General features: G+C 39.4%; 9 protein-coding genes across 18 annotated transcripts in view; 5 read left to right on the top strand and 4 right to left on the bottom strand.

The window, feature by feature from the left end:
- Positions 1-277: 277 nt before the first annotated feature.
- On the bottom strand, positions 278-1249 carry LOC102948735 (olfactory receptor 4F3/4F16/4F29-like). Its single transcript, XM_007087496.2, has one exon. The coding sequence runs from the start codon at positions 1247-1249 to the stop codon at positions 278-280; it is 972 nt and encodes a 323-aa protein (XP_007087558.2).
- A 26895-nt stretch (positions 1250-28144) lies between these two features.
- LOC102949024 (olfactory receptor 4F6-like) lies at positions 28145-29128 on the bottom strand. The gene has a single exon (XM_007087497.1). It carries the CDS (start codon positions 29126-29128, stop codon positions 28145-28147), a length of 984 nt encoding a protein of 327 aa, XP_007087559.1.
- A 38549-nt stretch (positions 29129-67677) lies between these two features.
- On the top strand, positions 67678-75322 carry LPCAT4 (lysophosphatidylcholine acyltransferase 4). 2 transcript variants are annotated; one of them, XM_042989274.1, is made up of 14 exons: positions 67678-67878; positions 69163-69305; positions 69641-69861; positions 70354-70466; positions 70583-70643; positions 70944-70987; positions 71178-71212; positions 71770-71824; positions 71961-72043; positions 72300-72425; positions 72981-73113; positions 74243-74341; positions 74669-74825; positions 75081-75322. In XM_042989274.1, the coding sequence occupies exons 1-14, from the start codon at positions 67765-67767 to the stop codon at positions 75233-75235; spliced, it is 1539 nt and encodes a 512-aa protein (XP_042845208.1). In that variant the 5' UTR covers positions 67678-67764; the 3' UTR covers positions 75236-75322. The 2 variants fall into 2 exon arrangements, with proteins under 2 accessions (XP_042845208.1, XP_007087560.2); XM_007087498.2 differs by having other exon boundaries at positions 70929-70987.
- A 971-nt stretch (positions 75323-76293) lies between these two features.
- Positions 76294-87355, bottom strand: NUTM1 (NUT midline carcinoma family member 1). 2 transcript variants are annotated; one of them, XM_007087471.3, is made up of 8 exons: positions 87253-87355; positions 85984-86078; positions 83649-84348; positions 81584-81712; positions 80097-80236; positions 79295-79584; positions 78909-79025; positions 76294-78558 (listed from the first exon to the last, which is right to left on the bottom strand). In XM_007087471.3, the coding sequence occupies exons 2-8, from the start codon at positions 85997-85999 to the stop codon at positions 76546-76548; spliced, it is 3405 nt and encodes a 1134-aa protein (XP_007087533.2). In that variant the 5' UTR covers positions 86000-86078; positions 87253-87355; the 3' UTR covers positions 76294-76545. The 2 variants fall into 2 exon arrangements, with proteins under 2 accessions (XP_007087533.2, XP_015395441.2); XM_015539955.2 differs by lacking the exon at positions 87253-87355 and having other exon boundaries at positions 85984-86100.
- Positions 87356-87822: 467 nt separating this feature from the next.
- On the top strand, positions 87823-88668 carry NOP10 (NOP10 ribonucleoprotein). The gene is made up of 2 exons (XM_007087472.3): positions 87823-87983; positions 88293-88668. Exons 1-2 carry the CDS (start codon positions 87930-87932, stop codon positions 88431-88433), a joined length of 195 nt encoding a protein of 64 aa, XP_007087534.1. The 5' UTR covers positions 87823-87929; the 3' UTR covers positions 88434-88668.
- A 3355-nt stretch (positions 88669-92023) lies between these two features.
- Positions 92024-177513, top strand: SLC12A6 (solute carrier family 12 member 6). Of its 4 annotated transcripts, XM_042989272.1 has the most exons (26): positions 92024-93222; positions 93332-93618; positions 139153-139197; positions 151592-151689; positions 152932-153063; positions 154169-154315; positions 155902-155956; positions 157226-157356; positions 158045-158286; positions 160224-160438; positions 161242-161400; positions 161560-161658; positions 161929-161986; positions 164801-164975; positions 165469-165587; positions 166992-167090; positions 168774-168893; positions 169679-169783; positions 170199-170367; positions 171875-172070; positions 173079-173248; positions 174430-174561; positions 175155-175262; positions 175476-175660; positions 176050-176183; positions 177119-177512. In XM_042989272.1, the coding sequence occupies exons 2-26, from the start codon at positions 93348-93350 to the stop codon at positions 177208-177210; spliced, it is 3456 nt and encodes a 1151-aa protein (XP_042845206.1). In that variant the 5' UTR covers positions 92024-93222; positions 93332-93347; the 3' UTR covers positions 177211-177512. The 4 variants fall into 4 exon arrangements, with proteins under 4 accessions (XP_042845206.1, XP_007087537.2, XP_015395438.2 ...); XM_007087475.3 differs by having other exon boundaries at positions 92024-93618; XM_007087476.3 differs by lacking the exons at positions 92024-93222; positions 93332-93618 and adding an exon at positions 111681-112939 and having other exon boundaries at positions 177119-177513.
- A 2527-nt stretch (positions 177514-180040) lies between these two features.
- On the bottom strand, positions 180041-185574 carry EMC4 (ER membrane protein complex subunit 4). 4 transcript variants are annotated; one of them, XM_007087473.3, is made up of 5 exons: positions 185383-185574; positions 184875-184989; positions 181302-181455; positions 180850-181010; positions 180041-180620 (listed from the first exon to the last, which is right to left on the bottom strand). In XM_007087473.3, exons 1-5 carry the CDS (start codon positions 185466-185468, stop codon positions 180585-180587), a joined length of 552 nt encoding a protein of 183 aa, XP_007087535.1. In that variant the 5' UTR covers positions 185469-185574; the 3' UTR covers positions 180041-180584. The 4 variants fall into 4 exon arrangements, with proteins under 4 accessions (XP_007087535.1, XP_042845205.1, XP_042845204.1 ...); XM_042989271.1 differs by having other exon boundaries at positions 184867-184989; positions 185360-185450; XM_042989270.1 differs by having other exon boundaries at positions 185360-185450.
- A 12046-nt stretch (positions 185575-197620) lies between these two features.
- On the top strand, positions 197621-243221 carry KATNBL1 (katanin regulatory subunit B1 like 1). 2 transcript variants are annotated; one of them, XM_042989267.1, is made up of 10 exons: positions 197621-197716; positions 230543-230673; positions 231598-231638; positions 233085-233364; positions 237432-237550; positions 238672-238722; positions 238812-238901; positions 239273-239362; positions 240170-240263; positions 242241-243221. In XM_042989267.1, exons 2-10 carry the CDS (start codon positions 230557-230559, stop codon positions 242271-242273), a joined length of 915 nt encoding a protein of 304 aa, XP_042845201.1. In that variant the 5' UTR covers positions 197621-197716; positions 230543-230556; the 3' UTR covers positions 242274-243221. The 2 variants fall into 2 exon arrangements, with proteins under 2 accessions (XP_042845201.1, XP_042845202.1); XM_042989268.1 differs by lacking the exon at positions 197621-197716 and adding an exon at positions 224009-224038.
- A 33973-nt stretch (positions 243222-277194) lies between these two features.
- Positions 277195-288358, top strand: part of EMC7 (ER membrane protein complex subunit 7) — a 16020-nt gene continuing 4856 nt past the window's right edge. The window contains exons 1-3 of the mRNA XM_007087477.3: positions 277195-277515; positions 283092-283211; positions 287422-287560. Of these exons, the coding sequence (XP_007087539.1) occupies positions 277283-277515; positions 283092-283211; positions 287422-287560 (492 nt within the window). The 5' untranslated portion in view covers positions 277195-277282. The remainder of the gene's footprint in view (positions 277516-283091; positions 283212-287421; positions 287561-288358) is intronic.

Here is a 288358-nt window from a genome sequence, read left to right as displayed (position 1 = left end):
GAATCATTACCAAAGAGGAGTATCCAACATTTTGTCTTAATGGAAAATGTGCCCAATATGTGAGATTTCATATTCTTCTATAACAAGAAAGACACTATGTTCCAAGGCTGAATTAATTCTTCCTCAATAGTTTCAGGATCCACAGGGTAAGGGTCCCTATAAAAAACTGACCAGATCAGAACAGAGTCCTGAGGACAATTTTCAAGTAGATATTGAAATTACTAACTAAACTGAAAAGATTTATGAAAAGTTTAAAGAGATTAATTTCCAAAAATAGTCAAGATGAATCCAAATGGCTTTGATCGTTCATGAAAGAACTCTTCCTAACACTTAAAACCTTACCAAACAGTCTCTTTATTGCCACTTTCATCTCCTTATTTCTGAATGTATAGATAATAGGATTCATAAAAGGAGTGATAAGGGCATCAAAGATGGCTAAAAATTTATCGATTGGTAAGGTAGGGAATGGCCACACATAGACAATAATGCAAGGACCAAAGAAAAAGACCACCACGGTGATGTGAGCAGAGAGAGTGGAGAGAGCCTTGGATGAACCACCTGAAGAGTGTTTGCGAACTGTGACCAGGATGAAGATGTAAGACACAATCAAGATGAAGAAGGTGCCCATGGAGATGAAACCACTGTTGGCAGTGACCAGAAACTCCAGTCTGTATGTGTCTGTACATGCAAGTTTGATGAACCGAGGAAAATCACAATAAAAACTATCCATTTTGTTGGGACCACAAAAGGGCAAGTTGATAACAAAAGCCAGTTGGGCCACGGAGTGGATGAGTCCAATGGTCCAGGCAACAGCCAAAAGGGAAATGCACATTCTTTTGCTCATGATGGTCAGGTAGTGGAGAGGCTTACAGATAGCAATGTATCGGTCATAGGCCATAACTATGAGCAGCACCATCTCCGTACCCCCAACAGTGTGAATAAAGAACATCTGAGTAATGCACCCTGCCAACGAGATGACTTTATGTTTTCTGAAAAGGTCGTAAATCATCTTTGGGCTTGCAATGCTGGAAACACCAGTGTCAATGATGGAAAGATTTGCCAGCAAAAAGTACATGGGGGAATGTAAGTGACGGTCTGAAATGATCGTGAGCACAATGAGAAGGTTTCCTAACATACTTGCTATATAAAATATAGTAAAAAACAAAAAAAGAAGAATCTGAATCTCCCAAGAACTGGTGAGTCCCAGCAACAAAAATTCAGACACCACTGAGTGATTTCCTCCATCCATCAACTTCATGTGCTAGGCTGATCCTGAAGTTACCTGAAGAGCATAAGAGGGAGAAAAACATGATTTTTAAGCTGAAAGGGAAACTAAAGATCACTTAGCCATTGTACACAGTTACATAGAGTTTACATGGTACAAGACTCACAGAGAGCCAACACCAGAATTTTTTCCATGCCTAGTTCTTTGGTATCATTTAATCATGTGCCTCAAATTTAGTTTCGTCTTTAGTGTATAATGAAGAAGGGAAATGTAGACAAGGTCACCTAAGAATTTTAGGAGAAATACATCAGGAAATAGGCTTATATTTTCTCATTTCTACACTGAAATATGCCACAGAATAGAAATATGCAAAAAGGCACAGAGAACTATCTGGAGAGGTGTTCTAATTTGTTCTTTTTTTTATTAAGTTTATTTATTTATTTTGAAAGAGAGAGAGAGAGAAAGCACATGAGCAGGGAAGGGGCTAAGAGAGGGGACGAGAGAGAGAATCTCAAACAGGCTCTGTGCTGTCAATGGAGAGACCAACACAGGGCTTGATCTCACAACTGTGAGATCATGACCTAAACCAAAATCATGAGTCAGACACTCAACTGGCTGAGCCACCCAGGCACTCCTCTAATTTATTCTTTTTAATGGCTGTCCAATAGTCACAATGTGGATGGACCATAATCTATTTACTAATTTCCCAATTAATAAACATTTACCTTGTTTCTAGTTTTTGACCCCTACAGACAATGCTACAAATTATTATATTTATATATACATCCTTACATATTAATGCTGTGTCATAGGTTCCCAGAAGTGAGATCACTAGATCAAAGTGCACATATTTTTTAATGTCAGTGGTGTTGCCCAATAGCTTTCCAAAAAAGCTGGAACAACACATATCTACAAAAATAAATGTTACCACTTTTGTAAACTGTTGCCAGAATAGTGATAGCTCACTGTTACTCTAATTTTTTTGAAATATTTATTTTGAGAGAGAGAGAGAGAGAGAGTGAGCATGAGCAGGGGAAGGTCAGAAAGAGAGGGAGAGAGAGGGAATCCCAAGCAGGCTCCACGCTCTCAGCACAGAGCCCAAGGTGGGGCTTGAACTCACGAACCATGAGATCACGACCAAGCCAAAATCAAGAGTTGGACACTTAACCAACTGAGCCATCCAGGTAGCCCTTTTACTCTAATTTTCATTTCCCTGACAACCAATAAATTTGAACATTCTTGTAGTTTGGATCTGCCCTTTTGTGCATTGCCTATTCATGCCTTTTCCTATTTACTACTGTGCTTTTTTTTCCCCAATTTGTAAGAGATCTTTTTATATTACAGATATTAAGCATTTGTTATTTGTTTTAAGTTTTCTAAATCAGTTACCTATTAATTTTATTTATGGTTTCTTTTGTTACACCCAAGTTTTTAATTCTTAAATGATTAAATACATCTATTACTTTTTTATAGCTACTATTTTTAAGATCTCCCTTGCATCTGAAGCATACATGTACATTCTTAGATTTTCTTTCAAGACTTTGTTTTGTTTTGTTTTGTTTTCTATTTGGGACTGTGCTGTATTATTTTCTATATGTTTCAAAATATAAGTCCACCTTTAATTTCTTCCAGGTGAATAGAATTGTAATGGCACTGTTTGTTAAATGACCCATTCTTTCCTCTTTGAATTTAACTACCATTTTTGCATTATGCTAAATTCTCAGAGATTTTGGGATATGTTTCTGAATTCTTTATTCTGATATATTTGTCTATTTCTGTAGAAATATCAGGGTATTTCAAAGCAGTAGCTTTATACTATGTCACTATTTCTGATAAAGCAAGTCCCTCCTTCACTGTCCTTATTTTTCATATTTTTTTGGCTATTGATGAGCATATATGATAGAATATAAATTCGTTTTATCCAATCTCCCCAAGAATTCCATTGAACTTCTGATTTGAATTTCAGTAAATTTATATATTAACTTTGAATGAAGTAGCATGGTTATGACAGTGTCTTCCACTCAAGAACATTGTACATCCATCTATTTGTTCAAACCTTGTTTCATGTCCTTCAACAAGATTTTGCCATTTTTTATATATGTTCTATGATTCCTTTGTTAAAGTTATTCCTACGTATTTTATAACTTTTTTCTTGGCATTATGAATGAAATATTTTTCTCATTTCCATTTTTAGATTCGTTTTGCTAGAATGGACAAAAGTTACTTCTTTTTATCTGTTACATGTAGGCACCTTAATTATTACTGGGTGAATAGTTTTTTACTGAAATATCTTGGGTTTTCTAGGTTGCCAATAATGTCATCAGCAAAAAAAGACAACTTTTTCATATTTGATTTTTGCTGGTTTGGTTAAGATAGTATTCATCAGCCCCTTATTAACATGAAAGTCCTACTGTACTTTCCTATTTTTTTCATACTTATTGTCCCTTATCCAGTGATACATTTCTCTATTCTTTTTTTTTAAGTTTATTTATTCAAAGAGAGAGAGAGAGAGAGCACAACCAGGGGAACGGCAGAGAAAGAGAGAGAGAGAGAGAGAGAGAGAATGAATCCTAAGCAGACTCCACACTGTCAGCCCGGAACCCAGTGCTCCAACTCACCAACCACGAGATCATGACCTGAGCTGAAACCAAGAGTTGGACACTTGACCAACTGAGCCATCCAGGCACCCCACATTTCTCTATTCTTATTAAAAATTTTTTTTTCTAATGTTTATTTATTTTTGACAGGGGGACAGAGACAGAGTGGGGGAGGAGCAGAAAGGGGGAGACACAATCTGAAGCAGGCTCCAGGCTCTGAGCTGTCAGCACAGAGTCCAACACGGGACTCAAACCCACACACTGTGAGATCATGACCTGAGCTGAAGTCAGACGCTTAACCAACTGAACCACTCAGGCGCCCCTCTATTCTTATTTTAAAATAAGATGCCAATTATTTTCCCTACCAATGTGTTCTTTTTCCTCCCTGCCTTCCCTTATCACCAATTAAGATAAAACCTCAAAAGTACTTTTCTCCCCATCATCTCACCCCTCACCTCCCACCCCCATTTAAATTAAATCAGCTCCTTTTTCTTTCTGGAACTTCTAATTGTTTTATATAGTATGTTTCCTGAGTCTATCCTCGCTATTGTGTTTCCTTTTGTGATTTCCATCTCATTATCTTTATCCTATGTGCTTCAAGATATCCATTAAACCTAACCTTCTAGCCTCAAATTCAGATTTCAAGAATAATCATCCTTTGTTTAAATTCATCTGAATTGTTCGGTTCTAAAGGGTTTTGTTTATATTGCTCATGAATCCCTTTGCATGCTAATATAACTTTTCATTGAAATTAGCATCTGCTTCTTCCAGAAGTCTTGTGTCCCAACTTCAGCCTAATAGCACTTATACTTAATATGTATACTTAATACTTAATAAATTCTAATACCTGAGATGAAATTTCAGAAATCATCTATATCAGTCTATCTAATTTTAAGATTTATTCAATATATCCAGTCTAGTCTGATACTGGCTTTACTTCTCTAATCTCTCAGGGATGTAAATGCCACCTAATACTAGTGTTAGAGTCCTTGTTAAGTGTTGTTGGAATAACAACTTGACAATAGAAAAGTGCCTAAAAAAATCTGTGAAATAAGTAAATACCATTGCATTGGGGTTTGAAGTAAACTATAGCTCTTAACTACAATATTATTATGTATTACTTTATGATAAAGTGATAAAGAACAGCCAACCTGAGAGTCTGATTTTTTCTAAGGCTCCAAACTAAGAATTAATCTCATCCCAAATATTTTCTGTCACAGCGATGGGTGATCTTGAAGACAAGTGAAATTTTCTCTACAAGATAACACAACTAGCATTTAAAATAGAAATCCAATCCTATTAATCTTTCCAAATTTGGATATTATGTAGTTTATTTAAATGGATTCATTCATTTTCTTTCTATGTTTATTGTTTTGGAGGGATAGATGTAAAACGTTGGTTAAAAGTAAAGAATCACAAACCATACTCCTGGGTTTAAACTTGCCTTAACCACTTGCCCTACCACTAACCCTTCAAATAGGACTTCAACTAGCTCTATTTTGACCTCAAACTTTCTAATTAAGTCCTTCCATCTTAACTCTTAACTCAGGCAAAAGACCCTGAAAGCAACCAAAACTACCCCCTCAAGCAACAGAGACAGCCCTCAGCCAGCATGACCCCTTGTGACTGACCCCACGACAATGATCGACCTGACCTTTACTGCCTCCTGCATGTACCCACCCACCTTTGTCCCACACTTCCCTTATAAAACCTGGGAGTATTTTCAGCACTATGGAGACAGTCTTTGAGACACTAGTCTTCTGTCTTCCTGGTGTTGGTCTTGCTGAAATAAATCCCTTTCTGGTTTCACCATCATCTCTCTGCCTTTAAATTTTGTCACCAGTGAGTGGCTGAATCTGGTCTGAATGAGACCTCTGGAGCCAGATGCTCTTGCATCCCAGTGCCCCAGTTAATACCCTGACCTCAGACAAGTTACTTAATCTTATTGTATCTAAATTTACTCATCTGTTAAATTGGAATAATAATAGTCTGGACTCAAAAATTGCTATAAATAAAGAGCCTAGAACAGTATTGGACACATAGCAAGAATTCAATAACTATTAGCTATAATGATGTTATTGTAAACAATCCTTAGTTCACTAAGCTCTCCTGGTGATCCTAATCTTCAGACTCCTGTTTTTGTCATTCCCTCATTTTTTGTCCTTTGTTCACTATATACGTTATTTAAGATCTTGCCTTGTTCTCCTCCTAAGGGGCTTGTTTTGTATTATAATTATACCTTCCCCAAAAGCTTGACCACTGTGGGAAAGGCAATATGTATGAAAGGGTCTAATAATTTCATTAGCATACAAATGCCAGTTGAATCTGAATAGGTCTATCACTCATTCCCTAATTCTATCCTAAATAATATAGTCATATTTCCCATAGTCTACTAAACACTATCACCTAGATGCTTGTATATCAGTCTTCTGCATGTGGAATTTCACATGACTGCAATAAAGCTAATAATCATCTCTCTTCTCCCCATACAGCTTTTCTTTCAGATCTAGTATAGCCTTACAGGCATCTTATCTACCTGTTCTTCTCAAATCCTCCACTTGTTTTCACTAATCATTACTGAAAATCTACCATACAGGACAAGTGACCTCTCCCTATCTAACCTGAATATGGACATCAGATTACTCTTGCTAAGTAGCACTCTGATGATATGACTAGCACCACCACAAAACTTTCAGTGGTTCTCATTGCCTCTGAAAGTACAAATTCCTAACTTAGAATGTGTTGCTATACTTTGGCTCCATACCATCTTTCCAAGATGATCTCCCTCTATGCTTCTATTTTCAAGAAATATTTATTCCGCCTTAATATTATCTGCTCTATGGCCTATAGATGACTTCCTCTTTAACTCCCTGCATTCTGGCAGCTGTCCCCTTGACCTTTATACTGGTCTCACTGATGTGGAGCCAGAAAGCAAATGGTCAAGGAAGAATTCTTGAGACATCTTTGGTGCAAAAAGGTGCTTTTATTACAGCACAAGGATAGGACCCACGGGCAGAAAGAGCTTCACTGGGATTGTGAGAAGTAACTGATTATATACTTTTCAGTTAGTGTGGGTTAGAGATAACGTAAGTCTCTCAGGAATTTATGTATGCTGAAACAGAGTCTCCAAAACCTTGGAGGACTAGCTATTATCCAGATAAGCTTATTCTTTATTGCTTTAGTAAAGCATTAATCATAAGATCTTTTAGATGTGTCTGAGTGGATCACATGTGGAAAGATGATTGTTATAGTATCCTGGAGGTTTGTGGTTATCAGAGTGAAGTTACATTAACCAGAGCAAGGCTACCTTGGTCAAACGTTAAAGAAAATCCTTGGGAGAGTTGCAGGAGTGTTACACCCTATATGTCTCAGGGATCAGTGGGCTGCAAGTTGTAAGGAGACTTCATTTTAGCTACAATTCTCTTGCCTTTGTCCCCCGCTTCCCATCATGAAGATCACTAAATACCTCACAATAGCTAAATCTTCATCCTTATGATCTCGCTGCATCATTTCATACTGTTCACCATTGCCTACTTTCTGAGAAATAAATAGTGAGACGTACAGAGACTTTGCCTTTTTTTCCCTGTTGGTAATGTCTTTTCTATAGGCTGGACCTAACAATAAGATAATTCCTCAAGCAAAAATTTTAACTAGAATCATTAACACAGGGAACGACTTAAATTCTTATGGATTTACATCCCATTAGGTTGTACACCTGAAACTAATATAGTGTTATATGTCAATTATACTTTAATTTTTAAAAAAGACAAAAAAGATTAGCCAAAAGAGGAATATTTAGACAAAGGAGAGAAAAGAACTGGAGGTAGTAGATGAGGAACAAGGCAAACATTACTGGAGCATTCAATTGTCACTTCAAAGGGGAAAAATGAGTTAATTTTTTTTTCCACCTGGTTTATAGTTGAAGTGAAAGATCAAAAGTTATTCCCAGTATATGGGCCAGAGACACTTCTGTTCATTGAACATACAGAAAGATTCAGAAGGGAAAAGTAAGTGATCCAAGAATGTAAACAGTAGAATCTCTGATACTAATGCAATATTGTTTCAAAGGATTCACTTCTAGAAAGTTAGGAAGATCATCTTATTTAATTTTCCCCTTCTGTGAGCATTCTTATGGAGACACAATTGAAAAAAGAGAATTCTAACTAGAGTCATTAACATATTAAAGGACTTGAATGTCATAGCTTAGAGGCCAAAGGACAGAACCTGCCTACATACACAGTACACAACTTAACTTTAAATATATGCAAATATCTAAATTCTAAAATCCACTTTGGGCATCCTTTTGAGTGTTTCCTAAATGGTTTTCTTCACTCCTCTTCAAACCCTCAGATATAAATTTCTTCTTAGGATAATTAACTTAAGAGCAATTACTTTTGGTGAATCCTTAGTATAGATGGAAACTATTAGTGCCCACCAGATGTTGATCTTTTTTATACGTGTAAAAATGCCAAAGGGGCCATCAATTATATCTACTGATCAATGAGTCAGCCATATAATTTTTTAACTCTTACACCTCTTCTTAATCTTATGATATCCAGAATGAATACTTTAAATTTTTTTTGAGTGTAGTTGACACACAGTGTTACATAAATACTTTTTATTATTAATGGTGTCTTTTTTTCTCAACTCTCTTTAACATATTAGTTCTCTGAGGCTCTTCATGCTCTATATATCATTTCCATTTCCTTAATGCGCTAATGAATCTTGGTTATAAAACATTGGTAAGAGTCTATCTATAAATATAGTACATTTTTCCCTAAATCTTACAAGTGAGACTTCCGTTAATTCTGATTTAATATTGGCTTTGGAAAACATTAATAGTATATATTATATTAATGTTATATATAATAACTGTATTACATCCTCTGGAAATAAAGATGCTGTGTGTTAGAATATCGTTAGTCCTCATGATTAACCGTATGAGTTATAAACTCATATGAATTGAGAATGTTCCTATTCTCTCACAAAATTACAACTAAGACAATTTCTGTCCTACCATGAACGCTGCTGTTTTTAATCTTGTTTCATTAATCATTTCCTACAGGATATGAATACCAAAATTTGTAACATCAATTTGGTTATTTCTAAAAGTTTACAGCCTCTAAAAACCTTTCACGGGGCACCTGGGTGGCTCAGTCGGTTGAGCATCCAACTTCAGCTCAGGTCATGATCTCACAGTTTGTGAGCTGGAGCCCCACATTATGCTCTCTGCTGTCAGCATGGAGCCCACTTCAGATTCTTGGTCTCCCTCTCTCTGTCCCTCCCCTGCTCTCTCTCTCAAAAATGAGTAAACATTTTTTTAAAAGCTAAAAGATAAAAACCTTTCATATCTTTTGTTGTAAAATAGGAAAGAGTGTAAGAAAGAGAATATTATCCTTATTTCATAGATGAGAAAATAAGAACTCAAAGATATTAAATGGGTTGCCTAATTTTGCACAGCTAAGTGTCAAATTCAAGCCCAATCTTGGAATTGTTGTAAAGATGCAAATGAATACAAGAAGTACTTGAAGAAAATGCCAACATTTTAACAGTTGCTATCTTCCTATGAAGAGGCTGTGACTTTTTTCTTTATACTTTCATAAATTTTCTATTTTGCACATCTATTTTTCTTTTTTTAATATTAATTTAAAAAAACAAGTTGACTCCAGAGTCCAGGATTTCTTCAGTACACTACCCTGTAAGCCACAGACAAACTATAGATACGAATAACTTCAAGGGCATGAGGAAGTAGCTTCTACTACCAAAGTACCTGATAGACGTTCATAGAAGGCAGTGTGGGTCTTTAGTGCCTATCTCCTCATCTCCAGATCTTCTGCTATCTATTGTCATACTGCCTTCTACACCTGCTCAGTTCTGTAGTACCCTCATGCTGTCTTCTGGCTGTCCAAGATCTTCACTATGTCATTCTCACCCATATCTAGTCTCTTCTGAGTTCCTAGCCTCCAGTGTTATCCTTTCCAGACCCTTTTCAATTGTACCATTTACATGCTGAGCCACATCTACATAAGGTGTTAGAAGGAAATCAAGTTTCCTGGATGTATATAAATTTAACTCTCATAATATTTTCATTTTAGTTATACATGTCCCTAACTGTGCTGAGCTTCCTGACTATTCCAGGCTACTCCAACTCTTCCACTCTCAACCTGCCCTCCTTGCACACCAGAAACAGTCATCAACAACTTGACATTGAACTCCTAAAACGTTGCCTATACCTGATTTTAGCTCCCTATGGTGAAGTTTTCACATGGGAATTGTAGTTTACTGCATTCCACTGTCTGCTTCATCTATGTTGAGTAACACACACACACACACACACACACACACACACACACACACAGATTAATCTTCTCTCAGCCCTAGAAGTGGCTCACACTCGATGCTGAAAATGTCATTAATCTTATTTGCAAAGAAAGTCAGTGAGAACCAGACTCTCTCTTACCTGAGTTAGACAGAAACAATCTATTTTTCTCAAATAGTAGATCAATTCCCTCCAAATTTTGTGATAAGATAGAAAGCTTCCATTATGTAAGAACTATAATTTCTAAAAGAGAAAAATAAGAATTAGTTTAATGGATGCTGAGAACCAAACGACAAAAGTTGGGAGTTTATAAAACATAGAATCTGAAAACATCACTTAGGAAATTATCTAGGATAAAAAAAGCTAAAAGAAAATGCAGAATGGAATAGAAAAGAATAAGAAAAAAGATGAAAATATACTGTTTCCTCCTCTCAGAACATCTTCTTCTAGTCAAAATCCCACCCTTGATTCATGATCCAGCTTATTACCCTCCAAATACCCTCAGCAATATCTTTCCCAATACCCTTAGCAAGAGCCATAGCTCATTCATCTTGATACTCCTCCCCATGCCTTGCCCAGAATACATGTATGACAAATAGGTGGAATAACAATTAAACTATATATTAAGTTAAGAGAGGAAATAATTACTGAGCAATCAGTGGACAGAGACCCAAGGATAGGTTGGATTAATGTTCAGTCTGCTAAACTATACATTTGTTTTACATACATTTTACAGGATAGTACTTGAAGTAGGAGCATTTTTCTAGGTTCAGGGGAGGATAATTTCACATTCTGACTGAGACTGTAAACTTTTCAAAAACAAAGAGCTTAATATTGTTTTTCTCAAGTAAAAAAGATTCTAATTAGCAACCTTGAATACTGCTGACCAAATGATGGTGTGAGTCTTGGGAATAGCCAACCTTTCCTTGATTAGATTTTCCTGGAAATTATACCTTGGATTCCACAATGATTTTCCCCCTGGGGAATTAAAAAAGGACAAAAAGAACTGAAGAAGAAAAGTAGCTTCTGGGTGCCAAATTTAGTAGTACTTTAGGTAGATGCACAGAAATATTTTTGCTTTAAAATGAATCAATAGAGGGACACCTGTCTGGCTCAGTCAGAAGAGTGTGCAACTCTTGGTCTCGGGTTCATGAGTTCCAGGCCCACTTTGGGTGTACTGATTACATAAATAAACAAACATTTTTTAAATAGTAAAATCAAATAGGGGCGCCTGTGTGGCTCAGTCAGTTGGGCAGCCGACTTCAGCTCAGGTCATGATCTCACAGCTCATGGGTTCGAGCCCTGTGTCAGGCTCTGTGCTGTCAGCTCAGAGCCTGGAGCCTGCTTCAGATTCTGTGTCTCCCTCTCTCTCTACCCCTCCCTGCTCGCACTCTGTCTCTCTCTGTCTCAAAGGTAAATAAACATAAAAATAAAAATAAAATAAAACAGGGGTTCACAACCTATGGGTAGAGGCATATGGGCATAGCCATATATTTAACCCATTGAAACTACACTGTGTATAATGTGCCCTTCAGCTAACATCTTTTTTCATTAAAATATAAATGTTTGTAAATGTATGTGTAGAAGCATAATGGACTAGCTGTATGTTTCACTGTGTGTAAACTGTTGTTCAAGTAATGTCTTCTTTCATTAAGATATATGTGGTTTCTGTACCTTTATGTCTTTAAAAATATGTCTTGTAAATAACATATAGATGGATTTTTAAAGTCTATTTTCTCTACAAATTCTCTACATATTCTTTACAAATATGTAAAACCCAGACAATAGTTTTCATTCATTGATTTTTTTTTTAACAGCTGATCGTTGATAGAGGTTATGTCTATGAGGGATGAGCCATTTGAATACATTGATTAATTGTAAATTTATTAAATATATTTTTAAATGTTATTTTACTAGAGAAAGAAAGAAAGAAAGAAAGAAAGAAAGAAAGAAAGGAAGAAAGAAAGAAAAAGAAAATAGAGCATGAGCAGGGGAGAGACAGAGAGAGAGGGAAACAGAATCACAAGGAGGCTCCACGCTGTCAGTGCAGTGCCCAAAGCTGGGCTTGAACCCACAAACCGTGAGATATTGAGCTAAGCTGAAGTCAAGAGGAGGATGCTAAACCAACTGAGCCACCCAGGTGTCCTATTTATTAAATATTGACTATATAGGAGCGCCTCAGTGGCTCAGTTGGTTGGGCGTCCCACTTCGTCTCAGGTCATAATCCCGAAATTCACCAGTTCGAGCCCCGCGTTGGGCTCTGTGTTGACAGCTGGGAGCCTGGATACTGCTTAAGATTCTGTGTCTCCCTCTCTCTGCTCCTTGCCAGCTCATGCTCTGTCTCTCTCTCTTTCAAAAATAAATGAACATTAAAAAAAAAACCTGGTAAATATTGACTATATATTCTGCACCATGTACCTCTTCTTGCTTGTCTTACTTATCAGATTATGTCAGTGTGGTGGTGTTGTTGGAGCCAATCAATTGTAATTCTTGTAAGAGTTAATATTAGGCAATAATACCGGAACAAGAATACCGAAAGATGCTAATAATAGAAGCAGACGAAAAGATTATAGGACAATGAAAGAAAAGTATAAGAACCTCTTAAATGTGTTCAAGGAATGGGGCGCCTGGGTGGCTCAGTTGGTTGAGCATCCGACTTCAGCTCAGGTCATGATCTCTCGGTCCATGAGTTGGCCCCACATGGGACTCTGTGCTGACAGCTCAGAGCCTGGAGCCTGCTTCGAATTCTGTGTCTCCCTCTCTCTCTGCCCCTCCCCCACTCGCGTTCTGTCTCTCTCTCTGCCTCTCAAAAATAAAGAAAAGTAATTAAAAAAATTTTTTTAATGTGTTCAAGGAAGGCTTTCCTGCAAAAGCTGTATGTATTTTAAAACTTTCTGACATAATTCCCTTTATGCTTCAGTAATTAACACTTTATAACTTGACAGCACTCTGCTGAAAAATTGATGTAGTCTAAGATCCTGGCATTATTAGGAGCAGAGGGTGCTACTGCATAATAAAAGTTTCAATTCACCAGAAACATTCTAAACTTGTACACAATTAATATAATAGTCTCAAAATATATGAATCAAAATTCCATTAGATACATTTTCCAACATAATAGAAAACTTCAATACCTTTCTTACACCATCTATAAGTCAAGTAGACAAAAAAAATAGCAATGCTATGGATCTAGTTGAAATATATGGAAATCTGTATCCGACAATTAAGACACATGTTTTTTTAAACACACATGGAGCAATTACAAAGAGGACATAAGTAAGTTTTAACGTGTTTCAAAGAATCGCTATCAGGTAGACCTGAATCTCTGACCATAATACTATCAAGTTAAAGGTTATAGAGAGCAGGGCACTGCACAAGAAAAACACTTCCCCAAAACCGTTGACTGGGAAAATGAGAAACACTAATTATCACAAGTTTTTATGAGCAACAGAGCTCAAAGACTAAAGTTTTAGCAGTCTGTGCCATCACCAGGTGGAGCCTGGCAGGCATAGAGATAAAGAAGGAGAGCAGAGGCCTGGGAGTGGACAGTGTGGTCTGAGGATCCCCTGGGTGGCACTGGGAAAGATAGTTCCCCTTCTTAGAGTATTTTGGGAGAGGTAGCACTGCCTCACCAGGGAAGAAAGAGCCACCGAGCACCATTGAGCTGCCCTGTTTGTTAGCATAGTATCAGAGGCAGCTGCTAAGCACAGCTGACCTAGATGCTGACCTTGTGCTGTGCTTTACCTTAAACTCTAAGCCCCTCTGCATTCGTGGGACTGCCCTTCTGGGACAAACTGGCACCAGCCACAGTGATGTGAGATCCTCCTGCATTAGATCAGTGTGGGTCTGTGCCATGCTGGGTCACTAAAATTTGGAATTTTAAACCCAGATGACATGCCTCAGATAGAACACAGGAGCACTGCACTGCCAGGTGGGCAGACGGCTCGGCCACAGACAAGGTGAAGGCAAGGATCTGAGGGTAGCCAGGGACAAACAAGGGGAGATTGTTCACTCTTCTCTGAGGGCTTCCTGAACAGCAGCAGGTGTGAACTCCCCTCACCAGGGATGAGAGAGCCAGCTGACAGCATTTTTACCCCAGCCCTCCAGTATGGACAGCCGTCGGTGAGAGCAGATCAGCACCCACAGTGAAGGCTTGAGCCACCTACACCAAGTCTTACCTCTCTGCTCCCTCGCAGGTGCTTCTGAACTAGGGCAAGCGTGCCTAAGAGTCAGAGCAGCAGATCCCTCCTCCAGAAGATGAGCACAAACTCACAGCACACACCAAGTCTACTGACCATAGAGTGCTACAAAGCTTCTGCTCTAGAGGAAATGGGATCTAGCCTCTTTTCTTTATTTTTTTAAAAGTCTGTTTATTTCTTCATTTATTTACTTATTTATTTGAGAGAGAGGGTGTGCATGTGTGCAAGCAAGAGAGGGGCAGAGAGAGAGAGAGAGAGAGGGAAGGAGAGAGAATCCCAAGCAGGCTCCACACTGTCAGCACAGAGCCTGATGCAGGGCTTGAATTCATGAACCATGAGATCATGACCTGAAGCTGAAATCATGAGGTGAACGCTTAACCAGCTGAGCCACCCAGATGCCCAGGATCCAGCCTCTTTGAACAAGCAGACAAGAACACACCTAGTTAAAACTTGCAACACAGTGGACGAGGTCCAGCTCCCCACTAAAGACAAGGAGAAAGTCTGCAGATGACTGACCTGAGGGAAAGATCAGCCAAAACACAACAGAAGAGAGCACACAGCATATACCGGGAACACTTCTTGAAATGCGAGAACCTGGACAGTGTAGGACCTCATCTTAATAAAGCCATTACTCTCAGGAGTAGGAAACATAACAGGCTTTCCCAACACACAGAAGACAGAGACCTAACAAAATGCCGAGATGAAGAAATTTGAATTCTTCCCTAAAGAAAGAACAGGAAGTAGAAGTAATAACCAGGGATCTAATCAAAACAGATATAAGTAATATGCCTGAGCCATAATTTAAAACAATAATCATGGGGCACCTGAGTGGCTCAGTTGCTTAAGCGTCCAACTTAGACTCAGGTCATGATCTCACAGTTTGTGAGTTCGACCTCGCGCCAGAATCTGCTTCAGATTCTGTCTTCCTCTCTCTCTCTGCCCTTCCTCTGCTCACTCTCTTTCTCTCAAAAAATAAATAAACGTTAAAAATTAAAATGAAATGAAATAAAACAACAATCATAAGGATACTAGCTGGGCTTGAGAAAAGCACAGAAGACACTAGAAAATCCCTTACTGCAGAGATAAAAGGCCTAAAAACTAGTCAGACTGAAATAAAAAATGCTATAACCAAGTTGCAAAACTGACTAGTGTAATGACCACAAGCATGGAAGAGGCAGAGGAATAAGTAAGTGATACAGAAAATAAAACTATGGAAAATAATGAAGCTGAAAACAAAAGTGAAAGAAAAGTACTGGATCACAAATGTAGACAGAGAACTCAGTGACTCCATAAAGCATAAACATTTGTATCATAGAAGTCCCAGAAAAAGAAGAGAGGGGGAAAGGGACAGAAGGTTTATTTGAGAAAATTATAGCTGAAAACTTCCCTAATCTGGGGATAAAACAGACATCCAAATCCACGAGGTACAGAAAACTCCCATCAAAATCAACAAAAGCAGGCCAACACCAACACCATTTTGTAGTAAAATTTGCAAAATACAGAGATAAGGAAAGAATCCTGAAAGCAGCAAGTGAAAAGAAACCCCTAAACTACAAGGGAAAAGAAATAAAGTTGGCAGCAGATCTCTACAAAGAAACTTGGCAGACCAGAAGGGAGGGGCATGATATATTCAATGTGCTGAAGGAGGAAAATATATAGCCAAGAATACTTCATCCAGGTAGGCTGTCATTCAGAATAGAAGGAGAGATCAAGAGTTTGCCAGACGGGTGTCTGGGTGGTTCAGTCAGTTAAGCGTCCAACTTCAGCTCAGGTCACAATCTCACAGTTGGTGAGTTCGAGCCCCACATTGGGCTCTGTGCTAAAAATTCACAGCCTGGAGCCTGCTTTGGATTCTGTCTCTTCCTCTCTCTCTGCCCCTCTGCCACTTGTGCTCTGTCTCTCTCTTTCTCTCTCTCTCAAAAGTAAATAAACATTATAAATAAAAGAAAGAAAGAAAGAAAGAAAGAAAGAAAGAAAGAAAGAAAGAAAGAAAGAAAGAAAGAAAAGAAAAGAAAAGAAAAGAAAAGAAAAGAAAAGAAAAGAAAGTAGAGTTTGCCAGACAAATAAAAACTAAAGGAGTTTGTCACCACTAAATCAGCCCTGCAAGAAAAGTTAAAAGAGACTCTTTGAGTAGGAAAGAAGGACCAAAAGCAACAAAGATTAGAGAGGAACAAAGAAAATCTCCAGAAACAGCAACTTTACAAGTAATACAGTGGTACTAAGTTCTTATCTATAAATAATCATTCTGAAGGTAAAGGAGTAAATGCTCCAACCAAAAGACATAGGGTATCAGAATGGATAAAAAAACAAGACATCTATATGCTGCCTACAAGAGACTCATTTTAGACCTAAAGACACCTGCAGATTAAAAGTGAGGGGATGGAGAGCCATTTATCATGCTAATGCATGTCAAAATAAAGCTGAAGTAGCCATACTTGTATCAGACAAACTATATTTTATTTATTTATGTATTTTTTAATTTATTTTTGAAGGAGAGAGAGAGACAGAGCATGAGCATGGAAGGAGCAGAGAGAGAGGGAGACACAGAATCTGAAGCATGCTCCAGGCTCTGAGCTGTCAGCACAGAGCCCAACGCAGGGCTCAAACTCACAAACTGTGAGATCATGACCTGAGCCCAAGTCGGTCACCCAACCGAGCCACCCAGCTGCCCCAAAACTTACCTCAACATCTTAAAGACTGAATATGAAAGAACCACAGCTAATATCTTCGATGGGGAAAAACCAAGAGTTTTTCCTCTACAATCAGGAATAAGACAGGGATGTCCACTCTCGTCATTATTATTTAACATAGTACTGGAAGTTCTAGCCTCAGCAATCAGACAACAAATCAGCAAGAAAGAAGTCAAACTTTGCTTATTTGCAGACAACATGGTACTCTATGTAGAAAACCAAAAGGACTCCACCAAAAAATTGCTAGAACTGATACACAAATTCAGCAAAATCACAGAATATAAAATCAATGTATAGAAATAAGTTGCATTTCTATAAACCAACAATGAAGCAGCAGAAAGAGAAATAAAGGAATTGATCCCATTTACAATTGCATCAAAAACCATAAGATACCTAGGAAACAACCAAACCAAAGAGGTAAAAGACCTGTACTCTGAAAACCATAGAACATTTAAGAAAGAAATTGAAGAGGACACAATGAAATGGAAAAACATTCCATGCTCATAGATTAGAAGAACAAATATTATTAAAATGTCTATACTACCCAAAGCAATCTACACATTTAATGCAATCCTTACCAAAATACCACCAGCATTTTTCACAGAGCTAGAACAATAATCCTAAAACTTGTATGGAACTACAAAAGACCCTGAATAGCCAAAGAAATCTTGGGAAACAAATGCAAAGCTGGAGGCATCACAATTCCGAACTTCAAGCCTTATTAAAAACTGTAGTCATCAAGACAGTATGGTACTGGCACAAAAACAGACACATAGATCAATGGAACAGAATAAAAAACCCAGAAATGGACTCAACAACTATATGGTCAACTAATCTTCAACAAAGCAGGAAAAAAGACAGTCTCTTCAACAAATGGTGTTGGGAAAACTAGATGGTACATGTGAAAGAATGAAATTGGATCACTTTCTTAGACCATACACAAAAGTAAATTCAAAACGGATGAAAGACCTAAATGTGAGACAAGAAACCATCAAAATCCTGGAGGAGAACACAAGCGGCATCCTCTTTGACCTTGGCCATAGAAACTTCTTACTCAACACGTCTCCAGAGGCAAGAGAAACAAAAGCAAAAATGAACTATTGGGACTTTATCAAAATAAAAACCTTTTGCACAGTGAAGAAAACAATCAACAAAGTGAAAAGACAACCTATGGAATGGGAGAAGATATTTGCAAATGACATATCTGACAAATGGTCAGTATCCAAAATCTATAAAGAACTTATCAAGCTCAGCACCCAAAACCCAAATAATCCAATGAAGAAATGGGCAGAAAACCCAAATAGACACTTTTCCAAAGAAGACATCCAGATGGCTAACAGACACATGAAAAGATGCTCAACATCACTCATCATCAGGGAGATACAAATCAAAACCACAATGAGATACCACCTCATATCTGTCAGAATGGCTAAAATTAACAACTCAAGAAACAACAGATGTTGGCAAGGATGCAGATAAAGGGGAACTCTCTTACACTGCTGGTGGGAATGCAAACTGGTGCAGCCACTCTGGAAAACAGTATGGAAGTTCCTCAGAAAGTTAAAAACAGGGGTGTCTGGGAAGCTCAGTCAGTTAAGCATCTAATTTCAGCTCAAGTCATGATCTCATGGCTGGTTCGAGCCCCATGTTGAGGTCTAGGCTTACAGATCAGAGCCTAGATCCTGTTTCAATTCTATCTCCCTCTCTCTCTCTGCCCCTCCCTCACTTGCATGCACACACGCACACATGCACTGTCTCTCTCTCAAAAATAAATAAACTTTTTTTAAGTTAAAAATAGAACTACCCTATGATCCAGCAATTGCACTACTAGATATTTACCAAAAGGATACAAAAATACTGATTCAAAAGGGGTACATGCACCCCAAAATGTTCATAGCAGCACTATCAACAATAGCCAAATAATGGAGAGAGCCCAAATGTCCAGTGAGTGATGAATGGATAAAGAAGAGGTGGTGTATATATACAATGAAATGTTACTCAACCATCAAAAAGAATGAAATCCTGCCATTTGCAATGACATGGATAGAGCTAGAGTGTATTATGCTAAGTGAAATAAGTCAGTCAGAGAAAGACAAAACCATATGATTTCAGTTATATCTGTAATTTATGAAACAAAACAGATAAACACGGGAAGGGAGAAAAACAAGACAGGAAGAGAAAATAAGAGACTCTAACTGTAAAGAACAAACTGAGGTTTGAGGAACAGGAGGTGGGTGGGGAATGGGCTAAATGGGTGATGGGTATTAAGAGGAGCACTTGTGATGAGCACCGGGTGTTATATGTAAGTGCTGAATTACTAAATTCTATTCCTGAAACCAATATTACACTATTTGTTAACTAACTAGAATTTAAATAAAAACTTGAAACAAAAATAAATAATTAAAAAAATTTTTACATTAAAGTTTATAGAGAGCTTTTTCGAATTCTCGTACATTTTCAAATTTTAAAACTTCTAAATAATTTGTGTTTCCATGAAAATTTTGTGGAAATTTTCAAATACAGAGAACTAAATTTGTGGGTGTGAAAGCCTACATGTGCCTCAATGGAAATGCATATATGAGAAAAGAAAGCCAAAAAATTAAATATCCCATTTTCCAACATGAGAAGTTAGAAAATGAATATAATAAATTCAGAGAAAGTAGAATAGATACAAAATAGACAAGAAAAAGCCACAAGTTGGTTCCTTCAAAAGACTTATAACTATACACAACTCTTGTTAACTTGATCAAGCAAAACAAAATTATATATTTATGTACCTTCTTTGGAGAAATGTCTGCTCAAGTTATTTGCCCATTGTTTAATTGGGTTATTTGGTTTTTGCTGTTGAGTTGTTTGAGTTCCTAATATATCTATAAATAACCTCTCATGAGGGGCACCTGGGTGGCTCAGTTGGTCGGGCGTCCGACTGTGGCTCAGACACAGCTCTGAGCTTTGGCTTTGGCTTTGGCAAAGCTCATGAGTTCAAGCCCCACGTCAGGCTCTGTGCTGACAGCTTCAGAGCCTGGAGTCTGCTTTGGATTCTGTGTCTCCCTCTCTCTCTCTGCTCCTCCCCAAATTGCACTCTGTCTCTCTATCAAAAATAAATAAACATTAAAAAATGTTTTGGGGGAGCCTGTGTGGCTCAGTCAGTTGAGCATCTGACTTTGGCTCCGGTCATGATCTCATGGCTTGTGAGTTCAAGCCCTGCGTTGGGCTCTGTGCTGACAGCTCAGAGCCTGGAGCCTCTTCAGATTCTGTGTCTTTCTCTCTCTCTCTGCTCCTTCCCCTGCTCACACTCTGTCTCTCAAAAATAAATAAACATTAGAAAAATGTTTTTTAAATAAATAAATAACCTCTTATGAGATACATGGTTTGCAAGTATTTTCTCCCATTCCAGAGGCTGCCTTCTGACTCTGTTGATTGTTGCCTTTGCTGGACATAAGATCTTTAGTTTGAGATAGTCCCACCTGTTTATTTCTGTTTTTGTTATCTGTGTGCTGTTGATTTTATATCCAAGAAATCATTGCCAAAAACAATGTCAAGAATTTTTTTCCCCTGTCTTCTCCTAGAAGTTTATAGTTTCAGATTTACATTTAAGCTTTTAACCATTGTGAGTTGATAGTTGTGTATGGTGTAAGTTAGGAATCCATTTTTGTTATTGTTAACCTTAATACTAAAACTGCCTGTTATTTTACCAGCAAAAAGATGGGTTTATTTAGGAATAGCAGAGACTTACAATCAGAGACAAGCAAGCTATAGCAAAACCATAGACAAGTCAACAGTACAAGGAGAGAAATACTTTTTTTCATAGGAAAGGAGGGAGTTGGGAATGGCTGTTATAAACAAAAGCGTAAACTGGGAGTTCAAAGCATAGTGGCTTCTCGTTGGCTGACTTGTGACAGTAACTTATTTGCTGGGCTATTGGCAGGGGAAGAAGAAACGTTCCCTCCTTCTACTGGGATAGTAAAGTACTATCTAATGCAAGATCCTTCTCTTCCTGTTATATTTGCAATTGGCAAAAAGTGGTAGGATATGAGAGCTCCACCTAGTGACCTTCCCACTCCATTTTAGTGAGGTTTCCCTCCATTAATTTTCACATTTTGCATATGGATATTCAGTTTTCCCAACACCATTTGTTAAAGAGACTATCCATTCCCCCATTGTGTAATCTTGCCATTCTTTTTTTTTCTTTTTTTTTAATATATTTTTTTAATTTTTTAACGTTTATTTATTTTTGAGACAGAGAGAGACAGAGCATGAACAGGGGAGGGTCACAGAGAGGGAGACACAGAATCTGAAACAGGCTCCAGGCTCTGAGCTGTCAGCACAGAGCCTGACGCGAGGCTCGAACCCACGGACCGTGAAATCATGACCTGAGCCGAAGTCGGCCACTTAACCGACTAAGCCACCCAGGCGCCCCTAATCTTGCCATTCTTATTCAAAGATCAGTTGACCATATACACACATGGTTTTATATCTTGGCTCTATAGTCTGTTCCCTTGGTCTGTATGCCTGTCTTTATGCCAGTTGCCAGTACCATACTGTTTTAATAATTGTAGCTTTGTAGTATCATTTGAAATAGGAAGTGTGATGCCTCCAACTCCTTCTTCTTTCCCAAGATCACATGAATTGCCAACAGGCACATGAAAATATGTTCAATATCATTAACTACTAGGGAAACGCAAATCAAAACTACAATGAGATATCACTTCACACCTATTAAGATGGCTATTATCAAAAGAAGAAAAAAGATAACAAGTGTTGGTGAGGTGTGGAGAAATTGTAATCCTTAAGCACGATTGGTAGGAATGTAAATTGGTGCATTCATTATGCAGAGCAGTATAGTGTTTCCTCAAAAAATTAAGAATAGAATTACCATATCAGTATCTCAGAGAGTATCTGTAGTCCCACATTTATTGCAGCATTATTCACAATAGCCAAGATATGGAAACAAGTATCCACCAAATATCCACCAACAGATAAGTGGGTAAAGAAAATCTGATATTCATATTCAATGGAATATTATTCAGCCTTGAAAAGGAAGGAAATCTTGCCATTTTGACAACATGAATGATACTGGAGGACATTATGCTAGTGAAATAGCCATTCACAGGACAAATACTATAGGATTCCACTTATATGAAGTGTCTGACATAGTCAAACTTGGGGTGCCTGGGTGGCTCAGTCAGATAAGCGTCTGACTTTGGCTCAGATCGTGATCTCAAGGTTCATGAGTTTGAGCCCCACATCAGGCTCTCTGCTGTCAGATCAGAGCCTGCTTCAAATCATCTGTCCCCCTCTCTCTTTGTCCTTCCCCACTCTCTCTCTTTCTCTCAAACATAAATAAATTTTAAAAGTGAATTAATTTAATTAAATTAATTAATTAAAATAAAACAAAATGAAATAGTTAAACTCATAGAAGCGGAGAATACAATGGTGATTGCCAGGAGCTAGGAAATAGAGATGTTTTCCATTGGTTATAAAATTTCAGTTATATTAGATGAATAATTTCTAGACATCTATTGTGCTGCATAGTGCTTAAAGTTAACAATATGGTATTGTACGCTTCAAAATGTGTTAAAAGGATAGAAATCTTAAGTGTTTTACCATCAAAAAAAGGAAAACTAAGGGACACAAGGAAACTTTGGAAGATATTAAATGTCTGTTACTTTAAAAAAAATTTTTTTTAACGTTTATTTATTTTTGAGACAGAGAGAGACAGAGCATGAATGGGGGAGGGTCAGAGAGAGAGGGAGACACAGAATCTGAAACAGGCTCCAGGCTCTGAGCAGTCAGCACAGAGCCCGATGTGGGGCTCGAACTCAAGACCGCCAGATCATGACCTGAGCTGAAGTCGGCCGCTTAACCGACTGAGCCACCCAGGCGCCCCTAAATCCGTTGCTTTAAAAAAAAATTTTTTTTTAATGTTTATTTATTTTTGAGAGAGAGCGAGAGAGAGAGAGAGAGAGACAGAGCATGAGTGGGGGAGGAGCAGAAAGAGAGGGAAACACAGATTCCAAAGCAGGCTTCAGGCTCTGAGCTGTCAGCACAGAGCCCAACGTGGAGCTCAAACTCACAAACCACAGATGGTGACCTGAGATGAAGTCAGATGCTCAATGAACTGAGCCACCCAGGTGCCCCTATCATTTTTTTTTTTAATAATGAAAATGCTTAGGGGCGCCTGGGTGGCTCAGTTGGTTGAGCATCTGACTTCAGCTTAGGTCATGATCTCATAATTTGTGAGTTCGAGCCCCACATAAGGCTCTCTGTTGTCTGCACAGAGCCTGATTCAGATCCTCCGTCCCTCTCTCTCTCTCTGCCCCTCCCCCACTTGTGCTCGCTCTGTGTCTTTCAAAAATAAATAAACAAAAAATAAACATAAAAAAAATAATGAAACTACTATAAAAAAACTTTATGCCAATGAATTTTAAAACTGTAAAGATGAAATAGACAAATTCTTTAAAAAATATACTCATACTTTGGGATATCTGGGTGGCTTAGTCAGTTAAGTGTCTGACTTCCGCTCAGGTCATGACCACGTGGTTCATGGGTTCAAGCCCCGCATCAGGCTCTGTGGTGACAGCTCAGAGCCTGGAGCCTGCTTCAGATTCTGTGTCTCCTTCTCTCTCTACCCCTCCCCTGCTCACACTCTTTCTCTCTCTCACAAAAATAAATAAACATTTTAAATATATATATATATACATTTATATTCATATTTTTTTCTTGAGTGAGTTCTAATAAGTTATATATATTTTTAAAGAAGAATGTATAGAAACTTTTAAATTGAGCAAAATTAAACAACATTGTGGATTTATGCTTCTTTAATAAAATTATTTTTCAAAAAAAGCAAAAAAAATATAAACAAAAAAGAAATAGTGATTGTTTCTGGATGAAAAACAAGATAAAGGAATAGGGGTTGGGAGAATAGGTGCAATGATAGATAGGCTCACAGGTATTTATTTTATTGTGCTTTTTAACTCAAATATATGTTACATATTTTATAAATATGTAGTATTTTATAACAAAAAATAGAAAAAAATTAGATTAGTAGATAATATTTTTTTTCTTTCAGATTTGCAATTATTCAAATTAGTTATATATTCACTGTTTGCAAAGATAGGAGCAACTCGTGCTCTAATTCACTGTTGCTGACGGAACATTATTTATTTATTTTTTAAGGTTTATTTATTTGAGAGAGAGAGAGAGTGCAAGCAGAAGAGGGGCAGAGAGAAAGGGAGACACAGACTCCCAAGCAGGCTCCAGGCTCTGAGCTGTCAGCACAGAGCCCAACGTGGGGTTCAAACACAAACCTTAAGATCACGACCTGAGCCCAAGTCAGACGCTTAAGCAACTGAGCCACCCAGGCACCCCTCTGCTGCTGATGGAATTTTAAATCAACCTAATCATTTTATAGGGCGCTTTTGCCATATTTAATCAAGCCTTACAAATACATTTTGGCCCAGCAATTTCATTTCTATTAAGTTATTATGGAGACGTAATCCAAGCTGTGTGTATATAAAAAGGTACATCATCTTTCATAGCAGAGTTGTTGAAAGCTAAAACTTGGAAATGACTTAAACGTCAGCAATGAAGTAGTGACTAAAACAATATGGCTATTGATCTATTGTTAGATCTATTGATCTATTGATACAATAGATTATCATATAGTAACCAAGAACTACATGCTAGAAGTAGATTTATCAGCGTGAAAAAAATTATACATCATATTGGTATTGTTAAATGGATTATAGAACAATGTGATCCTATTTTGTATAATTTTTTCACATGCATAAAGGAAAATCCTAAAAAATATATAACAGAATTTTGACAGTTATATTTGAGTGAAATGATTTTTGGTGATTTTTTTTCTTTTCTTCCTTACGCTTACTTAATGTAAGCTACAAATGTACTTTAGATTCCACAAGTTTATTATCCTGAATAAGTTTAACATTTGTGCTAAATCTACTAGATTTCTCTCATTTCTTTCCATTCCTTGCAATTTAGAAAGAAACAGTTGTTTCTCTTTCTCTCAGCTTTTATTTACCATTTGCTCTTTGGACAGAAACAAATAATTATTTACTTCCCACTGTAGGCCAGGAATCTGTCCAGGTACAAAGATCAAAACACCATGTTTTCTGTTTTATGGACCTTCCTTCCCTGTGGACAGAAACAAAAAATAATTGGGGCACCTGAGTGGCTCAATCAATTAAGCGTCCAACTCTTGATTTTGACTCAGGTTATGATTTCACAGTCGTGAGATGCAGCCCCTCATCAAGCTCTACATAGGGCTCAGCGCTGGGCCCTGAGCTCAAGATTCTTTCTCCCTCTACCCCTCCCCCACTTGTGTGCATGCACTGTCTCTCAAAAAAATTTTTTTAAGAAACAAAAAATAATTAATAAAACAATAGAAAGCAATCATTCAAATGGAGATGTTCAACAGCACATTTAATAGAGAATGACTGGAGTAGAAAGGCAAGAGGGAACTTTAGATAGGAAGTCTTCTCTTGGGGTTGACACTCAGGCTGAAACTTGAATGATGAGAAGGAGCCAGCCCTGCCTATACCCAGGCAAAGCTCTCTGCAAGTGGTAGAAAAGGCCAGTGTACACATCTCAGACCATGAGCTTGGTGTATTCAAACAACAGAAAGTCCAAAATGGCTAAGAAGAGCAAAAACGGGTCAATGAAGTTGGCAAAACCAAATCTTGTCCGGTTTTACCAATCCTGGTTAGGCAGTGAGGTGGAGTAGGTATCCATCCCCATCATGCTGTGGTGTCAACCTGCCCAAAGCGTCCAGAGCTTTCCATGAGCTTCTCTTCTTCCCAGGGCATGCACTTACCTCAGAAGACTGGTCAGCATGGGATCTAGCCCCATCCATAACATTCACAAATTCACGAATTCCCTCTACTCAAACCCTTTTGTTGAGTCTGCCCAACCTACCACACCGCTTTCTCACCATAATTTTTTGCCTCAGAGATGGATCATCCCTCTCTACAATTAAGTTGCATACTCCTAACACAATTTTCTACAGTTCCTAGCATGGGATTTAGAACATAGTAAGTATTCAATACCTTTTTTGATTAATTACATTTCTATTCATGTAATTTTTTCATAACCTAGTCAGCTTGGTAACTTCTTCTGGCACATTAAAAAGCACCACAGATAACCAAAACAAACTTCATAGAACTATTGCATAGCTCTTAAGAAGGCAATTTGAATCTAAAAGGAAGTGTAGAAAGTAAATTGAATTGTGGCATGTTGAAGTATCAAGGAATTTTATCATTTAAAAGAGTCTTGGTAGAAAAAGAGTACATTCTTTTTTTTTTTTTTTTAAGTAATCTCTACACCTAGAATGGGGCTCAAGCTTACAACCCCAAGACCAACAGTTGCATGCTCCACGACTGAGCCAGCCAGACAGCCCAGGAAAAGAGTACCTTCTTGACCAAAGTCTGATGAATGGAGGAAAGGAAATAATTTCTGGACAGCATGAAAGAAGGTCATCAAAACTGAGAAGTGGTTTTAATGTTTTAATTCCTTTTATTGAATAGGCACATATATAACACTATAGACCAAGAATTGTTTAAAGCACTTTACAAATATTAATTTGTTCAATCTTTATAACTTATGAGGAAGATACCTTTAGCCATAAGGAACTGCCATTTTGGTAGGTCAAAAAAATATCAGAAATCTCAGAGGGTTCAACTTAACCTCTATTTTACAGATGACAGAATTTAGACATAAAGAGCTAAAGCAATTTGTATATTAGTAAAAAGCAAAGCTAAGTTTTGAAGTCAGGCAGTCTGGCTCAAGAGTGTGTGCTTGTAACCATGTCACTGAAAAAGAAAAGAGTTTACCTAACTCTGAGGAATCACTGATGATTTCAGTATAATTAGAGCAAGAATTAGCACTACTCAGGACAGAATTATTAAATAGGTCATTGTCTTTGTCCCTTATCTGGCCCCCATCATTTAAATCTCCTAACATACAGGAACACAGTTTTTGAAAGAACTGAAGTAATTATAAGGCTTAGTTCATAGTTGCCACGTGCAATATTTGAAAAGCCTAAGAAGCCGTAATCCAGTGATCCAATTTCAGGCTGATAAGATTTCTAAAAAACACAAAAATAATTCAAAATAACTTTAGCTCTTTGTTTTCATTTAATGAAGGGCAGTATAGTTTGAAAGGTAAGAGATAGGGGCACTTGGGTGTCTCAGTGGGTTAAGCATCAGACTCTCGATTTTCAGCTCAGGTCATGATCTCGAGTTCAAGTCCCACATTGGCTCCACACTGACAGTGCTCTCTCCCTTTCTCTGCCCCTCCCCCATTCGTACGTGCTCTCTCTCCCTTTCTCAAAATAAATACATAAACATTAAAAAAAAAAAGATAAGAGGGGCACCTGGGTGGCTCAGTTGCTTAGGTGTTTGACTTCGGCTTGGGTCATGATCTCATAGTTCATGGGTTCAAGCACCACTGAGAGCTCAGAGCCTGGAGCCTGCTTTGGATTCTGTGTGTGTATCTCTCTCCCTCCCCTGCTCATGTTCTCTCTCTCTCTCTCTCAAAAATAAATAAGCAAACATTTTTAAAAACTGAAATGGTCTTCTTTCTCTGAAAAAGGAGGTATTTTAAAAAGTAAAAAAAATTTTAAAAAGGTAAGAGATAGACAACAGTATCTCTTTAAAATCCTCTTTTTGTCTTTTATCTATTTGTTTCACACACTACAGCTACTCCCACACATCTCACTATAGGACCTCAAAAGAAAAAAAAGAAAAACGCTATCCCTAATAATTTCAATTTTGTCAAATTTCCAAAGCACTTTTCTTCAGATTCTGCATTACAAACCCCAAAACTCAATATGATAAGGGAAGATTCTGCTTAGCACACAAAGCTGGAAAAGAGATGTAAGAGGCCAGTACAGAATCTCTTTTATAAAGGAGGGACAAGAAAATGTGGAAATAGTCATATATTAATACTTTTATTCCATCACATTGCATAAGAAAGCACATCATATCCTCCTTGGTTGTGAGCAGAAAATACATTAAGAAATTCTGGAGTTAATTAAACTAGTAAGTAGAATATCCATGGTGCTGTGTTTCATCAGATTCATGTCTGTAGTACAGTCAGGGAATGTTAGAGATGCTTGTCTTTCTTGATATCAAAATTACTTCAAACATCTTCCTGAAACTCGACACCTGACTGAATATTCTCCTCATTGCCACTTTCACCTCTTTATTCCTAAAAGTATAAATGGCAGGGTTCAGAAATGGGGTAATAATTACGTCAAAAATGGCAAGGAACTTATCCACTGGCACTGTGGGAAATGGCCATGAGTACACAAAAATACATGGACCAAAAAACAAGACTACCACTGTGATGTGAGCTGACAGAGTAGAGAGAGCCTTGGACAAGCCACCTGAAGAACGTTGCCAAACAATGACCAAGGTGAAGATATAGGAAATAACCAAAATGAAAAAAGTCCCCAGAGAGATGAAACCACTATTGGCAGTGACCATGAGCTCCAATCGGTAAGTGTCTGTGCAAGCAAGCCTAATAAATCGAGGAAGATCACAGTAAAAGCTGTCCAGTTCGTTGGGGCCACAGAGTGGCAGGTTTGCAACAAACACAAGTTGGATCAGTGAGTGGATGATCCCAATGGTCCAGGCCACCACCAAGAGTAAAATACAAGTTCTGAAGTTCATGATGGTCAGGTAGTGAAGAGGCCTGCATATAGCAACATAACGGTCAAGGGCCATGGCAATGAGCAGAACCATCTCAGTTCCTCCAATAACATGAATGAAGAACATCTGAGCAATGCAGCCTTGGAAAGAGATTACTTTTCTCTCCTTGAAAAGATCAGAAATCATCTTGGGAGCTGCAATGGAGGAAACCCACATGTCAATAAAAGAGAGGTTGGCCAGCAGGAAGTACATAGGGGAGTGTAAATGGGAGTCAGAAATCACTGTGAGCACAATGAGGAGGTTTCCTAAAATACCTGTGACATAGAACACAGAGAAAACTAGAAATAAGACAAGCTGCATCTTCAAAGAATTGGTGAGTCCCACCAACACAATCTCAGACACCATCGAATTATTTCCTCCCCCCATGGTTTCAGTCACTTTGGGCTCCAAATTTGCCTGAAAGAACAGGAAAAAATAAGAAATTGGGATTATTGGCCATATCAGTCAAGGTTCCATTAGAGAAGCAGAACCACTAGGAGATAAAATACTAAGGGATTTGTTAGTGATTTGACCTTACATAATCATGAAAGGTGAATCGGCAATCTCTGGAAGTCTGTTGTCTTTCCATCTGATGCTGTAGCTTGAAGTCCATGGGACACGCAGCCAGGAAGAAAAGATGGGTGTAAAATGGAGTAAAACAAAAATAAACTGGAACCCACAAGCAAGAGCTAAAGTTCCCAAGGTCAGATGAAAATGAGTGTCAATGTTCTTTGCCGCTAACCTCAATGGTGTGGATGTATTGAGAAACCAAGGCCTTCACCACAGAGCTGAACACACAGCTGGCCCACAAGTCAGAGAAGGCCAAGAAGGATCCCAAGTGGCAGTTGCAGTCTGGCCCCTGCCTCATACCAATGAGATAAGCCAGCAAAGAAATGACAATGTGTGCGAGTGGCAAATATGGCTGCTGTTTCACTTTGACCTCAAAATATTGCAAAAGAATTTCTCTTATAACCTATTGTAGTTGCAAACATTACAGAAAAAGGAATTCTAGAGGACGTAGCTCAATCTAGCCAAGCTGACACAATACAAAGCCACCACGTTGCCTACTTAAAAGAATGTACAAAATTTGAAAATTATCTGTCACCTCTAATCATTTGGTCAAATCATGATCACAGTGGCACCTAAGCAGATATGAAAAAGGCTCTAAATCCATTGGTCCTAATCTCACTCCATCTCCCACCAATTTTCCTCATTATTACTGACTCCATTTAAAATTTCACCATGGGCTCTCTTCTGATGTCAGTAAGCCACTTCAAGAGAGAACTGTAAAAGACTTTAAATAGAGTTTTGGTGAAAGGAAAACGAAGGTGCTAAGTATTATATGCCAATAAACTGTTGCTTCTTCTAGCCCATAGGACTTTCAAAATGCCCAAAAACATATGAAGAAAAACAAAACTTTCAGAACTACAGAAGGAAATAGAAAAATTCTGTTCCAATTTTAGTATATGTGCTGCCAAAGCGAGCACGAAAATAGAGAAATTCTGTATATTTGTGACAATAGTGGGAGAATGAAATACACTTCTTTCAGTGAATAATAGGGCAAACTGACAAAATGTTGGACAGCATATGAAGGTTTAAAAACATGATTAATCTAATTGAATTATATAGATCCCTGTCCCTGATATATGCAGAATACTCAAGCATTTATAGAATATTACAAAATTTTACCAAATGCTATATTATAAAGCAAATCTTAACAAATTCAAGATTGCTACCATGAAAATAATATTCTAGCCCAAAGCAATGAAGGTGGAACCACTAACCAAAATACAGCTAGAAAATCTTCATATGTTTGGAAATTAGGTAATGCATTTTTAAATAACTCTTGGGTCAAAGATGAAATCACAATGGAAATTAGAAAATGTTTTAAACTGAGTTATAAAATATTTTATACCAAATCCTGTAAGATACAGCTAAAGCAGTATTTAGAGGGAAACACATAGTCTAACTGCTAATGTTAGATAAAGAAAAAAGGTTTGAAATTAATTTAAAATTTAATGAGCTAAGTATCCATCTTTAAAAACTAGATAATTAATCCACCATACAAAAAGAATAAGAAAGGAAATCATATAGTATAAATTAATGAAATAGAAAACAAAAAATCTACAAAACCTACCAAAAAAAGGCTATTCTTTAATAAGACAAGTAAAATTGATAAGCCTCTGCTGAAAGTAATCAAGGAAAAAAGAGAGATGGCACATAGGACTAATATCAAGAACAAAAGAGGACTATAAGTAGAGATGTTACAGACGTTAAAAGCCCAATAAGAGCCTATAATAAACAACTTTAGGCCAACATATTCCAAAATTTTAATCATATCAGCAAATATCTAGTAAAACATAACTTACCAAAATTCACTATGCTGGACATTCTAGATTCATTGTCCCTCTTCTCCATCCACCCTGCTCTGTACCTCTGGGAAGGATTTTTAAGGACTGCATAAACTGGGCTCCCTTGCTCTCACTGATGGCTAGTTTTGGTCAATTAGAGGCACTAACAAGAAACAAGAGGCCAGGAAGAGTGAGTGAAAGATAAGGATATCAATCTCCTGACCATCCCCTCCAAACCTTGTGCTTGCAATGTCTGCCTTTCTTTTTAATGGGGCCAGCTCTCTCCCACAAGCATAATTTCCTTTACAGATCCCAGCAACTGGGATGCTTCACCAGCTCCTTACTGGTCTCCTTTAATCCTATCCTCATCTTTCTTTCTTTTTTTTTTCTTTAATAGAATTTTTTTAATTTTTTTAATATGAAATTTATTGTCAAATTGGTTTCCATACAACACCCAGTGCTCATCCCAACAGGTGCCCTTAATACCCCTCACCCACCCTCCCCTCCCTCCCACCCCCCATCAACCCTTAGTTTGTTCTCAGTGTTTAAGAGTCTCTTATCCTCACCTTTCTAAATAGTCTGTTCATTGTTCATCTTCCCTCTATTATTCTACTTGAGTGTGCTGTTTTCTGTGGGAACAAATGATAAAATCGGAAACATAAATAATCCTACAACTGCATTAAAGAGATTAAGGAATTTAAATCCAATTTTAAAAATCTTCCCAGAAATATAACACTGGTTTTAATGGCAAAATCTACCAAAACTTCAAGGAACCAATAATTGTAATTCTACTGACATTGCATAGAAAGTGAGAAAACTTTCTTCCCTACCTTATTTTATGACACTAATATAATGTCGATACTAAAATTTGACCAGGGCAGTATGAGAAAAAAAATTCTTTAGGACAACGTCACCCATGGATTTAGATACAAAATAGATAAAAATAGTTTGCTATAAAGAGGAAAAGTGGGAGGAGGGCAGTAAAGCAGTCTGGGTTCCCAAAAGCAAGCGCTGAGGTGGAGTTTAGGGTACAAGTTGCTCATGGGTGGTTAACACCTTTAAAGGGAAGTCAGAGAAGGCAGGATTGGGCAAAGAATGAAATCTAACTATGATGCAGACCCAACAAATCCCCACCACAGAGAGCTCTGGAGTGAGCTCAGATTGCCCCATGTGGGGTGAAAATAGCTGAGCACTTGTACCTCCCTTCACTCAGTCATCCACCACATGTGGGCTGCTCTGGTGCGACCTCAGGGCCACCTGCTGATGGCACTCCCCACAGCTGGGCAGCAAGTCCCTCCCTAAAGGGAAGCCCAGGTGGCAGGGAGGGCAGGAGATGATGGATTCTAGTCTAGACATGCCAAGTGTGAAATGAAAGGTGGACATCCAGGTTTAAGTATCCAGTAGTATTCATGTTTAAACAATGTGGATCTTTTTTTGCTTTTGCCTAATTTGCATACATAAATGGTAAAAAAAAAAAAGAGAAGAAAAAGCAAGGGATTCTTAACACAAAAATCAGCTGGAGGTTAACTGTAGGGGAACAAAAATAGAGAAACACAGGAGCTTTATAAGGTACTTAAAAAACTATCTTTTAACCTGAGTGATAAGTGCACGGGAGTTCACCTTATTATTTTTAGTATACATATGTTTATATACTCTTTTGTATGTAGGATATTTCACACTTTTTAAAAAATAACCAAAAGAGATGGATAGGGATATTCCAGAGAGGAAACAGCATATGGAAAGGTACAGAAGTGAGAGTAAGCAAGCAGTTTTGGGGGGAAAGCAATGACTTTTTTGGCTTCAATGCAAGCTGTGTAGGAGAAACATAAGAGATAAAAGGTAAAGATACATGGGAAACAGATTGCAGAGGTCCTGGAAAGCCAGGCTATGGAGGATGAAATACTCCATGATGGAGAAGGAATCATTTGGGGGATTTAAGTTGAGAAATGTTATATATGTAAAGTAGTGTTTTTTTAAAGAAGCCAAGGCTAGGGAGGTGACTTAGAAATCATTTGCATGAATATGATCATTGAAGCCACAAGATATATATGTATCTAGAGGAAGGGTCAAATACGATATGAGAAAAGCCCAAGATTTAAAGTCTGGAAAAAAGAACCAAAAACAGAGAAAGAAAATTTCCAGAAAACCAGAGGGCTCAAGGCTCTAGAAGTCAAGAAATGAGATTATTCCAGAAGGTGAATAGTGTTGCAGTGGAATCAAGAAGAATAGGAATTAATTCAGTGTTTCTGGGATCAAAAATAAGAAAATTGGTATTTGAGGCAAGACCCTTCTAGGAATTCTTCACTAATGTATTTCCAGTGCCTAGAATGTAACACATTAGTTATGCTCAATAAATAATTATGGAATGAATGAATATTAGAAGGAGGAACTCAAATTGCCCAGGATTAAGGTAAAATCAGGTTGTTAATAAAGTTAGTCTATTGAGAGTATACAATTTAAAAATTAACAAAGGAGAAGAATACATGGAGAGAGCCCAAAATGAAAGGACTTTTTAATGATTAAATAAACAGCAGAAATGAGAGTTTCATAGGAACAAATGGGGAAGAATATCAAAGTGCCTAACCACCAGAGGTAATTGGCCATAGGCTCTGGAGTAGCAGAAACGGATGAAATAAAAAATAAAAATAAGGAGGCTTAGCCTTGCAAAATAAAAAGGCCATGTATTGTTCTGAGTCAGGAAGGGAAAAGGAAAAGAATTTGTAAAGATACAAAGAAAAATTATAATAAGTCTTTTTGTTATAGTGAAAAGAACACTGCAGTAGAAACAGGTGAATTTGGACTGTACTAGAATCAGAAGGTCTGCCTTTTAGTGGCTATACTGTCAATAAGTTACATGAACTTTAGATTTTCACACAGATGTATAAAATAATGTCTGCCTATTACTGTCCCTTTTTTCATTTGATCATATCACCATCAAATAAAAAAAAGAAAAGCCGCAAACCAAGGAAAAAATCGTCCAACATCCTGCAGTTTTATTACTTGAAGAAGAAAAAAATCCAAATTTTCCATGATTTACCTAGAATCTGGTTGGAATGGAGTGGGATCCAGGGAAGCAGGGCAGAAAAACCAAATAAGAAATAGGGAATGAACCAGTAGACCAGAGCTTCAAGATGATACAGTAGTGAGGATTAACCAGCCAAAGATCAAAAAATACAAGGGTCTTACAAAATTCTAAGTGTTCCTGGTCCCCAATCTCTGCCCACCCCTGCCCATTCTACAGCAAATTAATACTCTGGAAACACTAGCTATGCCTCTCTACTACTCCAAATTGGAGACTTCCCATTGACTAAAGAACAATCCTGGTATTCTAGGGCCTCTGTGTTTTGGCTCCAGCACTAACTCACCCTGTGTTCTGCTAAATCAGACCCTTCACCATGTCTGAAACTATCTTTTCCTCCTTTTCTTCAAACTATCCCCTCAATAAAACACCCTGCCTCATCTGTCTTGAAATGTTGCTCGTTTTTCACAGCCCAGTTTAAATGCCACCCATTTCATGAAACCTGCCCACTTATCCTAGCAGGAAAAGAAACCTCATTCCCTCTCTTTCCCATAGCACTTCATACTTCTCATAGTACCTTTTGCCCTGCAGTATAGTTACTGTACATGACTCGTTTCCTGTGTTCCCAAGCCCTAGAGAGCAGGACCTCTGCATTATTCATCTCTGTCATCATCCTAGCAGTTTCAGAGGGCAGAATTGTCACTTCTAGGAAGTCAGTGTTTGCTAAATTAATTTGAGTTAATTCCTTTGCAATGTCAACTTAATTGTTTAAAATAAGATAACTTAGAAGATGAAGATTTAGAAAGCATACAAAGAGAAGAACTTGAACAATGGTGAGGGATAGAGAGAAAAAAAAGGATTTAATGATAAAACAAAAATGAAGCAAAGGAGTAAGAAATAGAGAAAGAGCGATGAAAAGAATCACGTAGGAGAGAGAGAAAAGGACAAAGAATGACGCTTCCCTCAAGTTCTGAGACTAGATGGAAAAATACAAGAAAAAATGAAAAACTAGTTTACATATTTAAAATTCCAGGAGCCCTAGCCACACACCCAGTAAAAAGCTTTAGAAAGACAAGCTAATCTCACAAACACAAGGACCTGAGTTTTTCCTCTCAAAAAATATTTGAGGGGCGCCTGGGTGGTTCAGTCGGTTGAGCATCCGACTTCAGCTCAGGTCATGATCTCACTGTTTGTGGGTTCGAGCCCCACATGGGGCTCTGTGCTCACAGCTCGGAGCCTGGAGTCTGCTCCGGATTCTCTGTCTCCCTCTCTCTCTGCCCCTCCCCCGCTCTGTCTCTCTCTGTCTCAAAAAATAAAATAAACATTAAGAAAAGAAAAAGAAAATATTTGACAGAAGGCCTCATCTGCCATAGAAAATGGCCGACCTTTAATTTGAAACCAAATTTTCCCCCTTATTCCCACTTCTTTTCTAATGAGACATTTCCCTAAATAATATTCTTCCCTTACTTACCTCTCCACCTCTCAGCTCTTCCTGCTCCAGGCACAGTAATGCAATGTAACTTTCTATCTTCTATTCCCATGGAGTCCAGCTCATGGGGGTAAGAAATTGTGTATTTTTCTCTGTAAGCCCAGCACTCTGGTTAATGTTGAAAACATAACAGAAGCTGAAGAAGTATATTTTTGTTGAATGAAAAAAAATGGATATACAAAACACCCAGATATCAAGGTTTTATGAATCTTTCAGGAAGACCGTGGTCCTTTTAAATTAAATAGAATGTTTGACCTCAGCAATTACTTCAGATTTTTTCTTGTCAGTCATTTCTTGTAGTAACTAATTAAATGGTCAGTGTAGGAGGAGAGAACATGCTTCTTTGGCAAATGCTTGACTAAATTGAATAATTCTGTTTGCACGATCCACTCAGAAGTTGTGTTCTACAACCAAAACCAGACATTAGTACCAACTCTGGAGTGGATGTCTGCTACCAAACTAATCTGATTCGGGAGCTAAATCTAAATATTCCATGCACATCCTAATGTTATTTACACTCCTGTGTGCCTCCTGGATCGCACCTGACTCTTTCACATCATGTTTCTTACCCTTGGATACGTGACACTGAATACCTCTCTATCCCTGTTTAAAGACCAATATAGATTCCCTGCAGAATATTTTTCAAACACTGCCTGTTGACTCAGTTACTCTTCTCAACTCTTTCTCTTCTGGGTGTCCTCTTCTCCTGGACCACAACTGGGTATTTCAAACTCTGATTTAGTTACCACTGGAGATTTCAAACTCTGATTTAGTTACCAGAAAATATCTCAGCCAACAACAATCTGATTGAATCTGTTCTGCTCATCTTTCTCACCCACCTGTTTTCTAGAAGACCTGAAATAGCAGCATCAGAAAAATCACATCTAGCATATGGAGCTATTTGAAATTCCCCCAGAGTGGAAAAGAGATAGCTAATTAGCAATACAGAAGGTAGTCAAAAATGGTACCAAACAGCACAGGGAAGACCAATATGCTTTCAATCTGTGCTGGGAATGGTCTCAGAATAAGACTGATTTTCCCAGAGCAATGTAAAAGGAGACAGTTAATGAGTCACCTAGGGAAGAGCTCCCTCATGAATAAGTTTGATCAGGTTGTTTTTAGTTGGTTTTTGTTTTTGTTTTTGTTTTACCTCAGGTCTTAGGTGAAGTCCTAAAATTCATGAAAAAATATTTAATTACCTTTTAATGAAAATCATCTTTACTGTTCTCCTATATGCATACATATTAGACAGACACAAACACACAACCGGATATTTATATTCTAGATGCATGCATTTGGACGGGTTGAAAAAAGAAAAGCATATACCCTGGGGTTTAGAAAATACGACAACCCAAGAAAGAGACCCACCAAAAACTTAAAGACTCCTTGTTCTTGACACCATCCTGAATCTACCTATTCATCTACCTAAGGAATTCATAAATATTCTTGCCTCTAAATGCCCATTGCTCTGCCAAATAAATATTTATAGGATTTTTATGAGATACAGTTATATTTTCTGTCTCACTTGTGGCTTTTGCAGTGTCTAATTATTGCTCATGACAAAATATTTTTCTTTACATGTTCAAAGACCATTGATCAGACTGGTAGAGAAAAGGGTGAAAATATCATGGAGTTCAAAACAGCTAAAAACACTAATTCAGTGTCTCATATACCAAGTTCTGTTATAGATGATAATTATGCAGAAGAAAGAGAAGGAGGAGGAGGACACATGGAATCTCCCTCGAAGAATTCATAGTCTGGAAGTGAGAGAAATGTGAAGAGATATTTTAAATAGAGGATAAGTATAGTATTAAAAACTCCACATAGAAGATAAGTAATAAGATATGAGCAGGAAGTATGAAAAGGCTTTATCAAAAAGGTAATAGTTGTGTGATAGGTGCACTTCAAGCAATGACAGAGGAAGGAGCACAGGTAAAGATATGGAAACCGGAAACAGCAATTTATGCATGGTAGGCTGTGGTTTGTGAAGAGAGCTGAGGATTCTTAGAAATAACTGTGGGCACCATGGGTTAATGAGAGACGACGTGACCAAAAATCACAGATCAGTTTCTTGTCTAAGAGCTCAGAAGGTGAATACAGGGGGGAGATATGGCCACAAGCCCATAGCCAAATGGGATTGTGATTCCCGTTGTGGCTTTTTTTTTAAAGAAAAACAAAAATAAACATTTTTAATTGACATATAATTCATTGTCAATTTCATTGACATAACATGCAATGTTTTATTAGTTTCAGGTGTATGACATATTGATTCAACAGTTCTACACATTACTCAGTGCTCACCAAGATAAGTGTAGTCACCATCTGTCACCAAACAACATTGTGACAGTGTTATTGACTTTATGCCCTATGCTGTAATTTTTTTCTCCATGACTTATTTATTTCATAAATGGAAGTTTTTACCTCTCAATGCCCTTTATTTATTTCATCCACCCCCCTCACGTGCCACTCCTCTGGCAACAACCAGTTTGTTCTCTATATTTAAGAGTCTGGGCTTTTGTTTGTTTCTTTGTTTCTTGCTTGTTCATTTGTTTTGTTTTTTAGATTCCATATATAAGTGAAATTATATGGTGTTTGTCTTTCTCTGTCTCACTTATTTCACTTAGCATAATACCCTTTAGATCTATCCATATATAACACATCTTCTTTATCCATTCATCTGTTGATGGACATTTGGGTTTCTTCCATATCTTGGCTATTGTAAATAGTGGTGCAGTAAACATAGGGTGCATATATCTTTTTGAATTAGTGTTTCCATTTTCTTTGGGTAAATACCCAGTAGTGAAATTACTGGATGGGATGGTATTTCTATTTTTAATTTTTTGATGAACCTCCATAATGTTTTCTATGGCTGGACCAATCAATATACATTCCCACCAACAAGGCACAAGACTTTCCTTTTCTCCACATCCTCACCAACACTTGTTATTTCTTGCCTTTTTGATACTAGTCATTCTGACAGGTGTAAGGTGATATATTTCATTGTGGTTTTGATTTTTATTTCCCTTAATATTAGTGATGTTGAGCATCTTTTCATGTGTCCGTTGGCCATCTATATGTCTTCTCTGGAAAAATGTCTGTTCAGATCTGTTGCCCATTTTTTTCCCTAACTTATTCATTTATTTAAGTAATCTCTACTCTCAATGTGGGACTTGAACTTACAACTCTGAGATCAAGAGTCACACACTCTTCCAACTGAGCCAGCCAGCTGCCCCTTCTACCCATTTTTAATCAGATTATTTGTGATTTTTGAGTTAAGTTGTATAAGTTCTTTATATAGCTTGGATATTAACCCTTTATCAGCTATATTATTTGCAAATATATTCTCCCACTCATTAGGCTGCCTTTTTGTTTTGTTAATGTTTCCTTTGCTGGGCAAAACTTTTTCTTTTGGTTTAGTCCTAATAGTTTAATTTTGCATTTGTTTCTCTTGCCTGGGGAGCCATCTAGGAAAATGTTACTAAAACCAATATGCAAGAGATTACTGCCTATGCTTTTTCCAAGAGTTTTATGGTTTCAGCTCTTACATTTAGGTCTTTAATCCATTTTAGATATATTTTTGTGAATGGTGTTAAGAAAGTGATCTGGTTTCATGCTTTGGCATGTCCGGTTTTCTCAACACAGTTTGTTAATGAGATATTCTTTTTCCATTGCATATTCTTACATCCTTGGTTACATATTGATTAGTGATTACCCTAACTTTAGCCCTAACCCTAACAAGGACCCAGACCCAATGCTAACCCTAAACCCAACCCTAACCAATCCTAAAACTAACGATAACCTTAACGCCTAACCAAATACCCCAACCTTCTGGAGAGGTCTCTGAACTGCAAAATACTAGACACATACCCTAACCATAAAAGGAACCGTTACCTAACTCTAACCTAAACCTTACATTAATCCTGGCAGAGGTTGGAGATTGTATTCTCTGCTGATTCCTCTGATCTGCAAATACCAAGCAAATACCACAATCATAACCACAACCCTTAATGCCTAACCACTAGCCTCTAATCCTAGTTGCTAAAATTGACCATAAACATAACACTAACCCTCTGGAGAGGTCTCTGAATTATAAAATTCCAGTCACGCACCCTAACCCTAACCATAACCATAACCCTAATCCCTAAATTTAACCCTAATCCTAACCCAAACCCTAATCCTAACCCTAACCCCAAATCTTTAACCACTAACCCCTAATACTTACTTTATTGTTTATTTTTACTTTTTTCTTTTATTTATTTAGTTAGTTTTTATTTAAATTTCAGTTAGTTTCAAGTGTACAATATAGCGATCCAACACTTCCATTCAACATCCAGTGCTCACCACACCAAATACAATCCTTAATCACCATCACCTATTTAACCCATCCCCCCACCCACCTCCCCTCTATTAACCATCAGTTTATTCTCTATAGTTAAGAGTCTGTTTCTTGGTTTGTCTTTTTTTTTTCTCCCCTACAATCATTTGTTTTGTTTCTTAAATTCCACATGAGCGAAATCATATGGTGTATTGTCTTTCTCTGACTGACTTATTTCACTTAGCATAATACTCTCTAGTTCCATCCACATCGTTGCCTATGCCTGAGAATTTTTTGCTTGGATGCTAGTTGTTTTGATTTTTATATTGTTTATTATTGCATTTTATTGTATTCCTTTATGTTTTTAAGTTTACTTATTTATTTCGAGAGAGAGACAGAGCAGGGGAGGGGCAGAGAGAAAGGGAGAGAGAGAATCCCAAGCAGGCTCCAGGCTGACGGCACAGAGCCTGACACAGGGCTCAATCTCACAAACTAAGATCATGACCTGAGCCAAAATCAAGAGTTGGACTCTTAACCAACTAAGCCACCCAGGCGCCCCTATATTCCTTTAAATAGTGTTGGAATTTGTCTTAGAATTTAGGTCATTAGAATCTTCCACTCTGCTTTTTAAACATCTAAGATTTGGTGAGACATTCTCTAAACAATGATTACAAAGCATAAGCAAGACAGAAGGAAAGCAAATCTACCTTGACTGATTCAGTCCAACCTAGAACTACGATTTTGTAAGAAATATGGAAAGCTGTCCATAGCCACACCACCCTGAACGTGCCAGATGTCATCAGATCTCAGAAGTTAAGCAGGGTCAGGCCTGGTTAGTATTTGGATGGGAGAAATATAGAAAGCTAAAATGACTTTTGGGGTGTTCTTAGGTTACTTGGAGGAGAAGAGCCTCTTTGTTCACTATTTTCTTTAAGTAAATGATTGATTCTATTTCCTGAAACACACAGGAGCTCTTAAAAGCTAAAATAATAAACAGATTTTTTTTCTTGTTTTAGAATTGCGTTCTACAGAGTCCCCTCAAAATATATTCCAGCCATGGTTATTAACAAAACAAGAGATTAAATCTTTCACATTTCAAGGGCTGCCTATGGTCATGTAACCAGTCTTTTCCTTCCAGAAAAGTTAGTCCCTGAAACATTAAATTCAAGTAGCTAGTTAGTGCTTTTAAAATCATATCAAGACCAAATCTTTTTATACCACGTAATTCGTTTTCCATTTATGTAACAAACTGACTGTCTCACTTGTGTTATGTATACATTGAGAACAAGGGATCAGTTCTGTTTAAATGTCTCTTGTTCACTCTTTAGCTTCAACTCTTCCATTTGAATAAACAAAACATTTTAAAACCTGTTTTCATCTTTTCTGTTATTGCATTGCACATCTCTACTTATTCTCCATATATTTTCTAAACCACATTCTTTTTTTTAACCACATTCTTTTTTAAAAAGAAGAATACAAAGCAGCAGTCTATTAATGTAAAAGCTAGGACTGAATAAAAAATGATTCCTCCCTGGTTCTTGCGAGAGATATCCTATTAAGACTTCACAATCCCATACAAGCACTCTCCACTAACTACTCATTTGCATCTGAGAATGAGAACTTTTTTAATAGCAACACCCTTGGCTATAAGGCTAATACCTCTCTGAAATACCTATGGTCCTACTACCCCTCATAATTCTTCCTGCTCAAGATGGCTTTTTCAAATCCCTTCTTCCTTCTCTGGGTGAAGGGTTTTTCTCTAAGCAAGTTGTATTGTCTTAGGAAGGTTCATGTATTGTTAAGGGAAGAGAAGACCATTTGCCTGCTAACCAGATCCACCTCAGAGATCTATGGGATTATGAATGCCATATTGGATTATTCTAGCATCCCAGGTACTATCCTTGTCCTCCCTTTTCCTCCTTTCCATCATAACAGTGTGAGTCCAAGGAAAAGTGCACCTTCAAGGTTGATGTCTTTATGTATACCTGGCCCACTAATGTTAAATGATAAAAAAAAAAAAAAAAAACTTTATCACTTAACTGTTTCCTATACTTCAAAAATACTTTCATTTTTTAAATGTTTATTTATTTATTTTTGAGAGAGAGAGAGAGAGAGAAAGCAGGGGAGGGGCAGAGAGAGAGGGAAACAGAGAATCCAAAGCAAACTCAAGTGCTGTCAACGCAGGGCCGCAAATGCAGGACCTCAAACTCACAAACCATGAGATCATGACCTGAGCCAAAGTCGGACACTTAACCGACTGAGCCACCCAGGCCCCCCAAAAAATATCTTTAAATCATCCCCAAATGATGCTTTGAAAACTTAAGATATTTGGACTGAACTAAATAGAAGAGAAACATTTCCTTTATCTTGGACAGATTTTCTCTTTACTTATTAGATACTTGGATTAACAAAAAGGAGAATGCGGGAGGGGAATCAATGTAATATAGGGAAGGAGATTTGGACTGAGGGTCCTAATTTTGTCGCCTGTATCTGATGTAACCATGTGGAAGTCATTTCATGTACCTGAGGCTTAGGTCTCTCATGTTTCAATTAAGGGGAAAGGGTAGAAAATTAGATGACATATTCATATATCCATTGACAGTCTCTTTCAGGTTTAACATTCTGTATTGTACATAAATATATTTGAGGTATCTGATGAATAGAAAAAAAAAAGCAGGAGATTTTTTTTTTAATCTTCAGAAAGGTAACAATTAACTATTGACACCTACTACTGAGTGCCAGCCCTGGGGATTTAGCAATGAAAGAAGCAAATATGTCCCTGCCCTCATCAACTTTAATGGCAGAGAGGAGGACAAACATTAAACAATAAACATGATTCCATTCACACCATTAGTTAATGAGTAAACTGTATGAGCTATGAATACTTTGAATAGGGCTACCTAATCTAATCTGGGCATTAGAAGGTTTCCCTGGGAAACTCATTTAAGCTGAGACCTGACTCAAGGAGAATTTCAAAACATGAAGTATTTTTAAATAAGAAAAATGGGGAAAAGAGGAGACAGGGAAAGAGCGAAATTATAAGGAAAAGAACCCTAAGAAAGTTGAAAAGGAGATAAAAATAAAAATGATATAAGGGATAGCCAAGATATGCATAATATATACGTTGATCTTAGAAATCCCAAATTTAACCAAATGTCACAATTGTCCTGGACATTAATCACTGCAAAAGTTTCTATTCTGATAGGTAAAGTTGTTAATTAACAGTTCTGGATATAAATAATAATATATTCTACAGAGACTACATTATGTCATGTCATCATCCGAGGTTTTTATTTACTTGGGAATGAAGTACACAGAGAACAAACACCTTCTGTGTCTGAGATGAGATAGGTACTTCCCTGGCTATCAAGAAAGGGACAATGTGCAGCACATTTGCTTACAATGGTAGAGACTGGATGGAGACCTCCTTGCAATCACTAACAGTTCATGTCAACCTCATATATACTCACAGAAAAATAAACTGTCTAGTAGAGAATAGCCCCAAGACCCTCTGTGTGCCTAGTTTACCCCTTTCCGGCTGCCCCCGGCCTCTGACTAGAGCTGTCCTCTCCTGTTTTCCTGATTTGAGCGTCCCAGGAGACTATGGGTCTCCATGATACATCAAGCCTCTCCTTTGTTTCAAGATGTCTTCAAAAAGAGCAAGTACTTAATTAGGAACTTGAGACTTAAGCAAAACTATGTCTTTAGGAACGTCCATTGTACTCTACATTTACCTACAGATAGACAACCAACCAGAAATAAGTATCAAACCATAGAAAAATTAGGAGGTTCTAGAGTTTATAGCAAGTTGAATACTTGTGTCAATGGAAGCAATTTCAGTTCGTAGCAAAATAGCACATGGTTGATGTGATTTTCCTAGCCTTGATTAGGTAACAGAACATTTCAGGTGTTTAGTATGCGATCTTTGAGGAGATTCTCTTGTGAGTGAAGATACAGATTCTCTTGTGAGTAAAGATGGTCTCTATCTTGCTCACTGCACAGTAAATCCATAGACAGAAATACCACTCTTGTTCTTTATGTGACGAAGGAAAATCATTCAGTAATACCAATGAAGCCGTAAATTGACTGCAGAGTTAATGAACAGAGCCATCATCTAAGTACTAAATTGGGACAATTGGTTAGAAAGTAAGAAAATTGAATTGATTTCATGAACTATATGGAATAGCAACTGAGCTTGAGAAAATAACCAATTAAGCCTAGGAACCAAATGAATAAATGAATGAGCTGTTTCTTCCTATTGCCACAGATCACCCATGCCTTTTTATTTTTCTACTAAAAAGAAGCTCTCAGCTGCTCATTAGATCCTGTTAGAGAGGGGTAGTGTAGCACAGTGGTTTAGAACACAGACTCTAGAGTTAGCCTGCCTGCACTGAAACCATGACTCCATCACAAGTTGCATAACCTTAAACAAGTTACCTAATCTCTCATTGCCTCAATTTCCTCATCTTTAAAATAGAGAAGAGGGGTGCCTAGGTGGCTTAGTCAGTTAAGCGTCCAACTCTTGATTTCAGCTCAGGTCATGATCTCACAATTAGTGAGTTCAAGTCCTGCGTCAGGCTCCATGCTAACAGTGCAGAGGCTGCTTGGGATTCTGTCTCCCTGTCTCTCTCTCTGCCCACCCCCCCCCCCCACTCATGCTCTATCTCTCTCAAATATATATATTTTTTAAAAAAAAAACTTTTAAAAAATTAAAAATAAAATAGAGAAGATACTAATGTCTACCTAAAAAGACTCTTATATGTCTTACACTGAGTTAATATGTCTTAAGTTGAGTTAATATTGGAAAATGCTTCAAAAAGTACACAGCACCTATATTAAGTTCTATAAAAGTGTTCATTGCATAGTTAAATGACAATAACAAATCCAAAAATACTATATTTCTTTGACTTTCTTAAGTAGCCTTTTAATTTGTCTCTATCATTTCAATTAGTTTATCATTATAATAAGCATCATCAACACTATCATTGCTAATATTATTATACCAATATGATCTTGGCCAAGCTAACTGCCTCATAACCTATCAGTCTCATCCATATCTATAAGAAATAAATATGATTACATGGAGATACTACAGGATCTCAAACCTAATTTCTAGCTTTCCCCAAGAATCTGTCATAACAGACAAAGGAATTCAAAGTAAGAAAACAAAATAATTAAAAGTAATGAAATAGTTTTATCTATTAATAATGTATACAGGCCTTATGTCAGTTATATTTCAATTTTTTTAATCTATAGAGGCAAAAGAAAACTGACCTTCAAATGGCCATGTAGAATATTTTATACTTTTTCCTTGTTCAGAAAATGTGGGTACTCACAGACCTATAAAACATTAGAGATGAAAAGTAAATTTGGTTATTTTACAGGTTATATCCACATTTACCAAAAATATCTGTAGCAGTTATGACTCTAGGTTCACAAATTCAGGGATACAAGAAATAATGTGTTGCCTTATTTTCTTCTAATCATCTTAAATCTGACTTTGAACCCCATTCTGCCATGCTACTGGAGATATGCACTTCCACCCATTATTTGGGTTCCCAATTCCAAGTTGTGCCAAGATTGTGGGATCTTTTGGCACTGAAGCACGAGAGGGTCAGTCATCTATCCAGACTGCCAAGAAGTCAGTTGCCCCAGTGAATTGTGATCCCTTCCTGTCCAGCATTTCACCTCTTCTGTGCATACTCAGAGCATTGAAGTCTTAGGCTGGGGGTCCTGTGCCTCAGGCCCAGGTTTCTAACAAGCACAAGTCCCATTGACTTTTATCTCCTTCCCGGTCTATAGTATCTTTTATCTCTCTTCATTTGTCTATTCTTTTCTTTTTCTTACCCACTCAGGACATAAATTATATTCAGTGAAGGTAATATCTTATCAAAATCAAAAAAGATTTATAGACATCAAATTTTGTATTTATATCCTACAAAAATATCTGAAACAAGGAATTTCTCAAGGGCCTAGCTAAGCACTTGAATTGGAGAAGCAGAAATAAATATATGGTGGAGTGCCTAGGTGGCTCAGTCAGCTGAGCATCCAACTCTTGATTTGGGCTCAGGTCATGATCCCAGGGTCATGGGATCCAGCCCCACATCTGGGTCCACACTGAGCAGGGAGCCTGCTTAAGATTCTCTCTCTCTCTCTCTCTCTCTCTCTCTCTCTCTCTCTCTCTTTCTCTCTCTCTCTCTCTCTCTCTCTCCCCCTCTCTCTCTGCCCCTCCCCCCCAAACAAACAAACAAACAAAAATCAAAGGCATCCCTGGAAGGCTCAGTCTGACCCTTGGTTTTGGCTCAGGTCATGATCTCATGGTTCATGAGTTCAAGCCCCATGTCAGGCTCTGTGCTGACAGCTGAGGAGCCTGCTTGGGATTCTCTCTCTCCCTCTCTGCCCCTCCCCTGCTCGCTTTCTATCTTTCTCTCAAAATAAATAAATAAAAATGTTTTAAAAATTAAAAATAAAACAAAAAAATAAACATAAAAAGAATTTTTAAAGAAATAAATGTATGGCAAAAAACAAATTAATACTTCCAAAAAATTATCCTGCTACACATCAAACAATTCAATGTAATAGCTTTTCTTATTTGAAAGACTTGGCTCTGAACACCTTTTGACTATTTTAAATTAATCCTTTCAACATCTTTTACAAACAAAAGACTGCCAACTCCAAGATAAGAACCAACAGGACTTGTTCTTAAATAGCCTAACCTAGATGCTTTACCAAGTGGATCTGTGTTATAGACTGATCATTTGTGTTCCCCCCCAAAATTCGTGTGTTGAAACCCTAATGCCAACAGGATGCTATTTGGAGGTGGGATTTTTAGGAGGTGGTTAAGTCACCATTGCAGAGCTCTCATGAATGGGATTAGTGTCCTTAAAATAAGCCAGAGAATGTTTTTCATTCTCTTTCCACCATGTGAGGATACAGTGAGCAGTCAGCAGTCTGCAAACCAGAAGAGGGTCCTCACCAGAATTTAACCATGCTAGCCCCCTGATCTTGCACTTCCAGCCTCCAAACCTGGCAGAAATAAATTTCTGTTATTTAAAAACCACCCAGTCTGTGGTACTCTGTTACAGAAGTTTAAACAAAGACACTGTGGTTTCTAACGGGACATTGCAAAAAATTGGCCAGTTCCTTAATAGAACTATTGTGATGGAGGTTGATTTTGATAGAGTGTGTCTGCCACCTACTGTAATTTTTGTGAATGACCAGCCAACAAGGTGCTTGTACCTAAGAAAAACTTGGAATAAAACTCCATTAACACTGTTCTAAGAACTATAAGAAAGTGCTGCAAAAAATATTGCTAGTGTTTGAGATGGCCTCAGAATTAAGCCCTTTTCTACCTCATCACCAATAAGAATAGAGACAATAAACAAGGTGGTTGGAGGACAGATATCACTTGTGTTAGTGATAAAGCTGGTATCAGAAGATGTTGTATGAGAGATATGAGAGCTACATAAGCTTCCAGTGCTGAACCCCAGATTAGACTCAGCCAGATACAAGCAGTGCTGAACCACCACAACCCTTCCCAAGTGGAAGCCTGTCCTTCTGTAATTTAGCACCTAGAGGAACTTAGAGGAACAAAAGCTGCCTGAGGACAGACAGAGAGGCATGTCCACTTTCCCCCTCCAAATTCACCCAGCAGATAGGGTACAATATCTCCCACCCCCACAATGTTGGGTGAGTATATGTCCATCCACAAGGAAGGAGATGTCAGGAGGGAAGAAGGAATGACCCTCCCACCTCCCATCCTACCACACTCCCTACCTTAAAAAGGCAAGAAAATTATAAATGTTTGAGAATGAATAAGTTACATAAACAGTAATAGTAGGAAGGACAAAGAACTGAATAAAATTAATTTGTAAATATTTCACTGAGTCAGACAACCCATGGGTAATAGAATGTTAAAAGCTCTTTGTTGTGAGGGGCGCCTGGGTGGCTTAGTCAGTTGAGCATCTGACTGTTGATTTTGGCCAAAATAATGATCTCATGGTTTTTGAGTTCAAGCCCCAAGTTAGGATCTGTGCTAATGATGTGGAGCCTGCTTAGAATTCTCTCTCTCCTCTCTCTGCCTCTCTCTCTCTTTCTCTCTCTGTCTCTCAAATTAAATAAACATTTTTTAAGTTTTTTAAAAAAATTTTTAATAAAAGAAAATCATATTTGGGGATCCTAAGTGGCTCAGTCGGTTAAGTGTCCAACTAAGGCTCAGATCATGATCTTGAGGTTCCAAAATTCAAGCCCCACGTTGCTTGGGATTTTTCTCTCTCCCTCTCTCTCTGTCTCTTCCCCACTTGTGCTCTCTCTAAAAATAAATAAATAAACTTTAAAATAAAAACTTTTTTAAAAGCTCTTTGTCATGAGAGTTCAACTAGCTAAAATATAAAGTACTTAGCACCTGCCTATTTCCACCCTCACCCCCGTTGTGGACTGAATTTTTTTTAAGAGTAGAACAAACAATGTCTCTTCTCTACCTAAAACCGTCCATTGGCTTCTGATTCTGCTCAGAGTAAAACTTAAGACTATAAAATGACCTGCAAGGCCCTATGTGACCTGACCTTTCAGGATCTCCCCCACCACATTTCCTATTACTCCCCCCATCGCTGCACTCCTTGCCCCCCTCCAGCATGCAGGTAGCCTCCCTTGTCAGAGCCTTTTACACCTGCACTTCCCTCTATTTGGAATGCCCTTCTCCCAGATAGCAACATCATTAACTCCCTCTCCTCAAATGTCACCATCTCAGTGGGTCTTGCCTGATTATAACCCCAGTCACCACCACCCCAACCTGTTGAGCACTCTATGCCCCATCCTCACTTGTTTTCTCTTTAGTGCATGTATATATATATATATATATATATATATATATATATATACACACACACACACACACACACACACATACACACATATATAACATATAACATACCACACACACACACACACACACACACACACACACACATATATATTAAATTGTTTTCAGAGACAGAGAGAGCATGAGTGGGGAAGAGTGGCAGAGTTGGGGTGGGGAGAGAGAGAGAATCCTAAGGAGATACCACACTCAGCATGGAGCCTGATTCAATTCCACACCCTGGGATCATGACCTGAGTGTCGGTCTGACACTCAACCGACTGAGCCACCCAGATGCCCCAGATACATTTTTTTATGGTTTTTGTCTGTGTCTCCTCTCATTCATGGCCTCTCTCTCTTTCTCTCTCTCTTCTCCAGGAGAGCAGAGATTAGTCTTCTTTTTTCATGGTTGTATCTCCAGAATCTACAACACACAGCAGAGTACATAGTAGATGCCCAATAAAAGTTTGTGGAATGTGGGGCACCCGGGTGACTCAGCCGGCTAAGTGACTGACTCTTCATTTTGGCTTAGGTCATGATTTCACAGTTTGTGAGCTCAAACCCCATATCAGGCTCTGCTGTGACAGCACACTGTGGCTGCTTTGGATCCCCTGTCTCCCTTTCTCTTTGCTCCTCCCTGACCTGTGCAGGCACATGCTCGCTCTCTCTCTCTCTCTCTCTCTCTCTCTCTCAAAAATAAACATTTTTTAAAAAGCTTGTGGAATGATTGACATAATAAAGGAGCATTTCCCCCAGTTTTCTGTAAGTATGGTATACAGACTATATTCTTTTTTTTTTTTTTATGTTTATTTCTGAGAGAGAGAGAGCGCGTGAGCAGGGGAGGGGCAGAAAGAGAGAGGGAGACACAGAATCTGAAGCAGGCTCTAGGCTCTGAGGAGAGCCCATAATTACAACAGCACAGAGCTGTTGTCAGCACAGAGCCCAACGCAGGGCTCAAACTATGAACTGTGAGAACATGACCTGAGCCGAAGTCAGACGCTTAACCAACTGAGCCACCCAGGCATCCCCAGACTATATCTATTCTTAAGTTACCTGTTGTAATTATGGGAAAATGCAGATTCTGAGGCCCACCCCAGACCTCCTGAATTAAAATCTCTCAGGATGAGCCAGGAAATTTTCATCTACCTGAAAGCACACAAGAGTTTGATAATTACTGATCCAGCCCAGCCTTCATTTTATAGGCAGCGCCTGATGGTCAAGCCTACAGAGCTAGATCGCAAGAAACGAGAACTACAACTACCATTTCATATTCATTCCATTGCAAATTTTTTTCATTTGTATCATCTAACGTGGAGTTAAGGTCTCAGGGAGAACTTGGAAAATGACACTAGTCTTTGAGGTTCCTACAGGGGGGCCATGCAACGCTAATTAAAATATTCATTTCTGACAAATAGTTGCAAAATGAAAAAAAAAGTAACCAAAAAAAAAAAAAGATATGAGTAGTTCTAAACATTATATACAACTTTCAAGAAAATGTAAGTTTTAATAGTGGAATTTTATTTCATTCCTTTGACCCCAAGTTTCCACTACTACATTTCCCTGCTGTAATAAAAAGAGTAATAATTCATCCCAGTGATTTTTAAGTCCCACTAGGTATTCTGTTCTAGAGCAGCAATAGCAAAAGAAAACAAAGTCCCTGCACTCATGGAGGCAGACGCCAAGGAAACAGGGAAATGGCAAACAAAAAGATAAATATATACTTTAGAGAATACTACTGTGAAAGAAAAACAAAACAAGTTACTGAGATGGAAGGCAAGAGGGGCAGGATGGGAAGGAAGGAGTGGTGCTATTTTATATCTGGGGTTCAGGCAGGCCTCTTTGAGGGGATAGCATTTAAATAGAGATCTAGTGATGGGTACCTGGGTGGCTGAACTGGTTAAGCATCTGACTCTTGCTTTCAGCTCAGGTTATGATCTCACATTTCATGAGTTTGAGCCCTGCATTGGGCTCTGCACTGACAGTGCTGAACCTGCTTGGGACCGCTCTCGACCCCTCTCTCTCGACCCCCTCCCCCCACCCACTCACCCCGTCTCTCTCTCTCTCTCTCTCTCTCTCTCTCGAAATAAATAAACTTTCTGAATTCCTGGGTGGCTCTGTCAGTTAAGCATCTGAATTCGGCTCAGGTCATGATCTCACAGTTCACGAGTTCCAGCCCCGCATCCGACTCTGTACTGACAGCTCAGTGCCTGGAGGCTGCTTTGGATTCTGTGTCTCCCTCTCTCTCTGCCCCTCCCCCACTCACTCTCAGTCTCTCTCTCTCTCTCTCTCTCTCTCTCTCTCTCTCTCACACACACACACACACACACAAATAAAGGTTAAAAAAATAAAATAAACTTTCAAAAATAAAAAAACATTTTTAATAAAATAAAATAAGTAGAGACCTAGTAAAGGAAGGAAGGTAGTCAAAGCAAAGTTAAGTGCCCTGAGTCAGAAGCAAGTTTGTTGTGAGTCTTAGGTCAGGATTTATAGCAGCAGACTGAGATAAAGATTCATATTCAGGTGATTTATCGAGAAAATGCTCCCCAAGTGTTCACGAGGATGTAAAGGGAATTCTTATGCACTCATGGTGGGAGTGTAAATTAGCGCAATCATTATGGAAAATAGTATAAAGTTTCCTCAAGAGATTAAAAACAGAATTATCATAGGATCCAGCAATTCCCCTTCTAGATACTTATCTGAAGGAAAAGAAATCACTATCTCAAAAAGATATCCACACTTGGTGTCCACTGCAGCATTGTTTACAATATCCAAGACATGAAAACAACCTGTGTCCACTGATGGATGAATGAATAAAGAAAATGTGACATATATAGACACACACACACACACACACTCACACACACACAGGAATATTATTCAGCTATTAAAAAAGAAGAAAATTTGGGGGCACCTGAATGGCTCCATCAGTTGAGCATCCAACTCTTGATCTCAGCTCAGTTCTTGATCTTAGAGTTGTGAGTTCAAGCCCCATGTTGGGGTCCACGCTGGGCATGGAGCCTATTTTTAAAAAAAGAAGAAGGAGGAGGAGAAAGAGGAAATCTTACCACTAGTTGACAACATGGATGGACTTCAAGGGCATTTTGCTAAGTGAAATGAGTCTGACAGAAAAACAAATACTGTATGATCTTATTTATATGTGGAATATCAAAAAAAAATAGGACTCATTGATATAGACAACATATTATTGGTTGCTAGAGGAAAGGAGGGGTGGGAAAACGGGCGAGGGTGGTCAAAAAGTTCAAACTTCTGGTTATAAGATTAAAAAGTCTTCAGGCACCTTGGTGGCTCAGTCAGACAAGTGTTTGACTCTTGATCTCAGTTCATGGGTTCGAGGCTCGTGAGAGGGTCTGCGCTGACTGTGACACTGCTTGGAATACTCCCTCTCTCCCTTTCTCTCTGCCCCTAGCTTCTTGCTCTCTCTCTCTCTCTCTCTCTTTCAAAAATAAATAAATAAACATTAAAAAAATAAAAATAAGTCCTGGGAATATAATGTACAGCATGGTGACTATAGTTTACTATACCATGGTGTATATTTGAATATTGCTAAGAGGGTAAATCTTAAAAGAGATCTTTAAAAAAAGTAGATCTCATCACAAGAAAAAAACCTTGTAACTATGTGTGTTGATGGATGTCAACTAAGCTTATCATGATGATCATTTCATAATATATACAAATATCAAATCATGATGTTGTACCCCTGAAACTAATGTTATATGCCAATTATACCTCAACTGCTTAAAAATACAATTAAATTATGTTGTACATTTAAAACTAATACAATGTTATATGTCAGTTTCTCAGAAAGTTAAATTCCAAAAAAAAAATGACTCACTGGAGCAGTATTTCCTGAGTTCCTGCAAAAAAAAAAAAAAAAAAAAAAAAAAAGAAAGAAAGAAAAAGAAAGAAAGAAAGAAAAAGAAAAGAAAGAAAATTCTCCCAAAACTAGTCAGGGGAAGCTGGACAAGGCGGGGAGAAAGCCAAGAAAGAGTGCAATCTCATGCAAAGTCCAGCCAGATCCTGCAGGGGACTTCTGGAATGTAGATGATTGCTCACAGTTTAGACTCTTTCCCAACTGGAGTCAAAGGAGTTGAGTTCTCATACTTCTGCAGTGACTAAGAACTGGGGGCGTTGGTGAGGAGGAATGTAAACCCCCAGTCACTTCCTTTGGCCTTTGCCTGAGCAAAGCAGCTCTAATACTGATCTCATTTCCTTTGGCTGTATACCCAGAAGTTACACTAAGTGAAATAAGCCAGATACAGAAAGGCAAATGCTGTGAAATCTCACTTATATGTGAAACTTAAAAAAGCTGAATTCATAGAACCAGAGAATAGAATGGTGGTTGCTAAGGTTTGGAGACCAGAGAGATGGGAAGAGGTTGGTCAAAGGTACAAAATTTCATTTATAAGATGAATAAGTTGGGGCGCCTGGGTGGCTTAGTCGGTTAATCGTCCTACTTCGGCTCAGGTCATGATCTTGCGGTCCAGGGGTTCCAGGCCTGCATTGGGCTCTGTGCTCACAGCTCAGAGCCTGGAGCCTGCTTCAGATTCTGTGTGTGTGTGTGTGTGTCTCAGTCTCTGCCCTTCCCCCATTCATGCTTTGTCTCTCTACATATCTCAAAAAAGAATAAACATTAAAAAAATTTTAAGATGAATAAGTTCTGGGGATATAATGTACAGCACGGTGGCTATAGTTAATAGTACTATATTATATACTTGAAATTTGCTACAAAAAGAAAAGCTGGGGGTGCCTGGTTGGCTCAGTAGAGCATGTGATTCTTGATCTCAGGATTGTGAGTTGGAGTCCCATGTTGGATGTAGAGATTATTTAAAATAAAATCCTTTAGGGGTGCCTGGGTGCCTCAGTCGGTTAAGCATCTGACTTCGGCTCAGGTCATGATCTTGTAGTCCGTGAGTTCGAGCCCCGCATAGGGCTCTGTGCTGACAGCTCAGAGCCCAGAACCTGTTTCAGATTCTGTCTCCCTCTCTCTTTGACCCTCCCCTGCTCAAGCTCTGTCTCTCTCTGTCTCAAAAATAAATAAACGTTAAAAAAAAGTTTAAAAAAAAATCCTTTAAAAAATAAGCTAACTTTGTGAGATAATGGATATGTTAATTGATTTAATTGCGGTAATCAGGTAGCCATTTCACAATGTGTGTGTGTATATATATATATATACATATCAAATCATTCCTTTGTATACACTATATAGAGAGGGTTTTTATTGTGAAAATAAAAGGCTGGGGGTGGGGGGAAGCAGTTGTAATAGCCCAAGACAGTCCTCCTAAGAGAGTTGCCGGTGCTGGCTATTAAAAAACATTTAAAAATGTTTCACTAAGGAGTCCAAGAGGATCTAGGCAGAGCACTGACAGGGTCCACTGCAGTGTGTTTAGGAACTAAATAGCTAGGAAGGGGCAGAGGGAATGGCTAGAAATAGGATTGTGATAGGTTTCTAGTATTCTAAAACCCATTTTTTTTTTCATTAAGTAACCATTTATTGAGTACCCATAATGTGCCAAATGCTATGCCAGCCCTGAGGATCCAATGATGGACAATGGGGACACAGTTATTGTGTCCTCTTGGCACTTATAGTCTGACAATGAAAAGAAGCATTAAATTACTCTCAAGCACTATAGGACACAATACAGAGAACATAAGCCAGTTTGGGAGTCAGAGGCTTCTCTGAGAAAGTACTATCTGAGCTGATGCTGAAGCGTGAACAAGTTGTTGTCGGACATAGACTGGGCTGGGGGGTTGGTGAGGAGGGAAGTGCTTCAGGAGAAGCAACCAGATGTTCAGAGACCAGGAGCCAAGAAGGGTGTAGTGAATTCAAGGAACTGAAAGAAATTGGCATAACTGAGGCAGAAAGAATGGGTTGGGGATGATAGCAGTGAGCAAATTGAGTAGTAACTAGAGGCCAAATTCAGGATGATATACTGTAATCCAAGGACAGTGACAAGATTTAAATGGGATTTGGCTATCTGGATATGGAAGTGGTGATTGGTCATGCTGGATTTATAATACATATTTCTAAGGAAAACTAAGATTATAAGAGGAAGAAAAGTTTTGGGAAAGTGTTTTGCCACTTCATTCTGTTTTCAAATATTAGTATTTTTACTAGTGTAAGGTATTTATTATGCTATTTCAAAAACATCTGAAATCTAAGTGTTATGCAAATATATATTATGTACATAATGTATATATTATATATTATATGTATTATATGTATTTTTGTATATATGAGGCAATATGTACAAAATTGTAATAATGGGTCCCCCTAGAAAGTAGGACTGCAGATTTTTTGTTCCTATTTTGCACATTTCTGCACTGAGTTTTTATGAGCATATATTTTTATACAATTATGAAAATGTTGCCTATAATAAAAAAGAAAATAAGAATAAAGGAAGATTGTGTGTGTGTGTGCATGTTGTAGTTACTCTTTTTTTAAAATCTTTTTATTTGAGTATAGTTGACACAATGTTACATTAATTTTAGGTGTACAATAGTAATTTAGCAATTTTATACATTATGCTATGGTCACGAGTGTAACTATCACCTGTCACACACAACACTACTACAATATCATTGACTATATTTCGTATGTTGTGCCTTTTATTCCAATGACTTATTCATTCCATGACTGGAAACCTGTATCTTCCAATCTCCTTCACCTATTTTGCCCATCTCCCCCATCCCTCCCCTCTAGCAACCATCATTTTGTTCACTGTATTTAAGAATCTGGGGTTTTTTTGTTTTTTGTTTATTTTTTGTTTGTTTCTTTGTTCATCATTTCTTTCTTTTTTTGTTTTTTGTTTTTTGTTTTTTTTAGATTCTACATAGAAGTGAAATCACAAGGTATTTGTCTTTATCAGCCTAACTTATTTTACTTAGTATAATGCTCTCTATCCATCTATGTTGTCACAAATAAGATAATCTCATCCTTTTTATAGCTGCATAATATTCCAGTGGGGTGTATATATGCGTGTGTGTGTGTGTGTGTGTGTGTGTGTGTGTGTGAGAGAGAGAGAGAGAGAGAGAGAGAGACAGAGAGAGAGAGAGACATCTTTATCCATTCACCTATCAGTGGATACTTAGGTTGTTTCCATATCTTGGCTATTGTAAATAATGCTGCAATAAACATAGGGACACATAAACCTTTCCCAATTAGTGTTTTAACTTTCTTTGGGTAAATACCCAGTAGTGAAAGTACTGGATTATATGGTATTCCTATTTTTAGTTTTTTAAGGAACCTCCATACAGTTTTCCACAGCGACTGCACCAATGTACATTCCCACCAGCAGTGCACAAGTGTTCCTTTTTTTCCCACATCCTTACCAACACCTGTTATTTCTTTTTTGCTAATGTTTATTTATTTATTTTGAGAGAGAGAGCAAGGGAGGGGTAGACAGAGAGAATCTCAAGCAGACTCCTGGCTGTCAGTGCAGAGCCCAAGACAGATCTCGAACCCACAAACCATGAGATCCTGACCTGAGCCAAAATCAAGAGTTAGTCGTTTAACCAGCTGAGCCACCCAGGCCCCCCTCTTACCTTTTTGATACGAGGCATTCTAACAGGTATGAGGTGATATCTCATTATGGTTTTGATTTGCATTTCCCTGATGTTGAGCATCTCTCCATGTGTCTGTTGGCCATCTGTATGTCTTCTTTGGAAATAATGTTTATTCAGGTCCTCTGCCCATTGTTGTTTTTGTTTTTGTTTTTTGGTGTTGAGGAAGTTTCTTTTTACAGATGAATGCTACCTGGAAATATAGACAAATGACTGAATTAAGAAATCACCCTTTTTGTAGCATTGTGTTCCAACTATACTTCAATAAAAAGAGAGAGATGGGACACCTGGCTGGCTCAGTCGGTTAAGCATCTGATTTTGCCTCTGGTCATGATCTCACAGTTCATGGGTTCGAGCCCCTCATCAGGCTGTGCTGACAGCTCAGAGCCTAGAGCCTGCTTTTGAGTCCATCTCTCCCTCTCTCTCTGCCCCTTCCCTGCTTGCAGTCTGCCTCTCTCTCTCAAAAATAAATAAACATTAAAAAAATTAATAAATAAAATAAAAAGAGAGAGAGAAAAAAAAGAAAAAGAAATCACCCTTTTGTCACCACAATGGGATAATTGACGCAGGTGGGAATCATCAATGGATGCCAAAATCATCAGGAAAGATTGGTAGGAAACATGATACCTGTGATAGTCTGATTGTAAATAATGGTCTCAATTCTCCTCCCCTCTCTAGCCATGTCTCTTACAACGTGATTTTATAGCTCCCCTCTCAAGAGATGGAGCCTATTTTTCTCTACCCTATGAATCTCAACTGGCCTTGTGATTTGTTTTGACCTATGGAATACGGAAGAAGGGACAGTGTCAGTTCCTAACCTAGATGTCACTCACTTCTACTTGCTCTCTTAGAACCCTACCATCATCATGAGAATAAGCCCAGACTAGCCTGCTGAGGAGATTCAATGTGCCACAGGCAACAGTGAATCAACACTCAGGAGCAAAGCTACCTAGCCAATCCACAGTTGACCGCAGATGCATGAGGAAGTCCAGCTGAAGGCAGAACCACCCTGTAAACTCAGCTTAAATTGCCAACCCTCAGAATGCAAACTGGTGCAGCCACTCTGGAAAACAGTATGGAGGTTCCTCAAAAAACTAAAAATAGAACTACCCTACTACCCAGCAATTGCACTACTAGGCATTTATCCACAGGATACAGATGTGATGTTTCGAAGGGACATATGCACCCCCATGTTTATAGCAGCACTATCAACAATAGCCAAAGTATGGAAAGAGCCCAATGTCCATTGATGGATGAATGGATAAAGAAGATGTGGTAAATATATACAATGGAATATTACTCAGCAATCAAAAAGAATGAAATCTTGCCATTTGCAACTATGTGACTGGAACTGGAGGGTATTATGCTAAGTGAAATTAGTCAGTCAGAGAAAGACAAATATCATATGACTTCCCTCATATGTGGAATTTAAGATACAAAAGAGATGAAAATAAAGGAAGGGAAGCAAAAACAATATAAAAACAGGGACGGAGACAAAACATAAGAGACTCTTAAATACTGAGAACAATACTGAGGGTTGCTGGAGTGGTTGTGGGTGGGGAGATGGGCTAAATGGGCAAGGAACATTAAGGAGGACACTTGCTGGGATGAGCACTAGGGGTTATATGTAGGGGATGAATCACTGGATTATACTCCGGAAATCATTATTGCACCATATGCTAACTAAGTTGGATGTAAATATTTTTAAATAATAAATAAATAAATATTTGCCAACCCTCAGAATCTTGAGCTAAACAAATCATTATTTTAAGCCACTCAGTTTTGAGTTGTTTTGTCATGCAACAATAATATAAAACCACATAGATTTGTTACTAATTGCAAAGGTGAAAATATGTGCCATTCAGTGGAGTGATCTGGTGTTGACCACCTTAACTCTCACTGGTGGTAGATAGAACAAGCTAGCATTATTGTTTCCATAGGCAATGCAATATCAAATACATCAAGTATAATTTATTCTTGCCAAAATTGTTTAAGCTGAATCTAACCAGGTCTCTAAACCACCAGTCATGCATATAGGGAAAACAGGGGAAAGAAAAACAGTGATATGGCAGCATGAAGAAATAAGTATTTTATAAGATGATTGGCCTGAGGGCACCTGGGCACTGTGCCCAGAGCCTGCTTAGGATTCTCTCTCCTTCTGCCACGCCCCAGCTCACATGTGTGCATGTGTATGTGCGCATGGGCTCTCTCTCACTCTCACTCACGCTCTCTCTCAGATCAATCAATCAATCAATAAATAAATAAGAGATAATTGGCCTGGACTTTTTAGGAAAGAAAAAATATGTCATAAAAAAAGGAAAGCTAAAGTGATGGAACAGTTCTGGAGGCTGGGAAGTCCAAGATCAAATCACTGGCGGTTTCAGTGTCTGGAGGAAACCTGCTCCCTGGGTCCCAGACAGCCATCTTCTCACTGTGTCCTCACATAGTGGGGTGGGGGGGGTGGGCAAGAGAGCTCTTCGGGTCCTCGTTTACGAGGGCATTGATCCCACTCCTGAAGGTTCCACCCTCATGACCCAATCACCTTTCAAAGGCCCCATCTCCTAACACCATTACATTGGGCTTCAGAGCTTCAACATATGAATTTTGGGAAGAACACAAACATTCAGTCTATAGCACCAGTCAACCCACAGACTCATGAGAAGTATTAAATAATTCTCATTTGAAACCACTAAGCTTTGGGATAACATATAACACAACAACGGATAACTGAAACCATACGGTCTTCATAAAAACCCTGTAAGGTAATTGCCATTATTATCCTCATATTGTATAAGAGAAAACTAATGCTTAAGTAGTTTAAATAACTTGTCCAAGATTACAAAGTTCAGAGGTAGCAAAACCAGGAATTAAAATCTACACTGGTTTGGAGCATCTGGGTGGCTCTGTCAGTTAAGCATCCTGATCTTTGTTTTGGCTCAGATCATGATCTCACAGTTTGTGAGATCAAGCCCTGCATTGGGCTTTGCACTGACAGCATGGTGCCTGCTTGGGATTCTCTCTCCCTCTCTCTCTCTGCCCCTCCCAGTCTTGCTTGCTCTCTAAATAAATAAATAAATAAATAAATAAAAATTTAAAATTAAAAAAATTTTAATTAAATAAAATAAATAAAATCTATATTGGTTTGATTCTAGAGCCTGACTCCTAAGTATTATATGACAAAGTTTCTGACCAAGGCCAACTTATGCCCCAAGATATTCAGTTATAGAGTAAAAACATTCCTAGAGATAATGTATTCAGAACATGAACAAATGACTTTACTGTAGCATTTTTGTCACCTACAGACAACATCTCCAAACCCAAGGCTTTAAAAAAAAAAAAAAACACTTTGTCCTGGGGCACCTGGGTGGCTCAGTCGGTTGCGCGTCATGACTTCGGCTCAAGTCATGATCTTGCAGTTTGTGGGTTCGAGCCCCACGTCGGGCTCTGTGCTGACAGCTCAGAGCCTGGAGCCTGCTTTGGATTCTGTGTCTCCCTCTCTCTCTGCCCCTCCCATGCTCATGCTCTGTGTCTCTCTGTCTCTCAATAATAAATAAATGTTAAAAAAAAATGTTTTAAACAAAACACTTTGCCCTGTACAGCCTTATTAGTGTTCACCCTGGGTAATGCTAGAGCACAGGGGAACACAGAGACTTTTACAAAAAAACAAGCACCCTCCCACAGAGAGTAAAAGGAGGAAGGATATTAATTAGGACCAAACATGAACACTAACATGTGGTCTCAGTTGGTACCATGGTTAAGAAGAAGAAGTCTTTGAAGAAAGATTAAAAACCAATGACAAAAATGATGTTCAGCATCACTAGCCACTATAGGAATGCAAATTAAAACCAAAATGAGATGTAATCACACACCTATTAAAAGAGCTAAAAATTTTAAAGTAGTGACAACACCAAATGCTGTTCAGAATGTGGGATATCTGAATCTCCCATACGTTGTTTGTATAACTGTAAAATGGGTGGCCATAGTTTGCCAGTTTCTTAAAAAACTAAACATGCAATTACCATACAACCCAGCAATCACACTCCTAGGCATTTATGCCAGAGAAGTGAAATTTGACTTCTACACAAAAATCTGTACATGAATGGTCATTGCAGCTTTATTTGTAATACCCAAAGGCTGGAAACACCCAAAATGTCCCTCAACAGGTGAATGGTACAATAAACTGTGCTACATCCACTGCAAGGATACTAATTAGCAATAAATAGGAATGAAATAGTGAAACACATAACTTGGATGGATCACAAGAGCACTATGCTAAGTAAAAAATGCGAATCTGAAAAGTTTTTTTAAAAAAGTCACATGCTGTAGGATTCCACTTATATAACATTCTCAGTGTGACAAAATTGCAGTGATGGAAAACAGATTAGTGGTTGCCAAGAATGAGAGATGGTGGGGAGGAGAGGGGCAGGTGTAACTCTAGAGAAGTAACAGAAGGGAGGGGCAGCTGGGTGGCCCAGTGGGTTGAGTGTCTGACTCTTGATTTCAGCTCGGGTCATGATCCCAGGGCCGTGGGAGGCCCACATCAGGCTCCACACTGAGCATAGAAACTGCTTAAGATTCTCTGTCTCTCTCTCATTCTAAAATTAAAAAAAAAAAAAAAAAAGGAACAAAAGTAAACAACAGAGATCTTTGTGATGACAGAGTAGTTCTGCATCTTGATTGTCGTGACTGCTACCCCAATGTACACATGAGATATAATGGCATAGAACTACACACACACATTCTATCAATGCCAATTCCCTAATTTTGATATTGTACTCTAGTCACATAAGTTGTAACCCTTGGGGGAAACTGGGAGAAGGGTATGTGGACTTCTCTGTACTGTTTTTGAAACTTCAAGTGACTTGATAATTGTTTCAAAATAAAAAGATAAGAAAAAAATTACAGTGTAAAATAGACCTCAATAAAGTCTGTTTTAAAACTGACAAGAGGAAATGAATATAGTATCTTGTTAATCTCACTTATCTTTTCCCTGGTTCTGATTCTTTTATCTTGTTTAGACCCTATTCTGTGTGTTCTGATTGTGAGCCCAAAAGCGAATTTGTGAAATATGGCATGAAAACGCAGTAAGTGTGACTTTGCATTTAGCCAACAATGACAAAGCCCCAGGCACTGTGTGAGGCCCTGTGGACATGACTAATACCTGAACACATGCTCTGCTTTGCCTCTTTGCACCCCCACGCCTCCCTGCCTCCACACACAGTCCCTAAGCTAGTTCTCTCCCACACTTCATTGCTTGTTCTTGGATCTTTCATCAGAACTTAAATGGAATTTCTGAGAGGAACAGAAAAAGGCAGGAAGCAGAACTCTTTGGTTGCCCCCAGAAAGGAGGAAGGCTCAGGACAAAGAGGGAGGAGGGAATGACTGCAGAGAAACTAAAATTTAGACAGGGGATATGGGAACAGTGGGTGGGCGTGTGTCCCAAGCAAAGGACTTACTGAACAACAGTCCCATAAACTATATTGTGGTGCCAAATTCAAGGCTGTTTATTCTGTGCTGATCTCACTCTGGCAACTCAGATCCCTACCATTATTCCTAAGAAGGATCAGCACAAATCTAATACCCAAGCTGTAAAAGATAGCTCAGACAGTAGTGTTGTCTTTGTAAATACCAAAGACATTCTTTTATTTAGCAGCCTACCATTCTGTGAAGTGCACTGTGAATGCAGATCTCAGAGCAGTCGCTCAGATACAGTGATCAATAGCCATTATTCCAGGCCCCTAGATGTGAGGGACTCACAGAGGAAAAGAGGACATCTGAGATCTGTATCAGCTATTGTGTGAGCTTTTTTTTTTAAATCTGAGACTCTCCAACACCAGAAAATACTTATTAAACTTAGGTGTATTCAGCACTATGGTATGCTCAGGGCCACAGAGATGAAATTGCCTTTTCCCTTTGCTCACACGTGCCCTTATGCAGTAAACTCCCCCCCCCCTTTTTTTTTCTCAGGGAGTCTGGGTGACCCAGTTGGTTTTACCTTCCTACTCTTGGTTTTGGCTCAGGTCATGATCTCGTGGTTCATGAGTCAAATGCCTCACGTCAGGCTCTGCACTGACAGTGTGGAACCTGCTTGGGATTCTTTCTCTCCCTCTCTCTGTCCCTCCCTGGCTCTCAGTCTCTCTCAAGATAAACTTTTAAAAAAAGCAAACAAAACTTTTTTTCTCATCTCAATCTTATCTTGAGTATTTTTGAATATGCTGAAGTTTAACTGTGATTTCCCCCCCCCCCCAATCTCTAATTCCCCCAAGGACATCCTGGGTGAACCTAGAATGAAGGCGTAAAAACTGTGCTATCCCTACCAAGGAGAAGTCTGGTCTCTCGGCTCCCAAAAAAAGAATCTGGCTTGGTATTAAATGAGCTCCTTGCCTATTGAGATTTTATAAAATGGACCAATGGTCCTGACTCAAGAATAAGATGGAATGAAGAAGGTGGAATTCAAGTTCCACAACCATAATAGAGACTGTGCCCAACTCACCTTGTGTGTGTATGCATGCACACATGTGCGCGTCAGTGCATGTGTGTGTGTGTGTGTGTGTGTGTGTGTGTTTCCAGCACCTTGTATGGTGTCTGGTATAAAGGGATTATCAATAAACATTTTTTCATTAAATTGAAAGCAGACATGATGGTTTGTCAGGAAATTCCCTCCTGATTTAAGGCACCTCTGAAACAAATAGAAAAACATCCCAAAAGTATATAGGAAACACACTCCTGATTTTGATTTCTCTACCACATGCACAGACTTCTCCAAAATCTTTATCTCCATCCCTGAGCTCCAAATCCACATTTTTAAAAGCCCACTAGACAATGCCTGGATCTGGATGGTGCCTCCCAATAAATATGTCAACCCCAAATCTTCCTGGTCTCCCAAGCTAGACCAGTGGTTTCCAACCTATGAAACAAGCACCTAACAGATCATGGAGTCAGCAGGGTACCAAGTGCAAGTTAATGATGGGGTCAGCCCCAGCCAGGTGCAGGGCACTAAAAGTGCCTCGAAATCAGTCAGCGTTTCACTATCACAATGCGTCAGCAATTCTGAACAATGCCAGTGATGAAATACTCCTCCAAAAAAAATATCCAATGAATCCAAGTTTTAAACAATTGCTGTGGTTACTTTCGAGTTTTGGTAATATTTATTTAAGCTTCAAGTTGGACATTTTTATTACTTGCCTTTAATAAACATTGTAATCTGCATGGAATTTAACTCAAAGGACTCTCAGTTGTACAATTGCCCCCAGACACAAGCGGATTCAGTAGCTTTTACCCGCCATTTAGAAAGTTTGCCAGACTACTTCAGGCACCCTTCATATCTCCGGCCTCTGTGGTACTCTGTATTTCTACATTTAAACAGATTTGACCTAAACAATGATAGCATAGTGATAGTGTCTCAGTCAGCTGACAAAATACCATGGGTGGCTTGAAAAACAGAAATTTATTTTCTCACAGCTTTGAAGGCTGGAAGTCTGAGATCATGGTCCGTTTACAGTGAGGGCTTTCTTCCTGGCTTGCAGATGTCAGCCTTCTCACTGTGCCCTCACATGTCAGAGAGAAAGACCACAAGTTCTTTGGCATGAAGTCCCCACCCAAGGGTCAAATATGCTAAGTATACTATGCATGAAGTAATTCCAAGGGATTGAGAAATCAACACAAATGCCAAATGTTATCTGCAAGCATATGTATTTGCAAATACCTGCAAATATCTGCAAATGTTATCTGTATTAATAAATAATACAACTCACATTATATATATGTAGCCACATGCCTGGTCCCTAATTAGTTGACTTCGAGTTAATCAAAAGTAGTATCATCCTGGATGGGCCTGACCCAATCAACTGAGCCCTGTAAAAGAGAGTCTGGAAGTTAGGCTCTCTCTGGTGCTGGCAGTAAAAATCAAATTACCATAAATTCTCCAGCCTCAAGGAAATGAATTCTGCCAACAACTGAGGGGGCTTGGAAGCAGATCTTTGCCTAGTCAAGCCACCAGAAGAGAACATGGCCCTTGCAACTCGTTGACTTCACCCTTGTGAGACCCAAAGCAGAGGACCTAGCTAAGGGGACTCAGTAGCTATTCCCATTCATTTGGAAATTCTGACTTCTGACCTGGATAAACTGTGACAACAGAGGCTGTTATAAGCTGCTAATTTTAAGGCAATGTGTTATACAGCAACAGAAAACCAGTAACAGCAGTTTTTTGTACACAGCAGAATCTCTGACTTCAACTGGCTTAATGAGCAAAGAAATTTATTTTCTCATATAACAGGAAGTCCAGAAGTACTTCAGACTTCAATTTGGTTTGTTCAGAGGCTGCATTCTGTCATCAAAGATCCAGATTCTTTGCATCCCACCACTGTGTTACCCTAAGTGATGTTTGATCTTCAGATAGTTGCAAGATGGCTCCAGTAGTCATATAGGTGTCACATTCAGAAACATCCAGAGGATAAAAAAAGAGTGTTAATTTGTAAGGCATTTTCAGAAAGAGTAAGGAAACTTCCCAGAAGCTCCTCAGATTTTCATTCCTGTCTCATTGTCCACAGCCACATGCCCATTCCAAATCAGTCACTGACTGGGTGAAAAGGACTAGGAGAAATGGGGAGAAAAGACTAACATGTCCACTACAACCCTTTAATCAAAGAGTTTACAAAAAAAGGACAGAAGTATGAAATGTCCACAAACACTGAGATTGCTCTGCAATCAGTGATAAGAAATCAGAGACAATGAAGTAATAACATGTCGGAGAGCAGCAAGCAGCAAGAACATTGCAAGAGACATACAAGGTGAACAAAACAAATGATGAGAGAAGAGATATCCACACCAGACCCATTGCCTAAGGGTTTTCCATCAATTCCATAGAATTAGAAATTAGTATCAGGGTGCCTGGGTGGCTCAGTTAGTTGAGTATGTGACTTTGGCTCAGGTCATGATCTCACAGTTCATGGGTTCAAGCCCTGCATCAGGCTCTGTGTTGACAACTCAGAGCCTGGAACCTGCTTCGGATTCTGTGTCTCCCTCTCTCTCTGCCCCTCCCCTGCTCATGCTCTGTCTCTCTCTCTCTCTCTCTCTCAGAAATAAACATTAAAAAAAAAAAAAGAAATTCGTATCAAAACTTTGCACATCACTGATTATATGTACAATTTAATGACATAGTAATTTGCATACAATTATTATTGCTATATAGGTCTGTGTCCCAAGCTTCATAACTCCTCCTGGTATGGTTACAGATAATTTATGATAAAATATTAAAGGCATAAAAAGTAAATTATGTGTAACTATACATTTAATGAATTGCCTGAATTGAAGAACAAGAAATTGCAAAAATATTTTAACTATTCTGGAAAACACAAGATATATAGAAACCTGCTCTCCCTTAAATAGGAGGTAGAAGATATACCTGTATCTTATCATCGCGATGTGGAAATGTTGAGGTGCAGAGCCAACAGCCAAGAATAATTCTTATGGGCACCTGGGTGGCTTAGCCTGTTAAGCATCCAACTCTTGATTTTGGCTCAGGTCATGGTCTCACCATAAAGGGATGAAGCCCCATGTCAGGCTCTGACTCTGCACTGCTTGAGATTTTCTCTCTCCTTCTCCCTCTGCCCCTCCCCCTCCTTCTCTCTCTCTCTCTCTCTCTCTCTCTCTAAAAAAAAAAAAAAAAAAGTAAATTTTTAGACATCTTCATGCACGAAGGTGGCTTTATTAAAGCAGGGGACAGGACTGTGGACTGAAGAGCTGCACTGGGATTGTGAGGGGTTACTGATTATATACTTGGGAGTTGGGGGAGGTAAAGGTAAGGGGAACTTTCCAAAGGGATTTTCACCATGCTGAAGAAGGCTCAGAGCATCCTGGAAGCCTAGCTATTGTCAAGTTAAGGTTGTTTTCCGCTCTAACAAAGCATTAATTTTAAGACAGTAGGGAGTTCCTGGAAGAATGTCTTACTCTCCTTGTCTCAAGTATTTGTCAATGGGGTGCAGGTTAGAAGGAAATTTATCTCCATTTCTTTGCCTTTGTTTCCCCACATCAATCACATTGTACACCTTAAACACTGATGTCAGTGTCATCTCGATAAATCTGAAAACGGTTTTTAAATTTTTTTAATAGGTAAAAGTGAGCTATTCAATCTTAAGAACGTTTAAGAAATAAATCTTGACTAGAATATCCCTTTGTTTCCCTGAGAATGGTGACGCTCTGAAGAATACAGGTAGAAATTAAGTGAGTAAATTATGGGGCAAGGAGAGAAGGGGATCTAGACAGTAGTCTTCTGGCTTTTGCCTGGTCCCCCTTCCAATGAAAGATTAATGGTGTTCAATGACCTGCCACTTGTCCCCATTGCCCTCAGGAAATGGTGACTGACAGGAATGCAGAAGGGAGAAAACAAGCTGAACCCAAGGCTGCTTCTTTCCACAAGCAGGGAGGTCCCCTTTCCCTTTTTATCGTATTACCACTCTTTTTTTGTTACTCGCTGTGGATCTCAAAGTCCACCCCATTTTCTGATCTCACCATTGAGTTTTCTAGGATGATCTGGGGCTTGGGCGTTAAGGGCAGAGAGGCAGAAGGGGGGCAAACGGAGAAAAAGAGACAAGGATGGAAAAAGAAAGCTGCTGCAGGGGTCGTCCAGCCTTCCCGGTTCCTACTGCCCCTCCCCAGCCGGGCCTTGCGGACTCACGGGAAGCACACGGGCCAGCCTTTTAAGAGCTCGCGGGCGTCTGGTGGACACAAGGGGTCCACCCCGCAGAACAGGAGGCCCCGCTTAGCGCAGGCAGGACGCGGGTGCGGAGAGGTGTGAGGCACAACGCAGCCGCCAGAGGGCACGGGCGCCTCAAGTCCTCCAGCGATGGCGTCGCCACCACCAGGCAGGGAAGGTGGTCCGCCAGCGAGCCCGCGGGGAGAGCGGGGCCCCACCCGCCCCCGAGCTGCGGGCCTCGGCGCACCGCACACAGTTCCTCCATTCCTAGCCGCCCGAGGGCCCCGATCCGCGCTCGGAGGGTGACCTCGACTCCCGGGCGGGGTCGGAGGACGCTGTCAGCTCCGCGCCCATCTCGCGATCCCAAGCCCTCTCCGAGCCGGAGGCCTGCGAGGAGGTGGCGGTGGCCCCGTGTTCCGAGAGGAACGCCCGGAGGCCAGGCCGGGGGTCAGCATACCCCAGCATCCGGCCGCCGCGGAACAATGGCCGGAGGGGCTGCGGCGGGCACCGAGGAGCCCGGGCGCCGGGGAGCTGGAAGCCCCGCCCCTCCGCCGGCTCCCTGACAACGCGGGCCGGGCCGCGCCGCCTGCTCCCCGCCCCTCGGCGCCCGGCACCAGGCGGGGCCCCGGTGGGAGCGCTGCAGCCGCAGCTGCTGCTCTGCAGAGCGGGGCCCGGGGTCGGGGCCGGGGAGCCCTCGTTCCCACTTTTCTCCCGCCGCTATGAGCCAGGGAAGTCCGGGGGACTGGGCCCCCCTCGACCCTACCCCGGGACCCCCGACGCCCCCCAACCCCTTCGTGCATGAGTTACATCTCTCCCGCCTCCAGAGGGTTAAGGTAAAGTGTGAGCGGTGGGCGTCGGGAGGACTCGTGGAGGTAGGAAAAGGAGGTTGTTTAAAGCCCAGGAAAAGATGGGGATGGGGATCCAGAAAAGAGGTGGGTGAGAAGCGTGGGGGGCGGGAGTTCGGGGGAGCACACGTGGGGGCGGCAGTGGATGGGCGAGGAGTCCTTGGAGAGGGCGCGGGATGGGGCGATGGATAGCTCGAAGGTGTGGAAGAATGGACAGGGCGAGGACGGAGAACTGCAGAGGACCCGGGGGAAGGGGAGACGGAAGATACTGGGAATGCGGTTTACATCCTGCGGAGGCCGATGAACTAGGATGGAGGTGGCGGCTACGGAAAGCCGGCGGTGGGGGTGGGGGCGTACTGAGTGCTTCTCGGAGGCTCGGAATTAGAGGGAAGAGGTTTCTAGACCCAGAGCCTGCGCCCCTTTGGCCATCCAACACCCCCCCCCCTTTTCCCACTCCCCCCACCCCTGCACTGCAGCACCTCCTGGTGGGGGGTAGGGCGGCTTCGAAAGGGGCAGGCTACAGGAAGTGGAGGGCCGCACCAGCCTAGGGGGAACTGGGGAAGGGTGTGGGAAGGGAGTGTCCAAGGTTTCTGCTGCCCTCACCGCCCCAAGGCTGGCTCCTGGGGCTCGGTTTGTTTACCTGCGCTCTCCCTAGGGCAGCCCAAGGAGTCACCCTGGCTCCTGGCAACCCCTACCCTGCGGAATAGGGCCAAGCTCTTGTTTCCCCCATCCTCCAGCCCTGGGGGAGTGCTGGTGAGTTGCACTAGTCTGGCCTGGGCCTAAAAAGTGGACCTCTGTGTGTTCCAACTCTACACCTCCCAGGGCCAAAGTAGAAAGAACTGTGCACCTGGCTTCTGTTGGACAGAGTAGCTATTTATGGAATGCGACGTGGGGGGGAGGGACTGTCTCCAGCCTACGCTACATCAAGCACTGTGCTGGGCCCTTCCATAGGGGTTATCATTAAATGCTCTTAACAGCCTTACCAAGTGCCAGGTGCATTTTATGACTTTTAGGTAGGGTGGGGACCAACCGAAAGATATAAAACATTTAGGTCCGATCCTATTAATGAGGCCCTTAATCCTATCTGTTACCCTTTTGCCCTTACTGGTGTCTTCATCTCATCTTGGATTCCAGTCCATCTTCTGTTCCCACACCACCTGTCTCCTGATCTGCAGGCGGTGACAGCTCTCTATTCCATCCTTGTGGGAGAAGGGAAGCAGTGGGGAGCGAGTCTCCCCGTCCTGAAGTGGCATTCTCTCCCACCCTTTGCAGTTCTGCCTCCTGGGGGCACTGCTGGCCCCCATCCGAGTGCTTCTAGCCTTTATCGTCCTCTTTCTCCTCTGGCCCTTTGCCTGGCTGCAAGTAGTTGGTCTCACCGAGGAGCAGCTTCAGGAACCAATTACAGGATGGCGGAAGTAAGTGGAGCATCAGCCCCCGGAGACCCTACTTCTCACTTCTCTTCCCTGTTACCCATTCTGCTCCCTCTTTGAGAAGAAAAGGAGGGAGGGTTCTGAAGCTCTGCTACCCATCTTAGGTAGGCAAGATGAGTCAGCCAGGCTCACACCTGGTCCCCAGGACCGCAGCTCTAAGTGAGGCACCCTGATGTGTCCCAGAGGAGGCAGACTTCAGCCCTTGGCAGAGGATAGAGGACAAAAGAAGGGCAGCTGCTTTTCTGGGTGCCCAAGCCTGGGAGAGAGTGAGGGAAGGGACGGAATCACTGCCGCTGCTCATGGCCAGCCTTGCCCCACAGGACCGTGTGCCACAATGGGGTGCTGGGTCTCAGCCGCCTGCTCTTTTTCCTGCTGGGCTTCCTTCGAATTCGAGTTCGGGGCCAGCGGGCCTCTCGCCTTCAAGCCCCCGTCCTTGTTGCCGCTCCCCACTCTACTTTCTTCGACCCCATTGTCCTGCTGCCCTGTGACCTGCCCAAGGTTGTGTCCCGTGCTGAGAACCTTTCTGTGCCTGTCATTGGAGGTGAGAGAGTTTAATAAGAGGGGTAAAGGGGAGAGATGACCACTCTGAGCAAAAAAGGCAAGAATCAGAGATGCTGTGGAAAGAACTGGCCTCCAGGGGGAAGGGAGAAGTTAGAAGGGATACGGACTGATGCTGGCCAATGAGATTCAAATGGACACCTTTTGTGAACCAACCTCTTAGATGCTGAGGGCTGGTGCTTAGAGGGTTGGAGGGATCTCTGATCAGTTCCCTAAGGACAATATACAATAAAAGCCAATGAGATTCAAATGGACACCTTTTGTGAACCAACCTCTTAGATACTGAGGGCTGGTGCTTAGAGGGTTGGAGGGATCTCTGATCAGTTCCCTAAGGACAATATGCAATAAAAGGAGTGTCCCTGTGGCAAAGAGACAACTGAGAAGCATCTCCATACTGTTGAGGGAGTGGAGGGTACAGGTGTAAATGCCCCTGGGAAGGAACCAAATGATTCCTTGTATCCTGTCTGGATCCCAGCCCTTCTTCGCTTCAACCAAGCCATCCTAGTATCCCGGCACGACCCGGCTTCTCGGCGCAGAGTAGTGGAGGAGGTCCGAAGGCGGGCTACCTCAGGAGGCAAGTGGCCCCAGGTGGGTAAGGGTCTGAAGAGCTTCTGGCCTTTTATATACTCCCAAAGAGACTTCTCTCTCCTCTCGCCCCTTCAAGCTACCCCTCCTCATTCTGATCCCTTGTTTTTTTCCCCCAGGTACTATTCTTTCCTGAGGGCACCTGTTCCAACAAGAAGGCTTTGCTTAAATTCAAACCAGGTGAATAAATGATAGTGGGTGATAGGGTGGTAGGAAAAAAGGAGCCCCAGATTTAGAGAGTCTGGACCAACCCAAGAAGTGGAGTGGGATGGCAGGGAAGAGAGGTGGGAGACTTCCTAGCTAACCCTGAAAAGTCTCCAGGAGTCAGAAAGAAACTTATCAATGAAATGGAGCAAGGCCAGGTGTTATTTCAGACCTGTCCCAGACCCCAGCACTTCATGCCTTCTAGCTATCTGAATGAACTAACCTCTGCCTGGGGGGGTGGGGGGTGGAAATGGGATTCAGGAGCCTTCATCGCAGGGGTTCCTGTGCAACCTGTCCTCATCCGATACCCCAACAGTCTGGTGAGTCTGAGTCTAAGAATGGAGGGTGGGGTGCACAAATCCACCCTAAATGGGAATCAGTGAAAACTTCCGAGTGTCATGGTGGGATGTGCATGTGGGGCTGGGGCGGGGCCTCTGCCCAAAGAGAATGGGCCAGCTCCCAGGGAAGAAAAGGAATGCCTTTCTCCCCTCACCTCTGCTTCTCCTGTAGGACACCACCAGCTGGGCATGGAGGGGCCCTGGAGTGTAAGTCTTGGTGTTGGTTCCTGGGGTGAGGGTGGGGAGCAGGGCCCATCAGAGAATTCCTGGCCCGCCTTCCAATCTCCAGACAAGGCCAATGGACCTTCTTCATTCTCAGATTGAGAGAACTCTAGAGAAGGGCGTGCCCATTTCCCTGTTTTGTGCTGATCTCCAGGTATAACCTGGAAGTGCTTTCAGCCATCCCACCTAATCATTCCTGCTGTGATTACAGCTCCTTTTAACTTCCTGTCCTATGTTTCTAAGTGATCTTCTCCATCAGCCATCCCTTCCTGAAAACCAGCAGGTGTGCCTCACCTTTTGTGCAGTCACTCACACCTCTTCCAGCAGCTCTTCCTCAGGCATATGCCTGCTGGCGCTCGCTCTCTCTTTCCCTACCACCTTCTGGCCCTTTCCTCTGTCTCCCTACTGCATATTCATCCATCTGACTATGTGGTTAGGAGTCTGTTTTTATATGAATAGGCAGAACTTTCCCACTCCCCTCCTCAGGGTGGGAAGACCCCTAGTTAGAGATTGGTGAGCATCTGAGGTCTCTCTTCTCTTAGACTTAAAGTCCTCTGGCTCACAGCCTCTCAGCCCTGCAGCATCGTGGACGTGGAGGTATGACATCCCCTACCCCCCCTACTACCACCATGGGTGGGATAGGGGAATGGGCATCGGCCGAAGGGGATGAGAGTGGGAGTGGTCACCCATAGCTTTGAAGTCCTGATGTGTGTGTGTATGTGGTGTGTTTCAGTTCCTCCCTGTGTACCACCCCAGCCCAGAGGAGAGCAGGAACCCCACCCTCTATGCCAACAATGTCCAGAGGGTTATGGCACAGTGAGTTACCACAAAATATTTCCTGGAGCAGATACACAGGGCATAGGAACCACAAGAGGGGTGGAGGGCTGAGGTTCCAAGGCAAAGATAGGGGAGTGGGCAGTGGGATGGACTCTGAACGGTTGATACTTGGGGTGGGGGGCGGTTAAAGGGGCCTGGTCTCCTCTCCCTGTTCAGCAGCCCAGACTCGGTAGTGACCCCTCAGAAGAGTCTTCTTCCTTGCTCCCCCTCCATTCCATCACTCTTCATCCTCTAGGGCCCTGGGCATTCCAGCCACTGAGTGTGAGTTTGTAGGGAGCTTGCCTGTGATCGTGGTGGGCCGGCTGAAGGTAGCACTGGAGCCACAGCTCTGGGAACTGGGAAAGGTGCTTCGGAAGGCTGGGTAAGTGACCTTGAACATAAGAGTATGGTCAGTGTCACTTATAGATAGAAAAAAAAAGAAGAGGGAGAAATGGGAAGAAGGAAGGAAAGTTTTGTTTTGTTTTGTTTTGTTTTTTTTAGTTTATTTATTTATTTTGAGAGTGAGAGAGAGAGAGAAAGAGAGAGAGAATCCCAAGCAGGCTCCACACTCAGCCTGACTCGGGGCTCATTCCCACAACCATGAGATCATGACCTGAGCCAAAATCAAGAATCAGATGCTCAACCAAAAGGGCCACCCAGGCGCCCAAGGAAGGAAAATCTTTTAAAAAATAATAATAAATAAGAGGGAAGGTAGAAGAATTTTTTTTAAGATAATGGAGTAAAAGAATTGGTAAAAAGTAAGGGAAAGATATTTAATAACCCCAGTGAGGAAAGGAGGAATGGCTCTCAAGGGACTGTGAGTGAGAGTACATCTTAGAAAAACACCAAATATGTCTGTGGTGGGAGAGCTGCGGCCAAGGTCGTGTGTCCAGGAAGAAGCTGAGTAAGCTGTTTGCCTTCAACAATTCTGTTGTAGGCTGTCCCCTGGCCATGTGGACGCTGGGGCAGAGCCAGGCCGGAGTCGAATGATCAGCCAGGAGGAGTTTGCCAGGCAGCTACAGCTCTCTGACCCCCAGACGGTGGCTGGAGCCTTTAGCTACTTTCAGCAGGTAAAGGAGCTGGGACACAGAGGCCAGAGCCTGGGCACTGCCCTCCAGGCTGATGTGCTCAGGACTTCAGGACACTATCCAGTTGGCCCCATGGGTGGCCAGTTTGGAATCTGCACTGTTGGATGGCCATCTCCTGAGGTCTGCTGGGGGATTCGTTTTTTATAGAGTATCCAGTGCATTGAGGAACAATGTTTTAATCATTGTGGAAAGGAGCAGTGGAGAACTAATCGGTCAGTGAGGTCCATAAGTTTTTTAAGCCACTTTAGGGATTGGCCAAGATGGAGGACCAGATGACCTTGTGGGGTACCTGTGTGAGTTTCAGGGAAGAGTCATGAAGGTTGGATGGGAAGGTGACCTATGGAGGAGACAACATGGGACAGGTTAGACAGAGACGAGTGGGAGCCTCAGATCTCAGCGATACTTTTTAAAGATAGCCCGTGGCTGCTTAGGGGATTCCTGAACTATCTCAAGAATTTTGGTACTCTGTATATTTCCTGGGACATAACTAGGTTTTCCTGTTGAATTATAATAATCCCAAAAGATTCTTAAGGTTTGCAAACAGCCACCACTGGCCCCAAAGAGCTCTTTTTGGTGCAAACTGTGGCTCTCAACACCCTCTAGAGAGGGACAGAGTGACCCAGGTGTGTTGATTGCTTAGACTGGGGCAGACTTTCCCTGAAAGGAGCTTCTCTGCTTAGTCTCTAGCATAGCTGAATAGCATGGCTCCGCTGGGGCAGCATCCTCCTTGGGGTTTTTTATGCCGGTGGCCCCCTGTCAGTCTGTCAGACCAGTTCTCCAGCATTGGCTGAGTCAGAAGAGAACCAGTTATTCCAGCTTAGCATATGTCAGAAACTTGGTGGTAACTTCAGCATTCCTGAGGGATTCCCTCACGTTCGTAGGAGATTCCCTAGAGGAGAGTTTTGTCACCAGGTGACTTGGGGGTGGCTTGAGCATGACCAAGAGAAATGCTGGGAATCCTGGTGAGTTTAGGGCTTCGGGTTTTGAGGGAAGCAGACAGAAGATCATCATCCCTGTTCCTGCTGAGAAGAGGGAGGAGCCAAAACCCAGGGCAAGAGGGAGGACACAGGGTTGGTCCTCATACTGCCCTGGTTTCTCTTTCACCATCTAGGATGCCAAGGGTTTGGTGGACTTTAGAGATGTGGCCTTGGCACTGGCAGCTCTGGATGGGGGCAGGAGCCTGGAGGAGCTGACTCGCCTGGCCTTTGAGGTATCAGGAAGGTGGAGGGACGTGTGGTGGCCATGCCTACCCCACCCAAAGGCCTGTATGCACTGCTGCTCCCAGTACCTTCTAGATAGTAGGTGCTGGCTATGCACCGCAGTGCCTCCCTGTCTCACCTACAGAGCCCCAGTGCCTCTGTGTCGCAGCCTTGCTGGGAACAGGGCAAGGGCAACAGCTGTGAAGTTTACAGTTCTGCAGAACGGGCCAGGGTGGGGGTGGCAGGGGAGACGGGGGAGCCTGTCAGGCAGACCTGCAGGGCGGTGTGGGGCTATGGCCTGAGGACAGTGCTTGACTTGCTGTCCCTTTCTGTCCCAGCTCTTTGCCGAGGAGCAAGTAGAAGCACCCGACCGCCTGCTGTACCAAGACGGCTTCAGCACCATCCTGCACCTGCTGCTAGGGTCACCCCGCCCTGCTGCTGCGACTTTGCATGCTGAGCTGTGCCAGGGGGGACCCCACCAGGGCCTCTCCCTCTGTGAGTCACTGCCTCCTCTGCCAGGACGGCTCGGGCCATCATCAGCACAGGCTGGGAGAGGGTGCTGGGGATCCTCGTACAAGAGGTGAGGCTGGGAAGGCAGAGAAGACATAAGCTGGGACTTGAGAAGTGAAGCAGAAAGGAGAGGGACAAGACATACCAATTCCCAAAACGAGCTGGCCTCCCTCTTCCTCTCCTTCCTGGATGGTTTTACCTTTCCACCTTTGCCCTTCTCACTCTTTCTTACCCGTTCAGGTCAGTTCCAGGACTTCTCCCTCCACGATCCGCTCCACGGGAAGCTCTTCAGCACCTACCTGCGCCCCTCCCAGAAACCACATGCCTCATCCCCAGGCACCCCCACTGCTCTGGCCAACGGGACTGTGCAAGCTCCCAAGCAGAAGGGCGACTGAGCGCCTCGACCTCCCCAGCTTGCCTCCGGCCTACCCTGTGCCTCAAGCCCATTTGCTCCTGCTTGATTTTTTTGTTATTGTTGTTTTTTTTAATTTGATTTTCATTTTTTTTGTTTGTTTGGTTTTTTTTTTGTAAGAAACTATTTTATATATAAATATAAATATATATCTATATCTATTTAAAAAAAAAAAGTAAGGCCGTTACATTGGTGATAACAGCTGGGAACGAAAGGGATTAATGGTTGTAGGCTGCCCGTTGGAAGATCCCAAAGGTTCCCAGGGTCAGTCCTCTTGGCCACTGCTGAATGAATCCTCACTTCCAGTTGGACTGGACGGAGCTTTTTCCTGCACAGAAATCCTGCAAATCTCACATCCTCCTCTCCTGCTGTCAAACCTTACATATGCACATTTTAACAGGCTTCCTCATGAACCTCTTTTCAGCCTATTCCCTCTTGTTCTGTCCTCATTAGAAATTAAAAAATAGCTGACTACCATTTTACATTTAATAATCCTACTGAGAATGATGCCCCCTCCTGTGGTGGGAGCAGAGAGCTGTGTCAGTAGCAGCCAAGCCTCCACCCTGCAGCTGAGACTAGCCTTAGGAGGGTGTTTTATGCCAGAGGATAAACAGTTAAGTCTCTTCCTTCCAGCCCCTTTTTGAGGCGAGGGAACAATAAGCAACCCCCACGCCCCTTAAAAAGATAGTGTGGAAAATTAATTAGATTCAGAAAATTAGATATCTAACCCAGAGACCTGACAGGTTTAAAAAAAAAAAAAAAAAATCTTTCCATCTTACAGATTTTTAAAGGGAGATGGATAATGATGGCCTGTCCTGGGAAGAACTGCCAGCTTCAAGTCTAGGCTTTTCATGAGTAGGGGGATAAAGTGATCACTGGGACTTCTCACTCCTGGAGCTTGTCAGGGAGCCTAGATAAGGCTGGAGGCGGGAGTGGTATCTAGATCCGGTGAATCTGGAGCCACCTCCACCTCCTTTCTTCTTTTCAGCACCACACCCCATCTAGCAGGGAACACGCAAATACACAAGGACACACTGCAAGCATTTTCCAACAACCGGAAAATCTTTATTCTTTTTCCCCATACAACTCCTTTCAAAGGTACTTCACCTCCCACCAAGGGGACCACCTTCAACCTAGCCAGTGTGGCCTCCCTTCCCACACTCACTACTTTTGCAGAACAACGAAATAACATGGGGTTGAGAACCAGTCTATTGGTACGCAGCCAGGGTGAAATCTACTCGGGCCCCCACCTTCAAGGGATCAGCAGGTGGGATCGTTTGGTCCTGCTGTCCCCTAGTGGCTGCGCCGTCTTTTCTTCCTTCTGCCAGTAACAAAAGTATCACGCCGCCTTTTACGGGGCTGTGAGGCCCGAACCACCTCCAGAGCCAGGGGTTTCTCTCCAGAGACACCAAGATCAGTAGTTGTCTTATAGGGCCTCTTGTCAGCAGGAGCTGAACTTCCACTGAGTGTTCTCTTCCCAGACTTGGTCACAGGATATGGAGGCTGGCCAAGGCCCCTCACCTCAGCGGAGAGGGAGCTGGATGCTCTCTGGACCCCCTGTCCTCCCGTGGAGGGCAGTGGGCCTGAGACAGAGTGAGGACTGAAGGGAGGCCCCCTGGGAGACAGGCTAAGTTTAGAAGCCAAGAGGTAGGCAAATCTGGCAAGTTCCTCATCTTCCCTCTCCTCCTTCTGCTCTTCCTCCTCCTTTCCTTTGGCCCCATCTGTTGAGCTGCATGTTTCACTGACAGGAGAAGCATCTCTCAGAACTAAGGCATCCCTGGCTACCCATCTAGAGAACATGCTTTCAAGGCCCTGGTGAGGAGACATTGATTTGGGAGTCCCATGTGCATAAGAGTCTTGATTCCCTGGTAAGGGAGCAAGGTCTTGGGGCTTGGATACGTCAGTATCCTCCCTGTGCTCTCCTTGGGGGTCATAAGAATTAACATTTGGCAGGCAGGTATCCTGAATGACCCCTAGATGGAGGCCACAGGCATCTCCAATATCTAGTATGTCGACCTGTTCTATGGTTTCCAACAGAGGAGAGAGGGAATTGCCACTGCTCCCCGCCTCTAGGCTGACCTCAGGGAAGGAGGAGATCCCCTGGGTCCCCAGCATAAAGATATTGCCTTGACATGCAGGCTGAAGGGTTTCTTTGGGAGCCCCCAGTGTGGGGGTGCTGATACTACTCTCCAGCATTGAGGGGCAGCCTTTAGCCCACAACTCACTGGGATCCCCTGTAGCCTCAGGGCTCTGTTCTCTATTTCCTTTAGACCCCAAGGATGGGCTCTTGGCCCTCAGAGGTCTGGGCGGGCTGCTATAGTTTCTCTTGTGCACAGCTGCTGTACCGTCTGTGCCTCCATGGGGAACTGCAGTGCTCCCCCCTTCCCCAGGTGCTGTGGTTTCTCCAGGACCCAGAGAAATGTTGCCTCTGGAGCCCAGTGCCTGGCAGTCACCCTGATGCTCAGTGACACATTCCCTGGAAGTGGAGTTCACATGGAAGTTCTCTATAACCTCCTCAATCTCTAAGGGCAGCTCCAAGCCCACAGCATCCAGCTCACTGCTCAGCCAAAGTCCTGGACTGAGAGAGGCTCTGTCCCCATCCCCGTCCCCAGTTTCTTTAGGGGAAGGGCTCTGATCATAACTCTGAACTACAGGAGGACCTTTGTCGTCTCCCCACTCTGTCATTTCCTGGGACTCTGCTAACAGCTCCTCCCCTTGAGGAAGCGCTCCGAGCCCCTCTAGCTGCTGTCCCGTCTGCAACCCCACAACCCGCTTTTCTAACCCCTGTCCTTGCAGAAGGGCCAGCCCTGCAAATCCGACATCCAAACTGGGAACCATCTCCAGCAGGGGGCCTTCCTGCCAACAAAGGGGCGGAGTCTCTGAAGTGCTGTCCGATACCAGGGAGTGCCCAGGAGACCTAGCACCTCCCAGGTGGCCATCCTGATGTGGGCATATTTGATCTGTCACCTTCCCAGACCCTCTCCTCTCCATATTTAGGGACCCTCGAAATCCCTGCGCAGCTGTAAGTTCTGGCTGCAGGTCCCAGCTGCTGGGAGATGGCAGAGCATTCCCATCTCTGCGCATCCCCCTCCGGCCATCCGGAGCCCGTTTTCCTGGGAAAACAGCCTTTCCAAGGCAAACGGTGCTGTCCCCCGCCACCCGAGGCCCAGCTGAGGGCCGAAGCCGCCCACCTCCATCTTCGTCCTCATCAGAAACGGAAGGACTGGAGTCCGATTGAGCTCCGCTACAACCCGGAGATGCCTCTGCAGCCTCCTCTTCCAAGGCCAGGAGTCGCTTCTGGACCAGCTGGAAGCAGAATGGACAAGCATTGTTCTGTAAATGGTTGTGAGAAGGAGTAGCTGAGGGGGTGGTGAAGAGATGGTACTTAGGGCAGGGAATGGAAACAGGTGGCATAAGTCACAGTATCAAAAACAGATACCGTCGCTCTTTTCTCCCTTCTCGGGCCTTCCTTCCATGCTTTGACCCCTTATGCTCGCTCCCCTTCTCCTATGTTTCCACAATCCCTTGCCTACTTGTTCTGCACCCAAACCTCAATCCTGAAGCTGTCTCCAGAAGCCATACCATCCAAGACCGTGTAGAGTTCGATAAAATTATACAAGCTTTTTATTCTGTTATTCCCTACCTCCCAGGTTTACCTGGGCAAGACTGAGCCCCTCTTCTTGCTCTAGTTCCTCAATTAAGGCCAATGGATCCCTCTGCTGCTCTGGGGACAGCAGATCTGCCAGAAATTGAGGATGAATGACGGCCTCCACCTGGAGAACAGAAGGAAAAGTGATCTGAGTCCTTGACAGAAAGTAACCTGTGAACCAAGAAGCTCTGGAGAAGAAGCCATGTCTCCACCCCTCCTCCCCTGGGGTTGTTATTAACCGCGACCACCACCAGCTATGCACATTCACAACCTAGGAAGACAGTAGGAAGACAGCCTAGCTCCTAACTGCCTCGGGCAAAACCCTAGGTCTTTGGTGCCCTGGTGTTTCCACCCCAGGATCTGTTAGAAACCAGACACCCAGGTCCGACCCACCTTGGAGACAAAGACCTCCTGAGAACAAAGCTCCTCGATGTAGCCTAGGAGGCCTGGATCTAGATACATCCCTTCCTCCTCCTGCTGCTGCTCTTCTTCCTCTTCTTGTTTTCCATCTGACCCCCCGCTGGCCAAGTGACTCCCCACCAGCCCTTCCATGATGTCAGCATACTCTTTCACAGCTTCTGGTGGGATTTCCTTGGGTACCTCAGGAAGCGGAGGCCTCTGGGTTTTGCGCTGCCGCCGACGGGGGGCCCGGGCCTTGGAAGCCACCTTTTTGGGAATGTACGCTAAGGGAAGAGACGGAAAGGAGGAACACAAGGTGGCACAGAGACTGTGGCTTCTGCCTCCCGACCTTGTGTTTGTAAAGGGCAGCAACCTGGGTACACTGAAATGGTTACAGGCTAGATGAGGCCTGAAACGGTACCAGCCCAAGGGAGAAGACTGTGGAGCTAGAAGGTCTAAGAGGATCACTGTATGAGGCATCTGGAAACCTCTGAAATTCCAAGAAGTCCTCTCATCCAGCCCCCATTTCTTAGGCAGATGAAGTATTATGTGCCTCATTTATGGACAGTCTCAATTAGAGACTAGTTGGTCTCCTTGGCCAAGATCAAAGTTTGGGACAAAGGGAAACGGAGAACCCAGCCTCCTATGTATGTCCTGTTTGGAACATCAATGGCACTCCCTGGAGAGAAAGTGACAGAAGCAAGGGCAATGCCTTCCCTAGTCCATGACTGGCTCTGTGTACACCTCCCTTTGAGCCTTTGGCCCAAGGCTCCTATTTGGAATTGGGTAGCCTTACCTGGCTGCTGGCTAGCCTCAGGGGCCAAGAGCCCTGGAGGATCAAGTTTCAGAGAGGCTGCCGGAGGCAGGCCCTGGGACCCGTTCATCAGCTGCATGTTCTGAATCTGCATCTCCTCCTCGGCCTCAAACTCCATGAACCTGCAGAGGGTGAGGAAGGCCTGGAAAGTTCTCAGAAGGTCAGACACTGGGAGGGGGTTGCTCACAGATGGCCAGATAACAATTCTGGAGAAACATCACAAGGTCTCCACAAAGTCCCTTATGTGCAATCATCACTTAGGAAGCTTGTTAAGAAAATGAATGGTCTAGGGGCGCCTAGGTGGCTCGGTCGGTTAAGCGTCCAACTTCAGCTCAGGTCATGATCTCACAGTCCGTGAGTTCGAGCCCCAAGTCGGGCTCTGTGCTGACAGGGCTCTGTGCGGACCCTGGAGCCTGTTTCGGATTCTGTGTCTCCCTCTCTCTCTGCCCCTCCCCTGTTCATGCTCTCTCTCTGTCTCAAAAATAAATAAATGTTAAAAAAAATTAAGTAAAAAATAAATACATACATAAATAAATAAATAAAAAGAAAATGAATGGTCTAGAACTTGTAAAGCTTCTCCAGAACAGAACCATGGCTTTCACTTCTATTTCATACCCTATCTCACCCAGCATCGTGGAGGGTATACAGCAGCAATTAATTCAGGCTTGTTGAAGCCAGTCAGGCCTCTGCCAAAGCCTAGCAGGACCCCACCAGCCAGCCCATAGGGCCTGGGGTTGCAATTTAAGGCAGTTCCTACCAGGAGGCAGTACTGAGATCCGAGTCCTCAGCCTTGCAGTGGGACCCTACAAGAGTAATTCTGGGAGATACAGGTCCAGAAAATTTGGGGGTTGGAAATGGAAGCTAAGCTTTGGAGGAAAGAGTTCATCTTCCTTAAGAGTTACTTCTTTAACCAAGGAGATTATCATGGAAAAATGGGGAATATGAGCCAGGAGACAACTCTGGGCACCCAGGACCCTCCTCTGACCAACCTATGCAAGCACCAGGCCCTCCCTGGGATAACAGGGTAAATGATTTCTGTGATAAGTCCTTCACAGATATATACTCTTTCCAGAGGAGGCATGGTCTCAAAGTCTGCATCAATAGCCACTTGCCTGGTCAGTGAGATAGGAAAGAACCTGCCTAGTAGGGCTTACCTCCCCATTGCTAGGTCCCTTTAGCAAGGAATTTTTACACCCATTGGGTTCCAACCCCATTCTAAGAACTTCAGTATCAAGGACCTATATAATTCAGAATCTGGAGGAGGGAGAGCTTCCAAGGGACAGGAAAACTCAAGAGTCAAGGTGGTGGAAGCAGTGAGAATCCAGGAGACCCCATTCTAGTCCACACTCCTCCTAGCACCCCTTTGAATAATAATTCCCCCCACACCCAGACTCACGATGTTCAGACCTGACCCCATCCCTCAGCTGAAAACAGTGCCCCTCAGGAGAATGAGGGGTGGTCAGACTCACTTTTCTGCCATCTCATAGAAGATCATCCGGTCAAAGTTGCTGGTATGCTCCCACTCCTGCACAGCCCTTGGCAGTCCCTCCTCCAGGGTCATCGTGGGCTTCAGCCGAGCCAGAGAGCGAAGCACAGGGCTAAAACCCCCACTGGGTCAGTCATGGTCTACAGTGCATGCCCCACTCATCCACCTGTTCTGACAGACACCTCAACACATACCCCCTTGTCCCCTCAGCAGATGTAACTTGCCCCCCATTCCTTGTCACATCCCAACTTCCAGTTAGACTTCCAGACCCCCAACTTTCCATCCATCCTCTACCACACTGGACTTCCCACTGAAATGTTCAAATCGCATGCAAAATCAGATGATTGGCTCTGCTCCCCACCTTTTGAAATCAGCCACCTTTAATTCCCACAGTGCTGTCCTCAACTAAACATTAGGAAGAAAGCACTCATGTTATTAAATTAATGGATTTGTTATAAAGTAGGCAGGCTTACCCCTGCCTGAAGGCTCTTGCTTTTGGAGAAAGGCACTACCTAACCCAAATGAATCTCTAATTAAAGGTTGTGTGGTGTTTTTATTTGTTGGTTTTTAAGTGCTTTTTGCCTCCAGGACACCCTTCACAGTCAGTCAAATATCAATACTCTTTAAGCTCTTTATGATTCATTTTTGCCTTTCTGACTTGCCAGAGTGCTCAAGCACTGTGCCTAGAATCACCTGGTGAAGCTTGTTATAATTATGGATTCCAGCGCCCCAGGATCTAGGGACTAGATTCCTGGGTGACTGTTGCAGAGGGTCTGAACTGCATTGTGGAGGAGACCCTGCCCAGAGCCCCTGAGCATGGAGAGCAGGAAGAGGCCAGGAGTTAGAAATCCAGCCTGCCAGGCTCCAAGAGAACTCAGAGCCGTCTGGAGAAAGCAGGGAGCTGGTAAGCTGATCTACACCAAGGACTTGGGGGAAGGCTCTTGATTTATTCACTCCAGAGTCAGGGTGGAAAGGGAGATTCCTTTAGGTGTTCAATGATGGCGAGAACAATGTACCTGTATTTTAAGTCCAGTAAAATGTGGTATGTGTTACATAGTGGTTTACACAAGATGTTGAGAGTGCAGTACAGTTAGGAGCAGCTGTGGGTCTGGGTGGGAAGAAGAGAAAATTCCCCAGATGGCTGGCTAATGACTCTGCTTGATAAACACAACAGACAGCCTATGACACCTGGGGTCCTTGGCTAAGCGTCCCCTCACGTAAACATTCTGGCCTTTTGTGAATTCTTTTCCTCTACTAGACTGCCTTTTTTTTTATAACAATAGTAATGACAACAGCAGCTACCACTTAATGAAGCATTCTCTGTGCCCGGCACACTGCTAGGTACTTCACAGATATGAATTCATCTTCTCAGCAACCTTTTGAAGTAGGTATAATCATCCCCTTTCTAGGTGAGAAAACTGAGGGCAAAGATAGCAAACGTTGGGCCCAGGATCACCAATCTAGCAAGCGGTGGAGCCTAGGCCACTGGTCACTAGGCAAGCTCTACCAACTCCCTAGTTCAACTTGAACTGTGGCTAAAATAGGGACTAGTGGGGGTGGGGGTGGCACACACAAGGTCCTTTGCCAGGCCCCACATCATGCTCCACTCCTCCAGGAAGGCTCAGGGCCCAGCACTCATCCTGCTGGTTTGGACGGCCCAACTCGATGTCGGGTGGTAATAAAACAGAATGGAGGCCCCTGTACTTAGTGTCAGAGACCTCAGCTCCACCCATGGCTCCTCGCTCTATGACAGGGAACCTCTGAGCTCCAGTCTTCTCATCTATAAATGAGGACCACATAAAAATGCCTGCCTCAACCCACAGGTTGTGAGGATCACTTCAGAGAAGACACCTGAAAGCTTGTTATACTCTGGAAAGCGCATAAAGAGGTGTATCATCATCCTCCTTATGCTTTTTCATTCTCACAGCATCTCTAGCACCCTCATGACCTGCCCTCAAGCATTCCCGAATAGCCTAACCTCTCGCCCACCCCAAAGTCCTCCCTGTTGAAAAGCGCTAGGATAATCCATGTCAGATCTCCCCACTTACATAAGAAAGCAGGAAAGGGCTTCTGCATCAGGACTTTGAGATAAATGCCTCCGAGCCAAGACTTTGTAGCGCTGCCAACGTCGGAAGTTCTCATACACACCCTTGGAGGTACAGGAGAGGTCACCCAGTGAAGGCTTGGATTGGGTGGACAAAGGACCTCCTTCTCCAGTTGCCCCATGTGGCCCTGGCCAAGCCTTTTCCGGGGACACAATGGGGGCCAGTTGGGCAGCTGGTGGTGGAGCCCGAGCAGGAAGGCCCGGGAGACCCTCCTGGCTGACCCCAACGGCCTTAGTGGGCAGAAGAGTCTTCATGTTAGTGGCTGTCATGAATCGCGGGGGAGGACCCTCAGGGGCCCCGCAGGGACTGCCTGAAGCAATCCAGTTGAGGGCTGGCTGAGTAAGGATAAAGTTCTGAGTCTGAGAGGACTCAGCCGGCCCCACTTCTGTCTTGACTTTGACAATGACTCCAGCCCCAGTGGGGCCAGGGCCCCCGTCCCCTGTCACCAACAACGGGCTGGGGAGAGCAGAGAGCAGCAGAGGGTTGTCTGGAGAGAATGCTGAAGGCATGGGAGGCTGTGGAGGCAGCTCCCAGGGTGGCTGGTCTGATGGGCCAGAAGCAGGTGGGGGAAAGGGAAGTGCAGTGAAAGGAGACAGGGTGGCACCAGGTGTCAAGGTTATATCCGGTCCTGGCAATGGAGATGCTGTTGAGACAAAGAAAAAGAGGGAATGGAGTAGGAGAAAGGGAGGTCAGAAGTAGGTCATCAGAGCTTCATTTAGTCCCTGAACCATCAGAGGACTGATTCTCAACAGGTGAGAGAGGGGCTATGGTGGGGAACTCGCATAGTCTGCAAATGTCCCCCAAGTGATTTTGATTTGAGAATTCTCGCACCATAAGAGGTGCAATGACCCTTGGGTCCATAACTCATATTCCATAACATGTGCCACCCAGCATACATCTCTTATTCTCACCCACTCCAAACACATTCAAACCACCTGAGCCCTGCTCCCAGCTACTCTGTGGTCCCTGCCACCGCTCACAGAAGCACTGTTTCCAGAAAAGGGTGTGTGGATTAGATGTCTCGTTTCCAGAAATCTTGTTATGTAACAGCTAGGAATGACTAGAGATAAGGGCCAGGAAATGGGTGAGGGGAGGGCTGTGCAAGAAGAGAGGTTCCCAGAGTAGCTGCTGCACATGCTAAAATTTGGTGATGTAGACTATCCGCGGTCCTGCTTGGAACTCCTAATAGCAGACATTTAGGGTCCACTAGGGACAAGGCACAGATGATGAAGTCGGAAACACAGTACCTGCTGATGAGAAGCTATGTGGAGTCTAGTCAAAGGGACCAAGGAAAATACATACAATATGTACTTAATTAATCAGGACATGTGTTTCTTAGGATTTTTCGTTATAATAATAGAAGATCATTTTCCTGATTTCACACGACTCTCCTCCCCCTCTAATAAATAGTTTCCAGTGGCAAATTAACGGCACTCAGCTTCCGCTTCCTGACCATGAAGGAGACATGGAATATGAGCAAACCCCTCATCTCAACTACACAGCAGAAGGCCAGGAGTCTTCCATCAAGTGTGGACAGTGAAATGTGTCTGAAGGCCTGAGTTCCACAAAACATAGAAAAACTGAGAGCAACTCAGGGAAGCCCCAGCTCTCATTCTGGTTGGAGTTACCCACCTCCCCTGGCCCCGGGAAATCAAGGAAAACTGCTTCCCTGAACTGGAAGAGAGGCCACCTCTCGGGCAAAAAGGAGTCATAAGGCTCTGAGCAGAGGCACTTATATAGTACCTTCCAGTCTGGCTTTGGGGAGAACATTTCTTTACAGACGAGGCAACAGATAACCCAGCAGAACAGTTTTCCAGCTAAGGTCTCCCTCCATTCACCTCACTCAATAAGATGGGGAGTGGCTCCAGCCTGGTTCTCTCAGGGCAAAATTCTAGAGCAGGCTCCAATCGCATGAAGAAGACACAGGAATTTGGACCTTCCCCTTGAGCCCTCTCTGAGCTATTCGCACCACACATAACCTGGCCACACAAACACATGTTGAAGGCGGTCCCTGTTCCAGAGAAATGAGTTGCTAACTTTCCGCTGAGGGGCTCTGATTTATTTACCTCCCAGGAAGCTCTCTTCATCCCCTAAGCCTGGTGTTAACAGCACAATCTCCTTCCCCAGCCTCCCCAAGACGGATGACTTTGCTGGGGTCTAGTGCTCTCACATCCCTCTAGGTGAACCCCAAAAGCTGGTCCCCAGGTAAAACGTCAAATTTGAATCCCCGAGGATGTGGGCAGGTAGCCAGGACCTTCCCCACCACTTTCAGACTTACCTCCATCTGAAGCCATCCTCTCAGGTTTGGGCTCCAACTGTGGCTCTGTGGAAGCCTCCAGAATGGCCAGTCAGGTCCAGGACCCAGAGAGCAACCTGGCCCCAGCAGATACACAGGGATCCAAGGAAGGGAAGACAAAGATCAGATCAAAACAGAACTAGAATCTAGGACTCGAGGCATTCTGCAATGGGGGAGGGGAGAGGAGCTGGAGTAGAGGTACAGAGAGATTCCAACGGGCTCTAGTAAGTAGGCGGTAACCAGGAATTCCCTCCAAACCAAAGTACCACAACACAATTTTTGAGTATCTTTTTAGGGCAATTTGTAAATTCTGATTCCCAATACTACAAGTTTTACATCTCGGTTACCTGTACATTTCTTCACCAATATATATAGTTTTGTGCCCTTCAATCCCATCCAGTTCTGTAACTGACTTCCTATTAATAGCAGGTTGTGGCATACGCTTGACTTAATTCAATGTTGGCTATATTTTTAAAACCAAATTCAGAGCATTATAGTCGGTGTACTTAAGGATCAAAGAAACAGAATGTTTGAAATCAGGGTGTCTCAGAAAATCCGAGTTTGATCGGCTATATGCATATCATTTCCTTAAAAAGCTGTCCTGCAGTTCCCTAACAGTCCAGTACCATCAGGTCTGCAGCACAGAAGGTTCAGCCTTACCCTTGGCTGAAAAGCACCACCCTATCAGAAACTGCCATTCAGCCTAAAATTCCAAAAGCAAAAAGTCCTTCTTTTTGTTATTTTGTTTAAATTTTTGTTAATTTTAATTTTTGAAATGGGTAATACATCCGCATGTTTCAAAAGTCAAATTATGCCAAATGTAATATACAGCAAGTCTCCTTCTCTCCCCTTTCCTCTGGAACTGAGTTCTTTCTCTCTCTTTCTCTGTTTCTTCTCTTTCTTTCTCTTTCTTTCTTTCTTTTGTTTTTAGAAGCAAGTTCTTTATCTCAGAGGAAACCAATAGTATGCTTCTTGTGAAATTTTGCATTTTATGCAACTACAATTAAATACAAACTATATTCTTAAAAAAAAGAAGAAAGCCTTCAGGTTTTTCTCGATTATAAAATTAACCTATGTTCCAATGTCTTTGACATTATAAGTAATACTGCAATGATCATCTTTGTAATGATATCTGGGTTCCACTATCATTTTTTAAAAACCAGGTTCCTATGAATACAACTTCTGTGTTCTTTTAAAAATTCGAAATAACCCTATGAGGTGCATCTTATTATGCTATTATTAGCTACTCACCACTATTAGAAAGAGCGTTGAATTTGTGGTAGAGACCTGAGTTTAAATCTTGGTTTGACCACTAAAATCTACTTCACCAGTTTCATAAAATAACTTCACGCTCTCTTCGCTGTACATAATATCGAATACCCGTCATGCACTCTTTACCGCCAATACTTTGAAATAGGGCGGAGGAACCGGATGTAAAAGAGGGGAGAGAAGAAAACTTTCTTCTTCTACCATAAGGTAAAGGGGCTCTGAATCCTGGAGCCTTTGTTTCTCCAGGCACTAGAAACCCACTGCCTGTGAAATGGGTGTACATCTCGATATAAAGACAGGATTCTATTAATCAGTGTTCAAGCCATATCCATTCCTACCCCCCTCTAATTCCTAGCAGTGTCTTGCACACAGTGGGCACACTCCACCTATCTCAGAACTCCTGCAAAGTTGCAACTGGAAGCCAACTCCTGCAAGGTTGCAACTGGGTTGCAACTGGGCCAGATCCTGCAATAGTTCGCCCCCTTCTGGCCAGCTGGAGAAAGACCTAAATGGACTACATTTCCCGGCATGCCTTGAGAGAGAAAGAGAAAGAGAGAGACTCTTCCGGCTCCAGGGGAAGGAAATTGACAAACACGTGAGACTGGCGGCGGTTAGGAAGAGGTGCAGACGGAATTGGAACTTCTGGCTTCGGTGTGGTCATGTTTCTCCAGTATTACCTCAACGATCAGGGAGACCGGGTCTATACGCTGAAGGTGAGAAAAGAAAACAGGTTGGAAACGGTTAGGGCGAGAAACATGGGTGGGGGAGCGGTTGAGACCAGCCACCGAATTGCCTAGGTGGGTGAGGGGAAGTAGAAAGCCCAGAAACCAGGAGTGATGGAGGCAGGAGTGTATGACTTGTTGATCTAACTGTCGCGTCTCTTGTCTTCCTGTTAATCTTTTTTTTTTTTTTTTTCGCGCAGCCTCCTCCCCATCCCAGCCTCTGTCTCCCTTATGACTCCAGGGATTGAGTTTTCCCACCACTCCTGTACTGAGCTTATGTTCTCTTTCTTCCTCGAGCAGAAGCTTGACCCTATGGGACAACAGACCTGCTCGGCTCATCCTGCTCGGTTCTCCCCAGATGACAAATACTCTCGACACCGAATCACCATCAAGAAACGCTTCAAGGTGCTCATGACCCAGCAACCGCGCCCTGTCCTCTGAGGGCCCCTTAAATTTCATGTCTCCTCTGCTACCCCTCAAGAGACTTTCTGAAACCAAGCTCTTCAGTGTGTGAGCCTAGAAGCCTTCTTATCATCCTTGCTCTTTGGAATCGGTTTCATCGTTGCCATTGTTCATGCTTGTGTGAAACAGTCATGGTAGCATACCTCTTAAGGGAACAAGTTTGAATCTTTCCATGTTTTGAATCGCTGCCAGGTTATTAAATTGATTTGAAAGAGCTCTTGTTTTGTACGTTGTGGGAAGAAAGGAGGGAGATGAGAGGGAAGAGCACCTGAGGGGTACAACAAGTGGTACTTGGAAGAAAAACTTCAGTCACTGCAGGAGCGGTAGTGCTGCGCGCGATGGGGTGTCGGGGAACGGGAAGAATGGTTGGGACTCTTCCACAACCGTCAGCATTCACTGAAAAGTACCCCTCTTGTCACTTAAGTAATTCCTTGCCCCTTGAAATGACGTTTTGACTCGGAGGAGTTGCTTGAAAAATAACAGCAGCTATATTGTAGAGGGGATGCTGTGAATTGGAAGTCGGGAGACCCGGATTTTCCCCTCTGCGTGCCTTTGAGAAAGTCACTTGTTTAGTCTCACTTTTCTCATTTCTAAATTCTCTTCCAACTCTAAATTTGATAGAGTTCAGTGGTGGATCTTAATATAGCGACAGTGTGTTATAAATAGAACCGTTGTGAGTATGAATGCCTTTATTCATTAAATGAATAATATGCATCAATGAATGCATATTTACTGGCCCTCTGAAAATATTCCCAGGTTTTTCGTTTTCTCCATCAAGGAATTGCCTTCTCACATACACCTAACTTTATTTTCTCCTTGGCAGGCAGCTACTTTGTGGAATTCTACATGGATCTTAATTTAGAAAATCGGGTATGAGAGATTCAAGCAGGGTTTTGCTGGTTTTTTAAGCTACTTTTGGGGTTAATTAAAAAAAAATGCAAGATTTCTTAGGACTTAAGCTGCTCTTATGGGGCAACCGTAAATTTTTCAGCCAATTCATAGTAAAGGGATGATGAGGGAAAATGCTGTATTTAAGCTTTCAAGAAATGCTAGCTTGCTTCTTCTTGTCTTTGTCAAGTTAATCAACTCATTATTTCCCAATTTTCCCATTTGTGGCTTTTGACATTGGATTTGAATACTTAGTGCCCCTGATTTTAAAACTGATTTATGGAAATTGTGTTCTAATTATACAATCTTTTTCTACTGCATCAAGATTCTAGACTCTAGAAGCAGATGTAACTTAAATCAGCATAAATTTGATTTATCATCACTGGTCCTGGAAAGGAATAATTATGTTTCTCTTGGACTGTGATGTCTGACGATCTCAGTAAAAAAGTTAGGGATAATTGTTGACTGCCTAGAAAAAGAAAATCTTTCTACTTGGGTCATAGTTAATAGAAGACAGATGATTGTTGAATCAATTACTTATAGGAATGGTAAAATGAGATACTCGTTTCCTGTCGAGCAATTTTTAATTTCTTAGCCTGTTCACTTCCGGGGTCTTAGCATTGGATCTGAGGGACTTTAAAGTGTTACCCTATCCTGGGGTTCCTGGGTGTCAGGTCATGATCTGATTGTGATGATCGTGGAGCCCCTCATGGGGCTCTGTGCTGATAGCTCAGAGCCTGCTTGGAATTTTCTCTCTCTCTCTCTGCCCAATTGCATGTGCGCTCTCTCTCCTCTCTCAAAATAAACAAAAACATTTAAAGTGTTATCCTGTTAAGGGGATAATGATGGAAGAAATGTTAATTCTGCAAATAACTAGAAAAAGGATCTGCTATGGAACCTTCTTAAGCACCAAAGTCAGTAAATGAATTCTACCAATGTTTTATAATACTGACTGTAATTTTGTTTTTATAAGTAACCCACTACCCACCCCCCGCCTCCCAAAAGGATTACCATTGTTCCATGCTACCTGATCTGTAAACTGAAATGAAAAGACTTTGACCTGGAAATATTCCTAATTGAAGCAGAGGAGAAAAGGCAGACTGGTTTGAATACCCAGGGCTTTTTCCTTAAGAGAGCCTCTAGATATTAATATCTTCTGAGATGTGCTCAAAAACTGGAGAATTTTAAAAGTTATAGTCTATTGGTAACAGGTAGTATATATAAGTGAATGAAAATACACTGTGGTATGAAACAAAATTGGATGTTGCAGAAATCCACCATTTCTTTATAAAGAGAAAGTCTATGAGATTTGAATAACTTAGCAGGCCTGCCTGAGAAAGACATCCCTCAGGAAGTGAATTTCTTCCTCAGGAAAGCTGTGAACCTGAGTTAATCACAGGCTTTGAAGAGCAAGAATCAAGCTTGAAAGAATCAAGCTTTAAGGAGGTTTACATTTTAAATGGGAATTCTCATTTTGTTACCTGGATATTTTTTATTTTGTGGTTTTGTTTTATTTTTTTTATAACCTGGTTCATTTTAACCAGACTTTGGACTTTGTGTGTCATTTGCTAAAAAGGGATTTCCTGGCTTAGGTTTTCAGTATAGTTCTGACCTAGTGCTAAGAATGATGCTTAAACATTTACCCTGGGAGGTATAAGGACCCAGGCAAAGCCAGGGCACAGATTGTTAAATTTAAATGTCTTGTTAAAGCTATAGGAAGTAACTTTCAAACAAAAGTATTGATAAGTCAAAACTTACTGAACACTCTATTCAGGTATTAAATAAACAGGCTAAGAAAAATATTCTGGTGGCAGTATAGGGAAAACACTGGGATTGGAACAAAAAAGTATCTCTTATTTTCCCCAGGTTTAAAATTAAAGACATTTTATATAGGGGTGCCTGGGTGGCTCAGTTGGTTAAGCATCTGACTCTTGATTTCGGCTCAGGAGATGATACCAGGTCTGTGGGATGGAGAACTGTGTTGTGCTCTGCGCTGAGTATAGAGCTGCTTGGGATTCTCTCTCTCACCGTCTTGCTCTCTCTTGCTCTCTCTCAAATACATTTAAAAAAAAAATTATGAAGACATTTTATTTAATGGAGCTTTCCGTCTAACTAGAAAGCGAAAAATAGCATTTCCGCTCACCTTTATTGAGGTATAATTGACCAAATTGTATACATTGTGTACACGATGGCATTAACTATGCATGTGGTAAAAGACATTTTAAGGATGGGGGGAAATGTAGCACAAAATATATATAGATGTGAGGATGCAGTGCTGTAAAAACACATCTCAAAAATTTGAGTAAGGGTCATACGTAGGTGTATGGTATGGGAGGTTTGTGATTTTTTTAAAGAAATTATGAACGGTATTCTCAGAGACGCTTTTATTAAAAAGAGATGGGTTTTCAGGTTCTGAGGGCAAACGGCATTGTCTGCTCCCCCGAACGCCTCCAGACCTGAGTTTGTGCAACACAGCAGGACTGAAAAGGAAAAGGATTTTTCTCCAGTGCTCGTTGCTCAGGCCCCAACACGCAACTACAATTCCCATCGTCCTCCGGGCCTCCCACGTGTGGCCCCTCAGTCCCGCTGCGACTCCAGCAGCGCATGCGCGCAGCCCTTAACGTCGCTTCGCAGACTGCAGAGGCTGGGCGGGGCTCCTCGGCACTCGCGGGACGGTACCGCCCTCCGACCGCTCCCCCAGGCTTCTCTTCGGACCGTTAACCTCGAATGAGGAACGAGCGGAGAGGGAAGGGAGGGGCTGCGGCGGCGCTGGCACAGCCCGCCGGGCCCGGGGCCGGGGGCGGCGAGGTCACGTAACGGCTGCTCTGGCGTCTGCCCGGGGAGGGGGCGCCCTCCCCGGCAGCCGGAGCCCTCCTGCGCGCGGCTCCGAAACAGTTACCGGCTCGTAAACAACAGCTGCGCGCGCACCCGCATCAGCTGGCGCCGGGATTCAGCACCTGCGACCTCCTCTTCCCCTCATCCCCGCTGCCCCCTCCTGTTCAGCCCGGGCCAGCCTACGGGGCCGTCTCCTCTCTTGCTAGGACCCGAAGGAAGAACGGCGAGGGCCTGACCTGCGCCGCGGCCCTGGTCGGGGAGAAGGCGTCCTCCGGCAAAGGGGTGGCCCGTCCTGTCACACGCAGGAGAAACCCAGCGAGTAGACCGTGGGCTCGATGGACTAGCAACGACCTGCCACGACCCTGAGCTGCAGTCCGAGGGGTCTCGATCCGCTCGCTAGCCGCCCCCTCCCAGATCCGAGGGACCGTTCTGCCCGAAGAGCGGGCGGGCCACCCCCGCAGACCTCTTGGAGACGAGAATCCGCTCTGCCCCTGCATCCTCTGCTCACCCTTTTCTCCTCATTCTCCTGTATCCAGTAGTGTGGGGTATTTTTCTCGTTATGCATGCTCATCTCTCCCACCAGACCCAAGTGGATTATTGGCCTCAAAAACATCGGGTGACTCTCCACACACCTCCCAGCCAAACCTGTGGGGTATTCACCTGATACACAACAGGTGGCCGGGTGTACACCATTTCGCAATCTGATCTGTGCTGTATTCGCCTGATAAGGGTGGGCCTGCGCGCACTTTGCTCAACTAGAACCGTGGGACATTTACCAGATAAAAAAGACTTAACTACCTCGGCGGAAACCTGGGGGTCGAGGGGAGAAACGCTTCACCAGCTTCTCTTGAGACCATGGCGCTGGGGCCGCAGTGCTGGACCAGGGGAGATAGCTAGATAACTTTTTTTTCCCCCCTGAAGAAAGGAAGTTACACGAGTTTGGCATCGTTTTGTCTTTTTTCCTCCTTAAATATTTAATGGTAGTGCACTTTCTGGGATAGTCTGTTTGAATTCTGAGAAGGAACTTTTTGTGGTGTAAATCAAGGTTATTGAAGGTTTTTTTTTAAGTTATCTTTTCTATTTTGCAATCAAAAGTAGCTAGCGTAGGAGGAAGGATTTTGAGGGAGTTTCCTTTTTTCTTTGTTCTTATAAAGGAAAAGAAAAAGAATAATGCATCCTCCAGAAACCACCACCAAGATGGCTTCAGTTCGGTTCATGGTGACACCAACAAAGATCGATGACATTCCTGGTTTGTCAGATACCAGCCCGGACCTCAGCTCCCGGTCCAGTTCCCGAGTAAGATTTAGCTCACGGGAAAGTGTGCCGGAAACAAGCCGGAGTGAGCCCATGAGTGAGATGTCCGGAGCCACCACTTCACTGGCAACTGTTGCACTGGATCCGGCTAGTGACCGGACTTCTAACCCCCAGGATGTCACGGAGGGTAAGTAGAAACACAGATGACAGGATACTTTCATTACTGGCTTACTTATCTGGTTGTCTACTGGAAAGTCACTTTTCCATTATACAGTAATCATCAGGAACCAAGGTACCTCTTTTTGAGATGCCTAAGGAACCCTTTGGAATAATGGTCAGCACAGTGACTCTCGGCAGCAATAATTTGGCATGTGGGAAGGTATATGGAAAGAAGGAAAGCAAATTTATATTTCGACTTCTTCATTTTGCCTCCTTAGAATTGAAATGAGTGTTTTGGTTTAGGGCAAATATCAAAGAATTTAATACTTTTTCAGCACAGAGAATCCTAAATGGTGAAATTCAGTGGCGAGCTTTGGGGTCAGAATATTACAGTTGGCTTTTAAGGCTAGTTACCAGGAGTAGTTATTGTTCATCTCTTAATTACCGTTTTCGCACAAAGATTTCAGATATTATGTCACCGAATTCTTTGTAAAAAATTATATTTTACAGAGACAGCAGTTCAAGAAGCTTAGCTTACTCAGGATGAGGCTGGTGGATCTATTGTCCTTGCTATCGAATGGAGAAATTGTAAAGAGGCTTTTAGGGCCTAATTCCCATATAATTTTGTAGAGAGGCTTTTAGGGTCTGATTTCTACATAATTTATTTACTTTGAATATTAGATGGAATGTGTTGAGTCTTTGTAGTCAGGAGATAGTAGTACACAAGCCACTTTCTGACTTACCTTGACCACTACAGACCTTAAGCTGCCTACACTAATTTGTGTTAGCTGGTTTGTAAGTTTTTACAGGATTTAGTGGGAAGAGGTGATGAAAAGAGAGAAAGGAGATGAGAGGTCATAACATTTTTCAGACTCTGAAGTACAAAAGTTTGAGAATTGCTGTACTGCTTTATATGTTTAGTTTTGTGCTAAATTATAACGTAGGTATGTCTAGTAATGAAAATTTCTCTTAAAACTCTTAAAGATTCTTAAAATGGTATTCTACCCAAATTTGAAAACCATAGCTTCAGCTACTGACTTGACATTTTCCGGTGTCAGGAAGTATTGTTCCTCTTAACCGAAAGGGTGCAGGAAACCAGAATGATTTTAGTTCCTTATTTGTGTTTGTGTTTCTGAATGTCTGGAAACAAGGTAGATTTGGTAAAGTTTGTAGTCTTAGAATTCACTTATCCTTGACTATTTTATGGAGATATGGACTTAACTATTTTCAATTTCTTGACACACTTTATACCATGGAATGGAATAAAAAATAATTTATCATTTTCTCTTCCTCCAAATTAGTTCTAAATTGTAGTTTTAGTCTGTATCCATCATACTATATTTAGGTTGTAAAAATACCAGATAAAGACTATAACAGTGTTAATTTTTTTAATGCTGTAATTGTTGTTAGGCAGTTTACAGCTAACTGCTATTAGTCTTGTACTTATGTATTTTGGAATTGTATTTTTATTCTGTTTAAAAAGTGAGCTTATTTCTGTAATGTGTTAGCCTTGTGGAACGGGATCCTTATCCAGGCTGTTCTTCCCTTATTTACAAGCATTATTTACAGTATGGAATGGTATCGTTTTACACTACAGAGGTAAAACTGGGGACCTATCTAGGTGAAATCTATGTTGTTTAGATGGGTATACAAGTTAAAGCTTGGCTCTTTATCTAACACACTCCTTAATGTGTAAATATTATGGTACCAAATGAAAGAAATTAACAGTCCAGCCATTAGATTGCAATTTCCACTATATTCTCAGGAAACTAGTTCTCTATTTTACTAATGACCTATTTTTTTCTCTGTCTTCTAAAAAATTATGACAACCAGAATCCTATGATATATTTTCCCCACTATTAGAGGGACTGATCAAAAATACAATTATTTCATCTTTGGCTTCTTAATACGTGGATGCCCTTGTTAGACTTAGATATAGATCTTCACAGGATCCTGTTGTCAAGAAAATCAAGGACATACTAATCTACATTTGTCTCTGGGCTGGAATCAGTATTGGAAAACAACACTGCGTTTTCCGCAAGTGATTCTGTCCTTAAGCTTATACTATACTTCAGAATTGTGTTTGCTATTTTAATATTTAGAATTCTGTGATTTTTTTTTTTTGGCCTTTTATATATACATCCTTCTGTGGTTGTGACATTGGTATGATTATCTCTCTTTTCTCCACAATTCCCATGCCTCTCACATTTCTTCCATATATTAGCTTCCCACCTTAAATTTCTTTTCTCATCATACACTTTTTATTCACATTACATTGTACAACCAAGGGGGGCAGGGGTGAAACACGAAGTTTTATGTTTCTGTCTGTGTTTTAAGTTTTTCTCCTGTCGGCCTTTTGAGTAGGTAATTCTTTCTGCTATCAAAGTATTTATAATTTTCCTTTCATTTTGTTAAGGTTCCATTAGAGTTTATAGGATTGTGCAGTTGGTAAATAAAAACAAGAATCTTAGACTGTACTTGCTTTTACATGAAGAATGCCTTAAAGATACAGAAGGAACTGTTGAGAGTGGATACCTCTGGTGGGTTATGAAAATAGGGTGGAAAATGGGAACTTTCCTTTACCTAAACAATTCAGAAGGGCATGTACAATTTTTTAGATTGAGGATGTTATCACTTTAATAATAAACATTTTAAGAGGCATAGCATGTTAGGGAACCTCAGATGACCAAGAATTGAATTCTGAAGAAGAACAAGAATTGAATTCTGGTCAAACTCTATTTTAAAAAATGGGAGGGGAGTGCACCTGAGTGGCTCAGTCGGTTAAGCATCAGACTTCAGCTCAGGTCATGATCTCATGGTTCTTGGGTTCAAGCCCCGCGTCAGACTCTGCTGACAGCTCAGAGCCTGGAGCCTGCTTCGGATTCTATGTCTCCTCCTTTCTGCCCCTTCCCCATTCATGATCTGTCTTTCTCTCTCCCTCAAAAATAAAGAAGCATTAAAATAAAAATGGGGAAACTAAGGCTTACAGAGATGGTTATTTGTAGATCAGAGTGGGAAAGCCAAGACTGAAAAGTGCAGGCCTCCTGACTTATATCCAGTGCTTATATCATTTTGTCTCTGTCATGATGAACATTATTTACATTTGCCTCGTAACTATTTTGTTATCTTAAACGATTGTTAAAATAATAATACCCAAAAAGGGCAAGGGACATATTTTTATATGTCTTACACAGGTTCTGATACATTTCACCCTTTTACAATTGAACAAATGCTCCCTGAGGCTCTGCTATGTATAAGGCACTCCAGTAGGAATTATAGGAAATATACATATGAGACAGTCTCTGCCTTTGGAGAGCTTATAGTTTAGTGGTGAAAATGACCAGAACACTTCATCCATTTCTTCACCAAACATTTACTGAACACTTCGTAGGAGTCAGGCCCTGTCCTGGGTGTTAAGGATGCAGGAGGACCAAGAAAAAGAATCCCAATAACTGTTATAAGGAAAGTTATGATCTAACAGAGAAAACAAACAAATGTTCCTATAAATTGTAATGCTGTGTGATAAATACAAAAATGAAGATACAGCAAAACACCAAAAAAAGAAAAATACAGCAAATTTTAGAATAATACAATAGAAAAGTTTAGCAAAGGAAAATGATGAACTGAGATAAAAATGGAGACATTTAGAGACTGGAGGTCCTGATGGAGTAAAGTTGTAGTGAAAGATGTAGAAGGATTAAAGACTGTGTTCAGAGAGTTGAATGTTGGAGTTAATTGTTTCAGAGGTGGGGCAGGTCCAGTGTTAAGATGATCTAATATGCAGCCTTGGGAGTGGGTTTCTGAAGTGGAGTAAAACTAAAATCCATTAAGTCAAGGAGCTCTAAATATACCAATTCCAAGGGTGACTGCCAACAAGTTTTATTGGGGGGCATTAGGTGGTAGAGATGCAAAAGTAATTTAGATAAGTCCCTCCTTCAAAGAGTCACCTTCTGTCTGAAACTTTCTCTGATTTACCCCCACCCCCAGATAAAATAGATAAGTTCTTTATGTCCCTGTATCCCTTATGCAGACTGTTACTATAATACCTATTTCACTTAATTTTGTTGATTTTGTATGTTATCTTTCTCACCTAGGCAGTAAAGTTCTTGGGACAGGAACACAAAGTTGTCTTTGTATCATCAGCACCTAGTATAGTGTGTGATGCCACATATAATTTGCACTCAATAAAATACATATTGAGTTGAAGATCTTCTAAGCCAAAAAAAAAGATCTAGAAATAGGGACGCCTGGGTGGCCCAGTCAATTAAGCGTCCAACTCTTGGTTTCAGCTCAGGTCATGATCTCGTGGGTTTGAGTCCCACATTGGACTCTGCACTGGCAGAGCCTACTTGGCATTCTCTTTCTCTCCCTCTCTCTGCCCCTCCCCCACTTGTGCTGTCTGTCTCTCTCAAAATAAATAAATAAACTTAAAAAAAAAGGATAGAAATATAAACAAAAATTAAAAACATAGTATGGTAAAGGCAAATGAAATGTACCCACTAGAGCAGTGATGCTTCGTCTGGTTGCATATTGGAATGATCTAGAGATCTTTTTAGAAAATACTTCTGCCCCTTTCCCAGGGATTCTGATTTAATTGCATCAGTAGTTTTTAAAAGCTTTTCAGATGATTCTAATGTAAAGCCCACATTGAAGACCATAGCCCGGAAGAGAAGCGTGATTAATGCTGTGCATTTGAGAAGAACTTTCCCACCTGATTAGGACTTCACTGTGAGCAGATAGGCACAGCAGGCCTTTCCTTAAATATCAGGAGGTCTTATAGAGTAGAATATTTATCTGCCCATGGAGCCATTACACTACACACTTACGTTTAGTGTATTCAGCTGATCTAGGGTTACATCAGAATAATGATTGACTAAGCAACTTGGAGAACTAGCTAGTTGTTTTTTTCTTCTCCCATAAGAACATACTTCAAAGTACCAAGTACTTTTCTGTACTTTTCCAAAAAACTTCTAAGTTTTTGCCCCAAACCAAAATAAGTGAATTACATTGTATTGCCAATCAATGACTATTACCCTTATTTTATATTTTTCATATTATACTTGGCCCTTGAAAAACCCAGCGGTTAGGGGTACCAACCCTCATGCAATAGAAAATTTGAATGTAACTTTTGACTCCACCAGACTTTAACTGCTAATAGCCTACTGTTGACCAGAAGAAGCCTTACCAATAATATAAACAGTCAGTTAACCTTTTTTGTACATATTATAGACTGTATTCTTACAATCAAGTAAGCTAGAGAAAATAAAATGTTATTAAGAAACTCATAAGGGATAGAAAATGTCTTTACTATTCTGTATTATTTATAGAAAAAAATCCAAGTGTAAGTGGACACATGCAGTTCAAACCTGTGTTGTTCAAGGGTCAAGTGTATGTGGTTCTTGAATATTGTTCATTTTACTTTGGCACTCTGTGAGCTATGACATTGTAGAAGGTAGTAAGATGGATAGTTTCATAAAAATACATGGATTTGGTACCTTCTTAGCTCATCTGATATCATCCTCTGATTTTATATATATATGTATTTTTTAAGGGTTTCCAGTATTCTCTGAAACATTATGAACATTTTGGTCACAGACCACATCTGTTTTGGTCCACTTTTCCAAACTCTACAGCCAATGATTAAACTTTATAATATGCTACTTTACACCACAGGAAGCAATCAGCCAAATCCAGAATATGGGAAATTTTACTGAATAACCAGATTCTTCAAAAAATAAATGGCATGGGGTGGAGGAGGAGTGATGGGAAGAGAGGGAAAGCTGTTACAGACAAAAAGCAGACCAACCAAATGCAAGGTGTGGGCTTTATTTGGATCCTGATGTAAACAAGAGTAAAAGATACCTTTGGGGTAATCAGGGAAATGTGACAATGTACTTGGTATTAAATGATTTTAATGAATTATTGTGAATTTTCTTAGGTATATTTAAGACATTGTGGTAAAGTCCTTGTCTGTAAAGATACATATTGAAGTATCTACAAGTGAAATGAAATGTACTCCACCACCCAGCCCCCCCCCCCAAAAAAAGTTGAGAATATTGGCAAATGTTTATATTTTGAATTGGAGTAAAAAGTGCATGGGGATTCATTTTACTATTTTCTCTGCTTTTGTGTATATTTGAAAATATCTATAATAAAAACTTTCAAAAGGTTGAACTGTGTGTAAGAAAGCTGCTTTGATAGAAAGGACTTTCTTTTAGAGTCTGTCCTAGCATACTCTATGTTTTGACTCAGCAGTTGGTAAAGTGATGCTTCAACTTCGTGTCTTTTATTTTTGGTAATATCTTCTGTGTCCTCACTAATTCTTTTCTGCCAAAGGCCTTATTCTTTGCCTGTCAGTGGCATATTTCTTGCTTCCAGATTCTCATAAACCTTGCTTTGATATTACCTCTACTGGAATGGAAAAGAAGGAAAAGGACACTCCTGGGCACCTTTAAAAGTTATACTTCCCATTTCAAGACTGTTAGAATAAGAGTAATGTTTCTAACGCTGACATTTAAGATAATTTTTAATGACCTATGCGGATGATGTCTTGCTATGAACTTTTGGATTGTAGCTGCCTCTCTTTTTGTCCCCTCTGCCTGCACTCTGAAATAGCAAGACCTTTGTGCAAATTCTTTTTTTTTTTTTAATTTTATTTATTTTGAGAGAGAGCAAGAGAGAGAGAGCAAAAGTGGGGGACAGGCAGACAAGAAAGGGAAAAGAGAATCCCAATCAGGCTTCGTGCTGTCAGTGTGGAGTCCTACACAGGCCCAAACTCACAAACCATGAGATCATGACCTGAGCTGAAATCAAGAGTCAGACACTTAACTGACTGAGCCACTCAAGCGCCCCAACCTTTATGTAAATTGTAAAAAAGACAGCCCTTCCAGGCTTCACTAGAGAAGGACAAACTGGATTTCAACCCCCAACCCCTGCCCTTTTGGCGTGACACAGTCTGCACAGCAGCTGCACCTGGTGGGTTTGCTGAATCAGAATAATGCAAATTATATGTGTTTGAGTTCTTGGCGAGGTCTCTTGTTGTTGTTGTTGTTTTCTTTTTCTTTTTTGTAAAGAAAGGTGAAAGATTTATGTGATATGAAGAGAAACCAGAGTATGCTGATGGGTTTCTTAGCACATACGAAACTTTGGAGGGGTATATTGTAGGAATTATGAAAGCATTTTATTTTGTGAATGTATAAAACAGCGTGTTATTTTAATGAAGTTTTGTAAGTAAATAGGGAAATAAGAAGATTTTCCTCATTACAATCCTGTGATTAGTGCTTTGGTGTATTGTGTAGAAGCCCAGCAATTATAAATGAAGGTGTGAGCACAAAACTGCAGAACATACAGCACACACACAAGCAGACACACAAGGCACCTTGCTTTAAATGCAGAAGTTCCATGGTTGATGAATAATAAATATTATTACCATATTTGCTCAGTTCTAAGGCATACACTTGTCATCTTTTTAACATTTCTGACATTTAGGTGCATTTTACTTTTGAAGAATTTTAAGCTACTGTTAAATCATTGGTGGAACTTACAGTTAACAAAATTTCAGAATCAAGTCACTATTGTGAATAAATCAATCTGAAAGGCTGTCCACAATCTGAAATTTTGAAGTTACCTTTGGATGTCTACTGAAAAAATGTGAGGGCTGAAGCTTTTTTTTAGTCTTAAAATGGAAGTTTTTGTAGTTGAAAAGCCAGAGATAGAAAACAAAAAGTGTGTATAAGTAATTAAGAGATAAGAGGTGTGTTTGTGTTTGGGTTTTAATCCTAACTTTAGTTGTTGTATTTTTGTTTGTTTGTGTTTTTCACTTTAAAATTTCCCGTTCTTTTAGAACTGTGTTTCAGTCTCCAGTTTCTCTACTAAATTAGTCAGTGGCATCTTTGGCTTTGCATTTTTATTACTGCATTGCTCAGCCTTATGCTTTTCTAATGGTCTTGAGAAATCCATGCAAGATATTCAATTGGTAGCATTCCTCTGTTTTATGTTATTTCTTTTTTTATTTTAGAGAGAGCACATGCAAGTGGGGCAGAGGGAGAGAGGGAGAAAGAATATCAAGTAGACTCCAACCTCAGCACAGTGCCCGATGCAGGGCTCGATTCCATGACCCTGGGATCATGACCCAAGCTGAAATCAAGAGTCGGACCCTCAATTAACTGGGCCACCCAAGCACCACAGCATTCCTCTTTTTACAGTCAGAACCATTTGGTTAATAGTTTTAATTTTTGCCCAAGTGGCACCTGAATTTCCTAATTTTTTCCATTTCACCAGACAAATCTACTTTTACTTAGGGGTAAAACTATTCCGTTTTTATACAGCTAGTTTAAAAACAAGAAAACAGTAAGTTTAAAAACTCTTATATTTTGGGGCACCTGGGTGGCTTAGTCAGTTTGAGTGTCCAACTCTTAATTTCTGCTCAAGTCATGATCTCACGGTTTGGGAGTTTGAGCCCTGCATCGATCGGCCTCTGCATTGGCAGTGCAGAGCCTGCTTGGGATTCAGTCTCTCTCTCTCTCTCTCTAAATTATTTAAAAATAAATAAATAAACTTAAAAAACTTTTTAAAACTCTTGTATAAATATGTACATTATCACTTTGAGGAGCTATGAGAAATTGAACCAAACTGAAATTTATCTTATTTGAGAACATTTTCATTTAACATCCAAGCTTTTATATATATATATCCAGAAAGAATACTTACTTTCACAACTGGCTAGTTTACATCCTAAATTATTTTAAAAAATTTTTTGTTATTTTAAAAATGTTTTAGGGGCTCCCAGGTGGTTCAGTTGGTTTAGTATCAGACTCTTGATTTCATCTCAGGTCATGATCTCACAGTTGGTGAGATCAAGCCCTGCATCAGACCCTGCTTGGCATTCTCCCTCTCCCTTGTTCTCTGCCCATCCCCCACTTGGTCGTGCACACTCTCACACTCTGTCTCTCAAAATAAACATTTTTTTTAAATAAAAATTTTGTTTCTTAGTTTTGCAGTGTACTCATTTCCAATAGAATTCTAAGAATTATTAGGAAATAGAAAACATTCTTCCCTATTAAATGAAAAATCGTGTTTTGATATTTTTCATTTAAAATGAAGTCACTTTCTTCAGAGCTATGATGGGATTTCTCATCCAGGAGAAAATTGAAACTGATAAGGTTAAGTAACCTGCCCAAGGTCATACAAGTAATAAATTGAAGATTAGTAACTTAAACCCAGGTGTGTGTGATTTTAGTATCAGTATCCCTGTTATTACACTTCCTCTACTAACATTAGTTGGCTGTATTGAAGCATTTAGTAAGCAGCAGAGGTAGAGTAGAAGAAGTATAAAAGAAATAGAATTTTTATGTTCAGTGTACATTTTTGCAGTTTTTTGTCTGGATTGGGGGCATGAAAGGAAATAGGGGTTTTTGTTTTTTCAAAAGAAGGTAGTAAAATGACATGTTTCCTGAGTAATTTTAAGGTTCTGTGTTCCTAAAAGGAAATCTGGCCTAAAAGTATGTATTTTTTTTTTTTAAGATTTTATTTTTAAGTAATCTCTACACCCAACATGGGGCTCAAACCTACAGCCCTGAGATCAAGAGTCACATGTTCTACCACCTGAGCCAGCCAGGTGTCCTTATTTCAGTGTCTTTTAAATAAATGGCTTGCAAATACCCAGGGCAATTTGGTAGTGCTGAATTATACAGTTATTAGGCATGTTAGTTCATCTTCCTGAAAGTTAATATTCGTATTTCTAGTTTCAGTAGATCTACTTGTTTTTTGGTTTTGGTTTTGGTTTTTAGTAATCTCTATCCCCAACGTGGGGCTAGATCACAGCCCTGAAATTGGTAATCACATGTTCTACCAACTGAGCCACCCAGGCACCTCGTGGTATATCTATTTTAAAATGGAGTTTTGGGGGTGCTTGGGTGGCTCAGTCAGTTGAGCATCCAACTCCTGATTTTGGCTCAGGTCATGGTCCCAGGATTATGGGATGGAGCCCTGCATCAGACTCCATGCTGAACGTGGAGTCTGCTTGAGATTCTCCCTCTCTCTCTCTCTCTCTCTCTCTCTCTCTCTCCCCACCCCCCCCCCCCCCCGTCTTCTGCCCCTCTCTCCCACTTGTGCATACGCGCTTTCTCTCTCTCATGGGAGTTTTGTTGGAAGGAAGGAAGCAGTAACTTCTTTAAAAACAAAAACTTGTTCTCTGAGGTGAAATTAACAATAAAATTTTGTTTTGAATTGTATTTTCATTTTTCTTTATATTTTTAGAAATATGTCTTAAGTTTTGACAATATGTTGCAGTTTCATTTTCTATGCACTGTTCGTGGTGTTGACTAGAAACCTATCTAGCAATTATTTCATAATATAGAATGGAATGTCCTACATCAGAAATGAAATTCTGAGTGAGTTACTGAGTGGTCTATGTTCATAGTGCCAGTGCTACGTTTTTGGTTGGTGATTCGTGGGTCTTACAGTATCTAGGCTATAATCACATTAGACTAATGAAAGAGATGGGCAGCCTTATACAGGGAGTTGTAATATCGTGAAGAAGGAAATGGTGGAAGCTGAGGACTCTTGGGTACGCAAAGGCTTTTGATAATGCCTTCTTTAATATCAGCCAAAATGGGTGATGTAGCTGTCAAATTGGCCAGCCATCAACTATCCTCCTACTTCGTTCTTTTCTTTAGTGAAGATTCACACCTGTAGGTCCTTGAAGAAGTAACTGGGCAAGGTAGTAGTGCGTTGTGCCCTCAAGGTTCTATGTTTACACTATATTGTACTTACAGAACTGGTCTGATGTTGCCTTTTATTATATAGTGAGGTAGATAACATGATTGTGAGCTCCTTGAGGGCAGGAACAGTGTCTTGTTCTCCATTGTATTCCTATTTCCTGGCACATAATGGTCACTCAAATATGTATTGAATAATGCATGGTTTCTTCAGCTTCAATAAAGCATGAGATTTTCCTGACATTTTGATTTGGAGAAGTCTCTGTCTTTCTTACAATGCAATATTATGAATCCATCAGAAAATAATGTCTGAGGTATTTATTATCTTTCAGTTGTTAGCCCCAACATATGTTATATATTAATCACTGATGCCATTTAATAAAAACCCATTTTCATAGACAATTTTATGTAATTCTGAGATTTAGGGGTTTTAAGTTCTTACTATCCATTGTAGGTGGTCTTCACCAGAGTAATTGATTAACTCTATAATTCTTTCTGTACTTGTCTACATAAGGCAATATTTAGAATTTGGGATCATTTCAATATTTTAAACCACTATTTCCAGTGTCTGAAGAGGAAAGAGGGTTTGCTGATATATTAAGGAAAAATGTATATATATATTTTCTACTTAAGAATGAGAGTCTGTAGGGGCGCCTGGGTGGCGCAGTCGGCTAAGCGTCCGACTTCAGCCAGGTCACGATCTCGCGGTCCGTGAGTTCGAGCCCCGCGTCAGGCTCTGGGCTGATGGCTCAGAGCCTGGAGCCTGTTTCCGATTCTGTGTCTCCCTCTCTCTCTGCCCCTCCCCCGTTCATGCTCTGTCTCTCTCTGTGCCAAAAATAAATAAAAAACGTTGAAAAAAAAATTAAAAAAAAAAAAAAAAAGAATGAGAGTCTGTATACTTTTCCAGCTATAGCTCTAAATTTAAGTAGTGAACTGCCAGTAAAATATTTACAGTATTCTGTAACACAGCCATGGAGTGTAGTATGTAAATGGTGCTGGTCCATCAGCTGTCTACCTAACCTGTGTGAGGAGGTAAGTTCAGAAATTGAAAGTTTTAAAAAACTTGCTTAGCAGTTTGATAGAGCAATTTTATCTCAAATCTAATACTAAAAATTAGAACTTGTGTTTTGTATATTTTTCTAGTAATTCATAAGATTTTTAGCCCTCAATGAATTCTGAATATAAAGAAAAATATTCCTTTACCAGCAATCATTTGCAAAGCACTGTTCTTTTGAATGTTTGCCTAACCTTCTGAATGATACCTCATGAGGTAGTGTTTCCCTACCAGTGGCCCTTTAAAGCCTGAGTAACTGAATGGGGTCATGGAGTAGGTTAGTCCTTTATGCAAGTCTGATATTTTCCTTAAGAATGCCTGCTCTAACACATGACCTCTTTCTTTTCTTAATATTTGAAGGTAAGTTAAAATTTTTGGAAATTCTGTGCTTTTTTAGAAGTTCTGTAATTCAGACATTTTAATGAAATCCTATAATTCAGATCTTTTTCCTGTCAAACAACATCTCTTAATAAGATGAATTTATTGTTAGAAAGATTTATAGAATGAAGAGTATGAAGGGTTTACTTCTATGTAAACTTCATGAAGAATTTACGAGGATAAAACATAATTAACCTTTGTTGCTCAAAGTTCATCATAAATTTACTTTAATCAAGAAAATTAAAGCATAATGCCATTTTCTATTTATATTTAGTTGCTGGCTGGCAGTTACAACGATTTGATGAGAATGTCTATCCTAAATATTTTGAAGTAACAACTTACTACATTAGAAGCAACTGCTTGGGGGGAAAAAAGCAACTACTTGGAAGTAGATTCCACTTTCTTTACTATTTGTTGTAAAAACACCATTTGTAATAAAACAAATGCTGTAAGCACAAAACTGTCAATTGGTTACAATTTTAAAGGCTCTCTCAAGTGTGGCTGGATCTCAATAGTAGATAAAGCACTCTGAATGGTATCTTCAAACTACAAGAGTTTAGGAGAGATTCATAAGATTTGAAGCTGTTTTCCAAATCAGAATCCTCTTTTCTTTCCACACCATCCCCATCAAATTTGTGTGTGTGTGTGTGTGTGTGTGTGTGTGTGTGTGTGTGTGTGTGTGTCTATGTTCCTGTGAAAGAATTCTGTAAAAAGGTGTAGACAGATGAGTTAAGTCTACATTGTGTGTGTCATGGGAGCTATTGTTCTATTTTATATTTTTCCAGCTTTTTAATAGCATGCTGGTACCTTTGATCAAGCTCTAGTTGCATTTTTAAGTTTTTTGAAAGAATACTATTTAATATGTTACTAAATCCTTAACATCATATCTAAAAACTGCTCTCAGGAATGGACAGAATGACATTTGGTAAAACTCATGTATTCAAAATGTATGTGGCTTTTTAATTCCAGGGATTTTGCTTGCTGCTTACTTAGAGAAGTTTTCTTGCGTCATGAATTCATGTTTAGCATGCATTACTAGATTCTTAAGAATCACTTCAGCAGGATGTAGTGTGGTTCTAGGTTATTTGTGAGTGGCTTTTGTACAATACAGTTCTCAGGTTCTGAGAATGAAGAGGAAATGCATATATGATTTGCTCTAAAATTGAGTGATGTAGTATAACAGTATAGTACAACCTGGAAGAGAATCCTTATGTTGAAAATAATTTCCCACTTACTTTCCCTTAATTGTTCAAGTCTTTTCACTAAATCTAATTTGTCTTTGTTTTTTTAATAAATGGGTTGAATAAAACAAAATGCTGGTTGTCATGAGTTGTTAGCTCTGATTAAAAATAAGTAATGGGATAGTGTAGAACAGTAAATTGTACTTCCAAAATATTACCCATGGTAGATCCATTCTTCTAAAGAATGGGCATGCTTTTAAAAAAAAAAACATAATGTCACAAAAAAGTTTTACTGAAACTAGTAATATAAATAATGTATAATATTTGGCCTAATGTACAAAGCACTATGGGAGTAATGCCATTATAAATGTGCTTTTGCCCTAGCCTGGGCTTATGTCTTACTACTAAAAAATACCATAGGGGCACCTGGGTGGCTCAGTTGGTTAAGCTTCCAACTCTCTGTTTCGGCTCAGGTCATGATCTCGAAGTTTCGTGGTTCAAGCCCACGTCAGGCTCTGTGCTCACGGTGCAGAGTCTGCTTGGGATTCTCTCTCTTCTCCCTCTCTCTCTGCTCCTCCCCTGCTCATGATGTCTCTATCTCTAAAGAAATAAACTTAAAAAAAAAAAAAAGATTTGAAAAAAACTATAGTTTTTTTTAAATGTAAAACTAAATATTTCAAACCTGTATGATTCATTTCAAACAGCATTCAACACTATAAAATCAAAGTACAGGACTAGCATTTATGTAACTGCTTAAATTTTACGTGAAATGGAATTTGACCCATAAGTGCTTTGCTTTATACTCACACCTAAAGATCTTTATAAAGATTTCAGTGAACTTCAATTCATTGTATTTTTTCCAACATTTTATTAAGAAAATTTTCAAACATACAGAAAAATTGTAAGATTTTTGGTAAACAACCATCTTTATCCTCCAGATGCTACAATTAACATTATGCTCTATTTGTTTTACCACATATTTATCCCTTCCATTGGATCCATCTATTTTTAAAGCATTTCAAATTAAGTTGTGGGCATCAGTTATGCTTCAACTCTAAACACTTTTGTATGCATATGATTAATATGTAATATATAACTTAAAATGTTTTTGAGATTCATCCATGTTGTTGAATGTATCAGTAGTTTGTTCCTGGTTATTGTTGAGTAATACTCTTTTGTATGAATATACTACAGGTTGTTTATCTTATTGATGGATAACTTGTCTGTTTCCTATTTGGGCTGTTATGAATAAAGGTTTATAAACATACTTGTTTGAAATTTGTAAAAGTGGCACCTGGGTGTCTCAGTTGGTTGAGCATCTGTCCAACCCTTGATTTCAACTTAGGTCATGATCCCAAGGTTATGGAATTGAGCCCTGTGGTCGTGGAGCCTGCTTAAAATTCATTCTCTCTCTCTCTCTCTCTCTCTCTCTCTCTCTCTCTCTCTCTCTCTCTCTCTCTCCCTCTCTCTCCCCCGCCTCTCTCTCTTCCCCTCTCCCTCTGCCCCTCTTCCTTGCTCTTTCTCTCTCTCTCTCTTTCTCTCAAATGAAAAAAAAAAGACAAAATTTATAAAAAGCTGCCAAACCTTTTTCCAAAGTGGTTGTATTATTTTATATTTCCACCAACATTTGCTCTACATCCTTGCCAACAGTTTTAATGGTGATTTTAATTTGCATTTCCTGAAAGCCAATGATGTTGAACACTTTTTCCAGTGCTTATTAGCCATTTATATAACTTCCTTTGTGAATTGTCTATTTAAATCTTTTTTTTATTTTGTATTGAGTTTTTTTTCTTATTATTGAGTTGTAGAGGATTTTTATATATTTAAGATATAAGTCCTTTGTCAAGTACATGTTTTATGAATATTTTCTCCCAGTCTCTGACTTATATGTTTATTTTCATAATGGTGTCAGTTGTTTGTATTTTTTCCAGTGTTTTATTATGAAAATTTTCAAACATACAGAAAGTTGGAAGGCTTTTATATAAGTGAACACCTTTACACCCACCACTCAGAATCTATCATTAACATTTTATTGTACTTTTCCTAACACCTATTTATCCATCTATCTTATTGCATTTCATGGTAAATTACAGATATCAGCTCACCTCTCCCAGATACTTCAAAATGCATATTATTAGAATTCAGTATTTGTTTGTAGCTTTTTTAAAAATACACTTATTGATTGATTGATTGATTGAGAGAGAGAGAGAGAGAGCGAGCAGGGGAGGGGCAGAGAGAGAGGAAGAGAGAGTCCCAAGCAGGCTCAGCACTGTCATCACAGAGTCTGATGTGGGGCTTGATCTCATGATCTGGAGCTTATGACCTGAACTGAAATCAGGAGTCGGCCACTTAACCAACTGAGCCACCCAGCACCCCTGTAGCTTTTTTTTTTTTTTTTTAGGTGAAGTTTTCATACAATGAGTAACACTAATTTTAAGTGAACATCAGCTTTTGATGAATGCATACACCTATGGGATCCTAAACTCTAACAAGATGTAGAATATTACTATCACTCTGGGAAGTTTTCCTGTGTCCCCCTTCCCCCAGAGGCAGCCCTTGTCCTGGTTTGTTTTTGCACCATAGATTAGTTTTGCCTGTTGTAAAACCTCATATAGTGGGTTCATATATTGTGCACTCTTTTTTAAAAAAAAATTTTTTTTTCACGTTTATTTATTTTTGAGACAGAGAGAGACACAGCATGAACGGGGGAGGGGCAGAGAGAGAGAGGGAGACACAGAATCGGAAGCAAGCTCCAGGCTCTGAGCCATCAGCCCAGAGCCCGACGCGGGGCTCGAACTCGCGGACCGTGAGATCGTGACCTGAGCTGAAGTCGGACGCTTAACCGACTGAGCCACTCAGGCGCCCCTATTGTGCACTCTTAAGGCTACTTTCATGTAGCGTGATGTTTTGATATACATTCAGATTGTTGCTTGTATCACCGAGTCATTCCTTTTTTTATCTGAATAGTAATCTTTTGTATGAATACATCATAGTTGGTTTACCCATTCTGCTATGGATATACATCTGGGTTGTTTCCAGTTTTTGGTTATTGTTAATAAGCTGTTATGAATATTCTTGGACAAGTCTTTTTGTGGGAATATGTTTTCATTTTGGGAGGATAAATACCTAGAAGTGCAATTGCTGAGTTATAGGGGAGAGTACTAGACTTCCCTAAATTGGGTGAACCAATTTACGCCAATATATAAAAGTATCTTTTGTTTAACATTCTCACCAGATTTGGTGCTTCCAGTCTTACCAGTTTTAGCCATTAGTGTGGATATGCAGTGGTACTTCACTGTGGTAGTTTATTGATGTTTTTATTTTATTTATTTTTTAAGTAGTCACTATGCCCAATGGGGGACTCCAAATTACAGCCCCAAGATCAAGAGTTACAGGCTCTTCCAACTAAACCAGCCAGGTGCCTCCATTGTGGTAGTTTATTGTATGTTAAATAGCGTTTTCTTATATCCTACCTTCCCTATCTAATCACTGTCTACACAGCACTGCCCTCAGCTTTACCAGAACCGCACCCCCTCCCCAGCTTTTTCTGTATTACTTTAACTTTGCCTTCAATTTTTTTTGCCATTGCACTTTTATCTATAGGCCACTCTAGGAGAGAACTATTTTAAAATTGCTGAGCACTGTGGTATCAAATCATCGAGTTTGGTAAATAAATACGCCTATCATAGGTCAACAGGAATGTTTTGCCTTCCTACTTGTTTGGTTTGCAGATATTTTTAGAGGGGAGAGGTGACAGGATAATATTTTTACATAGACTTATATGCACAAGCTGTACACAGATGTATAACACAAGTCAATGTTCTTATCCATCAACTGTAGATTAGCCCTAGTTCAACTCTCTTTTTATAATAAATATGAAAGGCAAGATCCTATTGGAAATATCCAGTGGCACTGAAGAATTTGGAACCCAGAATCTACTATTGAAATTTTTGACAATTTGGTAGTTAAGTTCCTTTGAATAAATTAGTAGAGTAGCTTCCTGAGTTGTAAGTACGGGAAAATCACCCAAGGCACTACCACACTTAATTTTCTTTCAAAAATAAAATAGTTACGAAGACTTCTTAGGTGATAAACTTTTTTTTCCCCCATATAGTAGTAACTTGCAATCTTGGCTGCTTGTTTGAACCATCTGAGAGTGAGAAATAGGGGAGCTTTTAAAATCCTTATTGCCCAGGCTCTACTCCAGAGCAATTAAATTACAGTATCTGGGATAGGACCCAGGCATCAGTATTTTGTAAATTTCCCCAGGTGATTCCAGTGTGCAGCTAAGATTACAAATCAGTGCTACATGGGAACCCATGAAATAAAATTTAGGGGCGTGTGTGTGAGTTTTCTTTCTGTGAAACTTCTATGTTGCTTACTAACAAGGGTATTAACAGGTTTTTAGGTTGGGCTTTGCTGTTTACAAACTCTGTGACTTTGGGCAAGTTGCTTAGCCTAATGTTTCTGTGATGATTAAATGAAATCATAATGAAAAGTTTTTAGTGCAATGCAGAGTACAAAGTGGATCTTTTTTTTTTTTTTCCAACGTTTTTTATTTATTTTTGGGACAGAGAGAGACAGAGCATGAACGGGGGAGGGGCAGAGAGAGAGGGAGACACAGAATCGGAAACAGGCTCCAGGCTCCGAGCCATCAGCCCAGAGCCTGACGCGGGGCTCGAACTCACGGACCGCGAGATCGTGACCTGGCTGAAGTCGGACGCTTAACCGGCTGCGCCACCCAGGCGCCCCAAAAGTAGATCTTTAACAACTATTGGTTTCCTTTTCTTTTAGAAATGGTATAGGAATAAATGAGGATTATAAACTATCATTCCTTCTTTGTTAAATTTAGTGCAGCCTTATATGTCAGGTGTTACTAACAACAAAGCCCTTATATTCTATCATCAACATAGAAGTTACCACAGGGCTCAATGTACTGAAGTCCCTTATCAGTGCAGAGATCGACCTCATACTCTATAGTTAAAGCCATCAACTGAGCACTGGACACAGTTATCTGATAAAATATACCAAGATTTAAATATGTTACATGTGTTGAAGGAACCATACACCACCTAATCAGAGGGATTATCTTGAATTTTTTTTCTTTAAAACACGATGTTTAAACTCTGTACAAAAAAAAAAGTCTGAACTCTTTAAAAATATTTTGCTCTTTTAAACAAACTTGGACTTCGGGGAATATTAATGTCTTTTCTTGGAAGTTGTGGTATACACTACAGTATCTACAACTATGCCTTGTATAAAATATGTAGGCATTCATTGAATACTTGCTGAATGAGTGTTCTCATCGGAACCATAAGAAATTACTATTTTTCATATGCTTTGAAATAAAGCAACAACAGAAGCTTACAAATAGTTTGTTTCATTTCCTAAATTTATGTGGTGCCAGTTTCTCTTTAAAGAGGAAAGTTTGTACAATGAACTGTTCCCTAATCTTTCTCGTGTGAAATGTGAGGGCAGAGGTTGAGATCACGACGTGCACATAGGGATGGAAATAACTTAAGTGAAGGAAACGAGCGGGTGAGCGCACAGGGGGCGGCAGGTCATGAATTCTGCCCACTCGCAGCTTTTGGCAGCTCTGGAAAGGCGGCCTAAGAAGTTCTTGGGATTCTTGAGTTTAACAACCATAAGCAAGGGGTGGAGTGCCTAATCCTTTCGAGTGAATGATAAACACTGTGGAAGGCGTGTCTTCCAGCGTTCCACTCCCTTGGGGCTGTAGGTCACGTGAGCAGAAAGTACTTCCCTCTTCCCAGCCTTCGTCTCCCGTAGGCAGTGATTTGAGTGCGAAAGGGGCACAGTAAGGAAGAGGTAGGTAAGGAAAGTAGAGTGGAGGGCAGTGTAACTACAGAACGAGCACGGGATTTCTACGTGTAACAATGCCACACTTTACCGTGACTAAGGTGGAGGACCCAGAGGAGGGGGCAGCAGCTTCGGTCTCCCAAGAGGGGGCGACCAGCTTAGCAGAAATAAAAGCCCTGATTCAGCATTCAGATGAACTAGGTGAGTACTCAACTTGGGAGCTTCTGGAACCTGTGGGGTCTTTCCTGAAAGAAATGGTGACTAAAATACTAAAAATATCTCCTTAAGGATGGAGGGAAAGTATTGTGGTTAAGGTGTTTTTCAGTCAGCTGTTTCACTCCTTTGTGTATCTGATAACTTCTCTTTTTTTCCCATTCTGGTTTATTTTCCCCACAATGAGTTCTGTGTTCATTACCTACAGGTGAAATTGAATCGGTGGCAGTGTATGAGAAGAGTTTTCAAGCAAAAAGAAAGGCACAGTAAAAGTTAATTATGCCAAATTTAAATTTTACCTTTTGCTGAGTTTAAAATATATCTGGAAAAGCACATAAAGGGGGAAAGCATGGCTCAGTAGTTTTGTACAGTGGACTCTGCACTTGTGCCTTCTCAGATTATCCAGTATTTTGCCTCAGTTTACCAGTTAAACATTAATTCAGTAGCAAATGGTCTAAGAATTCTTTAATAAAAGAAGTACAGTAGGTCATTATGGTGACTAGCATAACATCAGGTTTAGTAAATTTGATGAATGTCATTATCCCTATTATTTTCTCTAAATGGTAACAGTTAGAATTGCTGGCGGGATTGTGGTTTTGAATTTTTAAACATGCAATTAAAATGTTAGTTAATACTATATTAAAGATAGAAGTAGTTTGAAGCCCTTTATTTTTTTAAGTCTATAAATTTCACAAATTGTCAAAAAAAAAACCCTTCTCTAATATATGAATAAAGGCTAAGGGAATAAATAATCTCTCAAAATTCCATGAATCTAATTTTTCCTATAGCAAGTAAGACATCATAATTCCTTTCTGTAAACTGTTTACTGTCTTCTGTCTTACCACGCCTGTATGAATTTTTAAGAATCTCTAACGTAAAAACAAAGGACTACGAAAAACATTCTTCTTGTTTATTTTTTCCTTTTAGTGAGAAAATTTACTTGGGGGAGATACGATTTTATGGAAACTGTTTGCCAGGTTGTTTTCATTTTGCTGAATAGTCAAGGGTGGTAAATTGAAAGTAAGTTTAGCCTACTTTGAACTTGATTCTCCGCAACTTTAGCTCAAAGAAGTTAGGTTTTCTTCCCTGGATTGTGTGTGTTTGAAGTTACACTTTCTTAGTTGTTTACGTTTGCTGCCGTCAGATTTTAATCCCTTTAGGCTTTTGGCTTTGCTTTTGTCTTAATTAATTTCACAAGATGTAAACAAGTGAAGTCTATCTGTACCTCATTTGACTTCTCATTGTTTTTTATTTCCTTTCTTCACCACCTCTATTATTTCATCCTTACTGGTCCCATCATGTTTGGTGAAATCTGCTTTCCTCGGATTACAGCAGCGTTGAAATCATTTAAACTATTAGCAACCACCTAGAAGAGCTGTAAAAATTTTGATAGCAGCCAACTTTGTAATAAAATGACATTGATAGGTTTAATTTATGTTTTTCATAGTTATTGCTTTGGGCAAAGAAGTTACAGATATAATCTAACTTGAATTTAATAAGGCTTTTTATTTTGGCGTTTTCCATGACAGCCCGAAAGTGTCCACTTGAATGAACTGTTGTTTGGTAAGTGAACAACTGATGGGAATATATTACCTAAACTGTATTTTCTTTATTGTAGGGTTAAATTAGAGGGGAAGGAGGGAAACATATGGGAAAAACTTAATTAGAAGGGTTTTTTTGTTTTGGGTTTTGTTTTGTTTTTGGATTCTAACATTCTTGATGATAGATGGTGTTTTGGGAGCAGTTGCTTGAAATGTAGTAAGTTTTAGCCCCTTGGTCTTCTGAGTTAAGTCTCCTAAATTGATTGTGGTTTTGTGGCAAGCTAACACTAGCCAGTTGTATAACCAGTCACTTTTTTAATGTTTTTCTGTCTGTATCTGTGAGGAGAGAAAAATACGTAGTTTCATATAAATGGAACATATTTAGAAAGCAAATCATTCTTTACGATGTGTTTTTTCAGAGGTGAGATTTATTTGAACTAGGCATATAATTTGAGATAAAATAGAAATACGAGTATAGATATAATCTAAACTAATTCTAAGAAATACATTAATCCTTGGCATGCTGGCTACCAATCTAGTAGAACCTGCTTAATTTTGTTTTTTGTTTTTTTTTTTAAATTTTTGTTTTTTAAGGTTTATTTATTTTTGAGAGAAAGAGAGTGGGAGCAGGACAGGGAGGCACAGAATCCGAAGCAGGCTCCAGGCTCTGAGCTGTCAGCACTGAGCCCAATGCGGGGTTCAAACTCATGAGCCGTGAGATCATGACCTGAGCTGATGTCACGTAAGCCACCCAGGCGCCGCTGCTTAATTGGTTTTGAAAGGAAAAGCAGAAACTCAGACTTTCCCAACTAACATCTTTCTTGACTGCTTTCCTCTTTCCCTATCCAGTTTAGGTGCCCCATCCTATGTTTTCTCAGCAACCTGTCCATAGGAATTGTATGAACCATCCGTATTACAATCCATATTACAATCACCTGTTACACTTGTCTCTCTTCCCCCAGTAGACTAACTGTAGTTCTTGAGGATAGAGACTTTGTCAGACATTTTTATATCTCCGGATCCAGGTGAATTGCACACAAGAGCCTATTGAGTGAATAGACCTTTTTCCTGCCTTTTTAATTCACTAAACACCTGTTCAGTGCAAATATCATGCCAGGTGTTTTACCTTCTTTTTAAGGCTACAAATGCCTTAAGATCCCCACCAAAGGCAGCAGAATGGCTTTGGAGCCAGAGACCTGGCTTTGAATCCCAGTCCTACTAATTATTACTAATTAAAAGTAGTGATAATTTGTATTAATTATTACTTGAGTGACTTTTGGGCAAGTTATTTAACTTCTCAAAGCCTTACTTTGCTCTTTGATAAAACAAAAGGATATAGTAGGAATAACAGTACCTACTTTACATGGTGGTTGTGAATTACATGGGAAAATGAATATAAAGCGCTTACTCCATGAGTGACACAGCATTCAAAAATAAGAGCCATCTTTTACTTACTGTGATTTAGTCGTTTAATAAGAGCAAAAAGAAACAGCTTTGGGTACCAGATGGGGAGAATAATAATACTGCCTACAGGGGACCCTAGATGGGTATCTCAGAGGATGAGAACACCACTGATTCTTGAAGGGAGATCTAGAGAAGATTACAAGAGTAAAACAATAGCAGGTATGAGAGGAAGGTAGAGAGCCTGTGCAAAACAAAAGTTTAAGGCAGTTAGCACATTGGACATAAGGTGAAGAGGGCTAAGAGATGAGACTACTTAATGAAGGATTATCAGTTTCATCTTCTCACTCTGTGGGAATAGTGGGTGTTAATGCCTTTTTAGAGATACACCAGGCTGTCTGGACAGTAAGTACTTGCCTCGAGCAACATGGGAGTAGTAGCAGAGGCAGTATTCAAACTTGTAAATTTTATGTGCTAGTTTTTTAAGAGTAAGTTACTTTATATCTTCATGTTCATGTGTCCACAGGATTTCATATGTCATCAGATCTGTAATGGGTTTTATAGGAACAACGCAATTGAATTTTACTATTTATTACATTTACTTAATCAGGTGTAAATGTTTCATTCATTATGTATTTAAATGTTTATTGAGTTTGTTAAAGTGTTTCTCTGAAATAATTGTTCTTCCCCTCACTCCTCAGATCTTCTTATAGTGTCTACAGATTAGGCAGACTTCAGCTACTGAATTTACTTTCACTTGATATACACAGATAGCAGATTGAAGATTTCTCCTTTCTTTGAAATAGGATTCTAAGGAAATGTTCAGAAACACACTTGTAACAGAAAAGAAAGGAACCTATATTGGCATTGAATAGCATGTCCAGATATTAACTGTCAAGTAATCCAGATGGTATGCGAGCATACTATGAGAGAGATTGTGTTATATAGAATTTAAATTTTATTAACCCACAAGAAGTTAGATTGCTATTAGTTCTGCTATTAGTGCTATTAGTACTTTCTTTACTGACTAACACTGAAATAAGTTGAAATAGACAACTGAAGAATTTCTTTGTATTGATTTAAAAAAAAAAATCTTTTCTAGGGAACCTGGCTGGCTCAGCCAGTAGAGCCTGTGACTCTTGATCTCAGGGTTGTGAGTTCAAGCCCTGTGTCTGTGTGGAGCCTGCTTATAATAAAAAATTAAAAAAACCTTTTCTGTAGTAAAGATTTAAAGCTTTTTTTGTGTGTCCTTTTAACTATTCACGTGGGGCTTTTACAAAGCCAAATAACAAAAATTCACATCTGCTGTCTTCATATCCTCAGATATTAAGTTTAAAAGTTTATTAAGTTTAAGTTCAAAAGTTTATCCTTTTTATTTAAAAAAAAACTTTTTGTTGTTTTTGAAAGAGAGTGCGGGAGCAGGGGAGGGGCACAGAGAGAGAGAGAATCTTCAGCAAGCTCCACACCCAGCACAGAGCCTAATATGGGGCTTGATCTCATCATCTTGAGATTACCTTAGCCGAAATCAAGAGTTGGATGCTTAACTGACTGAGCCACCTATGCACCCCTCAAAAGTTTATCCTTAAAGGTGACTCAGTGAGACATGTTTTTCTGCCTCCCTTCCTACCCCCTTATATTCCATCATTGTCAGAAAGAACACCTCCCTGAAATACTTTGCCAGTTCTTTTTACTATGTATTTTTATGCTGTACCTGAGACCTTAATACAAGAATACAAATTTGATTCTGAGTCTTTTCAGTTTTTTTACATCTTAAAACTTTGTTTAGATTGCTAACCTTTATATTACACTCTGGCAATATTGAACTCTTTCATTCCCTATTTCAGTATTCTTATCACCAGTTTTTTAGAGTCTTTCCCCAGTTTTTCCTTGCTTAGTGTGCAATCCTCTGTATACCATCTGCTGCTTTTGCCCAACAGGGGATATACCAGATTGGAACTGATGTGATTCTGTAAAGATAAAATTTCTCCAAAAGATATATACATTCTTACTGCTTAATATTCTTATAATCTATACTCAAAGCAGCATTTAGTTTAGGATTATAAAAATGTTAAGTGTAGTTGTAGCATATTGTAAAATACTCAAAGTTTTCAAATTTCTGACTGAATTTGGATATTTGGCATACGTTACAAAAATAGATTGTAAGCTGATAAACTTTAAAGACTTTAGCATTTCTTGGTTTTGCCAGGTTGAAAGTGGCAATGATTTTACACTACAAAATGTCATCAACATTACAGTAGTAATTGTTGAGTACCTATTGTATGCTAAGTGTGTTACAAATATTGGCTTATTGAATCCTGACAACAGCCAAGACAGGCAATCATTATCACCATTGTACAGGTGAGGGAATTTAGGCGCCAAGAAATTAGATAGGCTGTTGAAGTGATAGATGGAGAATTCAGACTAGAATCTCTGTGACTCTAAAGCCTTTTTTCTTTTCACCACACCACATTATCCCTCTAAACAGACACATTATTTGTTTTCTCAACTAGGCTGTTCTATTTTCTCAGTAGTTCCTAATTCCTGTTAGGTTCTAAATCTTTTCTGTGTGTAGTTCTCAAAATTAATGGAAAGTTACTTGCTGCTTCTACGTTTTCATGTGCTGGATTTTTTTTTTTTTTTAATTTTGTGTAGAATATTTCCAAATGTAGAATACTCTTACAAATGATGCTAAAAATTGAGAAGTCTGAACAAGCAATGAACCTGGTTTACTCTAACAATCCTTTACTAGTCCTCCGCTCCTCAGATTTCTTTTTTTTTTTTAATTTTTTTTTTTTTAATGTTTATTTTTTTGAGACAGAGAGAGACAGAGCATGAACCGGGGGAGGGTCAGAGAGAGAGGGAGACACAGAATCTGAAGCAGGCTCCAGGCTCTGAACTGTCAGCACAGAGCCCGACGCAGGGCTCGAACTCACGGACCGTGAGACCATGACCGGAGCCGAAGTTGGACGCTCAACCGACTGAGCCACCCAGGCACCCCGCTCCTCAGATTTCTAAGGAGATGTACATTTATCAGTGAGATAGGAATAAAGGCTTCATTAAAAACCAAATGTTAATGGTGGGCATAGGGAGTTAGTGAAATAATTTTAATATAACTTTTAAGAATATACTGAACGTATGAAAGATGTGTTTATTTTAGTGTATTAGAAAAAGTTACATTTTGGGACGCTTGGGTGGCTCAGTCAGTTTAAATTCCGACTCATGTTCTTATGGCTCATGAGTTCAAGCTCATGTCAGGCTCTGTACAGACAGCTCAGAGCCTGGAGTCTGCTTCCAGTTCTGTATCTCCCTCTCTCTCTGCCCCTCCCCTGCTCACACTTTGTCTGTCTCTTGCTCTCAAAAGTAAATAAACATTGGGGCAGATGGGTGGCTCAGTTGGTTAAGTGTCCGACTTCGGCTCAGGTCATGATTTCATGGTTCGTGAGTTCGAGCCCCCGTATCGGGCTCTGCTGACAGCTCAGAGCCTGGAGCTTGCTTCAGATTCTGTGTCTCCTTCTCTCTCTGCCCCTCCTCCACTGTGCTCTCTCTGTCTATCAAAAATAAATGTATAAAAAAAATTTTTTTTAAATAAACATTAAAAACAAAAAAAGAAAAAGTTATATTTCTTTTAATGGATCTTATTCTTAGAATGAAGCCAGGTGAAAACACAATTCTATTTAGAGAAAAATACTAACATAGGTAGAACATAGTAAAGATTGACTATGGTTGCATGAATAGTGTAAATGATTTTAATCTATTCCAAGCCCTCATATAGTGAATTAGATATCCTTTCTTTTCCCATGGGTTCTTTCCAATGTGACCTCTAACCTTTTGGTGACGAGATTTTTTTTTTGTTTTTTTTTTTGGGAGAGAGACAGAGGGAAAGCAAGCAAGAGCAGGGGAGATGCAGAGGGAGAGGGACAGAGGGAATCCCAAGCAGACTCCCCACCGTCCGTGTGGAGCCTGACTCGGCTTGAACTCAGGAACCGTGAGATCATGACCTGAGATGAAACCATAGGCTTAGTGGACTGAGCCACCCAGGAGATTTTGATGGTGATTGTGAGAATACTGAGGGGTGCCTCGGTGGTTGAGTCAGTTGAGCATCCAACTTTGGCTCAGCTCATGATCTCACAGTTTGTGAGTTTGAGCTCCACTTCAGGCTCTGCACTACAGCACAGAGCCTGCTTAAAATTCTGTCTCCCTCTCTCTCTCTCCTCTCCCTGGCTTGCTCTTTCTCAAAAAATAAATAAAAATAAACTTAAAAAAAGAATGGTGAACCTATAATAAGAGTCCTTTTAAAAAGCTGTCTTTCTCTTTTCCCATCTTACTGCCTTTGTTCATATGTTTTTCATCTGAACTCTTCTCCTCTGCCTTCTGCTCCCTGTCTACCACAAAAATTTTGCAAACCCACATCATCTCAAGACCAGGCTCATACTCATTTTCTCCAAGATGAATTGCCTGATTTTCTATCCCAACTTTGATTATTGCATCAATCCACATTGATCAGCACATATACTTTGCAGTGTCGCCCAAACTTGCAATGGCTTTATAATTGTATCTTCAGCTGTATTGTGAATTATATGAGGGCTAGGGATAGTGTTTAATATATTTTGAAAATTATATATTTTTATTTTATTATGGAAAATTTCAAACCTACAAAAGCTCAGTGACTTTCTGTTCATACCTCTTCCCTGTTGGTGTTTTACTTTACTTTTAGATGTTCTTTATATTTAGGAATGTCATCTCTTTGTGATATAAATTGCAAATATTTTTCCCAGCCAATATTTCTTCTAAAGTGTTTTTTTTTTTTTTTTTTTTTTTTTTTTTTTTTTTTTAATATTTATTCATTTAGAGGGAGAGAGAAAATAGAATCCCAGGCAGGTTCCATGCTCAGCACAGAACCCAACGCAGGGCTTGATCTCACAACCTGAGATGGTCACCTGAGCTGAAATCAAGAGTCAGATGCTTAACCATTTGAGGTACCCAGGCACCCCTCTTGTAAAAGTTTATTGAGGTATAATTGATGTAAAATACACTGCACATATTTAAAGTGTACATTTTGGTGACTTTTGACATCTGTATATACCTCTGAAACAGTTATCATAACCAAGATAATAAACATTTCTGTTGCCTCCAAAAATTTCCTTGTATCCTTTTGTAAGCCACTTACCTAATTCTGTGCCTGGTCCCCAGGCAACCACTGATCTGCTTTCTGTCACTGTACATTAGTTTGCATTTCCTAGAATTTTCTATGAATGGAATCATACAGTATGTACTCTCTTTTGACTTTTACGTAACAGTTACTTTTACAATTCATCCACCTAGTCAATATCCTTCAAGTCCAAGTAACATTAAGATCTTCCTTATTTCTCAGAGCTTAACGTTAGGGCAGTAGTTGAAAATGATAGAACCCACAGATGTTTGGACTTAACAGAGTCTTTTTAAAAATTTTGACCTATTTGTCAGGATTTGAACGTTTTTAGTATTAGTCTGTAAACAGACCTTCCTTTTCAGAGTGGGTTCTGGGAAGGTGAAATCTCGCTATCCCTCTGTTCCTGATTCCAGCCTGTGTCTGCCTTATTTGAGCCAAATGGCCCCTGGATCCAATGAACAGTTAGGTGCAAGTGAGGCCTGGGCTTTGTGGGAGCTCTATCAGGGAGGGGTGGCAAAGGACTTGTTCCTCAAGGGCTGGTCCAGAGCCTTGGGGTGAGGATAACAATGGCAGCTCCAGGAAAGAGCTTGGTTTGGTAGAGATCCATGGACTCCTGGAGGCGAGAAGAAAGGGACAGAACCAGGGGACTGATATCTCTCTGTCTCCGAGACTGGGAGATGTAAGGATACCGGAGAGCTGGGAGGCTTCCTCCTGGGCCTCCGCAAGGCTGTCATCTTGCCCTCTGGACTGTCCCCTACGGGCATAGAGCCTGCTTTGTCTGTCCATTCTCTTGAGACTGCTACCACTTACTTGTGGTCCTCCAACAACGAAACCTAAGCTCTTCTGAGATCATAAAGGAAAAGAACCCATGTAGGGAAGCCAGGCAACCAGAAAGAGAAAAATCACTTAGAATAAACAATGTGGTAGACTAGCTAAAGAGAAATGCTGGGGGAGACGGTAACTTGAATATGAAAATAATAGTATTTAAGGAAGTTCAAGTGAAATACAAAAAAAGACTTCACAGAGCAAAATATGTGATTTCGCAGCTAAATACTTATTATCATCTGGCTCTCAATCCATGCACAGATACTTTTTTATCTATCTTCACTAAAATGTAAGCATTGTAAGCGCAGGAACTTTTTCTCTTGCATACATTGCTAATCTGTTGTCAACACCCGATGCCTAGAACACTGTCTTGCACATAGTAAGCACACAGTGCATAATCACTGAATAAAGGAGTAAGTGAATATGATCATTTATTGGCCTGGAAGATCAAATAGAAGAGATATTTCATAGCACAAAAATACAAAAGATTGAAAAAAAAGATAAGAAATTTGGAGGGTAGATTCAGAGCACCTAATGTGGTTTATATTAGTTTGAGAAAAAGGAACGAATGGAGAAGCACTAATTAAACAAATAGAAAAAAACTTCCTGAGTTAAAGACTTCAACATGCAGAAAGTAGTTCCAGGGAAGACGAGTGATAAAAAACATACTTAGGGTTATCCTGATAAATTTTTTGATATCTACGGATTCATCTTAGAGGCTTCCAGATAAAAAGGATGGTATACCTATGAATTGTCAGACTGGCATCATAATTCTAATCCACAGAACTGGAAATTAGGAGACAGTGGAAGAGTGTCCACAGATCACCAAGAAAAAAAGACTGTTAATCCCCAACCCCTATTTCCAGTGAAGATATCCCCACTATAAGGGGGAAATGAGTTACATAGTATGAGAAAATTTAGAGAATATGTTACCACTTTAACTTCTCTGAGAATATTTAGGAAAGGTTTTTAACCAAATAAATGAGCCAGAACAGAGATCACAGGGTGAAAGGAATAGAAATAGTAGAATGACAGACTCTCCTGGGAATGTGTTGTGTAAATGCTAACCAAAAGGGACATGCTTCAGGGAACAATAATTACAATGTAGAAGTACTAAATGAGTCAAAGCAAAACCTCAAAATTGTGTGTGGGGGGTGGGGTAAAGGGGCAAAAGCTTTCCAAAGGGAGATGAGGAGAGGAACAAATACCAGTAGGCACATGTAAAGCTGTTCAACATCATTAGTCATCGGGAAATGCACATCAAAACCACAATGAGATACCACTTGCACATCCACAAGGATGGCTCTAATAAGAAGGTGGACAATAACAAGTGTTGACAAAGATGTGAAAAAATTGAAGCGTTCATATACTTATGGTGGAACATAAAATGGTATAACCACTTTGGAAAACAGATTGCCAGTTCCACAAAAAGAAATAGTTACCATATGGCCCAGTGATTCTACTCCTAAATATGTACCCCCAAAGAAATGAGAGTATGTATCTACCCAGAAACTTGTATGGGAACGTTCATAGCAGCATTATTCACAATAGCCAAAAAGAGAGAAATAACCCAAATGTTCACTAATTAATAGATAAATAAAATGTGGTATATCCACAAAATGGAATATTATTTGGCAATAAAAATCAGGTTAAGTACTGATACATCCCATAGTATGGGTGAACCTTGAAAACGTTACGCAAAGTGAAAGAAGCCAGTCACAAAAGACCACATTTTACATATTCCATTTATATGAGATGTCCAGAATAGGCAAATTTAGGAAACAGAAAGTAGTAGCTACCAAAGTGGTAGCTGTGGACTGAATAATGTGGGGGAATGAAGTGGAGATTACTCATGGGTATGGGGACCAAAATATGCAATTAGATTGTGATGATACTTGCACAACAGTGTGAACATATTAACATTGAATTGAACACTTAATGCGTGAATTTCATGGCATGTAAATCATATCTCAATACTTTTTTTTTTTTTAATGTTTTTAAATGTTTATTTTTGAGAGAGGAAGCAAGAGCATGAGCGGGAGGAGCAGAGAGCAAGGGGTACACAGAATCTGAAGCAGGCTCCAGGCTCCTCGCTGTCAGCACAGAGCCGGATGCAGGGCTCAACCCACAAACCGTGAGATCATGACCTGAGCTGAAGTCGACACTTAACCGACTGAGTCACCCAGCCCCCCCTCCTCAATAAAACTTTTTAAATTAAAGGACGAAGTACCAATATGTGTGAAACTTGCAGGAATCTCCAAGGCCTTGTGCTGAATGAAAGAAGCCAGTCTCAAAAGGTTATATACTATAAGATTACATTTATGTACTTTTTAATTATGGAAGATCATGACACATTTATTAATCAAAACATGTTTGTGTGCATGTGTTTATTCACATACATACTATAAAAACAATGTTTCTTAAAATTTCAATATACAACATTTACAGCAGTTGTTGCCATTTTAACTTCTCTTTATGTTTGAAAATTTAGAAAATGTTAAATTTAGCTTGCATTAAGCAGTTAACCTTTGTGACATGAAATCAGTACAGGGTCTTAAAATATCAGAAACGTTTACTGTATCCTCTTAGTCCACATAACACGAATTTTTAGCTCCTTAGTTCTTAGCTCTTTAGCTCCTTAGATTTTGAGTGTTTGTGTCAATTTCCTACCCTCCTTGTTAAAGAGGTAGTCTATATGCATAGGCTTGGTCTTCGAATACCATCTATTAAAATGAAGGAAACATGAAATATGTTTTTCTAGGGTGAAATAATTTGGGTCACCCACAATGCCAAAGAAAGATATAAGGTATCAAGAGTCTTGAATGTTCGCAACAGTCCCCAAATCCTAAGTAAGAATTATTTCTTGGTGAGATTTTTCTGTTTTATTAACTGTGTAAGTTCTGCCCTCTTCTTTGTGGATTTGGCTTGGGAAATCATCTTTCTATGATACTGTGGGCTTTTACTAAATCTGCTTTCTGCTATTATGCTTGCTGTCTCCCAAATTTTACTGGGTGTTAAAATCACAACTCTCTTCTTCATAGATGAGTTCTTCAACTTTTGGTGGGTTTACTCCTATAAATATATTTCCTCAAGGGTCTCTATTAATCTAATGCTTATGCTTAGCATACACATCAGAATTTGAAGGATGTTGCTGATGAGCATCCAGCACTGGCGGCAGATCTGCCTGTCTAACCTAGTGTCTCCTGCCACATCTTCTGCCTCTTAGAGCCCATTGCCCCCCAGTGCCATCAGTTTCTCCGCTGCCAGCATCCGATTGTCCCTGTCCCTGCACCACAGCAGGCCCCTGCTCCAAGAGTTGGGCTTGCGTGGCCTCAAGTCAGGATGAGACTTGACTGGGCCTGGTTCTTGGTCTCCTCCAGCCTCAGCTACTTGCCTGCAGGCTGCTGTGGTCTTGCCACCTCTCTTTAAACCAAGTCTGATGGGTCAGAGGGAGGATTGCTAAATGAATTATCATACATTTTTTCAGGGCTTGGGTATGGTGTTCTCTGCTCCCATTGACTCTGCATTTTTACTACTTCCCATCTTCCTTCCCTTTCTTTCCCTAGTATCTAGATTGGTTGGGGAAGACTGCGTTACAGCATTGCAGCCATAGTTCTTTCAACGATTTTTTTTTTCTCTGTTTCCTTCTTTGGTTGCACTTTGTCGTGTTCACTGTTATTTCCAGGACCTGATCTCAGTTCCTCTCTCTTTACATTGACTTTTAGGAAAACATATCCTTTATCTTCAACTCTGTGTTTTTATGATGACTTTAAAATTTTTATTTCCATCATTGACCTTTACTGAAACTAGTCCTGAATTTCTATCTCTAGATATTTTTCTTTGAAATCAGCTCATCATCAATTAACATACATTGAGTATTTTATAGCATGTACCAAGCTCTATGTTACAAATAGCTCTAATCGTCACAGCAACATCAAAACAAAGTTCTTGCCCTCAAAGCACTTAAAATGGGGTAGATAGGACCCTGCCCCTGCCCATCCCCCACCCCTCCCAGTGCTCAACCCTCAACCCTCAACCCTGGATTGACTCACTGGGCCTCCTCTCATTCTCTTTTCCTCAAAAACATTTCTTTTCATTGAGTTTTTACTCTCAGTCTTGGCAGCTGTGTTGCTGGGGTGGGGACACAGGGATGGTTATCTCACAGCTATGAAAATTGGTGCCACCATAGGGGCGACTGGTGGGTCAGTCAGTTAAGCATCCGACTTTGGCTCAGGTCATGATCTCACAGTTTTTGGGTTCGAGCCCCGCATCAGGCTCTGTGCTGACAGCTCAGAGCCTGGAGCCTGCTTCAGATTCTGTGTCTCCTCTCTCTCTGCCCCTCCCCCACTCATGCTGTGTCTCTCTGTCTCTCAAATAAATGTTAAAAAAAAAAAAAAAGAAAAAAAAAATTGGTGCCACCAAACATTACCATTTCCAACTTCAACCGTACTGTTAACACTATTCAGAAATTCTTCTAAGTAATCCTAGTTAGCCTCCTTTCTCTCGAGTTCTTTCTCAAGAAAGAAATATTTGGGAGATGCGGGGCTCAAATTCACGGACCGCAAGATCATGACCTGAGCTGAACTTGGACACTTTTAACTGACCGAGCCACCCAGACGCCCCTAGAACATTCCAACTTAACAGCCTCCTTAAGACTGAGTTCAAACTTCACTCCTTCCTTAATGGCTTCTCTGTTACATTCTTCAGAGAATGTAATGTATTGTATACACTCTCATATCTCTTTGTGCCTCTATTATATAGTGTTTTAATCGCCGTTATATAATTGTTTTACCATATGTGCTATAAATCCTTAAGGGTAGCTACTATGTTCTGTTGTTTGTGTATCCCCGGTGCCTGTCATACAGTCTTGACACTTACAAGTGCTTAGTAAATATTCTTTGAATTAATAGTTGGTTAATGAAAAGATCATACGAGACAGTATATGCCCGACAGTTCAGAAGAGAGTTAAACCTGATAGAAAATTAAACCTCAGGGTAGGCCTATGCCAAGAAGCTCTTGAGTTGGCCCTTTGAAGGATGTAGAAGTCAGATAAGTAGAAAAGAAAGAAAAGGAAATTTTCAATGGAAATTGGTTTAATCAGAGATGTGTATTTCTAGAATCAGGGCTCACAAAGCATTCCAGAGTGTGGAGCAGAGGGTTCATGACTAAGAACAGCAAATGATAAAGTTAGAGAGAAGTAAGACAGTGTTAGATTATAAACAGACCTGAAAGCTAGGGTGAGGTTTTTGGAGCTCATCCTGTAAGCCAAGGAATCCAAACAAGTAAACCAGTGTCTATGTATTGGTATTTAAACCAGTAGCTTCTGCCATCGCCACCCTCATGCCTGGGCTGAGAATTCACAGTAGGAATAGAGGCAGAACCTCCAAAGGCGCCCCTTTCCTTTTCTTGGAGGGACTTGAACCAGTACCGCTCACATTATGTCTCAATATAAATAAGTGAGAATGATCATTTCTTAACAGAATGGTTGGGGACACCTGGCACAGTCATTAGGAGAACTTTGAAAGTGTTTTGGTTTTAAAGCAATGAAGCAACCTGATAAAGGCAGAATTTTAGGATTATTAATATGAAGGAAAATGCAGGATTGTTTGAAGATGGGAGAATTGGTGGCAGGGGGAATAATTGATCATCGAAATAAGCTATTTCAGTGGTCTGGACTGGAAAGGATGAGAATTTAAATGATGGCAGTGCAGTGGAAGAGATTGGTATAGAAGCCACAATTGACTGGATTTTTGGCTAATGAGGGAAGGGGAAGAATCAAAAGTTGGTAACACATATGCTGACCAGTTCTTCTTACCCATTTGTTTTTTTTTGGGGGGGGGGTGGTCAATGACAACAGCATTCTTCTTTCCTGTCAATTTACATGGATGTTACATATTCGGTACACTATATTTGTATGTATGATATTATAGGCTAATATATTCTATATCATTATGTGTTCTATTATACACTTAATATTATATAAAGATATATTATTAGGTATAATAGTTCCTATTATATTTCTAGAACTTCTCCATTATCTGTGTCCTACCTGCTAATCCCTCTGTCCAGAATGTCTCTCCTCCATTTCTCTCACCCTTTTGCTTTTTGATAAACTATCCATTCTTCAAGATTTAGCTCACGTATTTCCTTGACACCATCCCTGACTGCTTTATTTTGTTTTCTTTCCTTTTTGATTCCCACAGTATTTGTACCTACACTTGAACAATTATTTTTATTGTTTCATAATTGTTTGCACAACTCCTCTCCAAACTTCTTGACAAGAAAGGGTCATCACTCTTTTGGTATCTGTAGTGCCTAGCACAGTACCTAATATATGGTAGGCAAATTTCAGAGTATTGGTTGAATTAATAATAACAGCTATTCATTATTGCTATCCTTTTTTAAAAAAAAATTTTAATGTTTATTTACTTTTGAGAGAGAAAGAGAGCGTGTGCACAGAAGTGGAGGAGGCGCAGAGAGAGGGAGACACAGAATCTGAAGCAGGCTCCAGGCTCTGAGCTGTCAGCACAGGGCCCAAAGCAGAGCTTGAACCCGTGAACTGTGAGATGATGACCTGAGCTGAAGTCAGATGCTTTGCCCACTGAGCCACCCAGGCACCCCTCCTTATGCTATCCTAGAGACCATGTTAGAGATGGTTGTTAGCACATGGATATATTACAGTGGTCTGATAACAATTACGCCTGCCTGTCTCTAATAATTTGGCATCCATTTCATTTTGCATATTGCATTTATTTCCTTGTCTAAAACACTGCTTTCATTTTGAGACTTCTATGTAGAGAATTTCAGTTGTTTTCCATCTGCTTTAGACTCCCAAGACTTGCTAATATGACCCAACCCAAAGCAGACCATCCCAGACATGTGCCATATTTATTCTCCTCCTGTGATTTTGAGTTCTCCATGATTGTTTTTTAAAGTTTATTTATTTATTTTGAGAGAGACAGAGACAGCATAAGTTGGGGGAGGTGCAGAGAGAGAATCTGCACTAGTAGTGCAGAGCCTGATGTGGGGCTCGAACCCACGAAACCACAAGATCATGACCTGAGCCGCGATCGAGAGTCGGATGCTTAACCAACTGAGCCACCCAGGCGCCCAGAGTTCTCCATGATCTTTAAAGGTTTTAAAAGATCTACTTAAAGCTGATACATCCTCGATCTATGTTGCTCCTCTACTTCTTTGGAACCTTAACAGCACTAAAGGCTATACCACAGGTTATTGGCTTTACCTCCTTGGGCAAATCATTCCAGCTTTCTCTGAGCTAGTTTCTTGTGGAACATGGGAATAATTTTTCCTCAGAGGGTTGCTGTGATTTGGTGTGATGAGAGTAGAAAATGTTCCCTTAAATGGCGTCATTTAGAGATTGCCTTTATAATGTTTCCAATTTTATGTATCATCTTTGCATTTATTTAATGTTTTTTCTTAAATTGAGTGACTGATTTTCTAGTTTCCTTTACAAAAGGAACTTTATCATTAAATGAAATACCAGAGTGCTTGCCACTCTACAAATAGAGAATAAACTAAAAATAGGTATAATATAAATGGCAGTAATCTTGCTAGATACTGTTGCCAAGCAGAGGCTCTCAGCCTGTCAAAAAAAGAGATCAAGGAGAGAGTTTCATCTTACTGGGATAAGTTATGTTTTTTAATGATCACTGTGCCACACATTAGATACCTATTTTTCTGATTTGTAATTATTGCATAAATTCCTTGTTATGATTTCTTTTACCTTATTTTATTCCTAATATATTTTTCTGGATAATGAAGGGTTGACTATATTAATACTCATTCTTGTACCTACATTTTATGGCCAGTATCATGTAATAGAAAAATCAGAATCCAGGTTCAAGCCAGTCTTTGAAATGTACACTCAGTATATACCTTGGCCAAACTGTTGAGCACAACTTAGCTTTTGCTTCTTTGTTTCACAGAATCATCGTGGGAATCCAATGAAATATGGGAAGACATTTTAAAAGCTGTTAGATGTTACTAAATGTGAAGTACTACTACCATTCTTTCTTTAGTTTCTTATTTTGAACTTGACCCTTCAACTAGATTGTGAGTTGTGAGCTGCTTCATGTCAGGAAATACCGTACACTCATTCTTTTATTCCTCACAGTATCCAAACACAGTTTTAGGTGTGTTTAAAACTTACTGAGTTACATTATTTATTCGAATAGGAGTCATATTAGTAAACTTGTACTGGGAATGTAACACAGACGCTCCTGGACAATTACTATTGTAATTATTTTATCAAAAAATTCCAAATCCTATGTTAATGCATATTTAGTCCAAACTATAAATGTATTAAGTTTTGAAATAAGACAAGTGACTCAAACTATTAGTATCACAATTTTTAAGTCAGTGTGTAGATCAGTCCAAGGATTCACCTGTATTAACTTTTGCATTTTTCTAAGTACTGCTGTACTGCAAAATGTTTAAAGTTCTAAGAAATATCCCCAGCTACCTAAATTCTAATTTAATCACAGTTATTTCTCTTAAGGGTCATTCCATGGCTCATCTCAATTTCCTTTTTTTGATTATTATTATTTTTTTTACTTTAGAGAGAGAGTGCAAGTGTGGGAGAGGAACAGAGGGAGAGAAAGACAGAATCTCAAGCAGGCTCCATGCCCAGCATAGAGTTCAATGCAGGGTTCGATCCCACAACCCTGGGATCATGACCTGAGCCAAAATCACGAGTCGGACACTCAACCAACTGAGCCACCCAGGAGTCCCATCATCTCACTTTTCTTAATAGTTACCATTTAATGAGCGTCTACAATCTGTAGTCCTCACGGTAATTTTATGTAGCGTAGTATTCCTGTTGCATAGATAGTAAATTACAGCTAAGGAATACAAAATCATTTTGGCAATTACATGAATAGCATATACAGAGCTAGGATTGCACCTGAGCGTTATCTGCTTCCAGATCCTATGTTCTCTTTTCACTGTGCCTTGTTATTTGCTCCAGAATAGCTGCACAGCTGTCACAGTATGCCTCCTCTGACCCACTCCACTCAAGATCGCTCTTCTCCCAGTCTCCCACAACTCAGGAAACGGCATCTCTTTTCGTCTCCTTGCTCTTAGAAAAATCTTCGACTCCTTTCTCCCCTCTGCCCCCAGTCCCGACCATCTCCAGTCCATCAGTATGTTAACCTTGTGAACCCTTCCTTTAAAACATACCCAGCCTCTGACCACTTCTCAGCAGCTCTGATAATTCTGACTTGATCCAGGCTACCATTATCTTTCTTGGACCATTGCAAAAGCCTTCTATTTCCTCTTCCTCACTTGCCTCCTGCAATCTGTTCTCCAGACAACAGCTAGAGTGATTGTGTTAAAGCATAAATCAAAACCTCCCAATGGTTTCCTAGCTCACGCAAAGTAAAACCCAAAGTCCTTAATGTGTCCTACAAGGCCCCATGTGATGTATGCCTCCTTCTCCACCACACACGTCCATCTCTTATCCCGTGTCCTATCACTTTTACCCTGCCACCTTGCTGTTCATTGAACATGCTAACATCACCTGCTTCAGGGTTTTTGCACTATTTCCTCTGCCTGGAGTGTTCTTCCTACAGATATGTGTATGCCTAGATGCCTCACTTCAAGTTGCTGGCCAAATGTGAATTTTTTATTTTTTTTTTTAATGTTTATTTGAGAGAAAGTGTGCACATGAGCGAGCACGAGTAAGGGTGGGGGGGTGGGGAGAGAATCCCAAGCCAACTTGACACTATCAGTGCAGAGTCCACCACCAGAGGGCTCAGCCTCATGAACTGTGAGACCATGACCTGAGTCAAAATCAGGAGATGGATCCTCAACCAACTGAGCCACCCAGGCGCCCCCTGAAATACATTTTTAATTTTCTTAATTTTTTTTTTTTAAGTGTATTTATTTTGAGAGAGAGAGCAAGTGGGTGGGGCAGAGAGAGAGAATCCCAAGCAGACCCTGCACTGTCAGCACAGAGCCCCACACAGGGCTCAAACTCATGAGCCATGAGATCATGATCTGAGCCAAAGTCGGACACTTAACTGACTGAGCCACCCAGGTGCCCCATGAAATACCTTTTTAGACTCAGTATCTAAACTAGTACACAAACCATCCCCCCTGCTGATCTTTTGCATTCTCTTACTCTGCTTTTTTGGTTTTATAACTCCTCACTCTTGACATATATGTTGCTCTTTGATCATGTAAGCTCTTGATGGCAGGGATTTTGCTACTGCATTTCTAGTAATTAGAATAATGTTTCATATGTAGAAGGTGCTCAAAAAATTTTATTGAGTAAAAGATGAACTGTAGATTTAGAGTAACATGGACATTGTCTCTAAAGACTAACTTAAGAGTTCTTCTGGAAGATAACATCACTCTCTCACCATGGATTTCACCATCTTGAGTACAGCCATTACCATGTCTTCCTAAGATTTCTGCAGTAGACTCCCAGTTACTTCCCCCATTTTTGCTCTTGTTCCTTCCACAATCCATTCTTCAAGCAGCAGCCTGCATCTTTTAATTTAACCAGACTTGTCTTGCTGCTATTTAAAACCTTCCCAATGGGGCGCCTGGGTGGCTCAGTCGGTTAAGCATCTGACTTCGGCTCAGGTCATGATCTCGCAGTCCGTGAGTTCGAGCCCCGCATCGGGCTCTGTGCTGACAGCTCAGAGCCTGGAGCCTGTTTCAGATTCTGTGTCTCCCTCTCTCTCTCACCCTCCCCTGCTCATGCTCTGTCTCTCTCTGTCTCAAAAATAAATAAAACGTTAAAAAAAAAAAAAAAAACAAAAAAAACCCTGTCTTACTAAAAAAAAAAATAAATAAAATAAATAAAACCTTCCCATTGTTTCACCTCACTTTAGAGTAAAATTTACACTCTTTACCACGGTCTGCGATACTCTGGCATGTATCTGCTACCTAGTTTGAAGACTTTTTTTTTTTTTTAAACCACTTTCTTACTCATTGTGCTTTAGCTACATTAATGTTTTGCAAACATGCCAAGCTTATTCCCATCTTGGGCGTTTGCATGGCTGCTTCTCTGCCCTGGTCAGTCTTCTTCAAGATCCTCACATGTCTGTCTCCTTTACATGTAGATCTCATCGTAAAGGTTAACTCCTCAGAAAGTGAAGCCTCAGGCCATTACTGTCCAGCCGATCCAAAATAGCCTCTCTATTCACTTTTGTTTTATTTATTTATTTTTATTTTAGAGAGAGAATACACAAGCAGGGAAGAAAGAGAGAGAGTGAATGAATGAATCTTAAGGAGGCTCCATGCTCAGCACAGAGCCCAACACAGGGCTCGATTCCATAGCCCTGGGATCATGATCTGAGCCAAAATCAAGAGTTGGATGCTCAACCAACTGAGCCACCCAGGTGGTCCTCTATTTACTTTTTGGCTTTTGATAAATGTTATAAAGAAAATAATCTTGATTATTAATTTTCTTTTGTTCTTTTCTTCTCATGTCTGCATGAGAACAGAAAATTTGTCTTTCTTATTTACTGCTTAATCTTCAGCACATAGAACCATGCCTAGGACTTAATTAGTCATATACTTAAAATCAGTGAATGAAGATTTGTAATGGTCATCTGGGCACTTCATAAAAATGCAGAATCTCAGGTTTTTCCCATAAGATCAAGTTATTAGGGTTACTTATGTGACCCAATTTAGCAAATAACTCCAGATGATTCTTTGGACTGGGCAAATTTGGAGGATACTGCTTTAACAGAACTATTGCTAAGTAAATGAATGAATACATGAGAATGATAATTCAGGGAGTTATCTTTTAACCTTAGTATATTGATATGAATGAGTTGAATGTTTCCCAAAGTGTATACAGTAGAAAACTAATTACATAAGATGTTTGATGAAAAATGAGTTTTGGTTTTCTGATGTATTTAAGAATGCCAAATATTCTTCTTTTGGAGATTAGGTAGGCAGTCATTAGCGTATTGAAGCGTCTGAGAAATTAAACATTATAGGAAGCTACTTGACTGTTAGATATATTTGCCAAGTTATTTACCATCCCTGCCCCCAATCATTTTGTCACCAAATCTGTATTAATATACTAAGAAATATACACAGTACAAGAAGTACAGTCCTTGGTTCCCTGCTACCATAGCTTATTCTCTCCATGGCTAGCTGTCGACACAGTTCACTTGCATGACTGATAGTTTGGACAAAACTGTAAGTCCTAGCAGAAATTATCTATTTTGGCAGAACTATATTCTAAATATCTTCTTAAAATTATGTTCTTATTATAATAAAAATTCAGGTAAGGATCTTTTGACTGTTGGATAGACTAGAAACATAAAGAACTAATGATTTATTAACTTTTGTATGCATTACTTTACATTTCCACCTTACAGCTAAATTATTTCACCAAGATTGTTTTATGTTTTTCACCCATCTATTTATTTAAGCCCAGTTAATCACATGTAAATTTTTCTATGTCACTCTGGTCTCATTGCAGTAAGTTCAAAATGTATATAAGGAGGATATGCTTCTTCAGATTTTACCTTATTTCAACGTGTTTTCATTCTTGGGTTCCCCACCACAATAAGTAACCATATAGACAGGCAGAATCTAAGTGTGAAATGTTAGAGTAAGTGTTCCGTTTTTAATCAGCTTTGCCTAATCCTGAGTCAAAATAGTTTTTCTTGGTGCTAAGAAACTTTGGTTTTTTGAAAGTTGGAGTCCAGAAAATTAAAGAATGTGTTAAGACTGGTGCTTTCAGATATTTTGTATCCTGAAATAGGTTTTTGAAGTGTGTCTAGATAATATAGACAGTAGCATAATAAGCTAATTGTCCTCATGTGTATTCACTTGGTCATGCCCACTTCTTTTTCTAAAATAATTAGGCCTAACAGTTCCCATTATTGATTGTGTTTTTTAATGAAATTACTGATTCTATCTTTAGTAAAGACTAAAGCCTACACTGAGTTTTAGATGCAAGATACAAGCTAGCTTTTATTTGCTTCAAATTCTCTACCAAGAATGGTAGATGAAGTGATTAAAGGCTATTGCTATGGGCAAACCAAGGGAGATAATTAGGCTCTTCAGAAAAACTATTTACAGAGGCAGTTTTGCAAGTGAGTACCACCCACAATCATTTTTCTCTCTATTCTTTAAGGCATATGGTAAGAACCTAAATAAAATCTCCACTCTTTACCATTTACCCAGGATAAAATATATTGAGCAAGTGCCCATTTGTAAAACTACTATATCATTACTGTTACAAGGAAATACTTTGAGGTCATTTTTCTGATTGCATTTACTTGTGAAAAGGTACATGTTTCTATTTCAACTGCCATTTTGAGTGGTAGAGTATCATAGGCTTTTGAGTATAATGTAGTGTATAACCTTTTGAGTTATAACCTATGAATAGCTTAGTTTATGAAGGCCATCAAATGTAAAAATAGTTACATTATTGGCAAGTTGTTTCTATTGCAGGAAGTAATTCAGTTTTAAAATAAATGTCATTTTGAGTAACGTATAGGACAACTCCCAGTCTTCGGCAAACTTAGGTGTGCCCTCACCAGACGTAGGCAGGAAAAATATCAAATGGGAGAGTTCAGACATAAGACAATAGAAAGATGCCTAGACATATCTCAGAGCAGTGTTACCAGATTGATTACACAATTTGGATTACACACTCAGAAACACCCCTCAACTTAAACCCATTTACTAGTTCTGATTTTTACATGCATGGCTAGTTTCATTCTAGTAGGTTCATGAACCTGTTTACTTGTAGATTTGCCCTTGTTTCAAGTTTTACATGTATCAGTGAAGTATTTGCAGGTTCTTGGAGGTTAGTCTTCAAATTACCAAGTAAGTATCAAGTAAAGGTTGCCCTGCATTCCTTCAATTATAAAAAATTAAAAACAAAAATCTAAGTTGAATAAAGAACTAAACAAAACACTCATTTCTATTCATCTCAAATACAAGAGGGTGTTCAAAGGAAGAGTCCTGGCTTCACTAGAAAGCGTACATACGGCATGTGTGCACAGCTCAGAAGGCAAGGAAGTAGATAGTGTAGAAGGAGGTAATGTTTAAGAAGAAAATCATTTGTTTCCCCCATCTAAAATCATACCTATTCTGCCTGAGTTATCTGAGTTGTTCTTCTATTCATAGATTCCCTGGCAATTTCAAATTACTTGTTTTAGGCTATTATGCTTCATTTTCGGACAAAAAAAGTTAGAATTACAGAGTATCAAGAAGCATGAACATAAGTTCCCAAAAGATCAAGACTGTCTCTGTGACCTTTCTCTTTTGGCAATAGTGTGCCATGTCTTTGGCCACTTACTAACCAACCACTCATCTTCTCGACTATAAGTATTAAGAGGTTCTCACCTTTGCTCCATCCTGGCATACAAAAAGGCATTCCCATTAATGACAGCATCTGGGAATCAGAATCTTTTTTTTTTTTTTTAAATACTCTTTTGGGGCGCCTGGGTGGCTCAGTCGGTTGGGCGTCCAACTTCAGCTCAGGTCATGATCTCACAGTTTGTGAGTTCAAGCCCCACATCAGGCTGTGTGCCGACAGCTGAGAACCTGGAGCATGCTTTGGATTCTGTATCTCCCTCTCTGACCCTCCCCGGCTCACGCTGTCTTTTTCTCTGTGGAAAATAAATAAACACTGAAAAAAATAATTAAATAAATTAAATAAATAGTTTTTGGTGATTTTGTTTTTTTATTTATTTTTTAATGTGTGTTTTTGGGGGGGGAGAGAGGGAGGGAGGGAGAGAGAGAGAGAGAGAGAGAGAGAGAAAGAGAAAGAGAAAGCAGGGGACAGGCAGAGAGAGAGAGGGAGACAGAGGATCCAAGGCGGGCCCCAGGCTCTGAGCTGTCAGCACAGAGCCCCCTGCAGGGCTTGAACCCATAAACCATGAGATCATCACCTGAGTTGAAGTCAGAGGCTTAACTGACTGAGCCAACCCAGGCACCCCTGGGAATCAGAATCTTGAGAAGGGTTGTTGGTATGGTTTTAAGGAGAAAAATAAATGATGCTGTTAGCTCCTCTCCAACTTTTCCTTTGGAATCACTAGAATAGATCTAGATGATGACCATAGTTCTTCTGGTTCTAAAATTCTGTGATTCTTTCTCTGTTCTTCTTTCTTTGCTACCTATACACCTGCTTCTCTGTATTGACAGGGCCTAATTTATCAGTTATATGTGTGTGTGTTATGTGTGCATGTATGAGAGAGGGAGAAACAGGATCAATCTAATACAGTAATGTACTATAGAACTGTTATTCCTGCTTTGTCTTATGTGCAAACCCATATTGTTTATGTATATGGGAAATAAGATGAGTTTAAATTTAAAAACTTGGCAACCCACTTGATGGTATGTTGGGGAAAATATCTGAGAATATCTCTTTTTCAAAACCAAATTAAGGAAGAAAATCTAAAAATATATTTTAAAATGTTCATATAGCATTTGAAACTTCAGTTGTATCAATCAGGTTTCTTTCCTCCTCGATCAGAGTATGTGCTGTTCATCAGACCAGAATTTGTTAAGGATTCTGAGTGATTCTTTCTGTCTGGGATGCTTAAAGTGTTATATTTAATTATATGTAAAAAACATTTATGAGCACCATTGAAAATATTACTTGAATTTTGTTTAAAACAGTAATTCTAAATCTTTTTTGTATCTGGGACCTTTTTGGCAGTCTGAAGTCTACACATTCCTTTTCAGAGTAACCTTTTTTAATGTGTAAAGGATTATACACACATATAAATATATAGGTATAGCATTAAAAAGAACCCTGTTAGGGACCCCTGGGTGGTTCAGTTGGTTGAGCATCTGCCTCTTGATTTCGTCTCAGGTCGTGATATCACAGTTCGGGAGTTTGAGCCCCGCATCGGGCTCTGCACTGACAGTGCGGAGCCTGCTTGGGATTCTTTCTACCCCCCTCTCTCCCTGCCCTTCCCCCATTCACACATACATTCTCTCCCTTTCTCAAGAATAGATTTTTTTTTAAAGAACCCTATTATATTCAAATACAATTATCAAAATATTAAATTCATGATCTAATATAAGTGCTTTTTTATCAATGCATCGAAAAAGATCTAGAAGCCATTTAATAACTACCATAATTTCAAAGTAGTATTGCACCTAAATCATATTATGAGATACATGCAACAATTATAATGTGATATGAAAATATCAGATATTTATTGTTAACAAAAATCACAGGTACTTTTATGTAGTTTGTTGCTGACATCATACTTGGAGAAAGTACTAACTTTCCCCCCATAATTCACAGACACCCTTCACCTAAAATTATTTCTGTTTCCCAGACACAGGGAAGCCAGATATAATCCTCATATCTCAAGACACTTAATCTTTGAGGAAACTGGAGCTCAAAGTCTTCCATATTTAGCCCTTAATGCTTTTCAAGCCTTTAAAATAAGCAAGTGGTTAGTTGTTAAATGGTGATTGTCAATATCTCTTGCATTAGGAACTTGGCTTATTGCCACTAGTTCTATTATAGATTACTGAAGAAACATATTTCTAAAAGCTTGTTTAGTTATTTTATCATGAAGTCGAATCAGGACATATCTAGTAATGAGTGCTTTACTTATGTCTTGACTTTGAGCTACTATGGCCATTATGCTCCTTTGTCATTAAAGAGAAAATGTAGCCCATGTCGTAAGCCCCGAATCATCCTTCTACTTTACGGAACTATTTTTGCTTGGTCAAATTTGTGTGATTGTTTTGTTAGTTTACTTTTTTCTGGTTATTTCTTTTTAAATGGAATTATACAATATTTGTCCTTCTGCTTTTAGCTCATTTCCCTTAGCATATTTTCAAGGTTTGTCCATGTTGTAGCACGTATCCGAATTTCGTTTCCTCTTTATGGCTGAATAATATCCCATTGTATGATATACCACATTTTTGTTTATCCATTTATCTGTTGAAGGACACTGGGTTGTTTCCACTTTGACTAATGTAAACAATGCTCCTATACACGTTGTCATATAAATATCCGTTTGAGTCCCTGTTTTAAGTTCTTTTGAGTATATGCCTAAGAGTGGAATTGCTGGGTCTCATGGTAATTCTGTTAGTTAACTTTTCAAAGAAGCTGTGTGATTATTTTTTAAAATAGTTTATTCTGTTTTTATTATCCATTCATTAATGTATTTTGATCACTAAAAAACTTTTGGTTTTTGGTTTTTGGGGGTTTTTTTTTGCTTATTTCCTTGGTTGACTTTTGTTGCTGATTTTTAAGAAATTATTTGTTTTGGTCATTCATTTTTTTCTTTTCTTTTCAATTGTTTGTTTTTCAGACCCGAGTCAGAACTCCATCACAGGGGAACACAGCCAGCTGTTAGGTATAGTATTACTATGGGATTGACTTTCTCTACAGTCACCCTTTTCCTGCTTATACTAACAGACATTACTCCCACTTCTAATTCTATTTTCTATCCCCTCTTCTGCTTTTCACTTCTCAACATTTTTTCCTGGTATTTCTGGTCCTAACTTGATAAGTTTTAGGAAACTACTTGTACAATTGATTGTTGAGCCTCAATGTAGTCACATATAAAAGTAATTTACATGGTTCTGTGTTAAAAAAAAAAAAAAATCTGTAGGGGCACCTGGGTGGCTCAGTCAGTTAAGCGTCTGACTTCGTCTCAGGTCATGATCTCACAGTTTGTAAGTTCAAGCCCCACATCAGGCTCTGTGCTGACAGATCAGAGCCTGGAGCCTGCTTCGGATTCTGTGTCTCCCTCTCTCTCTACCCTCCTCCACTCACACTCTGTCTCTTTCTCTCAAAAATAAACAAACATTAAAAACAAAAATTTTTTTTTAATCTGTAAAAATTAGATCTTTTTTCCAAGATAATTTTGTCAAGAAGATAACTATAATATTCTATAAGCTTGGGCTTTGCAGCTACTTTGCCCTTTTTATTATTTTTCTTGGTCTTTAATCACCCTCATTTTAATTGCTGAAAGTACTTCATAAATAGCATGACCTTAAGCTGTAGAAGTTGATGCTCCAGTTCTTTATCTATTAAATAAGTTTTGGAAATAAATTTATTTCTTCTAGTTATCACATATTTAAATTTCAGTAAGCTTGTAATTTAATAGGTATTTCACAGCATCACAAGACTGATAAAAAATTAAAATAAAGAAAGGAATCATACTCTGGTGAGGATTCAGACAATAAAGAGTATATGTACAGAAAGTAGAGTCCTCTAAATTATCTCTTCTCCTCATACCTTACCTCTATCCCCTGAGGTACTTATTCTTGGAAATTCTCTAGAAATTTTTAATTACACATTTTCTTACCATCTATGACTATCTTTTTTCCTTTTTTCTCCATGGAGTTATACTCTACAGACTATGACTTCCTTTCTTTGACTTAACATTTTACCTTGTGACATTTCAGTACATAAAGATTTGCCTTATTCCTCTGTTTTAGAATAGTATTCCATTGTATTCCTGTACTTTAATTTTACACAGCCAGTTCCCTATTCTGGACCATTTATTCCCAGGTGTTTTACTGTTAAAAATTATGTTACAGTGAACATCTTGTACATATACTCTTGTGATCTCATTGCCAGTATATTTGAAAGAAAAATTCCTAACAGTAGAATTCTTTGATCAAAAGGAATACCTGTCTTCAAAAGGATACATCAACTTAGACTTCTACCAATTAGGAGTGTGGAAGCATACTTGGGCTCCCTATCATAAAAAGTAGATAACCAATCTTAAAAAAATATTTTTTCTCCAGATGAAGATGGCATGTCTAGTTTTTATTTGTACTTCTTTAATTATGAATGAGGTTAAGTGCTTTTTAAATACACTGACAGCCATTTTGTATATGTGTATGTCTTGATTTGAGGCTTACTTTTTGTTGTTAGAATTTTTGTTTGTTTTTTGTTTTGTTTTTGTTGAAGTATAATTAACATACAGTGTTACATTAATTTCAGGCATATACCATATTGACTGGACAATGCTATACATTGCTCAGTACTTGCCACCATAAGTGTAGTCACCATCTGTCACCATACAACGTTATTACAGTATTATTGACTATATTTCCTATGCTATACTACTGATATCCATGACTTACTTGTTTTATAACTGGAAGTTTGTATCAGCCTCTTTTTTTTTTTTTCCTATTGAATTTAGAGGCACCTGGGTGGCTCAGTCAGTTAAGTGTCCAACTTCAGGTCAGGCCATGATCTCACGGTTCGTGAGTTCAAGCCTTCTGTCGGGCTGTCTGCTTTTAGCACAGAATCCATTTTAGATTCTCTGTCCCCTTTTCTCTCTGCCCTGGCTCCTGCCTCGCATTTGCATTCTTTCTCAAAATAAATAAATCTTTTTAAATGTCAAAAGAATTTTAAATCTTTTTTAAATTTGCATATAGTTGATATGCAATGTTATATTAGTTTCAGCTGTACAACATAGTGATTCTGCTTCTCTATACTTTATGCTATTAATCCCCTTTATCTCACCCATCCCCCCACCCACCTCCTCTGTGTCAACATTTGTTCTTTGTTTTTAAAGGTCTTTTGTTTGTTTGTTTTCTTTTTATATACAACTTGTAAGTGAAATCATGTGGTATTTGTTTTTCTTTGCCTGATTTTACTTAGCCTTAGCCTAACGTCCTGTAGGTCCACCCATGTTGTTGCACATGGCAAGATCTCATTCTTTTTTATGGCTGACTATTCCATTGTATATGTATAGCACATCCTCATCCATTCACTTATCATTAGAAACTTGGGTTGCTTCTGTAGTTTGGCTGTTATAAATAATGTTGCAATAGGGGCACCTGGGTGTCTCAGTCAGTTAAGCGTCTGACTTCAGCTCAGGTCATGATCTCACAGTTCGTGAGTTTGAGCCCCACGTCGGGCTCTGTGCTGACAGCTCCAAGCCTGGAGCCTACTTCAGATTCTGTGTCTCCCTCTCTCTCTGCCCCTCCCCTGCTCATGCTCTGTCTCTCTCTGTCTCAAAAATAAATAAAAACATGAAAAAATTTTTATAAATAATGTTGCAGTAAACACGGGTGAGTATATCTTTTCAAATTCATTTTCCTTGGGTAAATACCCAGTAATAGAATTGTTTGATCATATGGTAATGCTATTTTTAATATATTGAGGAACCTCTGTACTGTTTTACTCAGTGGTTGCTCCAATTTACATTCCTACTAACAGTGCATGAGGTTTGATTTGAGGCTTATTTTGATTTTTACATTACTGAACTTTTAGCTCTTTGAATAGTGCAGAGCAGCTATGTAAAATATAAGCTATCAAAAAGTTGACAGTAAGGAAAGTACTTGACTTGTTTGCTCATTACAGGTTCAGAGTATTGAAGAAACTGGGATACTCCTTTTCTGATCTTTCTCTGTTAAGAACCTAAGTTTCTGGTGATAATTCTCATTTGTTTGAGAGAGTTTATGTGCAGGAAGAGTAACTGACACCCTAAGCGCTCCATAAATATTTTTTAGGTAAATGGTTTGACATAAACATATAGCTAGAAATCTGATCACAAGGGTCCTAGCCTTGTGATATTGGGGTTGTCACTCTTCTCTTTTTTTTAGACTTTTATATTGGATAGTTTATTTAGACTGTTCAAAATTATTCTTCTCTGTACAAAAATTTCATATTTGGATCGGGAATGGTTAAGATTTCATTGAAATATTTAGGCAGACCATGAAAAGTAAATTTTCCCCCTAAACTATTAAAAGAATTCTGTCTCTGATACATGCCGACAGGTAGAGGAGTTTGAGGGTAGTTTATCTTCTGGCCAGGAACATGTATGTAATAGAGGTAGGGAAGGACTTAGCTAATGAAGTGGGCAGTCAGGGGAGTTGGTATCATTCCAGTGTAAGCTGGATTTTGTTTCCAATGAAGCACTTTAAGTAAAAGATAGTAAACAAATTGTGGGCAAAAAGAAATAGTATATGATTGTGAAAAAGACTTCTCTTAGTATTATTAGCTGAAAACCCTAATATCTGCTAAGAGACTACTACAGACATTACTCTCGTTTGGCAACCTACATTTGCATTCACTTTTAAACAAACCTGGGAATGTGTCCAGAGTCTTTTCGCTAGATTCTCAGGTGAGTTCATCCTGCTACCCTGGGTTCTCCCTCCGAGGTTCATTAGATAAGATTATGTTCTTCCTTCTCATGCTCTTAATAACTACATCTTGTGTGCCCCATCCTGAGTTAGCTTCTTTGTTTTCTTTTTTTCCTTTCCTTTCCTTTTTGTAAGCTCTACACCTAATGTGAGGCTTGAACTTATGACTCTGAGATCAGGAGTCACATGCTCTACTGATTGAGCCAGCCAGGTGCCCCTTTGAGTATCTTTGTTTAAGCTACAGCCTCAAAATCCCTCAAAGCCTGGTTTATTTTAAAAAAAGAAGAAGTTGGGGTGCCTGAGTGGCTCAGTCGGTTAAGCAGCTGACTTCGGCTTGGGTACGATCTCACGGTGTGTGGGTTCGAGCCCTGCGTCGGGCTCTGTGCTGACAGCCCAGAGCCTGGAGCCTGCTTCAGATTCTGTGTCTCCCTCTCTCTCTGACCCTCCCCTACTCACACTCTGTGTGTGTCTCTCTCTCTCTCTCAAAAATAAATAAATATTTAAAAAAAATTTTTAAAGAAGTTTGCAGAAGACGGAAAGGTGATTTTTTGGGGTTATATTTTCTAACCATCTTATAGTTCCTCAGAGAGGGCATTGGTAGTTTGAATTAAAATCTTGCCAGCTCTCTATAAAAATCTTGGTTAGGGGCACCTGGAGGGCTCAGTGGAGCATGTAACTCTTGATCTCAGGGTTGTCAGTTTGAGCTCCACCATATATGTAGAAATTACTTAAAAACTTAAAAAAAATAATCTTGCTTAGGATAATTAGGCCTAGTACGTTAAAAACTACTTCAATTGCTTTGCCTGCTGAGTGGAATTTATAATAGTATCTTTCAGACCTTTTAAGTTTCTTCCTGTCAGTGGGGGGCAGTTATTTTAATGTATCTATTGTTGGCACTGACTCATCAGATCTCTTACCAAACTTAGGGTTAGGCTGAGGAGATGGATGGAAGAGTAAAACTGCTGTTGTGAGAAATAATTAAGCTGTAATGAATTTTGCTGTGTATATGTGTGTGTAATTTTTAATTTAAAACATTTTAGTAAACAAGTAAGCAAATGAGCAGTGGGCCCTGGCATTTTTACAGCAATTTTTACCAAACACCCAAGGAACAGTAATTCCTCTTCTACAGTTTCTCCCAAGGAATAGAAAAACAAGTAAATACTCCCCAACTCAGTTTGAGGATTGCATAACTTTGATACCAAAACTTAACAATGCCAGTGTGAGACAAGTATGGGCCAGTTTTACTTATGAATACAGATACAGATGTCCTAAATGAAATATTTGCCATCTAAATCAAGCAATATATTTTTCTAAGTTACTCCTGACCAGACTGGGTTTCTGCTAGAAATACATTGTTGGTTTACCATTAAAGATCAATTTTAAAAAAAAAAATTTTTTTTTAACGTTTATTCATTTTTTGAGACAGAGAGAGACAGAGCATGAATGGGGGAAGGTCAGAGAGAGAGGGAGACACAGAATCCGAAACAGGCTCCAGGCTCTGAGCTGTCAGCACAGAGCCCGACACGGGGCTCGGACTCACAGACCGTGAGATCATGACCTGAGCCGAAGTCAGACACCCAACGGACTGAGCCACCCAGGCACCCCAAAGATCAATTTATATAATTCAATGTATTAACAAAAAGAGATTAAAGGATTAATCATCTTAACTGACGCAGAAAAAGAATTTCATTTGAAATATATCCAGTATTTAAATTCATGAGTTCGTATTGAGACTTTAAAAAGCTAATTAGTCACCATTGGAGTATTCTGGTGAACCAAGTTGGTTAATAAAGGGAAAGAATGAAGTATTTGCCTTGCTTTTAACTATATTAATGGGTAACCAAACAGTATATTAGAGGGAATATCTCTTTATAAAAGTATTTCAACTAGTAAGTTAAGGAAGAATATCACCATTTTGTAAGCCCTCATAAATTAAAGGATCTAGGCATTAATCACCAACAGTTGCTAGTATCTCAGAAAGAAAACCTCCTGACAGAAGATCAAAATACCACTGTGAAGGAGTTTTCCTACCTCTTCCTTAAAAATACTGGATGTGGTTAAGCCTCTAGACCTAATTAGCAATTTATAGGAACTACAAAAATAGAACAACATTTAAACAACATCGTATGGATGTCATCATCAAAATCAGATACCCTACTGAACACAGGACATGGTTTCTTCAACAAGTAAATAGTGAAGAAAAAGAGAGTAGACGCTTGACTTAGGAGATACAGCAGTCAATCATACTGCATGCCTTTTATTTGGCTACTGATTGAAGCAAACTATAAAATCAGAAACATAATTTGTAACATTTGAGACAACCTTTCATGTTCACACAGTGCATAGTTCAGACCCAAGCCTGTGCCAGAGGAAATTAAGTACGTTTACTGCTCTTGTTCTGCCTAGCTCAGACCAGCAAACATCATTTGACGAGATCAGGAGACTAAGGGAGGAATGTGAGATTTATTTATCTTAGCCCCCAATTGTAGTATAGTGACAAATTATAAAAGCAGCAATATGGAGGTAATTGCACCACAAGAATAAAGTTTTTATAAAGAGCAAGACATTTGATATACCATTTTATGTTTACCAAAAAAAGTATGCCATAAAAAATGGAAATCTGAAATTTGTAGTAGAATCAATGGCACTTATCAGTTTCTGTTTGACTTGTGCAGTGAAACACCAGTAAGTTCCCAGTAATGTTAGCATTATCTGGATAGTAAAATGGGGAAAAACAAAACATAGTGATCTGTTGGGCTGTTTAATTGATAGTGTCAGTAGGTATCCTTCAAAGGAATCCTCTTAGGATTCTGGATAATCATAAAACAGCCCTAGGACATGCATTTGGTTCTTAGTTCCTGCAGAGTAAAACTTACTTGTTATTCAGAAACTCTAGAATTTCCATTCCATTTGGGATTTCCTGAGGTTACAGTAATGACCCAGACTTCTGAAGGCTGTACTTTTGAAACCGCATGATTTCCCACCAAGAAACTGAGATTGAGAATTGATCCATGCCTTTCAGTTAACCACTCCTGATGAGAACTTTGTTCCTTGCCTGGAAGGCCTTGATCTTTCATGATTGACCAGGATCTCTACGGGACCCTCCCACTCCTACCACCACCACAGGTAGACCCTAATAAGATATAATCTTGGAGGCATCATTGGTCTTGTAAATGTAGGCAATGTTTCCAGGGATATTTCTTCCATCTCGAAATAAACAAGCAAATGGAAGTTGGACCAGAAACATCCACGACCAGAGTGTCTAAAAGTTAAGGTGGTTGCACCTGAAACTTGAGAATACAGAGGCCCTGAAAGAGGTGCCATGGCTGCAGCAAGGGGAGCCAGAGCTTTTAGGATGTGGCTTGGACCAGTAGGCAGCAGGATGGGGCAGGATTGTTCTGAAGCCAGATTTTTATAGCAACAGTATTGTGAGACTCTTGAACCAGCAGGAAAGTAGGATGTTGGATCTGGGATTCCTAGTCACATAACCCTTAAGAGGGATAAAGTGGTTCTGAGTCTGGGATACAAAACTATCAAATGTTTTCATCAGTAAAAGGTGCAGTTAGATGAGCATATTACCCAGAAATGAAAGACTGTTTAGAGAGGAGAACAAATGGAACTTGTAGGAAAAAAAAAAAAATAGTTATTGATACAAAAAATAAAATTAACGGGTTATAAACAGGTAAAAGGGGTTTGTGAACAGAACAAAAGGAAAATTACACCTAGACATATCTTTAATGATGCTGCAGAACACCTAAGAAAAGATCTTGAGATCCACCAGAGGTACAGATCCTCCCCGGAACAGCAGAATGACAGAATTCTCCATAGCGAAACATATAGCAAATGATGTCTTAAAGTGTTTGCAAAGCTTTTATTATCCTAGAATTGTGCTTGGCAAGATACTCAGTAATAATTAGGACAAAATACAGGCAACTGTTGCTAAATAAAAGCCAAGAACGTTTCTCACCGCAAGACTTGCTCCAAGCTAGTGGTTTACAGCTGAGGACAATTTTGTCCCCCAGGGGACATTTGGAAATGTTTGAAGACTTTCATGATTGTCACTGCGGGAGATGCTACTGGCCTCTAGTGACTAGCAGCTAGGGATGCTCTTAAACGTCCTATGATGTAACTGTATGATGTACTACAACAAATACTTATGTGGCCTTGAAATTTCATGGTGCTGAGTTTGAGAAACTCTAAAGGAATTGTAAAGAAGGGACCTCAAGTAAAAGGGAAATGATCCCAGAAGAACAGTGACCTTGACCTTGACCCAAGTCACTGTTTGTCTCTGAAATATTTTTAGTGTCTTACTGTGTAGTAAAATTAACTACTAGAAATATTGGACAGAACAGTAATATTATGTGAATCAGAGGACAGTTGAAACTGAAGTGTTCAAGTGTGTTGTTTGTGAGGATGACAGATTATTGATTAAACTCACTTAACAGTTTAAGTAACATGTGGTAAAATTTCAAAAGTAATTACTGAAAAAAATAGAATGTGGAAACTCCAAAAGAGGAAGGAGAACAAATGGAATAAGGGAAAAACAAACCAAAAAAAATCCAGGGAAAGGGGCATCTGGGTGGCTCAGTCGGTTAAGCGTCTGATTTTGGCTCAGGTCATGATCTCACAGTTCATGAGTTCGAGCCCTGAGTAGGGCTCTGCGCTGACAGTTCACAGCCTGGAGCCCGCTTTGCATTCTGTTTCTGTCTCTCCCTCTGCCCCTCCTCAGCTTGTGCAGGCACGCGCTCTTGCTCTCTCTCTCTCTCTCTAAAACATAAATAAATGAACATTAAAAGAGAGAGAAATCCCAGAGAGAGAAAATGAGAATGAATCATAAAAAAAGACCAAATAGAAATTTTAAAATCCTATCTTTTCAGTCGCTCTCTCCTTTCCTCTCTGTTTCAGCCATGTTACTCATTCTGTTTTATGACTGCATTAAGATTGTTTCTGCTTTAGGATTTTTTAAAATTACTGTTCCCTCTGCTTGAAATGCAGGCTTTTCCTGAAAATTTTATGTCAAGGGTGTGCTACAGCCAGCTCATACCAACTCCTGAGAACCAATTGTATGCATCTCTTCCCAAAACCATTCTCAGTGACTTTGCATTAGTAGTTTATTTTATTTTTTTATCTGAGAGAGCATGCGAGCAGGAGAGAGGGGCAGAGGGAGAGAAAGAAGGAGTTTTTTTTTTTTTTTTTTTTGAGAGGGAGAGAGAGAATTTTAAGCTGGCTCCACTGCCAGCATGGAGCTCTTTCTCACAACAGCGAGATCATGACCTGAGCTGAAATCAAGAGTCAGATGCTCAACCAACTGAGCCACCCAGATGCCCCAACACGTTAGTAGTTTCAAATTGGCATGTGTGAGTATTTACACTGTGGAAATGGACAACCACTATAAATCAGTTTTATGTGTGTGTGTATATGTTTTTAACTGTCATCTGTGACTTCATATACACACAATGAAAGCAACATCTTTAACTGCTCTGTCTATTGCTGTATCACCAGGACCTAGAACAGTGCCCAGCACATCATAAGAACTTAATAAATGTGGGGTGCCTGGGTGGTACAAGTCGGTTGAACGTCCAACTCTTGATTTCGGCTCAGGTCATGATCTCAGGCTTCATGAGTTTGAACCCCACATCGGGCTATGCCCTCAGTGCAAAACCTGCTTGGGATTCTCTCCCTCTCTGTCTGCCCTTTCCCCACTCATGTACACTATCTGTCTCCCAAAATAAATATTTTTTTAAAAACCTAATAAATGCTTACTGAATTAACTGAATAAATGGATTACTTAAAAGCGGTGATAATTTTAAGCTGTGTCATTCTCTCTTTAGAATTTTCCGGAACCATTAGAGGAAAAGAATTACATTTTCTTTTTTTTTTTTTTCCTTCATGTTTATTTTGAGAGAAAAAAACCGCGTGCACAACAGAGAAGGAATGGAGAGAGAGGGAGACAGAGAATCCGAAGCAGGCTCCATGCTATCATTTTCCTGTTTTGTTTTGTTGTTGTTTTTTTAGTAACTTTTTATTGTGGAAATTTCCAACGATATAGAAAAGTAAATAGAATAGGATAGTGAACCTCCATGAAGCCATCACTCAGTTTCAACAATGTTGAGAATCTGTTTTCAATCCCCACTTAATTTTTTCCTGGAATATCTTAAAATTCCAGACATCACATGATTTTATTTACTTAAAAAAAAAAAAAGTTTAAATTTATCTGTTTCAAAAGTGGGGTTTTTTGGGGTTTTTTTGTTGTTTTTGTTTTTGTTTTCTACATTTGATTAGAGTCAGGATTCTAACAAGTTTCACACCTTGTAGTTGGTTGGTATGTCATTTTAAGTCTCAAATTATGAATTCTGCTTTCTTAGTTTATGCCATTTATTTATTGAATAAGTCAGATTATTTGTCATGTAGAATTTCTCACATTCTGAATTTGGTGATTGCAGCATCTTTGTGGTGATGTTTAGCATGTTCCTCCTCTGCTTTGTTTTGTTTGTTTTGTTTGTTTTGTTTTTGTGAACTGATAGATTTAAGAAGCTCGATTAGATTCAACTTCCAGTCTTTTGGTAAGAATACGTCATAGGTTGCACAGGGTACTTTTTATTGTATTACAGTAGGGGTTTGTGTCGTCCACTTTTAACAAGCAGTGTTAACATTGATCATTGAGTTCCAGATCACCCCGATCCATCCATTATAAAGTTATGTCTTAGCCTTTCATCTAAAGGTTTTAGCAACCATTGATGATGATTGCCTAGATGCATTATTTCATTAGGGGTTGAAAATTGGTGGGTTTTTTTCCCAATCCATCTACATTTAAAAATTTTTTTAATTTAAATTTCAGTTAGCATATAGTGTTATATTAGATTCAGGTGAATCAGTATAGTGATTCAGCAGTTCTGTGCATTACTCAATTCTCATCATGATGAGTGTACTTTTTTTTTGTTAAGTTTGTTTGTTTATTTTGAGAGAGAGAGAGAGAAAAGACTCCGTCAACGCAGAGCCCAGTGCAGGGCTTGATCTCACAAACCATGAGATCATGACCTGAGCTGAGATCAAGAGTTGGACCCTTAATGGACTGAGCCACTGAGGCGCCCCATGATGAGTGTACTCTTAATCCCCTTCGTCTGTTTTCACCCATCCCCCTACCCAACTCCCCTGTGGTAACCACCAATTCTCTGTAGTTAAGAGTCTGTTTCTTGGTTTGTCTGTCTCTTTTTTCCCTATGCTTGTTTGTTTTGTTTTTTAAATTCCACATTGATTAGCTAGAATGTTTCTATAATGAAGAAATTTTCTTTAACTTTTTCATTACCTAGAAATATAGTTGGTACAGGAAAGACAGGATAATTGCTTGATTCTTTCCATTTATTGTTTTTCATATATGTTGTTTTCTTAGTAACTTGCAAAAGGTGACTAGTTGTTTTTTTTTAATATATTGGATATTTCACATACTTACTTTTCAATTCATTGCATTATTTATTTTTAGTGCTCATATTATCCCATTTTTAGCCATTAGGGATCCCATCAGGTTGGCTTTTCTGTCCTTTGACATGATCCAGTTATTTTCATAGCTTGTTGACTGTTTCCCAAACTTACATTTAAGGTTATAGGACTTTAAATTAATTTCTTTAAATTTTATATTGGTGTCTATTTTATCAATATTTAAAGTGTTAGTTCTTAATGACATTTATATATTTTTTTATTTTCTCTCCTTCCTACAAGGTGATTAAAATTATATAACTCTTACACAATACAGAACCAAAGCTAAGGATACAACACAAACTTTACTGTGTTAGGGAACCCAGTCTCTTTATCTCTCTCTCTCTCTCTCTCTCTCTCTCTCTCTCTCTCTCTCTCTCTTTTTTTTCTTTATAGCTAGTTCACCAAATGTTTGTGGGATGAAAAAAAATATGTGGCAGGAGTTTGTACAAAAATAATTCTTGGTTACATGACCTAATGTCATTTTTTTTTTTGTTTTTTTGTTTTTTTACCTAATATCATTTATAAAAGGTTGGACATCTGTAAGTAGAGGGCTTTTGCTGCCATTGTTCAACAGCAATAGTGTATAAAGGTATTATATACTAAGGACTCAATAAGTACTTTTTAAAAAAATTTTATTCTAGATTTGGGTGACTTTAAGTGTAGGGTCTCTGTAGGTTAGAATCCTAAAAGAATAGTGTGTCCAGAGGCCTTTGTATTAAGAAAAGCAATGACCTATGTTTACCTCTTAGAAATTTATTTTTGCTCCTTTTCTAGAGGGAACCACATTCTCCAAGCAACGCTAATTGAGTTCTCCCACTCTCAGATTAAAGTTTGAATATGAGGGGTGCTTAGGTGGCTCAGTCATTTGAGCGTCTCACTTTGGCTTAGGTCATGATCTCACAGTTTGTGAGTTTAAGCCCTGCACTGGGCTCTCCGCTGTCAGCACAGAGCCCTCTTCATATCCTTTGTACCACCCCCACCCTCACCCCTGCTCCTTCCCTGCTCTACTTACGCTGTCTCTCAAAATAAAAAAATAAACTTAAGGTAGTTTGAATATGAAAATGGGTTCTGTTGATACAGAGGCAACATGAAGTTATTTGGTGCTGATACTTCTTTAATACCACTGAGAAACTGACTTGGTTTACTTTTTTTTTTTTTTTCCAGATGATGGGCATAATAAGAAAGCTCGAAATGCTTATCTCAATAATTCCAATTATGAAGAAGGAGATGAATATTTTGATAAAAACCTGGCACTCTTTGAGGTAATATTTGGGAGAAGACTAGGGCAGAGATTTCAGGAATAGAGATTTCAAGATCGCTGTTTTCTATCCCATTTAGTTTTAAAACAGTACAGCCTGGATAATTTTAAGAATTGTTAAAGTATAATACTTATTATAACTTGTCATTATAGTTGATTTATTTATGTAATCTAATGATCACTTATAAGTACCATTAAATCAAATTTCTGAGTATTGAGGAAGAATGTCAACATTCTTCCTCAATATGGGGGACCTTGCTATCTAATTCAGCTAGGATGTGAATATTGCATTATCTACAAAGTGTAAAATAGTGAGTTTTTCAATCTGTGTTTGGGAGGACTATCACTTACCTTAGAACTACTAAATCAAAAATCAGTGTAGGAAGTAGGCTGCTAGATTAAGAGGACCTTGTAGGTCTAAACCTGAGACCCTACGGACTCTGACGGCATCTGCAGGCAGGTTCTTGAAAGGAACCTACTTTAGTCCCGCACTGCCTTTGTTTCTGGCTTTGGACAGTGATGTGAATGTTAGTTCTCTCAGCATACTTATCTTTTAAATGATATTTTCTTTCAGCTTACTTGAAGAAAAGATCTGTGGTGAATATTTACTTCAGTCACAAAAGGTTTTTTTCTTTTAATGTTTATTTATTTTTGAGAGAGAACACAGCTGTGCGCACGAGACAGGGAGGGGCAGAGAGAGAGGGAGAGAGAATCTCAAGCAGGTTCGATGTAGGGCTCGATCTCACAAACCACGAGATTATGACCTGAGCTGAAATCAAGAGCCGGACCCTTAACTCACTGAGCCACCCAGGTGCCCCTCAGTCACAAAAGTTTTTTATTGAGCTATCCGTATGTGCTGCAGTAAATAATAGCCATAAATTTTGTTAGAATGTTGGTAGCCTAAAGAAAGGGGCACTGTAGTTAAAGATAATATTACCAACATTTTTTACAAGGTTACAGCTGTCTGTAGGGGCCAGTGTGATTTTATTTTTACTGTAAAGTTAAGCTATTAGAAAGAATCCTAAAGGTTTTTCACTTAAGAATCTTATAAGGATTCATGTATCCCTGATTAAGTGATATTTTACCTTGGGAGGAAAATAAAGCCTCACTGATGAATTGTCTTAAAATATTTATCTGTGAAATATTTTCTTATTTAACTTGCAGTTTTCTGATACATGGGCCATTTTGGTGCTTATACTTCCAGTGTTCTTCATTACTCATTTCTTCCATGTTTACGACTTTATAGGAAGAAATGGACACAAGACCAAAGGTATCTTCTCTCCTCAACCGTATGGCTAATTATACTAATCTGACACAAGGAGCGAAGGAACATGAAGAGGCAGAGAACATCACTGAGGGGAAAAAGAAGCCCACCAAGGTGAGGCCTTAGGATAACAATGATAAATAAAAAGAGTCCCATATATAAGAAAGGAGGAACTATCCAGGGCATCACTCCGTGCTCCGTAACTATTGAATGCTTGCTTTAAGCCAGGCACTGTTCTGGGCACCGGGGCCATAGCAAAAAGAGAACATACAATGTCCTGCTCTCATGCAGTCTGAATTCTGGTATGAAGAGATAGTTGTTAAACTGTATATTACATGTTGATAAATGCTCTAACAAAAATATAAGCAGGGACAGATAGTAGCTACACTTGTGGCATATCATAGGCAGAGACTTGTCAGATCACCATGTTGTACACCTGAACCAGTGTAACATTGTGTGTCAACTATACTTCAGTAATTAATTTTTTTTAAGGCAGGCTAAAGAGACTGCAACTGGCCAGCAAGAAAGCCAGGGCAGAAGGGGTTGCTGTTGGAGAGAGGTTAGTCAGGAAAAGCCCTTCTGACGGTGATATTTGAGCAGAGACCTCACCAATGTGAGACAGTGAGCCTGGTTGGGAGAAGACCGTTGCAGGGAGAGGAAATAGCACTTCAGAAGAGGAGTGTCCATGCCCATCTGCTGATGCCATCTCTCTGTGGTCAAGTGGTTGGGTTTTTCAAAGACTACATTTCAGTTTTTCTCAAAATGAAAATACGGAACAAGGTAGCTTCCTGGTTGTTCAGGAATGAAATGACCCTCAGATCTTCATTTTACCAACTGTATTTACCAGCTACTATGAAAGATTTATACCACATTCTAAAGGAATTCCATCAAGTCATTATTCAGTTTAGATGAAAAGGGAAAGCTGATAGCTTCAAACTACAGAACATTTTAAAAGGGGGGGATTGTGGTCAAATACTTATGTAAAAACATATGGGGACCTGTGTAAAGTAAAAATGTATAGTTCTAGGACTATTAAAAAGTATGGTGATTGACATTTATTAGATGGAGATTTTATATGTGCCTCTTCTAGGATATTCTGATTATCTCTGCCTAATAATTAATATGGTAGTTGGGAGCAAGTTTTTATACACAAGTAAAGGGATAAAAGCATGGCTTCTAGATGACTATATAATTTTTCTTTTGTCAACTTTCTTTCCAGACCCCTCAAATGGGTACTTTCATGGGTGTCTACCTCCCCTGTCTACAAAATATTTTTGGAGTGATCTTGTTTCTACGCCTTACATGGGTTGTGGGCACGGCTGGCGTTCTTCAGGCCTTCGCAATCGTCCTTATCTGCTGCTGCTGTGTAAGTCCTGAGTTGGCTCTTAGAAATCACCTGGGGGGCGCCTGGGTGGCGCAGTCGGTTGGGCGTCCGACTTCAGCCAGGTCACGATCTCGCAGTCCGTGAGTTCGAGCCCCGCGTCAGGCTCTGGGCTGATGGCTCAGAGCCTGGAGCCTGTTTCCGATTCTGTGTCTCCCTCTCTCTCTGCCCCTCCCCCGTTCATGCTCTGTCTCTCTCTGTCCCAAAAATAAATAAATGTTGAAAAAAAAAATTTTTTTTAAATAATAAAAAAAAAAAAAGAAAAAAAAGAAATCACCTGGAACGTCGCAAGAGCTCAAGATTATATGCACTTGACCTGTTTGAGAATAAAACAAAGGCTAGTAGGGGAAGACTCATGATCTCAAAAGGAGAGATTATTTTGATATTAAAATCTGAAGTATTTTCAGTTATTTAGGGCCCACTCTTCACTGCTTAGATCTATAATATGATGTACTACAAATTACAAAGGAAGACTTCTTTCTGGAGGGAGTAGGAGATGTAGTCCTTGACTTCAAAGAATTCAGAATACAAACCACTTGTATTGATGGCACCAAAGTTGTGATAGAAAATGATGCCACACTACTCCAGTATAGTATGGAGGAACAAAACGGATTGTTGTTTAGGGTGAGGGGCGTTTGTTTTGTTTTCAAGTCTCATCTGTTCTCCCTTCCCTAGAAATTCAGGTGTGTTTTCCAGGTCCTCTCCCCACTGTACTGAGAACATTCTGATCTTCCTTGAATTTAAACTCCTCTTATGCATTATAAGTTGATTATTATAAAAAATGTATTTTTTTGTTCTGTTACCTGCTGACCTCTTTTATTACTATCATTATTATACCCTCCTTGTGCATTAGGCTCACTGAGTACATACAAAGCAGGATAAGCAGAGATAGTTCCTATCATTAATAAATTAAAATTAACAGTACTACCTTCCCCCCCCCCCCCGCCTTTTTGTTTTCTTAGTCTTAAAACTTCAAGGTCATATTTGGCTCCTTGGTTACCTCTCACATCTGATCAGCTACCAGTGTCAATCAAGTCTCCCTCTGAAATCTCTTACCTACAACCCTTCCTTTATATTCCTGTTTTTTCACTGAACTGTAATAGCCTATTAACAAGTCACTCTGTCTTCATCTGCTCCCTGTCTGCAGTCCATTCTATACTCTGTTGCTCCCAGGCAATGTTTTCAAAATATAGTTTTTATTCAGAAGTCTTCAGTGGTTCCCTTCCTTACTGAATATTGTTCTTGTAATATCTAGTCCTTAGTCAGTTTCCAGTCTGTTTTCCAAGTTAACTAGGAGACCAGGGTGAGATCAGGGGTTTCTACTAGCACCTAACCTACTGATTATGACATAGAACCATTTTAACAGAATACTCAAGATGATAGTAATTTGACTAGTGCAATGAGTTGAACCACATCATATTTCCATGCTATTAGGTATGACATCCAACTCCGTCCATAAAGTATGTAGAGTTAATTATTCAAACAGTGCTCTGAATTCCACAGATGGGAAGATAGTACAGAAATGTCATCTTTATAACAGTAACAGTCTTCTCCTTTCACTTCCTTTACAGACAATGTTGACTGCTATCTCCATGAGTGCCATTGCCACTAATGGAGTGGTGCCAGGTCAGTTGGCTAAGATTGCATTTCAGGGATTGTCAACAATTACTGTATGTTTATGCTGTGAAGCCAGAGGTGCAAACTTCCAAGGAACAGAATACTATTTAGTCTGTTGGTCATAGGTATTCACACTCTTTGACTTTAGAATACATTCTTTAAGTCTCTTTATGTCCTAAACTAGGGGAACCTCACTCACTGTTGGTGGGAATAGAATCTGATACAGCCACTTTGGAAAACAGTATGGAAGTTCTTCAAAAAATTAAAAGTAGAAATACCATATAATCCAGTAATTTCATTTCTGGGTATTTACCCAAAGAAAATGAAAACACTAGATCAAAAAGATATAGGTGCCCTTATGTATAGTGCTGTATTATTTACAATAACCAAGATATGGAAGCAACCAAAGTGTTCATCAATAGATGAATGAATACAGAAGTTGTGGACACATACACACAAAATAGAATATTACTCATCCATCAAAAAGAATGAAATCTTGCCATTTGCAACAACACAGGTGGACCTAGAGATCCACTCATGCAAATGAAATAAGTCCGAAAAAGACAAATGCCGTATGATTTTACTTATATGTGGAATCCAAATAAATAAATAAACAGACAAACAAAAACAGAGACTCATAAATACAAAGAACAAACTAGTGGTTGTCCAGGAAAAGAAGAGTAGAGGGATGAGCAAAATAAGTGAGAGGGAGGGAATAAGAGTTACAGATTTCCGGTTATAAAATAAGTAAGTCATGGGGATGAAAAATACAGCATAGGGAATACACTCAATAATATTGCAGTAACGTTATATGTTGACAGATGGTAACTGCACTTACTATGGTGTGCTTAATGTACAGAATTGTCGAACCACTATGATGTTGTACTATACCATTTATTAAAGTCAACCATACTTCAATTAAAATAAAAAGGAAAAAAATCTCATCATGTTCTAAGCTAGAAGTCTTAATTTGTATCACATTCCTATCTTCTTTTAGTTAGGATATATATTATGGGGCTATCTCATGCCTGTAGTAAATATTCCTTGATATTTATCTAAGTAATACTGACAAGTTGAACTAGTTGGTGTGGAGCATTAGCTATGCAGTATATTAGAAAGGTTTTATCCTTTATTTCCCGTTAGCAAATATACTTTTTATCAAAACATTGAGAGTTTTCAAAAGCTTGAAGCATTTATTCTTCTTATTTATGACTTTGTTTACATTCTTCTTACCGGTGTACTTTCTTTATCCTGCTTACATTCTGTTTTGTCTTGTAGCTGGAGGCTCATACTTTATGATTTCCCGGGCCCTGGGCCCAGAGTTTGGTGGGGCTGTTGGCCTCTGCTTTTATCTTGGTACCACATTTGCAGCAGCCATGTATATCCTTGGTGCCATTGAAATTTTTCTGGTGAGTAATGGCTTAATTGTGGTCTACAGTGTAGAAAAGATAGAGATTTGGATTTATTTTGTTGTTTGGTAGCAAAACTTCTGAGAGATCCGCTGTAGAATCAAACAAGTGATTCACTGTTAACTTGTCATTGACTTCCTGTTGTGAGTATAAGTCAGAACGGTTGAAAGTATCCACTGCCTGCCTACTGCTTCCCTTCCACCCATTTACTAACACTCTACCCACCTCACCAAGAAGTGAAAGTTGTGAGGCAAGACACACTAACAGGGAAAAAGTAAAGTTTATCTTTTGTCATATCTTTATCCCCCCAAAATAAAATGTTTTTCATTTCTTTATTCGCTGGATTATTATTATTATTATTTTTTTTACTGTTTAAAATGATAGGTAAGTAGGAATAATAAGGTAGGACTTAAGATAATCATTATAATTATTTTACATAACCCTTTGAATAAATTATTAATGCATTCTTTGCTGTTTCCTTTGGGAAAGGCAGATATTCAGAACAACATGTAGCCTTAAAAAAAAAAAAAAAGATCAATGCTATCCAGTTTTTGCAGGAATAGGTTAAGTCTCCAGTCATTTTCTGTCTTAGCCTTTCTTTACTTTGTGAAAATAAATGCAAACTACAACAGCCCTTTTACTCGATGACTATAAAATGACCTCATTTTCTACTTCTTTCACTTAACAGGTATATATTGTGCCCCGAGCTGCCATCTTTCGTAGCGATGATGCACTCAAGGAATCAGCAGCCATGCTAAATAACATGCGTGTCTATGGCACCGCGTTCTTGGTTCTCATGGTACTGGTGGTATTCATCGGTGTACGCTATGTGAACAAGTTTGCCTCACTTTTCCTGGCCTGTGTCATTGTGTCCATCTTGGCCATCTATGCTGGAGCCATCAAGTCTTCTTTTGCCCCTCCACACTTCCCGTACGTGTCTGCCTCTTACCGGCCATCATTACTGGGTAGTCATTGACAATATCTGGTGATGTGACCACTTCAAGTACAATTTCACAGTGTCCCTGAGATTTCACTTGTGGATAAGCTCAGTTAGCATCTAGGCAGGAAGCCTCCCCGCAAACTATGTCATGTCAGTCCTCTTCCTTATGTCCCAGGCATAGAACTGGCAGCTGTAACCATCATTTGGATGTAGATACTGAGTTTTGTTTTAAAACCTCCTTATAATGGTTGTGCTTGCTTAAACTATTCATGAAGAGCTTTACAAAGAATATAGTTATTACCGGCAAGCTTTGTAAAGTATTCAGAAGTTGGATTCCTGTTATTAATGAAATATCAAGAGAGTCAAAGAAACCTTAGCTCCTATTTAAACATTTGTAATTATCCTTTTTATTTTGCTGTTAATATCATAGCAGACTTTCTACTTATAAAGAGGAATACATGTCACATTTGCATATATATCTCTCTAGAGAGATTGTATTCCTTACCATAAGTAGTACAAGTACATTAAAGTATATTTTTTGAAGTAGCAATGGATTTGTACAGATAGGTGACTCCCAGGTCACCTGTTCTCTGTTTGACTAGTGGCATAGGGACTAACCACCACTGAGTGTTTGTAATCTTGCTACAGAGATTGTCTTTAAGAAGCATCTGGATTATCAGGTATCAAACTTATCAGTCCTATGTTCATTAAACCTGATTACAGAAAAATAGTTTTTTCAAGATGAAAAGACAGATCCATAGAGATTAATGACTTGCCCAAAAGTTAGTTAATGGCAGAGCACAAACACGAACACTGATTTCCTAACTCCTGGTGCAGTATTTCTTCTACTATGCTAAATGATGTCAGTGATAAATTCCATCATCAGTTTTTAGTCTGCTCATTTATGGGCTACAACTAGCCGAAAGTACTGAAGGCTACTGGATGTCTTCACTTGAGAAATTCCACTTTGCCTTAAGTTCTTCTTTGATTCTTCTCTCTTTTGGTGGGGAAAAGGTCACGATGTGTGGTATTTTCTTTAAAATATTCCAGCAAAACAAGACAGAATTCCCTAGAGGAACACTAAACAAGACTGTGCAGTGTTGAGTTACCAAAGCTGAGTAATGAGTACATGGCTCATTATGCACGTATGCTGTCATTTTGCAGATTTGGAAAGTTGCTTTGTTCCTCTTGAGAGTTACTTTAACTGTGGGTGTATTGTTCTTTTGTTCATATTTATAGCTCCGGGTTAAAGAAAAAAATAAAATCAGCAGTTATTATTTGTAATATCCTTAAATACCCTCACTCCCACTGGGTCTAGGCTTACGTTCAAAAATAGTTTTCTCTTAGGCCATAGTGGGATGTGCCTTCCATTTCAGCCAAGCTGTTTTTCTCAAAACGGTAGCCAGAAAGTTTGACCTTTAGCAGAACATTTTCAAAGGGGTTTTTAGGAACATAAGGCTTTTCTAGGCCAAAAAAATAGGGGAAAATTTTTTTTGTCAGAAGAACAAAAGGACTCTGAGATTCTTTTAGGCCTAACAATTGGTTAATAACCTAGAAAATTTGGAAGATGAGTAAGTACTGTGTCTTCAGATAGTTTTTGTATTTGAATTCTGTCACTACCACTCGAGCAGACTACTTTATCTCCCTAAACTTCAGTTCCTCCATCCACAACATGGAAATACTCATGCATATTTTGTGAGATGGCTGTGAGGATTAAATTGCAGAAAATTTAAATCCCCATTTACAGAATGAGTCAGTAAATGTTAGTTCTTTTCCCATCCATGACAGTAAAAGCTCTTAGAGATGAGGTGGTTTTTTTTTTTTTTTTTAACTTTGCTAATCTAATTTACTAACCTATTTCTAACCTATCTTCTTTTCTTAAACGTTTTTTCCCCCTTGCTTCATCTTTCCCTCTCTTTTCACTTAGGGTCTGCATGCTGGGTAACCGCACCCTTTCATCAAGACACATTGATACTTGCTCTAAGACCAAGGAAATTAACAACATGACAGTACCATCAAGGTTATGGGGCTTCTTCTGTAACTCAAGTCAGTTTTTCAATGCCACCTGTGATGAATACTTTGTTCACAATAATGTCACTTCAATCCAGGGCATTCCTGGATTGGCTAGTGGTGTCATTACAGGTAAGTTAGGAGGTGTTTGAACAAGTTTTTTATTTGTTTCTGAGGAAAGTGGGCCTTTCAATCTTAGACTCTTCTATTGTCCATGACGCCTCACCGCCATTGTATCACTTCCCTGCTTAAGCTCAGCACACAGCTCTTAATTCAGCTTCTTTCTGCTTTTCTGTTAGTGAACTTCTCCATTTTCAGGACTCCTTGCAGTGTTTTCTGTTAAAATTTGCCACCTTTAGAGAGCAGAGCTAAGCCAATCGCTTTTTCAACTGGGATAAAGTAATAAAATATTCTGTGTTACTGTAAAGTTGCCAATGTTCTTCCCATAGTGACAGCTAGAATGGAACTATTTCAGTGTCCCCACATACACATGTGTGTTTTCCTAACTCAGCCCGATTTCTGAAGCTCTTTGCTTAAGTGACTTTTTTCTTAAATGTTTGGTCCACAATTTCTTTGCATGTAAGCAGGTTTACCCTAAGGTTTTAGAAATAGCATTGATTATTAATTTTTAGAAAATAGGCTTTGCGGGGCACCCATATTTAGTCTGATTAACTTTTACTAATTTGCATTTGTAAATTTAACTGCATTTGTATGTACCAAAGCCTTTTGTAAAATTACATTTGAACCATTTGAGAAAGAGCATTAGGTTTTTATGTGTGCTTTATTATGTAATGTATACATGTGCTCATGTAGAAACAAACGTACCTTCAAACACTAGAAATGAGGAATCTGATTTAGAATGTTGTTTAGGTAGAAAATTAATTACCTTCTTTTCATACTTCTGTTGCTTATATACCTTTTTCTTCCCACTACAGAGAATCTTTGGAGTAATTACCTACCAAAGGGAGAGATCATTGAAAAGCCCTCAGCCAAATCTTCTGATGTCTTGGGCAGCTTAAATCATGAGTATGTCCTTGTTGACATCACCACCTCTTTTACTCTTCTGGTGGGGATCTTCTTTCCTTCTGTCACAGGTAAGCAGAAGGGCTGTTATCTATTTTAGAAGTTATCAGACCCAGAGAGTGATTTTTCTTAAGACACAGGCTTCTCAGATACCAGTCTTTGGTATCAGTATGAGTATCAAAGTGTCCAGGAACTAAGAAATTAACTTGTTCTTTTTTCCTTCTCTAAAGGTATCATGGCTGGATCAAACAGATCTGGAGATCTGAAAGATGCTCAAAAGTCTATTCCCATTGGCACTATCCTCGCCATCCTGACCACCTCCTTTGTCTGTATCCTTGTCATGACTCCAATTTGAGTTTTAGTCATAGGCGCATCTGTGGAATGAGGGCCATCAATATTTTTATCCTAGTAATAAAGATGTCTGCTTTCTATCAGCTCACTTCTCATTAGATAATCTACCCACCTCATCTCTAAAATTCAAGGAAAAATTTACAATAGTGAATCTGCCAACTAATTTTACTGATAGAAGAAATATCCTATGTGTCTGCTTTCTATCTCAGAGGGTTAGAGGTCAGTTTCCTTGACTCTCAGTGTGGTAGATTTAAGCAATGTTGTCCTTTTTGGTGCCTGTATTGAAGGTGTTGTTCTCAGAGACAAGTGAGTAGTTGATTTCTTTGTAATATTTGTGTGTCTGTCTTCCAGTATATCAGATCACTGCCCCCAAGATGGTCATAAACTCAAAACCTAACCTGAGGTTTATATCGTGACTAACAATTAGAAAATATATGTATATAGTTCCCCAAAAGGTTAGTGAATAATAAGTACTAGTTACATTGTTATAAATAAGTGAGATGCCATGAATATAGCTCTTTCATGAAGTAGTGAATTTGTCTGAATAACAAGGACTTGTCTGTAGTACATTAAAAGCTGTTGGAAAACTAAGACCAAAAGTAGAGGAGAGCACGTTAAAAAAACAAACAAAACAAAAACTTTGAAGTGTCTCTAGCATCTCTTTCTAGCATCTCTTCTATGAGATATAAGTATGTGTCTGTTTAGCATTCTAAATAAAATCTTGGAATTTTCTTCATTTTGTTTATGAAGGCTGCTGGGTGTTTTTCCTTTCCTCACACCTATGAGCAAAAAACAAGTTTTTGTAAGAGATTCTTAGAAAAATCTTTCCCCTAAATCTGCTAGATCTCTTCCCATTTTCCCCGTCTGGAGGAATTACAAGCCTCACCATTCACCCTTTCTCAAAACAGAAATGTAGGTGCCATCCTAGACTTTCCCCAGTTCCCTCATCCAGTTGGTTTCTAAGCCCTGTGAATTCCACCTTTCATCTTAATAGATCTCCTTTTCGCTATTTATCCCCATCCCTTTGCACAGACCTTCAGGATCTTTTTCCTGGATTATTGTAATTACCTCTCTTTCAGTTTTATCACCTTCTAATCCTTCTTCCATGCTGCCACCAGAATGATTTTTCTACAACACAAAATGAGATCATACAAACCTTCCTGCTTCACAGCCTGCCAAGCCCATTACTTCAGTCCGGCCCTGTTTACCTTTTTCTCATGTCATCTCCCATCATTCCCTCATAAAGTCCACATGCTCTAGCCATAACTTGAAGTCAAATATGCCTTGTTTCAGATTCCCATCCAGCCACACATTTGTCTGTGCAGTTTCCTTTGCTTAGAATGGGTAACTCCCACCTGGCAGCCACATGAATCTTTGAAGACTAGACTAAATGTCTTCTGTCCTGTGAAGCTTTCCCATACTTACCCAGCAGAGATACCCACTCCCCTCCTTGTTTAGCCGCTACAGTATTACACTTACCATATATATGTATTGTAGCTTTTGATATCACTCTCCCTGACTAGATTGAGTTCTTTTAGGACAGGAACCCCAGTAAATAATATATATATATTGCTGACAAAAATAAGTGGCACAGTTTACTATTACTATACTATTGTCACTGAAAATATATGGGTTCATAGAGGTTTGGTAAATTACACCATAATATAAAAAGTATTGAAAGTGTAAGCTGGAATACCACTTTGGAAAACTGTTGGTCATTGTCTCCTAAAGTTGAACATGCATATACCTTATGACCTGGCACTTCCACTGCTAGGTAGATCCAACAGAAATTCATGCACATGTGCGTTAAGAATCATGCACAAGAATTCTCACAGCAGTATTATTACTAATAGTCAAAATCTGGATATAGTTCACACGTCATCAGTAGTAGAATGGATAAGTTATGTATTCATGCAATGGGAAATCAGAGCAATGAAAATAAATAAGACACAGCTATATATACACCCACACAAAAGGATGAATTTCAGAAAGTTAAGTGAAAGAAACCAAGCACAAAACACATATATTGTGTTTCATTTATTTAAAGTTTAAAAACAGGTAAAACTACATAGTATTAACAGGATAGTGATGGGGGAAGGGCTAGTGATAGCAAGTGGGCATAAGAGAGACTGGGGTTCTGGCAGTTTTCTATTTCTTGACTAGCTAGTAGCTACATAGATGGTTTGTGAAAATTTATTGAAATGTACATTTGTTTTTTGCACATTACTTTTTGTGTGTGATTCTTAATAAAAATGGTTGAAACCAAAAATAAACAGATGAGATGCCATGTTTCACCCATCAAATTAGCATTGACTTTTAAAATTTTAATATAAGGCTGGTGTGAAATAGATACATACTATAAAACTTAAACCTTCATATACTTCCAGTGGGAATAAAATTTATTATAACCTTTCTGGAAAGCAGTTAGGTAGTGATTTTGAAATATTTTAAGATATTGAAATGCGATTTCATCCTTTTTATTGCGATGACTACCTCTTAGAAATCTGCCATAAGGAAAAAAAACCTGAAGTGAGAATGTAGATATGTGCATAAAGATGTTAATCACATTATTTCCTATAATACAGAATAACCACTAGAGGAATAGACTGTGTAAATTATGATGCAATATTATTAAAACCACTAAGATTTTCATTCATAAAGAGCTTTTCATGACATAGGAAAATGTAAGTTTAAAAAGAATATGGAATTATAGGTATAGTGTGATCTCCTCTATATTTTAAAAAACATAGTAAAGAGACTGCAATGTACAAAGTGTGCTAAATATTACCAGTTATGTTATCATGATGGATTTCCTCCCTGCTTTTTATTTTTTGTATTTTTCCAACTTTTCTGCAAAGAGCAGATATTTTGATATTTTGAAGGGAAAAGCTATAATTGAAGCTTAGCTTATTTTCTGGCTCTTCAGGTTATTTTTTTAATATAGGTTAATAATTAGCCTTTTGATCAAATCTGCCCACCTTTACATTTCTTAATTTTCATGTCTATCTCAATTCAGTTCTCTAAAAATTATAAATAGAAAAAAATTGGGTGATATTTTTCTAGGCTTTCAGTCTGTAATTACTTCCCAGTTAAATTTCCCCACTCTGATTTCTCTCCCAGGTTTGGGGATGCTGTGAAAGGTAATCTTGTGGTGGGTACCTTATCTTGGCCATCCCCATGGGTGATTGTTATTGGCTCCTTCTTCTCCACATGTGGGGCTGGACTTCAGAGTCTCACAGGTGCACCAAGGCTGCTCCAGGCTATAGCCAAGGATAACATCATACCCTTTCTGAGGGTGAGTAATCTTTCCCATGCCCTCTTCTTTTTTTCTCAGATTTTATGAGAAACAGTGTCATCTTCATATGCTTAGGAATTATTAGATCATATAATACAAAGACCTGGGTTTTTAGTACAAAACCCTCTAAATCTCTATGAGGGGTGAGTTTATATGTGAGTGGGTAAAGGTACTTTTAAAAATATCACAGTTGGAGTTTGGGTTTGGGGTTTTTGTTTTTTGTTTTTGTTTTTTTGAGAGAGAGAGCGTAAGCAGGAGAGGGACAGGGAGAGGGGAATGGGGAACAGAGGATCCAAATCAGGCTCTGCGTGCTGACAGCAGCAAGCCAAAGTAGGATGCTCAACCGACTGAGCCACCCAGGCACCCCGAAATATCAACAGTTGTTAACACCATCATCTTTCATATATCTGAAACTGTAACATGGAAGAGTCAGGGAGCATTGACTCAAACACTCCCCACATTCCTCTGTCTGATATTTCCCTTCTCTGTACAGGTTTTTGGTCACAGCAAAGCCAATGGGGAACCTACCTGGGCTTTACTTCTAACTGCCGCCATTGCAGAGCTGGGAATCCTTATCGCCTCCCTGGATCTTGTGGCCCCAATTCTTTCTATGTAAGAGCTAGTTCCTCTCTTCACTTTTTCTTGCTTAAATGATACATAATACATGTTGATTTCCATCAGGTGTATAACAGTTGTGGTAAAAGAGTGAGCCAAGTACTGGTATAACTTCACCTAAATAGTATATATTGCTAAGAAGTTTTGTGTAAGGCTTTTATAAATTGTCATGGTTTCTTCCTACCTGCATAACTTGAAAAGTTCTTTGCCTTCCTTTGTGATTCATCATCAACTGGTTGTAGTTTTTACTGCTACTGTTAGGTTGGATCCTTTAGCTGGGACTTAGTGATGACTTAATACCTACCTGGCACTGGGCAGCATGCTAGGAATACAGAGGTGAATGACACAATCCTAAGAAACTGATGATAGATAAAGAGACCAGTGATCTTTGTACAGTGTGATGAGAACTGTGGTAAAGGTGAACAGCGTCATAAGAACTCTAAAGGGATGCACCTAAATGGACTGAGACTCAAGAAAGGTTTACTACTTGCATCTTGAAGGAGGACTGGTGATTAACTCAGCAACTGGATAGTGAGATGTCCCAGGCATGGAATGTGTGTGAAGGAACTGAGGAATGAGATAATGTAGCACATCTGAGGATTGAAAGTAGTTTGGCTTAATAGAATGGAGGGTGCCTGTTGTGAGCTAGCTGAGCAGAGAAGTAGGTAGAGCCAGGTCACAAAAGACCCAGAACTTTTACCTGGAGGGAGGGAGTGATCCTTTGAGAAGGATCAATTTTTATTTATGGTTTAGAATGATCAATTTGGTATAAAAGATAAGTGTAAAGGAGGCTAAAATTGAGCTGGGAATGAGTGCTAACTGGAAGCTTATTTAACTAATCCAGCAAGGAATAAATGAGAGCCTGAACAGAGATAATAGTAATAGAGATGGGAAGGAGGGAAAAGGTTTAGAAATGTGTAAATAGGTAGAATCCACAGGACTTGATAAGTCAATTTGGAACAAGGATGCGTAACAAAGAGGACACTGGGATTTTTCCAAGAACAACTGGGTAAAGAGTGGTTGTGTCTTCACTGAAGGAGAACACAGGAAAATGAGCAAGTTTGTGGGGAGAAGTTTAAGTTTCTCTACATCCTAGTCTTAATCAGGGGTTAGTGGGCTAGAACAGAGGCTTAAATACAACACAGGTCTCCATTTAAAATAACGCCCAGTGGCTTCGTCAGTTGAGCATCTGACTCTTGGTTTTGGCTTAGGTTCTGATCTCACAGTTCATAGGTTCCAGCCCCACATTGGGCTTCATGCTGACAGCATGGAGCCTTCTTGGGATTCTCTTGTCTCCCTCTCTGTCTCAAAAATTAATAAATAAACTCAAAAAAGTAAAATAACCCTTGAAGAATAATTTTACAGTAATATTCATGCCTCTTACTTTGTTTAATCTGCCAGGTTTTTCCTCATGTGTTACCTCTTTGTGAACTTGGCATGTGCCTTGCAAACATTACTTCGAACACCCAACTGGAGACCCCGGTTTCGCTACTACCACTGGTAAGTCTGCTCTTTTTCTTCTTCTTTCCCACATTTGGAGAGAACCCATCATTGAACTAGGAAACTAGGAGATTCTGGGTTGTCAATATAATTTTTCTTGGTCAGCCATTCCATACTGTTGCGACTTGCAGTGCTTACCTGAATTTCCACCATCCTACCATGTTTTCTTCATAGGTCACTTTATAACTTCTAACACCCACTTGAGGATAAAGATCAAAACTATGAAATAAATATTTCCAGCCTGCTGCATTCTTCAGGTTAAACCAACCTACCCTTTGCAGATCTGTTTTCTGTTTACCTCTTAGCTAAGCACTGGACTTCATCCCTTGCTATCTTTATTCTCATACTGTCATCCATTTTCATTCTCAAACTCTCTTTTGACAGTTTCATTTAGCAGGTAAGAGCACGAGCTGTAGAGTCAGATGACCTTAGCTTAATGTCAGCTCTACTGTTTCATAGCTTTGTAACTTTTAACAAAGCACATAACCACACAGAATTCAAGTTTATTCATTTGTAGAATGGGACTGATGGTATTACGTATCCCACAGGGTTGCTTTGAGATGATCTGAAGTGCTCAGCACAGTGCCTGCTACGTGGTGAAACTCTCAGTGGAAACGTCACTACAGCCGCTACTGCTGTGTTGGCATCTCCTCAGTCCTAAAGGAGTCATTACGCTTTTCGCTGCCATCCCATCTCTTCCTCATTTCTTTTCTGTCATGGCTAAAGGTTCTCTAATAGGTCCCATATGGACCTGTTGCTACATTCCTCTTTGCTTTTTCTTTGACCCTTTCCTGGCTTTACTTACCAGTGATGAGCAGTAATGTGACCTTTATCTGGCAGAAAATTAGATCCTCATTGATTTTATCGCCTCTAATCCAATTTCTAGCTTTAACCTTAATCAAAAGTTCACTGTGAACTTTTTTGTGTTGCTATTTTGCTTTTGTTTTCTCTTTATCCTGTTTTTACTGGAGCCTAATCTTTCCAGATTGAGCTCTCCTGCTCATTCTTTGAGATTCATCATAGAGCTAAGAAGTTCATTCTATACACAGAAGAACTGCAATAAACATGATTGTTCACCTAATCTATTTGCTTAAAACAAGCATTTTATCATTCTCTGCCATGTTTCTCTTACGTAAAGTAAGAAAACTAACACCAGCTTTCCTTCAGTGGGTTCTACACGTATGCTAATAAACATTTATAAGGTAAAGATCAATATCCACATGAAATATCTACATGAAATACTTTTTTTAGAGATCATCACGTTAATAATTCTGACTATATGCCCCTCCCTGTTTCACCTACTAGGTATTAATTATCCTCACAACTACAGATAACTTTTGTTGAATCATGGTTATTTATATGTTTTTCCAGCAATGGGACACATCAGCACAAAGGATGGTTTGGGCCTCAGCACAGGCCACGATAAAACAACTATAAAAATTGAGAAAAATCATTTAGAAACTTTTATAGCAATTTGACATTGTCATAGCATCCAGGCATATAGTAATTTTTCTAACAAATCCTTTTTATTGGATTTTACAAAAGTTCACTCTGCAATATATTAGAATTAAAAAATTAATAACAATTTCTCACCAGTTTGAGAAGCACCTCTAGCATAGGCTTCTTTTTTAGTTGCTTAGGAAAGCACTTTTTTCATTTGTGTTTTTGTTTTTAATTTTCTAGGGCCCTCTCTTTCATGGGAATGAGTATCTGTCTGGCTCTGATGTTCATTTCTTCCTGGTATTACGCTATTGTAGCTATGGTGATAGCTGGTATGATCTACAAGTACATCGAGTACCAAGGGTGAGTTTGTGGATGTGACCTTGATTACTGATAAAAGTATCCACACCAACTAGTTTGGTTAGAGCCAGCCCAATGGAAATTGAGTTAAGGATCCAGATAACCTCATTCGTCTGTAACTAAATTTTGTATCCCCGACTCTCCTAGCCGTCTTACAAGACACAAGCTTACAGATACAACAAGGGGAACCTATTGAGAAAATATGAACAGATCAGTGAAAAAAAATGACTAAAAGGACATGTCGAAATAATAATGATAAGTATGAAAGTATAACACAAATATAAATATTTTTGCTTATCGCCTCAGTCAAGGTATTGTTTTTGAAATGAAAAAGAAGTTAATTCTGAAAAACTGTAACAACTAAGACTTCAGTAACAGTTTCCAAAAATTAGGAGTAAATAACACTCTGGTTCAGAAGATTACATTGAGTTTCGCTTTCTCTCCATTATTTTCAGAGTAAATTGAACTTTGGGTCTGCAGTCATTTTATTCTCCAAATTGCTGTTTTACATTATTGCTTTTAACAGGTACATAGAAGGACAAATGAGTGATCCTTCCAGCCTTTATTTTGAACTATTTATTGTGCAGTGCAGTCCATCACTGAAGGGCAGTGCGGATCTGCTTATAGCGGGTTCATTATGTTAATAAAGAGCATTTAGTTAATATGAGTTTTAATTTTCTGTCTTGTGCATATGTTGCTTTTAGATAAAGAAAAAATAAACTTTATGTTTTGAAATTGTACTTCCTGTAGTCTAAATCTGTCTCTACTCTTTTCTTTTTTTCTCCCAGAGCGGAGAAAGAATGGGGTGATGGAATCCGTGGGCTGTCCCTCAGTGCAGCCCGATTTGCTTTGCTTCGGCTGGAGGAAGGACCTCCACACACTAAAAACTGGAGGTAAAGAAATCAACAGAGCCTAGTGGTGTGGTGTTTGGCACATGGTTAACACACCCAACCGTGTGCTTCAGGATGACAGGAAAAGGAATTGAGGTGGCTCGGAGAACTGGTGTAATATATCTGTTTTGAACAATTCCAAATCCTTCATCTTGATTCCCTTTTCTTCTTGTGGTGTCTGATCTAGACTTCTACCATTTTTATTGTTTGTTGCAGATTGATCAATCTGCAGTGATACTGGGAGGATTCAAAATCACTATACCCTCATCCTGTCCTTTCCTTTCCTTTAATCTCTCCCTTCTGCCCAGTTACATGTTTTATCCAGATCTCCTCAAGTAAATGCTAGAATCCTCATTCTGTTCCCCAAACCGAAAGTCTTTTCTCCTTCCCCACCCCCCTCCTGCCAACCTCTTTACAGGCCTCAGTTGCTTGTATTGCTGAAACTAGATGAAGACTTACACGTCAAGCATCCTCGCCTCCTCACCTTTGCTTCACAGCTTAAAGCAGGAAAGGGCCTCACTATTGTGGGCTCTGTTATCGTGGGGAACTTCCTGGAGAACTACGGGGAAGCTCTAGCTGCTGAGCAGGTAAGAAAGAGTCAAGGCCTACTGACTTAGTGGAATGTAGCTTATGGTTTTGTGATGTAAAGTTATAAGATGTTGTATTTCTAAATTAATCCCTTTCCTGAGTGATCCAGGTTGTTTCCTTCTTGGTGCTTGCTTTCGAACAATCATATTCTCCCAAATAATAAGATGAACCAGAAAACAGTAATTTATTCTTTCCATTTAGAGAGCACTACTGGGGCTCCTGGTGGTTCAGTCAGTTAAGCATCCAGCTCTTGATTTTGGCTCAGGTCGTGATCTCAGGGTTCATGAGATCATCGGGCTCTGTGCTGACAGCATGGAGCCTGCTTAGGATTCTCTCTCTCCCTCTTTCTCTCTCTCTGCCCCTCCCCCCTTCAAAATAAACAAACATTTAAAAATAAAAAGCACTACTAAACTCTTAAGATTATTAAGGCTGAGCACTGTTTCCAAACATTGGTTGAGTTAGGCCTCAGAGAGGTCCTTTAAATAAGTCTGTCCCTTGAACTGTGGAGATGGTTCTGGTGACAACGAAGAGCGGTAAACAACTTTTTTTCCTCCTTAGCAGTCTACATGGTATTGTGAGCAAGATTCCTTTGCTTTACTTCTGATTAACTGCCAAGTATTAGCTCTCCTTAAAGAAGAAAGCAGTTTTCACTCTAATGCTTATTATAATTGATAGAACCAACCCTGTTTGGACAGATGTTCAATTACATTTCAAAAATTTTACTGGGTTGCATTTTGGAATACTTTGAAACCCTAAAAACTAGAAATAATGAAGAAGCATTAGTCCAGGATGATAAATATAAATAAAAAGCACAGGATTGGAAATCAAGAGACCTTGCTTATATTACCCTAGCTGGCTACACCACTGATGTAATCTGTGCCTTTGGGAAAATCATTTCTTCTTTATGCACCATTATTCCCTTCACCTTTCCACCGGGAGAGCAGAGTAAAAGTAAATGAAATATTATCTCCAAATTGGCCTGAATAAATAATAGTAAAGCAAAGACAAGTGTCATCAATAATCATTTTTAAAATATCAAAAAAGATACAGAAATAGGAGAAACCAAAAAGAAAACATACCTGAAAAGAAAACAAAATTCTTAAGTGAAACTGAATCATCAGATTGAATTTCTAGTAATATGAGTCAGGGTATCATGGCAATTGAGGAAAGAAGGAGATCATGTTTACACTCACCCTAGTCGGTTAAGAAATAATATTGAATATTCGCTTTGTGAAGACCCCTGTTCTTGATTTGTCTTGTATGTTACGGAGAAGGAAAAAGCAGAAACTCCCTATAGTCAACCAGCAGTATATGTAGTAAGCACTTAGAGAAAAAGGCAAAGGATAATGAAATTCCATCGGATTAATTTTAACTTTTTGGACTTTTCTGTAGGAGATATGGTCTGATGCAGAGTTTGTTAAAGAGGAGGAGAATATAATAAGGAGAAGAGTAATAAAAAAAAAGGTTCAGTGTGAAGCAATTCAGTGTTGAGGTTCTCTTTTCCAGACCATAAAACATCTAATGGAGGCAGAGAAGGTGAAAGGGTTCTGCCAGCTGGTGGTGGCGGCCAAGCTGAGAGAGGGCATTTCCCACCTCATCCAGTCATGTGGCCTTGGGGGCATGAAGCACAACACCGTGGTGATGGGATGGCCTAATGGCTGGCGCCAGAGTGAAGACGCTCGAGCTTGGAAGACTTTTATTGGTACAGAACACTTTTCATTTTATCCTGAGGGCCCAAAGGAGGGGATAGACCTATATCCCTGTTACCTTAACCCCACCCCATAGCCTCCTAAAGTGGAGACTGTGCCATTGTTGAAGCAGAGTATTATAAGGGCACGTAAATGACTGCTAACAGTAATAACCTTACTCTACTCACCCCTCCACCTTTACCTTATGTTCATGAATTGTTTATCTCTGTCATGTATTATGTTAGGAGTTATTACTGAAATTGCCATATTTTCACTTACGATCTCCTATCATTGACATTCTCACAGGAATTGGAAGGATCGTCTTTAATCAAAATCTCCAAAATTCACATATCCTGCCTCCTCCCCAGAAATGTAGTGATCAGAATATATCTAGTAACATAAATCATGGTTCTGAATCTAATTGTGTTATTCAGGTTTTTCTCAATGATTGTTGTTGCTCAATGAGGTATAACCTACTATGTAAACAGAACACCTTGCTTAAAGAAGTGTAAAAAAAAAAAAAAAAGTAAGGGCACCTGCTTCGCTTAGTCAGTTAAGTGTCCACCTCTTGGTTGCGGTTCAGGTCATGATCTCATGGTTCGTGGGATCAAGCCCCATGTCAGGCTTTGTGCTGACAGCTCGGAGCCTGCTTCAGATTCTGTGTCTCCCTCTCTCTCTGCCCCTCCCCCACTCGTGCTCTTTCTCTCTCAAAATAAATAAACTTAAAAAAAAAGTGCGAAAAAAAGCATTATCCTTGGGGCACTTGGGTGGCTCAGTCAGTTAAGCAGCTGACTCTTGATTTTGGCTCAGGTCATGATCTCATAGTTCATTAGATCAGGCCCCATGTCAGGCTCTGCACTGGTAGCTCAAAGCCTGCTTAGGATTCTCTCTCCCTCTCTGCCCCTCCCCTGTGCTCTCTCTCTTGCTCTCTCTCTCTCTCTCTCTCAAAATAAATAAGCAATATGACATGGTGGGAAGCAAGGCAGGCCTCTCTGTTGATCCTGATTCTGTTTTCTCCCTAGGCACAGTTCGAGTGACAACTGCTGCCCATCTGGCCCTGCTGGTGGCTAAAAACATCTCCTTCTTTCCCAGCAACGTGGAGCAGTTTTCTGAGGGCAACATTGATGTGTGGTGGATTGTGCATGATGGGGGGATGCTCATGCTCTTACCATTCCTACTTAAACAGCACAAGGTATTTTAGACACTTTTTGAAAAAAGTCTATCTCCCTTAATTAAGTTTTGTCCTGGTTCACTAGACAGATCCTTCCTCTTTGATTCTATAGTGTTGGGGCTTAGGATCAGAAGAGTTGGGGATTATTCTTAGCTTTCCCATGATCCCAGTTTCAACCTTATGAGAAATGGTTTTGTAGTTGGTACCTACCTATTTCCACATGAAATTCAGCAAATTAATAAAGTTCCATATGAGCCGCCGGAAAAACATTAACAAATGAACACATCTGTTAAAAAAAAAAAATACCAAAGTCTCTCAAATACTGGAAACCTACATACAGGTGTATGGGTGTGTGTGTATCTCATATACATGCTCAGGGAGACTGGGTGGCTCAGGCAGTTAAGCATCCAACTTCGGCTTAGGTCACGATCTCACTGTGAGTTGGGGGCCCACATGGGGCTCTCTGCTGTCAGTGCGGAGCCCGCTTCGGATCCTCTGTCCCCCTCTCTCTGCCCTTCCCCCACTTGCACTTTTTTTCTCTCTCTCAAAAATAAAAAAATAAACATTATAGATATGCTCATCCTTTGGTAAGACTAATTAAACTGAAATTAAAAATAGTAAGGGGCGCCTGAGTGGTTCAGTCAGTTAAGCGTCCAACTTTGGCCCAGGTCGTGATTTCACGGAGAGTTCGAGCCCTGCGTCAGGCTCGATGCTAATAGCTCAGAGCCTGGAGCCCACTATGGATTCTGTGTCTCCCTTTCTCTCTGCTCCTCCCCTGCTCATGCTCGCGCGCGCTCTCTCTCTCTCTCTCTCTCTCTCTCTCTCTCTCTCTCTCTCTCTCTCCCCTTCAAAAATAAACATTCAAAAAAAAAAACTTAAAAAAAAATAGTTAGCTATTATAGTCTCTGTGGTACCATCAGTATTCTACCTGAATACAGCACCCTCTTAAGGTATCATATATCATCTTTTGCCAGTTTTTTTCTTGTTAGGAAATTAAGAACTTCTTTAAAATGTTTTAAATGTGTTTCTTAGTCAAGCTTTTGCCCCAGTACCATAATTTAGCAAGTAAGAAACTGGAAACAAATACCCTGATACTACAGCAAGGTTGTCTAAAACAAAAAATGGCTTGCATTTTAGGAAATAATTCTTTTTTTTTTTGCCTTCTTGCCTCTCACTTTCATTTCTGTACGGTAATTTCTCAGGTGTGGCGAAAATGCAGCATACGGATCTTCACAGTAGCCCAGTTAGAAGACAATAGTATTCAGATGAAGAAGGACCTGGCCACCTTCCTCTATCACCTGCGCATTGAGGCAGAGGTGGAGGTGGTGGAGATGGTGAGAAAGGGTTTGAGATCACAAAGACCACCCTTCCCCCACTTCCTACCCTGTCTTCCTAGAGCTTTTTCTGGTTTGGGAACTTGTTCAGCTGCAAATGTGAATTAATCCCTTAGTTCCAACAAACCCCTAATATAGTGATCGAGAGAAGTAGACTATGTATGTGATGGGTATTTGGTGGTGTTTTTAATTTTTGCTTTCTTGGTTGTGACACATTCTTTGTATTTTGGCCACATTCTTGTCTGCTTAATACAGGTTTTTTTTAATTTTAATTTATATACGCGTGGTAAAGTCACACATAGCTTTTTGTTTTGTTTTGCTTTAATAACCTGGCAGTAAAAAAAAATTTTTTTAAAGTAGAGTTTGTGCTTTGGAAACATATGTAATGGTTAGCTTATGGAAGACTCTCAGGGCTTCTATATTTGATCTACAGTCCATAAAATTACATAGCTCAGTGCCTGGACAAAACAGGAGTGAAACTTAGGTTGATGTTGTGATACTTTCTCTGGTTTAGTGAGTGGAAAAGAAAACGTATGGCTGATCCTTGTTTCTCCTTTGTGCTTATTGCCTATGCTACGTGTGATCCGTGGCAGCATGACAGTGACATTTCAGCTTATACTTATGAGCGCACCCTGATGATGGAGCAGAGATCCCAGATGCTCCGGCACATGCGACTGTCCAAAACCGAGCGGGACAGAGAGGTGAGACCTTCCTGTATTCATTGAATCCTGGCCCTGTGAAGTCTGTCACTGAAAGGGATGATCCTCTATTGTTCTCCTAGGATGACAGATTCTTTCCTTCCCACTTTATCAGTTCTTCCACTGTAACCCTACATTATTGTTTGAAAATAAGTGAAGCTGAAGCATGAGAGAGATTTGGGTATAGAGGTCATAGCTGTGTTGGGCCCTCCTCAGGCACAGTTGGTGAAAGACCGGAACTCAATGCTGCGATTGACCAGCATTGGCTCTGATGAGGATGAAGAGACAGAAACCTATCAGGAGAAGGTGCACATGACTTGGACAAAAGACAAGTACATGGCATCCCGGGGACAAAAGGCCAAGTCGATGGAAGGATTCCAGGACCTGCTTAACATGCGTCCGTAAGTTTTCCAACTCACAAGCTTTTCACATAACATGGTATCCCAGTCAGTGGCACACATGTGACTTTGCCTGGATACACAGGATAAAGTCTGTTCATTCCACACCAAATCCAGCCATCTGTTATTTCCCTGTGCATACCAGCTACCAGTTAACATTGTACACAAGCTAACCACCCTTCTTCCTCACCATGTTCTGTTCCCGGCATAAAACAAGCAAACGTTGAATGAGAAAACCCAGGCCAGAATATTAAAAGAAAGAAATCATTTGTTCATTGCATTATTCATAGTCGTTGCAAAAAAGCTCTGTGTCTCAAGGTTTTTAAAGTTAACTGTATGTCTAGCTTTCTCTTTGCCTTAACCACCTCTATTTCTCCCTTCCACCTGCCCAGGGACCAGTCCAATGTGAGGAGGATGCATACAGCAGTGAAACTCAATGAGGTTATAGTTAACAAGTCCCATGAAGCAAAGCTTGTTTTGTTGAATATGCCAGGGCCACCTCGAAACCCTGAGGGTGATGAAAACTGTATCCTTTCCAAGAGTGGAGTTATCAGTAAGGAAAATCTTAGCCTGTTTCTTAGATGAGACCACTAGGTAACCTTAAAAGTCATTGTCTGTGCCCACATTTCCCTCTTGAGGAGGGAAGGCTGTTAAAAGTCGTAGGCAAGGATTCTTACAAAGTAGTGAGAGTAATCTCCTTTTGGGGAGGTGGGTGTATATGTTCTCTCTGAACCCTAAAGAGACTTTATAGGTGGTAAATTTGCATCATGACTTCTAATATTTCATGGTATAGAACCCTTCCTGACAGTCCTAGAGACAGAGTACCCACATCCTTTCTCCTTTTCAAGCTCTACCCACTTGGCAAAGCTCCTGTGGATGGAGTTAGGGGAGAAGCAGTGGAGTGGAACCTCCTCCAAGGGGAAAAAAGAGATAAGGGTTTTTCCTCAGACCCTCATCCCAGGATTGTTTTCATGGGGCCCCTTCAGAACGGCAATGGTGTAGACTGGCCCATTTGCACCAGTACCACTAAGCAAAAAAAGGTTAAGAAAAAAAGAATTGGCAGAAAAATCTGACTTGAGCAGCTTCACTTAGAAATTACTTGGGTTCTCTCTAGCAGTCTTCTAAGCTGCCCTGTTGTGACTTTTTCTTCTTTTTTGGCTTATTTTGCTATGTGGTATGAACATGTTATTTGTGGTTTTCCTCCATTTTTTTAAGTAACATTTAGAAAAAAATCTAACAAATAGAGATCTTGTATTATATATGCAAAGGGACTAGATTCCTGGATTATTTCACAGGGTTAAATGGACTCCAGAGTTCAGATCTCTCCAATTCTTAGTATATAGTAAATAAAACAAGCATGTTGATTTTGCAAGTTTGTAGTCAGATAAACCCAGATTATCATGTCAGGTTATAAAAATGTGCTTTTCTCCCACCTGTTTGTCTCCTTGACAAATTCTGAAGACATGGAGTTCCTAGAAGTGCTCACCGAGGGACTAGAGCGAGTCCTCCTTGTCCGAGGTGGTGGCAGTGAAGTGATCACCATTTATTCATAATGTACTCCTGAGTGACTCTGCTTGGCCTCACCTTTCCTAAAAGGCTTCCATCCTTCGTGGAAGTGCCAGCTCTTTACTACTACTCCCATCAAGTAGGCCTGGGTTCTGTACACATCACACTGAACTCTTGACAGGCTGAGCCTCAAGTACTTGTGCAAAAAAAGTACAAATAGTTCTGCTCTTTGCTGTCATATGATCTGCCATCCTTACAGAAGAAGCAAATATTCCCTCAACATTGGAACACTGGTCAAGTCCTAAAAGCCATGTCTGTCCCAGTTGAAGTCAACAACAAGTTAAATTGGTTTAACAAGCTAAACCAATAAAAATGAATTGGCAAAAGGGATGCTAGAAATTCAACTGAAGACCGAAAGCAAGTACAGGTCCAACATTAAAGGGAAGTCTCAGAAGTCATGGTCCAGTGATGACACCATGGGGGTAACAGCCAGAGGACACAGCTTCATCATACTAAAGAAATCACAGCCAAGTATATGGGGACCTAACAACCTTGTGGAGATAACCTGTGGCAAACCAAGATGAAAACCTTTTTTAGCTAATTTTCTTTAATGAATCCACTGTTCTCCAGGACTCTGATTTTCTGTTAGGGTACTAATATACAAAAACTGACACATGGCTGCAGCCTTTACTTCTTCCTCCAAAATAAGATTCTCCCCAAATACCAGGTTTAAGTACATATACTATGTTGGTGTATATATATATATGTGTGTGTGTGTGTGTGTGTGTGTGTATACACACACACATATATGTAGGTGTATATATATGTATGTATATATATGTGTGTGTATATATATACGTATATGTGTGTGTATATATACACGTATACACACACACACACACATATATGTATCAGCTGGTTCTCAAAATCGATTCTGTGGTTAAGATTGTAATACAGGCATTATTATCCTGGAAATTGTTTTTTAAAGTTGGAGTGGAAAATTTTCTTTCAGGTTGTGTTCAAATGGCCAAATTAAGGTAACTCCAAATGGTAGCTGTTAAGATCTACTGAAACACAGTCTGTGGTTACCTATGCGACAAGGGCAAACATTAAAGTTGTTATCTAGGAAACCTAGATGATGATGCATAGTGCCCAACAGTTTCTCCTCTCCCTTTTTTTTATGCCCTCTCGGTTGGTAGGCAGGCATAGGTCAAAAATCAGGAACAAACACTAGGAAGACTGGCTGAAATCCTTCCCTAAAAGCGTTGGACTGTCTTTTAAAGGGGGAATCTAGCAATGGGATTTGAAGTTCCAGAGCCATACTCCTTCCATAGTGCCAAAGATTGAGCTGCTGCTCCTCTCCCTACCTTCTTCACTAAAGTGGCATATGATTGGCATTGGCCTGATTCAAGAAACTTCTCTTTCACTAAGAATCCTTTGGACTCATTTCCAAAGCCATAGCAAAGACTTGAGGCACTCACCTAAATGCCCACAATATGAGCAGTTTTCTTTTCTCAATTCTATTCTTGTGACTGCAGAAACTTGGCTCTGAACTAAGAGTATCCAAGCCAACAGTCCTCTGCTATAACAGTTGTTTTCAGAAAGCTCTAAATGTGTCAAGGAAATACTTGTGCAAGCTTAGCTTTTTATTTGCTCATTTACTGGTCATTAAAACACCTGGCTTTCAAGCATAGGGAAACCACCTTGAGTAGTAATTGCAAATATGTGAAATGTTCATTTCTTTTATAGGATAAGTATTTAGAGAAACTATCCTAACTGTATTCATGACTGATTTTGAATCACTTTATTAATGATAAATAGTGCCACTCTTTTTTGATTATCCAATAGGATTTGGAGGAAGCAAACCTAGGTATCAGCAGACTATTCATTTGACTGTTACGGGGCAGAGGAGAACTCTTCAGTATGGCTTCAGAAATTGAGTCATTTTGTTCCCTTTGCTCTTTTTTCAACCTCAAGACCCAGTCAGGGTAGCAAAGCAGACACAATCTTTAAGTCTTTTTCCTGCTCCTTCCTGCAGAGGGTAGAAGCATTGTTTACAGTTTCCACCGTAATACTCCATTGTTGAATTGAGTCCACAGTAGTGGAATAGGTTCCTTAGGACCCAAGATATTGACACCCCAGTCTTTAAAGGTCAGCCTACCCAGGAATTCCTCTACATTTACACACATCCTCTGGCCAAAGTAGTTGATCTTTTTTTTTCCATATAGAAAAAATATGGGCAGAAAACAAGGTTTTAGAAGAGCTTTTTGTGGTTGGAGCTCTATAAGAATCTTTTAAAAGGGATAACGGAGTTAGTGGCTACTAATACAGCCGCTACTTCAGCCCTTAAAACATACAATCACCATTATGTGGGAAAATGGTTATTAGGCCAGATTTAAACTCATCTCCGTCTAGAGCATTTCATGTCCGTGTGTTGCTTATGTTGTTTGTCTGCAAAGTGTCTTGTCTCTTCTAATCACTGCAAATAAAGCAATACTGAAAACTTGATAAGAGAATGCACCTTAGGGGAAGGGGCTTTTATGTTTCAAGAAGGAAGAGAAAGGAAAGACCTCTTCCTGCCTTTTGAGTAAGAGTCAGCTTTTAAGTCTCAGCTATGATTTACCAGGGCAGATTATGACAATATCCATTCTCCAGATGCTGGCCCTCTGCCTTCTAAAGCTATCCTAAAAGCTGAGGCTTGAATTGCAGCATCTGCTTGACAGATGCCAGGTTCCTCTTGGCAGGGGAAAGATCATTACTGTGTATCTTCCTTTGCCTCAGATGGCTGTGGCCCCGACTATCCCGCCAATCCTCACGCCCCCTACATGTGTTAAAAATCCATTATTGTGGATATTAAAGTAGCGATTACACTGTAAGCATATTTACGTGCCCTTTTTGTCTGGTTTATTTTTCTTTTCATCATGTATAATCTGAATCCAGCATTAGTTTCTTACATCTTCCACAAATGTCTCCAACAGAATTTTTATGTTCCAGCTTGTGTTAAATAGAAGTGAAATATTAAGGAAAATAGATTTAAGGGAAACTTGTACAACTTTTTTTTAAGCATTGTTCTCGACCATTTAATTTATTGAAAGGAGCTGCTGCTGTGGTTCTCGATTTAGCAGCGGCCATTCTTTTGTTTACATAGAGTTACAGTTTTATTTGTTGTTTTGCTCTGTACTGGAAACATAAATAAAGTTTTCTACATTATTTTCAGTCAAGGGTTGTAGTATGGTTTCTTTGTGTGTGTAGTGATACATACTTGTCTTTCTGGGCCTCACCATGGAGAAAAGAGAGCTTTGGGTTCTTGTTGGCATGAGTGATCATGTGAAGAGTTAGTATGTGAAGGAGGAGCCACTGGACATGAAAAGGTTGTAAATGGGATCCTGATACAAAGGCACCAGGTACTTCTTTCTCAGGTTCACAGAAGCAGTCCACCACCACTGAACTCCATCCTCTGAAACAAGAAAAGGTGAAGCGTTGTTGAACTAACTCCTGGAATCAAGTACAGTTACTTTATTTAGTCACAGGCTCTATTTCACTTTATCCTTAAAAAATAACAACTTCCAAACTCCCAAGGAATCTTATTTCTTAAAAAATGAGCTCTAGTACCAACTCAAATCCTCCACCCTCAAATGGGTCAACTATTTACAACTGCCCCAAATTTAACTTTTCTTTTGGCTTACCTCAGGGGGCTCAATGAAGGCTAACCAATCTGATGCATGTGTAGGCAACAGTCCCATTGACTGGCACTTATAAACAGCCAGTGCCAAACCCATGAGGTTTCCAATGAGATATACCAAACCCTGCAGAAACTTCTGACTTGAACTTTCTAGCATCTTGAAAGCTGTTGAGAGAACAAACCAAGTTTTTTTCCCCCAATATGAATCAGGTCATTTATTAAAACAATATAGACCCAAAGTAAGAGAGCAAATAGGACCACTGAAGGTGAATAAAAAACCATGATAAGTTCCCTCCCCTCCATGCTGCCACCATTATCATCACCTCCCTGTACACCCCCCTCCACCCCACTGGCAACTAGCCAACAGCAGTACTAAAGATTTTCATGAGTTTCACCTAAGAATATGTCTCCAATTCTTAAAACTTAAGGAAGGGTTGTTATATCAAGAATACTTACTGGCTGAAATGGCCATAAGTGCCTGAATGGGCCGCCAAGCCATCATACACACCATCATAGTAGGGAAGATGGAGATAGTATTGCCTGCCATGTACATGATGAAGAGGTTCATGGGAATCTGTTTGAGGGGACCCAAGGCGATATCCCAGCAGCGCTAAAACAAACACAGTTTTGTTTTTTGTTTGTTTGTTTTTTTTTAAGTTTATTTTTGAGACAGAGAGAGACAGAGCATGAACGGGGGAGGGTCAGAGAGAGGGAGACACAGAATCCGAAACAGGCTCCAGGCTCCGAGCTGTCAGCACAGAGCCCGATGCGGGGCTTGAACTCACGGACCGTGAAATCATGACCTGAGCCGAAGTCGGCCGCCTAACCGACTGAGCCACCCAGGCGCCCCAAAATAAACACAGTTTTAACTGATGATCTGTATCCTCCGTCCCACATTTGTCAGATCACTGATGTTAAGGTGAAGTGAACACAATTCCCAATTCTGTGCTTCTGAACCGACTCCTCAGTTCCACCACTTTTGCCCTTCTCCGTGTTGCCACAAGAAGCTTTCTCTTCCACTAAAGATAAGGCATCCTCAACATTTGTAATATTTTTCCCCATTGGTTTTCCAGATGTTATTTTCCCCCCATGATCTAACTAAAAAGAAAGACTTCCCTACTTTGGTTCTTGTACTTCTGCATCTATCATTGTCCCATCTACAACTGAAGAAATAGGTAAATCCACAAGATGGGAGTTAGCACATCACAATCAATAACTAAAAAAACAAACTGACAAATCAAGATATTGAAGTCCTGGGGGTGCCTAAGTGGCTCAGTTAGTTGAGAGTCCAGCTTTGGCTTGGGTCATGATCTCACGGTTCATGGGTTCGAGCCTCGCACTAGGCTCTCTACTGTCAGTGCGGAGCCCGCTTCAGATCCTCTGTCCCCCTCTCCCTCAGCCCCTCCCCTGCTCACACGCTCTCTCAAAAATAAACATAAAAAAGAGGAAAAAAAAGATACAGAAGACCTGAATGACATTAACTTAACCCAACTGACATATACAGAACATTGCACCCAACACCTGTAGAATTCACTTTCTTTTCAAACACACTTGAGACACTTAGAAAAGCTGACCACTTGCAGAGCCATGAAGAAAGTGTCAGCTCACAAGAACCCAAATCCTACAAAGCATGTTCTTTGCTTATGATGCAATTAAGCTAAAAGTCAGTAACAAAAAGAAAACAAAACTCCCTACGTGTTAGAATTAACAAATGTATTCTAAATAATCAACAAATCAAAGAAGAAATTAAATACGTATTAGAAAACTATTTCTCTTTTAAAAATTTTAAAAAGCTTTTATTTTAAATTCCAGTGAACATACAGTGTAACATTAGTTTCAGATGTACATTATAGTGATTCAACACTTCATACAAGGTGCTCATCACAAGTGCACCCAAATCCCCATCACCTATTTAACCCATGCCTCCACCCACCTCCCCTCTGAGTCTGTTTCTTGGTTTGCACCTCTCTCTCCCCGCCTTTTGCTCATTTGTTTCTTAAATCTCATATATGAGTGAAATCATATGGTATTTGTCTTTCTCTGACTTATTTCTCTTAGGATAATACTCCTTAGCTCCATCCACATTGTGCTCGGCATCTATTTCAAGAAGTTAGAGAAAGGAATAAAGCCCACAGAAATGAGAAGGAAATAAAAATGAGAAAAGAAATTAATGAAATTTTCTTTAAGTAAACAAAGCTGAAGGCATTTTTTTTGAAGATTAATAAAATCAATACTGGAGAGCCTGACGAAGGAAAAAGAGATATTTTACATTGTGAATAAAAGAGGAACATCTCTATAGTTCTTGCAGTGTATTAAAGTGATCATATTATGAATTTTGGGAAATGGATAAATTCCTAGAAGAACTACCTAACAGCATAATATATTAGATTGAAATTTTAAATAGTCCTCAAATTGTTTAAGAAACTGAATCTTTAATTAAGCCCAGCTGGTTTTCCTTGGAAAATTCTAAACATTTTAGGAAAAAATTAAGCCAATCTTATACACACTCTCAGAAAATAAAAAATGATCATTCTGCAACTCATTAAATGGGGCCCCATAAATACCAAAACCTGACAAGGACATTATGAGAAAAGTTTATAGATTGATATTACTCCTGAAACTAAATGTAAAAATCCTAAACAAAATATTAAGTAAATCTAGTAATAGAAGAATATATCACTATGCATTGAGCTTATTCGTGTTAAAAGAATAAATGGCCATATTTGTAAGCAGTTCCTGATGTGTCACTTACATAAAAGATCACTTATCTTGGAGTTTAAAGATCAAACCATCCATACAACAGAAGTGTTCTAAAGTATAATAATCTACCTACAAAATCAGGCCATTTTAATACTTTCATGTTACTCATAATACTACAATTTGATGTACCAAGATGAAAAGTGATATACTTATCAAGAAAGGCACTGATACCAGCTGTCATTTTCATGTTGTAAAAATCACTGCATTTCATGAAATGAAGATCATTTGGTATTGAGCAATATTAAGGCTGAGATGAAAAAAAGTGCCAGGTTGTGTTCTAGCTGTCAGGAAACAAAAATCTGCTCTCCTGGAGCTTACCAACATAAAAAAGACAGTTGATAAAGTAACTATATCATATACATGAGTGATACGGGAAAAATATAGGAATTAGGAAAGGGTAAGTAGGAAAACAGGATAGGGAGTGCCATGAGTAGGCTTCACTAAGAAGGTAATTTTTTTTTAAATTTTTTTTTTAACGTTTTTATTTATTTTTGAGACAGGGAGAGACAGAGCATGAACAGGGGAGGGTCAGAGAGAGGGAGACACAGAATCTGAAACAGGCTCCAGGCTCTGAGCTGTCAGTACAGAGCCCGACGCGGGGCTCAAACTCACGGACCGTGAGATCATGACCTGAGCCGAAGCCGGACGCTTAACCAACTGAGCCACCCAGGCACCCCTACTAAGAAGGTAATATTTGAGAGACCTAAAGGAGATGGGAGAGCAAGTCATAAAAGTATCTGGGGGAAGAGTATTCCAGGAAATGTAGGAAAGTCTGAGATGGAAGCCTGCCAGGTATATTCAAGAAGCAGCAAGGTGGCCATTCTGACTACAGTGGAATGAAGAACAAAGGGGAAAGTGACAGAAGATGAAGTCGCTCAGACTCGAATGATAGGTAAGGTAATAAATAGTAATAAGTAACAAACTTTCTCATCTGTTGTGAGGATAAAGCCAAAAGGATATCTGACACATTGGTTGTGTCAGGGAACTAGAGTTGTGGTTGTAAGGGAACTAGAGTAAAAGGAGGGCTTCAGCTGTTAGGCACAGGCACCAGTAGATAATTTCCACCTACTTTCTTACATCGTTCAAACGCCTTTTGTTTTTCCAACTATTAAGCACTTTTACTACTGTAAGTTAATCTCAATCAGCTTATCTACCAATATTGGGGTTAAGACTCCTACAGTAAGTCAGTCATATGCTGCCTAGGAGAGGAGGGTGCGTGTGTAGGTCAGGACTGGCCTAAGAACTACTGTGACATCTATACCTCTGTACCTTCTCCACCAGAATCCGGTCTGTCTCCTGCACGCTGGTATCAGGCACTTGCTTGTCCAGGTAGCCAACAGGGTACAGCGAATCTCCCTGGCCACCGCCCCGGTCACTTCGGCTCCTAAAGAACCAAAGCAGGAAACTAAGGCTGCAGCCTTCCACACTTCAAATCCCACATTGCCTGTTCTATTAATCATAGGAACAAAGAGCCTCAGATACACCTACCCAGATTAGACCAAGCCCTCTCGTGGGTTCGTCAGACCTCTGTCTATTACATATAAACATCCTTTGATGTTTATTTGTTATATTACATATATATGTAATATGTTTTATTACATATAAACATCCTTTGAACATTAGAAACTTCCGCGGCAGAGAAGCCACTAGCTCCCCAGGAGTCGTCTTTATGCCACCCGTCCTTTTCAGAGAGTTGTGCCTCAGAGATCAGTCCCTATTCCTCTGCGGCAGTACTGGGGTGAAGGCTCCGTTACCTAGCTTGGCCGCTGCTCCTCACCTGCTGCCTCCTCCAGGCCCGCTCAGTTCAATGGCCCACTTGAAGCGCCGGCCTCGGTTAGCCACCAGGCTCCCCTGGGCCGTCATGGCAACGGCCACCTACCAAGGCTGCAAAGCTCCTCACTGTAAAGCGGGCCGGGACCCAAGCCCACCGACACCCGCTACTTCTCTGTCTTACTCTTCAAGCCCGCTTCCGGCGCGTAACGTAAACGTCACTTCCACCCGGAAATTGGCGGACGGAGGGTGGAAGAGAGAGTCCTTGGAAGTGCAGAAGGTGGGTGTCGTGAAGGTCAGACCGTACTTAGCTCCGTAAAACGACCCCGAGCGCTTCCTCCTCTCTAAAGAGGCCTTTTGTGTGTTCCCTGACCTCTGAGGTGCCCTTTGCAGAGGGAAAGTCCTTACTGACCCTGTTAGGAATTGAAGCGTAGAAATCCTTCTTGAGCTCCTACGCTCTCCCGGGAAGACAAGATTCAAATCTGCGTTAAAACCTGTATTCACCACGGGTTGAGTGACTTTGAGCAAGTTATTTAGTAGCTTCCGAGTATTGAAAATCCCCTCCATGTCCCAGGAGCTTTGTGTTGAAGAAGTCACGTTAACCCTGCGCGGTAAATAGTCCTATGCTCATTCCGCCCAATGCTAGGAGGCAGTGTAGAAGTGGGAAGGCTCGTGGGCCTGAGATACAGATGGCCTTCTTTTGAATCCTGGCTTCTTTACTTATGTGACTTTGGACAAGTTAAATCTTTTGTGTTTCAACCTTTTCATATGTAGAAGTTGGATAATCTGCCTACTTTCCAGGGTTCTGAGGTTAAATGGAGTGCCCGCTACGTATGCATCATTTTTTTTAATTAAAAAAAAAAACAAAAACACAATAGTGATTGGATTTTGTGTTCAGTTGTATACTTATATAATTTAACCTGATGTTCGATATTTAAGTTGTTTCCCGTTTCTACCCCTATTATAACCATTGAATGTGAACATTCTTGTGTGTGTTGTATTTCCTTAAGTTGAATACCTAGAAGCACAGTTGCTGGATCAAAGACTATGCACATTTTTAAGGAATTTTCATTTTAAATGCTCACTAGCAAAATCGCACCCATTTGCATTCCACCAGCTTTATAATGTGTTTTAATTGGTGGTTTGAAAATGGTACTGTATTTTTAAACTTTTTTTTCTTTGACTCCCAAGTTACTTGATATAGTCGGCTTAGGGGTGAGGGAGGAGGAGGAATGAGGTGAGAATATAATCAAGAGCTAAGATTGAAAAGGGCCAATTAAAGAGTTTGGACCCTTGAAGATGATGCTGATCCGGAGACGCTGAAGATTTCCATCCCCACTTCGTTTTCTGATTTTAAAAGTATCGTGTGTTCATAGACTGTTTGAATAAGGTAGTAACAAGAAACACTTTTCCCCTTCCAATTCATTCTAAAATATTTATCTGATCTTAGGAAGACTCAACTTGTGGATTGCTTTCCTGCTTTTTTTCTACTTTTCTGCCTTTATCTCTTATCTCTGATAAACCTTTGAGATTCATCTCAGACTTCACAAGGGTCTTGGCCCTATTGGGCAATCTTCTTTGTCCCCACTGTAATCTGCGTAACAGCACTTACTGCATTGCATTTATGTTTGTTGACATCCCCTGAGCACATGTCTACCCCCTCTCTTGCTGCACCCTGCCCTAAATTCCTTAAAGGTAGGAGGTATGTGTTAATTATATTTGATTCCACTGCCTAGAACATGATGTATTGAATAACTGTTTAGTGAATGTGAGTAAATTAATTGAAAGTAAATATAATACAGAACTGAATATACTATAATTACATTTATGTGAAAAAATGTAAAAACTAGAAGGGAATACGTTTTAGAACGTTATCTATTGTATCCAATTAATGGTTTTCATGGATTTTTTTTCTTTTTTTGAGTTCAAGTTTCTTTAATAAATTGTAAAGGAGCACTTTTGAAAACATTGTTAGTCATTTGAATCATATATTCCGTCCCTTTTAAAGTACTCCCCCACTTACTATAAAAATGTTTAAACTGGAACCCAAATCGAGGTTGCTTTGGCCTCAGTAGGTTAGTCCAGGTCATTTATTCCTTTATCCTAGGAATCCTCATAGTGTAATTTGCTAAAACATGTTCCAAAGAACATGAAGACTGAGGTGAACAATGAGACTGAACTGAGAAAGTGTTCCAAGGTCAAATACACTTGAGGAAAACTGTAGATGATATTCTGCACACACACCCTAGAGGGTCTCAGAGTGATGAATATAACATATTAAAACCATGAGAAATGATTCAGTAATGAATCTTCATTTCCCATCCACCTAAATAAGAAGCCCCCCCTTTTTTTCCTTATCACACCTATTAACTTCCTATGGAGTCATTGTTCCATAGAATACTTTAGAAGTCTTGAGAAAGATGAAGGTACTCCCTGACAAGCTCTGCTTGTTGTTGTTGTTTTTTAAGATTATTAGAATACCATAAGAAGTAATAGATCCTTTATAGAAATGGAATTTCAAGTTGAATTTAAACTTGAGGACTCAGGGTTTTTTTGTTTGTTTGTTTGTTTGTTTTTACTAATTATGTTTTGCAAGAAAAGTCAAGGGAAACCTAAATTCTGATCCTGACTCCAAATGAACTCCACTTTGAGTTAGGAACTCTTGGCTTTAATTTCTTCATCTCTAAAATAAGGGACTTCTAGATGACTTCTAAGGGTAACTTCCAATTCTAAAATACATTTTTTTTTTTCCAAAAACATTTTGCATATGTGGCGCCTGGGTGGCTCAGTTGGTTGAGCGTCCGACTTTGGCTCAGGTCATGATCTCACGGTTCCTGAGTTTGAGCCCCGTGTCTGGCTCTGTGCTGACAGCTCAGGGCCTGGAGCCTGCTTCGGATTCTGTGTCTCCCTCTCTCTGCTCCTCCCCCACTCATGCTGTCTCTCTCTCTCCTTCAAAAATAAATAAAAACATTTAAAAAAACACTTTGCATATTATTCTTTCATAGACGTAGAAAAAATGATGAACACATAAAGGAGTAATGGGATTTCAGATAATTTTTTTAAATTGTGCTTTCCCATACTTTTCCTAGTTACCTGCATTGTGCAGGTACCATTTTTGGATTTAGAAAAAGTATAAATGTTAATAATATGACACATTTCCAAACCTAGAAGCATAATGGTTCTCTGTCCCGGATTCACAGGAGAATCACCTTGGAATCTCTTTAAAAATATTGATGCCTGGGCCACACTCCAGAGATTCTAATTCATTTGCTTAGGGTAGAGCATGGGTCTACTGTGTAGCAAGTACTAAGAATCACTGACCCAGAGCATTTTGCTGCTCTAAAAGGTTTGAACTTAACACAGTAATTTAAGCAAACAGTCAGTGGTTTCTGAGAGCCTCCTTGTATGCCTCCCACTGGACTAACCTTGAATAAGACAATAATGGAAATACTCAATTTGTAAAAATAAATCTTAAACTTCTTTTGTGACTTTGAGCAAATACGATTTTAATTAAAGAAACTGAGAAGACCCACACCATGATTCCATAGGTCTTGTGAGTTGCCTCAAGTGACTTTATATTTGGGCTATCTACACAGTTTTTGTATTTGTTTTTGAATCTCACCGCCCCCCCACCACCACTTTAGGCGTCTAAGATGCTATCTGTTTCTAATACTATATGCCATTTTCTGAGCAGTTGCATTTGGATTGAAACTTGAAAAGGATATTTTTATTTATTTATTTTTGTTTATTTATTTTTTTAATTTTAAGTAGGCCCCATGCCCAACATAGGGCTCAAAACTCACGACCTGCAGTCCAGGAGTCACATGCTTTACCAGGGCGGTGCCCCGAAGAAAAAAATTTTTTTCTAAGTTTATTTATTTATTTTGAGAGAGAAAGAGACAGCACGAGTGGGGGAATGGCAGAGAGAGAGGGAGAGAGATGATCTCAAGCAGGCTCCGAGCTGCCAGTACAGAGCCCGATTCGGGGCTGGAACCCAGGAAGCTGCGAGATCATGACCTGAGCTGAAACTAAGTAAGACACTTAACCGACTGACCCATTCAGACACCCTGAAAATTTTCTATTCAAACAACCAGATTTGCAAGAATGGATCTCTCTAAAGGGGAAAAAAAAAAAAGCTTTCATAGGTAATGTCTTACATTCTGGGGTATGCCACTTAACAATGTCTGTACAATAATTGTTCTGCCCTCTTCCGTGGTCCAACCAGCTTCCCTAGTATGCTGTTCTAAAAGGTCCTAAGACTTTTGGTAGCTTCCATAAAATGGGTTTCAATTGCAAATCCCCAGTTTATTTGTGTTATTTAACTCTCCTATCATCCATCACTTCTGAAAAGGACCACCTCACACTATTTTATTCAAGATGCGATTTATTCCATGTCAGTAAGAGTCTTAATGAGAGGAAACTTTTTTCCTCCATTTTGTCTGTTTGCAATTTCAAACCCCTTTAGTGTAAAAACAATTTGGTGGGGAGTGGGGAGCGGTAAAATACTACCTTCCTAGTTGGGTTTCTGCGTCATTTCTATGTGGATGACATTTTTTTTTTTTTTTTAATTTCTGGTTTATGGCTCTGCGGGTGTCATGAAATACCGCTGTCAGCAGTGACATGAACTAGACAGTGCTGGGAGATGTTGGCTAGTAATACCATTCTTCCCTAACAATTACCTTTTTTTCATTTCAGGAGAGCTGTTGTGCAATTCACATTTTAACAAGTTCCCATTATAGCACTTCCCTCCAGCACTTGCTTAGGAAACTGGGAGGATTGCCATTCCCACAGATCTTATTAAAGGATAAGAATGACAACCATAGCATGAGTCATTATGATACATTACTGATGGCCCAGGATGCTTCTTCAAGCGTGATTACTTTGGATTCATTCTGGTGATTAATTTCAGGTATCTTGGATGTGGGCTAACTTGTCTCTACATCAGGTACCTGAATGACCAATACAGGTCCTTTATGGCACTTTTTCCTATGTGCTAATTTTTAAAAGCCTCAATTGGTTCAGATATAAGCACTGCTTTATGGCCTGAATTTTTTGGAAGGAAGATTATTGTGCACTGAATGTTTATGTTTCCCCTAAACTCATGTGTTGAAGCCCTAACACCGACATGATAGTATTTGGAGATGGGGCCTTTGGGAGGTAATTAGGGTTAGATGAGGTCATGAAGGTGGGGCTCTCATAATGGGATTAGTGTCCTTAGAAGAAACCCAAGAGAGCTCACTATCTCACTCCACCATATCAAGACATAGTGAAAAGATGGCTGTCTACAGGCCAGGAAGAGGGCTGTCTTCAGTAATTGAATCAGCCAGCACCTTGATCTCAGACCAGCCTCCAGAACTGTGAGAAAATCTATTTCTGTTGTATAAGCCACCCAATCTGTGGTATTTCATTATGGCAGCCCGAGCAAATTAATGTGAGGATTAAGTAGGATTCAGAAAAATTGAATAAGTACCTTTTGGTACTTGGAGGCAAAGTCATCCCCTGAAACATAAACATAAATGCAGGGGTGTTTAATTTGTAGGAGCTTATTGTGTAAATGTAAACATACTCAACACTGTCCACTGACTTTTTTTTTTTTTCACCTTATCTTGGATATCTTCCATATGTGTCACTCAGTTTTGCCTCATTTTTTAAAAGGCTATAGAGTATACATAGGATAGGATGTATGATAATTTAGTTAACCAGTCTCCAGTTGATGGACATTTAGGTTGTTCCCTTTTGTCACTATTACAAAACATGTTGCTGTGAACATCCCTAGGGACCTTGTCAACATGGTTCTATAGGAGGTTTGTGGACTAAATTATGTCTATAGTCTTGTAGTAAATTGAATAGCGTCCCCCCAAAATTCACATCCATCTAGATGGAAACTCAGAACATGACTTTTTTTGGAAATAAGGTCTTCACAGATTTAGTTAGTTAAGGTGAGGTCATATTGGATGACGGTGGGCCCTAAATCCAATGACTCGTGTTCTCATAAAAAGAGAGGAAGACACACAGATAAACAGGGAAGAAGTCCATGTGATAATGGAGACAGAGACTGGAGTAATGCAGCTACAAGCCAATGATTGCCAGAGCCACCGGAAGCTCAGAAGAGGCAAGGAAGGATTCCTCCCTAGAGCCTGCAGAGAGCATGGTCTTTGGCAACACCTTGATTTTGGGCTTGTGGTCTCCAGAATTAAGGGAGACTCTATTTCTGTTGTTTTAAGCCACCCAGATTCTGATACTTCATTACAGGAGCCCTAGGAAATGGATACAAGTTTCTTTCTAAAAGAGGTCCATTCAAATGAATCCAGCTAACAACCAGGGCTAGCTAGCTTCAGTGGGAAAAAAAATATAACAAGTAATAAAACAGTATTGCCAAAGCTGCCAAATTAAATTCTAAACTTTCAGAAATTTGCATGAGAAGTTTTATTCAATTTCCTACTTGCTTATGATTAGTTCCTGTAATAAAGTGATTTTTAGAAATTAATTACAAAAGAAGGACAATTATTGTATAAAATGGAAAATGCAACTAACCCAAAAAAAAGGTAATAAATCATACCATGGAAACAAAAAAAATTTTTTCCCATAGACATTTTGAGTTCAACTCTTCCAGACTTTTTTGATTTATATTTACACTTACTAAGACTATACGGTTTTATAACATGCTGTTTCATGAAGAGCCATGCTTTCATCTTTTAAAAAGGCAAAGAAAAAAGTATGGCTTAATCTTTATTTCAATGTTTTTTAATGTCTCTGATAGCTCTTGCCAGATGTTCAGGCTCTGTTGCTCCCATCCCACCCTGACCAAGATCACGAGGCACCCACCAGACTTGCACACTCCTCTCCACCCAGCCTGCAGCTGGAGCCACACCCCATCTCCCAGGACCTATGCTGGTACTGCTACTCTTTCTAGATAAGAGTAATTTTTTTAGAATATTGGCTTTCTCTCCCTTAAAGGATTCAGAGTTCAGGTAAGTTTGGGCAGCACTGCATATATCTTTCTTTTAGAGATTTACAATTCATGTTAGTATTTTTTTTAATTTAAATCCAAGTTAGTTAACATATAGTGTAATAATGGTTTCAGGAATAGAATTTAGTGATTCATCATTTACATATACCATCCAGGGCTCATCCCAATGCATGCCCTCCTTAGTGCCCATCACCCATTTAGCCCATCCCCCGCTCCGCTCCCCTCCCCTCCAGCAACACTCAGTTTGTTCTCTGTATTTAAGAGTCTCTAAAAAAAAAAGAGAGAGAGAGTCTCTTATGGGTTGCCTCCCTCTCTGTTTTTATCTTATTTTTGCTTCCCTTCCCCTGTGTTCATCTGTTAATGTTAGTATTTTAAAGACTGAAAAGTGCTATAGTAAAGAAATAACTTATTTAATATTTGTTTAATCCAAAGTTGCCAAACTTTGTGGCCAAGGAAGACTTTTTCTTTTTCTTTTTTCCTCTTTGTTCAATCTACCAACAGCTTATAGAACTGGTATTGTGAAGAACAGAGCTAATTTGGGGTAGGAACTTGAGCCAGTTTAGGTTCAGACTCAATTTTGTCACTGTAGGAGTAGTTTTGCCTTTGCATCCAGCTCCGAGAGGTGGACTTCAGTCTTGCAATCTTCCTACTGCCTCCATCTCCTGAGGCTGGGGATCTGCTTTCCTCTTTCACGTCTCCTTTCCATGGACATTATCCTGCTTCTGATTATTGCTGTCCTGCCCATTTTGTTGCCTTCCTGCCTGCCACCCTGCCCTTGAACTCCCCTCTACGAGGTCTGTTTGTTATGAGGCACCAGCAGTGTTGAGCCCCCTAAACAACGTCATGGTTGGGTGTGTGTTGCATATGGCATAGCTTTCAGATGCCATGTACCGATTACCAGGCCATCAGCACCACAACAGGTCTGTCTTCCCACCACTGGTCCCGCTGCTAGAGCTGGTGTAATTCCAGGACTCTGCTTTCCAAGGCAGCACTCAACCATACTGTGTTCTCTTGGAAAGATCACTGAACAGGTAAAGTTCGGAGTTGGGGGATATTCTGCAAAGAGATACACAATCAGTGCACTAGGCACTACTGAAGTGTTTTACATAGGTTACCCTACTTCCCAGCATCCCCCAGGGAAGAATATTATTATCTCCACTGTGCAGTTAAGGTAAAAATAGAGCAGAAAGGGTCCAAAAGCAGTGATCCAGGCTTCTGATAGAGATGAGCTTTGCTCCAAGGCTAGTGTTCTTTCCACTCTAGGATGCTGCTGTCTACCATCTTCCAGTTGGTAACAGTGTACCCTAGTTGCTGGAAATCTACTTGGGGAAGGAGGGAAATAGTCTCTTGGGATTCAGAGTTGAAAATCTATAAATAACAAATGTTACCTGCTGTCCAGCTCTTGAGTTGTAACAGAGAGCTGCATCAGAGACTGTCTTTTTGGTTTTGTTTTTTAAATTTTTTTAATGTTTATTTTTGAGAGAGAGAGAGCGCGAGTAGGGGAGGGCAGAGAGAGAGGGAGATACAGAATCTGAAGCTGGCTCCAGGCCCCGAGCTGTCAGCACAGAGCTAAACGCAGGGCTCAAACTCATGAACTGCGAGATCATGACCTGAAGCCAGATGCTCAACCGACTGAGCCACCAAGGTGCCCCCAGAAACTGTCTTAACAGGAGGATCTCCTACTACCCTACAGTCCCCACCACTTCCACCGTCCAGCAGCCCTCAAACCCCCCTCTCCCCTACCCCACCCCCTTGCCACACACACACACAAACTTTGCTGCTTCTGAACCACGGAGGGCATTGGTACAGCGGTGGTGATTGAAATAATCATAAACCTTGTAAACTGGGAGCGAAATCTCTTTTCCACTGCTACTGCCTTATCTGAAACGTTCCCTAATGCCATTCCTTCCTTCCACAGTCTACACAGGAAGGTGGGGAAGGGAGGAGCAGAAAAAAAAAGGGATTGACTTCCCACTTGGACTGCCAAAGTCAAGTGCCTGGAATTTTCCAAAGGCTGTGAAGGCTGAGCAGTGGATGCAGTTATTTATGGAATGGATGAGCTATTGCTGTCTTGTATTTAGGTCTCTTTAGGCATTGCCCTTCGTCAGTCTGCACTGATGAGAATGACACACACCACAGTAAAAGCTGTGGCTCCCTGAACCGCTGGCGTGAACTACAGCACTTTCATACCTAAGGTTCTTGCCAGCAGTCCCCCCTCCCTCCCACCAGCCATCTTGTATCCTGGTGAGGGCTTAATCCTCCTGAAGTACTGATTTAACCATCGAGCTTCCTGGCTCCATGTCTATGCATTTTTTTTAACTGACATTTTTATTATGCGCATTTATATTAATTGGCATGGATTGACTTATATGACATTTATTATAAAAAACAGTTTACAGAGTTGTAGGTAGGATATAATCTCACCTCTGTTCCTAGATATAGTTACATTTGCATAGGAAAAAAAACCCCATATATTCAAGATGGAAATAGTGCTTATTCATGAGTAATAGACTTCTAAGGGTTTCTAGTGATTTTTTTCTTTCCCCAAAACCTTTGCTTCATCGCTCCAGATTTTCACAACCTGTCAAGTGACCACATACGTTTTTAGGCTTTGCTCTTGCTACCCTGCTTGTCAAAAATCCTCTTCAGCTTGTCAGGCCTGGTTCAAATCTTCCTCCATGACACCCCCACCGCCACCCCCACCCCAGCTGTCCAGTTAGAAGTGTACATAAGACTTTGCATGAGTGTTCTTTTCTCACGCGGGTGCTTATGTTCAGGGTGTATGCTATGCACTGTCCCTGAATGACATCCATACCCTTAAGCAGATGGGGTGGGGGCAGAAATGCTAACTCAGCTGCCTGTTCATTCAGATAGAAGGAATATAAGGTATTCAGAAGGAAGGAATAAGAGAATGACCAGAGGAGTACTTCCCTCAGACACTGCTCACTGGGAGGGCTAGCCACGAACCACCTTTCTATGCACAAGGACTCGTGCAGGGATAATAAAAACATGTATGGGATGACCTTTATTTATTTATTTATTTATTTATGTAAGTAATCTTTACACCCAACATGGGGCTTGAACTCACAACCCTGAGATCAAAAGCCACATGCTCTACTAGTGACTGAGCCAACCAAGAGTCCCTCTTTTTTTTTAAATCCATAAAAAGAGAAAAGCTTGATTGAGCGCCAAGTGAAAAAAATTCAATTTTGGTTGACTCAAAAGTGTCAATGAAGAAGATGAACCTGCTGTCTCATCGCTAAAATGTATATATTTCGAAAGTTGCAACATGAAGGCAAATCTCTTTATTTTCACTTTAAATTATGTCGACACCAGGCAGCGACATGAGATCTATAGGCCAGGGCTGCTCTTCACTGGTATAACTTTAGAACCTGAGTCTGGGGATGGACTGCCTGAGACACTGTGCCCTAAGAAGACCTAGAAATGAGAATATCGGGATTCGCCTCTGGCCTTCAGACAACCCGAGGCCTTGTTTTGGCTGACATCTCTCTGTGTTAACGCAGCACATTCCTTGAGTCCTAGGACTCCGTTATTTGTCTTCTCTCAACATCCAGCCTCCCTTGAGATAAAGTCCCATGTCTTACACTCTTCATCCTCTTCCGATGAGGGCCCCACCGATGCCTTTTGTGGGTTATCAGGAAATTCCTGTTTATGATGGTAGTGATGAAGAAACAGCTTGAAAGAAAGTGACTTCATCCATGTGCGTTGAATTTTTTTTTTCTTTAAAATAGCACACCTACTTAGTGGAGGTCATACGCAAGGAATGTTCTATGTTGCAACACCCCTAGAGCCCAGGGGTCCTGCTCCCTCCCCTCACTCACCACACTGGCCTCTCTCAACAGTCCCACCTGTTACAGGTGTGGCCACACACATAGGCATGTGCCTGCTTGTGCTTGGCTCTTAAAGGCATTGCCAATGCAAAATATATCTTAAAATATTTCTACCACCAACCTAAAGTAGTGACCCACTCACCATTACTTAATTTTTTGTATTAAGTAGGTAAGGACCCAGTTACCAGGGAGGAAAAATATATTGCTTTTATCATCTAATGACATCTTAGTTCTGATTAGTTTATCTGTGAGGCCTCTCATTGCTCTGAGCTCCCACAGCATTTAGGATATACCTTTTGTCATTGCACTCACCACAGTTTATTCGAATGATCTCTTTCCCTGTTTATCCAACCCCCTAGGAGCTCCTCTGGACTATCTGTAGCAGCTGATGCAATGTCAGCCTTGTACATGGTAGGCCCTCAAAAATATTGCTGAACCAAACGTAAGCAACCCATGCCTTAGGCAAGCCCTGGAGAGTTCTGGAAAAAAGAGCCCCCCCCCACCCCCCCCCAAGAGTGGAGGAATGTAGTCTTGCAGTGAGAAAATGTTTTTTCAAATACACCACTTGATTGGCTTCTGCAAGGGCTCCCATCACAATTTGATTAACCTTGACCAGTGGCTTACCTTTGAAGATGGGTACACTCTGTGTCTACTAAGATGAATAGAATTTCCTCAGTAATTAAAAGCAGGTGAGGGACAGACCCAACCCTAACCTCATATTCTAGTGTTTCCAGTCCCAGAGAGACTGAATTTGCTTTCTGGGATAGGGTTTGCATCAGACATATTTCTTGTGTTCTTAAGAGTCTAACACAGAGTCTGACACATATTAGGAATTGAAACATAATAGCTAATAATTATAGAGTGCTTACCATATGGCAGACACATTCCTCTAAGCATTTTATATGTATGAACTCATTTAATCCTCACAACTATGAGACAGATACTATTATAATCCCCATTTTACAGATGGGCAAACCAAAGCACACGAGAATTTTTATGACTTGTGCAAGGTCACATAGCTCCAGAGTCCATGCTTTTTAAATACTTTGCCTTAGTACCTTTAAATGCGAGTGAAGGAATAAATCTCTCCCTGCACCATACTTTTATAGCAGATGTTTTCCTCTCCTGGGACACCACTTAAGGCAGTCTCCCCCACCAGACTGTCACTAGCTCGGGGTCATTCTTTGACTTTTGTCCACCCTCAGTTTCTAGAGCTTGACTGCTTGCCGCGCCATAGCAGGACTACCGGGCGTGCGCGTGGCCACCAGGGGGCACTATGGGCACACGTCCTCTTCCCTCCTCCCTCCAGTCCTGCGCGACATGAGAGGGGGCCGAGCCAGCGTTGGGCGGAGCCTGGGAGAAGCGTCAAGGGGGAGCTATCCCGGCGGGCCGCGCGCGCGGCCGCGTTTGAATGGCTCAGAGTGGGGCTCGGCCCGGGAGCCGAGGGACGGTCTAGGCTGCCGGGCGCAGCTCGTCAGCGCCGGGGCAGGGCTGAGGTGCCACGGTACCATGAGGCGCCGGTAAGTGAGGGCCGGGACTGTGCGAGCCCGGCGCCCGCAGCTGCCGTGCCGAGGCCGCGCGTCTCCTCCGGTCCGGCCGCGCCCTGGGCCCACCTGCAGGCCCCGCGGCGGCCTCCGCTCGGCGGAGCCCGGCGGCGGGGCTGCGGGGTCGGAGCGTGGGGAAGGGCGGGGCGGCGAGACCTCCGTTTCCCGCGAGTAGCCCCTGCCCGGCCGCTGCGGGAAGGGTCCGGACCGCGGGCGCGGGAGGCCAGCTGGGGGTCGCCGCGGGGCCGGGCCGGGAGAGGCGTGGACGCGACCAGCTGTCACTTATTTATCTGCGGGTGGAGCCGACATCTGCACGCCGGGGAGGGGGAAGGACGGAACGCGTCTGCGGCGATCTGTTTGAGAGCTGGTTTTCCCGAGCCGCCTAGGCCGGGCCTTGGTATTTCCTTATATTCTGACGGGTCCTTGGTTCCCTGACAGATAAGCTTTTGTTTAGCAGGACAGAAACTTGACATAACTGCATACGAGTTGCTGATTGCAAGTTTAAAAACCTCATTGTACTTGCTGAAAAGTTGTTCTGTAACAGTACCTAGGCTTTTACCACGCTCTTAAATTGGCGTAAATATGGAGATAACAAAGAGTTCAGTTGTTTTTTTGTGGCTTGTAAAGTTCTTTGAAAACAGAGGTGTCTATGTCAGTTTCTTTACAGATTAAAAGGAAAAAAAAAACAGTAACAAAAATTAGGTGTGTAATTACCAGTTTAGCACTAGCAAAAAATCTGAGAAACTAGACCACCTAATAGCTTCAACTTGTGTAAATAGTTTATTCTGGGTTTTTTTGTTTGTTTTTGTTTGAACCTGCTTCAGACTTGAATCAGAATTTTATACGTTGAGGCTTTTACTGGGCTAATAACTAGCACTGTAGTGTTAGCGATGATAAATATTTATTTTGGGCCTTCTGGGTGTTAAGCACTGTTTGAGAGCTTTGCTTTGTGATGGGTACTATTATTATCCCCATTTTGACAAAGAGGAAACTGAGACACAGAAAAGTTGAGCAACTTGTACTAGGTTACACAGCTAATACATTTGGGACCCAAGCAGGCTGGCTTTGTGCTTTTACCTATGCTGCCTCCTTTATATGTGGCTTTTTTTAGTTTACAAAGCTCTTTCATTTACTTCTCTTAACTGGGGATATAAAATATGTGAAGTGTGTTTGTGTATATATGCATTCACACACTATTAAATTGAGCTCTCTGCTTTTGTTGACCATACGTAAGTTTTGCGTACTGAGCAAAAATTCTGTTGGATATTTTAAGATAAATGGAGTTCATAAAGTTCATGTTTGTGTCGTAGTTTATAATGTTAGTTCCTTTGTATCATGTCCTGAAAGTGTAGAGAACAACAGTTTGAAACCTACATACTCTTTAAAATATACCTTTATATATTTTTATTCTGAGAATTTAATTGAGTGGTTACTCTGTTCTTGGAATGATTATACTTTCAGCTCCATGACAAGAAATAAAGGTTCAAAAAAAAAAAATCATTTCATAAGAAATCAGCAGTTTGTGGTGATTTACAGCAGAGCAGTTAAATTTCATTCATCAGTTATCAAGCTTTTGATTGTCTCTATGCCCAGCAGTGTTAGGTACAGTTGGTTATACAAAAGAAATGTGCCAGGGCAACAAACCTTAGTTGGGATGTGAGATTAACAACAACAATATAAAATACTCTTCTTTAGTACAGAGGGTGTATGGTGAACTGAACTGGGCTGATCGGTAATGCTTCTGCAGAGAACCAACACATAAAGGGTGGATCTAGGGCATTGAATAGAAGTGTGAATGGGGAATTTTACTGAGGAAACAGTGTGTTCAAGGACTTGGAAGTGAAAAGGATAAAAAAAATACTGATTCAAAGGGGCACATGCACCCCAATGTTTATAGCAACATTATCGACAATGGCCAAATTATGGAAAGAGTCCAAATGTCCATTGACTGATGAATGGATAAAGAGGATGTCCATTGACTGATAAATCGATATATATCTATATCATATATCTATCTGTATATCTGTATCTCATCTATCTATTTATATAATGGAATATTACTCAGCCATCAAAAAGAATGATGGCAAATTTGCAACCATGTGGATAGAGCTAGAGTGTATAATGCTAAGAGAAATAAGTCCAAGAAAGACCAATACCATGTGATTTCACTCATGTGGAATTTAAGAAGGCAGATGAACATGAGGGAAGGGAAGGAAAAATAAAATAAGATGAAAATCAGAGAGGGAGGCAAACCATAAGAGACTTTTAACCATAGAGAACAAAGTGAGAGTTGGTGAGGGAATGGGATAATGGGTGATGATGAGTATAAAGGAGGGCACTTGTGACGAGCACTGGGTGTTGTATGTAAGTGGTGAATCACTAAATTCTGCTCCTGAAACCAGTGTTAAACTATATGTTAACTAACTTGAATTTAAATAAAATCTTGGGAGGAAAAAAAAAAAGACTTGGAAGTGAGAATAAAAATGATTTTTCTAGAGAACAGCGAACCTGATCTATTTGGAAAGTTCCTATTGAGAAAAATGAGATTATGTGGGCAGGACTGAGGAGTGTTGTATAAGACACATATGGCAGAGAAGTTTAAGTTTAACGTATATGTATATACACAGAGAGATGATTTTGGAAGTTTTGAAACTTATATCAGTGGCTCTCAACTGGGGACAATTTTGCCTGCTTTGGGACATTTGGCAGTGTCATGGCTGGAATGGGGAGAGATGCTAACTAGTATCTAGTTGACAGAGGCCATGAGTTCTGCTGCTAAGCATCTTACGATAGGACAGCCCCTCCATTAGAAATAATTACCCCAAATGTCAAAATGTCAGTGGTGCTGAGGTTGAGACCCTGTTGTGAGTTGGTTGTTTATATGGCCAGCTTCTGCTTCCATGTGCTGTAAAATAAGTATGAATGATGAATTTTAGGAGCATGAGTACAAACAATATTAAAGCTGGGGGAAGCTGGCTCAGAGACCTCAAGAAGGAGGCTCTTGTTGGAGTCCTCGAAGAAGGGGGAGATTGTAAGGAAATAGGATGAGGGCAATGAGAATGACAAGCAGTGATAAAATGAGACAATTATTTAAATAACAATTTTTCCTAAGTTTGAAAATAATGTGTGTTCACTGAAAATAATGCATGTTCATTATAGGAAATTTTGGACATGTAGAGAGTGAAAAATTAAAAGCATTTATAACCCTCCCACTCCCTACCCCAGGCAGAAACAACAACTGTTAAACATTTTCATGTGGTGATTTTTCTCAAATCTTTTTTTCAAATCTTTTAAAAAGTAGGACTATACATTTTTCTCCCTGTGGGTTTTTATTGTTTGGTGTGTTTATTTGTTTGACTCAGCATGTCATGAGTATTTCCCATTCCTTGAAAAATGCTCTTTTTAATGGTCACAATCTTTTTTGGTGTGTGTGTTCTTTTGAAATTGGGAATTTTGCTTATATTCCAAAGAGACACTTTGAAGGAAGAAATAGAATATGATGACTGATTAACTATAGAAATCAATAGGGGTAAAAGTCAATGGTATCTCCAAGGTTTTAAACCTAGGAAGCTAAAAGAATGGCAGGGCTACTGAAATAAATCGGTTTCTCATAATAATTTGGGGGGGGGGGCAGGGGATTCTCATAATAATATCCATCTTAGGTATGTAAACTGCCATCACAGAGACCCATAAAGAGATTTTAATAAGGACCTTTGCTGCCTATCAGCTTACATTCTTCCTAAAACTCTTAACAATAATAGTCTTTCTTTGTGTGTTTTTTTTTTGTTATCTTTGTTTTTGTTTTTGTTTTTTTTACCTTTTGTTTTTTTGTGCTAAGCTTATTTTTCAGTTCCTAGCAAGTTTTCCTTTTTCCTCTTCTTGAAAACTTTTTTAATAATTTACTTTCTATTAGAATACTAAATAAGGCTCAGGTTTGTTGGTCATGAGTCTTTGAGAGATTAAAGGACTACTTGGGTTTTTTGAATGTATAGATTGGTACAGTTTATAAGCAAGAGGTGAGTATAACTCTTTTCTGGAGGAGGAGGAATTATCTTTTAGTATATGTGCTGCCGAAGTGAGCACAGGAGGAATTATCTTTAAAAATGCTTGCCAAGGGGCACCTGGGCGGCTCAGTCAGTTGAGGTCCGACTTCTGGCTCCCGCTCAGGTCATGATCTCACGGCTCATGAATTCGAGCCCCACATCAGGCTCTGTGCCGACAGCTGCAATCCTGGAGCCTGCTTTGGATTATATGTCTCCCTCTCTCTGCCCCTCCCCTGCTCTAGCTCTTGCTCTCTCACAAAAAAAAAAAAAAAAAAAAATATATATATATATATATATATGTGTATTTATATATTTATATATAAATATACATAGTTATATATATTTTTTTTTATGCTTGCCCAGGGGCACCTGGGTGGCTCAGTCAGTTAGGCGTCCGACTTCAGCTTAGGTCAAGAGCCTGCTTCAGATTCTGTCTCCATCTCTCTGCCCCTCCCCTGCTCGCTCGCTCTCTCTCTCTCTCTCTCTCTCTCTCAAATATAAAAGATAAAACATAAATAAATAAATAAATAAATAAATAAATAAATAAATAAATTTTAAAAAATGCTTGCCTAGAGGTGCCCAGGTGGCTTGGTTAAATGTCCAACTCTTGATTTTGGCTTAAGTCATGATCTCTCAGTCTTGAGATCACGCCCTGCATTGGGCTCTGTGCTGAGAAGTGTGGAACCTGCTTGGGATACTCTCTGTCCCTCTCTCTCTCAAAATAAAATAAAAAATTTTTAAAAAATGCTTGCCCAGTGCCTGATAACATCAACCCACTCAATATTACATTACTGTTTTATAAGTCATTATACTTGTTGATCTATATCAGTTTAGTGCTTTCTGGAAAATGTATTTTAGGGAAATAATTTTTTTTAAAAAGCTTAAAACTAATACAAATGGTGCCTTTACTGGCAACATACACTTTTCAAATTGGATAAGATATAGTTTGACTTTGCTGGATTCAAATGTTGTGTTTACTACTCTGTGCTTATGTCCGAGTATCTTCTCTAATATCCATTAGTTTTGTATTCCCATCTTTGTTCTTGGGACATAATGAAGGTAGAGATGGGAGAAAGAGTCTTCTGAAAGTACCCTTAGTTTGCTTCCCCTTGACCACCTCACTCTCTTTCAATTTTTAAGAATAATTTTTTAATGTTTATTTTTACTTTTTTTTTAATGTTTATTTATTTTTGAGAGAGAGAGACAGAATGAGAGTGGGAGAGGGGCAGAGAGAGAGGGAGACACAGAATCTGAAGCAGGCTCCAGGCTCTGAGCTGTCAGCATAGAGCCCAATGCAGGCTCAAACTCATGAACCATGAGATCATGACCTGAGCTGAAGTCAGATGCTTAACTGAGCTACCCAGGCGCCCCTGTTTATGCTTACTCTTGAGAGAGAGAGAGAGACAGAGACTGTGTGAATGAGCGAGGGTCAGAGAGAAAGGGAGATACAGAATCCGAAGCAGGCTCCAGGCTCTGAGCTGTCAGCACAGAGGCCGACGCGGGGCTCGAACTCACTCACGAACTGCAAGATCATGACCTGAGCCGAAATCAGACCCTTAACCAACTGAGGCACCCAAGCACCCCTCTCTCTTTCAATTTTACACACTGCCTCAAATTCTTTTTGCCTTGAACAGTCATCCAGGAATGCCCATGCTAGCATCTCTTCTCACTAATCTTAAAACAGGCAGCTTGGTGTTATATGGGAAAGGCATTAACACTGCAAGTCACAGTTCTAAGCTTCTCTCTCCTGCTGGTGACTGAGTGTTCTTGGGCAGATCCTGTAATCTCATTTGTAAATTGAAATTATCTCCAAGGTCCTTTCCAGCTCTAAGAGTCTGTGAATCTGTGAAGTATTTACTTTTCAAGGGTAATTGCCTCTGCTGAGACTATTCTAAAGACATTCTAAGATGTCTTTCACATCTTAGTGTGCATTAATTAGATGATACCTCCCAAAGGCATTTGTAAAAGCTACTCCCATGTAATAGGATTGGGGAAGAAATTTTAGAACGGAATTTAAGTGCCACTAGCATATAAGCTTCAGGAGGGCAGGGATCATTGTTCACTGATGTTTCCTTAGTGCCAAGAATGGTAATTAGCCTGTAACATGTACTTAGTATTTGCTGAAGGAAGGAAGGAATGGACTGGTGTTGAGGAGGACTGCACAGATATTCTGAGTATCTTGAAAGAACTTGGAATACAAACCAACAGGATTACAACCTAGTCTTTCCTAGAATGTAAAAATAACCTACAAGTGGTGGTAAAGCATCCACTGTTCACTTGGTTACCTTTCAGAACTACTAAGTAATTACTGCCCTGATTGCCCTTCATACTCAATAAATGCAGTTTTGTCCATTACCAGATCTTACTTTAGTGCCAGCTTGACTTTTGAGTGTGCCTTTTACTCTTATTTGCAAAAACCTATGCCTTGCTTATTCCTTACACCACTTAATATCACCAGTAACAGTATGTTTAATGTTGTAGCCAAAATAAATCAATAGATTGATTAAAATTTGTCCTCTCATCCATAGAGGATTCATGGCACAGCTGTTGGAAATTAGTACTCTTGGCATTCCTGTTCCAGTCATCTTAATTCTTACTCATATAGAATAATCTTCAAGAGGGGTGGGTTAAGCGTCCAACTTTGGCTCAGGTCATAATCTCACAGTTCGTAGGTCTGAGCCCTGCGTTGGGCTCTGTGCTGACCATGCAGAGCCTGGAGTCTGCTTCAGATTCTGTCTCCCTCTCTCTCTGCCCCTCCCTGGCTCATGCCTGTCTCTGTCTCTTTCTCTCTCTGTCTCTCTCTCTCTCAAAATTGAATAAACAATTTTTAAAAATTTTAATAATCTTGAAGAAAAGTTAAAAGAATTTTAAGTTTAAGTAATCGCTACACCATCGTGGGGCTCAAACTCATGACCCCAAGATCAAGAGCTGCATGCTGTACTGACTGAGCCAGCCAGGTTCCCCAAGAATAGTTTTTAATTATGTGATTCGTACACAAAGCTTCTCAGTAAGTCTGTTTTGTCTACAAAATTAAGTCCAGGTTCCTAACCCAGTATCGAGGGACTTCTGCATTTTATCCAATCTACTTTCTAGTCTGTTTCCTCCACAGTGACCTGGACTGAGTAACTATTTAGTTATTTGAATAGTTGGGGTAGATAATAATGAAACAACAAGCCGGGTTATTCTCACCTAGGAAGTATGTTTCCAGGTAAGAAAAGGCTGGTAGGTATGCCTGTACAGGGTGACATTCATTATTTGGGGGAATATTTACTGAAAAATAGTATCAGGAACAAGAATTCTTTTTTTTTTTTTTTTTTTAATTTTTTTTACATTTATTCATTTTTTGAGAGACAGACAGAGCACAAGTGGGGAGGGGCAGAGAGAGAGGGAGACAGAATCTGAAGCAGGCTTCAGGCTCTGAGCTGTCAGCCCAAAGCCCGACGTGGGGCTCGAACTCACAAACCGGGAGATCATGACCTGAGCCGAAGTTGGACGCTCAACCAACTGAGCCACCCAGGTGCCCCGGAACAAGAATTCTTAAACTCCACATAAATATTTTTTTCTCTTCTTGTTGGCAGACCTATTTGGAAACTAAGTAATAATTAGAAGGAAATTATTTATGTATATTTAGTGGCATCACTTGACTACTTAGTGTGACTGACTACATTATTCTGTGCCCACAGCATTGTTTAGATGGTTTATCAGTCTGGATGGGCTGTTTTACAGTAACAACCCCCAAATCTCAGTGGCTTCAAATAACAAAGGTTTACTTCTCCTTGATTCATCTTACATGTGAGTTATCTGGGGGCTCTGCTCTATGTTGTCCTTGTTAAGGAATATGGACAGATGGAACTTTACTCTCTGTCCTGTTGCTGCTTGCCATAATAGAGGGATGGTAATAGAAGTGAATCACACAAAGTGGCTCCTTATTTCACTGGCAAGAGCAAGTCATATGACCATTACCTAACTTCAAGATGATGGGCAAGTGTAAACCAATCATGTATCTGAAAGGAGAATTGGAATGTCATGGCACGGTTTTAATGTTTACCACAGTTAGGCACTCTCCCCTTGACATTTTTAAATATTTTGTGACTCCTCCCAGCCTACCATTATCTTTCATGGTCTTTTTTTAGATAGGTTCCTTCATTCAGCAGCTGTTCATTAAGCACCAATTCACTATATGCCAGGCACTATTCTAGATAGTGAACATGATTCCTGCTTTCATGGAGCTCACAGTGTAGTGGGAGGATGTGGACAATAAGCAAATAAGCTTGCTTCAAATAGTGATGAGTGCTATGGAGAGGGACAGATACAAGGTACTGGCATAGAGAATAGACCCCAAGTTGGTGTTATTTTTGATTGGGTGGTCAGGAAATCCTTTTGGGTGAGTAACATTTGATTTGAGAGGCAGTAGCCCTGAGAGTATATGGGAGGCATATTTTAAGCAGAAGGAATGGTTTGGCCACAAGATGGAAATTACCTTGGCATGTTTAAGGACAAAAGGCCAATGTGGCTGGAGCATTTAGGAGCAAACAGATATAGTCCAAGGGAGAGATGATGGTGGTTTTGTCTAGGATAATGCTTCCAAAAATGAAGAGAAATGAAATAGTTTGGGAATATGTTATAAAGCAGAATCAGTGGATTCGAAGTAGGGAATTTATGAAAGAGAAAATAAGAATGAGTCTTTGGGGCTTTCAGCAACTGGGAGGATGATGATGGTTCATTTTATTTGATTAGGAACAGTTGAATGTGATGGGCATTACGGAGGGCACTTGTTGTATGTTGTTGTATATGTAAGAGAGGAATCACTAAATTCTCCTGAAACCAATATTACACTATATATTAACTAATTAGAATTTAAATAAAAATTTGAAAAAAGAAAATAAAAGGAACAGTTGAGAGGATCAGATTTGAGAGGGTGGATATTAAGGGCTCTATTTTCAATATGTTAAGTTCAAGAATAGTTGACTATAGAATTGACATCCATATGGAGCTGCTCACAGGCAGTTGGAGGTTTGAGTTCAGAGTTGAGAATCATTGAGAGGAGCGATTTTTTTTTTTTTTAATGCGGTTAATACATTAAATTTGGTTACAGTTCAGTTTTGGACCTGAGTTTCATTATACCTCATTAAGGCAGTGTGGGATTTTTATGCTGGAGAAGGGTGCTCTCTAAGAGATGGGGGCATTTTCAGATTTCAGTATATATTCTAATTTCAGCCCAGGAGACATAGTGATAACAAACCACTGTAATGGACAGGGAGGGATGTGTGGTAATCCTTGCACATGTTGGAGTGTAAGAAAGATTAAGAACCATTGTTATAAAAGGGCTCTAGCATCATCTTTTGTTGATTTCTTTGTTTAATTCTTAAAGGGCAGTCTACCCTTATTTGTAAAGTCTTAGGGAGTACTTACCCTGTTTACTTCAAAATTAGGCACAAGTGTTACAGATTTGTAACCTTAGTCCAAATCATGAAGATAGAACATTAAAGTTAGCTTATGTTAGCTGGTCTTTTTTGGAGTTGTATATCTTATTGCAATATCTTTTCATACATAGTCTATCTTGAAAGCATCAGAAATACATTTAGTAGCTAAACAAGGGGTCAGAAAGGATCCTTAAGGTGACATTGTTTTATATATGTTTATAAAAATTTCTGAGTTTAAAAAGACAATTAGAAAGGATTATTTTTCTTCCCTATGAATATTTCCAGAAAAAGCTGGAATATTCTAAGAGGGAGAAGAGAGCTATTCACCAAAACATGCTAAGATAATCATCTACTTGGCTTTGGAAACCCTAAGTCTTCCTAAAGATTCATGTGTTTGTGTAGCCATTGAAGAAGAGATGTATATTATATTATCAATACATTTTATTGTTTTTTAAAAATATTTTCTTTTCATGTTTTTATTTAAATTACAGTTAACATACAATGTAATATTAGTTTCAGGTATAGAATTTAGTGATTCTTCACTTACATACAACACCCAGTGCTCATCACAAGTGCCCTCCTTAATGCCCATCACCCATTTAACCCATCCCCTCACCCACCTGCCCTCCAGCAACCCTCAGTTTGTTCTCTGTAGTTAAGAGTCTATGGGGAGGGGAGGTGGATAAAGATTTTATTTTTAAGTAATGTCTACCCTCAACGTGGGCCTCAAACTCAACCCTGAGATCAAGAGTCACATGCTCTATCGACTGAGCCAGCCAGGAGTCCCATTAACAATACATTTTAACTTAGTTAAAAAATAATACTTGCCTTTGGGGCACCTGGGTGGCTCAGTTAGTTAAGCAGCAGACTCTTGGTTTCTTCTCAGGTCATGATCTCATTGTCTATGAGTTCGAGCCCCACATCGGGTTCAGCTCTGACAACATGGAACCTGGTTGGGATCCTTTCTCTCCCTGCCTGTCCCTTCCCCTTTCCCTCCCTCCCTCCCTCCCTCTCTCTCAAAAATAAATAAACTTAAAAAAAAAAAAACAAAAAAAAAAACAACTTACATTTGATACAAAATCCAAAAGCCTGAAAGGAAAAAGTCTCCTTCTCACTTCATCACCCAGCTACACCTATCCTCTCTCTAGAAGTGACTTTTGTCCCCATTTTCTTGTGTATCCTTTCAAAGGAAGTTCAAGGAATATACAGGCAATCACTCATGTACACATTTAGTCTTTTTGTTTTTTAATTTTTTAATGTTTATTTATTTTTGACAGAGAGACAGACACAGTGTGAGCAGGGGAGGGGCCGAGAGAGAGGGAGACACAGAGTCTGAAGCAGGCTCCAGGCTCTGAGTTGTCAGCACAGGACCAGACGCGGGGATCGAACTCACGAACAGTGAGATCATGACCTGAGCCGAAGTTGGAAGCTTAACCAACTGAGCTACCCAGGCACCCCGACACATTTAGTCTTTATGTAAGTGGTAGCATACTTTTCTGCACCTACCTCCCCCCACATGCCCACTTTCCAGTTATAAGGCATTGAAAAAAATAAGTCTGTGGGTCCAGAACTATTGGTAAAGATGATGATAAATAGCCACCAAGTAATCAGAATTTAGCTAACTTCCTTTTCTCATTATTAATACCAATCCCTTAATGTAGACTACTCAGTGGACTTAATTATTAAAAATAAGGATGAGGTGGTGGGAATGGTAATTCCCACTTAGCATCAATTTTTAAATTTTCGTTTCAGGGTAACTCAGTCATAAGAGAACTGGAATTCAGTTTGGTCTAATTGACTGAAATGATATATTATCATCTTGTATCCATTGAATCTGCAGAAATCTGTATTTTCATGCTTGATCTGCCTTCCTGAATTTGATATTATTTCTCAAACCAACCTTCCATGCATGGCAGACTGAGTTAATAGAAGATGGTGTGATAAATCATCAATGCAGCAAGTAAAAAGCCCTTAGGATTTATTCTGGGTCCTAGGGGTTTTGTGTTGTTCTGAACATGGAATCAGAACAAGGGTACTTAGTTTCATGATTTGAGTATTTAATATCAGGCTCTGATAACTTGGTAAATCCATTTCCTCAATAGGAATAAACCTAGCAAGTGCATTAGACATCCAGGTAATTTGATGGGGCACCATTTCCCTGGGTGGTGCATAAATAAGTACTGCCTATGTTTATTTCTGTGCTGCTTTTTCTTCTTCTCCATTGTTCTTCACCTCCTACCCACCAATCCATGCCCTATGTAATTGAGACATTCTTTCAAAATGTTAACCCTCAATCAGATTAGAATCTAGAAGGGATTAAAAGGCTCCAAACAAAACTAATCAACAGAATGTATCATTTTTCTACCAGTGTACTAGTGAACATGCCATTCACTTTGTCACTTTTTGAGTACAAGTGTCTGCAGTCTTTATAAGCCACTCCACCCCCCTTGTCCAAATGTGCCTTTAAGAAATCATGGAATTTTTTTTTTGGAATCTGGCTTGATATTAAAGTACATGTGTTTACTTCTTATGATAAGTTGTGACTGCTCTACACTAGGTCACATAATCTGTTCAGCCCAACATTTGTTTTGGACACCCCTGTAATAGTTATGAAAATAAATTTTACACATTAAAATTTAGTGAAACTCTTCATTGAGAATCATTGGGTGAGTCCTGTTGGACTAGAAGCTGTTGTTACTCTATAAAATGATTCTTTTTTCTTTTTAAAAAAAATTTTTTTTTAATGTTATTTATTTTTGAGAGAGATACAGAGTGCGAGTGGGGAGGGGCAGAGAGGCAGGTTGTACACAGAATCCTTAGCAGGCTGCAGGCTCTGAGCTGTCAGCACAAAGCCCAATGCAGGGCTCAAACTCATGAACCTTGAGATCATGACCTGAGCTGAAGTCGGATGCTTAACCGACTGAGCCACCCAGGCGCCCCTAAAATGATTCTTTAAACATACTTGCTTTAAGGGGCAGCTGGGTGGCACAGTCACTTAAGCCTCAGGCTCTTGATCTCAGCTCAGGTCATGATCCCACAGTTCATGAGTTCAAGCCCTGCATTGGGCTCTGCGCTGATGGCACAGAGCCTGCTTGGGATTCTGTCCCTCCTTCTTTCTGACCCTTTCCAGCTGTGTGCTCGCTCTCTCGCTCTCTCAAAATAAAAAAATACTTAGTGCACACACGGAGAAGAGGCAGAGTGAGAGAGAGAGGACTCGAACCCGTGAACTGTGAGATAATTACCTGAGCTGAAGTCAGATCCTTAACTGCTGATCCACCCAGGCTCCCCTAAGCCACTTTTTTCCATTTAATAATTTAGCTCAGCAGTTTTTCCCCTTAAACTATTTGGTAAGTCATTGGACATAATTGCCATGCTTAATATATTTTATTATAATGGCTTTTCTGTGTTTCTCCCACTATGAATATTGTGAAGGTGAGAATTTTATAAGAGGAAAAGTTGGGAAGTTTAAGGGTATGAGCAGAAATGAGGCAGGAAACTAGTTGCCATAATGTAGCTATATATAACACCAAAATTCATCAACTTTGAAGTGATTCAGGTCACTGAGTTTTATAATTTTACAATTCTTTTGTGTTCCTTTACATAACAAAGACATGTGTTTTAAGGCTTAAGAAACTAATTTATCACTTCTTATTAAGGTATTGTCTTATGTTAAAAAATAAACTTAATTCTTTTATTTAAAATATACAGATCTTTAGGGGCACCTGTGTGGCTCAGTCAGTTAACCGTCCGACTTTGGCCCAGGTCATGATCTCACAGTTCATGAGTTTAAGCCCCGCATCAGGCTCTGTGCTGACAGCTTGGATCCTGGAGCCTGCTTCGGATTCTGTGTCTCCCTCTCTCTCTGCCCCTCCCCAGCTCATGCTCACACTCTGTCTCTGTCAAAAATAAATAAACTTAAAAAAAAAATAAATAAATAAACAAAATAAAATAAAATATACAGTTTTTTACTGTAGAAAATTGATACAGAAAAATAAGCTGAAGAAAATGATTCAACCTTAATACCGTAAAAAAATAAACAGGAAAAAAGGATTCAACTGTAATACCACTCTTAATAAAGAATTTTTGTCCTTTTGGTCTCGTGTTTATTTTTTTCCTATGCTACATGTACGCATACACAGAAACCTATAACACAAGTAGGAACTGGTATTAAAGTTTGCTGACACCATAAAGCATGTTTCTTATACGAAAGACAACTTGCTTCATCGGTGATGTCTATGTATATATAACTTAATGATAGCTAACATTTATAGAGCGATTAACCATGTGCCAGACATCGTGGCAAGTGGATTATTTTATTTAATCCTCACAGCACCACTCCGAAAATAGGAGGCTAAGTAATTTGCCTAAGATCGTGTAACTAATAAGTGGTTCAGGCAGGACTCAAACCCAGGAAGTCTGACTCTAGGACTTGTGTTTCCCTGTTATGACATACTGCCTCGTCCTTTCAGTTTAATCACCTAAGAAAAGTACAAGTGCATACTACTGCTTTCACATGCAAACTAAAACATGATCTTCTGTAACATCTGCCAAATTTGTAAAGGCAGAAATTGATAATACAGAATCTTCTGTCATCAGGGGTGCCGATTGTCCATCTGCCCATTTGCCAGGCTTACACGGTTGCCCAGCTTAGTAAATATGCTGAAATTTAAAACAGGAGTTTAAAAACATTGTTTCTGTGAAAACTAATTGGAATGGTTTAGATAGACTACATGAAGGCAAGTGACTCAAAAACTTCATATCAACTTGGGTGTAGGTTAGAAAGCTAAAGATAAATGAAGTAAAACCATCACAATTTAGAATTTTGTACTGATAATGCTTTGTGAGTGTCATTAGTTCTTGGGCCACTTGAAAGAAACCCAAAGTAGGAATCATTGATGCGTATGCATCATTTTAAGGTACATGTGTACATCTCTCTTTTGAATCTCATTTTAAATGATTTTTTGAGTAACCACTATCCCAGTCACATTATATGAAATATTTTTATCATATATTTCAAGAGCTCTATAATCGTATTTTTTGACCCACTTATTTGCTTATCTAGAGGAAGTAATCTATTTTGTACAAATATATTTATATCCACCAAAGTATTTTCTGTAAAAGCAAAAATAAAATTCATGTGATAAAATAATATACATTTAAATAATTTTCAAAAGACTTTCTAATATGTAGGAAAATATAATGTTGATGACACAATGCAGTATATAAAACTAAGCTGCTTGGCAGGAAAAGCACCAGAATAATATTGGTGGTTGAATTACTGGTGATTTTTTAAACTTGACTTATTTTAAAAGTAATACTTATGTGAAATGCAAAATTGTGTATAAAGAGAGCATAAAGTAAAAAATTTCTTTACTGTTCTCCACCTTTGTGGTTCACCTTTGTGGTTCACCTTTGTAGAAGCATTCAGTGTTTCTTGGGATATTTTAATGTGAGAGAGATAACTTTTATTCATGTTTATTTCTCCCTTTTATGCAACACACTTCTTCTGTTCCCAAATCCAGGGATATGGAGTTAGAGAGGGACAGGACCCAGACTTCCTGCCCACATCTGTTTTTGTTTCTCTCTTTTCCCCCCTCCCCTTACTTTCACATTACTCTTGTTGAGACAAAGTTCACTGCATCTACAGTCATTGAGGGGAACACTACCTCTAGCCCAAAGAGCAAGGACATGCCATTTAAACTATATTATTGCAGAACATTGCTATATATATTTATATATAGCCCACAAATAAGCTTTACTCATTGAAGTACTCTAGTATCTTATCTATTTCTTTTAACTTATGGAAATATTTAACCATATAGAGAAGCAGGATGGTATAATGAACATCCCAATTACCCAGCTTCAGCCATTATCAGTGTTTCTTGTTTCAGTGATTTTCCTGTACTCTGTGCAAATCCTAAATATCTCTTTTCATCTGTATGATGTATGTATGTAGATGTATCTCTAAAAGACTCTTAAGAAAACAACAAAGAAAGATAAAATACCATTCAACTAGAAGTAATTAACAATGATTAATAATACTTCCTTACTCTCATATTATTGCTGATAGAAATGCAAAATGGTACAATTTTTTAAAAGTTTGACAGCTTTCTTGAAAAGTTAAACATATACTTACCATCATCCCACTCCTAAGTATTTATCCAAGAGAAATGAAAGTATCTGCTCATGCTAAGACTCGTACAGGACTATTCTTAGCAGCTTTATTAGTAATAGCCCAAATTGGAAGCAACCCAAATGTTCATCAACAGATGAATGGATAAAGAAATTTTGATATATTCACAGAATAGAATACTGTTCTGCAGTAAAAAGGAATGGACTATTGATACATGTAACAGCATAGACGATTACCAAAATAATTATGTTGAGTGAAAGAAATCATACCTCCCTCAAAAAAGGAGAATGTACTATATGATTCTATTTATGTAAAATACTAGAAATTGCAAACTAATGTATAGTGACGGAAAACAGATCAAGTGGTTAGGGAGGAATTATAAAGAGGCCCAGGAAATTTCTTAAGATTATGGATGGGTTCCCTATATTGATTGTGGTAACGGTTTAATGGGTATATATGTATGTATGTGTACAGAAGTACACTTTAAATATGTACAGTATATTATTTGTTATACTTTAGAGTTGTAAACAATTCCTTAATATCACATATTCAGTTAATACTCAAATTTCCCTAATTACACATTTTACCAGTTTTTTTAAACTAGAATCTTAAGCAATGTCCATACGTTGTATTTAGTTGATGCAGTGTCTTTTAATATATAGTTTTCTCTTCTTTATTTTTCTTTCTTGTGAAGTATTTGTTGAGGAAACTGAATTTTGTGTCCCAAAGAATTTGTGTTTTCTGGATTTTTAAAACTATATCCCCCACGATAGTGCTTAATAGGCCCTCTTTGTCTTCTGTATTTCCTTTAAACTGATAGTTTGTAACAGACAGTTGAAACTTGATTATGTTCAGGCTAGATTTTTTGGCAAGAATACTTAATAATAGTGTTGTGAAGTGTATTTCCTGTTGTATCACACCAGGAGGCATGTAATACCTGATTTTCTCCTTGTTTGTGATGCTAAAGTTGATAAGTGGTTTGGATGTTGTCAGTCTGATCTGTTCTTTATACAGTTCCCCATCACCATCTGTATGTTTTTGCTTTGTATTTGTGCTCAAATTGAACAACGATTTCTGGAGAAGAACTGAAAATATAGTAAACAGGAAAGCTCTAGATTCTGATTTTTGAGTACCTAAGAGTTTTTGCTGTGGTTGCTTAGCGAGCTTTCCCTCATTTCATTTGTACAATTTCCTTTGTGTCTTCAGGGATCAGATCAGGTATGACATAAGATATATTTCTGGATACTTTACTCTCAGATTAGAGTCACTGCTGCTGCTCTTTTAGCAACCTGTGTATATATTTCTCTTTTATAGCACTTATTTTATATTTGTTGACTTTTTCTTTTCTTCCCCACTAGGCCATGATCTTCTTGAGAAGTAAGATGTGTACTTCTTACTCATCTCTTGACACATATAGGCGCTCAATAAATGCATGTTGAATTGAATACATGTGCTTTCTTTAATCATTTAAAAAATGAACTTTAAAATACTAGTACTTTGTGATGATATTTGTTCTGGAGGATATACGCATATATACACACACACATACACGTCTGTGTATATATTTAAATTAAGAGTTGTTGAATTACCTTTTAGATTGTGTAACTAAGAGGCGCCTGGGTGGCTCAGTTGGTTAAGTATCCAACTTCAGCTCAGGTCATGATCTTGTGGTTTGTGAGTCCAAGCCCTGCTTTGGGCTCTGTGCTGACAGCTCAGAGCCTGGACCCTGCTGCAGATTCTGTGTCCCCCACGCTCTCTGCCATTCCCCCACCTGCGTTCTGTGTCTCTTTCTTTCAAAAAATGAATAAACATTAAAATTTTTTTTTTTTTTTAGATGTGTATCTAAAGGTGTGAAATGCAGCCCCTGATCAGGAGAATCTCATTTTTCAGTCTAGTTGGCAAGAGGAGACACACCTGGATCAGTTAGTTTTCAGTCATGTCTTACATTTAAACCCTCAATTATTTATTAATTGTTAAAGTCCTAAACTATGTGATGTTAATTTACTAAGTGCCATAAAAAAGTGGTGAAGGAAGAGATCAATGAAGATAGGAATCAAGAAATAATACGGAGAGGAAACTTTGAATTCAGTCATTTATGGTCAGAGGCCATGATGGAATGGAAAGGGACATTTCTGTTTCCATAAAAGAAGAAACATTTCACTTCCATAAAAATGAAACATCAGGGGAGGCAGGAAGTATTTTTAAATTTTTTTTTTTAACGTTTATTTATTTTTGAGACAGAGAGAGACAGAGCATGAACGGGGGAGGGGCAGAGAGAGAGGGAGACACAGAATTGGAAGTAGGCTCCAGGCTCTGAGCCATCAGCCCAGAGCCCGACGCGGGGCTCGAACTCACGGACGGTGAGATCGTGACCTGAGCTGAAGTCGGCCGCTTAACCGACTGAGCCACCCAGGCGCCCCTTTTTAATTTTTTTTTTTAATCTTTTTTTTTTTTAACGTTTATTTATTTTTGAGGAGGCAGGAAGTGTTAATAGCAAAACAAATGAGACTTAATGTTATAAAGTGTTTTCTGTGTTTAAGGATGCTTACAATGAGTTTAGAAGTGCATACCCTTTTCTCATTTCCTTTTGTGAAAGCTTTTTTTTTTCTTTTTTTTTTTTAATGTTTCTTTATTTTTGAGAGAGAGAGAGAGAGAGAGAGAGACAGAATGTGAGTAGGGAGAGACAGAGAGGGAGACACAGAATCTGAAGCAAGCTCCAGGCTCTGAGTTGTCAACACAGAGCCTGACATGGGACTCCAGCTCACAAACTGTGAGATCATGACCTGAGCTGAAGTCGGATGCTTAGCCTACTGAGCCATCCAGGTGCCCCTCCTTTTGTGAAAGCTTTAATGTGGTTAGTTTCTTACATTTTCAACATTTTCTCATACACTTAACAGCCCTTGATCCTTCTGTAAAGTCCCAATGTTAGTCCTCTGCTTTCTGTCTTCAAAGTTGGCCTACTGCTTTGAAATCACTTTAGTCAGTTAAAATATTCTTTTCTTAAGTTTTGACAGTTAGGTAATTAACTTATTTACCCCCCATTCTCTTTATCCTAGTTCTTCCTTTATTTAAAAACAAAACCGGAGTGCCTGGGTGGCTCAGTCGGTTAATCGTGTGACTTCGGCTCAGGTCATGATCTCTTGGTTTGTGAGTTTGAGCCTCATGTCAGGCTCCATGCTGACAGCTCAGAGCCTGGAGAATGCTTCGGATTCTGTCTTCCTCTCTCTACCCCTCCCCCGCTCACGCTCTGTCTCTCTCTGTTTCTCAAAAATATATAAATGTTAAAAAAAAAAAAGCCACCAAACTGTTTTATTGTCTGCAGGTTTTCTTTTACTTTTGGAGTGGGGCAGGATAAATATGCAAACATCTTTGTTTTTAAAGATGAGGAAAATGAGACTTAGTTATTTCTAAGGTCACATAGCTAGTTAAATAGGAAAGCTAGAGATTTGAACATGGGACTATTTGACCTAATCTTTTAGCTACACTAAACTTTAAGGTTGGTTGAGTCTTTAATTTTTCACCCAGTTAGTGAGTTTTGATAACTACTGCATGGTGAGCAAAAAAGCTTCCAGAGAGCTAGGAGAGACCAGAGAAGCCTGGAAGTCTTCGCAGATTAAGCTTTTAGCTCCCACTGGCCTCCAAATGAGAGCACTCACCCTTCATCATTGCACACAGAGGACACTGAAGGCATCTCCCATACTCAGGGCCAGACAACCCACATAGATGAGTAGAACATGGAGACAGCCAGAAAAGTGAGCCTTAGTAATCACCAATCAGAACAGTACATATTTCAGATACTTGGAGCAGAGCAATGTTTCTAGAACGTTCACCACTGAAATATGGACCAATTTCCTGGAGAAAAAAAAAACGGATGGGGGCTCCTGGGTGGCTCAGTCCATTAAGCGGTTAAGCGTCTGACTCTGGTTCAGCTTGGGTCATGATCTCAGGGCTTGTGGGTTCGAGCCCCACATCGGGATCTGCCCTGGCAGCCTGCTTGTGACTGTCTCTCTCTCTTCCTCTCTCTCTGCCCCTCCCCTGTTTGCACACGTGTGCTCTCTAAATAAATAAATAGATAGATAAATAAATAAGCTTAAAAAAAAAAGAATGGATATGGGCCTAGTGAAACCACATTTCTCACTTTTGTCAAGTGAGTGTCAAGTGTCCAAGGAGCCTAATGAAAAGCTATGAATGACTTGCGCTCTGCACCCCAATTTTTTATTTTCTTATTTTTTTTAATGTTTATTTTTGAGAGAGAGTGGGTGTGGGGGGGAGAGACAGAGAGAGAGAGGGAGACAGAGGATCTGAAATGGGCTCTGCACTGACAGCAGCAAGCCCAATGCAGGACTTGAACTCAGGAACCTGAGCTGAACTCAGACACTCACCCGACTGAGACACCCAGGTGTCCCCACCCCAGTTTTTTTAAAGTCAGGTTATTGAGGTGTCATTGACATGAGTTTTGACGTTTGCAGAGTTAAATGTGTTTAGTCACTACCACAGTCAAGGAATAGAACACGTAGGGTGCCTGAGTGGCTCAGTCAGTTAAGAATCCAACTCTTGATTTCGGCTCAGGTCAGGATCTCACAGTTCATGAGTTCAGTCCCTCCATTGGGCACTGTGCTGCCAGTGTGAAACCTGCTTGTGATTCTCTCTCTCCATCTCCACCCCCCCCCCCACCCCCGTCTCAAAATAAACAAACTTAAAAAAAAAAAAAAAAAGAAATAGAACATGTCCCTCCCTACAGAAAGTTCCCTCTTGTCCTTTTGTGGTCAACTTCTCCCTTCTTCGAGACTCTGGCAACAGTTGCTATTTTTCTTTCCCTATCATTTTGCCTTTTCAAGAATATCATAAAATGAAGTTGTATGGTGTATGCTGTTTGGAGTCTCACGTCTCTCATTTAGCATAATGGGATTGAGACATATTCATGTTGTCATGTGTATTAGTAACCTGTTTCTTTTTATTGCTGAGTAGTTGATAATTTTTATGGAACTACAGAAAATTCAGTCTAGGAATGTAAACCTTTTAACTAAGGCGGGTGACCATATATCCCAATTTGCTTGACAAACTTGGTTTATGCCTATTGACCCAGCATAATTTTTTCTAAATTTATTTTCAAGTTAGTTAACATATAGTATAGTCTTGACTTCAGGAATAGAATCCAGTGATTCATCTGTTATATGACACCCACTGCTCATCCTGAAAAGTGCCCTCTTTAATGCCCATCACCCATTTAAACCTTCCCCCCAACCACCTCACCTCCAGCAACCCTCAGTTTGTTCTCTGTACATAAAGTCTCTTATGGTTTGCCTTCCTCTCTCTTTTTATCACATTTTTCCTTCCCTTCCCTTATGTTCATCTGTTGTGTTTTTCAGATTCCACACATGAGTGAAACCATATGATATCTGCCTTTTTCTGACTGACTTATTTCACTTAGCATAATGCACTCTGGTTCTATCCACATTGTTTCAAATGTCAAGATTTCATTCTTTTTCATCGCCGAGTAGTATTCCATTGTATGTATATACCACATCTCTTTGTCCATTCATCAGTCGATGGACATTTGGGCTCTTTTCATAATGTGGCTATTGTTGATAGTGCTGCTATAAACATTGGGGTACATATGCCCCGTCAAATCAGCATTTTTGTATCCTTTGGATATATTCTTTGTAGTGCAATTCCTGGGTCATCCAGCATTCTTCACAGAGCTAGAACAAACAATCCTGAAATTTGTATGGAACGAGAAAAGACCTCACATAGCCAAAGTAATGTTGAAAAAGGAAACCAAACCTGGAGGCATCACAATTGCGGACTTTAAACTGTATTACAAAGCTGTAATCATCAAGACAGTATGGTATTGGCACAAAAATAGACACATAGATCAGTGGAATAGAGAACCCAGAAGTGGACCCACCTGCCAACTAATCTTTGATGAAGCAGGAAAGAGTATCCAGTGGAAAAAAGGCAGTCTCTTTAGCAAATGATGCTGGAAAACTGGACGGTGACATGCAGAAAAATGAAACTGGACCACTTTTTATACCATACACAAAAATAAATTCAAAATGGATGAAAGACCCAGCATAATTTTTAATAGTATTTCCTTTCATTCTCAAATATGTCCTGGTTTGGTTGATAAATTATATGGTTGATATGATACGATCATAGTTTACTTGCTCTGCAGTGTTGTCAGATTTGCCTTCCAAAATACCAGAATTGTATATATTTATATTTATTAGAACTATTGTGATAATAGCAGTAATTACTTACATGTAATCTCATTTTGATCTCAACAGCATCCCCATTTTGCATTTGAAAAAACAGATTCAGAATAGAATAAATGACCTGCCAAAAATCATGAGCTAGAAAGTGGTAAAACCTGCATTGTCTTATCTACATATTCACCATTAATCTCTCCTGTTACTTGAGGTGCAGTAGAGTGTGTTAGTTAAGAATGGAGGCAGTGGTGGGGCGCCTGGGTGGCGCAGTCGGTTAAGCGTCCGACTTCAGCCAGGTCACGATCTCGCGCTCCGTGAGTTCGAGCCCCGCGTCGGGCTCTGGGCTGATGGCTCGGAGCCTGGAGCCTGTTTCCGATTCTGTGTCTCCCTCTCTCTCTGCCCCTCCCCCGTTCATGCTCTGTCTCTCTCTGTCCCAAAAATAAATAAAAAACGTTGAAAAAAAAAAATTAAAAAAAAAAAAAAAAAAAAAGAATGGAGGCAGTGGTGACAGAAGGCCTCAATTCCAGTCCCAACTCTTACCATTTTTTTGCTGTTTGACTTTGGACAAATTATGTAATCTTCTTGTGCCTCAGTTTCATCATCTATTAAAAGGGCATAATACGATATCTGCAATGCCTATGGGTAGCATATGGTAAGCTTGTACTAAAGGCTACCTATTATTTTTTAATGATATTGTTATTTGATTAACACCATTGCAATGGAACTTCTGTCCCTCAACAAAAACCTCCGTTCCCACCATATTAAAAAAAAAAAGTGGGGAGCATTTTGCTCTTTTCTCTTTCTAATTAAAAAGAAATTATTAATCTTTAATAATATGGTACCCAATTATGAAAGTCTTCAACATTTAGATAAATAGTTTAGTTTTGGGTGTAGTAAATCAATTCCACAAATTATGTTCCTTGGAACATCTGCATCTTTCAAATTTTATATGTATCAACATTTTAAAAAGTAGGATGGTGGCCAAGTTTGGGAAGCGGAGTGAAATAAGATTATACAGGCTTCTCAGAGCCTTGTTAATGTATTTAAATAATTCCCAGAAATAATTTAATATGCAGCTTATCCAGACTTATGTGAACAGAGTAAAACGTCTATTAAATCTATGTGGATACTCTAAACATAATTCAGGAAATCCTGTAGTAAACAGTAAGGAACTACTGGAGATATGGGGATTTTGCCATGAACACTGTAGGTTGTAAAGAATGATTTGCAGGGACCAGGAAGGGAGGGTGACAGGAAAGTCAAATAATTGTTATAGTAATTTGGGCTTGAAGTGATAGGGCTGACAGTGGACAAAGTAAGGTCAGAATGGATCCATGAAATATTTTGAAGAAAGATTCAAGAAGACTTAGTAATCCGTTAGAAGAAAGGAGAGAGAATCAAAATAAATCCTAGGTTTTTATTTGGGAGAAGTTTGATGCCAGCTAGGCATGTGGTAGCTAGGCAGGGCAGTTAGTTGGTTTGACATTGGAAGAGACTGAAGAGGTTTGTTTTAGATGTGTTGACGTGGACCAATCAATGCCAGATCAGGAAGCCAAATAAATAGGAGTCAAAGGAGAGACTGGGTTTAGAGAAATAGCTGAAGCCGTGAAAACATGGTTTTTTTCTTTTTTTTTTTCTTTCCAATTTTAGTGTAGAGATAAAAGAGTTGTTGAAGGAAAAGGAACCAAAAGGGTTAGTAAGGGAGCAAGGAGAGTCAAGGTACTGTAGTGCTTTGTCCTATGAATAGAAAAATTGTGTGTGAGTGTGTGTGTGTGTGTGTATGTATTGGGGGTACAGTGAAGGGATGAAGAAGCTAAATGGTGAGGAAGAATGAGCAGAAGTCTTTAGACTTGGCTGGGCTGACCTTGATATGAGCGTCATCAATGTTATATTATAAAAGGCTCCCTTATAAGCTTCAAGTGACTTTGAAGATGTAATTTTTTTCAAATGAGAGGACAAAATCAAGGTTATAAAGGGTTAAAGAGAAAATGGAAACTAAAAAGCACTCATTGTAGAAATTTGGCAGGAAAGAGAAGTAGAGAAAGGGTATAGGAGTTGATAGAGGAAACCTGAGCATGTTTGAAAGCAGAAGGGGAGGAATCAGTTCAAAGGGAGAAACTGAAGATATGGGGGGTGGGGAGGGGGGGAAGCTAAGTCCCAAATGAGGTGAGAAAGCAAGAACTGAGAAAATTAGATAGCATTGCCCTAATTTTGGAGAAGTTAAAATAGATCTTTCCGATGGAATGTTACCTCTCTGTTTTGGTATTTATACCTTTTTCACTCTTTTACTATAAGGGAGTTGTACAATTAAGCTGCTTTTATAAGACAGTGACCTCATTAAGTTAAAATATTTATTCAAATTATGAAATAATTCATGTTCCTTGAAGAAAGTAGGGAACCCTGTAAATGAAGGGGAAAAATCACCTGTAATTTCACTAGCAATAAGTAACTTTTGTTAGTGGTTTGGTAGAGTTCTTATGAATACATTGATCATTTAAACACACACACACACACACACACACACACACACACACACACACACACATATAGCCTTTGAAAAACCAGGATTATGAGAATGCAAGATGGTGCAGTCACTCTGGAAAACAGGATGGAGGTTCCTCAAAAAACTAAAAATAGAACTACCCTACGACCCAGTAATGACACTATTAGGCATTTATCCACAGGATACAGGTGTGCTGTTTCCAAGGGACACGTGCACCCCCATGTTTATAGCAACACTATCAACAATAGCCAAAATATGGAAACCGCCCAAATGTCCATCAATGGATGAATGGATAAAGAAGATGTGGTATATATATACAATGGAGTATTACTCGGCAATCAAAAAGAATGAAATCTTGCCATTTGCAACTACGTGGATGGAACTGGAGGGTATTATGCTAAGCAAAATTAGTTAGAGAAAGACAAAAATCATATGACTTCACTCATATGAGGACTTTAAGAGACAAAACACATGAACATAAGGGAAGAGAAGTAAAAATAATATAAAAACAGGGAGGGGGACAAAACAGAAGACTCATAAATATGGAGAACAAACTGCGGGTTACTGGAGGGGCTGTGGGGGGGGGGTGGATTAGATGGGTAAGGGGCACTAAGGAATATACTCCTGAAATCATTGTTGCACTGTATCCTAATTTGGATGTAAATTTTTTTAAATAAAAAATGAAACTACAAAAAAATAAATTAATTAAAATAAATAAATTAAAAAAAAACCAGGATTACACTACACATTTTTTTTAACCTGCTTTTTGTAATGCCATTCCTTTTTTGTCTTTTTTTCTTCAATTTTTTTAATGTTTTTATTTTATTTTTGAGAGAGAGAGAGCTTGAGTTGGGAAGTGGCAGAGAGAGGGAGACAGAGAATCTGAAGCAGGCTATGCTCCCTAACCTCTCAGCACAGAGCCTGATATGGGGCTCGAACTCATGAAACGCAAGATTACAAACTGGGCCAAAGTTGGACACTGAACTGACTGAGCCACCCAGGCACCCCAATGCCATTATTTTTTTAACCTTCTTCCACTCACAAAACATTCTTCAAAAGTAGTGTTTTTAATATTCCATTGTAGACCCTGATCCCATTTGGATCAACCTTAGCATTATCAATTCCCTTTTTAAACCTTGTTTTTAAACCTGATCCAGATTTCATTTTTAAATGTTTGTGCTGCATATACCAAAGCAGTTATTGAGTGCCCGGTAGCTGAATTTAGGTGGAGGGAATCTATATCCCCAGGTCCTTAAGATTGTACCAGAAAAATCTCATCTTTACCTTCTATTCCTCTCCCCTTCATTGAAATTTTGAAGAAAAAAGCCCATGTTCATCCTTCCCGTTCATTTTTATGTGTGGCTGCTGTCTTATTAAGAAACCTGTGAGTTTTCTTTGAGCCCTGTAAATCCCCTGGTGGGACTTAGAAGAGAGAAGAAAAGCTTACCCTTATAGGGTAAGGAAAGGATGGGAAGTAAGACTCCCGTTTTGGTTTATGTTCATTTGTCTCTCTCTTGTCTCCTCAGAAGAATTAGTACTACCATCTTATTTGCTTGTTTGCCTGTTCAAGATTGAAAGTGTTGACTCTCATGTGGGTAGGAATGCGTTGCATTCAGTTAATGAAAATAAAGATGTGGAATGGCATGGATTTTATGCCCTACACTCTGTCACTAGCCTAGCGTCTTTGGGTTACTTGATCTGGGTTTAAAAAAAAAAAAAAAAGTTAGGCTGAAGCTTTAAATTCTAAAACCTCTTTATTTTTTATTTGTGTATCTTATTATTATATGATAATGGTTATAAACAGTTTTCAACCTCATGACTTGGGGTTGAAGTCAAGCCCTTTGTGAGAGGAAGTCTGTGGTAGTGATTGGAGGAGAATACTTGATACCAAGAATATTAATTATTGTAATTCTTTGTTCACAACCATGCTTTGCTTTTTAAGAAGAGGAATGAAATTGCCTAGTGATATTGCAGAGTTAAATACATTGTAAGTAATTGATATACTGTGGTGTATTGATGTAAAAAGAAAGCTTGAATTAATTTGATCTTGAGCTGTAAGAAGTTATTAGAGTCAAAAGTCCAGACGTGTTTCATTCTTGTATGATGAGTTTTTCTCATGTTTCATTCCTGTATGATGAGTTTTTCTCATCGTTGTGAGTAGGTAGGGAGTATGTGAACACGTAGAGCTGTTTAATCTCTTAATTTGGCAGCCATTGTAGATGAATAGATCCCTTTTCATCTTTCCGATAAGAGATAACTACTGTATGAGGGGAATTCAACCCTCCAACTCCTTCTACCAGAGTTTGTTCTATCTTCTCAAGAAAATACCCATAACAGTCACTGTTTTATCTTTATTTAAGAAAATATGCGCCATATCCAATGTTCAGAACAATTATGGGTAAAGTTAGTATTTCAGTCTCAGTATCTTCTAACCCTTGCTTTCATTCCCTTTAGGACTTGTTTCATTTTATTCCTTTTGAATTAAAAGATTATCCTTTCTGGTTTCTGTAATCATGGTCTTCATCCACTCTTAATTTTATTTCAGATTATTCTTTTTGTATATTAGCAAATAGCACTGTGGAAACACCTAGGAGCCTCAACAATTGCTTTAAACCGTCTTTTTATCTGAAAAAAAATTCTTAACATGCATTTATTTTTTGAAAGACAGAGGCAGAGTGTGAGCAGGGGAGGGGCAGAGAGAGAGAGAGGGAGACACAGAATCCCAGGCTGTCAGCACAAAGCCTGACGGGGCACTCGAACTCACAAACTGTGAGATAATGACCTGAGCCAAAGTCAGACACTTAACTGACTGAGCCACCCAGGCGCCCCACTTTAAACTGTTTAGTAGCACTATGAAATGCTCTGGAGGGGAAAGGATAATCTTACATTATTGCCCAAGAAGGGTAATAGCAAATGTATCCGATGTAAAGCAAAATGGATTCTGTAGTGTAAAAATCCTTTGTAACAAAACTTTACCAATTACACTTTTGATAGTGTATTTTTTTTAATTTTTTTTTAACGTTTATTTATTATTGAGAGACAGAGAAAGACAGAGTATGAGCAGGGGAGGGGCAGAGAGGGTGAGACACAGAATCCGAAGCAGGTTCCAGGCTCTGAGCTGTCAGCACAGAGCCCAATGCGGGGCTTGAACTCGTGAACCACAAGATCATGACCTGAGCTGAAGTGGGATGCTTAAGCAACCGAACCACCCAGGCGCCCCTTGATAATTTACTTGTTAAAGCTTTATTGAACTATAACTTATATACCATAAAATGCACCTGTTTTAAATGTAGAGTTCACTGATTTTGAGTATATGCAGAATTTTAGTTATCGACCACAGTCTATTTTTAGAACATTCCATTGTCACCGTCACTCCCAAAGAAGCATTGTGTCCATTTGCAGTTATTCTCACTCCTACCTCAGCCCTAGGCAACCATTAATCTACTTTCTGTCTGTGCTCTTTATTTTTATGGATATTTCATATCAATGAAATTACATAATATCTCTTGTGTTTGTCTTCTTTCACTTAACTGTGATGTTCATACATATTGTATAGCATGTATTATTTTCATTTTTATTGTTGAGTAGTATTCCCAACAGATAGAGCACATTTTGTTTTTCCATTCACCAGTTGGTAGACATTTGGATTGTTTCCAGTCTTTAAAAACATTTTTAAAAATTTATTTATTTTGAGAGAGAGAGAGAGAGAGAGAGAGAGAGAGAGACAGTCTGTGTGTGGGTGCATAACCTGGGGAGGAGCAGAGAGAGGGGGAGAGAATCCCAAGCAGGCTCCATGCTGTGTTAGCACAGAGCCTGACGTGGGGTCAAACTCACAAACCGTGAGGTCATGATGTAAGCCAAAATCAAGAGTCAGACACTTAACCAAATTAGCCACCCAGGTGCCCCATGGGTTGTTTCTACTTTTTAGCTATTCTGAATAATGTTTTTATCAACATTTGCATACAGGTCTTTGTGTAGACATAAACTTTCATTTTTCATGAGTAAATATGTAGGAGTAGATTTGCTGGATCATATGGTAAATCCATATTTAACATTTCAAGAAACTGCCAAACTATTTTCCAGAGTCACTATACCATTTTACATTCCTACAATAATGTAAGGGTTCCAGTTTCTCCATATCCTTCTCAACATTTGTTATTATATGTCATTTTTATTATAGCCCTTCTCATAGTTGTGAAATAGTATGTCATTGTGGTTGTAACTTGCATCATTAGTTAAAATGGCATGTCCTTGTTCTGCTGTTGTTGGGTGGAGTTTTTTGTCATTGTTGATTTTATCCTGTTGGTTGATGGTTTTGTCTTACAGCCTTGTTGAATTTGTCTGTTTGTTCCATCAGTTATCTGGAGGAGATATTGAAATCTCTAAGATTATTGTGGAATTTCCTGTTTCTCCTTTCAGCCCCTTTCAGTTTTTGCTTCATGTATTTTTCAGCTGTCTTCTTTGGTACACACATATTTAAGATTTCTTTTTTTTTCTTTCTTAAGATTAAAAAATTTTTTTTTGTTTTTTTTTTTTGTTGTTTTTTTACAGTTATTTGTTTTTGATAGAGAGAGACAGAGCACGAGTGGGGGAGGGGCAGAGAGAGGCCAGAATCCAAAGCAGGCTCCAGGCTCTGAGCTGTCAGCACAGAGCCCGACGCAGGGCTCGAACTCACAAACCTTGAGATCATGACCTGAGCCTACTGAGCCACCCAGGAGCCCCTAAAATTTTTTTGAATTTATCTTTATTTATTTTTTGAAGCAGGCCATTTATTTATTTATTTTTAAGTTTATTTATTGAGAGAGACAGAGACAGCAAGAGCAGGGGAAGGGCAGAGAAAGAGAATCCCAAGCAGGCTCCACACTGCCAGCTGTAGAGCATGATGTAGGGCTCAAACTCACAAACCGTGAGATCATGCCCTGAGCTGAAGTTGGACGCCCAACTGACTAAGGAACCCAGACACCCCTTACAGTTTAATTATCTTAAATATTTCCTCTCTGTGTATTTTGAACCACATCAGATTGTGTTATAATTTTTGCTTCAACCATCAAACATGTTTACCATTTTCTTTTTGTCTTTCTGATGTTCTAAGATTTCTTCTTTAACTTCCTTTTACCCGAGAATGTCTTGGTTTCCCCTTCATTCCTGAAGGATTTCCTCTGCACATAGGATGCTGGGTTGACAATTCTTTTAACTTGGCAAATGTGCCATTGCCTTGTGACTCTCCTTCAGTTACCTCCATCTCTTCTCTCATGAGCACCACGTTTTATTTCGTTTATGTAGAAACGTCTTCCCTTAGCCTGTTCTCCTGCTTCAGTGGTTGTCCTTTACTCCTTGTGCACAGACTTCACTCATCCTGGAATCTTCCTTCATAACCATCCTGGGAATTCCCTTCTCCTCTTTCCTGTTGGATTTCCATTTCTTATATTTCTAATTTTTGTTTTTCACTTCTCTGCTACTGCAAAGAATGTTTTTGGAATTCTGAATGTCTGAAGATATCTCTGTTATACTAAATTGGTAATTTGGCTAGTTATAAATCTTAGGTTCCTTAAGAATTTTGAAGGCATTGTTTTATGTCATGATAATGTGTGACCTAATTGGGGTTTTAGGGTTTACTGTTTGTTTGTTTGTTTGTTTGCTTACTTGCTTCATGTTTTCAGCTTTTCTAGTGCCATGAAATGTGACAGTTATGTGCCTTGTAGGTCTATTTTCATGGACCATGATGGACCTCATTGTGTTTTTCAATGTGGAAATTCATGTCCTTCAATTCTATACAATTTTCAGTTATATCTTTGATTTCTTCTTTGTTTTCTCTGTACTCTTTCTAAAATTCCATTTATTTGGGTGTTGCTTCCTCTAAGCCAATCTTACCTATGTTTTTCCTATATTCCAGGAGATACCCTCAAGTTTCTTTTCCAACTTTCTGTTGATTTTTTTTTTTTTTTTGCTATCTTATTTTACCCTATTTTAAATTTCCAAATTAAATTTTAATTTCTTTGTTGGTTTGTTTTCTGTCTCATTTGTGTTTCATGTATGCAGTTTGTTCTTGTCTCTTGAGGGTTTCTGATAGTTGAGTTTGTTGATATAATTTACATAAGATAAAAATTCATCCTTTTTAGTGCATAGTTCTGTTAGTTTTGGCAGGTAACTACCACCATAATCAAGATGTAAAACAGTTCTTTGGGGACTTTGACCAAAACTGATGTCAGTATTTTTAGATGTGTGAATGTGTAGGTATGTATGTTTTCCTCTGGGCTTGATGAGAGTTTCCCAAAGAAGGATTTTCTGCACTCCTCCTGGAGTGTATAAGGCTGGCTGTGAGAGGCAAATGGTGGAAACGTTAGATCTCAGTATTTAGTATGTAAACTTTCACTTGATTCCCTATTAGAATATATTCTTCTCCTTCATTTCTGCTTGGTATTTCCTATCCCAGGGACTCTGGTTTAAATTTTCTGTACTGTAAAACTTTTATTGGAATGGGGAAAGGGATCTAGGGATCTAAATGTTTCTTAAATGGATATTCAATCATTCTACTTATTCTTAAGCCTGCATTTATCCTCACTTCTTGAGGTCCTCAATATTGCCAACTCCTAAACCTTTGGGGGATTCCGCTTTAAACCTTTACTCATTGCTGATTTAGGGTTTGGCTTTGTCAGGTCTGAAAACTGCTTTGCAGTTTTCAAAATGTTGTTGCCATTGACTCGACTCCTCTTTGTCATTATGAGTTTTATGCCTTTAAAAATCCTTTACTATCACTGTAATGGGGTTTCAGGGAAGGGTAGAAATAATTGCCTATGTTTAGTCATTATCTTTAATAAGTATCTCTACCTTGTACGAAAGATCCTTTATGATCTAGCTTCTATCTCTCCAGCCTCATTTTTCACTCTGCTGCAACCCACCTCCAGCCTAAGCTCCAGTCACATGCATCTACTTAAGAGATTGCCAAACAAACCGTGTTGCTTCATGCCTTTCAGTTCTGTTCATGCTATTTTTTCAATGTGCTATTTATCCTTTAAGTCTCTCCTCAGGGAAGCTTTGCTGCCTCACATGAGTGCCCTGTCAGGGTGTTTATCGTGTTACTGCAATTATTTATTTTTTTAAAAAGTCTCATCGTAGAGGTTTTTTAAAACATTTTTTTTAATGTTTATTTATTATTGAGAGAGAGAGCGCAAGCAGGGGAGGGGCAGAGAGAGGAGGGAGACACAGAATTCGAAGCAGGCTCCAGGCTCTGAGCCGTCAGCACAGAGCCTGACGCGGGGCTCAAAACCACAGACTGTGAGATCATGACCTGAGCCGAAGTTGGACGCTCAGCCAACTGAGGCACCCAGGCGCCTCACATCCTAGAGGTTTTTTAATCTGAGGTTACAGGTAGAAGGGATGCCCAGGGATTAGTGGCAGGAGATCATAGAATACCCTGAAATTATTTGCACATTTTTGTGTGTTTGTGCGTATTTTTGGAAAATTGTCTAAGGCAGATTTTCTTCTAAGAGGTGCATCAGAAATGCTGTGGAGCTTTTTTAGAAATATAATTGCTTTGGGCTTTACTCCAGAGACCTGCTGAGTTACAGTCTGAAATTAAGGCCCAGAAAGATATGTTTTCTAAAAGCTTCCCAAGTGATCCTTGAGAACAGCATCTCTGGTCCATCATCTACATTAATTCCAGGGCCTGGCATATATAGTGAATGCTCAGTAAATGTTGAAAAAAGGAACGAGGGAGGAACTTGTATTCAGGTCATGGGCTGAAATAAATTTCTTATGTGAAACCTGGGTGCAAGTCAGGAAATCAGTAATTTATTCTGTTACATATAGGAAGTAATAGCCTCTATTTCCTCCCCCTCTTTGGATATAATTGAAGAACTGAAAAATAGTGGAATGGCTTTCCAAAGGGAGAGGAAAGCTCTGGAGACCTAACTGTAAGAATGAAAGAAAAATTTAAGGATTAGACATAAAACAAGTCAGATATAGATATAGATATAGATATAGATATAGATATAGATATAGATATAGATATAGATATAGATATAGATATAGATATGGATATATATATAGTTTGATTTTTATTCCTCTGGCTGCTTATAGTTGTATTTGACCCACTGATTTTGATTCTAAAACTAGACGTCTATACATTTGGATGTCATTGATACTTACTATATAGACCTGATTTCATAACCTATAAATTTAAATTTAATATATGACTAGTGATAGGGCAAATGTGGAGATTGACATGTTGCATTGGCAAAAAATATATGCCATATTATTGTTTACTGGCTGCAACTAAAGAATGAGAACAGAAAGAGCCTAATTTCCTGGAATGCCCTGCCTTGTGTTTCCTCTGTTTAAGGTTAAAAAGTGTATAAATTAGAACCATGTCCTCTGCTTTACTCATAAACCTCTTTTACATAGTGTTGTATTTTTATGTGTCTGTTAAGGAAATGATCAGGCTCTTTTGCTTTTTGTATTTTCTATTTATTATTTTTGTTTTGTTGTTTAGGTATTTAAGAGATTATGGCAACTGAGGCCCACAATGTTAAAAAACGAACCTTTTGTAATAATATTGAGGATCATTCCACTGATCTTCCTAGAAAAAGGATCTCTAATTTTACTAATAAGAACATGAAGGAGGTAAGTGCATGGTTTCTAGGAAATGGGTGAGAGAGTATCTTAATCTGTTCATGGTGCTATAGCATAATACCATAGACGAGATGACTTATAAACAGTGGAAAGTTATTTCTCACAGTTGTGGAGACTGGGAATTCCAAGACAAAGGCCCTGGCTGATTTGGTATCTGGTTAGAACTCATTTCCTGGTTCATAGTTGTCTATCTTGTCTGCTGTCTTCACATGGTAGAAGGGGCAAAAGAGCTCTCAGGGGTCTCTTTTACAAGGCCTCTAATCCCATTCATTAGGATGACACCTCATGACTTTAATCGCCTCCCAAAGGCCCCACCTCCTAATATCATTCATTTTGGGCATTAGGATTTCAACATGAATTCTGGGGAGACGTTGTCATTCAGTACATCAGATAGTTTACACTGTTAAGTCTATGGATAGTTTTGATTAAACTATTTAAACAAAAGGAAGGTGACCATTTGCTTAGTCTCCCAGAATTAGGTAGAATTAATGAAATACTGAAAATTGTTTATATTCCAAAAGCTGTAAAAACTTTATGGACAGTATGCTATTTTTGATAAGATATCATTTAAATATGGTAGTTTAATTTTAAAGAGGAATCCCAGAGGTGCTTTTGGTTCACCACTGCAAGGCTCATTCATGCTGATAGAATTTCTTTTAAATGATATTAAAAGTCAGTGTACTTTAAGTACCATGCAAATATATGACTAGTGACCTAGAAAATAGGGAGATGAGTATGTTGCTTTGTCAAATATACCTACATAGAGTATTGTAACTAAAGATTGAGACTACAACTTTAATCTGGAAAATTTAACTATTAGATTTCAGATTTGTTGATATCAATCACAAAGTTTACATAGCTTCACAAAAGAACTTTAATATGCTGTTAATAACTATATCTACTTTTATTTTTCAGGTTAAGAAATCTCCAAAACAGTTGGCTGCTTACATAAATAGGTAAGAGCTTCTTTAAAGTTTGTGGGAAACAGAAATGTTGAAAGCTGGGTAATAGTGAAAATAGGGAAAACATTAATTATTCTCTAATATTGTTATAAGTAACTATTGTCAAACAGCTCCTTTGTGCCAGTCACTGTGCAAAACACATCAGTAATATCTCTAATCCTTACAGCAATCCTACTAGAGAGGTATCATTGCCCCTAACAGTTGATGAGAAAAACTAAAGATTTGTGATTAGTTCAGGGTCATATAGCAGAAAGTAGTGAAAATGGCATTCATTCTCTAAAGGCACTTTCTACTAAACTACTGGTTCTCAAAATGTGATCCGATAACAGTGGGGTTCCCTGAAGCCCTTTGAGGGAATTTGTGAAGTCAAAACTATATTCATAACAATAACAATTCATCGTTTTCATTTTTACACTCTTACCAGTGTACAGTGGTTTTCATATTTGATACCACTGGAGACTGAATGCAGAGTCGGATATGAGAATCCAGCTGTCTTCTGTTAGGCCAGATATTAACGATTTTGAGCAAATAGAAAGAACAGCGCCATTCTTCTTACTATATTTTGTTTTGTTTTGGAAAAGATAGGATTTTTCTTTTGCAAAATACTCTGTGTTAACATGTGACAAGCTTATTATTTCTTAAATGAATCAATAAGTATTCTCAATTTTAAAGTCTGATACAGTAAATATCAGTAGATATTGGCCACATAAAAACATTCTTTTGAAACTTCAATAATTTTAAGAGTTGGAAGGCATCCCAAGGCCAAAACGTTTGAGAATCACCATGCAAAACTGTGAGATTTGCTGTATTGTGTTTCATCTTATTTAAACAAATTAAATATACTTAAGTCTAATCAGAGTATTCTTTTGTATAATACATTAAAATATATTTCAGATTTGCACAATTCAAACTAATATTTCATTTTATTATTTTTCTTTGTAATATTCCATTAAAAAAAACCTTTTTTTTTAATGTTATTTATTTTTGAGAGAGAGAGAGGACAGAGCGTGAGTCAGGGAGGGACAGAGAGAGAGGGGACACAGAATCCAAAGCAGGCTCCAGGCTCTGACCCGTCAGCACAGAGCCCCACACAGGGCTCGAACTTAAGAACCACGAGACCTGAGCCAAAGTCGGACGCTTAACCAAATGAGCCACCCAGGCACCCCTGTAATATTTCATTTTAAAAGCATCTAGTTATTATGCCTTTTCAGTTTCATTTGGTATAAAGTATTATTTTTTTCATTGCTTTTAGATGGTTTGTAATTTCCTTTTTATTTTCCTCGTCAATCTAAGAGTTAAGATTTTTTTTTAATTCTATTTTCTTCTAATTTTAGTGGATTGTAATCACAAAATGTGGCCTATTGAATCTTTCTGCTTAAAAAGTTGTAAAGGTTTTCATGTGGTTCTTTTTCATTTTAAAAAAATCAATTCTTTTTACAGAACAGTTGGACAAGCTGTGAAAAGCCCAGATAAACTACGTAAAGTGATCTATCGCAGAAAGAAAGCGCATCATCCTTTTCCAAATCCTTGTTATAGAAAAAAACAGTCCCCTAGAAGTGGGGGCTGTGACATGGCAAATAAAGAAAACGAACTGGCTTGTGCAGGTCACCTGCCTGAAAAATTACGCCATGATAGTCGAACATATTTGCTTAACTCCAGTGATTCTGGTTCTTCACAGACAGAAAGCCCATCATCAAAATATAGTGGGTTTTTTTCTGAGGTAAGTCATTTATATGAGGCTAACTTTATCCTATTATACTATTGGCTTTTTCCTTTGTCATATTCTGCTAGCAGAGTAATTCACTGCGCATTGAATTTGGACTTGAGTAATTGTAACTCCCTGAGCCAGTTTTCTAGATTAATCAAATTTGAATCAGTAGTTATTCCATTTCGTTAAGTCATGATATCTGAGATAGAATGAAATGATTGACAAGCTTCAATAAATATTCAAAATGGCAAGTTGACCAGTAGAGATTTAAAGGAAAGGAAAAGAAGAAATCTTGCCTCAACAGTGGACCACCAAAGTCAGTTATCCAGGAACATTTTGTTTGACCCTCAAAATTACCATTGGAAGCTTCATTCAGGCAAACCCCCTGAGATTTACTGCTTTTCTAGCTCAGGTAAAGTTAGTTGTTTGAACAGGTTCAAGGGAATATTGGGTGATAGAAATACTCTAAAATTGGATTGTGATGATGATTGTATAATTTTATAAATCTATTACAAATTGTATTGTATTACATACTTTCAGTACTTGAGTTTTATGAAAAACCACCTCAAAAACAAAAACAAAGCAGCTTTCTTTTAAAAATCATCATTTGTGGGGCACCTGGGTGGCTCAGTTGGTTAAGTGCCTGACTTTGCTTAGGGCATGGTCTCATGGTTCGTGGGTTAATGCCCCACGTTGGGCTCTGTGCTGACAGCTCAGAGCCTGGAGCCTGCTTTGGATTCTGTGTCTCCCTCTCTGTCTGCCCCTCCCCCACTCATGCTCTGTCTCTGTCTTCAAAAATAAATAAACACTGAAAAAAATAAAATAAAAAATAAAAATGATCATTTGAGGCGCACCTAGGTGGCTCAATCAGTTGAGCATTCGATTCTTGGTTTCTGCTCAGGTCATAATCTTACGGTTTGTGAGCTTGAGCCCTGTATCAGGCTCCACAATGACAGTGCAGAGCCTGCTTGGGATTCTCTCTCTCCCCCTCTCTGTCTGTCTGTCCCCTGCTGGTGTGCTTGCTGTCTCTCTCTCAAAATAGGCTTAACAAAAAAAAGGAAATTTCACAAATAAGTTCTTAAAAAATAGTCATTTGAAGGAATAGTTTGATAAAATTTATAAACATGAGTTTATAATTATTATCGCTTGTGTATTGTATATGTTGTAGAAAATAAACTCAAAGGAAAAACTTATTCATAATCTCAACATTTGGAAATAATCACGTTAAATTTTTGATGTATCTTTTTCTCTTCATGTTATACATGTTGCTTGATTACTTGATTTTTAAGTTTAATAAATTTGGATTTTTTTCCATGTAATTAAATAATGGTTCTACAATTTTTTGATGGATACGTAACATTAACTTCTTTTACTATGAGTTGGTACACTTAGTATTGTTCTATCTGGCATGACAACTTGAAAAACATTTTCTGTGGCATACAAGCAGAAAATCTTTTTAGATTAAAATGATCTTAAGCGTGTAGGTAAATGAAAATGAACATTGCATTTAGGATAATAAATACAGGTAAATAAGAAGAGGGATGCCTAGGTGGCTCAGTCGGTTGATTTCAGCTTGGGTCATGATCCCACGGTTGTGGGATCAAGCCCTGCATCAGGGTCTGTGCTGAGCATGGAGCCTGTTTCTCTCTCTCCCCCTCTCTCCTCTCTCCTCTCTCTCTCCCTCTCTCCCTCTCCCTCTCTCCTCTCTCCCTCTCTCTCTCCCTCTCTCTCTCTCCTCTCTCCCTCTCCCTCTCTCCCCTCTCCCTCTCTCCCTCTCCCTCTCCCTCTCCCCTCTCCCTCTCCCTCTCCCCTCTCCCTCTCCCTCTCTCCCTCTCCCTCTCCCTCTCCTCTCCCTCTCCTCCCTCTCCCTCTCTCCCTCTCCCTCTCCCTCTCCCTCTCCCTCTCTCTCCCTCTCTCCTCTCCCTCTCTCCCTCCCTCTCTCCCTCTCTCCCTCTCCCTCTCTCCCTCTCCCTCTCTCCCTCTCCCTCTCTCCCTCTCCCCCCTCTCCCTCCCTCTCCCCCCCTCTCCCCCTCTCCCTCCCCCTCCCCCTCTCCTCCCCCTCCCCCTCTCCCTCTCCCTCTCCCTCTCCCTCTCCCTCTCTCCCCTCTCCCTCTCTCCCTCTCCCCCTCTCCCCCTCTCCCCCTCCCCCCCTCCCCCTCTCCCTCTCCCCCTCCCCCTCTCCCCCTCTCCCTCTCTCCCTCTCTCCCCCTCCCTCTCCGTCTCCCTCCCCCTCCCCTCTCCGTCTCCCTCCCCCCCCCCCTCTCTCCCCCTCTCCCCCTCTCTCCCCCTCTCCCCTCTCTCTCCCCCTCTCCCCCTCTCTCCCCCTCTCCCCCTCTCTCCCCCTCTCCCCCTCTCTCCCCCTCTCTCCCCCCTCTCTCCCCCTCTCTCCCCCTCTCCCTCTCTCTCCCCCTCTCCCTCCCCCTCTCCCTCTCTCTCCCCCTCTCCCTCTCTCTCCCCCTCTCCCTCTCTCTCCCCCTCTCCCTCTCTCTCCCCCTCTCCCTCTCTCTCCCCCTCTCCCTCTCTCTCCCCCTCTCCCTCTCTCTCTCCCCTCTCCCTCTCTCTCCCCCTCTCCCTCTCTCTCCCCCTCTCCCTCTCTCTCCCCCTTTCCCTCTCTCTCCCTCTCTCTCCCTCTCTCTCCCTCCCTCTCCCTCTCTCTCCTTCTCTCTCCCTCTCCTCTGCTCACACACACATGCTCTTTCTCAAGTAGAAAATAATGATAAGATAAAAGAAAGATGGAAAATTAAACATTGTTAAGTAAAACCATACAGTGGAATATTATTTGACCATTATAAAGGAGTGAAGTACCAATATATATACTACACTATATATAAACCTTGAAAACATTATACTGTGTGAAAGAAGCCATATCAAAAAGGCTAACTGTTGTATAATTCAATTTATATGAACTGTCTAGGTAAAGTCATGGAGTCAGAAAGTTGATTAATGGTTGTCAGGGGCTGGCAAGAAGGAAGAATGGAGTCCAGGGTTTCTTCTAGACATGATGAAAATGTTGATTAAAACTGATCATGATAGGGGCGCCTGGGTGGCTCAGTCGGTTGAGCGTCCAACTTCGGCTCAGGGCATGATCTCATGGTCCGTGAGTTCGAGCCCCGCGTCGGGCTCTATGCTGACAGCTCAGAGCCTGGAGCTGCTTCGGATTCTGTGTCTCCCTCTCTCTGACCCTCCCCTGTTCACACTCTGTCTCTCAATAATAAATAAACGTTTAAAAAAATTAAAAAAAAAAACTGATCGTGATAACAGTTGCACAACTCCATGCATGTACTAAAATCTACTGAATTGTACATTTTAAGTGGTTAAGTTTTATGGTATGTGAATTATATCTTAATCTGTTATTTTTTAAAAATGGATCTAGTTGTTCCAGTTCTAAAATTCTTACAGAAATATTTGTATAAGTGCATATAAGTGAAAAACAAGGTTTTCAAAAACACAATGTTGTAATATTTTAATTTTGTATATCTAATTTGTCTCTGTCTAGAAAATGGTTTTTTAAAGATACATACCAGTCTGTTAACTGTGATTAACAGTTAACATTTCTAGAGAGTGATACTAGATTTTTTGTGGGCAGATAGAGATTATTCACTTTTTATTTGATACAGTCCTGTGCTATTTGAACTTTTTACAATAGGAATGTATTAATTTATTATATAAGAAAAAATGAATTTAAATATTGGTCATGACTGAATTTTTGTGGTTTCCTTCTCATGTTATTCAGTTGATAGTGACTAGCCTATACATACTCACTTTTTCCTTTAATCCACATTATAGATTAAATCCCAGGCTTATAGGTGAGCTAAATATAATTTATTTTATAAATTGGTGAGATTTAAAAAGAAAATGGTAGCAAATAAAAAGCATTGATAAAAAACGTACAGGTCCTAAATTTATTCAGATCATTTGTTTACTATGTTTAACTGTAACATTGCTTTGGCAGGGGGCTGTAAAAGGAGTCACCTCGGCATAATTTAAAACTATGTCTACCAGAATCATTTAATTTAAAAAAAATGTTTTCATGTCGTGTTTCAATGAGCTTTTTAACAAATTAGATTACTGCCTTTCAGGTTTCTCAGGACCATGAAACAATGGCACAGGTTTTGTTCAGCAGGAATTTGAGATTGAATGTAGCTTTAACGTTCTGGAGAAAGAGAAGTATAAGTGAACTTGTAGCCTATTTGGTGAGGTAAGTGTGACCTTTTATGCTTTTGTTCAGTTAAAGCAATTTCCAGTGTTTTGTCTTGAAGTGCCTCTTTCTTATGTTATACTGGCTAAAATTTTAAACTTCTTATATTTAGCTTCACTAGTAACAATATAGTTTAAATTACATTTATCACCAATCTAAGAGTAAACAAAATACAGAAAACCATTGGTTTCATCATATTGAACAAAACTATTACCTTCTCTAAAATTTTTACAATATAAAACTAAGAGATACCAGTATGGGGAGAATAACCTTTTAAAAATCCCCTTTGAGCAGGGCACCTGGGTGGCTCAGTCAGTTAAGCGTCTGACTTCAGCTCAGGTCATGATCTCGTGGTTCATGAGTTCGAGCCCCGTGTCAGGCTCTGTGCTGTCAGCTCTGAGCCTGGAGCCTGCTTCTGATTCCGTGTCTCCATCTCTCTCTGCCCCTTCCCTGCTTGCACTCTGTCTCTGTCTCTCAAAAATAAATAAAAACTTCAAAAAATTTAAAAAAAAAATCCCCTTTGAGCGAAAACTTTAATCATGGCCTTCTTCAGTGTATTCAAGTCTCTTCTCAAACAGTACCTTAATGAGGCCTTCCCTGACCAGCTTATTAAAAAACATTTCTTGGGGCGTCTGGATGGCTCAGTTGGTTGAGTGTCCGACTTCAGCTCAGGTCATGATCTCACAGCTCCAGGGTTCAAGCCCCTCATTGGATTCAGGGCTGACAGCTTGGAGCCTAGAGCCTGCTTTGGATTCTGTGTTTCCCTCTCTCTCTGCCCCTCCCCCACTCTCGCTCGCGCTCTCTCTCTCTCTCAAAAATAAATAAACATTAAAAATATATACATTTCTTCACTCCCAATCTTTCTGGTTTTATTTTTTTTCCATAGCACTTACTACTATCAACATGCTGTATATATTTTACTTGTTTGTTTATTGTCTGTTTCTGCCCTCTCCCACATCCTACTCTGAAATACATGTCCTTTCTCTTTGTTTACTGCTGTATCCCCAGCACCTGGCTCATCAGAGAGACTCAGATCATTTGTTGAATGAGTAAATTTCTCAAAAGCAGTGTGAAGGGTATAAACAAGGAAATCTGTTCTCTAAGCAGTTTTGTACCCACAGGATAGAAGATCTTGGAGTTGTCGTGGATTGCCTTCCTGTGCTCACCAATAGGTAAAAATAATATTTTTCAGAAAAAAAGTAAGTTTAAATAGAAGGGCAGATGACCTGTTGATATTTTTACAACTTAGTATTTATTTTAGTTTACAGGAGGAAAAACAGTACATCTCACTTGGCTGCTGTGTAGATTTGTTGCCTCTAGTCAAGTCCTTACTTAAAAGCAAATTCGAAGAGTAAGTGCTAATCTCTCAATTCACTTTTCTCTTTCAACATCCTTGATTTTGTTTCTTGCGTGTATATAGTGATAGATTGAGCTACATGAGACATGAATGGTGTCTGTTTTCAGAGAGCTTTTAATCCAATTAGGAAAAGAACATGAGATGACTGAAGAATAATTACAAAAGCATCTATAAACAACTTACATAAAATACAGCTTTTGAAAGCAGCAAAATAAATTTTTTAAAGGGGAAAGTGTGTGTGTGTGTGTGTGTGTGTGTGTGTGTGTGTGTGTGTGTGTGTGTTTTGAAGTGGGAGGAGTGTATCTTTTTTGGTAAAAGCTTCTTGGGTGAAAGCACTTGAATTTTGTAACAAAATGTCATTTCAGATATATAATAGTTGGTTTAAACTGGCTTCAAGCAGTCATAAAAAGGTGGTGGTCAGAACTATCATCCAAAACAGAAATTATAAATGATGGGTGAGTATATCTTTAAAAATAAATTCTGGCTACTCAAAATTTTTTCAGAAAAGCAGTTTGATTAAGCTAGGTGATAATTCTATTCCATGATCACCATTAAATAATAATTTATTTTCTTCGTTTTCAGAGAAATAATAAATTGGAATAGTGTTCACATGTGAAAATTACATATGGAAGTTGAATTCCAGAGCCTAGTAACCCCATGTATCTCCTTTTCTGGCAGAACCTTACATGTGATTTTAGGAGGAAAAAGCAAAGCAGTGATTTAACCCTCATATCTGTTATAATGAGTAAGGGAGGAAGAGAGAGAGGACTTTTGGTGGATTAAGTATTGAGGCACAGAGATGGAAGCATCCTGTAGCGTCTTTTGACTACCTAGACATTAACCTGAAAATTCAGTTGGATGATTATATACTATAATTATCATAATTTGAATATTGCCTTGATGTAAAATTCTGTGGGTGTTCTACCAAATGAGCCAGATTATCATGAAGCTGCAAAAAAATATCCCCCCAACAGTTTGATTAAAGTCCATAATTTTCTCTTTAGGCTCTCAAAAATTTCCCACTTCATACCCAGGAAGAGGTTGTCCAAATGCTCCAAGTACCTAGTTTTATTTCCTGCTTTAACAAATAAGTAATCTTTTAATTTCCATAACTAACAAGTATCATTGTAAAGAGTTGCTTGGCTTCAAATGGTACAATTTTCTCCGATAAATACTTGAAATCTTAAAAACCTGTGTTCATTAAGTATATTTACTAAATACGTATTCTTTTATTTGCATTTTCTCTCTTTTTTTCCTCATAGAAATATTCAGATTTTAAAGCAGCAATTAAGTGGATTATGGGAACAGGAAAATCATCTTACTTTGGTTCCAGGATATACTGGTAACATAGCCAAGGTAATCAACATTTAAGCTTATAAAGTTAAGTTTGGGGAGGCTGGGTGGCTCAGCCGGTTCAGCCTCCAACTCTTGATTTCAGCTCAGGTTATGATCTCACAGTTTGTGGGTTCAAGCCCCACATCAGGTTCTGCACTGGCAGTGCAGAGCCTGCTTGGGATCCTCTCCCTTCCTCTCTGCCCCCTCCCCTGCTTGAGCTCTCTCTCTGTCAAGATGGATAAACTTAAAAAAAAGTTAAGCTTAAAAATCTGTATTTAATCTTTTTTTTTTTTTACTTTTTTTTTTTTTTTTTTTTGGGGGGACAGAGAGAGACAGAGCATGAACGGGGGAGGGGCAGAGAGAGAGGGAGACACAGAATCAGAAACAGGCTCCAGGCTCTGAGCCATCAGCCCAGAGCCTGATGCGGGGCTCGAACTCACGGACCGCGAGATCGTGACCTGGCTGAAGTCGGATGCTTAACCGACTGCGCCACCCAGGCGCCCCAAATCTTAATTAAATATTAGAAATGATGTACTAGTATTATGCATTCATAAATGATGTCTTTCAAATATCCAATACATTACTATTCAAATAAGGTCTAAAGTTAATTTCATATTTGTAAATGCTTAAGGTCATCTGGATATGAATATAACTTTGACAAGGGACACAGGAATTAGCCTTTCAGTGTGTTTCAGATACAGCTATGGAAATGATGCGCTAGAGGGAATTTAATGAACTAGTTCCAATTAGAGAAAAAGTTAAGAACCCAAGTTAGCAAGACATCTGAAAAGATAGTCACACACAGGAAGCAAGGGGTGAGGAATGTAATCATATGATTTCAGGCTTATTTTTTACTTGGTTTTTGCAAGTGTCCTGCTTTTGGGGAAGTAAATGTTCCAATCACAATTAATTTGACATTGTTATTTATTTGCTTGTCTCTTTTTTTTTTTTTTTTTTTTTGCTTGTCTCTTAAAGGGAAAGATATGTTGCTAGTTTGGATTTTAACATTTAAACTCCAGAAACCATTAGTAATTAAAATATAAGTGCAAAAAAGAAGTCACTGTTAAGAAATATTTGCACCTTTTACTGGGCATAGTGCTATCATAAATGGGCACTAGTCAAAAATATACAAGCATTCTTTAGTTAAAAAAAAATACAGTATTCTAAATAAGAGGAATTATGTTGTGGATTTACCTGTAAAATTCTCCTTGGATACCCTCAGAAAAGAAGCAAAATGATGTATCAAACAAGTGTGTTACCACTGTGTATAATTTTACTCTGTAGAATTCTTAATGATGAAAATCTCATAAAAATCAGTTTTCCAGTTTTTTGTTGTTTTAGTTTGTTCTTTTGATAATGGAAAAATGAAGTAAAAGTTGATAGAAAATGGAGTACTTACAGAACATACATCATATATCACCTTGTTCTGGAGGCACCTTGCATTCTTGGTAGTAGTGCTGAAAAAATATTACCTCCTTAGAAATTTGCTTTCAATTAGAATTTTTTATAAAGAGAGAAGCTTTATTGTAAATATAACTTTACAATACTGTATTTATTATTGAAGACAATATTGAGTGATTGAAAGCTCTGTGAAGTTCCTTACCCTATGATAAAACCTCTTTTACAATATTAAGCTCTCCACTGTAATTTGTCAAGGGTGGGAATCAGAAAGGCTGTCATCACGCTGGCCTGTGGTTTATATGGTGCTGAAGGAATTGCTGGGAATGATTTAATGATCTTGCGTAGCTATAAAAGCAGAGTTGTTTGATCACAGGAACCAAACACTCAGCACTTAACAGACACTTACTGAGTATGTGCTGTGTGCCAGGCCCTGTGCTAAGCAAATGCAGCTAAAAGTTGAGTAAGACCCATTTTTTTACCCTCAAAAGATCACGAAAGGAAGCTTAAGCAAATCAAGTGACAAAAAAAAGAGAATTGGATGTGTTTATGTATATTTACTGTACCTGCTAATGGAATGTTTTGGTTTTTTTCCCTAAGGATGTAGATGCTTATTTATTGCAGTTGCATTGAGAGACTATCTACTAAAAAGAGCATTTGATTATTCAAAACGTCCCCAGACTAAGATTTCCAAAAAAAAAAAAAAAAAGTCTCCTTTGAGAACTGTGAACTGTGGAAGAAATCAAAACTTTTTTTTTTTCTTAAAAAGCCACACGTGAAACCACTAATGAAACCCTAACAATCTGCTTCACATTGAAGTGGAAAAATGTACAAAAGGAGCAGCTTCAACTTCAATGAGGTGAAAGTGCACTATGAAGATTGTTCCCCTTTGCTGCATTTGGGACTTATATGGTTATTTGGTAACATTGTTTAAGAACTACTGGGTCTTAATGCAATACTGCATAAGAATATAATTTATACTATGTCAGAAAGAAGACAGTACTTATCACTAGGAATCACAAAGACCAATCATCGTTACTTTTTTGAAGATTGTGTTTTATAAGAAAACACTTAAGTGTGTGCAGCTATTTTCTTATTTCGAAAAGACTTTGCAAGTTTAAAACGTCATAGAAAATAATCAGTACTAGAAATTTGTTGTCCACACTGAGATACTGTGTATACAAGATGCCTTAATTATTAATAAGCCAATGTGTATGATATGAATATCTGTTTAAAAAATTAACATCAAACATGCTCTGGCATGATAAAATCATGGAATTAAATCAGGGGTTTCCATTCATGTAGAACGTTGTTGCTAAAACTTACTCCATACCATTTTTAAAACTTGAGAATATTTTTAGTATCTCTGATTTTTCTTTGCCAGAATCATTGTGTCATGTATGTATGTGTTATTCCTATATAAAAGAAAAGGTGAATATGTATTTGTATGAATGCTTAACTAGAAATGTCCGTGGAGTTAGCTAATTTATATTCACTTTTTATTGTATATAGATTTCTAATATTTTCAGTTCTGTATCATTTAAGCTTTCTTCATTTGAGTAAATTCACTAAATATTTCTATTTTTTGCTTTTTTAAATTCTTTTATATGACTTCTAGTTCTTTTTCACTACTCATGTTTTAAAGAATTACATACAGTGCTTTAGAAATGTTTACAGTTAGTGCTGACCTTGTGTTTTAAATTCCAACACTTTACATTACTACCTCCTCCAATGGTTGGTATGAAATGCCAGCAGACTGTGTGAGGTCTTTTTTTTCTTTTTTTAAGTATATATCTACCATTTTTAGTGTCAGTGAACCCACTTCTGGAATGTCTTAACAGCTATATATCGCATCTTGAAAGTGATTGGGGTTTAAATACCACTATTGGTGGTTCATGCATCATCTCATCTTTATAAGCCTGAGAGGCATCTGAGCAAAGATTTTTAGTAATCGAATTTCTCTGCAGTAATCTTTCAAGCACTTGAATGTAAATCTTTAGCATTTATCCAGTTAGCCACTACTGATGTGAATTCCAAACAAATAACTTTTTTGCTTTAAAAATGTTATGTTTTACTGAATTCTCTATTTTTTGTGTAGCTATATTTCATATAGCTATGCATTCCTCACAGTGAACATCCATTTTTGGTTATTTTCTTAAGTCTTTAGAATAATTTAAGATTACTGCATTTCTGTGATTTGAGAGCTGAGTTATTTAAGCATATTGTTTTTCAGGAGGTGGGAATTTGAATCGTAAACCTGCATCATCTCTGTAAAACCTTAAGATGATGAAATATAACCTTTCTTTGTTCCTATTCCTTTAGTTACCACTGTCTTATCTAACGGTTTGAACCAGTTAACTCAGTTGGAGTGTGGTGCTAAGGAGGCTAAAGACAGGAGTTCAGTCCTTTCATAGGTTCACTAACTTGGCACACTTACACAGATTCGTGGCTACATATTTCAACTTCCTTAGGTATATGTCTTTCAAATTCAGCTTTTAGTCACAAGGAAGATGGGGTGTATAGCTTAGCATCAACCTTTCACCTCAAATGGAAAGACAACTCAAATAATTGGTATATGTGATAGTATACACTTCTAATATTTAAAATAAACAATATTAATCATGTAATATTAATACTGTAATTATGTCACTATAATTTTCTGTGGGTAAGATCGTTTTCTAAACACTATCTTGTAAAAATCAAATTTTAACAAATTAAAAGATAGTAAGAGTAGGTAATATCCTGTTAACAGTGAGTTCTTGTGTCTAAATTTGGGTTTGTTAAAGGAGAATAGAGAACACTTCATTTTATGTACTCGGAGCTATATAAGGCAACAGAGTCTTTAGCTCACAAATATTCAGTAGCACACACCCCTAATTTCTGTTCTTGGCCTTTGCAGTTTTTGTTAGTACCTACCCTTCTCAGTTACTGAGTTATGATTAGTATTATTTTTACTACAGTTTTTAGATTTTTGGGTAAAAGATGTTAAATAAGTAAATATTGTTGAACACTTTGGTTGCTGTTAAGTTTTTCTCATGCTATTTAATCAGAACAGTGTTGATCTCCAGAAAGAGCCAAAGAAAGTGTTTACAAAGTATTTTGGCTGTTGTATTGACCTAGATTAGGACAATTGGTGTCTGTCATTGCTCATTTGTTATTGTGCTGCTAAGAATTATACAGAACCGAGGGACTACCCAAGGTCTCTATGCCTTTTTACCTCTTCTACCTTCTTAGGTGTTCTGTACTTGATGTTGCTAACTTTGCAGGTCTAACGACAGGAAGTGTATTTAGGTGACAGAGGGTTATAATCAAATAATTTGCTTCCACTAGGGATAAAGTGAATGGATTTTGTAATGAATGGTCATGATCAGAATAAGGGTTAAAAGTTAGGAAGCAAGCTTAATCAGATTTTTTTTTAATTAATCTTTTGGCAGTAATTTCAAAAGTAATTGACACAGATTATTTACTTGAATCCTGAGATGTGAGGATTTGAACATAAATACTGTATCCACTTTGGGGAATCAATAATATTAGCACTAAACCCTCAGGGCTACTGAGGAATTAAATCTTAATGCCTTTAAACATTCTTGCTACTTGCTATGTCCTAATCTTAAAAATGGTCATGTGGATTCAGAGCTACCTTTCTGGCCTTGAAATAGTAATTTTCTCAAACTTAGAACATTTCTTTTTTTGGCAAGTTGTTAATTTAACTAACATTAATGGAAAACTAATTTGAGTAATGATTATTAGCTATTAAATGCTGATAATAGGAGTCATATTTAAATATTTAGTTTCTTAAATAAGTTAAAGAGTTTGACAAAGCAAAATTTAAGTTAATATTTTAGCCATCATTCCCAGTTATCTTCCTGTTTAAGAACAAGATGGTAATGTCAGTTGCCGTTGTTGATTTAAAGAAAGAAAAAAAATCACAAGCAGCTGACTTGATTGATAAATTTGGATGCATTACTTATCTTTCAATACATTTACTTTCTTGTTACTTCAAATGGAAATAGTATTGCTGGACATTTGTTGGCAGGTATTTACTCTTATTCTTCCTCCCTTAATTTCTAATTCTAACTATGAAAACTGTCATAAAATTTGTGACCAGCTATTCCCACTCATTTCTTATTCTGTAACAAGAATATAGAATAAAAAGTTCATCCCTGAACACTGTATTTCTAATTTGTAAGATAGCTTGATTGATTCAGTAACAGCACCAAGTATAACAATAAAAACAAACGCTGCATATTATATGCGCAGTATCATGAGTATATTTTCCAGTGCTGTACTTAAAATTATATTTAAAAATTTTTTTAATGTTTATTTATTTTTGAGAGAGAGACAGAACGTGAACAGGAGAGGGGCAGAGAGAGAGGGAGACACAGATTCCAAAGCAGGCCTCCAGGCTCTGAGCTTCAGCACAGAGCCTGATGTGGGGCTCAAACTCACAAGCTGTGAGTTCATGACCTGAGCTGAAGTCAGATGCTTAACCAACTGAGCCACCCAGGCAGTCCTTAAAATAATATTTAAAATATTGTAGTCATGGGGCGCCTGGGTGTCTGAGTCAATTAATGTCCAACTTCAGGTTATGATGTTGCAGTCTGTGAGTTCAAGCCCTGTGTGGGACTCTGTGTAGACAGCTCAGAGCCTGGAGCCTGATTCGGATTCTGTGTCTCCCTCTCTCTCCCTCCTCTTCCCTCCCTCCCTCCCTCCCTTTCTCTTTCTCTCTCAAAAGTAAATAAATATTAAAATATATATAAATTATACTCATATTGTTCTCTGGGTCAGAGCATTGACCTAACAGCATCTGCTAAAATCAAACTTCAGTAAAAATTAAGTACAACAAACGAAATGTAGTATATACCACAGTATTTTCTCTAATAGACTGTAATTAATTGTAAAACACAATTACTGTGTACCAATAGTTGTATGAAAGGGCAGCCCCAGACTGCCAGTATTTTTCGTAGCAAAGCTTGTTATATATTATTTCTTTGATAAACAGAATTACTGTTACCTAAACTGCAAAGTTTTCAAATGATAGATGCCAGCAGTCTAGATGAGGATCCAGCCCCAAGTACACTTGAACTAGTATTGATTTTTACTTATCCTTTACAATATTCTGTATTTTCATTCAGATTTAAACCAGAATTTTTTTTTTTTAATGTTCTGAACCTGGCCAAGACTTTTGTCACTACAAATTTATACCAAGTCTGAGAGTAGTTATCAAAATATTTTCTAGGATAAGAAAGAGTTGTCAGTGGGACTCCTGGAATACACTGAATTGCCAGAATTACTTGCTTCTAGAATTAACTGTGCTGTATTTATCAACCAAACCTGCAGCATGGAGCCTGGATCAGAATTAGACCTTACCTTCCAGAAGTCAGGAGGAGAGTTGGCATTCATTTACTTTTCTGCTTTGATTTTAAAAGAGCAAGAGAAAAGAAAAAACTTCATTAGCCCTTTGTATAAAATTAGTTAAACTAGGTGAATGAGGACCTAACTCCCCTCTCAATTGCCCTGAAGTACACTCATCAGTTCCTTTGTATATAATTGTATCTTAGGCTCAACAGCAAGAGAAGTGAAGGTTGATATTTTTCCTTTAGGCAAATTCTGAAGCTTACAAAAAGGCTTAGAAGAGGCCTATCTTTCCCCGTAGCCATCCAGATTCCTTTTCCTCTACTTAGATAAGAAATCAGTAAAGGGTACAACCAACTCACTTCTCAGTTTCTTCTTTTGAAGGCTCCTCTGCCTGTCCTTTAGGCATTGGTTGGTGTTCAAGGTTTTGTTTTAAGGTCTCTTCTCACTCTACCAGTTCCCTGAAAAACATTTTTATTCCCATGGCTTCCTTTACTATCTACATTAAGTATTCTCACTGTAGGGGTAGAAGGGAGACAATTTTTTGGTCAAATGGACATGTTTTTTTTTAAGGTTGTGAAAACACTGAACTGTGTATTTATTATTCTGAAATACATATCTTGCCCTAATCTCTCAGCTCATAAATTATATATGCAGCTGCCTACTGGGAACATCCGTTGGGACATCTTTTAAGCATATTAAATTCAGTATATCCAGAATTGACCTCATTCTCTACTTCCACTCCCCTCCCTTCTCCCTACTCATCCTCAACTCCTCTCCAGGGACACAAGTTATTCTACTTGGGTCCTGGGTTTCCATTCTCACTGAATAGCCCTAATATCAACAATTCTCAAGCCACAGAACTCTGAATCATCTGCAGATCACTCCTTAAATCCTGTTGGTGCAACCCCCTCAATTTCATTTTTCTCTCGCTCTCCACCTCTCCTGCCATTATCTTAGTCTGTATTATTCCAACAGCCTCCTGACTGGTCTCTTGCATTGGTACCATATGTCTATATGCTATCCTCCACACACCCTGCCCCAGAATAGTCTATAAAGCACAAATTTTATACCTTAAAGGCCTCTTAGTCCAAATGGTATGATTTACAATCTGTTGACCACACCTCCAGGTAGAATGAACTTGTTTGAGTTTCTGGGAAAACTGTAAATGCTAAAAACGTTTTTTGCAAATGCATGGTTTGCCTGAACATTCTTCCCCAAATTCACCCATTTCTCATTTCTTAACCTTCAGGTCTCAGCTGAAACAGTTTAAACACCTCTTAAAACTGTTAAAGGTATCTGCTACACACTCATCTTAACCCTCTTCTCCTAACACTACTAATGTATCAGTGTTTTCTGATTGCTAAGTCTTCCCAGCTATATTGATAACTTAATGAGGCCAGAGACTGTGTTCTCTGTCGCCTCTCCAGTACCGAACATAAAGCCTGGCAAGCAGTAGGCATTAATTCTTATGAATACAAGGATGTGGCACCTTTGGGCATACATTGTATGAGGGAGTAATTGAATAATCCAAAGCTATTTGTGGTAGCAGCTAAACATAATTTTAGAAGAAAAATATCCAGTTTTCTTCTCTCACTTTTTGTTTTAGGAAATTGCTTTATATATGTTCATGCTACAATAGAATAAAACCTTAGCTAAAATGTATTTGATTCCTAAAGGTTGTAACATTTGTTTTTCTATTGTATGGTTTCTGCATTTTCACACAAGATCCATGGAAGAGAAGGCCATCTATGGGGCGCCTGTGGGACCATCTGGGGGGGCTCGATCGGTTCTCTTGATTTTGCCTCAGGTCATGATCTCACAGTTCATGGGTCAGGCCCCCTGGCCGGCTCTGTGCTGACAACATGGAACCCGCTTGGCATTGTCTCCCCATCTCTCTGCCACTCCTCCCTTTCATGCACGCTCTCTCTGTCTCTCAAATAAATTTAATGTTTAAAAGGGAGAGGACCATCTATAAAGTGCATAGTGAAGGTATTTTCGTGTAATGTGTAAAAACATACATTTTCTTGGAATTTAGGGCTTCTCTTTGGGGTTTTGTGTTTCTCTTCAGCTTTTATCTTAAAATAATTGAGAATCATGTGAGGTACAGTATTTTTCTCCTATAAGTTTCTTTTTTAAATTACAAAAGAAGTTCATACTTATTTTTAAAAATATCCATATCCATAATGTCATCCACATAGAAGAACCAATGTGTCTGTCCTTCCATATTCTGTGTGCATGTATATTTTTAATGCACATATTTAAACCTTATATACTGATATTTGGCTTTCTACTTTCCATACACTGAAAAAGCTTGAAGGTAACTGAAAAACTTTTTTGCCTGTTTAAGCTATATGTTCTGAGCAGTTAATTTCTGTAGAGAAATTGGAAGTAGTCAAAGAATTTTGAGAATTACTTTTGAAGCATTCTTAGTATAGGATTCTGTTTTCTTTGACCATTGCTAATTATTACCTAATTTTTAAAACATTTAACATTTTAAAAATGCTAACATTTAAAAAATGCTAGCAAGAGGGCTTATAAGAAAAAACAATTTCTCTATTTTGAAAAGGAATAGGTGTGTTTAAATGATTTTAAGTAGGGGCGCCTGGGTGGCTCAGTCGGTTAAGCGTCCGACGTTGGCTCAGGTCATGATCTCACAGTTTGTGAGTTCGAGCCCCGCGTTGGGCTCTGTGCTGACAGCTCAGAGCCTGGAGCCTGTTTCAGATTCTGTGTCTCCCTCTCTCTCTTCCCCTCCCCTGTTCATGCTCTGTCTCTCTCTGTCTCAAAAATAAATGAACATTTAAAAAAGTAAATAAATAAATGATTTTAAGTAATTAGGAACAAAATTTCAACTTCCGTTGTAGTGTATTTCTTCTAGCCATCAAACATAATTTTCTAAATGAGGTCACCCTTTATTTCTGAAACTGATAATGTTAATACTATGACTATTGAGTCAGTATAGAACTAAGATATCATTTTTAAGATTCAGCCCTTTTCCGAATAAATCAATTCCTAATAAACTGACTCTCAATATTTTCTAGACTCTAATGAAGTGCTTCTAACTGAATAATTTTCCTAGTGACTAATTTTTTTAAGATTCTATATTCTTAATTAAAAAGTAATCATTGCATAGTGTTGTGGAGGAAAGTCACATAATGCTAGAAATAGAGAAAAATGGTAAATAGCAGGTGAATAATAGGAAGAGAGGTAGGTAAAGCTAATAATTATACACATACTCGTATGTATTAAAAATGTGAAATTCTCTTATGCCTGGGATCAACCTATTATCCAATGCTATAATCAACCATAAAGATTATTATATCTTTATATGGAATAAAAGGAGGTGGATTTTCTTATAAATGGGTGTATTAATGATTTCTGCTGAATTCTATAGCATATTAGTGTTTTTATACTACTAACTAGGTAAAATTCCTTGGTCTTTGTTAATTCTAAGATCACACTTTACATTGGCTTGCTTTTACAACCATTTAAATGTTTGTTTTATTTTTAATTTTTTTTTTTTGAGAAAAAGCACATGCACACACAAGTGGGGGAGGGGCAGAGAGAGAAGGAGAGGGGGAGAGAGAATGAATGAATGAATGAATGAATGAATGAATGAATTCTGTGCAGACTCCACAGCACCCAATGTGGGCTTGGACACACAAACCTTGAGATCATGACCTGAGTCAAAACCAGGAGTCAGACACTTAACCAACTGAGCCGCCCAGGCACCCCTAAATATTTGTTTAAAGAACAGCAACAAAACTTTATTCTCCACATTATCTGTAAAAACTATTGGTGATTTGTCCAGGTATAGTTTTGTTTGAACTTACTTAGACAATTAGCAGCTAAACAGATCAACAAAAATTGTTAGCACCCTTCTAATTAATGATTTTAAAATGATTTATTTGGTTATTTATAAACTTTAAAGATAAATTTAATTACAAGTGACTATGTAGCAGTTGAAACAAAATAAACCTAACATGTTAGGCTTTTAAGAACATCTGATAGTATTGATCCAGGGCCATGAACAATTGTTGCCTTAGTCTAATAATTCAACCATTTCTGCTTTTCAGAATTTATGTAATTAATGTGTGTAATGACCATCCTACAAATCTTCAAAATATGAAATAGCAAAAGTTTGCTTTAATTAAAAAGCTTTTGATGATAATTAGAAACTATACTTTGGTAAAATTATTCATCTGAAGTATTTTTCTAGAAATTATTTAAATACTGACATAAGTTGGGAATTAAATAATGAAAGCCATAGCAGTTACGATAACTGATGTGTGTTTGCTGTAGTTTTCAAAAGAGTAACCAGTGTTTTAGAATAGCGGTATTACACTGTTTATCTTAAAGTTTTCTTGGGCAAATGATAATACTTTTGTAATTTGAACTAAATGAAAATAACATGACTTTTTCTGTTATCGTTATTAGGTAGTGGGACCTAATAATTCTTTGAAAATATAAATTGCTTTGGGAGGAGTCAGTTACAAGTTTTGTGTTTAAATGACATAAAACTTAGTGCTTTTTCTTTTAATTCAGCTGTCGACCAGTGTGATATTTGAGGAACTGCATTGTATCCTTGAAATCAAATACTTCAATTAAAAGATATTTATAAAATATACACGGCCTCCATGAGCTGCTTGTAGCAGCTGGTACACTCCCATTTGTTATATCACGTGTGGTGTGAGTTTCATGTCTGCTACTTGTATCTCTTGATCAATCTTTGTAGAAAAAAGTGACAGCTGACTATATAGAAGGAAGAGCTTCCTCAGTTACATCCTAGTTATATTTATTAGCGGTGATCTAAGTAAAAGAATTCTCTAACACTGATAATTTAGAAATATATGTATACAGCCAAATGTTGACAGATCCCAAAGAAATATTAGATTCAATATTTAACAATTAGGTCATTAGCAGGTATATTGTAAAAACAGAGCCTCAAAATTAAAAGTTGAATCTATGGATTCTTTCCCTCTTTTTCAAGTGAGACTGGTAGAAATTTCTCCTGTTAATCATTCTGATTATACAGCTCTCTAAAAGTCATATTTCAAGTTAAGTTTCCCAAAACTTTTATTGGAAAATTAAGGAGGTGGTTTTGTGCCCCAATGAATGCTAACAGGTATGATTGAGACTCTGTCTAAAGTTCTCTGTTTATGGCATGTCATTATTTCCTGCTAAACAGAGACATTAAGCTACTAGATACCCAGTGGGTTATAAGGTGTTAACTGGTTGAGTTAGGGAGACTGTCCATAATAGATTACTTGCTATATGCTTGTTGATCCTATGCACAAAGGTTAGGTACAGTCTTCAAAAGAATTGTTGTAAAATACTAAATGTACTACAATTCTAAAACCATACTATTAAAAAAAATAAAAAATAAAACCATACTATTGGGAAGACTTTGGAAGCCCAGAGTTCTTATTTATACTTTTAGGAAGACTGAGATCTAAGCAATCTCATAGTCAAATGCATAAGGTACTATACTAAACATTTTAAAGGTTTTTTTTTCTTTCTGTACCGCACGTTACTCTATTTACTAGATAATTGGTTGCAAAAGAGGGAGTCTCTTTGCCCTGGTGTTAAGTCACTCCAGCCTTTATAATCAAAACTCAATAAACTTAATAGGCAGTTTTGTATACGCTGTTTATTTTTAAATTAAATACACGATATTCATACTTACATACTACCTTATTATCCACACTGATGTCTTTTGAGAATAGTGGCATCAAGTGGGTTAAGGTACAATTTTCAAGGACATTTGCTCTTTCCATGCTTTTCCTGCATATTATGACTTACATAATGGGTAGCTGCTAGGAAGTTTTCCTTACAAGACCTTGAGCCAGAAGAATTCTGATTACACCATTTCCAGATCATCGTAAGCTTGTTATAATGTTTTTTACAGCTTTATTGAGGTATAAATGATAAAAACACATCTTTAATGCATACATTTTGATGGGTTTGGGTATATACACAGATGTTTACCCGTGATACCATGACCACAAAGCAATACACGTATCCATCACCTCCAAGGTTTTCTTGTGTCCTTTTCTGTGTATGTGTGGTAAGAACACTTGCCATGTCTACACATCAAAATTTTAGTTTAATATAGCATTATTCACAATAACCAAGATAAGAAAGCAACCCAAATGTCCATTGACAGATGAGTGGATTTTTAAAAATGTTTTATATACATACAGTGGAATATTATTAAGTCTTGGGGAAAAAAGAAGTCTTACCATTTGTGACAACATGGATGTCTTTGGGAGACACATTAAGTGAAATAAGTCACAGAAGGACAGGCACTACATGATTCCACTTTCTTGAGATATCTAAAATACGTTTATAGAAGTAGATAATAGCATGATGGTTGCCGGGGATGTGGGGAGGGGGAAACCAGGGAGCTGTTCAATGGATATATAGAAAGTTACATTTATACAAGATGAGTGAGTTTTAGAGACCTGCTGTACAACATAGTGCCTATGGTTCATAATAATACCTTGTTAAACCATCAATACCTTTGGAAGTCAAGGTGAATGCTCCATTAAAGAAACAAATATAAATGTTTACTAATAGTAAAATTGGGGTTTTTTTCACCTTCCTTTATGATACTTTGCCTCTTTATTTTCTTCTATGTGCCACATACACGCTTGTTTGTATTTAATTTACATTGTAAGTCTGCTAGACAACACACGCCCTCAATTCTCATGTCCTGAACCATACTGAGTAAATGGCTGTTTGATAAATTCTAAGTATTTGTTTTTCATTTTTTCTTTTCTGAATTGTTAAAGCAACATTCTGAATTGCTACTTTTGGCTTTCCAGGGCAAAGTCACAGTTTAATTGTAAGTTCTATGCAAAAGCAAAACTGTAGATCCCTTTTGGGTTTCTGATGCCATTATCTTTGATAGAAAAAAATGATAAATTATGTAAAATCATAGCCTTTAAATATGCCTTCTCCCTGTGATACCATTTTAGCTAAAATACCATTTCCTGGTGAAACTGGCATTGTACAGCGGATGTGCAATGCCTGCAGATTACATTCCTAATGCAGAGATAAAACCATATGTCAAAAGCATGCCCTTCGAGGGGTGTGGTTAGCCCAAAATAAACACAATCCCTGAACTTTCTCAAATGAAATTGCTGAACTTCTAATTCCAAAGTTGCACATGTTCTGGTAATTTGAGTTTTTCCTTTTAAGAATTCAGAAGGAAGCTGTTCCTTAGCACAGGCTGAGTCACAAGTAGTGTGACAGAGGGAAAGAGAGGACTACAACCAGGGAATCTTGAGTTTTAAACTCCTAAAAACAAGCTCAGAGAGATTACCGGGTGAAGTAGGTTTTACTCATGTGGATTAGGATAAATGAGTCTGACTTCAGCTCAGTACCCCAAAGTAATAATTCGTCCATGGTAATAAGTCCTCAGCATACTATACAACTTCTGCTTTGACACTACAGAGAAAGAGTATCTTGATAAAGCTATGTCAAATTCGGCTTGGAAGGTAAGATTTAGGCAGTATATCAAACTAGACCTTTTTATATTTGTGAAGGCTGGGCCAAAAGCTAAGCTACATCCTTAATAAGCTTAGCTCTTTCACCATAGTCTGACCTACCCATTTTTTGTATACTTAAGATATTAAAGGTGTCAATAAATATACAACAGCTAGTTGGTTATAAGCTTTGAGTTTCTATAACTATACAAATATTACACTTTATTTGAACAGGACTCAGTAAATTCATTGCCTTCTAACAGGATTAGCCAGGTCACTTGATTCAGTATGTGATTTCTGCAGTACTTTTAAGGAACATAAACATTCCTGTGAAGCACCAGCAAAGCTGTAATCATATCCCACAGGAACATTTTTGACTCCTACATTTAAATCTTGACGCCCACTCATGAGCTCCTCCAACGTATTTTACCTATTTACCAAAGACTATTTGCCCAAGTCAGAGATTTATAAAAATCTGGTGATTTTTTTTCTCCTTCCTGCCTCCTAGTTTTTCTCCCAAGAGTTATTAGTGTTGGCAGTTTTACTTTAATAAACATTTTCTAATCATTTGACTTCTTGTTGACATTGAACATATCTGTGTGTTATTGAAGATCAAAGATAATGATAACACAAATATTTAAGTCTTTAGAAGTCCTTGCTGTAATTGAAGGCCCTCAGAAGAGAAAGTTTCTAATGGTGATGATGATAGCTAACATTTACTGAATACTAATTGTGTGCCAAGCAGTGATCTGAGTACTTTATAGGTATCAACTCAATTCGTCCTCAACAGCATGGTGGGTACTATAGTTCTTATGAGGGAATGGAACTACAAAGAATGTAACTGACTGCCTACATCTCCTCTCCTCTCCCCAACCCCCATAGTATCCTTACAATGAACAGGAAGCTAATTTCCCTGGGAAATCTATTGCCAAGTACACATGTTTCACGAGTGAAAATCAGTTTCACAAAAGGCTCCATCTTTTGATCACAGAAAGCCCCAGGATGAGGAATCAATCATTCCATTTTCTGCCTCTCCCCCCCAAAAGTGAATCTGGAGACTGAATTCTGAAGTTAAACAACCATTTTCAAGAGTCAATTTATTACTGTCTTCTCCTTCATTTGGACACTATTTACTGGTATGCTAGGTGTTAATCAGACTTGCTCTCTGCCCTCAAAGCAGTTTCCAACTTCAGCAGTGTGTTAATTTAGAAATCTAGGACTTTATGGGCTCACAGAGGAAGAACATCTAAACAGACTTTGGTAAAGGAGACCTTAAGAGATTTAGGGGCACCTGGGTAGTTCAACCAGTTGAGGACCCGACTCTTGCTTTCAGCTTGGATCATGAACCCACGGTAGGATCAAGGCCCAAGTTGGGCTCCACACTGAGGTTGGAGTCTGCTTAAGATTTTCTCTCTCTCCTGCCCCTCTCCTCCTCTCACTCTCTAAAAAAAAGAAAAAAAAATCATAGAAATAGCTATCCCAAGTTGAAGGAAGAGGGGTAGGGGTAACTAGCTAGCTTAGCTGAAGAAAGGCAGTCTGGGCAAAAGAAGCAGTGTGTTTGAAGGCATTGTGATTTGAAGCAAAAGGTATACTGTGGAAGGTGACAGGAGAGTTATATGAGGGATCAGATAAAAGGTTTTGTGAGCTCTGAGAATAACATTCCAAGTCCCTAGATTTGGGTTAATGTTCATGATTCGAAGCAAGTAAATGCATACAAGTTTATGTTTCAGGCAATTTATTCTGGCAATGATGTAAAGTTGCAGGGGGCTCAACAGAAGCAGGAAGCTCTATGAGAAGACTAGGGAATGACCCAGGCCTGTAAGGGAGAGACCCTGAACTAAAGCAGAGGTAATGGACTAAGAACAGAATGAGAGCGAGATTAACATGGACATTGTAGAAATAAGTAAATGACTGGTGTTCCAGTTATCCATTGCCATGAAACATTGGCATTATCAACAAGGTTGCAGAATACAAGATCAATATACAGCAGCAATGAAAAAAATTGAAAATGAAATTATGAAAACTCCATTTACAAAACACAAAAAGAATAAAACACTAAGAAAGAAATGAAACCTGGGGCTCCTGGGTGGCTCAGTGGGTTAAGTGTCTGATTCCTGGTTTCAGCTCAGGTCATGATCTCATGGTTTCATGAGTTCAAATCCCACATCAGGCTCTGTGCTGACAGTGCAGAGCCTGCTTGGGATTTTCTCTCTCCCTCTCTCTCTCTCTCTTTGCTCCTCTCCTGCTCACTCAGTCTCTGTCTCTCTCAGAAATAAATAAATAAACTAAAAAAAGAAAAAATAAATGTAACCTAACAAATATACTCTGAAAACTACAAAACATTGTTGAAAGAAATTAAAGAAGACCTAGAAAAATGGAAAGATGTCCCATGTTAATGGTTTGGAATACATATTGGTAAGATAGCCATTCTCTTGAAGTTGATCTACAGATTCAATGCAATCACTCTCAGAATCCCAGCTAAGTTTGCAGAAATTGATAAGCTGATCCTAAAATTCATATGGAATTGCAAGAGAATTCCATTCATATGGAATTTGGCAAGAGCCAAAACAATCTTGAGAAAAATAAAATAAAATTGGAGGACTCACACTTTGTAATTTCAAAACTTACCACAAAACTACAGTAATCAAGACAGGTTTTGGGGCACCTGGCTGGGTCAATCAGAGAAGCATATGACTTTTGATCTCAGAGTTGTGAGTTCGAGGCCCACGTTCAGTGTAGAGATTAAATAAAACTTAAAATTAAAAAAAAAAAGACAGGTGGTTGGGAATGCAAGCTGGTGCAGCCACTCTGGAAAACAGTATGGAGGTTCCTCAAAAAACTAAAAATAGAACTACGCTACAACCCAGCAATTGCACTACTAGGCATTTATCCAAGGGATACAGGTGTGCTGTTTCAAAGGGACACATGCACCCCCATGTTTATAGCAGCACTATCAATAATAGCCAAAGTATGGAAAGAGCCCAAATGCCCATTGATGGATGAATGGATAAAGAAGATGTGGTATATATATACAATGGAGTGTTACTAGGCAACCAAAAAGAATGGAATCTTGCCATTTGCAACTACGTGGATGGAACTGGCGGGTATTATGCTAAGTGAAATTAGAGAAAGACAAAAATCATATGACTTCACTCATATGAGGACTTTAAGAGACAAAACAGATGAACATACGGGAAGGGAAATAAAAATAAAAACAGGGAGGGGGACAAAACAGAAGAGACTCATAAATATGGAGAACAAACAGGGTTACTGGAGGTGTTGTGGGAGGGGGGATGGGCTAAATGGGTAAGGGGCACTAAGGAATCTCCTCCTGAAATCATTGTTGCACTATATGCTAACTAATTTGGGTGTACATTTAAAAAAAAATTAATTTAAAAAATAAAAATAAAAAGACAGGTGGTGCTGGCATAAGAATAGACATAGAGATCAATGAAATGGAATTGAGGCTCCAGGAAAAAAAGCCCTCACATTTATGGTCAGTTGGTCTTCCACAAGGGTACCAAAACAAATGGGGAAAGAATAGTCTCTTCAATAGATGCTGCTGGGACAATCAGGTATCTACATGCAAAAAAAATGAATTTGAACACTTCATATCACCTACAAAAATTAATTTAATGGATCAAAGAAGGGCACCTGGGTAATTCAGTTGGTTAGGCGTCTGACTATTGATTTCAGTTCAGGTCATGATCTCACAGTTCATGAATGCAAGCCCTACATCGGGCTCTGCACTGATGGTGCACAGAGCCCACTTGGGATTCTCTCTTTCTTCCTCTCTGCCCCTTCCACACTCACATCCTCTCTCCCTCCCTCTCTCTCTCTTAAATAAACCTTTAAAAACAAGTAAGTAAATAAATAAAATGAATCAAAGTCTAAAAATATAAGAACAAAAACTATAAAATATAAGTGCAAAGCTATAAAACTCCTGGAAGAAAACATAGGTATAAATCATTGGTCTTAGATTAGTAAGTAGTTTCTTAGCTATGACACCAAAAGCATAAGCAACAAAAGAAAAAAAAAATCGGACAAATTGAACTTTATCAAAATCAAAACTTGTGCTTCAAGGAACACTAGCAAAAGAGTGAAAAGTAACCCACCAAATGGAAAAAAAAAAAACTTTTGCAAATCAGGTATCTGATAAGGAACTTGTATCTAGACTATATAAAGAACTATTACAACTCAATAATAAAAGACTACCGAATTAGAATATGGGCAAATGATCTGAATAGACTGTTCTCCAAAGAAGATATACATGGTGAACAAGCACAAGAAAAGTTGCTCAAATCATTAGCTACCAGGGGAACGCAAATTGAATTCACAATGAGGTATCACTTTATACTCACCAGGACAGCTATAATCAAAAACACAGATGTGGGAATGCAGGCTCATGCAGCCACTCCGGAGAACAGTATGGAGGTTCCTCAAAATACTAGAAATGGAACTGCCCTACGACCTAGCAATTGCACTACTAGGTAGGCATTTATCCAGGGGATACGGGTGTGCTGTTTTGGGGGGACGCATGCACCCCAATGTTTATAGCAGCACTATCAACAGTGGCCAAAGTATGGAGGGAGCCCAGATGTCCATCTATGGATGAATGGATGGGGAAGATGTGGTGTGTATATACAGTGGAGTGTTGCTGGGCAATCAAAGGGAATGATATCTTGCCATTTGCGGCTACGCGGACGGAACTGGAGGGTGTTGTGCTGGGTGAGATTGGTCAGTCAGAGGAGGACAGGTATCGTATGACTTCACTCATATGAGGACTTTGAGAGACAGGGCGGATGAACATAGGGGAAGGGAAACAAAAGTAATGTGGAAGCGGGGAGGGGGACAAAACATGGGAGACTTGTGAATGTGGAGAATGGACAGGGGGTTGTTGGGGGAGTGGTGGAGGAGGAGGGAAGAGGTGGATGGGTGAAGAGCACTGAGGAATCTACTCCTGAGGTCATTGTTGCACTATATGCTAACTAATTTGGATGTAAATTAAAAAAAAAAAAACAGATGATAAATGTTGGTGAGGATATAGAGAAATTAAAGCCCTTTGTACACTGCTGGTGGGAATGCAAAACAGTGGGGCCACTATGGAACAGTGTGGTAGTTTTTCAAACAATTAACCAGAGATACCGTAGGATGTAGCATTTCTGCTCCTAGTTACATGCAAAAGAAATGAAAATATATGTCAACAAAAATACCTGTACATAAAAGTTCATAGTAACATTTTTCATAATAACAAAAAAGTGTGTTGTGGACTGAATGTTATCCTCCCACAAATTCATATGTTGAAATCCTAAGACCCAAAGATGATGGTGTTAGGAGGTGGGGCCTTTAGGAGGTGATTGGGGCCGGAGGCGGGAGCCGTCATAAATGGGATTAGTAGGCTTATAAAAGAGACCCTGGAGAGCTCTCTTACCCCTTCCCACAACGTGAGGACACAGTGAAAAGACAGCTATCTATGAATCAGGAAGCAGGCTCTCACCAGACATCAAATCTGTTACGGCATTGATCTTGGACTTTCCCAGCCTCCCAAACTGTGAGACATACATGTTTGTTGTTTAAACAACCCAGTCTATGGTATTTTTGAGTAAACAATCCAAATCCCATCAAATGATAAATGGATAAATAAAATGTGGTATATCCATATAGTGGAATATTACTTGATAAAAAAAAAAAGGAATGAAGTATGGATGTATGCCACAACACGGATGAACCTTGGACGCAGTATGCCAAGTGAATGAGGCCAGTCACAGAAGACCACGTTGTATGATGCCATTTATATGAAATGTATAGAACAGGCAAATCTGGAGACATAAAACAAATTATTGGTTGCCTAGGGGTGGAAGGTTGAGTGGGAGGATTGGGAAGTGATAGCTAAAGGAGTTAATATTTGAAGGGTGGTGGTAATGAAAATGTTCTGAAATTGATTATGGTGATGGACACATGACCATACAAATATACTAAAAGCCACTGAACTATACACTTTAAATGGGTGAATTACATGGTATGTGAATTATATCTCAATAAAACTGTTTTTTAAAAAAAACAACAACTTGGTGGCATTAAAAAAAAACCAACTTTTATTATGCTGCTCACAATTTTGGGAGTCAGGAATTTGGGCAAAGCACAGCAGGAACAGCTCATATCTACTCCGCTATGACTGGATCCTAAGCTGGAATGACCTGACTGGCTAGCGTTGTCCAGTATGGTTCAACTGTGGTCATAGGCACTGATGTGCTGAAACCAGCCTGCATCAACTTCTTGGAAAAACAGCTGTGCACATCCCAACTCTGCCTTCCGTGGCATGACGTGATAATTTTTATCAGTCCTGGTAGAAATATTTACACCACAGACCCTGGAAAATGCTATAAATCAACATTTCTTGATTCTGGTATTGGAGCAAGGTAACAAAGAAAAATGAAACAAAACGGCAACAGAAGCCTTTCTAAAAGAAGCCACCAGTTGATTCGTGCTTTGTTGTTTGTCTGGTTTTAACTGAGGTTTTAACCTAAGGGATAAGCTGTTAACATGTGTCTCTCCCTAAAAGGGCAGAATGAAAATTAAGACTAGCACATTCTCATAGAGCAGTAAGGCAGCCCTCTAGCAGCCTGCATCATGGGTTTTCCATGTGACATTGCCATGTGACCCTGAGACAGGGAAACTGAAAGGACTCCATGGAAGACTGCTTTTTTTGCTGCCTCTATTCTTGCTAGGACCTCCACCTCCACCTTATACACGCCTTATATTTAAGATAACGTACGTCCTCCTTGTATAGGTCAAGGAGTCAATGATTTCTCTGGAGTCCAGCACAATAGGTACCATCTAAGGAGAGACCTGGCAAGGTCATCGTGTACGTTTTTCAGACCACTGACTCATAAGCCCCCCTGGTTCCAGGGCATCAGTGACTTATGGAGGACAGCTAAGTACCTGTCTTTGTTTTAACCAGTCCCTGAATGCCTGAGAAGACATGTACACCAGACCATAGTCCTCATTAAAACCCCAGCCCCAAAGCAAAGATGAGACTCACTCTCCTTTTCTTTCCAACTCTTCCAAATGCTGTCTCTGTGTGGTACTCTCTCTGTGTCTTCAGTGAACTCTGCTCTCACTTCCTCTCCACTTGCATTTGATTTCTATCCTGTGAGAAGTCAAGAACCCTTTTGGCTGGTCCAACAGGACGCCTCTGGGTCCTCGGACCCAGCCAGCCTGCATCAACCCTCTATTTCAGAAAAGTAAAGGTCTATGGTACCACAGAGCACCATGAAAAGCACAGGAATCTGACATTTACCCTTCAAGGACAGCAATTGTAATTTCAAATATTTTAAATGTACAATTTTTCCAATGGGAGGGGTATATGAAATCAGCACAGCTGGTTCCCTTTGGCCACACTCTTGTTCATGTTGGGAATGAAATCTTTTGGGTTGATCTGTTTAGAAGTTCCTACTGCTTTACTTTTCCTGTCCAATTCAACACCAAAGTTTGGGAGAGTATGAACTCTGAATTATGTTTTCAGGTGTGTTGTGACCAACAGAGTGTTATGCACATAAATGCACAGGTGTAAAAACATATCTTCATTGAAAAACACCCTGTTGTATGTACCTGCTGTGTACAAGGTTTTGTGGACTCTAGAAGGAAGCACACAGGAGAAAAATCTAAATAAGTAGCATAAAGCATATGGAGGGAGGGGGGTGGTTGTGTGTGTTACTGTTTTTGTTTATATTTTTCTTTTTGGTGGATGCGGTTGGATAGACATTGGTTACTTTAGCCTGAGGGAATCTGGGAATCTCAGTCTGCAGTCAAATTAGCGATTTCAGGCAGTATATATCAAATGCCAAATTTGTTCAAATACTTTGTAAGCTTATTGTGGATAGAATGTCTTCACCTTTGTCTTCTAATTGGAATAGTTTTATTACTGACATAAACCAAAGTAATGTGCTCTTCAATTTTACAGTTAATTGGGATTAGATAGGCTTTAGAAAGACATGGAGTGAAAGCACCAACACCTGCAGTACAAACAGAAAGAGCCTAATCCTCTTTAATTTGACTCAGAACCTGCTCAGATTTAATCAGTTTACCCCACTGCTGCTAGTGACCCAATTAGACCTTGCAACCTCAGTGTGGTTTTAGCAAATTTAGAAAATACCACCGGCTACTATTTGGGATGGTAAAACTTTTATACTTTTTAATTTTTATTTGTTTATATATATATATAATTTATTGTCAAGTTAGCTAACATACAGCATATACCGTGTGCTCTTGGCTTCAGGGGTAGATTCCCATGACTCATCACTTACATACAACACCCAGTGCTCATCATAAGTGCCCTCCTCAATGCCCATCACCTATTTTTCCCTCTCTCCTGCCCCCCCACCATCAACCCTCAGTTTTTCTCTGTATTTAAGAGTCTCTTGGGGCGCCTGGGTGGCTCAGTCGGTTGAGCATCCGACTTCAACTCAGGTCATGAGCTCACAGCTCGTGAATCCGGGCCCCGCGTCGGGCTCCGTGCTGACAGCTCAGAGCCTGGAGCCTGCTTTGGATTCTCTGTCTCCTTCTCTCTCTGCCCCTCCCCCACTTGTGCTCTGTCTCTCAAAAATAAATAAATGTAAAAAAAAATTGTTAAGAGTCTCTTATGGTTTGCCTTCCTCTCTGTTTATAACTATTTTTTATTCGTTTCCCTTCCCCCATGGTCTTCTGTTAAGTTTTTCAACTTCCACATATGAGTGAACACATATGATGTCTGTCTTTCTCTGACTTATTTCACTTAGCATATTACTCTTCAGTTCCATCCATGTTGTTGCAAATGGCAAGATTTCATTCTTTTTCATTGCCGAGTAGTATTCCATTGCATGTATATACCACATCTTTATCCATTTGTCAGTTGACAGACATTCGGGCTCTTTCCCTAATTTGGCTATTGTTGATAGTGCTGCTATAAACATTAGGGTCCATGTGTCCCTATCAATCAGCACTCCTGTATTCTTTGGATAAATTCCTAGTAGTGCTATTGCTGGGTCATTGGGTAGTTTTATTTTTAATTTTTTGAGCAACCTCCACACTGTTTTCCAGAGCGGCTGCACCAGTTTGCATTCCCACCAACAGTGCAAGAGGGTTCCCCTTTCTCTATCCTCACCAACATCTATTGTTTCCTGAGTTAATTTTAGCCACTCTGACAGGTGTCAGGTGGTATCTCAATGGGATTTCGATTCGTATTTCCCTCATGAGGAGTGACGTTGAGCATATTTTCATGTGTCTGTTGGCCAGCTGGATGTCTTCTCTGGAAAAGTTGTCTATTTATGTCCTCTGCCTATTTCTTCACTGGATTGTTTGTTTTGGGGGTGTTGAGTTTGGTAAGTTCTTTATAGATTTTGGATACTAACCCTTTATCTGATATGTCATTTTCAAATATCTTCTCCCAGGCTCCGTACCTCAGGGGTTAGAGCACTGGTCTCGTCAAATATCTTCTCCTATTCTGTTGGTTGCCTTTTAGTTTTGTTGATTGTTTCCTTTACTGTGCAGAAGCTTTTTAGCTTTTTTTTTAATTTTTTTTTAACGTTTTATTTATTTTTGAGAAAGAGAGAGACAGAGCATGAGCAGGGGAGGGTCAGAGAGAGAGGGAGACACAGAATCCGAAACAGGCTCCAGGCTCTGAGCTGTCAGCCCAGAGCCTGATGCAGGGCTCGAACTCACGGACCGCCAGATCATGACCTGAGCCGAAGTCGGACGCTCAACCGACTGAGCCACCCAGGCGCCCCAGAAGCTTTTTATCTTGATGAGGTCCCAATAGTTCATTTTTGCTTTTGTTTCCATTGCCTTCGGACACATGTCAAGTAAGAAGTTGCTGTGGCCGAGGTCGAAGAGGTTGCTGCCTGTTTTCTCCTCTAGGGTTTTGATGGTTTCCTGTCTCACATTTAGGTCTTTCATCCATTTTGAATTTATTTTTGGGTGCGGTGTTAAAAAGTGATCCATTTCAGGCTTCTGCATGTTGCTGTCCAGTTCTCCTAGCACCATTTGCTGAAGAGACTTTTTTCCATTGGATACTCTTTCCTGCTTTGTTGAAGATTAGTTGGCCATACGTTTGTGGGTCCAATTCTGGGTTCTCTATTCTATTCCATTGGTCTTTGTGTCTGTTCTTGTGCCAGTACCATACTGTCTTGATGATTACAGCTTTGTAGTACAAGCTAAAGCCCAGGATTATGATGCCTTCAGCTTTGGTTTTCTTTTTCAACATTCCTTTGGCTATTTGGGTTTTTTTGTGGTTCCATACAAATTTTAAGATTGTTTGTCCTAGCTCTGGAAGAATGCTGGTGCTATTTTGATTGAAATTGCTTTGGATGTGTAGATTCCTTTGGGTATTATTGACATTTTAACAATACTTGTTCTTCCAAACCATGAGCATGGAATAGTTTTCCATTTTTTTGTGTGTCTTCTTCAATTTCCTTCATAAGCTTTCTATAGTTTTCAGCGTATGGAACTTTTGCCTCTTTGGTTAGGTTTATTCCTAAGTATTTTGTGGTTCTTGGTGTGATTGTGGATGGGATCGAATCCTTGATGTCTCTTTCCGTAGCTTCATTATTGGTGTACAGAAGTGCGATCATTTCTGTGCATTGATTTTATATCCTGCGATTTTGCTGAATTCATGGATCAGCTCTAGCAGTTTTGGGTGGAGTCTTCCAGGTTTTCCACGTAGCGTATCATGTCATCTGCAAAGACTGAAAGTTTGACTTCTTTGTGGATGGCAAAACTTTATGAACCTACTTGCCAGGTTGTCTTTGAGGCGGGGTTTAAGAGAATGACTAAATCTTCTCCCTTATCTCTTGTAACCAAAAACTAGAGGGATCTTTTCAACATGCCACCATTCATTTCTTGATGTGAAATTCTTTAGTAGTTGTCTATCATCTCAGGATAAAGTGCCTTGACTTGCTTGACTCCTCGTGTTCTTGGCTTTGCTTTCCTCTCCAGCCTCATCTCATCTTGCCATCACACACACATACTTACACATGCACACTCCACCCCTGGGAGCCAGTGCACTCTTCAGCCAGTATGTCCAAACCACTTGCATTTTCAATTCCAAGCTTTCAAACATTCTGTTCCCTCTGCGAAGAACTCGCCTCCCTCCCTCTTTGCCTTTTCTGTCCAGTCACCCTCCCCAACTTCTCTTAAAATAATTCTCCCTCAAATCTTTGAGTCCTCCAGTTTGGTTTACGTCAGGGTACTCCGTATTTCCCCTGTCGTGGGACATAGAATAATTGAGTGTACTGAATTTTTACCTATTTACTTGTCAGCAGCTTCTCAGGCAGGATCAGTGTAACATTTATCCCCACCTCCCAGCTTTGTATGTCCTAAATAAGAAACGTATGATACAAGGGCATCTGGCTGGCTGAGCCAGAAGAGCGTGCAACTCTTGATCTCGGTGCTGTGACTTCAAGCCCCACGTTGGGTGTAGAGATTACTTAAAAATAAAATCTTAAAAAAAGAGAGAGAAGAAATGGTCGATAACACATTTGTCGAGTAAACGAGTAAACAGAGGAACAAAGGGCTACTGGGTGTTTTTATTAAACTAGAATATTCAGATAAGACCCAGGTGCCTATGTTTATCAGGCATTCATTCTTGGCTGTAGCCACCAGGTAACACCTGTTTTTCTATCAAGAGACAATTCACTCAGCAACAGAGCGCCTGTAACAGGACCTAGCTGTGCTGTCAATGAGCACATCTGCAAACCCTCTGTTACTGCCTGGGATTTGCTGCCTTACACATGGATCATTGATTGTGAGACTGCCTATTTTGTTGCAGATTTAATGGCAGGTGGTTGCTCAATAAGGTACCCAACACAGTGCCTTTTACAGTTTCATTGTTTGACAGATATGTGCTGATCATTACGATAAAACCCAGGGGGCTGGCAGCAGCTGATCAGGATCTGGTGTGAAAGTTATTCCCTCACCGCACTGGTTGCTCCTCTGACTGGTTCCCAGAGAGGAATGTGAGTACAGAGCTTAGCGATGTTGCTGCCAGCACTGTCTGCCTCTGTTCAGGGACTTCACCGTCAGCTTCTGAGCCTTCTTCTGCCCTTTCCTCACCCCCACCCCTACCCATAGAAAATCATAGTATCTGGAAATGAAAAGTTATTCCTATAGAAAAAGATTAGGGAGGGGCGCCTGTGTGGTTCCGTCAGTTAAGCATCTGACTTCGGCTCAGGTCATGATCTCACAGCTCATGGGTTCTGTGCTGACAGCCTAGAGCCTGCAGCCTGCTTCAGATTCTGTCTCCCTCTCCCTCTGCCCCTCCCCCACTCACGCTCTGTCTCTTTCTCCTTCAAAAATAAGTACATATTAAAAAAATTAAAAGGAAAAAGATTAGGGATATTTGAGAATAAGAGTTGGGTAAGTCTGGGATACGGAGATTGAACTGCTCTATTGGAAATAGAGTTGTTGAAGATTATTTATCTGAAAACTATTCATATTCATTGTAATTTAATGGGTCAGAGAACTCCAGCAAAAAGAACAATGGTTAGTGTTGTTTGCTGATTATGTTACCGCTTTTCTGCCTGGTGTTAGGACATACGCTTCTCACTACTAAAAAACTAATTTATTTTTTGTTTTAGAAAAGCATCCCGTTTTGAGGGAAAGCTATGGTGTGGAGTATGAAAACAGTCATCCAAATCTTGGATTTCCATAGCTTGTGTCTGCTGTGTGGTCTGGAATATGACACAGGCAGCCCGTGTAGGGCAGTAATTTCTTTCTTTAAAATCATATCCCTGTGATAATAGGGGAGTTAACTTCGAAATGATATAAACAAATGAAGAATGAAAAGGACTAGATAAAATGACCAACTTTAAAATAGATAAAACATTGATTGTAATGTGTATATAATGGAAACATGTATGTTTCATCCTCCCATGGAACTAATCTATGGTCACAGAAAGCTCATTAAATCGATCCTATTTCTAATCCTGCATTAATCGCAGTAGGGTCACACTAAAATCATCTACTGATTAGTCATAATAATAGTGCTTCCATTTATTGGGTGCTTTCCACATACCTGTAGCTGTGCTACATGCTCACTCATATTAGCTCATTTATTCTATTTATTTTAATTTTTTTAATGTTTATTTATTTTTGAGGGAGAGAGGGAGACAGAGCGTAAGCTGGGGAAGGGGCAGAGAGAGAGAGAGACACAGAATCCGAAGCAGGCTCCAGGTTCTGAGCTGTCAGCACAGAGCCCGACGCGGGGCTCGAACTCACAGACCCTTAGATCGCGACCTGAGACGAAGTTGGAAGCTCAACCGACTGAACCACCCAGGCACTACCCATATTAGCTCATTTAATCCTCATAACAACCCTGTGAAATAAGTACTCTAATTCCATTTTTTTTTCCACCTGAGGAAATTGAAGCTTGGCAAAGTGAAACCACTTGGCCAGAGTCTCACTGTTAGTAATTGACGCCACCAAGATTCAAACCATGGTTTCACTCCAAAGCCTGTTTGTGAATTCTGCACCGCTATACTTTTAAGGGTTGAGTTGGAGCTAAAGAGAAATTTGTTACTAACCTGATGTATGGACATCATAATTCGGCTTCTGGGTATTTGCTAACAACAGTCACACAGGAAGCATTCTGCTTAAAAATAGAGCTTGGCATTTACATTATACTTGGTTTTCTGAAAGCTTTACTAGACTACTTATTTAATGCAAATGCTTTCTCCTGAGCTAGGTCAAACTTGGGGTGCATCATAATCACCTGGGGAGCTTATAAACCTGGAGATACCCAGGGCCCCATCCCAGACCTACTGAGTCAGAATCCCCATGGGCGGAAACCAGGCATCTGACGTTTAATAAGCTTCCCAGCTGATTTCTGACACATAGAAGATTGAGAATCACTGAGGTCTGTGAATGGTAGGAGGGCTTTCTTCAGGAAGGATCGTTCCCAGGTTCATAGTGTTACTGAGGGCTTTACAGGAAGCTTGGGAATGGCTAAATTATAATACATAAGTTTCAAACCATCATGCTGTCTAAGTTTATAGACTAATTGTCAATTGGCAACCTCTATGATATGACCCATCACAATGGAACTGATTGTCACCTCATTTTTCTTTTCCCTGCTGAAAAATTGGTAATAATAGCTAACACTCTGTTTTGTGTGTGTTCGGGTAACCACTATGAATAAAATCTCAAGCAGTTTAACACAACAACTGTGCAGACTCTAAATAAAGAATCACAAAACCCCAAGATTAAAGTCAGCATGTGCAGCCATATGTTACTTGAATTCTCCTTTACGGCATCTCTACCAAGTGGCTAAGTGGCCTATTCCCGCTACAGAGCTGGGACTTCCTGGGAACAGTCTATTCCTTCTGACTTAGAATTCTTCCCTTTAATTGGGTGAAATATATTTCACAAGAGCTTTCATACTTTGTCCTAGTTCTAACCCGTCTATCAGAATGTTTCACCCAAATCAGCCAAAACCTTTGCTCAAGAAAGCAAAGGTTGCTGATTGATGTTTTCTAGAAGTTCACAGGATGCCTTTACTGTTTGACATGAGTTGTTGTTCCATGGCCAGTTTCTCTGTCAGGCTATTTTCTGATAGAGTCACTTAGAATTATAGGACTTAGACTAAATTAATGATTCATATTATTTAAAAAATAATAAATTTTAGAAGGCACTCTTCAGGATGAGCACTGGGTGTCGTATGTAAAAGATAAATCACTGGGTTCTATTCCTAAAGCCAAAACTACACTGTATGTTAACTAACTTGAGAATTAAAAAAAAAAAAAAAAAAAAGCTAATTTTTTCCTCTGCAAATATAAACAAACAAACAAATAAATTTTTGTAATTCTATATAGAGAAATTCATGGGGGCTATTTAAATATAGAGGTCCAAAGGACAGAAAAAGGAATGTGATCTTACATTTTCTCAAAGCATTCTAAGTGTTTCATTTTATATTAATATCTCTAGTATGATATGTTAGATGTAGCCACCAGAATTGAAGCTTAAGATGTTGTTTACTTTCTCTGTGAGATGTTCAGGATCTTCTAAAAAGCTGGTGGGTGTTAATAGGTCTCCTCTAAATGAGAAATATAATGTACTCCAGCTTCCTGTGATTGCTTTGCTCCTTTGAAGCTTGAAAGGAAAAGAACATTTATGTGTGTGTAGTACCCAAGAACTTCTGCCTCTAACATTCCTTTGAGGTGCATGTTTCCTCTTCCTCATCCTTTCTACAAACCAGAACTTGAGACCGTCATTTTTCCAGTATCCTTTTCCTGGGGCCAGAATGAGAGGCCACCGTTCTCCTCTGTCTCTCCTGATACTTCCAGACTTTTGACCTTCTAGCATAGATCTCCTTTCCTGAAATCACTGTGATCTCTTTTTGTGGATCTTAGCCAGCCGAGATATTTTGCCACCCCCTCTTTAGCATCTGGTTGTACCCACACTCCTATCATCGTCGATGACCTCTTCGACATGCAAGTTGATTCTGCAGATGTAAAACAAAGAATAACAATAACAGAAACCCACTTCTGGGTCATTTGTCTTTATTTTATAAGAGAACAATATGAACGTGTAGACATTCCCTGACAACTGAAAGTTACACTGTGGGAAATTACATATCTGTTTCAGCAAAAGGGACTGAATGACATTTGGAACTACAATAATGCGTGTCTTAAAGTCTGGTTTTTGGAAAACATGCATGGATTTGTACCACTGAACTTCCTAGGGTTAAGTCTCACACAAATTAACAGATAAACTACACTGGCAGTGATTTATAATTAAAAAGAAGAGAAGCAGTTGAAAATTATGACCAACTCACAGCACTGCTGATGCACTGTTTCAGACAGCATCCTGTCTGGAAATTGTAGGAATTCTAACTATCTGACTGCTCATTAACTGTGGGAGCTCAGCCGCCTGCCAAGTATTGTATGACTGCCAGGAGTCCTCATGGAATTCTGATTTAGAGTCTTTGGCAAACCAAACGCCAACTTATGGATTAAGCAAGGTAGGCACAATGCCTAGGGCCCAGGATACTTTTAGGAGCCCACAAAAATATCTTAATTTCTTTTATTTTTTTTTACCCCCCCCCTTAATTTCTTTAAAAAAATTTTTTTTTTAAGTTTATTCTTGAGAGAGAGAGAGACAGAGCATGAGCAGGAGAAGGGCAGAGAGAGAGGAGGAGACACAGAATCCGAAGCAGGCTCCAGGCTCTGAGCTGTCAGCACAGAGCCCGATGTGGGGCTCGTACTCACAAGCTGTGAGATCATGACCTGAGTTGAAATCGGACGCTTAACCGACTGAGCCACCCAGGCGCCCCCTACTGTGGATATTTTATATAAGTGAAATCATATAATCAGTGGTCCTTTTTGACTAATTTCTTTCTCTTAGCATAATGTTTCCAAAGTCCATTCATATTAGAGCATGTGTCAGTAGTTCATTCCTTTTTATCGCCAAATAATATTTCATTGTATGGCTATGCCACATTTGCTTATCCATTCATCAGTAGATGTACTTTGAGTGTGTTCACTTTTTGACCATTAAAAATTATGGTGCTATGAACGCTTGTGTACAAGTTTTTATTTGGACATATGTTTTCATTCCTTTTGGGTATATACTCAGGGGTAGGATTGCTGAGTCTTATGGCAACTCTAGGTTTAACATTTCAAGGAACTGGCAGACTATTTTCAAAGCGGCCACACCACTTTATATTCCTATCAGCAATATATAAAGGTTTCAACTTCTTTACATTTTTAACCAATGCTTGTTATTACCTGACGCTGATTATAGCCTAGTATTTGTGAAGTAGCATCACATTGTGGTTTTGATTTGCATTTTCCCTGGTGGTTACTGATGCTGAGAATCTTTTCATGTGCTTATTGACTAGATGTATTTCTTCTTTGGAGAAATGTCTATTTAAATCCTTTGCCCATTTTTAAATTGGATTATTTGTCTTTTCATCGTTAATTGTATGACTACTTTATATATTCTAGATACAAGTCCCTTATCAGATATATAGTTGGCAAAATGTTTCTCCCGTTATTTGAATTATCTTTATACTTCCTTGTTGGTGCCCTTTGAAGCAAAGTAGTTTTTAATTTTGATGATATTCAAGTTATCTATTTTTTTGTTTGGCTATTTGTCCTTTTGGTGTCATATCTAAGAAGCCATTGCCTACCCCAAGGTCTTGAAGATTTTTATATATTCTTCTAAGATTTTTATAGTTTTAACTCTTATATTTAAGTATTTGATCCATTTTGGGTTAATTTTTGTATATGGTGTGTGGTAAGGGTCCAAATTCATTCTTTTGTATGTGGATATCTAGTTGCCCAAGCACCATTTCTTTAAAAGACTATTCTTTCCCCATTGATTTGTCTTGGTACCCTTGTCAAAAATAATGTGAATGTAAATGTGAGGGCTTATTTCTGTACTCTCAATTTTATTGCATTGATGTTTATGAATGTACTAGATAAAAATCGAAAAAAAAACCCTTTTGTACAACAAAGGACATATCAACAGAGTGAAAAAGGCAACCCACACAATGGGAGAAAATATTCATAAAACATATATTCAATAAAGAGTTAATATTCAAAATATATAAAAAGTCCTATAACTCAACAATAACAACTATCTTAAAAAATGGGCAAAGGACTTGAATAGACATTTCTCCAAAGACAATATGCAAATGGATAATAAGCATATGAAAAGATGCTCAGTAGTAGTCATAGTCCATTTGGGCTGCTATTACCAAAATATCACAGACTGGATAGTCTATATTCAACAGAAATTGATTTCTTACACTTCTGGAGACTAGGAAGTTCAAGATCAAGCCACCAGCATGGTCTCATTCTGGTGTGGGCCTACTTCCTGGTTCATAGATGGCCATTGTCTTGTGTCCTCGTGTGGTGGAAAGGGCTAGAGATCTCTATGGAGTCTCTTTTATAAGTACACAGATCCCATTCATGATGGCTCTACCTTCATGACCTAACCACCTCCCAAAGTCCCCACCTCTTAGTACCATCTAAGAGTTAGGATTTCGACCTATGAATCTTGAGGGGACACAAACATTCAGATCATAGCACTGGTTATTAGGGATATACAAATCAAAACCACAATAAAATACTGCTTCTCATCTATTAGGAAGGCTATTATTAAAAAAAATTAACAAGTGTTTCATGCATATAGAGAAACTAGAACGCTCGTCCATTGCTGGTAGGAATGTAAGTAAAATGCAGCTGCTGTGGAAAACAGTATGGAGATTGCTCAAAAAATTAAACATAGAAATATCATATGATCCAGCAATCCCACTTCTGGGTACATACTCAAAAGAAGGGAAAGCAGGGATTCGAACAGATGTTTATACACCCATGCAGTATTAGGAGTGCTATTCACGAGAACTAAAAGGTGGAAGCAACCCAAATGTCCATCAGTGGACGAATGCACAAAAACAATAGTATAAATATGCAATGGAGTATTATTCAGTCTGAAAAAAGAAGATTGTGACATTGTGACATATGTTACAACTGGGGGGAACCTTGAGGACAGTATAGTAAGTAAAATAACCCAGCTACAACAAGATGTGTACTGTATGATTCCACTTTTGTGAGCTAGCTAGAGTAGTCAAATTAATAGAACGTGGGCTTGAACTCACCAACAGTGAGATTATGACCTTCGCTGAAGTCAGATGCTTAACTGACTGAGCCACCCAAGTGGCCCTACCATAACTTTTTTTAAAAGATGGTAAGATTCAAATCAAGAAGATCCAGTTTTTACACTTATTATGCACAGATGTACTTAGAGGGCTATTGCTTTTATAAACGCTGGTGCATATGTCAGACAGAACAGGGATGTTGCAAAGAGGGCTTAGAGATACCTTGTGTGAAACTGGAGTTCAACTACTGTACTTCTCAAGTTCTGTGACTGGTTTTGGAGCCAGTCCTTTAGCCTAGGTCCCTGTGGTGCATTGAACATTGCTATCCTGCAGCCACAGGCCAGTGAGAAGCTGGGTCCCTCAGGCCTAGAGAGCCCAAATGCACAGAGGGTAGTGTTACATAACTCCTTCATTCTAACACTTTAGCTTCTTATTCACTGGTGTTCAAACACAACAACTAACAATATTTATGTTTTCGTGTTTACAAAGCAGTTTCTCTAGGCGCGCCTGGGTGGCTCAGTTGGTTAAGTGTCTGACTTCTGCTCAGGTCATGATCTCATGGTTTGTGAGTTTGAATCCCTGCATCAGGCTCTGTGCTGAGAGCTCAGAGCCTGGAGCCTGCTTCAGATTCTGTGTCTCCCCTTCTCTCTGCCCCTCCCATGCTCATGCTCTGTCTCTCTCTGTTTCTCAATAATAAATAAATGTTAAAAAAAAAAAAGTTAAAGAAAAACACAACAAAGTAGTTTCCCTAGAAGTTCTTGGGATGTTGAGAATTTTGCCTTTTTTTCTTAATATTAAAGATAATTGTTTCCTCCTCATGCTTGTAAGTTGTTTAGCATTATCTTCACACTGCTCCAATTTATTTTACTTATGGTTTTTTACAGAATTTGGGGGAAGGGATGAGAATTTAGAGTAAAATGGAAAGTGACATCTCTCCGTTGTGATTTATTTTTGCAGGACATGAAGGCAAGTTAGATGCTTCTGGGACTCCCTCTGAGAATGGTGGATGACGCATCCCATTTCAGACGACTCTACAGGCAACTTCAGAAAGCCAAACCTGGAGTCCCAGTGGATGATAGGCATTTTTAAATATTAAGGAAATTGGCTCCAGTTTACTTGAGTGAAAAACATTAGCTGATCTACTTGAGGTAAATGAAGTTTGAGAACTCAAAGGACAAAAATCACTTAAAGTAAAATAGCAGGGTGTTTGGGGATCAGCACAGCTGATGTTTTCCAAGCATTCGGCTACTATTACTCTATGTTTTAAAAATAAACCTGTTGAAAATAAATAAATAAATAAATACCCATTGGCTTAAATATGAGAGAAGCAGCAAAGGGTATGATCCTCATTACTTTGTAGCCACAACTTATAACCTATTACCTCTTCTATAACAATCAATGTATAAAGAATTGTTTGAAAAGCACCTCGACACTGAAAGATGCTGACAAGCAGATTACTGAGAGGGAGGAAGCGATCAAAACCACCATCAAAGATGCCACTTTAAGTGATTATGAAAACTCTAGATAAGGATGGCAACAGGTTTTTTTTGGCTTATTCATTAAGAATTCAAAGAAAATTCTATTATATATTTATAGTAATGTTAGCTAGCTTTTCCCTTTATTTTTAAAAATAGGTTTATATTTTTGTAATTTATATTTATATTGATGAAACACTTATATTATAAAAATATTGCCAAAAATCAGAAACATAAGACTTTAAAAAAAAAGAAAATACATACCACCTGTAAAACCCAGACTTAACCTCTGCTGGTACAATCCCCTATTTATAAAAACGCTTTGTGTAGTTTTTGAGTTTTGTGTCTGTCCTTATCCTTGTTCACCCCCTTGTGGCCACGCTATGAAGAAGCCAAGAGCCGGGCAACAAAAAAGGAAGAGAGAAAAGCAAAGGGACTGGATAATAAACTGATGACCTCACTTTAACAGTATTTTCCATAATTGAGATAAGTAGGTCTGCCTGAAATCTATATTGGCCAAGATATTGGCAGGAAATAGATGCAAGGCTTGAAGGGGTTATTGTAAATGATCCCTTCATTAAAGTTTCTTGCAAGTATGGGCAGAAGTAAGGGAAACTGAATAATAAGGTGTCCTCCATATACCTCCTATTGGCGAACCCAACTGGAAGCTCCCAGAGGTCAAAGGAACCAAGTTTTTGCAATCCTTCAAGATCCAGCCTTCCAAGGCACAAAGCAGAGTAGAGGCTAGAAAGTGGATCTGGCTGGGCAAACAGAGCAAGTCCAGTGCAAAATCTTTTTGAAATATTTCATTATAAGTATGGTTTCTTTTATTAGGCATCAGTCCAAGGGATACATTATGGAATAACTCTTGTATACAGTTGAATACCTATGTAGTTCCTGTGGTCTACCTGGAAAACACCAGAGGTCATAGAATTTCACACCGCCAGAAAGCATTGTTTAGGCTTCTCTACTTCATCTATGCTGTAAAAATATCAGCCTTGCATTTGAGGGGTTCAAATCACTGGATTGTTTGGTATTAGAGTGACAATAAGGTAGGGGAAAAGAGAAAAGGGATGCAGCGAGCTTAGTTGCTGTTTGCAGCTGGTCCTCTTCCACTCTTTGCTCCCTGTAAAAAGGAAACTCCCCGGTTCCTACTTGAGGTGTGAAGACCAACACGGATTACTTATTAATCAAATTGAACATGTGTCTAAGACACCAACAAAGCAGGGTCACCAAAAATATGTGAATTATCAGAAAATTTGGGGATGAAGCTATTTTTATTTCAGCATATTTGTAATTTTTGTGTCATTTTAGAAAAGTGAAATTTTATTTCATAGTTTAGTGTATTTTTGAGGCGTCGTGGTAGTGGATAGCGTTGTAGCACAGGATAACCTTTTTACAGTAGCCCTGCTTCTTCCAACGGTCAAATGTGAAGAAATGGCTACATTCAGAGGGAAAGTACCTCCAATTGGCGGTTGCTGATGCTCAGGACACTACAGAGTATGCTTGGCCCCAGCTGCTGCCTCTCTACCTCTTGCCAGGTAGAGACTCATCTCTTGTATCCCTTTCCCCAATTTTTATTTTTCTTTGGGAGGCCAAGTCTAAAGACTTCACAGGGCAAAAACATGCACTCCCTTCGATAATCTTCAACAGAGATTTGTAAGAGAAGGCAACGTTTATGGCCAAGAGAAACCGTGGGCAAGTTCCTTCCCTTTGTACCATCAAGAAAATGGAAAAGATTGGAGCGGATGATCTCTGAAATCTCGGTTTAGCCCCCATGATCAACATTGGCAGTCCCTCACCCCCAACGCTGTTATGTTTACGGTAAAGCATTCAAATCAGAACGAAGGATGTAGTACCTGATAAAGGTCCCTCAACTCTTGCTTTTTCACCAGAGGCAACCCTTAGCAAATAGTTCACGTATTTTTCTAGCTGTTTTCTATGCCGAAACATTATCTCCTTTAAACATACAAATGGGAGACTTCATCTCACACGTCTTAGGGAATCTCTAGAATTTCTTCTTTTTTTTTTTTAGAACTTTTAAAAAAATATTTTTTAATATGTATACATTTTAAATGTTTATTGAGTTTTGAGGGAGAGAGAGCGCGAGCAGGGGAGGGGCAGAGAGAGAGGGAGACACAGAAGTCCAATCATGTTCAGCCTCTGAGCTGACAACATAGAGTCGGAGGCAGGGCTCAAACTCAGGAACTCTGAGATCAAGACCTGAGCCAAAGTTGGATGGTTAACTGACTGAGCCACCCAGGCGCCCCTTTTTAGAACTTTTTTAAACGCTCTCTTCTGGGCCTGTTTCTCCAGAGCCAGGGCCTCATTTGCAGACACTACTTCAGATCGTCGTCGCTTTCAGTCTTAACGTCTTTTACTCCAGCGCGACCCCGGCTGCCACAGCAACACACTTCACCACTTTCACTTTGTGGGGGGCCCCCCTTTCCCAGGCACTTGACACTTTCCTCAGACCGCATTCCAATCTCGAGCGCGGGGAGTTCGCGGAAGTACCTTGCCTCATTTCCGCCTCGCAAAGCGATTGGCCCAAGAGTCCTTCCCTCGGGTTTGAGCCCACAGCTCGCGCCAAGACCCGGCGCGCAGTGATGACGACATCGGGCCGCGGCGGCGACGACTGTGAGACTGGGAAGGCTTCCGGGGCCGGTCTGGTCGCTGAGAGCCGCTGTCATGGCGGCCATTCTGTGGGGCTTCTTTTTCGTCCTTCTGCTGTTGCTATCAGGGGATACCCAGAGCTCGGAGCTGCCTGGGGCTACGGCCGATGGGTCAGGAGGGATTGGGGTCGGCATAGGAGATCGCTTCAAGATTGAGGGACGTGCGGTTGTTCCAGGGGTGAAGCCCCAGGATTGGATCTCGGCAGCCCGAGTGCTGGTAGACGGAGAAGAGCACGTCGGGTTCCTTAAGTGAGCATCCTGTGGGCAGCGGGAAAGAGGTTGGCGTGGAAGCCGGAAGGGAATTCCCTCTAGGAGAGCCAGGTGTCAGGAGCTGACGACGTCGCTGTCGGAGGGTGAAGGGGCGGGCGCCGTTAGCGGTGTGTGCTGGGAGACCTTGGGGGGGGGGGGCAGCCCGACGCTTCCCCCCCCCCCCCCGTTTCCCCCTCACTCCACTCCCTGGACCTCGGAAATGAGGATGGCAGGTGCTTGCCCCCGGGCCAGCGCAGTGGGGTCAGTTTTCTTCAATTCCATTTTTGCCACATACGGGGTCGACCTCTCTTGGGCACTGGGGACAGGTGGGCCCCTTGTTTGTCTCATGCTGAATTCTTTGCATCTCATCTAGCTTCCATGGAATCTGGCCTTTTTTTTTTTTTTTTTTTTTTGCATTCGTTTCAGTCTTTTGGCAGCTTGATTTGTGTAGAAAGATGCTAAAAACAAGTGGGAATTCTCAAAGCCCAAAGGGACTTCTATGATGGCATAGATGGGAGGCTAACGTTGCCGCTTCTCAAATTAATGGGCCCTGAAGTCCCTAATCAAAGCACCGTTTTTTTTTTGCCTGGAGGTGGGATTGTTGTTCTTTTTTTTACAGTTGAATTCATCGAGGGATTTGCAACATTACACTTGCTGGTATTTATGTGAGACTGGGGTTTCTCTACATTTGCTTATAAGCTTCTGTCTTTTCTAGCTATTAGCAGAATAGGATTTCAGCCTATATTAAAGGACCTGGTGAATTTATTAGCACTCTAGTTTTGCAGCAGCCTGCTTTTCAGATGTTTAGGCACAAATGTGATGTTTTGTATCTTTCAATCGCTTCTTGGGAGGTGAAACTACAAACTGAAAGAAAATTTTTAGGAAAGGAAATGTTTCTCTGATAGGTTTGTCCACCAGCAAATGATATTTGAAACCCAGACAACTTAAATGTGGACACTTCTAAATCTGATTTGCAGATATTCAGATCATCCAGGTGCTGTTGAATGAGAATTTGAATCCCAGATTAATAGATAATGACAACAAGGTTACAATCAGTATTTTGATGCTATTTGTCTTTGCGAATCTGGTATTCTTTAGAGTTTGCCCTAAGTAATGATGTTTTAATGAAAATACTCTCTTAAGCCTTGGAAAACTAGCCTAAGTTGACCATTTGGCTTCTCTTTTCTGCAGTATATAATTACTTTAAAAACCATAAAATTTTTTTTTTAATTTTAAAATAATGTGTATGCTGTGGCACCTGGGTGGCTCAGTTGGTTAAGGCTTGGACTCTTGATCTCAGCTCAGGTCTTGATCTTATGTTTTTTTAGTTCAAGCCTGGCATTGGGCTTCACACTGGGCTTGAAACCTACTTAAAAAAAATTAAAATATGTATAAATATTCTGTTTATTGAAGAAAACATAACAAGTTAGGGGTAGCAAGCCTTAACATTTTGTTGTATATTTTGCAGTCTTTTTGTAATCATATGACCTGTTTTTAATAGTAAAATATATAGTACTTTGTAACTGTTTTTTTTTTTTTTCCGGTTAATATTTTGTGAGCAGCTTCTGATACCATTTCATGTTCTTCCATTTGTATGTAGAAAGCTTAAAATTAATGTGAGGAGCTTATGGTGGGAAACTTGTCCAAAGAGGGATAGGTAATTTTTCTTGTACGTGTTATGCATAACTAGCATGCAGTTTTATGTTTGTGGGAGGTGGCATCGGTCTTGGCTAATGGAGATGAGGGGAGTTTTGACTGAGGATGCTTCGTGCCACTTCTTGCTCTCATCACTGTGTACATAAATCATAATCTATTTAGACATCTTCTTTTTGGGGTCATTTAGGTAGTTTTCAGTTTTTTGACATAGTAAAATTCTGCACGATACTTTTTTGGAACTTTTTATTATGGAAAATTGCAGGCATACGCTAAAATAAACAGTAGTTTAGTGAATACTTAGGTACCCATCCCAGTCTACCATTTTTTTTTAGTGTCTCCTCTGTACTTAATTTTTTTCCCTGGAATATTTAAATATGACCCTAAACATCATATAATTTCACGTGAAAAAACATAATTATGTGTCTCTAAAAGATAAGGGCTTGAAAAAAACCCCACAATACTATTACTGATTTAATAAAGTAAATAATAATGCTATAACTTCATCTAATACCTCGTTCATTTATCTGAAAAATGCTTTTATGTATTCTTTAAATCAGGATCCAACAAGGCTTACATATTGCAGAGTCCATTTGTAAAACCAAGTTTTAAAATTTCATTATAAAATTTGTATATTATCTTTCTAAAGTAAAATATTTACTGTAGGTTGAAAAATAGATTTGCTTTTTCCTTTGGGCAGTTCTGTTATTTGCATTGCACAGTCATTGCTTTAATTAATTTTTTCTGGACCTAGAAAAATGCTTTGAAATTTTGTTCACTGAGGGTCCTGTGAAGAAGCAGAAGATACACTCAAATTAGAATAATTCCAGGAAAGTCGAATGAAAGGATTAAACAGTATAGTCGTGGTGTAGGGAAACCAGATTTTACAGTACTCTAGAGTTTACAGCCTCAAGGCTATTATCACCTCTGAGCTTGAAGGATGTAGGGGAAGTAAAGTTTACTGGGACGTAGAAGAAAGGACTGCCTTGAGAGGAGCAGTGTCACTTGACAAAACAAGTCACAGGTGGCTTCTCAGGGAGAAAGCTGGGGAAAAATACGCTAAGCTCATGTTCTTTCTTTCCTTCCTCCAGTCTGCAAAGAGAAGGGTGGAGAGTGGGTCCGAAGGGCAAATGAAAGACATCCAGCCCAGTAATAAGTGAACTTGATGTTTTACTTTTTTTTTATGTTTATTTATTTGAGAGAGAGTGGGGGAGGGGCAGAGAGAAAGAGAATCCCAAGCAGGCTCCACAATATCAGCACAGAGCCCGACGAGGGGCTTGATCCCACAAACTGTGAGATCATGACATGAACTAAAATCAAGAGTTGGACGCTTAACCGACTGAGATTCTCAAGCAGGCTGGTGTCTTTATTTCGATTCTGTTTTAGTTTAGTTTGTGTTTTGAAGTAGCAAGGAATATGTTTTCCTCTTACATTTTAGTAAATATTGTGCATGTTGCAGAATCAATTACTGCTTTAGCTTTGAGAGAGTCTAATGATTTAAGAAAGATTATTTAATATATTATGCTGAGAATTATCTGATAAAGCCAATCCTTTTAGGATCATTTGTTTCCTAAAACAGAAACTTCTTTTTCCTCAGAATGTCAGTTTTCATTATCAAAACAAGTTAATTTTGATCTATGAACCTGAAATTATCAGCTCTTGATGGAATGGTTTTCTAAGTCTAGAAGACTTAGAAGAAATCATTAAGGAAAAGGCAGGTGGTTTTAACTACATAAACATGTTAGACTTTTTTAAAAAACATTTTTTTTTAACGTTTTATTTATTTTTGAGACAGGGAGAGACAGAGCATGAACAGGGGAGGGTCAGAGAGAAGGAGACACAGAATCTGAAACAGGCTCCAGGCTCTGAGCTGTCAGCACAGAGCCCGATGCGGGGCTCGAACTCATGGACTGCGAGATCATGACCTGAGCCGAAGTCGGCCGCTTAACCAACTGAGCCACCCAGGCGCCCCTGTTAGACTTTTATATATCCAAACTAAAGTAACCAAAGTAGATGGGAGCTATTTGTAACAAGTGGAACAAATGGTACTTAATACCCCATTTTTTAGAAAGAAAGACAACAAAATGCAAACAAAAACTAGAAAAAAAAGCCATTTATTTTTAAAAATCAATTAATTTATTGTTTAATATACGTCCACGTTAGCATATAGTGCAACAGTGATTTCAGGAGTAGATTCCTTAATGCCCCTTACCCATTTAGCCCACCCCGCCTCCCACAACCCCTCCAGTAACTCTCTGTTCTCCATATTTAAGAGTCTTTTATGTTTTGTCCCCCTCCCTGTTTTCGTATTGTTTTTGCTTCTTTCCCTTATGTTCATCTGTTTTATATCTTAAATTTCTCATATGAATGAAGTCCTATGATATTTATCTTTCTCTGACTGGCTGATTTCGCTTAGCATAATACCCTCTAGTTCCATCCACATAGTTGCAGATAGCAGGATTTCATTCTTTTTGATTGTTGAGTAATACTCCATTGTATATGTATATATATACCACATCTTCTTTGTCCATTGATCTATCAATGGACATTTGGGCTCTTTCCATACATTGACTATTGTTGATAGTGCTGCTGTAAACATTGGGGTGCATGTGCCCCTTCAAAACAGCACACATGTATCCCTTGGGTAAATACCTAGTAGTGCAATTGCTGGGTCGTAGGGTAGTTCTATTTTAATTTTTTGAGGAACCTCCATACCATTTTCCAGAGTGGCTGCACCAGCTTGCATTCCCACCAGCAATGCAAAAGAGATCCTCTTTCTCTGCATCCTCACCAACATCTGTTGTTGACTGAGTTGATAATGTTTGCCATTCTGACAGGTGTGAGGTGGTATCTCATTGTGGTTTTGATTTCTATTTCCCTGATGATGAGTGATGTTGAACATTTTTTCGTGTGTCGGTTGGCCATCTGGATGTCTTCTTTGGAGAAGTGTCTATACATGTCTTTTGCCCATTTCTTCACTGGATTATTTGGGTTTTGGGTGTTGAGTTTGATAAGTTCTTTATAGATTTTGGATACTAACCCTTCATCTGATGTGTCATTTGAAAATATCTTCTCCTATTCCGTCAGTTGCCTTTTAGTTTTGCAGATTGTTTCCTTCGCTGTGCAGAAGCTTTCTTATTTTGATGAGGTCCCAGTAGTTCATTTTTGCTTTTGTTTCCCTTGCCTCTGGAGACGTGTTGAGTAAAGTTGCTGCGGCTGAGGTCAAAGAGATTTTTGCCTGCTTTCTCCTTGAGGATTTTGATGGCTTCCTGTCTTACATTTAGGTCTCTCATCCATTTTGAGTTTATTTTTGTGTGTGCTGTAAGAAAGTGGTTCACGTTCATTTTTCTGCATGTCTGTGTCCAGTTTTCCCAACACCAGTTGCTGGAAGAGACTGTCTTTATTCCATTGGCTATTGTTTCCTGGTTTGTCAAAGATGAGTTTGTGGGTCCATTTCTGGGTTTTCTATTCTGTTCCTTTGATCTGAGTATCTGTTTTTGTGCCAGCCATTTTTTTTTAATTAAGAAGTTGTTGCAGGGTATTGCAAAATGGGAACCCTAATACTGTAGTAATAATGTAAAGTGGTAATTTCCCTTGAATGAAGATATGGCTTCAGAATTGGAACTGTGTTCCTGTTATATCACTGTCTCATAGAAGGAATTAGAAGTATTTTCTATGTCAGGATTCTCTGCTCCTGTGGAGTGCTCTGGGCTATTTTCAGAAGTCTGGCAGTGTGATTATGGAAGCTGAAGTGTAGGGACAATTCTTGCCAGTTTTTTGTGGGGTTTTGTTTGTTTGTTTTTTCTTTTGCTAATTGCTCTGAACATCATTTTGGGCGGAGTTGATTTAGGAGTTAACATGATTTAAAAGAAGAATACAAGCTATTGATCCAAAGTGTCTAAATACGATTTTCATTTTTCTAGGACAGATGGGAGTTTTGTGGTTCATGATATACCTTCTGGATCTTATGTAGTAGAAGTTATATCTCCAGCTTACAGGTTTGATCCTGTCCGAGTGGATATCACTTCAAAAGGAAAAATGAGGTAAGGGTACCTGATGTAGTTTTTACTAAAGGATAGACTACTGAATACCTCCTATATTCCTTTTGGATTTTATAGTTAGGATTGAAAAGTTTTCTCATTTAAACTACAGGTATTCCTTAAAACAATTAAAATATCCTTATATTGTTTTTAATTTAAAAATTTTTCTCACTCTGTTCCCCCTAAAATATCCTTATATTGATGTGTGTGTGCGTGTGTGTGTGTGTGTGTGTGTGTGTGTGTGTGTGTGTGTGTGTGTGTTTTGAGAGAGAGGATGCAAGTGAGCAAGAGGCAGAGAGAGAGAGAGAGAATCCCATGAGGGGCAGAGAGAGGGGTGGGGGAGAGAGAGAGAGAAAAGCGGCTTTTACCCAAAGCGGGGGCTGGTGTTCACCTGAAGCAGGCTCACCTGATTGGGACTCAAACTCACAAACTATGAGATCGTGACCTGAGCTGAATGAAGTCAGATACTTAACGACTGAGCCACCCAGGTGCCCTCCTTATATTGTTTTAATCTGTGCATTGATAATATTATAAAGTTGAACTTCCTCCTTCTCTGCTTTAAAATTTATTTTAAAGCTCCTTTATATGAGTATATAGAGAAGAGGCAAGATTACCTACTATGAGAGCAAAAGCCCTATAGAAGTTGTAATTGAAATGGGATTCCTAAAGTGGGAAATAATTTAACTTTTCTAAATTAGAAATATTAATCGTCCCCTGTTTCTCATTGGGATATTTTCATAATACCCTTAATACCTATGTAATAGTTGTATTGATCTAGAAATTTCTACAGTTCGTTCTTTCTGAAATATTTAGTGTGCAGTGGAAATTTGGTTTTATTTGAGAAAACTGATTATATTGTAAGTTTATATCTACGTGAGGATCATGATAAGAAGAGAAGAAAGGGCAGTATCAGAGGCTGGCAGACTAGGAAAAAATTTCAGAATTTCTAAGTAGATGAACACATGCTTTGAAGTTGAGGAGAAAAGAATGCTGGACAAATTCAGGCTGTGTGTGGAATACCACAAATCCATTTGCAGTTGGAATCCGTTGTATAGATGTCCACAGTGTTCAGATTCCTTCTGTTGTAACTCCAGTTTATTGGTTTATTTTTTTTTTATTGTCCCATGCCAGTAGTTGTCTCTTTGGCCTAATGACCAGGAAATATATGAAACAATTTTATTTATTTGCTTTTTTTTTCTAGCTTTATTGAAGTATGATGACAAATATGAAAGAATTTTGAGTGGTTATGTCTTTTCTTTGCAAAATAACTCTTTGTTGCAGTAATAAAGCACAGGTCTCGCAAAGGCAAAAATAATTTTGGGGTTCGAGGAACTCTGTTTTATGACTGACCTTTTTGGTATATGTTCCAAAAATATTTAGGTTGATTTGTAGAGACTCCAAGTTGAGCTGATCTAATAGAGATATGTTCAGTTAGTACCATAATATTTACATTGGCATTAATGTTTATGCCTAAAATGTTTTCTTCTTTCTTTGCCTTTTTTTGGTTTTTTATGGACATTGAAAGTTTGAAAAGTATAATATGTAAATATGGTATAGTTCACATAGAGTGAGCCACACGTAGAACTGTCTCATCCTTTATATCAGCTGAATATTAGTCCATTGATGCTGATGCCCATTAATGGACAGGTAGGGTTTTCTTTCTCCTCTTTTAACATGTGTGGTGAACAGAGATGATTATTTGGTAGTAATTTAAATTCTTGACATTATCATGAAACTAATGATGCCACTAAGAATACATTCTTTAAAAACAAATTACTTTCCCCCTATTTGAAGTTAAATTGTTGTCTTAGAATAGTCTAGTTTGTCCAAATTCTAATCGTATTTCTTGCTGTTGGCTATTTAGAGCAAGGGTGAAGCTTGAACTGAAGGTAATGTCTTGTAAATATGTTTATAAATATCTTTTGATAGAATAAATGAATTGTTTCAGAGTAGATGAACCTTATTAGGTATCAAATTTCTCATGTCTTAAAGGCATAAAGATTTTTAAGGAAATATATAGGTAAAATTCTAATGTTAAATTTAAACTTTAAAGGACTTATGACTTTGTATATATTTTAGAATTGGAAGCTTGGAGATGGGTGGGTGTGTTGATTGCACTATGCTTATATACACATTTAAGTTTTTTTTTTTAATATTGAAAACAGTACTGGAGGAAATGAGTTGTTAAAAGGGGATATTTGTCTGTTAACACCTATAATTTTTATTTACTTTTGCTCTGAATTTTGCATTAAGTAGTTTAAGCAAATAGAAATATTTTTCTGTATATAAAGTTTTTTGCTTTTTGCTTTGGGTAAAGAGTACTTCCTGCTTTAGCATTTAAGGACTGGTTGCAGCAGTGGGATTCATATTCTCAGTTCCATTCCTGATGATTGGATGCCTGAAGCATAGGTAAAAAAACGAGGCTCTTATCATTTTAATAATTGGGGGTGGAACAAAATGGAGAGCAGAGTGGGATTCATATAAAATCCTCATATTCTTGACCAATATTTTGTAAGCATGCATGGTAACATGACAGACATTTCCTTTTAAATATATAGCTCCCAGAAGAGCAAGGGAAATCCCTGGGGGACAAACCATAAACCACTTTCCTACCTGGGGGTTTTGATATTCTAACCAAAATGCTTAGATTTTATTAGCAGTATGTAGGTAAGAGGTAAGCCTTAGGCTTGCTTTGGGCGAGAATTAGATCTAAGACTCGATTCCCCCTTTGACTCTTGGCATTAAAATCCACTAGTCTCCCAATCTAGCCCTGGCCTTTTGAAGGGGAAAATCTCTCCTGAAATTTGATAGTCACAGTCCTCCCTCACTGAAATTTGGGGTGTGAACTTATTACTTCCTGCATGATCCAGAAACTTTCAAGCTGTGCAATTAACAAGATCATCCCTGGTCATAATCCTGAACTCCTGGTGAAGACAAATGCATAAACTCTCTGTAGGGAGATATTCTCTTTTCAGGCCCACACATAAATAAAGTTATCAAATACCCAAGAAAACAATGTACATTGAGTCAGCAGATGAATTAGATATATAAGAACCTTAAATAATAGGATTATTGGATATGGACTATGAAATAGTTTAAAGTATATTTAAAATGCCTAAACAAATAAAAGATCTATTGTTGTAAGAGTAAGATACTACAAAAACAGACCATTGATATTTGAAAAAGAATAAAATAGAACTTCTACAATAAATACAGGCTTTGGAATACAAAATTCAATGCATATGTTAAACAACTGAACAGAGGTTTGGTGAACTGGAAGACAGATAGGAAAAAAGTTACCCAGAATACAGTACACATAAAGGAATGGGCACTGTGAAAGAATTTAACAAGATGCAGAGTAAAAAATGAAAAGGTCTAGAGGCACCTAGGTGGCTCAGTTGAGTGTCCGACTTTGGCTCAGGTCATGAACTCACGGTTCGTGAGTTTGAGCTCCACATTGGGCTTGCTGCTGTCAGGCTGTCAGCCTGTCAGCTCAGAGCTGGCTTTGGATCTGGTCTCCCCCCTCCCCTCCCCTGCTTGTGCTCTGCCAAAAATTTAAAAAAAGAAAGAAAGAAAAAGTTCTAACTGGTGTCAAATAGAAGTTCAGGGAGGAAATGAGAGAGAAAAGAGGAGGTAGTTTTCAAAAAGTAGACTGGAACATGTATGAACATGTTGAGAGTTTCGATTAAAATTAGTGACATCTCTGGTGAAAATGTAGTGTTACCTATGGTACTTTTGCAGGACTTTCTTAAATCATAATTTTTTTTCTGCAAAATTTTAGACTTAAAAATTGGGTGTGCTCATTAATGCATATCTCAGACAGCCAAAGAAATAAAATACAACATTTTTGTATATTTATAACAAAATTAATTTATTACTAAATATAATCAAAGAGCTTTAGAGTTAGAAGAATTCTAAAAGAGCTTTTGATATATCCAGAGAAGAACTTGTCTAGCCCCACAGGACTAGGTAATAACAAGAGTTACAGCTAGAAACTAAGTCTCTCTCTCTCTCTACATTTTGCTAAATATTTTAGAAATACAGATAAAGCTACTTTAATCCAATTTTTAAGATCAAAAGTTTAGATGCCAAAGCATTTTAGAAAAATGGTAATTTTAAAGGTAATTATAAGGCATTGTTAATATAAGCAGTTCTTTTAACTAGTAATGTTTCTGATAAAATTACTGATGCTTTTTTCATGTTGCTTCATCAGAGCAAGATATGTGAATTACATCAAAACATCAGAAGTGGTCAGACTTCCCTATCCTCTCCAAATGAAATCTTCAGGCCCACCTTCTTACTTTATTAAAAGGGAATCGTGGGGCTGGACAGACTTTCTAATGAACCCAATGGTATGTATCAGGCTACAGTTAAACATCTTTACAAATCTCTAATTTGAATCTAGGAATTTGAAAATTTCTAGCCCCTCTGAGAAAGAAAGCTGAGGTCAGATTGTTAGATGAAAGGATAATTGTGAAGTTTATTGATTTCATAAAAATAGTAGCTTTAGGAATACTAATGAAAAGAATATGGTGAGAATTGCACAATAGATTTGATATTGAAATGTGCAACAGAAATGGGATAAATACTTATTTATGATGAAATGTTTTAAAATTTAAATGGAATAAGAGTATGTGGTAAGTCCCATGGAGTTAGCAGTCTCATCCTTCATACTACCTGCATGTAAGTCCACTGATGAATGTGCCATCATTTATTAATCAGCTACTATTGATGGCTTGAGTAAGAGTCTTTCTCCTTTTTTCACATGTGTGGTAAACAGAGAATTTTTTCTGTGGTAATTTAAATCCCTGGTATGAAGTGCTCGCTTCGGCAGCACATATACTAAATCCCTGGTATGAAAATGATGTTATGGTATCCATTAATAATAAATCACTAATAGAATACATTCTTTAGAAACAAATTGACTTTTTTTTCCTGCTTCTGGAAGTTGAATTATTATCTTGTAATTGTCTAAGTGGTGATCATAGTCCTTGCTGATGGCTATTTAGATCACAAACAGGAATATTTGGGGACTGTACATTTTTTGAGAGGAATAAATAGTACCTAGAATCTGCTATCAGGAGTAAAGAAGCAGGAAGGTAGAGTGGATAGGAGAAACCAGCAATGAGGTTCCAAAGTTTATTGAGAAA

The sequence above is a fragment of the Panthera tigris genome, chromosome B3 (assembly GCF_018350195.1).
Source record: "Panthera tigris isolate Pti1 chromosome B3, P.tigris_Pti1_mat1.1, whole genome shotgun sequence".
Classification (NCBI taxonomy): Eukaryota; Metazoa; Chordata; class Mammalia; order Carnivora; family Felidae; genus Panthera; species Panthera tigris.
The sequence above is the reverse complement of the archived record's forward strand: the minus strand, read 5'-3'. Positions and strand labels throughout refer to the sequence as shown.

What these genes read in the sequence shown, in the direction of transcription:
- EMC4 (XM_007087473.3), bottom strand. Translation starts at nt 185,468, where the DNA reads ATGACGGCCCAGGGGAGCCTGGTGGCTAACCGAGGCCGGCGCTTCAAG. An exon ending in ACCGGATTCTGGTGGAGAAG is followed by an intron (nt 181,456 to 184,874) that starts GTACAGAGGTAT and finishes TGTTTGTTTTAG; the next exon opens with CGCTGCTGGGATATCGCCTT. An exon ending in ACTTATGGCCATTTCAGCCA is followed by an intron (nt 181,011 to 181,301) that starts GTAAGTATTCTT and finishes TTCTCTCAACAG; the next exon opens with CTTTCAAGATGCTAGAAAGT.
- NUTM1 (XM_007087471.3), bottom strand. An exon ending in TTCTATGAGATGGCAGAAAA is followed by an intron (nt 80,237 to 81,583) that starts GTGAGTCTGACC and finishes CACCCTCTGCAG; the next exon opens with GTTCATGGAGTTTGAGGCCG. An exon ending in TGAGGCTAGCCAGCAGCCAG is followed by an intron (nt 79,585 to 80,096) that starts GTAAGGCTACCC and finishes CTCTTCCCTTAG; the next exon opens with CGTACATTCCCAAAAAGGTG.
- LOC102949024 (XM_007087497.1), bottom strand. Translation starts at nt 29,128, where the DNA reads ATGGGGGGAGGAAATAATTCGATGGTGTCTGAGATTGTGTTGGTGGGA.
- SLC12A6 (XM_042989272.1), top strand. Translation starts at nt 93,348, where the DNA reads ATGCATCCTCCAGAAACCACCACCAAGATGGCTTCAGTTCGGTTCATG. An exon ending in TCCTTATCTGCTGCTGCTGT is followed by an intron (nt 154,316 to 155,901) that starts GTAAGTCCTGAG and finishes CTTCCTTTACAG; the next exon opens with ACAATGTTGACTGCTATCTC. An exon ending in CTTCTTTCCTTCTGTCACAG is followed by an intron (nt 161,401 to 161,559) that starts GTAAGCAGAAGG and finishes CCTTCTCTAAAG; the next exon opens with GTATCATGGCTGGATCAAAC.
- LOC102948735 (XM_007087496.2), bottom strand. Translation starts at nt 1,249, where the DNA reads ATGGATGGAGGAAATCACTCAGTGGTGTCTGAATTTTTGTTGCTGGGA.
- NOP10 (XM_007087472.3), top strand. Translation starts at nt 87,930, where the DNA reads ATGTTTCTCCAGTATTACCTCAACGATCAGGGAGACCGGGTCTATACG. An exon ending in ACCGGGTCTATACGCTGAAG is followed by an intron (nt 87,984 to 88,292) that starts GTGAGAAAAGAA and finishes TTCCTCGAGCAG; the next exon opens with AAGCTTGACCCTATGGGACA.
- KATNBL1 (XM_042989267.1), top strand. Translation starts at nt 230,557, where the DNA reads ATGGCAACTGAGGCCCACAATGTTAAAAAACGAACCTTTTGTAATAAT. An exon ending in TTGGCTGCTTACATAAATAG is followed by an intron (nt 231,639 to 233,084) that starts GTAAGAGCTTCT and finishes TTCTTTTTACAG; the next exon opens with AACAGTTGGACAAGCTGTGA. An exon ending in ATAGTGGGTTTTTTTCTGAG is followed by an intron (nt 233,365 to 237,431) that starts GTAAGTCATTTA and finishes ACTGCCTTTCAG; the next exon opens with GTTTCTCAGGACCATGAAAC.
- LPCAT4 (XM_007087498.2), top strand. Translation starts at nt 67,765, where the DNA reads ATGAGCCAGGGAAGTCCGGGGGACTGGGCCCCCCTCGACCCTACCCCG. An exon ending in CCAATTACAGGATGGCGGAA is followed by an intron (nt 69,306 to 69,640) that starts GTAAGTGGAGCA and finishes CTTGCCCCACAG; the next exon opens with GACCGTGTGCCACAATGGGG. An exon ending in CCACCAGGGCCTCTCCCTCT is followed by an intron (nt 74,826 to 75,080) that starts GTGAGTCACTGC and finishes TTACCCGTTCAG; the next exon opens with GTCAGTTCCAGGACTTCTCC.